Here is a 242,490-nt window from a genome sequence, read left to right on the forward strand (position 1 = left end):
TATCTACCTGTGTGTTTGATATAAGACTGCAGCTTAGCTTAGCCTAGCATGAAGACTAGGAAAACAGGGAAACATCTAGGCTAGCTCTGTCCCGCTCACTCCCGCTTTTACACGTGGATTTTGGCTCTGATTGAACCAGGAATTTTCAAAGTCGGACACTGTGACAAAAAAAAAAAAAAAAAAAGAGAAACAATTTAGACACCACCTGTCACCTAACTTCTATTTGGGGTAAAATCATGGTCTGAGCTTTGGAACTACAGTTCCCATGATGTTCCCATAATGCTTTAGGGGATGGAATCAAGAAGCGTAATTGCTGCTATGTACTCCGTGAGATAATAATGTGGGCTACAACTTGAGCCCCATTTCTTTTGCCTGTATTTGTTTACGTTTTGGCAAATTGGCACCATTGAAAGTATGCCAAATTAGCTATTAGCAGTTACTGTTTGCAGTATACCCATGGGTTTACAGTCAACTACCACTGGATTACTGTGATACGGAAGGGAACTTAAGAACGTGGTTAAGTTCTGGAGCATGGAGGGAGAGTTCACAGACAGACATCCCAGATAATGATATCATCAGAAAGAGTAAGTCACACTTACTTTAAATATATGTGTATCATGTGTGTTCAGATTTGACTGAGTTGTGACTCTGAGAAGAAGTCAGATTTTTGCAACCTTCATCCATGAGCTGCAGCCAGTGCTGCTGCAGCAACGGACTACTACCAGGTGTTTCCAGAACACCTGCATGCACCTGTACCTTTAACCATGTAGTATCTTTCTCGCCTTGTATCAGTTTAAACTTGCAATTCTTCAAGCCTCCAGCTACATCAGTATATTCTTCCTTATGCTACAGCAGCACTAAGCTCAGTTATTATTCTTGTGTATAGGTTTGTATTTGTGTGTGTGTGTGTGTGTGTGTGTGTGTGTGTGTGTGTGTGTGTGTGTGTGTGTGTGTGTGTGTGTGTGTGTGTGTGTATGTGTGCGCTGTGCGTGTGCGCCTCCTCCCTCTCTGTTCCAGGTTGTCTGGTGAAGAACATGTCAGACATCCAGCGTAATACATGGCTCTCCATATGACAGATAATTAGGCCTTAAATAGCACTATTGACACTAATAAGGGCAAATATCCCTCATTATCTTCCCCCCCGAGTGATAGCAGAGGATAGAGCGGGCCGGTGCAGGTGAGGCGACTCAGGCGTGGGGGCTGCTGGGAATAAAACCAGCAGATCTGGTCATGTCCTGGGCCAGTAGCTCATGTCTGAGAGTCGATGGTGTGGATGAGATAAGGCCCAGCAGTGATAAAGGGCCAGAGTATGGTAGGCTGAGGGGCCCCCAGAGTGATGAAGCAGACAGTATCATCAGCATCACTGCTTAAGGAAAAAACTTACGGTCTAGACCAATTACTCCACAACTATAAAATTGACAGGTGCTATATTTCTTGCTCTAACTAAAGCACGTGATCCAATCGACATTATCTTCTTAACGATAAACTATATTTTAGTCACGTGTCTAGATCTGCTTTGCTTTGGTCTCATTCATTTTTTGAAATTTTCAAAACAGAAATCGGTGTTTTCTATTAAATGGCAGTAAATCCAATTTAGGTAATATAGAGAATCTACCGCTATTATTTACTACATTCATAAACAATGTCCGGTCAGTCTGCTCTGAGTGGGGGGCTCGTCTGTGAGTCCATCCATCCATCTTCTTCCGCTTATCCGGTATCGGGTCGCGGGTGGAGCAGCTCCAGCAGGGGACCCCAAACTTCCCTTTTCAGAGCCACATTAACCAGCTGTGACTTGGGGATTCCGAAGGCATTCCCAGGCCAGGTTGGAGATATAATCCCTCCAACTAGTCCTGGGTCTTCCCCGAGGCCTCCTCCCAGCTGGACGTGCCTGGAACACCCCCCTAGGGAGGCGCCCAGGGGGCATCCTTACCAGATGCCCGAACCACCTCAACTGGCTCCTTTCAACACAAAGGAGCAGCGGCTCTACTCCGAGCTCCTCACGGATAACTGAGCTTCTCACCCTATCTCTAAGGGAGACGCCAGCCACTCTGCTGAGGAAACCCATTTTGGCCGCTTGTACCCTGGATCTTGTTCTTTCGGTCATGACCCAGCCTTCATGACCATAGGTGAAGGTAGGAACGAAAACGGTAGATCGAGAGCTTTGCCTTCTGGCTCAGCTCTCTTTTCGTCACAACGGTGCGATAAATTGAATGTAATACCGCACCCGCTGCGCCGATTCTCCGACCAATCTCCCTCTCCATTGTCTCCTCACTCGCGAACAAGACCCCAAGGTATTTGAACTCCTTCACTTGGGGTAAGGACTCATTCCCTACCTGGAGTAGGCACTCCATCGGTTTCCGGCTGAGAACCATGGCCTCAGATGTAGAGGTGCTGATCCTCATCCCAGCCGCTTCACACTCGGCGGCGAACCGATCCAGTGAGTGCTGAAGGTCACAGTCCTTTCCAGCACCTTGGAGTAGACTTTACCAGGGAGGCTGAGAAGTGTGATGCCCCTGTAATTGGCACACACCCTCTGTCCCAGACTTCCACACAATGTTGAAGAGGCGTGTCAACCAAGACAGCCCCTCCACACCCAGAGCCTTGAGCATTTCTGGATGGATCTCATCAATCCCCGGGGCTTTGCCACTGTGGAGTTGTTTGACTTCCACCTGGGAAATTGACAACAATCCCCCATCATCCTCCAGCTCTGCCTCTAACATAGAGGGTGTATTAGTCGGATTCAGGAGTTCCTCAAAGTGCTCCTTCCACCGCCCTATTACCTCCTCAGTTGAGGTCAACAGTGTCCCATCCTTACTGTACACAGCTTGGATGGTTCCCCGCTTCCCTCTCCTGAGGTGGCGAACGGTTTTCCAGAAGCACCTTGGTGCCGACCGAAAGTCCTTCTCCATGTCTTCTCCAAATTTCTCCCACACCCGCTGGTTTGCCTCTCTCACGGCAGAGCCTTCGGGCCCTTCAGTACCCTGCAACTGCCTCTTTGAACATTGTCCACTCAGGTTCAATGCCCCCAGCCTCCACAGGGATGCACGAAAAGCTCTGCCGGAGGTGTGAGTTGAAAGTCTGTCGGACAGGGGCCTCCTCCAGACGTTCCCAATTTACCCACACTACCTGTTTGGGCTTACCAGGTCTGTCCAGAGTCTTCCCCCACCCCCTGACCCAACTCACCACCAGATGGTGATCAGTTGACAGCTCCGCCCCTCTCTTCACCCGAGTGTCCAAAACATACGGCCTCAGATCAGATGAAACGATTATAAAATCAATCATTGACCTTTGGCCTAGGGTGCTCTGGTACCAGGTACACTTATGAGCATCCCTATGTTCAAACATGGTGTTCGTTATAGACAATCCATGACAAGCACAGAAGTCCAACAACAAACAACCACACTGGTTTAGATCAGGGAGGCCGTTCCTCCCAATCACGCCTCTCCATGTATCTCCATCATTGCCCACGTGCGCGTTGAAGTCCCCCAGCAGAACTATGGAGTCCCCCACTGGAGCCCCATGCAGGACTCCACTCAAGGTCTCCAAGAAGGCTGAATACTCCGAACTGTTGTTTGTTGCATATGCACAAACAGTCAGAGTTTTCCCCCCCACAACCCACAGGCGTAGGGAGGCGACCCTCTCGTCCAGGGGTGAACTCCAACGTAGCGGCGCTCAGCTGGGGGCTTGTGAGTATCCCCACACCCGCCCAGCGCCTCACACCCTGGGCAACTCCCAAGAAGAGAGTCCAACCCCTATCCAGGAGTATGATTCCAGAACCGAGACTGTGCGTAGAGGTAAGCCCCACCAGATCTAACCGGTAGCGCTCCACCTCCCGCACCAGTTCCGGCTTTGCCTTGGGACACCCTACCAGGAGCACAAAGCTCCAGACAACACAGCCCTCAGGTTCATAGGGACACACAAACCTCTCCACCACGATAAGGTGATGGTTCCCGGAGAGGTTACAATTATTTACATGTAAAAATTTCATGTTAATCAAATTCAGCATTACTTAAGTCATTAAATACTGTATAAACTTGCAGAGGCACTGGCTTGGTAAAGAGAGGAAATTATAACTCAAAAAACATATGAAAGCAGCAAAAATGTGCACTGTCTAATTTCTTTGATTGTCGGGAAACAGTTTCGCTCCTGTTTTTTTTTTTTTTGTGTGTTAATGCAGTGGTGGTGCTATCAAATTGAATAAAACACCCAAAATTCAATAGATGTAATCATAAATTTTACCGGCGGAGAATGTTGTATGGGTTTCATACCATACAACGTGCATCCATGTTATTTTTGGGCAATTTGGTTAAAATTAACCCATATTTCTGATATGAAAAACTTTGTAAACGGGTCAAATTTGACCCAAGGACAACACAAGGGTCAAACGTTTTGTGAAACATGAACAAACTCAAACAATGAATGCCGTAGAACTTTCTTTTATTATCCAGTTTGACCGTCACTCATAACAGAAAAAAACATATATAAACTACTTTTAAAGTAGATTTTCTTCAGGGATAAATTAGGTGTTATCGGATCGGTGCATGAACTCCAGTACTTTCCGATACCGGTACCAGCATTTTAGGCGGTATCGGGACATCTCTACCTGGAACCCCCTCAAGGATCCCACTTTGGGAACCGCGGTGTTAATGAACTGTATAAACCTTAAACATGGCCACACCGTGCCTCACTTACATCCACCACAGTGCCATCCATTCGCCTTCAGTTTTGGTGAATCCACTCTTGGGTGATGATGGCGTTTCTGCCCTTGCATGCTGGAAGGAAGAGGGCTTCACACCTCTACCCATGCACTCCTCCCTCTCTAAAACACCTCCGCCAGTGTCAGACCAAGCCCTTTCTCACTCTGCAGGGTGAGGATTACTCAAATCAAGACTGTCAAACTCTTGTGTATATCCTGGCGAGGACTGATCCAGTAGGCTCATAAATGCCCAGGCGTCTGCCATCTATTTGTTCACATGTGTGATCTCATATATCACACTTGTCACTCCTGGGCAGCTATAATCTCCCAGAAGCTTTTAGTAGAAATCCCGCTGACAGTGTTATTTGAAATGCCTTGCGATTATTTATTATAAAGTTTACACATTTGTGGGGAAAGTTGAAGATACACAGAAAACCCTTCAGGACAAAAATAACTCGTAAAATCTAACAGAGAAATAATCAGATATTTAGTCTTTCACTTTTTTTCGCCTTTGCTGGGACTGTTTGTCTAAAAAGCTGGTGTAATACTAGGGGAAATAATGAGATGGCTTGTGGGATGAGGCGCTCAGTATGAAAAGGATAAACACAAAACACCAGTGTACTTTCACACAGTTCACAGTCTGCAAACTGTAATCTTCCAAATCCTGTCCAAATCCCAGGGATGTATGTTTCACTTGTAAATATCAGTGTATGTACCCTCTGTCTCCCACTGCTGTGTGATTAGGTGCGATGAGAAAGAGCATCTCTAGATGTTTTGGCAGGCCAATAAAAAAACATAAAAAAAAAAAGTAATATTTGTGGACGTAACTCTTCTGACTTGAGACAGGTTTACAGTCTCGTGCTGGCAAGATGGATTCCTGAAATAAACTTTCCAGACCCAGGGAGTGAAACAACTCCCTTTCTTTTGTGAAGGAGACGAGGCTCAGCCCGATATTCATCAGTGGGGATAACCTTTGACCCCAGAATCATATGACGCTGAGTGCTGCAGATCCTGGTGCAGCCAGACAGTCTGTCTGAGACGCCATCTCTCTCTCTCTCTCTCTCTCTCTCTCTCTCTCTCTCTCTCCCAACACTTTTTTCTCTCCCTCTCTTTCTCCCTGTCTCCCACTCTTTCCTCTTTCCTCACCTTTCCTGCTATCTTAGGGACTGTATGAAACTTGTCCGGGTGTGGAGGTGATGCTGAAACTCCACAGAGTTGTTATTCATATTTTCTTTGGGCCCTGCCCTTGTCTTCCTCGCCCCCCCCAAAAAAACTGCAATACTCTCCCCCAACATACGTCAACAACAATGTGACAGCAATGAATTGATTCAACTCATTTCACAACAAAGAATTTAACAAATCTAAATGTCATGAACCATCCAACCTTTCCAACATCCATATGCATTGAATACATGCCTTTATAAACTATCTTTTTCTTATCTGTCTGTACACTTACAAAGTTCTCAATGCTTCGGTTTACATGTAGGGACCTCATTATGCCACCGTGGAAGTGTGGTGCTATTTTGAGCCTTTGTTAGTGGTATAGAAATAGTGATTTCTTTTTACTTTACCCGTGCTCTGACGACTAGCTTTATAAGCTAATTAGCGGTTTGCCCTAAAACTGGTCACATTCAATTAGCATGAAAACAAATCCCAGAGAACGGTTGATTCGGTACACGTTATTAACCCCTAGGTTCATTTTGCGCCAGATTTGTCCTTTAACATTGTGAAAAGAACTACTTAAACTTAGGCAACAAAACTACTTAGGGTTAGGAAATCATCGTGGACTGGGTTAAAATGAGTCACATAAAACTACTAAAATGAGGACGTAACTGCATCACGGAATACGGTTCGTAAAAGTCGTTTTACTTTGTCAGCTCATTTGAAGAGGTCACTGCCGCGTTATTATGGATCCCACGTAACAAGTCCCGCCCTATGAAGCAGCTCAATTGGTTGGGGTTAGGCACCGACCTCGAGTGGTTATGGTTAGGATAGCCGATTGGTTAGGGGATAGCACCTGAACAAGTCGGGTTACGTTACCTTGCGTAAGCACGGACGCCTGGCCAATAGTAGTGTGTGAATGCTATTGAAGGGAGGGTCTTGCCTAGAAGTTGCATGGATTCCATAATAACGAATGACACTTACTAAAAGAAGCGTTATGTCATAAACGTTTATGACTTGTTTATAATGTTTATGACACGTTCATGACAGTGTCATGTCACTCTTATGTAGATACCTTCAAGTAAAGTGTAACCCGTTTTTTTTTTTAGCTAAAGAAATCTTTAAAACAGCCCCCTTTTTTCTCCACTCCGAACCCCTTCAGATGCCAGCGTGCAGACAAGACGGTGGGATCTCCCAACTCCAAACAATCAACATTAGGTAGGCCATGACAGAGCTTTTCCACACCGTGCGACGGACTGAACCAGCTGCTGACAAGCCTACCTCTGCCGAGCCTTGCTCCAGTCTGCTGGGATGCTCTGATGGGGACACTGGTTTTCACATAAGGTACTCTCAGGACATACGTCAAGATGACTGCCTGATAAACAAATACCTAATGGGCTTCCTACGACATTTGATTTCATTTAACCGAGGTCCAGGAACTGATAAATTGTTTCCATCCTGCCGCGCCATACTGTAGCTAATTGTAGCTGCTTATCAGTGCGATCACGGCATTTAACCTTAACATGAAGCAATGGATGTCATGGTTGATGTAGTGGAGTTTTTATTTTTTGCTTTTTAAGAGCCGTGTGGTAATTACAACTATGGATAAATCGCAGGGTAGGATGCATTCATACTTTCACTAATCCAGACATGGAGCCACTTAACATGTAATTACCTTTTATAGAAGAAGTATGCCCCGTTTACATGGGATCATTCAGTAAAAGGTAAGTAAAAAGTAAAGGCGGATAATGTGGTGATTTTCACAAAGATAACTACTCTAATCAGTGTTGAAGCATGTTGCGCAGAGCCCACATGATGAACTTGAGCAATTATAAACTGTAAATGAACGTTCTCGTCTGCAGACTATTACCTCGTTTTTATTGCTCTGGTGTTGACAGGGGGAAAAAAAACATATGTGCCCATGATGTATGGTGGCAAAACATTACAGTTTTTACTTTGATGAAAAGGGGGCTTACAGGTGGGTTGCAAGTGGCTGCGACAAGTCTCCCCCCCCCTCCCCATGCTTACAGGAAGAGGAGGCCCCATGCATACATTTCTGTTAACTTCATAATTTGGCAACCGTAATGTTTGAGGCATTTCACTTAAGTGAGTCAGTGGAGCCCTGTGCCAGAGAGGTGTTGGGTTTGAGTGCTGTGGTGTTCAGAATGAGGCGGAGAGCGTGAGGTGACATGTTTTGCTGGTATAGAGGATATGGGAGATACTCCTGTAATGAGTGCTTTGTGAGATAATGGTATGCACGAGCCTGCCCCCCTGCTATGTTTCCCCACTCAGCTGCAGACGCAGAAACAGCAACAAGAACAATGCTGAAACATGTCATATGGACAAGCTCGAGACGCATGTGGCGCTTGAGGAGTGGTTGGCAATGGAATCTCTTTTTTTTTATTTTTTTTTTATTTTTTACATGGCACTTGACTGTGTGCAGCTATGTTGCATTCAATAGCACTCCAAGTTCTCCCTACAAGACGCCTGATCAAAAATAGACATTTAGCACACTATCTCCCATACATGTCAAAGGATAGGTTCACAACTTTGAACCAAAACTCATGTAATGCCCATATGTACATTGAAACAGTTTGTGCTTGCTACTAATAATAATAATAATAATAATTCCTCCTGTTCATACTGGCCATCCACAGTACACATTCTGTGCATAAATAAAGTTTATTTTGCATTCATTATCAACATTATTACAGCAAGCAACATCTGCTTCATATGGGTATGTGTCCTGTTTTACAATAGACTTGAAAAACTGTGCACCTATCCTTTAAACTACTCAATATAATACTGTGTGTGTGTGTGTGTGTGTGTGTGTGTGTGTGTGTGTGTGTGTGTGTGTGTGTGTGTGTGTGTGTGAGTGTAGAGAGCAGCGTCTAGACCGAGAAGCAGTATGGCTAACAGCTGTGTGCTCCTGTAGGGACAACTGGCTGTGTGACGGCATTTCCTTGGATATTCTCTCACATACTGCATCTTTATTTCCAGCGGTCAAGCTCCCAATGAAGCGCCCACCATGGATAAATGCTGCTTTTGTCGAGAGTTTTTTACCCCTTTGAGCAGCTGTCCACAGCCCCTCAGGCACTCCTCCTGCTCAGAAACCCAGGCAAGTGCATGTCGTCTGTCAGGGCAGAGCCAGAAATGAACATTCAAGTTGAGAGACAGTTTTTCATTATAGCGCACGGGCCAATTTTAGATATCATGATGAAAAAATATTTCTCTCAAGAACCCCCTGTATGCAACAAATTAAAACAAGACACACCTGTGTACTGTGCGTACTTGATGTGTGTACATAATGCATACCTCATTTGAAATCCGGCTTGGATACACCTCACACCTCAAACCATTTCACAATTCCTGGTAGTTGCATGACTCACCGATGCTCCGTGGATGTTCCCAAAAGTTGGTTTGTATTCACAGTAAGCCGTTAACTTTCCAAGATTATGTGGCCAACAACACAAACACCGAGATCCGCCATTGGAACTTTTTTTTTTTTTTTTTGCAAATTCTTGGCATAAAAAGGTAAAATTAAAAGGAAGGATTTTGGTTAAAGGCTACATAGGTTAACAAAACTTTGGATGCAGAAAAACATGGCTCTCAGTGGCTGATTAAACACAGAAGATCCCATGAAGCCGGGCAGAGCAATTGTGTCACTAATAAGGCCTTGACTTTTACCTGGACTGACAGCCGGAGAATGGGAGGAGAAAGGCTGGCTCCACACTGCTCAGTCAGCCAGAAAACCCCCAAACGGCAGGGCTAACGCAGGTCAAGTGATTTGGCGCCTCGGGTGTATTAAAGCTTTTTACAAGGGACTAAAGGATTTACGTTGCTTCACCCTTTCGGTCTGTGCTTTTATACGACCTGGCACTGGGCTGCTAAGTTTTCTCTCAATCAGTACGAAAGGGTAGTAAAGAAGGTTGCCTTTAACGGGTGTTTGGTGTCTGACGCCTGGTGCTAAGGCAAACGCATGAGATAAAATGAGATACTCACACAAACACACACACATGCACGCACGTAGATGCACACACATTCATAATCACAGTTTGTTTCACAGTTCCATCTTTGAATGTATTAGGCTATCTAAAAAATTTTTTTACCATTAATTACTTTCTATTGAAAATATTATTTTTATTGAGATATTTTACCCGGAATGTTGTTAGGAGACCCAAGGCCCTTTTTTAAGAGCTCCAAAAACATACTTAACATTGTTTTATCAGCTCAGGACTTCATGACTTTTCCTAGTTTTAAGAGAATGACCCCTCCTAAATCTCAAACAAGTCTATTTGGATTTCTGTTTTTGGAGTTTTATAACGGTTTGAGCATAAGAGGTGTACCAGGGAGTTTAACCTCTCTGTATATAGCCTACAGTATATTTGTGATATTTCACTCAATCATTTCAAACACAGTTTTGGATGGTTATGACTATTTGACACACTCTCTATCATTGGCTTTTAATGTCTCTTGTTGCCCCCTAGTGTCTCGCCAACCTGTGGCACCCACCTTATCAACATAATGAAGTATCTAGAGTATTGTGATGTATTGATTAGAAGTTGATTAGAAGTTTGTGCAATACTCATTTGAATTATACTTGCATGTCTAATCATATTTAAACATGTCTTTAGTTTAAATATATTTATAATGTATATGTCCCTTATTTCCTTCCTATTGGTATTCACCTGAGAATAGTCTATATCGACGACGTTTCATTTCCTGGATTGTTCAGAAATTCAGCTGGATTTCACTAATTTCGACCGGATGTCCGTTAGCTTCTTCTATGGTTAACTTCTCCTCAGATCTCTGCAGGGTAAATCCAGACAGCTAGCTAGACTATCTGTCCAATCTGAGTTTTCTGTTGCACGACTAAAACAACTTTTGAACGTACACGTTCCACCAAAACAAGTTCATTCCCGAGGTTATTTTGCCCACAGAAGAAAACGCCACATACAATATTAAATGCACATACAGTAATGTGAGCTTTTTAAATCAGCTGGATACATGGTTAAACCTCATTGTCTCTTACCAGTGTATCGCCGTGTGTACTTCGTCCACAGCAATCACTCAATGGTGTTTTTTCCCAGGCAGCCCTGCGACCATTGACTTCAAGGAACCTAACCATAACCATAACCATTGCCTAATCCTAGTGCCTTCCAGGCAGCGCTGCCTGGAAGGAGACGTTGGGGGGCTTAAAACACTGATAAACACAGCAATCCCACCAATCGGTCCCAGTTAGAGACGTCCCAGTTAGAGAGTAAATGCTGTAAACCTATTCCTTGTAAATCTTAACAATCATTCCCCGAAAGAACCAAGCAGGCCTGCCTTATTGCACGATCCAAATTTTCTTCAAAACTCGCCATTTTCAGCGTGTAGCTTGCTAGCTCAAAGTTTGTTGTTGTTTCCCCGAAGCGAACAGAGTTTGAGAACAACAAAACCAACCCGGTCTCACGCCAGGTCGTGTAATAGTCACGTTTTTTTGATTCATAAATTCGTGTACAGGTTACGTAAATCCCGTTTTTTTCGTGTATATGCAACGACTTTTGAACGGGGAAATGAGGCGCCACACGCCGGCCAAAACAACGGAACGGGCCGCCACTCGCGATCGGGGAAATGAGGCGCCACACGCCGTCTAAAACAATGGAACGGGCCGCCACTCGCGATCGGGGAAAAAACAATGGAACGGGCGCCACACGATCGGGGAAATGAGGCGCCACTAAAACAATGGAACGGGCCGCCACTCGCGACCACACAACAACGGGGAAATGAAACGGTTGGGGTTAGGAAAAAAAAAGAACGGGGAAAGGCACACCACAACAGGGAAATGAAACGCCACAATAACAAGACGGTTGGGGTTAGGAAAAAAAAAGAACGGGGAAAGGAACCGTCACACACGGGACACGCCAACAAAGGAACTGCCACACGCGGGGCGCGATCCCCGGTCTCCGGGGTGAAAGTCCTGTGTTTTCACACGCGGGGCGCGATCCCCGGTCTCCGGGGTGAAAGTCCTGTGTTTTCTGCCGCGGGGCGCGATCCCCGGTCTCCGGGGTGAAAGTCCTGTGTTTTCTGCCGCGGGGCGCGATCCCCGGTCTCCGGGGTGAAAGTCCTGTGTTTTCTGGCCCATCCACCACCCCGACCAACGCGGACTTTCGCCTTATCAACTACTCGCTACTCGCTTTCGTTCTGGGATCACGAAATATGCTTCCCATTAAAATGCATTGCTTTCAATTTCGTAATGGCCACACGAAAAAAACGGGATTTACGTAACCTGTCCACGACTTAATAGATTACAATAACGTGACTATTACACGACCTGGCGTGAGACCGGGCTGGACAAAACGCATCGCTTTGGCGATTGATCCAGACTACCAAACACCTCAACTAATGAATCAACAGTATTCTGTTCCATAGACCAAATGTTATATGAATGAGCATCGCAATACATATACAGTACATGCCAAAAGTTTGGACACACCTTCTCATTCAATGCGTTTCCTTTTTATTTTCATGACTATTTACATTGTAGATTCTGACTGAAGGCATCAAAACTATGAATGAACACATATGGAATTATGTACTTAAAGGTCCAATATGTAATATTTGCACTGTAATAAATCCAAAAATGACACCAATGCCTCATCAGATAATAAGGAAACATGTTAAACTGAAATACTATCTTTTCTGACAAAAATGCTACTGTCAGTATTTTTTCTTTTTGAAATTTACATTCCGTGACGGAATTTATGTTTATGTTTTGATCTGTGTGTTGTTATCAACGGCCCAGTTTGACAGGCAGGCCGGGTTGCCAGATATACCTGTAAAAACGTAAACCCAGCACGCTACAGCTGTAACGTTAGTACAGCCATGAAAGCAGCAAATAAACGAACAGGATCAACTGAGATAGATTCTACATGACATAAAAAAAGAAAACAGCATGTTTCTAACAGTTGGGTGACCAGAAACATAACAACCCCCTGGTAAATATTGGAGATGTATTTGAAAGATGGAGTCAGCTTAGATCCCAAAAGGACGCAGAGTTGGCTTATTTTCTCCTGAACAGGTAAGCATTAGCTCCACGCTAATTTATCACAGCTACTAGGGATGGGCATTTTTTGTCATTTCAACATTTGTGTACTCACACCAATTGAGACAGCCAGTAAAGTGATCCCGACTGGTCCTGGCTAACGCTGCCATGCTAACCCTGCTAACTGTTAACGTTACCGGGAGGACCAGGCATGCAGCCCATGACTGTTTACAATGTGTAGTTTAGCGGCTGGAGCCGACAACGGTGAGTTATTTTAAGCCACAAGAGGGGGGCTGTAAATCGGAAAGAGAGGACTGTGAGTTTGCAGTGTGTTTAGCGATTGTTGCCGTAATTCTAAGCCAATGAAGTGTGTTCCGTCGGCAAGGTAGTGGTATTTTTAGCGTTTCGTATTGTAATTCTAAGCCGAGGAAGTGTGCCTGACTGGCGTGTGGAGAGGACCGTGAGGTTGTTGTGTTTTTAGCGGTTCATACTGTCATTTTAAGCCGAAAAAGTGTGTCTGTCAGTTGGTTACAGAGCTCCGCGTGAGCACGGGCTTTTATGACTGTCAATATAGCCAGCATCTACCGTTAGCTACTCCGCTGTGCTGTGGAGTAATGTCTGGCTATGTGATACTAGCATCTAACGTTAGCTACTCCGCTGTGCTGTGGAGTAATGTCTGGCTATGTGATACTAGCATCTAACGTTAGCTACTCCGCTGTGCTGTGGAGTAATGTCTGGCTATGTGAGACTAGCATCTAACGTTAGCTACTCTGCTGTGCTGTGGAATAATGTCTGGCTATGTGAGAAAAGCATCTAGCAACATTGTTGTGAATGCTGCGGTCTCAGCCTGGCAACCCCCGTGAACTTCGAGTCTGGGCAGGAGGGGGCGGGGGAGACGACTCTCCAGTATTTTGAATTGGTAGTGTAGTAACTATTTTAACCGCTAGCTGCCAGTATTACATACAATATTACATATTGCACCTTTAACAAAAAAGTATGAAATAACTGAAAACATGTCTTATATTTTAGATTCTTCAAAGTAGCCACCCTTTGCTTTTTTATTAATAAGGGAAAAAATTCCACTAATTAACCCTGACAAAGCACACCTGCAAAGTGAAAACCATTCCAGGTGACTACCTCATGAAGCTCATTGAGAGAACACCAAGGGTTTGCAGAGTTATCAAAAAAAGCAAAGGGTGGCTACTTTGAAGAATCATGTAAAACATGTGAAATTTGGAGGGACTGGACTTCTATGTTGGGAACCACAAGACTAAACTACCCAACTGCATCTTAAGAAATTCAAACTAGCTGCTAATGAAATACAATAATAAGTGCCATTTTTCTGTAGAACCAGCACTTTGTCTTTTGATAGTTGAAGTTCATTTAGTTAATGATACTGTTGTGCTTTCACTGAAGTAGGATTTTAAATGCAAGGCTTGCAATAGAGTATTTGTACCTGGTGGTATTGGTATTTTTTTACTTAAGTAAAATATCTGATCACGTCTTCCATCACTGCTCCCTTTTTGACTTTTTCACCAAAAGAGAGATGCTGCCATCTTGTGGATAACTTTGCAAAGCAACCATGCGCAATAGTGTATTAGTAAAGCTTTCCCGCAGGAGGACATGTCTGTCTTCTTTTCCCCTGAATAAATTGAATCAATGAGTCCCACCCTTGAACAAACGTCTGCGCTACAGTTACTCCCTTTCATTGTGCGCCGGCCTCAAGCTAAAAGGTTATGAGGCTGCAATAGGCTGACGTTTAGTGCAACATAATAAATCCTGATTGATGCTTTGCCCTTTGATCACATCACACTACTCAGTGGTGCAATTAAGCCGGTAGTTAATAATGGATTAAAAATCTACACTTAGAGGCAGACAGCATGAGACGCATGCTTCAAATCGATCTAGCAAAATGGAGGGAGAAAAAAGGGTGAAACTGTAATTACTCAATCAATCAAGAACTATGATTGAAAAAGAAAGAGCTGGGGCATAAAACACACACACACACACACACACACACACACACACATTGGCCTGTCAATGCTCTCGCCTGCCAGCTCCAGACAGGCAATGTGTTCCAGATTAGATCAAACTCCAGGTTGGCCATTTCGATTTCTAAAAGCAGCTGTACACGGCACTTTGTTACCATGACGACACTCACAGTCTGGTCTGCTGTCTGTGGTCATAAAAATAGACAGGGGGTTGTTTGCTCAGTTCAGGATTTGCAGAGATGATATTGGGCAGCAGACAATCAAAGAGGAGCATGACTAGAGCCCGGCCATTAGCTGCTGGAGCATCCGCCACCACCGGCCCTTCGTCAGCAGGCCGCCAGCTTTAAACCTCTCTGGCTTTCCTGTTTCCTGGAGTGTAAACAGCCTTCACCGTTCATATCATCTGTTGTGACTCCTGTGAAACAAGGGTGGGGCCGGAGAGGCGGCCAGGGATGGCAACCTGAACCCCTCCACCCCCCCAACATACTTTCCTATCAGAAGGTGAACAGGCCTGCCAGGTAAAGAGCCAGGCGGCTCCTGGACCAGAGCCTTTGCATGACGTGACGTGTTTCAATTTCCTGTTGGAAAGTCAATCAAATGACTACAAAGAGACACAAAAGAAAAAGATGCAAAACGACCACAAGGGACAAAAAAAACAAAAGGAAAGAAACGCAAACATGATTTCAAAGAGACCCTGAACATCCACAAAGACACGCAAAACAACCGTGACCGCGAAAAGTCGAAAACGACCAAAAATAGAAGCAAAACGCGTTTGCCTCATTTGTAGTTGTCTGGTGTCTTTTATTCTTCAGCAAAACGACTACAAAGAGATATAAAATGAACACAAAGTGACATAATACTTCCAGCAACCGCAAAGAGACACAATAGGCTCACAAAGAGATGCTAAACGTCCCACAAAGACACACAAAGACACGCAAAACTACTGAAAACGAGGCACAAAACGACCACAAGAGACACGCAAACCTCTAAGAGATGCAAAACGGTTAAAAAAACAGATAGAAAGAGATGGAAAATGACCACAAAGAATTGTAAAACGACCAAAAAGAGACGCAAAACGCGTTTGCATCATTTGTAATTGTCTGGTGTCTTTTAGTCTTCAGCAAAACGACTACAAAGAGATATAAAATGAACACAAAGAGACATAATTCTTCCAGCAACCGCAAAGAGACATAATAGGCCCACAAAGAGATGCTAAACGTCCACAAAGACACACAAAGACACACAAAACAACCACAAAGAGATGCAAAACAACCACAAAGAGATGCAAAACTACTAAAAGAGACGCAAAATGACCACTAATAAGAGAGGCTAAACGTGGCTGCATAATTTGTGGTGGTTTTGTGTGTCTTTCAGTTTGGGTATATTGCTTCTATGGTGGAGGGCCTTTTACATGTCCGTGTCCAGGGGCCCATAATCCCTCCCACGTCTGTAGGCTATATGGAGAAAAGTTCCTATGCCCCTGGGGTGAAAGGTCAGGCGCTGTCCGAGTGTGATTGCCTGTGAAATCAAACGCTCATGCACTGCTGCCCCTGCACTCAGCATGATCTACAGCACACGCTGTCCGCTCGCACCAGTGCAAAGCAGTCTCCTTCCAAGCAGCAACAACGTGGTATCGACTAATTCTAGCTGTCAATGTGAGAGGGGAGCTATACGTTGGAACCAATAAGGCAGATCAACCGTGGGCATGCAGCCTGTGGTTGCAGTGAAGCCGTTAATGTCCGACACTTGTTTAATGGAGCAAATAACGCCACTGCAGAGGTTTTTTTCCTTAACTTTAAAAAAAAAGAAGTGCTGTTTGGTTCAAATTCAACAGTTTTCTTTTCCCATCTTGATGTTATCCTTTGGACTTTTTCCTCCAGAGAATTCTAACATCTAATTTGACTCTCTTTTTATTGCATCACTTCCTGTTACCTTGTGGTTTTGTTCCATTACGATGATGATCATTCTATTCATCTTTGTGTGTGTGTGTGTGTGTGTTTGTGTATGTGTGTGTGTGTGTGTGTGTTTTTGAGGGTTGATTAAACTCTATTGATCTTATCAGCAACAAAGGAAGTGCTCTGACTCGGCTATTTTATCTTTTAACTTCCTAACATACGTACAGTGTGAAGGGCTGGTAGCCATCTTGTGGATAACTTTGCAAAGCAACCATGCGCAATGGTGTGTTAGTGAAGCTTTCCGCAGGAGGACATATCTGTCTTCTTTTCCCCTGAATAAATTGAATCAATGAGTCCCACCCTTGAACAAACGTCTGCGCTACAGTTACTCCCTTTCATTGTGTGCCGGCCTCAAGCTAAAAGGTTATGAGGCTGCAATAGGCTGATGTTTAGTGCAACATAATAAATCCTGATTGATGCTTTGCCCTTTGATCACATCACACTACTCAGTGGTGCAATTAAGCCGGTAATTAATAATAGATAAAAAATCTAGCCGATATCATAAAAATGCATTTTATTTTTTACTTCTTCCTCCAGAGAATTCTAACATCTAATTTGACTCTTTTTATTGAATCACTTCCTATTACCTTGGTTTTGTTCTATTACGATGATGATCATTATATTTATGTGTGTGTGTGTGTGTGTGTGTGTTTTTTTGAGGATTGATTAAACTCTATTGACCTTATCAGCAACAAAGGAAGTGCTCTTCCTAACATACGTACAGTGTGAAGGGCTGGAAGCTCTGGAGGTTTCTAAAGAAACACAACAATGTATAAAAGGCTCCATTACCTTGAAGGAAGGCCAGAATGACTTCCGGTTCAACCGTGGAGCGAGGAGCTATCAAACAGAGAATGTGAGATTCATTCCCACTTCCCCAGACCTATTCATTGCTATTCTCTACCTGTCCACTAGATGCCCTCAGACTTTTCCCAGACTCCCCCCTCCCCCCCCGCCTCGCCCACCTGCTCACCTGTTTCCACTTTCCCCCGTCATGCCCTGCAGCATATATAGCAGCCCATTTCCGCCCATTCCCAGCCAGATAATCAAAGTTGCAAGGTTGCTCTTCTTTTGGAGTCCAGCCTCTGAACCTTGCTACCTGATCCCTGCAGCTTGTATCTGGCTGGATCTGCCTGTTTGCCAGAGATTTCCCTCTGCACTTTCACTGCTATCCTGTGGACTCATTATTACTCTGTTTGGACTTGCCAGTGAGCCTCATACCCTGTGGCTGCTTCCCAAGTTTTTCTGGCCCTGCTTCATGAAGGCCGTCTCAGAGCTCTTGTTTCTACCCCCGAGGAGCGAGGATGGAGGAGGGATCTCTTTGGAGCTATGCAGCCCGGTCTCATGGCAGTTTGTCATATGGTTACGTTATTGAATCTATTAAGTCGTGGACAGGACACGTAAATGTCGTTTTTTTTCGTGTGGCGATTAAGAATTTTAAAGCAATGTATTTCAATTTCAAGAAGCATATTTCGTGATCACAGAACGATGATGGTAGTGAGTAGTATTGATAAGGCGAAAGTCCGTGTCCCGCGAGTGGCGGCCCGTCCCATTGTTGTGGCCGGCGTGTGGCGCCTCATTTCCCCGTTGTTGCATCCCCCAGAGCAGGTTCGAAAATCGTGACCTGTACACGTTCAAAATTCGTGGCGTGTACACGAAATAAACGTCAATCGTGACCCATACACAAATTAATAAATCAAAATAACGTGACTATTTCACGACCTGGCGTGAGACCGGGTTGAGTTATGAGCGAGAATACATGAGAGCAGCCTTCCCAGAAGCCGTGCAGCTGAACGCCGTTGCTAACTCTTTTAAAACACTCGAATAATTTCCTCCGTCTCGCCTATGCTTTCTTCGGTGGGACGGACTAAGACTTGAGGAAGGGAGGCAAGGGAAGGAAACGTGGATGCAATTTAATGACCTAGGACGTATCCTTGATACCTTCAGTAAATCCCTGAACTGTTCCTGTCTTCTCGACTGTCCGTGTTTGAGTCCTCCTCCCTCTGTTGCCTGTACTTTCCGGCAGTGACAGGCACCAAAAACTAATTTTATTGCAGTACATGGCCTGTCACTACATTTTCCCCATTTTTTTTCCCCCATGAACAATATTACTGTACCCTGCAGTTATTATTTTAAGAAGTAACAGTTGGCAGAGGTGTTTAGTTGTGGTCTGTCTGCGATATAATCCCTGCTTACACGCCTGAGACAGTGTGTTCAACATGTGCAACAAACCAGTGGTGTAGTCTAATGTATTGTAGTGGGTATACTGTACTGTATATTGGCCAGAATCTGCATTTGGGGGAGGGGGTGGGGATCAGGGTGTCCTCCCCCAGGGAAGTTTTGAGCTTCAACGACTTCATTTCCTGTATTCGGATACACTTTTATGCACCAAAATACCTTTTATTTAGCCTATGTAAAGAAGAAAAACACAGACGACAATTCAAAATATATCAAAAATATAATGGAAAGTATGTTGTTGCGTGTCGTTGGGCATTTTTAAGTGGGTATATGGAAATCCTGGAGCTTTCTTAGTGGCTATACTGCGTATACCTGCGTATCCCGTAGACTACACCACTGCAACAAACACCAACATGCCCACATGCACAGAGTTGAGCGGAGCACATTCACTTTCCGAGGACAGAGAGGGGTAAGAGGCACAAGGCTCCTCCCTGAGAGTTTGTGAAAACATTCCAGCAAAGTGAGAGCGGTCAAAGAATTGGAAAGTCTCAGAGCGGCCTCTTACTTTCTCTCTATCCCTCTCACCTCTTTTGCATATGTAGTTACCCTGTATACAAAAGTGTTTATACAGTAGGTTGCGTGAAGCTCTGAGGACCGTTCTGGGAGGGGAAAACCTGAAGAAGCATCTAAAATCTGGACAAACAAAGAATCTGAGCGGCCCCCATTGATCTGCTCACAATGAAGCCGGTGTTTGTCCTCCTTGTTACCACCGCCTGGACTTTGACTGGAGCCCAGTATTACTATCAGGGGCTGATGGATTATCTGGAGAACAGGTTGTCAGCTATTGAGGTAAGAAGCAGCGCCCCTTTTAAAATGATTGATAATAATTGATCAATACACTGTAGTATTCTATGAGTTAAGTGACAGCACAGAATCAGAATCATGTTTTATTGCCAAGTAGGTTTCCACATACAGTACATGGAACTTGCCTTGGTGCCTTTGGTGCATAACAATAAAAATATAGTGAGACAAAAGAAAAGTGCTGCAAAAGTCAAGAATCATAATTATGAAGTACAAAACACTTAAAGAAAAACTAGTCAAAGAAATATGTCAAATATAGAATATATGCAGAAGTTCATAGCATGAATTATAAGAATGGGCTGTGCACGTTGCCCATTCTTATAATTCATGCTTTTTTGGGGGGGGTGGGGTGTTATTATCTGTGCACAGATAATAACCTCCCCCTCCCAAAAAAATTATTACCTTCTTTTATGTGAATTTAATATCTTAACCAATGCAATCCAATTAATGCAATCTCTGCCCAGCTCATCAACTGTGCAGGGGGCCTCTGAGGGAATATCATATCGCCAGTGCATGCATCATGCCATTTCTGTCCGACAACATTACAATTTCTTTAGCGTTTTAAGACCGTGACACCTCAGTAATGAGTACAAGCTTAACCTTTGCTGCTTATTGTGTAAGACGTCCCAACATCCTAATAGAAAGATGTGTTCTGCAATGGTATAAAGCTGTGTTGCAACCAAGTGCCTCAGGGAAGGAATCAAATTACTGAGAGTTCAGTATTGTGTTTTAAAGGGAGGTTGTATAAAGGGAAGACTTTGCTTTGCTTTGCTTTGCTTGTGATATGAAATGCAAGAGGATTACATCTCTGGTTGCCTCGGTGAGTAATTTCTCTCATTTCAATAATTATTTTAATGTATTCTTTAGGAGTATATTTAATTGATTCTGAATTTTTCCTTTCATCCTCCGTGTGGCTGCGTTGCAAAAATGACAATCTTAAAGCTGTTATCCGCATGAAATGAACAGTCTATTTACAGCTCTCTTCACCCCCCCGTGGTTTCCCTCCATGCAGTCTCAATTGCAATATGCTGGTTCAACTTCCGCGTTGATATGAACACAACAATTCATCAAGCAAGTTTTCATTGAACTTTCATTTCCATTTGACCGCAGGCCCCCAGCAAGCAGAGAGGGAAAATTAATCTGTGGCCGAGGAGACAGTGGAGAAGGTCGTCAGTTATTACATCTCGCTCTGAATAATTTAGATGTCACTCTGACGGTGTCCATCACCTCACTGAGAAACTGTATTGTGTTTGGTGATGAGGCTTTGATTAAAACCATAGACAGTATATCATGGACCAATAGACCCCGTTGCTCTGGACGGAGACCCGTGAAGGATATTAGAAGCACTTTTCCGGTGATCTCTTGCTTTACTGCGCAGCCTCCAAGTGACAAGAGACAACGTAGATGTGACGTGAGCAACGTGTCTGAAAGTTGTAAGTCTTCTGGTAGCTGTGCCAAGAGAAATCTCAATCATTTCCAATCTTACAGAGACGGAGAGCGTAGGTGTATGTAAGGAGATAACATAAGCACAGGCTAATTATTGCTAACTAACATGCTAGTTAACATTAGTAATTAAACCTAAACAGCTAATGTAAGTCGAAACTGCCTGCGAGCTTCTCCTGTACTATACGGTAATTCCTCTACTGTGCGACAGTAAGTCACTTGGTTATAACACAATTGTTAGCTTATTTTTACAAAAACGTCTGCTACGGAGCCATAACGTGAGGTACAAGGTAATGGAGCCTTTTATACATTGTCGTGTTTCTTTAGAAATAAACAATGGACAAATAGAGTCTTTAAACGCTTGAGATGTAAAGTTATTCGCAGTCAAGTGACGTAAAAAAAAAATGTAATGCTAACAAGAGGTGATCGCTTCGTAACAACAAAATGGCGCCATCGGAGGTTTGCGTTCTGAAGCGAAGCTTACCCCCTTGATTAAAACAGGAACATCTTACTTCCTGAGATTTGTATTGGTAGGCAACAAGATGAGTCTACAGCCACGCTAGCAGCTCTGGGAGGCTGACATATGTGTGTATATGTATATATACCGTCTTGGTTTAGCATATTAACAAGCTAACATTTGGTAATTAGTACTTGCAACTTGTAATTAGTTTTGCAAAGCCAGACCTAGCTCCACATCTCTGTGGAGTATGGTCTGGCTACACCACACATACATCCTGGAATATATGGAAAAAAAACTGCTAACAACTCATAGACATCTGAAAGCATGACAAGAGGTTCTAATTAGATGTAAGTGTTCACAATCTAAAAATGTTGGGAACTAATGGCTCGGTCTCGCATTGCCAGACCTATCCACCTCCACAGTGCTGCGGAGTATTTCTGGGCCCCTCCACACATACACTCCTGGATAGGAGAAAAAACACTCTGGGTTGGTTGCATTTCTTTAAAACAATCCCAATGGTCTTGGGCGGCACTCAGCTCCGGACACAGTGAACAGTGGCTCTGCTAAATAGTCTCGGAAAAGAATTTGTTTAGGTGGAACATTTGCACCCCGCAGAAGAAAACGCCACATACAATATTTAATGAAGTTAACTGTTCACACTATACAGTAATGGGAGCTATTAAATTAGCTGGATACATGGTTAAACCTCATTTGCTCTTACCAGTTTATCGCCGTATGTACTTTGTCCACAGCAATCTCACCAATCTGTCCCAAAACGTCCCAGTTAGAGAGTAAATGCCATGAACATAATCTAAGTAAATCTCCAGATTTTCTTCAAACCTTGCCATTCTTAGCATGTAGTTCGCTAGCTCAAAGTGTGTTGTTGTTTCGCCGAAGAGAACGAAGTTTGAGAATGGCATCACAGAGAGCGGAAGGTGAGGGACATCTGTCAGGCAATCATCCTGGAAATGTACTTTTAATGTACTCTTAATTAGCACTAAACACAAAGTACAGACGAGCGTGATGGGAATGTCCACTGAGTTTTTGTGTAACTGATGCTTTGGCCACCTGGGGCATCAGAAACAAGTTATGATAGCAAACAGCTTATTTCCACATCCAGCAGTAATTAGCTACTGTAGTCTCTAACTGTGGCTGTCTGCTGTTAGGTTATGAGCAGGTAGTGTACAGTAGGTTTTTACGATACATCTTCTGGGAACCGTGAATGTCCATACAAAAGGTTGTGCCAATCCTTCTTCATGTTGAGATATGTCCCCCGGAAAAGTAAAAGCTTTGACCTGCTGTTGACGTTAGAAAGGTCAGAGGACAGCAAGAATCATCCTTCGGGGATCATGAATGTCTGAACAAGATTTCATGACAATTCATTAGTTGTTGAGATATAGAGCCTAGGGATGTCAATGCTGGTCCACCACTTTGGTCCAGACTGAAATATCCCAACTACAAGATGGATTGTCATGATTACATTAGATTTATTTTTATTTTTTTACTGACATGCATGGTACCCAGAGGATGGATCCTACTGACTTTGTTGATTGTCCTAGCTGTTTCTGTAGTGCCACCATGTGGTTGAAATTTTTGGCTTTTAGTGAAATGTCTCCACAACTACTGGGTGTATTTTCAAAAAATTTGGTACCCATTCATGGTCCTCTCAGAATAACTTGGAATAACTTTGTTGATTCCCTGACTTTTCATTTTGAAATAATATGTTGTCCAATACTTATAACCAAATACCTGCAAAACTAATAGTGCAATTAGCAAATGTTAGCATGCTTAAACAAAACACAAAACCTGCCTAACATCAGCATGTTAGCATTATTATTGTGAGTATGTTAGCATGCTGATATTAGCATTTATTTCAAAGCACCACAACATCACAAAGCTCTAATATCTTAGTCTTCTTGCTGGTTTGGTTACTTGTGTAAAAAACAGTGGGAAAAAAATATCACCCTACAGTTTATTCTAACACTTGTGTTACTGTGCTCATGTCCGGTAGGACCGCATGCAATTGTGGCATGAACAATCCCATCGCTACCACACAGAGATGCTGGATTTCAAAAAGCTAACTGCCGAGGCCATGGATGGGCTAAGGAATGAGCACAGCGTGCTGTTCAAAGACCTGGAAGGAGCTGCAGTCCGAGTGGACCGGATGGAGCGAGAGATGGACTACGTGGAAGCTCAGACTTCCCCTCGGGCCTGTGCGAATAAGGCAGACAAGGTGGTGGAGCAGGGAGCCTGGGGGCTGGAGAGCAGAGGAGAGGAAGAGCAGGAAGAAGACTGGGAGGAGCTGCACTCCAGAGTCTCTGGTGAGCTGCAGGGAAGTACATACACACTTCAGCCAAATGTCCTGCAGGATGGCTGCATTTGATCTTTCTTTTTCATTTATGACAGAACTGTGGGATAGATAGATAGATCGAGTTCCCACACATTTTCTTGGACAGCATTTCAAAACTTTTTCATGACTTCTGCAGGACCCAAAATTCAATTTCCATGATTATTATATAGTATACTTTACTCCAATGTTAATTATTGTATGAAAATAAACGGCAGCCTTTTTCAGTCTCTAAATGTTCATGTGTACTTTAAGTACTTCAAAACTGATGGCACTGTCGTTACATTGTCCTTTTATACATATAAAAAAAACAATTGATTTACAAACACTTTTATCAGTCTGGCCCTGGCTTTTCAAGCATGAGGGGAAACATAACCAATTGTACTATCAGTGTATTCTTAGTGTATTTCAATATAAACTCATTTCTGAATGTACTTTAAGTCTGAAAAACAATATATGGAGCCTACATACCGCTACATAATATTTCATGGCTCTCTAATGACATATACAAATTGTAATCGGTCATTAGAGAGCCATGAAATATTACATGTACACTTGCCTGGTATCATTCAAACATGTCAGACTCAAATTATAATTGTAGCTATAGCTGTCACACATGGAGGGAGAGGCAGAATGCGGGGAGAAAATAAAGAAGTGTACGTGATGGTAAACAAAACGTCACGCATCAACGCATATTAGAGCTATGTTACATCAACAGCTACAGAAAATAATATGTGGAAGGTTATCAATGGAAGATTACTGTAACAATTCATGTCATTAAACAGCAAAAATTCCAAGACTTTTCCCAAACTTTCAAAGACTACTAATTCCATGACTTTTCCAGGCCTGGAAAATTAGATTTTGAAATTCCATTATTTTTTCCAGGTTTCCCATAACCTGTGGAACCCTGTACACAGTATATACATTGTAATTTCTATAGTTAATTTTAGCATTACACATGACACCCGGCTCTAAACCACCCCTTCTGCAGAAAAGCCATGCCTCTGGAAAATGGGAAACAAACACGGGGCTGTTACAAGTCATTTAACGGAGTGCTTTAAGTCAGTGGGCAGGCATGTTTTCCAGGAGAAATGTGACTTGATGAAATTAGTTTATTTCAGCAGAGCTACTCCCCTGCTTGCGCTGTTTGAGCACAGCATTTGTCTTTATAATCTTCAGATCCCAAGGCGAACAGTGCTGAGATATATCTGCTGCACTGAGTCATTGTATAATACAGGGACTTATAACCCTTTTTAAAGCGTGATGGGTAAAGCTGCGACACCACATTTTGAATTCCATGAAACACATCTGCCTTTACATCGGCAGATTTCACTAAATGTGCACATTAAGCAAAAGATCAATATTTTTAATTGGCTCCAAAAGCTAAATCTCCAATGATGGATCATTAAATTCCTTTGGTACCATTTATCCAGACTCTGCTTACAAAACCAAATGAAACAAATCAATTTCTTTATTATTTACACTGACTTAATAAGACAATCAATAACTCATGAATTCAAGAATGATGCGGTAATATCGTAAACGCTCCGCTCAGAATCATAATGCCGGTCACGCTCTACATAATCAAGGGAGCTTTTCTTTCATTCAGATGTTTAAATACAAAGTGGATGGTGGAAGGCTATACTGCAGAGCAGAGGCTCCTCTATATTAGTTTCTGTGTGTAAAATCTCCTGTGTAATCTGGGGCTGTGTCTCTGCAGAGAGGAGGGACAGGAAGCTGCCCTGAGGTCAGCGCCGTTACTCTCCGAGCTCATGTTCGCTCTGCACACAGTGCATCATTGTCAAGTGACCCAAAACGAACTTTACCGCATTGTAGCGAGCCATTTCAGATTTCTAAGCATGATGTTAATTTTGCTCCAGGACACAACAGGGGGGGGACATCCTCTTTGTTTGGGTATTCGTCTTGTTTTACAGAGCTCATCTTCATGCTGCCTGTGTGCTGCACTCCTACTTCCTCACATTATGAGTCTGTGTGTCCAATTTCCCCCTGACTGGTTTGAATTTGCCTAATTTGGAGAGCCAGATATTGACCGCTGCAGGCTGCTTGATGTTTTCTAAATGTCAGGTTGCAAATACACATTTCAACTGAGGAATGGCAGTTTACTGAAACATGCCAATGGAACTAATTGTGCCAGCTGGGAGACAGAAACCTAAATTAAATTCTTATAATTATGTTAACTGCACACCTGTGAAATATTTTGTATAATAATTGTGTAATTTTTCACAATACATAGATGGATGCGGGCTGTTAAGTGAAGCCATTGAGGAAGTGCCTCAAAGCTGCGTTCTCTCTAATTTCCAGCAGGGCGCGACTCCACTGGCTCCAAAAAGAAGTCAGATTCTATACAAGTCTATGAGAAAATGACCCTACTTCTCACTTGATTTATTACCTTAAGAAACATTTTCATAATGAGTTTACCTCTTTAGCGTTTAGCTTAGCGCAGAGCCATTGGAAATATTTGACATTACCTAAAAATTCAGCCCTTTTTTATAAATCTTTAAACGCTTGCTAATGGAGCTAATTGTGTGAGGTTTGAACAACTTCTGGCTGCACAGCATGAGTTTGTACCAACTGGCCTATCAGCTGGTCGGAGGGGTTTAGGACCTGTTCTCTTCATGGTTATTTGAGAGATTTCCGTTCTTGTCTTGTCTCTAAGTAGTCCATTCTAATTATTTCCTACCAGACAGAATGAGCTACCCTACTTTAACTACATTTCTAGAGTTAGCAGTCCATTCTGATATATTGTATCTGACAGAATGAGCTACCATAGTTTTAACTACATACAGTATCTCTCTCTGCAGACTGTGTGGAAATCATCTCTGGCATCAGATCAGTCAAGATCCTGAAGAGAGTGGGCAGTCCCAAGGGCATGTGGACCAGAGACCCCAGGTCGTCCAAGGTTTACGTCTTTAACGAGACATCCGGAGACAGCCTCTACCAGTTCAACTCTGTACGAGACTTTTCCCGCTCTCCTGGCGTCACCGGCAGCCGACAGATCAGGCTTCCGTCTGAGTGGAGCGGCACCGGCAGCGCTGTCTATAATGGCTATTTGTACTACATACAGCAGGCGGCCGATATGGACATTGAGGTGGTTAAATATGACCTGCTGAGTGGCTCGGTGACAGACATCGCCATGTTCCCCGTGGAGAGCCACGCTACAGTTTACAGCCTCAACCCAGAAACCGTTGCGGACCTCGCAGCAGACGACGAAGGCCTCTGGCTCCTGTACGCCAACAGCGACAGTGAGCCCAACATCAACCTTGCAAAAATGGACCCGGCCACGCTCGATATAGAACAAATCTGGGACACCCGGTGCCCACGGGAGAACGCCGAGGCGGCTTTCGTAGTCTGCGGGACAGTCTACGTCGTGTACAACACGCGCCTGGCCAGCCGATCCCGCGTCCAGTGCCTGTTTGACGTCAACGACATGGTGATCAGCCAGGAGGCTCCCCTGATCTACTTTCCCAGGAGGTACGGAGCCCACGCCAGTCTGAAATACAACCCCGAGGAAAAACAGCTCTACGGCTGGGATGACGGCTACCAAATCATCTACAGACTGACCATGAAGAGGAAACTGCTGGTGTGACGGCAGGGACGTTGTGTCATTTTGTCAAAAGGCAATGCTAAAGAACAGAAGCAGTACATTTACACACGCTATGCCAAAAGTCTTCCAGCAGCCTGCAGACTCTTCATTCACCTTAGATTGAATACAGATCTCCCATAACATTACACATTTTTAAGCAAATTAATCCGCCTTTGAACTTTTTATTTATTCATTAGATCCTTTTTTTTTCCCCTTTTTGTGTGCTATATAACAAAACAAACTTGAAAATGCCACTCGGTTTATTAGAGGCTGTCGAGTCTTTACTTGCTACGTGGGGTTTTTGTGTCCTCCCCTCATTTTATTTGACCATTTGATTCGAGATGGCGAAATGTAATTGCCTTTTTTGTGCCGTAGCGGCTTGTTAAGCCACCGGCTGTGTTCTCATTATATGCTGTTTTTTATTACCACAAAACTCACAGCCATTTTTTTTGCACGAGCCTTTTAATCAAAGAAAAGAAAATCTCATCACAGAACACGTCACACCCCATGGGAGGACAAAACAGACTTGTTGAAACAAAAGACATTCTGTGGCTGAAATAATGTCTGATATTTCAGTTTACTTTATTACACACTGGGTCACTCATATCCAGAGTCTTGAAAATGATCTAGGAACTCATAATAGACTTCTTTTTTTTTCTTTTCTTTTTTTTTTTTTTTTGTCCCAACTAACAACTGTTGTCAATCACCAGAACATTTTCTCAAACATTTCTATTATAACAAATACAAAATGTTCAATAGAAAATTGGAAATTCAGAGTTATCATAACAGTTGGAAGGGATACAAGATCATATCAAGAAACATTACAATATTAGGCAAAGCTAGAAGGTCTTGAAACAGTTGATTTGACAGGTTTCTTCTACTATGAAAACACCACATTGTCAGAGAAATATAGGACCGTTCTAAAGCACATGTTTCAGACAAAAAAAGGACATCATTATTCAACCACTTGTTTCAACACTAAAATAAGATATTAGAAGTCTATGAATAATGCCATTAGAGAGAGGAATTTCACCATCAAAACAACCGTGAATGAGAGCAAATTTTCAAACTGTCACATCCGTGGAGGGGGGGGCGGTGTTGACGCTGTGAAGGATTACATCAAGCATGAACAATAGTGCACTGACTCATTCTCGCTCTAACAAGTGCCAATTCGAGAACTGCCACGGCTCTGTAAACGCTGACCTGTCCGCCCATCAGCAGCCTCCCCCAACCGTCTCAACCTTACACACACACACACACACACACACACACACACACACACACACACACACACACACGCACACACACTGAGGTACTAACTCGCTCGCTCTGGGAGAACGTACACCCATGAAGGAAATGACTAAAACAGATCCGGCTGGTCTGCTGAATACATCTGTTCAAGTCTTCATGTCTGGCCGAACAATTTCACACACTCTGTCATGCATAAAATGTTTGTCGTACAGTAGTTTTGAGACGTAGTATCACTCGTCCTCTGTCGCTGAACGAGGCACCAGAAGTCTAGACCGGTCTAAGTCGCAGCCAGGAACCTTTGTAACCTATCCGATTTGAGTTGCTGTGGGCTGCTGTTGAGATACTACGGATGCTATTCGGTAAATGCTCCCCCATATCGAAAAAGACATGATGTGTACAAGCCGTACTAACTAGAATCTGTAAATGTTTCCTTGCAGTTTTCCTGCCTGATATCATGCTGACTCCGAATGCCAATTACAGCAAAAAGAAACTACTACTGCTACTGGAGGGTGAACTGGAGGAAGATCACGTAAATAGCAACCAAATTGTTATGTTTTATTTCTCCTCATAAAGATATATGGAACCTCCGTTATGTAATGTGTTTAATTTAAAGCAAGTGGTGCATTACTGTTTTTCTTTTGAGCATCAGTCATAAGACAGCAAACCAGGCTTTAACTGAAATTGTGTGCATCTTATATGAAAATCTAGAGCTAATAATATGCAGGGAATTGGTGCAAAGGAACCTGATACAACAGCGGCGCTGCAGCAGTCTTTTGCTTAATCACATCAGATATCTTCAAAAATAACCCATTTACCAAACATCACCAAACGCACATTCTCCCTGTACAACAGTATGATCAATGACAGGATAAACAACAAGAAAGTTGCATGTTTCTAAGTTCAAAAGACTAATATGTTCACCTTTTATTTTTTTTTATTTTTTTTAAGAGTTTAGATGTTTCTCAATCATCACCACCAACAAAGCTACATATATTCAAAATGTCAGTATTTTCTTTCAATCTTTACCTATAATTATATCTGTTCTGCTTTTTCTTTTTTTTTTTTTTTTGCTTATAAAAACTAAACGTATATACGGTAACCGGCAGACGGCTGTACATGAAACTATACACATCCACCAAAAACCTGTTCAGAAAAAAAAAAAAAGAACAAGAGGAGACAAAGAAGAGCTTTTGAACAGTGTTTGTCCGAAGGAAAACATGAGCATTTGGAAGAAAAGGGTGATTTCTCAAAAGCAAACATCAAACAGAGAAGGAGGTAAGGGTGTGTAAAGTGTGCTCGCAAGTACTCTGTTCAGAAACCTCCTGAGCTCCATTTACACAAAGACGGTGTCTGTCAACATTTGTGTATCTTTTCTTTAAAGGAACACACCGATTTATTGGGACTTTAGCTTATTCACCGTAACCCCCAGAGTTAGACAAGTCGATACATACCCTTCTCATCTCCGTGCGTGCTGTAACGCTGCCTGACTGCTCCAGCATTAGCTTAGCCTAGCACAGATCCTGCAGGTAACTGGTTCCAACTAGCCTACTGCTCCCAATTGTGACAAAATAATGCCAATATGTGCCGGGAACTATATTCTCAGACAGGCTTGCTGCGAGCATATCACTCCGCCAAAGTACTACATTCTTCCACCTAAGAATATAGTTCCTGGTTTGTTTAGGGCTAGAAGGTGGCTGTGTCTCATGTTACGTTGTTTTTTGTACACGCTGTGACTCTATAAATCACAACATGTAAATAGGAACATGTTGCCGTTATTTTGTCACTTATTCGGAGCAGTAGGATTACTGGAACCATTCACCTGCATGTTCTGTGCTGGACTGATGCCACTGGAGCCATCAGACAGTGTTACAGCATGCACGGAGATGAGAAGGGTATGTATGGACTTGTCTAACTCTGGGGGTTACGGTGAATAAGCTAAATTCCCAATAAGTCGGTGTGTTCCTTTAAGTTATTGTGTTCAACAAGCTATTTGTGCCTTTGTCTGATAATTTAACCTTCTACTTTTTGTAACAGAAATTTAAAAAAGAACAACACTGCAGCCAATTGGCTCCAGTGTGAATACCAATAATCTCCTTCATTACATGAAACATCTCGTCTTGGCTGCTCGGGAGAACACACTAAAGCTGCAAATTGCCATGCTGAGAATATTTTAGTTTTAGGCTGATCCACCCTCTCCTCAACAAGCTCCAGATCCAATAATTGCTTATGTTGTTGATGAAACTGGAAGTACAGTGAACTCAGCTGGAGCTTTGAAACTAATTTCAGTTTCTGCTATTCACAAACAATAACAGCGGATGGAGCAGTTTTACATCTAATAGTTCCAAAATGCTACAGTTTAATATGGTTTTATGGTAATACAGCACTAAAATCCAATGAGAGAGAGAGAGAGCTGGAGAGTTTGGAAATTGCTTCGGATCCAGTTTAAGCCTCCTTTTCTAACGCCGGACGTGTCCACTGTGGAACTTCTGCTGCTCTCCTGGAGAAATATCCAACATCAGAGGTTTTGAGAGAGTCTCTGCAGCACAAAGCTAAATCTTCAGCTTCTGGAAAGTCTCTGTGTTAGGACACCCATTCACCTCAGCTTGGACAGCTCAGTATTACATTTCTACAGCCTGTGGGTGTCCAGCCAATCTCTGCTGAGGACACCGAGGGCAGCTCTGGGTCACCACCAACACCCACATTTCAAACCCTAAAACCTGAACAGACTGCGCTTCACACAACTAACTGACTTGACTGTGGTCCTAGATCAGTTCTTGGGAGTGGTCTGGGACTAGACTTGAGGAAGGGAGGGACAGAGAAAGAGAGAGAGAGAGAGAGAGAGGGAGAGAGAGAGTGGGATTGTGTTTCTCCCCGATCAAACAGACAGGAAGTGGATCAGCAGGAGGGAGGAAACCCCCTTCTGGGCTGCGGGGTCACAGGTGTCTCTGCTCAGGGACTAGCAGGGGGCCTGGGCGAGGGGCAGGATCCTTGGCTGTCGAAGCTGGCTGTCCTCGCCTTCCACTGCAGGACACACAGACACAGGGAAAGGATTCATAACACTGCTGTAGCACTGTCACTCTCGGGTCACTTTCACACAGGGCAAATATCTGTGAAAAGGTGTCAGTGTCCCAGGACTATAAGAATACTGGGGGTTTTAGGTTGGGTGCCAGGAAAACAAGAATACATGATGATAAAAAGGGACTGAAAGCTCTCATTCAAAGAACGTAGACTTACTAATTATTTATCAGACCTGCTTTAATCTCATTAAAAACACAGACACAATGTTTTCAGCATCTCAGTCTTGGGTCTTTACAATATTGAAATAACAAAAACAGCAAATCAAATGATGGTCTATATCTAATTATGTGTTTCAAAAATACACATATATAATAAACAAAATACAATAAAATATAAGAACACTGTTGAGACATTCTGAGCCTTAACAAAAATAGGCTATTGAACAAGCTACAGCATGAAATAAGTTAATATATAATATGAATGTGTTTTTTTTGCCTTGCTGCTGTTTGGTTGGAACTTCATTGAATCCCCATAATCCTTCGGGGGAGCTAAACAGGAAGTACAAAGTTGCCATCCCATGGATTCAGTAAATTATTATGCGGTGGGCTATTTGAGCTACATTTTTTTTTTTTTTAGCATAGCCTGTGTTTAGCTACATTATGGACAGTTTGCGCATTGACATATATATAAGTTTGCGCCATTAAAAGTATGCCGAATTAGCTATTAGCAGTTGTCTGCAATTTACTCATGGACGACAACTATCACTAGATACTTTGATATTGAGGAAAACGGGATGAAGTTCTGGATTTATGAGCCGAATTTTATTGGATTTTTCTATGCGGTTAATGGACGTTAACAGGCCATGGACATCGGATAAAGATATCTTCAGAAACGGTAAGTCTCACTAACTTTAAAAAATATGTAGTCTATATCATGTCTGTGTGTTCAGAATTGACTTGGTTACTTTTTTTATTTTTTTATTATTTGATTTTGTTACAGACTGAGAAAGAGTCAGATTTTTGACGCAAGTAGGCTAACGTTATCCTAGCTAGCTAATTGCCTCCATAAGCTGTTTTCGGTTGTCGGCCATTGCTGCTGCTCCTGCCGCACTAACTGTTAACGGAGTCGGTAAGCGGCCACACTACAAAAACTAACTATCGTTACCACCATACACCTGTCCCTTTTAACCACATGCAGTATTTTTGTTGCCTTTTTTCTCTTCCCGTCCCCCCCCCCATCACTTTTGTTTTTCCGCAGTTTTGCACAAACGCCACGCGTCGAACTGCCGCCGTAGCTACGTCGTAGGCTGTGTGTAGCGATAGCAACGCTCTGTTTTTCATGGCAACGGTGTGTACTTCGCATTGGTCTTAATCATCCCGCTGCTCCGCGATCGCTGTCTGCACCCACCATCTCATATACCCAATGCATATACCGTTGGAAAGCTCTCTCCTCTACAACGCTGTCGGATCCAAATATGGCAATTTCCTTTTCATCAGCAACCAATCGTGAAAGTAAAAAGGGGATTTGATTCTAAAAGCGCAATCTCATTGGTTGATGCCAATTTCTGACAACGTGATTCGCTTAGAATGGTCACGTGACGTGCTCTGACATTTCTGCGGTAGTTCAGAATGTCAAAAGAAGTGCGTCGAAAATGGTCGAAAATCACCTCAGAGAAGACGAAAACAGTTGTTATTAGTAAGAAGACCCAGGGGATTACACACTGAGACAGCAGATGATGAAATGCCTTCACATAGTACGTTGATGTGTCAACTGTCGTTCAGAAAACAGGAGTTTTCAGACAGCGGAGGTAATCAGACTCTCTCTCTCTCTTTCTCTCTCTCTCTCTCTCTCAGCAGTTTACAGAAATGCATAGCCTACAATACATGATGCAGAGCTGCCAACTTTTCCCAAAACCTTGGAGTGAGATTTGGTGGTGCGAACCCAAATTTTGCTGCATACAAAGCAAATTTCTTTGGCTCATTCAGCATCATTACTGTCAGGGTTTAAATTGTGATTTGTTATGAGGGGGGGGTTCTCCCTAGGGGGATCCGGGGGTATGCCCCCCCGGAGATTATTTTTTTTAAATTAACCATTAAATGGCACTTTCTGGAGAATTTTGTGGAAAGAAATGGAAAAATCGAGTCTTGCATGATATGTGCAAAACTGCAAACTTTGCATTGTTATAGTATCAACAGGTATTAGGGCATTTAGCTTTTACATTAATGTTAATCAGTTATCACTTGATTACATTGTATTACCTTGTTATGATATAAAAACTGACCCACACATTGTGCCAAACATAATGTTCCACATGAAGAGACAGTGCAGCATATGACATATGATTCAATCAAGGTCTTTCCCCACCACAAGGTCCAGCAGAAAATAGACTGAAAAATACCAACAGCAAGACAAAAGACACAGCATGGCTCATTTTGTGCATGTGTCATATCACAGCCTTTCTCAAACTTTTTTTGTGCCAAGGCCCAGCAATGTTTGGCCCTCGTCCTCTGTGCCCATGCGTCCATTTTATGAAACATTTAATGAATTATTTACGGTTACATTTAGAGATGCACATAGGTTAGAGATGCACAATAGTTACCCAAAGTTTCCCAGTATTCCCCCCCACTGGATTTTTATTTTACCTATTTCTACCCTTTTTTACATCAATTTAGCCTATGCTGGAAACAATTGAAAATATAGAAAAATACGGCCCTCACGCATTTTTTATTACTTTCAACTATTCTCTATTCTAGTAGATGAACCTTTTCTAATTTAGCTTCCTCTCTCTGAGTCAACAATTTACTCTTCCCTCCTCTTTTGCGTCTTTTGTTGGGGAAGTAGGCTAAATCTCTTTAAATGTGCATGTGGCACTTATTCATGTAAATCATACATTAATTAATTTTAATTAATTTATAAACCCCTGGACTTCAATAGCTCAGATGTGTTACATCAGATTTCTGCTCATGTTTACAACTTTGTGCACATTCAAAATATAACTCCTCCCATCTGTGTTCTCCGAGATTTGGAGAGTTGTAATATAGGCCTAGTCTGCTGTGCTTGTTGTTGCTCCGCTGATATGGTAGTATCTCATTCATACCGTCTGACAGACACAGAGGACCATTTGGGTCTCTGGTCTCTGACAAAGTTTAGAGGTGGCTGTACGCTGCTCTTCATCAGAGGTAGAGCACGGATGCACCGCAACACTGCCCACATCAGAGCGAGTCCACTACAATTAACTGAAGTTACTACGCTTACCAGCCGCGCTGCTCACCTCCATTTTTACAGAGAGTGGACACAAAGCGACGGACGGGTCTATAATACTCAAAGCATACCTGAAGCCGGGGAAATGCGCCTGGGATGGCTCGTGAAGAAATGTTCTCACATTTGCGACATTTCAAAAAATTCCAGACAGAGAGCGCTCTTGAAACCCCTCCCCGTCTCTGAAAGCATAACTAGTCGATCACGAGCGGCTCAATAGATCTGTAGATAAACTCATCTTTCAGGCATTTGACCGACTGGGTTGCAAAAATGTTTTCCCACTATGGCCACGCCAAGACCCGCCCTTCAATAGCATTCACACACTACTATTGGCCAGGCGTCCCATCCCCTGACCAATCAGCTATCCTAACCCCAACCAATCGAGCTGCTTTGTAGGGCGGGTCTTGGCGTGGCCATAGTGGGATTTGTAATTTTGCGACCGGGTTGACACTTCAGCGTGAGAAATCGGGGGTGTAGCGTTTGAGCGTGTGAAACCAATCAAATGCGTGTGTCTCACGGCCAATGCGTGAGAGTTGGCAGCTCTGTGTTACATGTCATGTATTAAATATGTAGGTGTCACATATATACTATTCTGATATAATTACTATACAATACTAAACAAATCTGTAATTTTGGGATCCTAAGTGGTTGTGAGTCCCTCAGGCTGTGGCAGGCAGATCCATGTTTAGCTGTCAGTAGAGCTGCTGTCCCCTCTCCTAGGAGAACTACCAGCTTCTCTTCTGGTGTTAACTTTGGGAAGTTTTATTTTGTGGGCTATTTTTCCAAGGTGTTAGGGTCTTAGTGAAGATAGTTTTTCCCAATGGAGGAGGAAGTGCATCTCTGTCTGACCCAGTTGGTGGTCACTGAGCCTGTCTTTAGTATGGATGGTAACTGCACCTTTTTAACTTCACTAGCAACGTTAAATGAAAGCTAATATGTACGAGTAGTTTCCCATGTAAGAAGTATAACGTTCTGTAACATTATCTACATTATAGCATTCATAATAAACGGATCATAATATAATTACGTATGTGGTAATTTGCATAAATAGCACAACAGATCTAAACATTGGGTATAGCCAGGTGAAAATGTCTTGTTGACATATAACAGTAAAAGACTTAATGTAAAGGTCTGAATGGAACCCATTTAAGGTACCCATGAGCATTAATACATAGGAGGAAGTGCTTTAAACCAGCATTGATTATTGAGTGTATTAAACCAGTATTATTATTATTGCAGAGATGGGGTTTGGGGCTGAGTCAGTGGGACTGTTTCTGGGGGATGAGTCTGAGGGAAGAACAAGGAGAATGCACAAGACAAAAGGTAGGTAAAATAAAAAAGTGAACCCCCAACAGTCCCACGGACCCAGCCCCAAACCCCATCTCTGCAATAATAGGCTAATTAATAAATGCTGGTTTAAAGCACTTCTTCCTGCCTCTATGTAGTAATGCTCATGGGTAGCCTAAATGGGTTCCATTCAGACCTTTACATTAAGTCTTTTACTGTTATATGTCAACAAGACATTTTTATATCTTGTATGTTATACATTTTGTACCCCTCTGTCATTGTATCCATCATTGTTATTGATAATAAACAAATCACATCCATCCCCCTCACTTTTGAAAAGCTTGCTACGGCCCTGCCCCCCCCCTCCCACCCCCCCCCATCTCCAAAAAAAACAGTTTGATTCAACTTTTGTAAAAAATGACCACCTAAGACCCTAATAGTTCAGTTCACCCTAAATGATGACCACGGACATAATTGCTCCTTTTTTTAAAAATGTCTCCAGTCCCAAACCTACCTCCTTCTCAGACTTCTTGGACTCCAGCAGGGGGTGCCAGTGTGCAATGGGCTTGCGTGGATAAGCCAACATTTCGTTCCAGTGGTCCCTGCCAAGTCCCTCAGCATGGCATCCAACTCTCATCACACCAATGATCTCATTATGACCTACCCTGTGGACACACACACACACACACACACACACACACACACACAAAACACACGTGCTGTATTTAAATACATGTGACTTAACCTGACAAGACATCTCATACATCAAATAGATTTTTTTTTTTCTTCCTTCTTCTAATTGCAAGAAGGGCATTTGGTAATAAAAGGAGACACAAATCTGCCTCTGGATGTCCTGCCGATTGATACAGTGAATCTGCAGCTGATAGTCTTCTGTGACACTTGAATTGACTCATCTCAGGAAGGAGATATTTGCTCCATTAACAATGTCTGAAGTGTAAATGAAAGCCCCTATTATTAGCACAACCGGATTTCATCATAGCATTAAGAGCACACACAGTAATGAAAACACATGAGGCTAGCTTTCTAAATAGTGCCTGCTCCTTTTTATACCACACAGTACAAACAGTATGACCTTTAACGTGCATGTTCTCATTCTGTCAGCTGCCTGCACTGCATCCACTCATTCCCTTCCCTATTCTAGCTTCACATATTGTAAAGGTACTGTAGTGTAATTAAAAAAAAAAAAAAGAAGATTAATATTTAAATGAAACAGATACCCAAAACAATAACTTGCATCTATTCCTTCTCACTGAAAAAAAAAAAATCCCAAATCTATGAAAATGCTAATATTGTTCATTTTAAAAGTTTAACTACTAGATATAAGATGTCAGGGTTTTCCCTGCCGTCGTGAGGCTTAGGCGCAGCACCCATGCCGTTTCTGGCACCACCTTAGCTGAATGAATATAACTAAAAGAGTTTTCTCAGATCTGATGGCTGTAGTTGGTCCCCAGTGGACTTCTTTTAGCAGGTTTTGTCTTTTAAGCTTTTGGAGTGTTATTTATTTATTACCTGCTCTGGCTTTTCCTACATTTCAGAGAATAACAATGGCCCAAAATGATGTCAAATTGCAATGCTTTTTTAAGCATTTTTTTTTAAGCATTTTTAAATTAAAAAGCATATACAAATATTTTGAGGAAGGACTCTAAACCCCTCGCCCAATACGTGCACCTAAGTCTTCCACAAACCTAGGGAGAACACTGGATGTCTCCTACGTCACTGAAAAGCCCTTTCTCTGTGTGTGTGTGTGTGTGTGTGTGTGTGTGTGTGCGTGTGCGTGTACGTGTGCGCGCGCTGGATATTTCAAGTTTTACCCTTGCATGGTTTCCCCCAGTATATTGCAAGCCTGGTGGCCCACCAGGCCTAAGTTGTTTCGTTGCGATGTTGAGAAGCAAGACACGGGAACTTTCTTTCGGCAGCATTTATTCAGAGCCAAACGGAAACCTACACTGTACATTTACTTACCGCTTAACCAGTAAACTGCTGATGTATTCTCAGCTCTGATAGTCGACAGCTGTCTGCACTGAGCACATTCACACACTCTCGCTCATGTACACACTAAGTGCTTAGTGTGTACATGAGCGAGAGTGTGTGAATGTTGCTGTTCCTTAAAGGAGCTTCCCGGGTCTTCTAACACGATGATAGCCTGCCAGATCTTCCTGTATTTGGTCTGAAAGTCCGAACCATCCAAACAGTGCTTTCACACTATAAACAAACAGGACCATGGTTCAGTTCGATCCGGACCGAGACTTCCTCTTATGGTCAGACCAAATTTTGTCCGTTCGGTCCGGACCGTGGTCCGAGGGAAGTTTCACACCTGTAATTTTGTTTCAGATCAAACCGAAAAGTCTGAAAGTCCGGCCCAAACGAGGTAGACCTGTGTGAAAGCCCCCCATAGTCCATATTTTCGAATCTCCAGTTAGATTTTAGCACTGACTTAATGTAGAGCCCTCTGAAATCTGTCCTATAGCTTTTTTTAAATTCTCAATTCCGCGGTTCCGTCCATGATTCTGTTACCACAGAAACTATTGGGCTCTACGGTACATGAATGCTGCCATCAGTATGGGACCCCAGCCGGGCCCTCTTACAAAAAAAAAAAAAAAGACACTTGCTTCCGGGCTAAACAACTTTTCAGTCTTGTGTAGGCCTACTGTTAATTGCATATTGGACCATGATTGGCTCCAAACTAGTCTCGATGCCCCGAAGACATGCTTTTATCGACACCTCTTAAACGGTGAGCAAAGAGAACATTTCCATCGAGCAGGTGACTTGAAAGCAGACTTCTCTGCACAAAGATCATTCTGCACAGTGAAGGTAAAACATCCATGTTAAGCAACGACAAGCAAAACACATTTTTGAGTCGAGGGGGAACTTTTTATATTTTTCGCATTTTAGGCCTATTTATTGTCCTGATCTGTTGGTTTCTAATGGGATGTTTGGTTTGTACGTACAAGTCGTAGTCCATGACGGAGATGTGCAGGCTGACGTGGTCCATGCTGTCTGGCGGGATGTCAAAGATGATGGCCTCGTTGTAGCTGGGATTCAGGGTGTTCTTCTTTATGCTCGTCTTCTTCTTTTTCAGACGTCTCCCGTCACATATGAGCGACACTTTGACGTAGGGATCTAAGCGGTGAGAGAAGGAGAGAGGAAAGAACAAGGACAGGGGGATGGGACTTTGTCTGAAACTCAAAGTGCTGGTAATTAAAAACCTCCTCATGTTTGAAGTTATCCACCTCTCTTAGGAAACTGCCAGAGCAATAATTAGCATTAAGATCAGGCTTCTGGGATTCTTAAAGAACAGAGCTTTCACAAATGTTTGCCTCGACTGACGAAATGTCTTCAAAGATGTCCCGTGAAGACACAGCCGTGTGTGTGTGTGTGTGTGTGTGTGTGTGTGTGTGTGTGTGTGTGTGTGTGTGTGTGTGTGTGTGTGTGTGTGTGTGTGTGTGTGTGTGTGTGTGTGTGTGTGTGTGTGTGTGTGTGTGTGTGTGTGTGTTTTCTACTTAAGCATGAAAGCAACCCTGGAGGACCTGGCATCGGTAATGTGCATAGAAATAGATGAGTCAGCGGCTTGTGTAAACTCCATGCATGAGAGGCTATAGATGGCTTAAAAAGCATGACTGAGAACGCTTCCCAATGTATGCTGATTTAAATCTTCATTTGTCCGTAGCGAATCGCCTCGTGTGATCCATTACGCCACGTTTTAGTCAGAAGCGAGCTGCCCTAAAGCTATTAACCGCAAACAAGAGTGCTTGCTTTGCAGCCTGATTTGCTCAAAGGCAGAATGTGATAGCTACGGGTTTACGATGCACAGATCGAAATAATGGCAGACAGCTAAACCCCCTACAGTAAAAACTCAAGGGATTACAATCGAGTAATTTGCATTGAAATTGTGAAATGTCATAAAACACGGGAGGAGGAAAAAATATGCCACATTCCCTCCAAATTACACCTGAACCCTGGCATTTAACGCTCAATAAATGTCACGTTTTGCAAGTGATATCAGTATTGTAGGGAAAAGTGGAATGTTAAAGTGGAACGGCAGTCCGTTCCAATGAACCGACCACCTGCAACTATTTGCTGACAATGTCTTAATATTGCAAGTGTTGAATATTAATAACTGCTGAAATCAACAGAACGCAGCTGTGGAGGCGGCTCTCCGCTGTTTGTTCAATATATCTGACACGCTTACAATTGGATAGTCTAAGGGAGGATCACTCATGTCGAGCCACTGCAGCTGTAAGTGAATCACACAAACGGGCCCGGCCGCATACACACCTGAGTACCCAGTGATGTCCATGGCCTTGAGGTTCCTGCACTTGATGACAGTAAGTGTGAGCCTGCCCGCGGTGGGCAGGTAGCAGAGTGAGAACATGATCTCCCCCAGGTCAACGCTTTCCTGTGGAGAAAAACACACACACACAAGCAAAAAAATAAAAATAAATCTCTTTCAGTTTCACACCAGTCTGATCTCACGAAGTGGCGTATGTATGACACGCCAATTCGTTTGCCGTTATTGGCGTGTTATCAAGACACATACTCGATTAATTGCACAGCCCTAATTCAAAACCGTACTTAAGTAAACGTACAAAAGTACTAGAATCAAAATATACTTAAAGTACCAAAAATAAAAGTATGCAAAATGGCCCATTTCGGAATTATATATATATTATATTACTGGGTTGTAATTAGTATTGTATTAATGTATAAATCACTTAAATGTTGCAGCTAAAGGTAGGGGGTAATTTGAATTACTTAATAGACTGCTTGGTATCATAATGTATTAGTTGATTTATATTTTGTAATAGTAACTTCAATCTAAAGTATCTAAGGCCCCCCCCCCCTTGCTGAATCTTTGTAGCTACATATTTAGGTAATTGTGTGTCTGCTCTACCTATACAGTGTTGTTTTTATATGACGAATGAAGCACGATCTCAAGATGATTTTTTCATTTGCGATGTTAATGTGTAATAAAGGCAGTAATGTTAAAAACTGGAAATACTCAAGTACCTCAAGCCTCAAAAGAGAAAAGGTCCAGGTCACTCTTCTTACATTACAAAAAGCCTTTATTTAAATGGCTATTTCATGTCTAAAAATAGAACTGGGTGGCAACCCAAAACGCCGCTTTATTTAGTTTACAGTCTGCTTTTTGTAACAGCTAGAGCCGTGTACTTTAACGTGTACTACTGTGTTATATCTGTTATGAAATTGTAAAAACATGGTGATTTTGATATTATGGTGACCTCTCTCTTGTTGCCACAAGTAATTAAAGCAGATTCTCACGGTTGGGACCAGAAAAGTAGCTAATTGGAGCACAGACTACACAGGGGTGTATACAAGAGGTAATGTGATGCAAAATAATGCAACTTCTCGATTTGCATTTTTGGCTTGAAAAAGAACTGCATTAGGAGTTTGTTGTTTGGTAACTGCAGCTTTTGTTGTTTTAGATCAGGCACAGGAGGGCGGCAGGAGCATTGGGAGTTGTGTTGAAAGACAAATGGATTATATTTGTTGTAAAGCACAGTGCGGCTTAGAGAATAGGTTGTCTTTGTTGTCATATTGTAACACGGGATAATAAAAATGATAAGGTCCAAAGGAATATTTTGACATTTTGGGTAAAATACGCTTTCTTACAGAGATCAACATGGCATCATGACTTTGCGTAAATATACACGGCACTTTCATAAAGCAAAATGGCGTGTTATTGTACGCATTTTCAGCTATCCACGTGTATGCCTACGCTGTATACAGCTGATGTAAACATGTTATCGCGAGAACGCGACGTACTATCGCGAGAACTATGTCACACGCCTGTTTTAAAAAAAAAATAAAATAAAAATGGTTGAGTTTAGGGAAAGGCTTTAGTAACAAAACAGTGACAAAAACACGGAAAATAACGACAAAAACACGCTTAGGAAAACAATAAATGGTTGGGTTTAGGAAAGAAACATTGGGAAAATGGCTGAAAAATCGCCACACGCGGGCTGCGAACCCGGGTGAAAGTCCTGTGTTTTACCCATCTGCTACCCCAACCTACCTCCTCACTCAATCCCCCGTTTCTTTATACTACTCGCTACAGCGGAAATTGACTCGCAATATAGGTCAATGGCGGCCGATTTGCGTTGATATACACGCAAAAATGCGATTATGCGTCTTGATAACACGCAAAAACGGAATACAAATTGGCGTGTCATACACGCCAATTCATGAGATCAGTCTGCAGAGATTCAGAGTGCGTTGACTACAGTATGGAGACGATGGGGCTTAGTTTAGCTTAGCATAAAGACTGAAATGGCTAGCCTGGTTTTGAGAGAGTTCAATACACCAGCACATCTCAAAGCCTGGTCACACCTGCAAGTAGCAGAGTATTGGACACCATTAGATTTTGTGAAGGGTTTTATTAGGGTTATTGTTTTAATTGGGGAAAAGCTCTCGGAGCTTCCAAGCCTTGCCGTCGTTAACGAGACAACAAGTTCACAGTTCATTCAAGTGTTCGTGCCATTAATTTGTCTCTCGTAACTCTCTGCAAACAATTCCACCTTTTGTGAATCTCTTAATTAAAGTGGATGTTGCAACGTGGCGAATAGTCAAACTGTTTCTACATTTCTGTTTACGTACGGATTAAACGCATGAGATTCAGCGTGATTGAAGATCCATTTTAGAAAGCGTTTTGGAGGTGTTGAAATCACATTTAGTAGCCTGATGTACTTTTTGTAGTCAAAAGTAGTGTCAACATATTTTTTTTTATTGGAAAGATATCAGAAATGTTCCATTTCGTCTCAGCCAGCTGGAGGGTTTTGTCAGTGTGGGGATTTGACTGACAGCAGCTAGCAGGCTGCCAGGGAGCCAATGTTACACAACAGGGAACCTGAGCCTTTTTACCACAAGCAGTCCGGTTCAGTTCCGTTACACATAAGTTATTTTGGTGTTTCCATTGTCCAAAGTTGGAAATGGTATTAATAAAACCACATAATTCTATCCGGTTTTATTTTTTTTTTAATTTTATTAACCCTCTATTAGGAGACTGTCCTCCCCCTGGAAAACGCTCCCAGAAGGCATTTATACAAGCAGCAGTTACGACCCATATTTCCGTTGATTGTGGCGGGTCCTCTAGTGGCTGTAGTAATCATGACGCAGGGCTTCAAGTATTTTGGCACTGTGCCGGATCTCCGGCACAGTGTACGGCCGTGAGAAAAAAAACAAAGACTTGCGTGCAATTTAATATTTTCGAGTCAAATTGATTTCACATACCAATCATATGAGAGGAACGCAGCTCTACCTAACGCAGGGCTTAAAGTACTGGGCCTGGTGCCCGATTTCTGGCATATGACTATTTTAGAAAAATAAATTAATTAAAAAGTCCACATGGGATTTGTTTTTGATGCGCTGGGTTTAACCAATCATCGAACTTCCACCTACCAATGAAACAAGTTAGCCAATCAGATGCAAACTATTTAAAAAAAAAATGGAGGCAAAGTTGATCAAACTTGGGGCATGTAGATACAGCTTTAGTTGAGAAAGGAGTTAAAACAAAAGGCGCTGGGCATTAATGGAGGACAAGACGAAAAGGGTGGAGACGGGAAGCCGTTCAGCACTTGCTGCCTCAGATTAAGGGACCCGGGTGCTTGCTTCTGCAGCGCATGTTCAAGGAAGATACCGTAGGGCGGCAGCGGTAAGACAGTGCTTGTTAGCCATCAGATGCTAGTCACAAAGCTGCGGTCCGTGCACTCTGTCATACGACTACGTTACCGGCAACGACCGCTGCGACTTCGCCTTCACTGACCGACCGTGTTTGTGATACAAACAAGACGTGTGTGCACGTTCATAGCGGAACATGATTTGTCATTAACGATGGCCACTGTGTAAAAGCTATCTGAAGCCCAAACTGCCTTGACAAAGCTGTCTGTTTGTTTGGAATCAGCATGGCAGGTATTTAAACATAACGGCATTGTCCCAGAGTTTAAACGTCTAGCTAGCTATATGGTCAGTGTAACGCTTATCAGTTCAATTTTCTAAGCACAAACGGACATTTGGAAAAACAGAAAAATGGGTTCAAATATCAAATTTTTCATTTTTTTCCACCTTGACAAATTAAAAAATTGGATCTTTAACCTGTTTTTCCAATTTTCTGTTTTTATTCAGAGGATCAGAAATTTAGAAAATTAAAAAATTGTTTCTGGGCTCCAATTATTCATACTGCAATGGTATTCTCTTCCTCTACTTTGCGGAATATGCAGGTCATTAACTGCATATGGACCAAAAAAACTAAAAACTGATAGACTTTGGGGTCAGAGGTGCTTTCAACTGATGGTTTCGAGTCGGGGGGCGGGGCGTAACTAGGCAGAACGAGGGAGAGAATACCATTCTCTGAATAAAAATAGAAAATTGGAAAAACAGTTTGAAGATCCAATTTTTAAATTTGTCGAGACGGGAAAAAAAATTGGATATTGGAACCCATTTTTCTGTTTTTCCAAATGTCCGTTTGTGCTTAGAAAATTGAACCGATAAGCGTTACACTGACCCTATATGAAAAGCTAAACAATGCAACGTTTTTAATAAATGTACATGAAGCAACTAATATCAACACGGACAAAATCATGAATGTACTAATTTTTGTACTAAGCTTTTTTGATGATGGCCTGGCCAAAGTAACAATACATCTAGAAAGTTTTGTTTTCACAATGATTCATTGTAGGATTATAATATTGCAATATGTAAATCTTCATTGAACATGGAAGAAGTAAAAATTGATCCAAAACTTTTTACTTCTTAAAAATTATGACTTCTTATTATGGTGTAACTGTTTTGCCAGTCAAATTAACTGACTGAGTGCATAGTGCAAACATTACATCACTCTTTTTCTAAACTTAACTAAGTAGTTTTGCTGTCTTAACATAACCAAACTGCAACCGTGGTGTTTTTTTGTGTGTTGTTTTTTAATTTACGAATGGCAAGTTCAGCGTCACGTGCGTAACCGGAAGTGAAGTTTCTTAACTTGGTGTCTAAACATAATCAAACTGTGGCCGTTTCACAACGTTAAAGACGGGTTTAAAATTGCAACCTTTACTTTGGTTTGAAATGTGAGGTCGTATTTCCTGCCACCGCCAGGGGCCTTATTTCATGAAACACTGCTGTGGGTAGGAACACACAGACCATATCGTTGTATGCTTTGGAGGCTGTTGAGGTACCTAGCACACTGATCCGAAACTAAAAGGTGGAGCTAGAAACATGCACCCTGATGCACCCGTGGACAAAAAAATACAGCAAAGTTAAAAGTGCCACAGGTCTCACCACCAGCAATGTTAGAGTTAGAGCTGTTGAAGGCTACGTTCACGCCGCAAGTCTTAATGCTTAATTCGGATTTGTTGCTCAGATCAGATTTATTTGTTTGGCTGTTTTAAAATGTGGCCTATATCCGATTCCAGTGTGAACTGTTTGAGGAGGAGAAGAATGAAGATAAAGAGAGCCAAATTGGCTATTTTTTCAAAAACAGAGCGGTTACGGTATCATCCATCTAGTTTTGATTGAATTGAAGTACCTCACCATACACTAATCAGGTCTAATCTCACTCTCCCTCCATTGACTTGCTCCATCACTGTTCTCCATTTTTTAGGCCTAGTCAAGTTTTTAATGTTACTGTTTTTAATGTTAATGTGACGTAAAAGTCGCATCAAATCCGCCTTGGTTGTTCACACGGCGGCCGCATTGAAAAAAAAATCAGACCTGGGTCGGATTCAGGACCACATATGGAAGTGGTCTAAATCTGATTTTGAAAAAATGTGATCTGGGCAAGATTTGAAGAAGTCTGACCTGGTCACTTGAATTTGATTTGGGCCACGTTTGCCTGCAGTCTGAACGTAGCCAAAGTGAGAAAAGGAAGTTGAACAGCTGGGCTTCACTTCCAGTCCTTGAGGTTAGTATCTCCTTGAAACAATTTGCTTTCATTCTGAAATGATGGCAGACCTCCCGATCAACTCTTTTGCCAAACAAGCACATTTCATTATTAGGGGTCCAAGCCCGAGCAGCTGTGGAACCCTATTACTTTCCTAAGGATTATTGTTTTTCCGCCGATAAAACTCACTCTACAGCCTAAACCGCACACGGTGGGGGCATTTTCAGGACTGGTCCAGAACCCTGCAAGGACCTCGGACAAAAAGACTTCCACCACTAGGTTGCGCTATAGCAGAAATACATATACACATATAACTCCCAAACCGTACATCGCACATAAAAAAATACACATATCCACGCATTCCCTGAATTCAGCTGAATCTCCTGATATAGGCCACGCCCATTTCCACCTATACTTCTAACTCCTCCTAGACCATGCGACCGATCTGCACCAAACTTGGTAGGTAGCATCTCCAGACCGGCCTGACAAAAGGTTTTGGGTTCTCCTTTCGTGGGCTCTGCTTACGTGGGCTCCGAGTGTCATCAGGGGCGACATGCGCCAGGGGGGACTGGCACCGGGGACGCTTGGACCCCGTCATAACTGCTTGCAGTTCTAGTTCTCATTGCAGTTTTTATCACATTATCCAAAAAAAATCATCATTTGATCTGATGTTTCGAGATGATCATCATCACTCAAGACAGATAATTAAAACAAAACCAGAGGAAATCAAATTTACAGGTAAGTACTTCAGTGTAATGTAACCCAAATTACCCACATAATCGAGCGATTGAGTCTTAGAAAAAGTTTATTTAAGAGACTTCTATCAGCAAGATCCCTCTTGTAAAAATGTTTTATATACTCCAAATTACTTTTAACACAAGCACAACCTGCCTACTAAAATCTGATGGTCCCTAATGAGCTAATACAAGTCCTTTTATCTGCCTATATGTGAGTTCTAAGCCCCATCCTATATAACAGTATTAAGGTCACACAGACCGCTAATCACTGAATGAGCTTGGTGAGAACCTCACTGATTGGCAAATCCCAACACGTCTGACTAAGTACTGCAGTCTTAACGTCTCCACACACTGCTGTGATTTGGCTTTCTCTGCTGAGGAAGTGAGGAATTTTCTTTTGAAGGGTGTAAAGGTTCAGCCACAATGTGAGTGCGCAGCAGAAATGTCAAGTGTTGTAAAAGCATGAAGTGACACTTTTGTCCTTGTAGACACACTGTCTGTTTTCGGTGCCAGTCAGTATCATCTGTACTGCATTAATCATGATTTAGCCACGCTAGCGGCAAAGTTCAAGTCTGTCGATTGGTCGTCAGAGCAACACACCACTTTGGTCCAGACTGAAACATCTATAATTATATATAGTATAATGACATTTTGTACAGACATTGATCCATCCCTAGAAGATAAAGCATACAGACTTTGGTGACCCCCTCACATTTGCTATAGTGCCTCACTTATTTTTAATATTTACCAGATGCAGACTGATCTCAATAAGTGGCGTATGTATGACACGCCAATTTGTATGCCATTTTGGTGTGTTATCAAGACGCATAATTGCTTTTTAGCGTGTTTATCAACAACGTTTGGCCTCCATTGACCTACATTACCTTGCGATTGCGTGTCAATTTATGCCGTAGCGTGCCGTATGCCTTCTTCTTTTCCTAAACCCAACCATCTCGTTCTTCTTTTTTTTCTTTCTTTCCTAGACATACACTCGGATAGCTCAAAATGCGTACAGATAACACACCACTTGGCTTTGAAAAGTGGCGTGTATGTTTATGCGAAGTCATGATGTCACTTTGCCAGATGGATGGGCACCAAATTTTGTACAAAAACATTCTTGGTCCCAAGACAATGTATACTAATAATTTTGGTGATCCTCTGACTTCCTCTGGTGCCACCATGAGGTTGTAATATTTGGCTTTTAGTGAAATATCTCAACAGCTATTGGATAGATTGCCTTGACATTTGGTACATGGGACGATCACGTACCTCTCAGGATGAATGGTAATACGTTTTGGTGATCTCTTATATCTCCATCATTCAACAACTCCTCCAAACCATATGACGTTATGCTGTAGGTTGTTTATTCCCAAACCTGTAAAACAACCCATAGGAGCGTTTCATAAATGAGTGCCCCTAGAGGTGGCAGGAAATACGACCCACAGGAGCATTTTCTGTCCTCCTATCTAAACCACAGAACGTAATGGTCGCAGTTTGGTTAGGTTCAGGCACAAAAACTATTTGGCTATGTTTAGGCACCAAAACTACATAGTTAAGACGATCGAATTTGGGTTAAAATAATTGCAATGTGGTACATTACTTCACTTCCAGTTACGCATGTGACGCAGTAAGTAATCTACATTAGTTCCATTTGTTCCAAGAAGTAAAAGTTTTTTTTTTTTTTTTTTAAACAGGACTCAATCCCCGGTCTCCTGGGTGAAAATCCTGTGTTTGTTTGAAATTAATTAAATCCAATACTTTGGCTTGATGATGACTTGATTGCCGGCAAAAGTTCATTGCCATCAGCCTGAGTTATTCTTTGTGTTTGGTGCTAGTTAGCATATATGTTAACATGCTAACACACTCAACTACAGTGAGACGGTGATCTTTTGTAGTTTTTAGTGAAAAGTCTCGACAACTATTAGTGGATTAACACAAAATATTGTACAAACATTCACTTACCCCCTCTGGATGAATTGTTATAAAAAACCCATGCAACTTCTGGGCAAGACCCGCCCTTCAGTAGCTTTCACACACTACTATTGGCCAAGCATCCATGCACACGCAAGGTAACGTAACCCGATTTGTTCAGGTCCTATCCCCTGACCAATCGGCTAACCTAACCTTAACCACTCAAGTCCAATGCCTAACCCCAACCAATCGAGCTGCTTCATAGGGCGGGACTTGCCTAGAAGCTACGTGGGATCCATAATAACGCGGGTATAATGCAACTTTGCAACAGATGTCGGCGTGATGCTAACATGCTAAACTAAAGATTGTAAACATTAGTTTGTTAAACACAAGGGGGTAAGCTTCACTTTAGAACGCGAACCACCATTTTTTTTTTGACGTCACTTGACTGCGAATAACTTTACATCTCTATTTGTCCATTGTTTATTTCTAAAGAAACATGACAATGTATTAAAGGCTCCATTACCTTGTATCTCACGTTATTGCTCCGTACCAGACGTTTTTGTAAAAATAGGCTAACGATTGTGTCATAACCAAGTGACTTACTGTCGCACAGTAGAGGAATTACCGTATAGTACAGGAGAAGCTCGCAGGCAGTTTTGATTCCCGTGAGCTGTTTAGGTTTACTTACTAATGTTAACTAGCATTTTAGTTAGCAATAATTAGCCTGTGCCTATGTTATCTCCTTACATATACCTACGCTCTCCGTCTCGGTAAGATTGGGAATGATTGAGATTTCTCTTGTCACAGCTACCAGAAAACGTACAACTTTCAGACACGTTGCTCACGTCACATTTACGTTGTCTCTCTCAGTCGGAGGCTGCGCAGTAAAGCAAGAGATCACCGGAAAAGTGCTTCTAATATCCTTCACTGGTCTCCGTCCAGAGCAACGGGGTCTATTGGTCCATTATATACTGTCTATGGTTAAACACCATTTGGCTCTCATCTTGCTCACAGAGCTGCGAGCATGGCTGTCGTCAATGACTTAAATTACTCATTGACTGTATTTACATTTTAATTGCTTTATTTATTATATAGTACAAGTGCCTCATTACAGAGAATCATTATGCCTGGATTTTAATCCCTTCCACTTCTTCATCAATGCCACTGATAAGTATGTAAAAACCTTCCCCAAATAGTTTTCTCTGATCAAACACCCATGAGAAATAGTCAATAATGTAGCCTTGTGCTCTTTTCCCAGACTCTTTATCTTAGTAATGCTGCTAAGTTGGTGCTATTGATGTTTTATCCTGCCTTGATCTATGAACTGAGAAAAGCTGCTCACTCTTCCTCCCTCTGCTAAATACTGGGGTCTCTTCCACTCATTAAGAGGTTATCAATGATTTTAAAGTAGTGTCTTTATCTTACACAAGACACTACAACCCACTACACTTTGTTTTTTTGTTGCTACTGAACCCCACCATCTATACATTTTTTATGACGCCAATCTTGAACTTAATGTGAGCAAGGGATATTGTCATAAAATCATTTGGCGGTTCGATAAAGTTTGTGTGCCAAGAAGGCTGTCTGCTTTTCTGCCTCCTAAGCAATAACATTGAGGTTACTGAACAGCCCTTAAAGAAGTTCAACGACCGGAGGAGAGGAAACTCAGACATAAGGTTTCTGTGGAGGTGATAAAGTGATGAGGGCTCTAAGGTGCCAGAGACGAGGAACAATTTGTTTCTGAAAATGGCCCCTGGACATCGTCCACAAGTATCAAAGCCAACAGAAAAATAATTGCATGAGTGAGCTATGAGTCAGACATATCCTTTTGTGACTGCAGGCAGTCCCTTTTATGTATTTTAATAAGTGACCATTATGTTTTGTAGAATAAAATAAGGAATTATGTTTCTACTGTAATGTTTTGACAATTAATTTGCTGTTTGTCTAGTCACATTACATGGCTGTAGCCAGGATTTTAATTTCCTCAACGCACCCCTTACCCGCTTCAGAAAATGTTGGCCAGACACTTAAAAGGTTGATTAATCTATTCTTTATTGTAGAGCTGGGCAATATATCGATTTTATGTCGATATCGTGATATGAGACTAGATATCGTCTTAGATTTTGGATATCGTAATATCGTAAAATGGCATAAGTGTTGTCTTTTCCTGGTTTTAAAGGGTGCATTACAGTAAAGTGATGTCATCTTCTGAACTCACCTGACTGGAACTGTTCTATTATTTGCCTTTACCCACTTAGTCATTATATCCACATTACTGATGATTATTTATCAAAAATCTCATTTTGTAAATATTTTGTGAAAGCACCAATAGTCAACACTACAATATCTTTGCGGTATCGATATCGAGGTATTTGGTTAAAAATATTGTGATATTTGATTTTCTCCATATCGCTCAGCCCAACTTTATTGTATTGAATTCTACATTTTTAATTAAGTTAACCGTTTTTGCAATTTGAATTCCCTCCATGAAGATGCTGAAATGGTGCTCACTGACAGGAAGAAAATTCAGGGGGAGGAAAACCAAATCCTTTATTTAGTTATTATTATTAAAAATTGACATTTTGGGCCATATTATATCAGCACAAGCGCAACACCCAGCGTGTGAGCAAGTTAAATATAGATCGGAGAGTGTGGTGATTAATAATCTCAGCCAGTCACATCTATAGAGACGGAGCACATTAAAGTCCCGCCCCCACCGGAGGGGGAAAACAGCTTGCCACTCTTCATTGACTTTGTATTGCGTGAAGGTTCCTCCTTGTCAATTCCGTCTGCTAGCAAACAACAGAAAAATGCCTAAAAGCTGCTGTGTGGTGATATACACTACCAACAATGTAAAGAACCCATAAATCAAGTTTTTATAAGCTGCCTGCCTGAAAAAAACTGAGCTTTTATGAATGGCATAACGCTAGGTTAGTGTCAAGATCCCACAGTCTCCCCATTGTCCCAGCAGATTCCTCACTTCTGTATCCACTTTTGTCTTCATAAAAGCTCAGTTTTTCAGTTTGACAGCTTACAAAAACTAAAAAAAGTAATTTTTTTTTTTTTACATTGTTGGTAGTTCATATCCCCACACAGCAGCTTTCAGGCATTTTTCTGTTGTCTTCTAGCAGACGGAATTGGCGATGAGGCACCTTCACGCAATAAAAAGTAAATGGAGAGCCACAAACCTTTTTTACCCTCCGGTGGGCGTGGCTTTCAGGGTATGACGCGGTGCACTCTGTCTCTATGGTCTCATTGCTCTGAAACAGCTGGGCCAATCACAGGAAAGCATGACAACAACTGCTTAAAGTGCTAATCTTATGCTTTTTGGCCTTTTCCCTTTTTTATTGTTATGTATCTTTTTGTGTTATAGGTTTACAAAGTGAAAAAGCCCAAAGTCCACCCCAGAGGGACTTACCATCTTCCAGACTGTTCACAAATTACTCCAAACAGCTCTATTGTAGTCCAGCCTTTACTTCAGAGATAAACGTGGTCACTTTGTAACACACGTTATAATGCTCGCCTAGCTGCTAGCGTGGCAAACCCTCATACTCTGCTTCTGACTGGCTAGTAGTCCTTACCTAGCTAGTGCGCATGTGCGACTCCCAACAAAGATGGAACAGAAGTGCGATGCCTCACTCTGTAGCTAAAACAGAGAGCTCAACACACAGGATGAAAACAGGAGCTGCAGCAATGTGCAGTACAACAAATATATGGTGTTTTTTGAAAATTAAACCATATAAACCTATTCTGGTACAACCTCTAAATACAATAATGAACCTGAAAATGAGCATAATATGAGCACTTTAGCAAATGACGATAAACTCCCGTTTATTTATTTCCTCTGTTCTTTTGGCTAGCTGGAAGCTATGTTGAGCTACTCTTGGACTGAGGGCCTGCACCAGTCTGTCTTTTGCTGTTTGGACAAACCACAAATGACCAAACCTGAACAAGGAGTCTCTGAAGACCACTGTTTGGGCTAGCCGCTCCGGGCCTGAACTTAAGCTAGCCACTGATGCCAACTACAGGTAAGCCCTAAACAACCCACCCGCAGCTTTCAACATCTTTCCTTTAGTCATTACTACTTTTCTTTCACAAACATTTTATGTTTGAAAGTGACCGGAGCCGAGATGCTTATAAGGAGCCACACATAACATAACGGAGCGACATTGCGCCAGAAACTGAGCTGGTTCTGAGATGTCCATTCTCAGCATAACGTCTTAGACCACTTTCCACGAAAAGCTAGCGTTGCTGCCATATTTGAATAAACCTCTCACATGTACAGAGTGTGCGCCAAGCATCAAAATACCACACCGAGGGGCAAATTGAATTTCAATGTAAGAAAAATAGCAAACTATCAGACCGCTGCTTGCAATGGTTGTTGCGCTGCCACAAATTTATAAACAATTTTAGTCTAAAAGTACTGGAATCCTCCTTTAAAAAAACTACACGTTTGAATTGTGGAATGTAAGCCTCCACACAGGCAGGTGCTGTGCTTTTTTATTAATCTTGTAAGTTGTGTTAACGACCGTACAGATGAATTGACGGGCCACGACATGGGGCTCACGCAGAACGTAAGCATGGAACCTTTGGTTGGTTTTGTCCAGTGACATATCTGATAAAGTTTAGTCAAATAGGACAAGAGAAAGTCAGCATTCCTTTGTGCAATTCTACCCAATGTAATGTATACTTGAACTCACTAGTATCTGAGAGACATATTCAGTATAAGCGTCTCTATACGCCATATTTCATTTGATACTAAATCTAGAAGAAACAGAAAAATTCAATAGATTCTTACACTGGTGGCATATTGGATGTCCCTCCATATGTTCGTCTCCCTGGAGAGGTCTGATGTCTCAAACAAGTTGTCCAGCACCACCTCCCCGATCATATCATGCCTTGAAAACCGGTCAAAGTCAAAGACGCTCATATGGAGCTTCCTGATCGCCAGCTCGTCGTAAGGCACAGGAAACTGGAAGCTCTCATCAAACGTGGGGTTGAGCGTCTTCCGGTGGACGCGAGTCTGGAACTTCTTGCGGTCGGGCAGCAGGTAGACCTTCACGTAAGGATCAGATGTGCCGCATAAGTCCTTGGCTGGTAGGTCTGCTGCCTTGAGGATGTTGACCATGAGGGCCTCGTTTTCGTAGTCGTACTTGAGAGAGAAGTTAATCCTGCCGCAGTTTTTGCTGCTGCCGTTCTTGGACGAATCCTCTGATTCCAGGGTCTTCTGTTGGTAGAGCTCTGGCTGGATGCGGCCGATGCTAGTGGGCTTTTCGTCATTGTCCACTACATAGTCATTTCCCAGGTCTAGACTGGTTGATTGCATCTGCCTGGGTAGGTGTCTTTTGAATGAATTGTGCCTGTAGGGTCAGGAGAGAGAGAGAGAGAAAGAGAGAGAGAGAAAGTGACTGACAGGGAATGGCTTCTGGTTTGTGTTTTTGAAGAGCTGTAGTGAAGACGAGCAAGGAAACTCAAAACAGGGAGGTTTTGAATGCAAGGGCCTTGACACACCAAGCTGACCTCAAAAAAAAAGTAGTGCTGACAAAGGGTGACGGATTGTATGACCTCATGTCACCTGATGTCTTCTGTTAGGGTTGCAGTTGATCGAAGACAACAGTCAACGGCTTGTTGAGTTATTTCCTGTGTGAAAGGAAATAACTAGTGGCCTGTATTTTTTATATATATATATATATTTTTTTTTTTTTTTTTTTTTTTTTTTTTAATGCACTAGTATAGTGCCCGTTGAAAATGTGCCTTGTTTGGATGCAACTCCATTGTATAGCCTACTATTGACTTACAGTGTAGGCTAAGTCTACATCAGAGGAAGACATTTTCTACTCTATTTATCTGACAGAGAACGTTGCAGATTCAGAATGTATCACAGAATAGCACAATGAAAATGTGGAGTAATCAGAGAGAGAGAGAGAGAGAGAGAGAGAGAGAGAGAGAGAGAGAGAGAGAGAGAGAGAGAGAGAGAGAGAGAGAGAGAGAGAGAGAGAGAGACCAGCTGAGGTGTTAATTTCCATCCAGGTTTAGTGGCTTGACGGTTAACGGCAGGTGCGTAGCACAAAATTCTGGGCCCTGTAGAAGGGCATTCTCTATGGGCCCCTCCCCGCATCCACAGCTATTCATTCTAGCATATTTTTGGGCCCTCCACACATGAGGGCCCTGGGCACTCAGGCCCTTTTTTCCCCCCAGTCCAACGCCCCTGGTTAACGGTGAAGTATGGATTTGATTCGCGGGCGTGTCTTGGTGACGGTAATGTGTTGTAAGTTAGCTGTAGACTTAATTAACCCGACCCAGGGCAAGTCTGGTGAAAACTGCTGTGTCTGCCCGGTGAAATTTTCTCTCATTGCACAGCGCTGTGAAGGATTAATCTCCGAGATGTTCGGCCTCTGTTTAGAAGTGGTGAATGTAGGCTCCACTGTGGTGAAGCGTTCTGCATGTGGCGTCAGCGTGTGATGTGCAGGTTACCTTCCCCGAAAACATACCCCCAAACACGGACACACATACCATACAGATACGTCTCGCTTTAATAGATAGATAGATTATAACAATTATCATAGAAAGCTAGCCTACTATTCTCATACTACCGTCAGTCTTGTTATATGCTCGGAATACTGATTTAAGAATATGTCTGATTTGTAGGGCTGCTCCATCTTAGTCGATTAGTCAACTAATCGGTCGTTTTGGTCTGAGTCAACTTGGATTTCTTTAGTCGATTAGTCATGTTTTATGCTTTTTTTCATGCTGAATGACTTATTTCCAAGAAACGTACGAGCACAACTCTGGTAAACACAAGAATTAAAGTGGTGCTGTTGCACAGCTCTTTGTGGAGAAACTTAGATTTACAGATCTGTCGATTATTTGATTGATTGTTAGTTGACTAAGGATTTCTTCAATGGAGCACAGCCCTACTGATTTGCATCTGCCACTGTTTAGTTTTGCTTTTCCTTTGCTTCGCACTGGGATTGCATGGTCTTTTGTGTGAGGAATTGGAAAATACAATTAAAGGTGTAGGTGAAATATAAGGAAGTCAAGTCAAGATCATAGTGGCCTAAATGTAGGCGATAACAACAAAACCCGGTGACAGCCACATTGAGCACCACCTGGGGGAACCGATGGTTTGCCGTGTCAGGAGCCGGAATGGAAATGTTGGCTGCTTTAGACCAAGGACTAAAAGATGTGCTTTTTAAAGTCTAGCTGCATAATAAGCAGAACGGAGTCCTAATGGCCACTTATTAACATGGCGAAAACATGCTGTCCTGCTGGTATTACTAGAGCAAAACCTTTCTTCTTCTTCTTCCCTCTATTCCATTAATTCTCATGAAGAAGCCATCATATATAATTAGCCTTATGACTTACAAAGAGATGCCTCTGAGGCAACACAATCTACAGTACGGTTTTCATTATAATTAACTTTGTAGATACCAAATTGCTTACATAGAACATTTCCACCCTCATTAGTGATGTAGGCAATCAAATAAATATGGTGCGCACCATTTCATGTTTGATAAATGGAACTTTTATACTGCATGCCTTTGCGCTTAAATTCTACCCGTGTGTGTGTGTGTGTGTGTGTGTGTGTGTGCATGCATGCCTGTGTGTATCCCTAAGCATATTTACACATGAGTAACCACGTGAGACACACATGTGCGTGTACAGCAGATGACTAACCGAGTGGAGGAAGCCGGCTCAGTGGCTTGCCTCTGCATGCGTTGCGTGCGGCGCAGGAAGTGCTCCCTCATGGAGAGCTGCACATCGGTGGGGATGTCGGGAGATGTATGGCTTATCTTCACTGCCGTCTCCAGGAAACCCATAGAACCCATGGGGTCCTTCACCTTCTCTGTCGCCATGGTGACCGCTGGCTGCTGGGGGCTGGGCAGAAGGAGAGGCGGCTGGAGCAGGCAGAGTTCTGGGTCGCAGGCCGGGGTGGGGGATGGACCGGGGAAATGGGCCTTAGTTCGCCAAGGCACACGGCACAGCTTCCAGGAGACGAATGCAAGAAGGCCCAGCAGAGCCAGGCCGCAGACCACAAACACACCGAGCAGCAGGCCAAAAGAAGCGTCTGGTGGCGAGCGGCGGGGACCAGAAACAGAGGGTCACACAATATGGACAAACAGATGGTGATTACAAGGATGAGAAGGGGGAGAGAGAGAGAGAAAGAAAGAAGGTCTATTAGGACATGATACCTCTGGTGCTATATCAGTGTTTTTTATAGATGACTAAGGACAGCGAGCCAAGTTCACCGGGAGATGTGCGTCATAAATATTAAAGTAACCTCCATTAATCTTCAGTTCAGCCAAGGGATAAGGAAAGCATATTAATGTCAACAGAATTCAAATTGGGTATGGTTTGCACTCATGCACATATTACACTACACATACAAAGATAATTTCCTGTGAAATTAGAGGTAAAAGCAATTATAGTTGTGACAAATGATAAAAACAAAACAATATCATCTTTAAAAAAAATACTAATGGGAATAGAACCAAGGTGTCAGACGCCTTCCTCATGGATATTTTAGTTTTTTTTCCAACCATGAAATGGATAAAAGGAGCCTGGCACAGTCAAACTCATTTATTTTCCAGCATTTTAAATATGCTTCCTGGGGAACAAGCAGCGTACAAAAACTTGGAGATGACCACAAATGCTGACAAGCACTCTGCGGGGATTCACAAGGACCCATTTGAAAAAGAACAATCACAGAAAAACATGCAGGGCTGTAGCTCTTTCTTTTTTTTTGCCTTTTGTGCCTTTTCGTTCCTTTCTTGATTTGAAGTAATTACATGCCTCCACCTGATATTTGGAATATTTTCCCACGCTTTCCGGCTGGGATCGAATTCAATTGCTCTCAATTTTGCTGAGAGTTTTCTTTTCCACACGCCCTGATTGCTGTGATTTATCTACAATAATTTATCTACAACTCGTCTCGGTGGCCTTTCAGAGGGTCCCTGAATTCCCGTTTCCAGACAACACTTCAGAGATAGCAAGATGCTGCTTCAAGGCTCATTGAATTAGCTCTTTTCTAATATTTACCCAGCTCAACCTTTTCTCACTCCAGCAAACTATGAGCATATACAAGCGCTGAAACCTGCAAATGGGGTTAGCTTTGTAGAGAATACACGTGACTTATTGTTTAGATGGAATATATCAGATAACAACAATTCAGATGCTTTACTTAAGAAAAAGTCCACGGCTGAATAACAATCATTGGGTTATTATTTTAAAAGCAGGACACAAAATCTTACGCGAATAAAAAAGTATAAAAATATTGTACTTTTTACTTCACTACATTTAACTGACAGCATTAGTAACTAGTTATTTTGAAGATAAGATAAAAGAAAATTCAAAAAAGATGAATAAAACCATAATTAGCTTAAAAAATACAACACATTGTAATGTTTAAACCAGTAGTTCCCCACATGTCTTGCTTATGACATCATACAGAATAGCACGGTCTAGTCGAGGTCCCTGGTCATGTTTCAGATGTCTACGAGTTGTTTGCATTTCCCCTCTAAATCTCTCTGGTGGTTTCATTTAAATTACTGTTTGTGACCCAAAGAGGTAAACGTATCCAATATTTCACAAAAAGCTAAAATTAGAGAATATCCCAAAAAACTATTATAGAAATTTGTGCATCAGAACTTAGTTTTTTCCTCTTTTTCTGCCACATTGATTATCTCACGACCACTCAGATTTATCTTGTGACCCTTTGGAGGGGCCCGACCCCTAGGTTTGGAAACCACTGAACTACCTAACTGTATATAAAGCATGTAGTTTAAAACTAGCTCAACCAGCTAAAATGGTAAAATGCTACTTATGAATTGATGCATCAGTATCAACAATCAAATAATGTCATGTATAATAATTTATTGTTTACAGGAGACATTTTTCTTCCTTATACTTTTGATACTTTACAGTACATTTCGCTATTAGTACTTGTTGGCTGTAGGGCTATTTTTTACTGAAGTTCAATTTTATTTATAGTATCAAATCATAATGAGTTATCTCAAGACACTTTACAGACAGAGTAGGTCTAGATCACACTATAATTTACAAAGACCCAACAATTGCAACAATTCCCCCAAGAGCAAGCATTTAGTGCAACAGTGTTTAGGCAGAAACCTTGGACAGACCCAGGCTCTTGGAGGGAGGGCAGGGGGGGCAATCTGCCGGTGCCGGTTGGGGGTATGCTAAACAGTGGCAATTATAACCGTAACAAAGCTAATGAAACTATGACTAGCAATAATAGTTGTAGCATTTCAGGGCGTAGCAGGGCATAGCAGGGCGTAGTAGGGCGCGGAGCAGGACCACGATGGCAGCTGCAACCATGATTTAGGTGCCACCCTAATCTAAGGAAAACTGCAAGTTTAAGTAAAGGATATGATTTTGTCTCCCAACACGTAGTAAGTAGAAGTACTCATTATGCAGCAGAATGGCTCCTGGCTGTAGTAAAAATTACAATACTTCAAGTAACTTCAAATAATAGCCCGGGCTTCTATTTACCCAAATCGCCGAAATGCACCGGCTTGTATTTGAGACAGGCGTCTATAAGAGACAGGCCTTTAATTGACAATAGGAGGTTACCACATTATATTAATTTTTTCTAATTCGTATTATTCATATTTAATTAATATTTATAATAAATAAAAAAAAAGCTGTGGATCCACTCACACACGCTCACCTCCAGCTCTTCACTGACCTTCTTCCTCCCTCCACCTCGCAGTCTGGCCCTTTTGTCGTCTTCCTCCGACAGACGTTGCAGTTCTGCTTTATGTTTACGACATTCTCGCACTCTCTTAGGATCAATCGAGAAACGTCTTGCCGCTGCTTCTCCCGAATTTTGTTCGGCAAATTTGACAACTGTCAGCTTAAATGTCAAATCATACTTTTTTCTTTTTGTCTCCATGGTGGTATTGAGAGAATTAAGAAAAACTGGAGACTAAAAGAAAGTTCGTTAACCTGTTTGTTATGTTGCCATAGTGATGAGTCGTTTATGAACGGTTGCGTCTGTCACGTGAAATCAAATCAAAACATAGAACAAACGATCTGACGGGTTTTAAAAGATCAAATACAACCCGACACGAAAAAAAAAAAAACAGACCAGGCCTCTATGTGAGACCGGCCTTTATTTACCCAAATCTGTTGTCACACCAAGCGTTTAAAAGAGACAGGCGTCTATTTGGGACTCGGCTATTATTTGAAGTTTTACGGTGTTTGCCTCTAAAATGTAGTGAAGTATAAGTATAATTCCACCTCCGGTCTTTGATGTCAAATGGTCTTAAATAACTCACATTAACAGTCGTTTGACAAACTTTTACTGCTTTTATGTCCAAACTTTTCGTAGTTGAGCAAAACGGTATAAAAAGAAGAACATTTACCACCTCCCCAACAAATTACAAGCTTTCTCGTTAAAGATTAAAACTAAATGGAGTGTCCACTAAGAAGAATTTATAGCTTAGCCAAGCGGTGGACAGGATTTCAAGTCTGGAGGATTTCTGCCTGAGGAGGATTTCTCAGCTGTCCACAGCCCTGGCCTCTCCATGTCATCTGAAATTTCACACAGCTCCCCACAAAGCTTCATCTTGACTGGACTGTCGCTCGCAGAGTCTTCATCCGCCGTCACGGCCAATTGAGGCAGATCCTGCGATGTGGTACCAAAATACAAACGCCCGTGGTGACAATCTTTCAAAACAAAATGCCTTGACAGGTCGGAAATGTGTATTGCAGTGTGTAACTCTGGCTTGTTTTACTTTTTTTTCACTGCAACAGCACCCTTCGAGGTATTGACAAAAGCAATATATTTTTTCTATATTTTTTTTTTAAGCTTGACACTGTGCCCACCCAGACAAAATCAAGACAATTCTTTGTCTTACTATTATATGGTAGATAATCATGCTAAACATTTTGGAACCATAATGCTTTGCGGATGGAAGCAGGAAGTATAATGTTGCTATAAATGCAGTTAATTATGCTGTGGGCCACGTTGTTTTAGCATGTATAATTCTTTACATTTTGGCAAATTTACCCCATTAAAAGTAGGCCGAATTAGCTATTAGCAGTTCCTGTTTTCAATGTTTGTATGAATGTACAGATAATCACCGCTGGATTCATTTAAAACTGATTGAATCTTAAAAACATGATGATTCTCAGGCAAGTTCTGGGTTTGTAAGGAACATATATTTTTTTTTTATATTCCTAAACAGATTTATGGACGTTTATTCGCAATAAATATTGGGGATAATGAGGTCCCCCAAAAGTGTACGTACCATTGAATTTAAACACGTGTATAAATGCTTGTGTGTTCAGATTTAACTCCGTTATGACTCAGAGAAGGAGTGCGATTTCTGACATGAATTGCAATCAGGCGCTAAGGGTTTTTAAAGCACCTTAAGAGCCTCCATGAGCTGTGCGTCCCAGCCTCTGCTGCAGCGCCAGCTGCTGACCGTGTTGGTAAACGGGCCAAATGAGTGGGCCAAACCATAGTGACTAACTTCCTGTTGTTTTTACTGTAGAACATCTGCATGCACCTGTCTCTTTCACATCTGTATCATTGCATAAAGTGAACCACGCAGCAAACGCTGTCCGTGTGAAGTTTTTAAAAACTGTAACCGTACTTGAAACCACTTTATCGGCATCACTCGCTGTGACTTCAACAAAACAGCCGACGTAGTTTGCGCCGATCGCACCTCTGCGTGTGTGTGTGTGTGAGTGTGTGTGTTTGTGTCGGAGCACCGCTCTCTGTCAATTATCAGAGAGGACAGATAAGCTTGCGCTTACGCGCTCAGGTACCTACATTTCGACATTTAACGTGCAAAAAACGGGGGCAAATTTGCTGGTCGCACATGTGCGACTGGATGTAAAATTCAGTCGCACACTCTCAAATTTTGGTCGCAAAATGCGACCATTTGGTCGCAGTCTGGGGCCCTGTGAGTCACATCACAGCTGCAACAATCCTTTTGTAACCTTCGCAAAATGTATGGAAGATGCGATAATTGATAAAGGTATAAAAAGAATAGAAATTGTGATTTAAAAAAAAAAAATCAGAAATGTTTAGCTTATGATTGTTTTAATGATAATCACAGCAGATGGCATCAGTCTAGTTCGGTTCGATGAAGTTAATGAGAGAACCAAAGCACTGCGATGCCTAAGTCATTTCAGTTATAATGACTGCAAAAATAGAAGTGTTAATTTCCTTCTCTTACCTTCTAGTGTTGAGTAGGCGAGACCCACTGTATGCAGAGAACTAATGATGCAGAGATAGTGGGACGGAAAGAGAGAGACTCATGAAACGTAAGAGAGTGATTGAAAAGCCATTGTTCTTCCTCTCCAGACAGATGGGTAATGGGGCAGAGCTGTGTGAACATATTCACTCCCTCAGGACCCGACAGCTTGAGACTACTAGACTTACCTCTGGGTTTAGCACACAATTAATGATCACACCCACGCTACGAAGCGGTGGACTATCACTATCCTGCAGTCAATCAACCAAAGGGTATCCTTTTTTTTTTTTTTTTTTAAATGCTGAAAACCCCTTTCACAATCTATACTTCAGAGAAGGGCTGCATAAGATATCGTTTTTGTTAATCATCATCGTGATATCAACGATATACACATCACAAAAGGCCATTGCATATTGCGAAAGACATACTTTTTTGTGTAAATTGAAGGAAAATATCAGCAAACTTCACTTTTAAAATGTAAATGTCCTTTTTAGTAGCGCCTTTTAGATTCAATTCAGTGTTCAGTTTGTTGAGTTAAAGAACGTTGGAAATGATTACCTTTCATTTGTATTAAATTCAACAAGCAGATTGTTGTACTTGAGCAGACTACTGAAAGCAGCAAAAATGCAGAACTGAGTTCACTCTTATATTTGTTTATTTATCGCAAGTAATATTGTTTTCGCGATATTCAGCAACATTCTCGCATATCGCATGTTTTCCTCATGGTGCAGCCCTATTTCAGAGGCTACATCAATGTCACTATAACGCTCCTCCAGGAGGATTTGGGGCCAGGTGCAAAGGGCAAGGAAGTGAGGCACCGCTGTGTGAAAGACGGGTATTACATTTAAGAAAAAAAGAAATAATAAAACCGCTTAGGTATTAACCTCTGAGCACGGGGGCCTTGCGTGGATGCAGTGACAGCTCCGGCGCTCCAAAAACGTTGTGGCATGCTTACCCTTTCCCACAAGCTGAACCACATCCAACTCTGCAGCAATCAACCGGTGGCTCTACGCTCCCCCGCTGCCACTTTGCGTGTTCTGGTATACCATCTCTGTTTGATTCATGTCCTGAAGTTTCTTGTTCATGCCGCCTAGTCTCACCAAAACAGACCTCGTCTCGACATTATCAGGGTGTTTCTCAGAGCGCACGAAACACAATCAAGGTTTATTTATTTGAAGTCGAGTCGAAGAGCAAAGTGAAGCCCGAGGGGCTTTTATTTATGTATTTATTTTTGTCAGGCGCTAACCTGGTTTCCATAGTAACCAGGCCATTAGAGAGGATAGGCGCTCTCTCGGTTTGCGGTCATGAATTGACACATCTTAGAAAGGAAAAGTCCATTCCACCGCAAATGGTACACACACGTCATAGAGACAGCAAAATGCTGTCTGTACGTTCCTTTACACAAGCTGCAGTCTGCAGTGTGATGGACACTATATAGGCTTTGATACACTAAGGTGAAGCCAGTGGTTTTATTGTCCTATAAGGGACTGTACACAAATTGTGGAAAAGTGAAAAGTGGAAAACGTTATGTAATTTGTCTTTTATTTATTTTTTTTAAGATTTGTTGTAAAAATCAAGGGTCAAATGGTTAGTTTTGAGAAAAACTGAATACAGTATGGGTATAATTGATTACTCTTGGATAACAAGTACAACCACCTTCTACAGTGAGGAAAAATGAAAGTGAGGAAAAACCAAAGTTAAAGATCCACCAAATTTAAAATTCTAACACAAAGAAAGTGGAAGGCAACGGAAAATACATGCATCTGGCAGAATTTCCTGCGGCACCGGAGCAATCCCAGGAAGTGGAACGTCATGGATATAGACTACTGTGTCATGCACTGTTGGCTTGAGTTACTGAAAGACCAATATCTAAAGATGGAGGTGAGTGCTGGTGCTGCCTGTGCCTTGTAGCCCAGAATTACTCACGCTCTCTGCCATTCAAACATGACATTTATATGTCCGCGGGGAAAAGAAAAGAGCTCCAAAAAACATGCAAATGTCTTCGAGCAACAAGAAAGATAGTTTAGAAGTTAACTTTCTTTGATTTTAATTCCTTATGACATTTAAATCTTATGACAAATTAATAACTTTCTTCCAAAAAAAAAAAAGAGGACATACTTTTTTCTTGAAGCAAATTATGCAACAGTGGTAATGGTAAATTGTAAGGTCAAAGTAACTTCAACCCAAACATTTAAATTTCATACCCCAAAACACCCACTTACACCCACTAACATTTGTCTTTTGAAAGAGTGAGAGAGGCGAATGAAGAGCAAATGGAGGAGAGTTTAAGGGTAGAAGAAGACCTGGTTTTCCCTGCTTTTATAAGACTAAGGTGTAAGCACCCAAGCTGAATGAATGTAAAATCACTGAGCATCAAAACAAACTGAATGATACTCCGATTAAATGATTGTAGTTGGTCCCTGTTGGACTTCCTTAGCAAGTTTTGTCTTTTATGTTATTTATTTAGTATGTGCTCTAGCTTTTCCAACATCTTAGACACAGATATGGTAATAATAATCATTTTCTTTTTAAATATATTTTCTTGAGGGAGGAGGACCCCTAAACCACTCAGCCAAATATGCACAACTAAGTCCACAAACCCAGGGAAAACACTGGAAGAAGACATCAAGTAAATGTACAGCAGAGTTTGCAGTTTTGTGCACTGTATTGGAAAGCTGTAGCAGGTAAAGCTGACACATTCCGGCACGTTCGTGACATCAGAAGTTGGCAGGAAACAACAGGAAAAAAAACTGGACCGGCATAATGGCAATGGTAAAGATGTTTATATTCTTTCTTTTAGCGGGTTTACCCGTGTTTAAAAAACCCTGCATATACATGCAGATTTTGGTGGGAAAAAAGGATATAACCCTTACTCTGCACATATGCAGATATTTATGAAAAGAGATATTGTGGCCTCTCGTCCATACACAAACAGAATTTTATGTTTAAGGTGCAGAATTTTCAAAACGCTGATTAGTGTATCCTTGTGGAAAACGGAGCGTTTGGGAAACAAAGTCATCTCCTTATTTCGCACATGCCCATTGTTGCTTTGTGTAATGAGCACGCGTCCGACAACGACAACAATGTTGTGTGTTGTAAGCAGCGACTCCACCTCGTCGTCCGTCCACACATATTAGTCACATTTCAGTTTCACGCCTTGGGCCGTGTACCAGAAAGATAAATAATTAAAATATTTAGCTACTGGGCGCCTGGGTAGCTCACTTGGTAGAGTGTGTGCACCCACATATAGAGGTTTACTCCTCTTTGCAGCGACCCCAGGTTCAACTCCGACCTGCGGCCCTTTGCTGCATGTCATTCCAATGTCATTCAATCTAATTAAATTGTATACGTTTCCGGAACACACTTGTTTCTAAGCTGTGAATAGTGGCTTTCCTGTCTTCTATCCCTAAGGGGGGGAATAATGCGCTTTAATCTTGATGTGGGTACCTCAGCCGTTTTTGGATTTCTGTATCCCATGGTGTCTTTTTCGGAGCAATCAGAAAATCCCATAATCCCTCCCCCCAGATCCCCAAATCCTAAAGCCCCACCACGCGAAGAGGAGTTTAGACTGCAGCAGATCAGCCAGAGGTGTGAAGAGGAATTTGAGGCTGTGTGGAGAAAACCATTATACTTTCACACCACACCAAGGTGGAAAAAAACACATTATAATTACTATGGAAAAAGCCTCTAAATTAGGCTCCAAAAAAGCATGTTTTAGTAATTATGCTTACTTAAAATATTTAGAGTCGTTACCCATTATTGATCGCTTTAATTTAAAGTTTAGCTGTGTGTAGAAGTTTTATAGATTAATATAGTGAGTAAACACTGAAAGTAGCCGGAATGAAAAACAAGGTTACTAAGAGTTGTATATTTCATTACAGAGTAAACATCCATCCAGAGTAGCCAGCTGGCAATAAAGATAAAAGCGACAGAACCTTTTAAAGACACAATTGGTTTTTCTATTTTGTGAACTCAGCAGCCTTAAGCAGAAAAACGGAATGTTGGGTATTACGTCACATGCAACAGTGCAGACAAAAGATTTGGGGGATGCACCTTCTCTTGCCATTGTTTATCAGTCTGGTTGACAGCTGCAACCTGCGAGGCCAAGATATACTGTCAAGTGGAAATATGTTCAAATATCTTCGAGCTGTCTGTTAGAGCAGGGTGGTGTATTTTATTTTTTTTTCCCGTTTTGCCAAAATATGCAACAGAGATGTCTTGGTGAAAATGTTCAAACTCAGTGACAGCTGAAGGATGGAGGCACCCAGACGGACAGATTTTGCTGCTGAAATGCAAAATAATAACCATATTCAACTTGACTCATCCCCATAATAAAAAATAAATAAAATGGAAATAGACCTCAGCTAGAATCTATAATTTCCGAACACATAGTAAAAGCTCCAAAAGGTGATAAGGATTTAAAGCCAGATTAATAAAGTAGGGTGTTGTTTGATGTAGGTGGGGAATTGTCAGTGTTTGTGCTCCAAAAATAAAAGGCTTTAGCCAGCAGTCGTTTAGCTTAGCTTAGCACAATGACTGGAATCAGCCTACCAGCACCCTTTGAAGTAGGGCTGTGTATTGGCAAGAATCTGACGATACGTATCACGAAACATGAGTCACGATTCAATAAATTGCGATATATTTCGATACTGTGCGTAAGGCGATATATTGGGATTTTTTTAAAGTATAACTTTAGAAAAAACATATTTAAAAAAGACATGATGTGCATAAAAGAAGTTTACTTTAGGCAAACAATTCAGTACACAGAAAATCAAACTGCCAGTTTGGGATTGTGGTTCACAGGTTCTTAGTGAGCTAATGTTTATATGCTAAAGTAGGCCAAAGTTCAGCCATAGCTACGTTGTTAGCTTCTAGCAAAAAAGTCAGGCACTGCTAGGCACTAGTGGTGCATCTCAACATAGTCATCTAGTGATAAGGGTTTAACACAACATAAACCTGAACCACTGTCTTAAAAAAAGAAAAAAAAATTCTATATATTTTTTTTAATTAAAAAAAAAAGATATTGCCTTTTTTGAAAATCGATACAGTATTCTAAAAATAAAATATCGCTATACTCGCTATGTATCGATTTTATTCTTACACCCCTACTTTAAAGTAAATCCTACACACTGTTCCTTTTTTAAATAAATTTTTTTGTCACCCGATTGGCGCACACACTCCATGCCTTGTATTCCCACTGTCTCACTATACATAATGACTTGAGGTTGCTACTCGAGTTGACTTAAGAGGGTTCAATGTGCCGGTGCTCCCACTCAATAATCCACCCAAGAGAGACTCTCAGAAGGCTGTTGTCTCCTCCCCAAGTGTGAAGTTAATCAAAGTGCACTCTCTCTTTCCCTGCACGTCGCCAAATCCTCCTCCTCCTACACTGAGTACGTACATAGCATTCCACTATTATTGCGATATATGACAATATTCCGAATTTGATACTTGTCATTTAAACATCATATACTGATTGGATAGTTTGAATAAGGCCTTTTTTTTTTTTTTTTTTTTTTTTTTTTTTTTTTTTTTAAAGAATATAGCATTTTCCGATTAAGACGTGGGATATGCCGGTATTATTCAGATTTTAGGAGCTTTCTTTGGACATGTATACTAGGGCTGGGACGATATGCTTTTGTCCCAATCCGATTCTTTCACAATACATGGGTGCCGATTCAATTTGTATTGTGATTTTCTTTTCCTTCTTTAACGAAAACAAAAGTTGAATAATGCACTTCTAGAGACAAAATATCATAAGACATTTCTAAAAACTAATTGTTTTCTAAAAAAGAATGCACATGTCAGTCAGTCAGTCTGACATTTCTATTCATTTGTAAAGAAGTTCATTTTCTGCATGTTCTGCTTTCGCTCTGTTTTGCTGGAAACTGATATGATGTAGTCGCCATCAGCGGTACCGTATAGACAGAAAATATTTAGGTGACTCATTGGTAAAAATAAAGTGTTCATAAGTGCATTCGGAATATGCGTCTGTTCTGGCTCTCTGTGCGTTGATGGTTGTTGTAAACAAACCAAGCAGCCAGCAGTTTGAAGGATCTGCAGTAGAGATGCATAGTCAAAAGAAAAGAAGGAGAAACAGACATACTTTCAAACCACAAGACTTGTATATTAACAGGTTTTTGGATATGCGCAAACATCGCAACGGCGGCCTTTTTAAGAAGGTCTTTGAAGTAATCACAGAGGGAGGGAGGTGGTTTTTGCATGGTCGAGCAAGTATGCCACAGGTGGAAAACTTTCAGATAAATCCTAAACTGCTTATTCAGAATATTGCCTTTTTCAGAATAAGAGCAAAAACTGGAATATTATAATAATGTATAATGAAAATGTAATCATTGTTATCTAGAAGTTGGAATATTAAACTCACTACAAAATTCAATATATTTTGGCCTGAGCACATTTATCGTAGTGTCAAATGTGGTTTGATTGCTGTGTTCTGCGGCCAATCAGAAGCCACGGGGGAGCCTCTTGCGGCGCTGTGATTGTTGAGTTGGGTCCAGCATTAGCATCTGGTCATATCACATAATTAACCTGCGTGTTGACCAGGAGCCCCTATCTCTGTCGCACAGCTTTGAGCTGCCAGGTTGCCATGGGGGCTGTTTGCAGAGAGTACATGTTGGAATAGATTGCCGAGGCGTGTTCAAGAGAAAATAACCATTCACTGTTGCATTTCTGTTGCAGTTAACCTTACCTATGACAGATATACTGCAAAATAAAACCATTACTCATTGGCACTAAATGACACTGTGACTTTCTTGTTTTCTCTGAAAACTTCATTCTAGTGCTATCAAACGGTCCCCATTAAACCAAGTTTTAACTTGTATGTTTTAAAACGTAATCACCGATGACATTTAATAGCACCTTCAAAATCAATCATTTGCAGCATCTTTGATAGATGAGTAATGTGAATTATTGTAAAAAATAATGCATATACAGAATTTTTAAATATTTTAATGGTAAGTGTGCTTATATAGTCAAATTAACACTTGATCCTTTTGTATCATTGGATGCCAAACAAATGTTATTTCATTGACAGCATGTCAAAAGCAGCAAACTACACACTAAAACTAACTACAACTTAAAATTCAAGCTACAACTAAGTTCTTTAGGCTTTCTTCTTTTTGGGATCCAATTTTGATTATTTTTTAGCACCATTTATCATACAGGCATACAGAATACATTCCAAATACATGCCAGGTAATGTCAGGTGGTGCATAGAACAGTTCTTTAAGCTTTCTATACTCTGTTAAATATTATTTTGCATCAGTAATATATGTAAATAAAGGACTAAAACAGGTAACAATATTTAGAATTGTGATTAATTCAGAAAGATGTTAAGTTCAACTCTATTTGTAAGTACGGCTGCAATTTATTTGAAGTCTAAATTAGTATTTCAAGCTGTGCCGAGTCAGACTTTTTTGAGCAAAGAAACTCCATCAGGTCTCCGTTCGATTGCCCATGAGACGCTACACTTGTCTTGTTTACCCAAATAAAAAAGCTGCTATGTGACTGGTGGGAAATCATCTTCTCCATCCTCATGAAGTACAAAACTAAATGAAACTTGCATATTTAAAAACGGTCTCCTCAACAGCAGTAAGCAAACCTCTGCCCAGGATAAGCCTGGTCATCATTCTTATTGTCAACGAATCCCATGAAAAGACCAAAACCAGCAATGAGTTGGTTCTATTACCAAGTATGTCTGTGTAGTTAAAGCCTGATGTATCTTTTTTCCTCCATTGTTGACCAAAAACTATTATTAACACATCAATGAGCCACACTGTTAGACTGCGTGACGTCTTCCTGCATCACAATGAGCATGAGCACCATTGCTGCGAGGGAATCGGCTTACGCCGCTGTGCCACGATCTCGGCATCACTGTGATCTCCCCTGTTCGTCATTGTACTTCCCGACAACTTTGATCTTTAAATCTCCATCCCCTTCTCCAACTGCAAAACCAAATGGGATCGCGCCTTTGCTGTTTTAGCACCAACCCTCCGAAATCATCTTCTCAAACTATCAGATTTGCTGAATCTTTTGAGAAAAAGCATTGCATAGAAAGATAGGCTTTTAAAAACCTATCTTTCTATGCAATGCTTTTTCTCCATCTTCATCCCTGTCTCATGTTTTGTTTTAGTTTGATCAGTCTCATATTGTGCTATATATTGTTGTATAGTTATATATATTTTTTGTGTCTGTGTGTGAAACACTTTGTGACTGTGTGTTTTAAAAAGTGCTATATAGGTAAAGCTTTACTTACTGACCTGGCCACACACCCATTGAAAGTAAAAAATAATGTACGTAGTGTCAGTGACTTCATCTATTGGTTTGCGGACTGCCTGTTTTGAAGCCAGGAGTTTGCATTTTGGAGCCAGAAGAGAGACCCGTATTTGGACAAAAGGGTTGAGCTGGGGAGGATGACTCGTCAAAGCCAGTGTTGTGTACGGTTTCAGTCGTGCTGCGCTAAGCTAAACGCGAATCATCCTGCGGAATTTTGCATACGGGTTAACGCAGACGCCCGGGTACTGGTGCCGTTCATCTGCATGTACGGCAGTACACAGAGCTGGATGAAAATCGACAGACTTTCCCTTTTAAGTTAGCAGCTAACGCCGGTGTTGGCTAGCTAGCTTGGTTAGCAGAACGCTAAACAAGACATTTTTTTGGGCGACCAGAATGTTCTAATTAACTTTGATGTTGTGAAAACACAGTGAGAGGGTCAAAGTTTAAGACAACACGGACAACAACCGATTGTGCTATGGTTAGCATTGCTAAGCCTCTGCTACAATTGACAGGTTAGCGTGTAGCCACGCCCTAAAGTATCCCCTGCTTTATCGTCTGTTTTAAAATAAATTGGACCATAATTAACTAAATGAACATGTATACACATACATGCTGTATCGAAGAAGACTTAAACTAATTGTGAAAATGTTTACCGAAGTGATAAATTAAGGCAGAAATAGGGTCATTTCCCCATAGAGTTCTATGGAAACAGACTTCTCTTTGAAGCCAGTGGAATCGCCCCTGCTGGAAATTCGATAGAACGCAGGTTAAAGGCACTTCCTCATTGGCTTTACTTTTCAGGCCTGCAAGCTGCCGCTTGCCACAAAGTGAGCTAACGCTATAGGGTTTGCTTTATTTGATATGGTACTGTCAGTCTGGTACAGTGAGTCTGGGGCTTTGCTAGCTTATCCCAGTTGGTTATCCAGGCTTGCGTGCTAATGCCCATCCACCATCCTGTCTGAACATTGGCATTGGACGTAAATCACGAGATGCAGAATTGTCCGATACGGACTTACTGCCTGTAGGGATACTGGGCTGAGACAAACACACCCGTTTGTAAGTTGGGTTTGGACAGAGCGCTGACAGACAGAGGTCTCTCTCTACAGTTATGACCCCATGATCTTGAGACACCTCGTTATTGCTCTCGTTCTCCACAGCAGCCAAAGTCCATTAGGTAACATGCCATTCGCACAGCCCACAGACAAGTGCTACGTCTGCTTCCTGCCTGATCCATCATCCTCCACAGCCTCATCTCACACAGTCGCACCGTCATTCTGTAGCTAATGAATTTTTACCGTGCAGAGAGTTAAAAATATAATATCCAATATATGGTCGTATGATTTTGTTTTGTACGAGATGTGAGGGAAAAGAATATCATGAACCAGCCAGAGTTTGAACCTCTATAATACAAGAAACTCCTGAGACCAGCGGAGCAGGTGCATGATGCTATCAAATAATACAGGTTTGAAATGTACGACTTTCCAAGGGTGGAGAACCTTTTTCCTCAGTTCGGTTCAGCTCGTTTCCTGTTTTTAATGGATTCATTTTTGTCGATTTAGGGGTGGGTGGCACAATAGGGCCGGGGGGGTGGGGGGTGTGTGTGTGTGTGAGAGAGAGAATGTATGTGTGAAAAGTGCTTTAGAAATAAAGTCTGATTTTATTGATTTTATTAACTTGGCCCATGCTTCCTGCATGCCACTATATGCATGTTTTAATTTGCAGAGGTATCACAATAAAACTAACAGGCTTCAATCTGGCTCCTTGTAAAAATAGCGTAAGCTCATTTTCAGTCTCAGTAATTTTCACCACCAGGGATTTGAAATGGATGTGCTACATCCATTACAGACGGAAGTTACAGCCGCCCGGTATTGCTCGATTAAAGCCTTTGCTCCAGTCAAAATGCTTCATTGCCCTGAAATATGGCACTGTTAATCATGTCAAATAAATTATGACTAGCAGCAGCCACCATGTCCCATGCATAGAGAGGGTGGGAGTGATGTGGAGGGAGTGGGAAGACACTATAGCTTCTTAATGTCTCTGATTAGGTTTAGGGAAAAAATATGTGGGAGAAACATAATTGAAATGGTAATATGTTTGGCACTTCAGAGCCTATTTAAATGTTTGTTTACCAGAGGCTGTGAGGCCAATGGATATTTAATAGCGTTTGTTTAGAAGACAGAGTGAGGCAATAAATATTTGCATTACATAACACAAATATGAATTATTATTGCTGTTATTGGCAGTAGAAAATACATTTGAATCTACATGGCTGGTATTGATACCATTCACAAGTTTGAAGCTACTGCCCGAAGCTGGCTAACATAGCTTAGCATAAAGACTGTATTCAGGAGGGAAACGGCTAACCTGGCTCTGTCCAAAGGTAACAAAATCTGCCTTCCAGCGCCTCAATATGTTTTGTATCTGTGGATAAATCGAAGTGTAGAAACAATAAGGTGGTGTTTAAATCTGCAAATGTCATTTTTACATTTTGGATTTTGTACACAATAAACAAACAAATTATGACATGTTATTTAGTGAGCTTCAGAGCGGCTGGGAGGCGGATTATTTATTTATTTTATTTTGTTTTCGGAGAGAGCCAAGTTACATTTTCCCCCTGCTGCCAGCTGTAGCTTCATATTTACGTACAGACACAAGTGATTTCTCATCCAACTCTCAGCTAGAAAGCGAATACGCTTGTGTCAAACTATAATCTCTGTGCTATTTGTCGTCATATCTAATGTCACCCATGTGCTATTTGTCTTCATATCTAATTTCACCCATCCATCCCAAGTTACATTTTCGACGCACTCTGCAAGCAATAAAACTGATTTCTTTGTGGGGGCAGGACCTTGGTTTGGCCTGACCTTTTTGGCCTTTGGCCTTGGGGGGGCCCCGAATGATGGCAGCAAACAGCAAGTCAGCATGAGGACATGATGCATGCATCACTCTGTTGACTCCGTTGAATTAACCGAGGCCTGACATTTGGGACCCACGTGTTCAGAAGCCGGTCGCCTCATGACGCATTATAGCTCCGCTGATGACATGAAAAATGCCAGGCAGAAAGCGATTTATCATAAAGGGAGAGTTATAAAAGGAACTCCAGCACTGCTCAACAACCAGCAGGGCTTTAAGCAGCTGTATCCACTCATGTCTCGCGCTCTATACCTACGTTGACTCGAACCATCAGATCTGGATAAATGATTATCCATTGTGCAGATGCAGCTCCGAAGCTCTCTGCGTTGTCCATGGTAGTGGTGTTGCGTATATAGTTTCAAACTGAAACAAGAGATCTACTCTACATGTAAAGGGAAGCAATGAATTAATCATTGATTCATCTTGTTCGCCATATTTTCTGTGAGGCCTATATATATATATGTATGTATATATATGTATATATGTATGTATATATATGTATATATATATATATATATATATATATATATATATATATATATGTATGTATGTATGTATGTATGTATGTATGTGTGTGTGTGTGTATATATGTGTGTATATATGTATGTATATATATATGTATATATATATATGTATATGTGTATGTATGTATATATATGTATATATATGTGTGTGTGTGTATATATATATATGTATATATATATATGTATGTGTGTGTATATATATATATATATATATATATATATATATATATATATGTATATGTGTATGTGTATGGGTATATGTATATGTGTGTGTATATGTTTAGTCCGGCTCCCAAACAAACGCCCATTAAAGCACTTTTCTCTGCTGTTAGACATTCTGGGATGCACACCTCCAACGCTGAATGTCCTTATCGACTTTTTGTGTTGAAGAAACCTAAATTTATACTCTGCCGTATACCGGACAAAAAGTGAAAGAGTGCCTTTAGGGTGTTTTGGTATTAGATCTGCTGGTGGTGTTTTGGGGGAAGAGATCACCGTGTTCGACAAAAACCTCGGGTTGTGATGAGAGCTTTGGTGTGTAGGTGCAACGTGACTTACAGTAAGAAGCACTGCCTGAAGCTTAATGAAATGAAGGAAGCGTTCAAGGGCGCCTTCACACCAACAGTTCGGTAAACTCTGTGTGATTCGGGTGATGAAGGTTCCCACGTTGTTGCATTTCTCGTTTTGGTTTGGACAGCGTTGGCACTGCACTTTGTCAAACGCACCAAACGCTGTAAACAAATGTCCCGCTGTCGAAACGGCCGCTGGTCTGTTGGACAGAATATCTGAGTGCAACTCGCCATCTGGTCTCAGAAATGATGGAGCAGCACAGCATTTAGAACGTCTCGGGTTTTCTGGTTTTGCTTTAGTGTTTTTAATATTTGAATAGAAGGTGAGCCGTGTGAGAAGCTGACAGACAGAGAGATGAGAGAGAGAGAGAGAGAGAGAGAGATGATGATGATGTGTTGTTACACAGACGACCAGTGATGTATGGTCATATTAGGTTATGGACTTGAAGGTGATCCTTTTTATATAAGGTGTTACCCAGATTTTCCACCTGGCGCGTCTGTGTTGCGTGTTAGTTTTGTCCCGTCCTCCGCCGTGCGACCATACAACACTGTACTGGGAGTGTCTCAGAAGTACTTTACAGAACAAACACTTTATTAAGCTGGTATCTACCTTCCACTCTAAGCACTCCTGTAATTAAACTTAAAGTTATAAAAAAGATCTGTGATGTCTATTATGTTTTTCCACCTCCGAGATGAATCTCTCGTCATCCATGGTGTTGTTTCACTTCCTGCCCGGCTCTCCAAACCTCCCCACAGCTCACGTGAAAATAGACCTGGCGCGTATCTTAAGCGGAGCGGAGAGCCGCTTCACGCACGCTTCCGGGACGTGCCGGGCGGTGGAATATCAAGCTTTGACTTGAATGGCCGTGATTGCTCGCGGGGGCTTAGGTTAAAACTGCAGGCTGGTAAATGCATCATTTTTCACATTCATCACATTCTAGAGCATTTGGAGGTGAACGGAGAGACCCCCATTTTCAAGCGGACCAGAGTTCGGTTGTTTGTCCCACACCAGAGCCCCCCCCCACCAAAACGAACCACACTATCCAATGGAATGCGCCATGGTTAAGTTCAAACGGACCAAGCAGCTCAGGTGTGAAAGCAGCCTACAGTAAGCTCTCTGCCACTCATGACTTGGATTTCATGATATTTTCTATGCATTTTATTTTTTATTTGACTTGCAGGTTTAGATGGAAGTAATTAGTTAGTGTTAAGTAGTAATAGCTATAAGTAATGATGGAGCACCTTCATCAATAATTAGTTGAGAAGATATATGGAAATGTTGCTAATAGGGATGGGCTCTGAAAGCATTTCATAACAAACTGAATCCCTTGTCAAATCCTTTTTAGGTAGTTTGTTTGGAGGGAAACAAAGACATATTTAGAGCTGAAAGATAAGTCAGGAAAAACAGAAAAATAATCTGCAGCTCTTTTTAATAATCAATTCATTGTTTCTGTAATTCTTCAAGCAAAAATGCCAAATATTCTCTGTTGTAGTCACTGCTTTATTTTAGGCCTAAACGTTGTGTGAAACACCATCTTGTATGATGGTAAACTGAAAATCTTCAGGTTCCTGAGTGTGTTGAAAAAAACAAGCAATTTGATGGCACAATCATGAGCTACAGGCTTTTCTTTTTTTTTGCCTAGAAGGGTGTAGGGCTTCCACCATGTTTAGTCACTGCTCTGTGACATTGATTAACCCTGTCCTTGTTCATTTTTGTGTTTGCTGCAAAGTGTTTGCTGGGAAAATGGCGTCTGGTCCTCACGGGGGGGGAGCTGTAGGATGTGCTACAGCTGCAGAAGTAAGATAAACACAGTGGAAATATCATGAACTCCACTGCAGCAAAAAATGAATCCGATTTTTCCACACACAAAAAACAGTGCAACACCGGCGGTAGGCTGAGGAGGTTCATACTTTTAACATGAGCTATTTCCCTGCCTGTTGTTTTGGTGAAGTGTATTCACACTTTGGAGCTTGGTCTAGGTTAAGGCGGTCGGTCACGTTCATTCAGTCAACTGTGTCGCTGAGTTAGCACTAGGGATAGGGACCGATTATCGGCCCTGGCCAATTATCGCGCCTTTTTTTTTTTTTTTTTTTTTTTTTTCGTTTGCAGATTATCTGTATCGGCGTTTCATTTGCCTGAAAACCGATAAAGTGAATGAATTGAAAAGTGTGGCTCTTTGGCTCCGCTACAGCTCTGTGTCTGTCCCTCTGCTTCGGTTTAACTCACCACTGAGTCTGACTTAAAGGTGCAGTAGGTAAGACTTATAAAACTAACTTTCTGTCATATTTGCTGAAACTGACCCTATGTTCCAGTAGAACTACATGAAGCAGGTCATTTAAAAAACAAATCTGGCTCCTCTGGCACCACCTACAGCCTGTAATGCACCGCTCCCTGTTCAGATGCACCAATCAGGGCCGGGGGGTCTAACTGCGTGTCAATCACTGCTCATGCATTCATTCTCTCTTGTGGGGGGGAGGGGCTTAGGAGACCTTTTTGGGCTTTAGCAGAAAGGGGGGAGGGACTGAGAAGTTGTCAATGTTAAAAAAAAAATCCTGGATCTTCACAATCCTTCTTACAGCACTTTTAATGTCCCGCCCACAACACTATCTGACCATCTTTCACTGGCTATTATGTTAAATGTTTCTAATTTGACGTGATGAGGCAGACCGACACACACAAACAGATACACATGCACACAGCAGTGACCTGACTTCAAACGTTGCAGCTGAGTAAGTCTCTTCACCTCTGCCACACAGGCGGAGTTTGAAACCATCCAGTCCTATCAAATATTAACACGGTGCTTGATAAATGATAGAGAAGAGTATGATATTTTAAAATAATAGCTTGAATCATTTAAACAAAGTTTTGTGTTGGAGTTTGTAACATTCAAAACTTAAGTTTGACTTTTCATTTTTCACTGTAAATGCATATCTGTTCCAAAAATCGGTAATCGGTTACATTAACTACTAATACTCTGTATATGCCTTTAAAAACCCGTGTCGGTCGATCCCTTGTTAGCACGTCTTAAGCTTGTTTTACAGTGCAGAGCTTTCGCCGTAGCCTACGTAAGTGGCCTGATGTTTATACTTGTGCGCTGGTGTGTGCGTCGAGCCGTGTGTGTGTGTGTGTGTGTGTGTGTGTGTGTGTGTGTGTGTGGGGGGGTGTGTGGTAGAGCGAGAAGTGAGAGAGTGACGGCGATTAGCTCCGGAGCAAGAACCGACTCTAGAGTCCTAGTGAGAGAAACAAAGTGTCTCCCCTGTTCTTTCTGACCACGGTGGGAAATCTGGAGCAGGAGAAGTTACCCCTCTCATTGATTTCATGTTGTTTATGGAGAAGGAGAACCAGGAAATGAGTCGGGGGAATGCAACGCTACCAAGCCACGGCCGAGCGACGTGCATCAGGCTACAGAGAGGTGCACGTCAGGCTACAGCGCCGTCGATTCTACGCACAACTATAAAAAGGCCTTTAGAATATACCTGAGAGAGATTATGTGGATTAAAAAAAGTTGAATAAATCTGGTATTTTACCAAAATGGAACCGGCTATGTGAACCCTACTTGCGAAACAGCCATTTGCATTTGAGTAGCAGCTATGGCCTGCAGCATTTGGGTTCCTCCCAGGTGCTTCATTTAAACAGGTGCGTTTATTGCCAGCATGCTGCACACGGTCTTTTTCACCGGAGCGATATTGTTTCCTCTCAGGGACGAGCTGCGGTATCGACCCAGGCCGCAGGCCTGTCAAAAATTCAGCCCAATTTTATATCGTATTGAAAACAAATTGTGCCTCGAGGGAGCCGTCGGAGAGCTCAGCATTATCTCAACCCAGCCTTTCCCAGCTGTGTGCTTTGTAGTTTCATCACACCGCTGTGCACTTATTGTTCACATGCTAAGCTCTCCCGCGCAGGGACATTTTACAGTCCAGCCTTGGTGAGTGACATTTTAACAAGAAGTCATAAAACATGTCACAGGAGAGAGGGAAGAAAACAAATGCCACAGTCCCTGAATCCCTCTCACAAAGGAAAGCAAGAACGCCCCCTGCGGCTCTCCTGATCACACACAATCACGTCAATGGTGCGCGCGCGCGCGCACACACACACACACACACACACACACACACACACACACACACACACACACACACACACACACACACACACACACACACACACAAATGCACACATACTCACACTCCCACACATGCATGCATGCATGCATGCACTCAGTCACTTGCGCTTTGTAACACATCCAGAGCAGAGCCACCATACACATCCACAAACACACACACACACACACACACACACGCGTACACAGCCTGCCAGGAAGGGCCACCAGGGTCCAGTCATGGCGGGAGCCAGCAGAAAACTGATAAGGCTGGCTGGATTTGTATAATTCTTCCTTCTCCCAAGGCTGCTGCTGCTGCTGCCGGAGGGGGAGGGAAATGTATAACTGCACTGTAGGAACAGGTGAAGGGAGGCAGGGGATCCAAGTGAACCGCAGAGATAAACATAAACACAGACAGGAGTAACGCTCGTGTCGCACGCTGGCAACAATTGTCCCTGACAAATTCAAGGCAGGAATCTTTGCTTCTGAACACATCTGAAGTACTTTAAAATGCTAAGTGACAACGTGGCAGACTGTGATCCGAATAACACCGTCCCCTCGCACTCAGGCTGACGCGATGAGGCACAGGCTTATCCCGCTGTATCTCTAAACCCCCCCCACTCTATTAGCTCCGCGGCTCTGGCGCTTCATCGAAGTGTCAGGATGCACGTTGATCAAACCCAGCAAGAGCGTGGACAAGAAAACAACAAAAGTGACAAAAGCATGTGCAAACAGAGGCAGACAGACACACACAAACGGATACACATGCACACAGCAGTGACCTGACTTCAAACGTTGCAGCTGAGTAAGTCTCTTCACCTCTGCCACACAGGCGGAGTTTGAAACCAAAAAAAGCACTCGATCAGTCTGTAGTGGAGAGGACAAGTCAATATCTCTCCAATTCTTTCAGTAGAACGGTCAGAGGTGTGTTAAATAGAGACGGAAAGTGCAGCTGCAGACATCCAGTCCTATCAAATATTAACACGGTGCTTGATAAATGATAGAGAAGAGTATGATATGGACAGGGAGGCTGCCAAACAAAAAAAAAAAAAAAAAAAAAAAAAAAAGGAGAAGTAGTTTTATCTTCAGCATGTATTATTCAAAAGTAAATATTAGTCAAAGATTAGCATTCGAGAGGTTACAACAGTATTAACGACAGATTAACAAATAACAAACCACAGCTGCTCCGCATCGGTCTTCTGCGTCTGAGAGCCAAGCACCGTGCGTCTCACCCGCTCACCCCCCCCCCTCCCCCTCCGCCCTCCCGCCCCCCCACCAAATAAAAAAAAATAAAACCTAACAAAAAAACTGACAACCAGCGACCTGCTTCACAGCAGTGAAATCAAGCCTGGGAAATCAATCGTCAAAATCGAAAACAAAGAAGGAAAGAAAAAAAGACGCTCAAAAGCTTGAGATTTGGACCACTGATTAAATCTAGTGTGACAGCTCTGTACTCACCAGTGACAGTGTCTCTCACTTTTCCTCTCTTGATCCCGCTCACACACTCTCTCTCTCTCTCTCTCACTTCTCTCTCCCTCTGCTTCTCTTTTCTCTCTCTCTCTCTCTCTCTCTCTCTCTCTCTCTCTCTCTCTCGCTCTCTGTGTTTCTGCTTTTTCTCCCCCTCCTCTCACTCTCTCGCTCTCTCCTCCCGATCCTCTCCCTTGCTTGCTGCTGAACAGAATGAGCCTCCACTGCGCTCGGTTTCTATGGCAGTGTGAGCAAGTCAGCAGGATACTGTAGTGCAAATGTCTAGGGGCAGATCCCTCACTCAGCCACGCCAAGCTCTGGCTCAATAGCCTCTCACTTCAGTCTTGTTGTGCTAAGACGCCCTCGAGCCACTTGCAACTTCTGTTGGCAGAAAGCATCGTTGAGACTGAACGTGTAGTGATGGAGGAAAGCAGAACGGCAGCACAGCAAGGAAATGTGTATTTGCTCCCCTAAAAAATCCCAGGCAATGCAGAAAAAGAGAGAAAGAAAACACGCATAAGTTTTGGGGGCATGAATATACATGAGGGTGTCCTCATTAATATCAAAGCTTTTCTTTGAATAGATGTCCAGATAGGATATTCAAAGAGTTGTTTTATTCCTGCATAGAAAGACATTAGGCATATGCGTCATGAGGGATCAAAAGGGAGTCTTTTTTTTTTTTTTTTTCATTTTTTGTTTGATAAGCAACACGTGCAAGCCTTTGCTTTGTTCCGCGTCAGGAGAGCTCGCGGTAAGCTGCTGTGATGAACACATGTACCTCCACACACGGCTTAAACTGTTGATATAATAAGCGTGGGTGAAATTGCTCCTCAGTCTGCAGTCCTGACTGTGCTCATGCGACATATTGCAGCACAATCAGTGCAATCTTCAACAGACAGAGAGAGAGAGAGAGAGAGAGAGGGAGAGAAGGAAGGGTGGGGGAAGAAAGTGCCCCCCCCCCCCCAAGTTTTCCCTCTGTCTAGATTAGCATCAGCTCATCAACAGGCTGCGGTCCGCAGAGGGTGCTTCTCTGACCAGAGTCTCCCCGACTGCAGGAGCCCCCTGTAATCTACTGGACACGCAACACTGACAAGATACATAGAAAATAATTGCATTTGGAGCGCTGCACACGTGTATTTCATACGCACGCATGCGGTTGGCAAGCATTCAAAATCGAGATCCTAGAAAGTGTGTTCTGGATAACATGAGCAGTGCGGATCTATCTGCTGAGAGGGTTTCTTTGCCGTTACAGTAGATCATGCATTATGTATTACTCCGAAATACTCCTGCAGAAGGTTTTAAAACTAGTGTTGGCTTGTCCTTGATTCATATTTTATGTTACAAGTAATCTTTTTTATTTATTTTTTTTTTTTCTGAGAAGAACTTCAGCATCAGTCTTTTCAGCGGTACCAAAACCACATATGTTAACTTAATTTAATAGACAAAGCTTTCAGGCCTGAGAAGTGAAGCCAATGAGGAAGTGCCCTAAACCGGCATTCTCTCTAATTTCCCAGTTGCAAAAATAAGTCTGTTTCTATAGAAGTCTTTACTTTTCATATTATTATTATTATGGTATGGTATATATTTTAAAATGGACAAAAAAAGCAGGGGATGCGTAAGGGGCATCCTGGTTACCTGTCAATCATAGCGGAGGCTTAGCAATGCTAACCTTGGCACTGTGGACATTTAAAATAGACCATCTTGAACTTTGACCCTCTCACTGTGCGTTTTTGGGAGTTAATTGGGACATTTTGGTCACCTAGAAATGCCTTATTCTGTGTTTTGCTAACCAAGCTATTCTAGCTACCACTAGTGTTCGTAACTTAACGGAGTGATTAGCACAACACCTGAAAAGCACCGTTGTTACTCTCTGCTCCTCACCACGGGGCTTCTTAGGTGCCGCGAGCAAATCACTCCGCCCAAGTAGCAGTGCTTTGCCTTCTGAGAACATAGTTCCCAGTATGTATACGGTTAGAAGATGGCTGTGTCTCATGTGACCTTGTTATTCGTACACACTGTGACTATACAAATCACAACATGTAGTACAGTAGGAACATGTTGGCGTTATTTTTTCCCTTATTGGGAGCAGTAGGCTAGATGGAGCCGGTTACCTCCAGGAACTGTGCTAAGCGAGGCTAGCGCTGGGTGCGTCAGACAGAGTTACGACACGCACGGAGATGAGAAGGCTATGTATGGATATACAATACGTGTTCCTTTAATACTTATTTTACTCCAGAGCATGATTTTTCCCTAAACCTAAGCAAGTCGACCACAACGTTGTCGGCTGATAATGCGGATTTGCGTTTTTTTGGAGTTAACGTACAAATGGACAGATCAGAAAAAAACTTGTAACTAACTATGTATTTTGTTGTGTAATTTGAAGGACTTGTTGTAGGTTTCATGTACCATTGCTGATCCATGTGCTGTGGAACAAGAGAATAACCGGTGTTAGTGAAATAAAGTCTCTTTGGTGTCAGAGATCAACTAAAGTAAAACCCGCATCAGTAAACGGTTTGATACCAGCACTGGATCAAGTTAGGGATTTCATCACCAAACAGCACATCCTGTTAAGAAGCTTAATGTAATTTAGACTTACAGCGCTGATTCCAGCATTTAAAAGCTGAACAACCCCCCACCCCACCCTCAAAAAAATAAAAATAAATCTAATATCAGAGAAACAGATGCCCATAAGCCTGTGGTCAAATCACATCGCTCTTTTTCCTGTGATGTAGCTACTGCAAACTGCATACACAACAATATCCTTTAAACATTAACAATGCATGACAGATTGGGTTATAAGAAGCAAACAGCATGACAATCGGCTGACAGCGGCTGGACAGGCTCTTGATGGGGCATTGATGGGTGTAAGCGGAGGGATGGTGATGCCTCAGCTAAAGGTAGACTGCTGATGAGTGTTAGCCAAACAAATGCCAGTATGTAGCTAAGCACAATACAGTATTAGCCGGGTGGGGAAAAAAACTGCTGTCCCAAACACGATTTATAGTGTATTGAGGGATGTAAAGGGTGATGTTATTAACCGTCAGCATTGTCAACTTTAGACATGACATCTCAGACGAAGGATGTGGACACATGGTGCATTTTGAGTTTGGAGCACTCTAATTGAAGGCCAAATGTGTTAAGTCCAGTTGATTTACACAAAACTTACCATACGTTCCCACCTACTATATCCTTGCAAATAACATCTCATTTATTACAGCGGGATAACTAAAGGTCAACGTTTCAGTCTCAGATGTCTTAAAGGATTAATAATTGATTTTCATGGCCACTTTGGGAGTAGCAGAAAACCGTGTATGCTAGCAAGTACGTTGCCTATTTGCACGTCTAGCAAACACAGAGCACCATTAGCATTCATTTGGAATCAATTTTCTGGCCACTAGAAAGCTGTTAATCCAATATTCACTCTCTCTTTTTTTTTTTTTTTTTTTAACTCTGTGATTTTTTTGACCTGGGGGGAATTCTCTGTCTCTTTAGCTGCTTAATGCAGCACTATATGTGGAGCTGCTCTCGTATACAAGGGCTTTTATCGAAGCTTTTTCACTGAGAACAGCTGAATACTGCTGGGACTGGGAATGAGTTGATGAGAGCGGTGGCAGTTGATTTGAATTGCGGACATATGTGAAACCTGCAAACTTGTTTATATCTGTCATTTTCAGCCGTAACTGTGAAGTTTGAAGTAGAGGTCGACCGATAATGGATTTTACCGATAGCTAGGTTGGGCCGTATTTACAGATAACCGATTAATCGACCGATAGTATTTAGAATTGATACACCCACAGCAATGCTACACAAGCATGTATGTTGTCTAAAACAGTTCTCCTACATATTTGGAGTCATCCAGTGCAAAAATAAACATAATGAGCATTATAATTCATATAAAGGACAAACTATTTACATTTCGTCAAAAAAGGCCCAAATATATGCCAAATCTCAAAACAGTGAAGCCATTCTGTAGAACGGTTTAGAACGGTAACAGACGATCTCTGACCTGGAGGAATCTATCTTTCCAACTATATACTCTCTGTTCTCACTTGGATGCCCATATAAGGCGTAATGTGTGATGGACCTGCCTTCCCATTGGTTGAAAACATAAACAAAGGCATCATGGGAGATTCCCTTGTCGGTAGCACGGAGTTGGCGGCAGAAATGACTGAAAACGTGATGAATTATGGACATCAAGTGGATAAATCTTGGATGTAACAGTTTGGATTTAATGCTCAACAACCCCGAAAAAAGGCACAAGTTCCAGGCTGGATAAAAAATCACTTGTAAAGGCTAGAAAGACACCAAAGATACCCCCTGTGACGGCTAATTCGTTAGCTTTTAACTGCAACAATCAGTAAGTCTCTACGTTTAACTGTTATTAAATTATCTAAATATGAATCAGAGGTGCCGTTTGGGATCGTGGACGATCCATTTGGTTCTGACTTGTTTACTTTTGTCAGTGTTTTAACCGCTTGAGGTTAGTTAGCCTACTACTAATGTTTAGCATCATCTCAGCCTCGAAAGCAAACAAACATACTGTGCTGTTCTTTCTCTACTAATGCAGCATCTATTCAACAAAATAACTAATTAATAAAATAATTAATAACAGTGATAGTTTTTATTTTGCCTCTAGAGGAGCTATTGTAATGCATGATGCCAGCAGAGCCTTCTCAGCTCTCGCGTACTGTGTAATGAATGACAGCGCGCACTTCTCAGCCGCTCCAGCAACGGACGCAACCAGAAAAAACTATCGGTATGGATTTTTGCCGATAACGATAGTTATCGGCAAAACCGATGAATCGGTCGACCTCTCGTTTAAAGATAAATAGTTAAACACGGAGTTCCCATCTATCTGCTGTCTAAACTATTTAAAAATGGCGGGTTTGTTCAGGACACCCCCCTCTGTTGCTTTCCCGTTACCTTTTGGTATCGCCTTAGCTCGCTTGGAACCTCGACGGAGGTGATACTAATAAAAAGTACCTGTTGGCAGGTACCAGGTACTTTTTTTTCGTAATGGAAAACCAAAAAAGCCGAGTAGAGGCGAGGCGAGCAGGTACCACGTAATGGAAAAACATTAGTGAAAGTGTTGACATGTGAAAGCAACAAACGGGCATTCTCTGTGAAGGAGATGAGAGAATATCCAGTTGTTCCTCACTGCCGAATTGAAAATTGTCTTAAGGGACGCAGGAGTTTTCTTCCCGGAAGTTATTGTAAACAAACCTTGTGATTGGGTCTATAGTTCACCTAAAAATCATCTTATCATCAAGGTTGCGAGATAGACAATTGTATTTAGCAGACCGATATGTTGAGAAAATATATAAACAAAGTGAGTAAAATCCTGGTTGCTCTACAGGCTCTATTGCACCTTTTAAGAGCCAATTAGGGCTCTTGGTATAAATAGGAACCAATCTTTGGTTCCTTGGGTGCAACCCGGAAGCACATACAGTTTTTGACCACACGCACTCACGCACACGAACACCACTACACAGGCATACATATAAGCAGTGATTTGTCTGGAGACCCAACTAAGATCGAAATAAATGGAACTAAAGGTTATAACTGCAAATATGACTTTGACTTTCATTGATCAAAAAGGTAAAAAGTGCGTCAATTACTCTACCCGTGGAACAGCACCTCGGGGCCTTAAAGCTTGGGCTTAGCCTCTACAGCACCCTTATAGACAGTCACTAATGAGTGGGGTGTCTAGGTGGGACAAAAGGTGTAAGTTTGGGTTGCTTCCCACCATTGTGAGTACACAGCATCTGTTTTTCTATGGCTCTAAGACAGAGGTGTCAAACATACGGCCCGTGGGCCAGAACAGGCCCACCACAGGGTCCAATCAGGCCCACTGCGTGACTTTGCAAAGTGTGAAAATTGCAGAGAAGTAACTAATTCCAATTCCACTTTCATCACTTTAATCTCAGAGCATATCAGAGTTCTTTTATTCCGTAAATGTGCGACTTTAATCTTAAAATGTTTTTTCTCAGATTATGATCCCTCTCCCTGTGTCCGTAACATCATTTTTATTTTTTTCCCCTACAATGGCCTTAGAACGCTGTCGTAGCAGAAGCAACTTGCGTTTGCCAACATCAAACTGACAAGAACAGATAAAGTTTCTGATCTTTCTGGAGTGGTTTACGGGTCTGGCCCACTTGAGGTCAAATTAGGGGTATGTGGCCCATGAACTAAAATTTTTTTGACACCCCTGCTCTAAGAGGGGATATAACCCGTGGCAGGACATGTCAGTATCAACATAAGTCGCCAAGCGTCCTTATTATAAATGCAAAGGAATAGTGAGGGGTCTGCCCCAGCCTCATGAGAGAGGGGAGTAATCAGGGTGGTGCCATTGCTCCTGGGCCTGAAGCAAAGCACTCGATGGCCCTGAAGCCAATATGGTCATTTAGTTGAGGCTCGGATTCAGCAGCAGTTTGTTTTCGACTACACCCGGAGAAAGCATGTGAGGTGAACTAATGGAAGCATGAGAGGAGGTATGCACCTACTCCCTTTCTTTCTCCTCACATAAGGGAATGCAAGAGCAAGCTGCAGGCAGAGAATTGTCTTCTTAGTAGTTATTGATGATGTCGAAGATGGCATAAAGGGCTGTCTCAGGAGCAGCTGAAGCCCCCACCATAGTGAGCAGGAAAAAATGATTTTTTTTTGTTTGGGCTAGAAGAAAGGTCACCATGGTGCCATTTTGCTGGTTGCTACAGAACACAGTGTTGTTAAAAAAAAAAAAAAAAAAAAAAAAACTAAAAGGTAAAATAATAGAAAACCAGCAGCTACCACAAAGTCAGTTGAAAGTCAGCGATGCAACCAAGGTGGTTTGCACGCGCGAGGAAACCGGGCAACCGACGAAAAAACACTCTGAAAGGAGATGTAAGCTAGGGTAGGTGTGCAGGGGAGAGCACGCAGTCGCCTACCTGAGGGGCAAAAAGGAATCCAAGGTTCACTTCAAAACATGACAGAACCAGCAGACTGATTTTATCTCTGGATAGCTGGAACAAGGGGCTCCTTCTGGAGCATCTGGAGCTGACTAACATAAGTGGATTAAGGACTGATTAGGGGGCACTCAGGGTGGATGTCTACCCAAGGGGCCAAACAGAGAAAGATCTACACTACACAGCACAAGATACGCTTCACCATAACAGTCGTGAATGAAGCGAGGAGAAAAGATTTTGCTGCGGCGTGGCTGCCATTACAATCCTCTGTGAACAAGCCACAAAGCAGTGGTGGAAAGTAACATTTAATTACTGCACTAAAGTACAATTCTGAGATACTAGCACTTTACTTGAGTATTTACATTGTTTTTTAAATATTGTACTTTTTACTCCAATACATTTCTCTAACCACTTGAGTAACTTGTTACTTTACAGATTGAGATTTTACACAGAGCACATATACGTTTATAAAATGCAATTCATTCAACATTAGCAGCTCATTTTCAGCCTGTGACATTTATAAAAAAAGCAGTGTCTCGTAGGAGTTTGTCTAAATTGTAAGCAGTTTCACTAAAGACACCATCTCCTCGAAATGTCTGAGATGGTCTCATTTAACTAACCGCTCCAGGCCAAAATAGACAGAATTAATCAACATTTTACCCAAAAGAACCAACCGCTATAACAAGGATAAAAAATAAGTTTTTTCATCTCGTGGCCTCTCAGATTTATATCGTGACCCTATTGTGGGAGCTGACCCCTAGGTTTGGAACCACTGGGTAAACTACCTAACTGTATGTAAAGTAGTTAAATCTAGCTCCACCTTGACCAGCTACACCAGTAAATGCTGCTCACACACTGATGCATCTGTGTTAACAACTTGTACTTACATTCGTAAAGTGGGATTCGAAATGCTTGTAATTGGTACTAGCGCTAACGGTACAGATCCACCTTTGCGACACGACCAGAGACAGACTGGAGAAAACGACAGAAAGTGTCCAAAGTTTGGAATCAGTTCAAACATAATTAAAACTAAAAGTTTGTACAGTGTGTCTACTGCAAAATCAAACTAGCTTAGCACGATAATAGCACAACATCAGTGCTTCAGAATCTCAACAGAAAACATGGAGTCTATGGTAATCCTCCATTACACAAAGAGGACCCAACGATGAAACTACACCAAACACAACAACTACCAAAAACAAAGACAAGAAAATACGTAGTGTTGACCGCGATCTGATCTAAAGAGCTGGCGTGTTGACTATCCCTTCGGAAAAACAGCTGATTGTTGCGCATATCTCTCTCTCTCTCTCTACGGAGAAACAGCTGATCAACGATCTAATAGCATACAGGTGTAACAGTGCTGTGTGCCATTATAATCAAATATATAAATGAAAATAGGTTGAGTATAACTAATATTTACATATCGGCCTACTGTATATACAGATCAGTCAGGTTGAAACTTGTAGTTCTGAAAGTTAAGTTGCACAACTTAATGTAATGTTTGTGTATGTTTAATGTATGCCTTAGTTTGAGGTTGATATCATTTGAAAAAAAAAAATCTTTAAAAACAATGTAATATGGCACTTAAATGCACTTACTATGTTTAGTTTTTTGAGAGATGATATTGTAAGCAATGTAGGCAATACAAATGTTGCTTTTTTCCGAAAATGTTGCTTTTTTCCCTAGTTTTTGTTGTTTAAAAACGCAAAAAAAAATTAGCCGATTAATCGATCAATAAAGTGCTAGATTAATTGATTACAAAAAGAATCGATAGCTGCAGCCCTAATTCGTACTTTTACTCAAGTAAAGGATCTGAATGCTTCTTCCACCACTGCCCAGTGGGTTAAAGAAAATGAGTGAGTTCTCGCTAACTCCGTGCTAGGGATGCACCAATCCGACTTTTTCAGTCCCGATACCGATGCTGATGCCTGGGCTTTGTGTATCTGTCGATACCGATCCGATACCGTTGTTGAATTAATAATACACTGTATACCTTCCACCTTAAACCTTCCTTCCACCATGTGGAAGAGACTAAAGGCACCAGACCTTCCTAACTAAACATGACTTTCCTAACTAAGAAAAAACTAAGAAAATAACATAGATACAGATAGAGACACTCAACTCTTCCAGCATGCGAAACACGTGCGACAGAGGGGAAAAAAAACTAACAAAACTGGATCGGCCCGTGGATCTGTTAATTTTTCTGATCCCCAATCCAGCTATTTTGTCAATATCGGGACCGATTTCCGATCTTAATATCGGATCGGTGCACCCCTACTCCGTGCCCAAGTGACTGACTGAAACTGTGTGAAGCTATCTGCCAGAACATAACCGATTAAGATGAGGAAGATGAAGAGATACTCTGGTGATAGGGGGGTAGGGGGGGGCAGACTGTGCTGCTAACATTTCTTGACCTGTGCATGTGTGAGTCGATCTTATCCAGTATTAAACACTGCCTCAAGCCATCAGGAAGAATAAAAGGTAGTGCAGCGTTTCACTACCAATAATTCACCACTTTTCTTGTTTTTGTGGCTGACCTAAAGGAGAAACCTTCTGCTCAAAGGTGAGTGATGGGAAAGTAAAGTCTTCACTGCATTAGACAAAGTCAAAAGCCATCTAAGAATTAAAGATGACAAGACATTAGATTTTGATTTGACAGTATAAATGTCTTATATAGTTCATTGCTAATAATGGTTATCTCAGTTTTTCGAGACCCCCACCCTGAAAAAAAACTGGGATCTCTTTTTGGGGAGCGAAGCCCTGCTACCTCCCACACAGGGGCTTTGATCTTTATTTTATTTCTTGTTTTTTAGTTTTCAGGCATCACGTACATTTACATTTCTTGTGCAACCAATAGACAATGGTTTCCCCAGGAGCAGAAGCACATTTTGCTGCTCTAATGCTGGTTTGATTTCAGATTTTCACTCATTGCAATTGGTTACCTCTTGCACAAGGACACACCGTAGCCTAAATATACTCTTGCTTTTGTTACTCATTGGCTCCTTATCGCTCTCTTCATCATGGACATGTCAGAGTGCCATGTCACAGTGTGCCTTTTAAAAGGGAAGGAGAAAGAAAAGAGAAAGCGATCGGATTGATCCTACCTCACCTACTTTAAATGTCTTCGTAATCCAACAGAGATCTAGCTTTTTACCACAAAATAATAATAATAAAAAAAAACAGTCAGCACCTCATTGTGCTTGTAGAGCCTTGCCTGTGTTTTATGTGGAATTGAAACGAGCCCTTCATCCTTGTTCACAAACACAGAAACTCCTGGTACACAGAGCCCTCTTTAATTACTATTAGGTGCTGTGCAAATAAATCAAGATTTGCTTGATTTGGACATGAATATAGCACCACTTTTGGTAAAACTTGTGCAGTATTATTTTTTTCTTCCGCTCATGGAAATAGACACATTTTATAACCCAACCATACATTATTTGCAATATTACATTACATATCCATGATCGGAAAGGAACTGGATGAAGACAAAAATCTTATTTGACAAGCCCCTTACTCAGATAATACAACGACAAGACGGTCAGTTAACAGTCAATTTGAGAGAGAGAGAGAGAGAGAGAGAGAGAGAGAGAGAAAGACATTAAACTAAACAAAAAAACAAAAAATTGATCTAGCAACTTCAAACTGTCTCATTTTTTTTCCTTACACATTTTCTTGAACTGAAAGATATTGATATTACCCTTTACATCATTAGCCAAGGAATTCCACAGTTTGACACCGCATGCTGAAATACACATTTGCTTTAAAGTTGGTCGTGCATACTCATGTTTAAAATTAAATTTCCTTCTATGATCCTCATTTTCTATTAAAAAATATTTTTTTTTGTAAAATTTCTGGTAATCTCTGCTTTTTGCCTTAAAGATCACCATCAAAGTCTGTCTTTACGTTTTGATGAATCCTGATTTGATAATTAAATCCACTTTTTGTAGAATTCCTACAGCTCTTTTCTGTAGAATAAACAACCGCTCTATATTAGTAGCGTTAAGTGTTCTCCCACACGTTTACATTGTAACTAAAGCAAGGTATTTTGCATTGTAGGGTCGACTTTATAAGGTATTGGTTTATGACATATCTGGGTAAACAACCCTTCTTTTTGGATGCTTGACGTGAACCCTTGAATCGTGAATGCGGAGAAAGCAGTGACCTGAATACATACCGTACATACATAACTTGAGCAGGGTCAATCCTCACCGGGGATGCGCTTGGCACAATTCATCTTTAATAAGCCATTCATCAGGAGCCTCAACAACCCCTTGGAACTGCTCACGGCCAGTGGCCCAGCGAGAAAATCTAAGTATAGTTCAAAGGGAACCGAGCTCAGGGTGGAGGACTGCGGTCCCCGGCGACTGACGCCTCGAGAATAAAAAATCCAAATCTAAATCCACTCAGGTATTCACCAGAGGAGATTTAATACAGCCAGCTGAAATCCTGGCATGCATCAGCAAGGCTGACCTGGAAGCATGCGTTAAGTTGGAAAGGATGGGGAAGAAGGTTAAAGTAGAGGCTTTAGTAATGCTGGAGTCAAGGGGCCCATCAGGGAATAGAGGACCGCTTCTGCTGCTTTAATGAAGGAACAGAGATGGCCATATGCTCTATTCTCTTTCTCTCTGGTAGTAGGGTTGGGCATCGTTTGGGTTTTATCCCATACTGGTACTAAAGTGATACTTTTAAAACAATGCCGGTTCCTAAATGGTGCCTGAACCGATACTTAAAAGAAAAAAATAATAAAAAAAAAGGAAGAGCGCAAAATGACAGTCGGCAACATAAAAGAATTGCTTGTTTATTACTAAGGCCATATGGTCAACATTAAATGATTTATTAATAATCTAATAACAATAATTTATTAATTTGCTAAAATTGCTTTTAAACGACATAAACAACCACTAGATGGGAAAAGGGTATGTTACACTAACTTTGAATTTACCACAAGGCTTACCAGTTTCAAGTAAACACACGGTCTGTGTTGTTGTTTCTACAACTGCAGCTGCAGACTTGGAATGCTCTACAGTGAAATACAGTCACACTCTACACCGTTTAACGTTAGCTGTCAGCATTTTAACCGGGTAAACCGGTTATTTTAACCAGGTTTACTCCAGTTGCTAGCTAACGGTAGGCTAACGTTACCTGCTGCTAAGTGTAGTGTTAACTAGCGTCAGGTGCTGCCATGTTTCTGTGGTCTTTCACGTCCGTTTCAGAGCATCAGAGGGCAGCGCAGGCATTTCAGTGGCACTGAAATGAGGCACCGATCCGCGTTGCTCTTCGGTCGTTTTGGCACCGGTGCCATATTAGCACCGGGTTTCGGCACCCAACCCTATTTGGTAGCACATCAACTTTTATTTTTTGCTTTTCAAAATACTCTTTCACAAGAGTCTGCACAAGCTGCACGTGTCAGCCCAGCATTTCTACTCTAGGTCTTCTCATGATGGTCTCCTGTAATGATCGAGGAGCTATTAAAGAGGCGACCAAAAAGTGGTGAAGTACACAGATCTTTGACTAGAGTAAAATAGCAATACCACAGTGTAGAAATACTCTGTTACAAGAAAAAGTCTTGCAGTCAAAATTTTACTTAAGAAAATGTACAAAAAGTATTAACATCCAAATATGTAGTACTCATTATGCAGAATGGCTAATTTGAGAATAATGTGTATTATATTATTGGATTATATTTAGTGATTCATTAATACATCCCTTTAATGTTGCTGCTGGGAAAAGTGGGATCCATTTAAATTATTTTATATACTAGGATGCAGCTTGTGAATTTCCACTGGGAATCAATTAGTTAGAAATGGCAGCGGGTGTGTTGAGTGAGGGAAAAGACTGTGTAACCTTCCACAAATGAATACATGAAACAAACATTAATGTCATATTGACATCATGTTTTCGGGCATTCTTTTCCCACTATTTGGGGTTTGACTGGCACTCCTTAATTACCTCATCTCAATGCGCCCTCTTCTTCTGCAGTGGAATAATGGCACCGGACTGGAGAATTAGTGCCAACTACTCGAGGAGCCAACTCCTAATATTAACATAGTGGATGGAAACGCACGTACATTTGAGTTTTCTTTGGTAGATTTTCTAAAAATGTGTGCTAAATTTGGATTAAAACCTGGCTAGAAGTTGGTATTGTTGTCCAGTACTAATCCTGATAAAGGTTAAGCACAGAAGCGCATTACTGAGCCACAGAGAGAGATATCAGTTCATGATCATCCAGGCCGAGGCCGGATATTACAGGACTTCTCCTTCTAGTGGTTGGAGCAGTCCTGAGAGTGGTTCCATTTTCCCTCTCTCTCCAACACTGACACATTTTCTCTTGAGTCGTAGCCAAATGCCACAGAGCCCCTGTGGCTGTGAGAACACCTTCCTATCAAATGTGTTATCTTTGCGCTGCATAGGGATTTGTAGAGTCATTACCTTGTGGAACCTGTTGGTATGCAGAGCCCATTCCTTGAAAGGGGATTTAATCCTTGTTAGCCGTATAACAACAACTGTCGGTGGCTGCAAAGCACAGAAAGGTAATTATTTTAAGCTGCACTAATCAATTTTATATTGTAACAATGTCAATTTATTGTAAACACATCTACTAACTGCCGCTGATTAGGGCTGGGCAATATATCGATATTATATCAATATCGTGATATGAGACTAGATATCGTCTTAGATTTTGGATATCGTAATATGGTGATATGACATAATTGTTGTCTTTTCCTGGTTTTAAAGGCTGCATTACAGTAAAGTGATGTCGTTTTCTGAACTTATCAGACTGTTCTAGCTGTTCTATTATTTGCCTTTTCCCCACTTAGATGTTATGTCCACATTACTGATTATTTATCTAAAATCTAAGTGTGAAGATATTTTTGTCAAAGCACCAATTGTCAACCCTAGAATATCGCCGCAATATCGGTATCGAGGTATTTGGTCAAGAATATCGTGACATCAGATTTTTCTCCATATCGCCCAGCCCTACCGCTGATACGACCGAGCTGTGACGGAGGTCTTTAGCCTGCGTCACGATACTCTGTAGCGGCTTAAAACAACTAGCGACTGGAGCTCGTAGCCGGCCACTGTGGCCAGGGGATGGGCCCCTTTCATACCTGCTGGCAGGACTCCGCTCTCATCAGTAGATGAGACACACAGGCGTCTGTGAGAGTGAAACCAAAACAGTGTGGTGTATGTGTGCCATCTCTGCTGCAATGTGATGATTACATTCTAGTAAGACAGTGATAGGATATGGATCCACCAATGTAAAGGCAGGTTTACCGCCTGAGGCTACAAACCTCTGCTATCCCCCGGCTTTAGTGCAACATTTTGAAATACAGATCCAGCGTTTGTCGCCGTGTTGTGCAGATGAAAAATATGTATTTATGTATATGTATTTAATAACGACGCTCCATTCATCCTCTTCTTTATCATTCAAACCTGGCTCATGGGATGCATTAGCGGCTGTTACAGCCGGTGACAGGTGATTAGTTTCTACACTGATGGCAAAGACCGCTGCTTCGCTCTCATGTCACACGCGCGCGTTGCATTCCCAGCATACCTGACTCTGTTCTTAATTACACGCTTGGCTGGGGATTAGCTTGTCAAAGGGGGGTTATGATACTAGGAGGGGGTGAGTTACCATCTGGAAAAAAGTTATTTAGAGAGAGAGATTTCCATAAGTGACCCCCAGGTCATTACTGATTATTCCTGTCACACTCCCAACACGTTTCACCTGTTGTAATATTAATGCCACACAGGGAACCATTCACCGCAGACATTTACAACACTGATAAAACATAATCAAGCTGCTGATAACTTGTATATGCAGATCAGATTTTTTTTTTTTTTAAGTGGACACAAAACTCTACAATATGATGTGATCTGATGTGTTATTTTGTAATTAATTTTTGAAAGTTTCCTGGAAATAACGATGCATGTATTTGGTATAAATTATGGGGAAGGGGAAAGGTACTTTAGTTAAATGTGTTGAGTTTGAAAGCAGTTGGTATTTCTCCATTTAACAAGAATAAACATGCTATTATTCATAAAATTATTGGAAAATGTACTCTTGATATATATGTTTCATAGCAGTTTGCCTGTAGACAGTTTGTAATTATTTTTTCATCTTCAGCTGAAATTAATTACAAGTGTACCCATTGAACATCTTTTTTTCCCCCTATAATTAATACCACATTATATTATGCTTTTCAAGAATTTTTCTAGGATTGTTTTAATATTTTATGGACCTGTAGTAAAAAAAAAAAACGTAGTTGAGTGAGTGAAGACACTCAATGTCATTAAAAAATCGACCTAAATTTATTTAAGATTAGCGAACATTAGCCACCATGAGCTCCTGGTCATACCAGACCAAGACTGTATAGAGATTTGGAAAGGTCTGCCGGTTCTGGAAGTGTTCTTCCCTGTTCCTTAATGTTACTTAACATAAGTCTCACATTACCAGCTCTATCTCCGCAGCGCTGCAGAGTAAGGTCTGGCTACACCACAAAAACGTTCTGATATAGGAGGAAAAAAACTGCTCTGGGTTGTTTGCATTTCTTTAAACCAATCACGATCGTCTTGGGCGGCGCTAAGCTCTGGATGCAGCGACGGTGGCTCTGCAAAATGGTCTCAGGAAGGAACTTGTTTAGCAAAAGAAAATGCCACATACCATATTAAATGAAGTTCGTGGCGATGTTGATGCAATCACAGTAGTGCCCCAAGCCCTCCCATTCAAAAGGCCATTTGACCGAAAACAAAAATACGGTCAATCTTAAAAGTGGCGTTTCCGTCCTAATTATGCGTTTAAACGAAGGTTTGACTCTGGTACATTCACAAAAAGACCCTAGGTTGCATTTTGCCGAGAGTTACACTTTAATGAAAGCAAAACTGAGGTCCAGATATTTGAACCAGTTGGTGAACATAATGCCATTCATATGGACATCTGTTCCCCGGAACCACATATGAGGTCTTCTGTTAAAAATGTGGGTGTGATAATGGACAGTGATTTTAAATGTGACAAGCAGATACATTCTGTAATAAAATCAAGCTCTTACCTTTTTCTTTTAAAGATAATTTTTCGGGGCTTTTCCCTTTATTCGATAGTGACAGTGGATAGACAGGAGAGGTGGGAGTGAAAGAGAGGGGATGACACGCAGCAAAGGGCCGCAGGTCAGATTCAAACCCGGGCCGCTGCAAAGGACTCAGCCTACATTGGGCGCACGCTCTTTACTGGGTGAGCTAGAGGCTGCCACTTGAGGCTCTTATTTAAGGTCAAGCCCTTTTTATTTTTTTTTATTATCACTTTGCCAAATTTGAAAGGATAAATACATGCTTATATTTCAACCAGCCTTGACTACTGTAATGCCCTTTGTGTTGGTGTAAACCAGGCCTCTCTCTCACACTCGCAGTTGGTCCAGAACGCTGCAGCTCGTCTTCTAACAGGAACTCGTAGGCGAGATCACATCTCCCCCGTTCTGACCTTCCTTCATTGGCTCCCTGTACGTTTCACAATTGATTTCAAGATACTATTGTTTACGTACAAATAGGCCTGTCGCAATATGCAATGACTCAATTAATCGCATGATAAATAAGAATTAGCTCGATCATTTTTAAATAGAAATTATTGGCCTGGAAAGAAATTCCTTTTTATTTATTGTTTTTGGATGTGTTTGGTTTTTTTCCCCAGTGCTTCCCCCAGTTTTTTTATTAACAGAGACTCAGTCCATTTTATTGTTTTTGGTTGTTTTGTCCATTTATTGTGGATATTTAAAATGTCTTCCAGTTCCAGTGTTAAATATTCTTTAGAAATAAAAGTGTATTGATCTTTGAAAAGGTGTACCTGCATTATTATGCCATTATCATTGTATTAGATGAAAATGGTCTCAGAATGACAATATTATTTATCACAATTTCTGGGACAATTTATTGTCCAGCTAAATTGGTTATCGTGACAGGCCTACGTACAAAGCCAACATGGCATCATGACTTATACAAAATACACACGCCACTTTCCTGTACGCATATTGAGCTATCAACATGTATGTCTACGCTGTATACAGCGGATGTAAACATTAGGGGAGACCCCGAATAGTCGAAGATTCGATGCATTGATCTGCGGAGCCTGATTCGACCACCAATCTCACAGTCAAATCTTCGCGGGTGTTATTATGAAACGAGGATCATACCATTTTGGCAATATGGGGGTGCTCAATGTCTAATTTCACACAGAACTACTGGTTTTGTATGGTTATATTAAGTTATATACAGCCTTTAATTATGATAATGCTGTAAAAAAAAAAAAAAAAAGTAGAAAGAAAGAAGAGTTCAATAAAAAAATTTTACGTGTGTGTGTGTAAATCCAACCACCCCTGTGAAAGATTTAAGTTTCACTTTCCCTGATCCGCGACAGACGAGGAGCATCAGACGAGGAGATTAACGTTACTTAACAATGTCTGGAAAAAGAAAATCTAAAGTGTGGATGCACTTTCAAATGGTAAAAGATGATCCAAAAAAAGTTTAATGCAAGTTGTGCCAACAGCTCATGTCCTACCACTCGTCAACAACAAACATGGCTTTCCACTTAAAACGGGTAAGTTTATTACCAATAAAGAAGTTTCACTCTTTCATATATAATGGCGCTTTTAATTTACGAATAGCAATATCATATGTTGGGACTTAAAATATGTTAGTCTTTTTTCTAGATCCACCCACAGTATCAGACTGACGACAGCAGTTCATCTAGTAGTAGTAGTAGTAGTAGTAGTAGTACCGGAGCTGCACCAAAACTAACTCAAAGAAAGCTAGATTTGAGACCGCCATTGCCCGAGAAAAGGAAAAGAGAAATCAGGGACAAAATTGCAGAGTTTATTGCGCTCGACATGAGGCCAGTGAATGTTATGGACGGTGAAGGTTTTAAAGAATTAATGCGCACACTTGAGCCAGGATACACAGTTCCCAAAAGAGGGACGGTTATGCATGCGGCGGATGCGAAATATGCGTCCATACGCGCCTGCGGTTTACATGTTACCCTCCTGCTGACTAGTGTCGTGCCCCTCCCAACCCACACACACACACACACACACACACACACAGATGATTCAACTATCAGTCGACTATAGAAAGATTCGGCAATTCTGATTCAAAATGTGTAAATCCTTAGTCGGGGACACCCCTAGTAAACATACACACCACGTGGTAAACATCTGTGTGTTATTGCGAGAACGTGTCATGCTATCGCGAACACGCGTGTAAAAAAAAGAAAAGGTTGGGTTTAGGAAAAGAACATTGGGAAAGGCTTTAGTAACACAAAAAAACCGACAAAAACATGACTGTGACAAACGTCACTACTTAGGAAAACAAACGGTTGGGTTTAGGAAAGAAACATTGAGGAAGGCTAAAAAAAAAAAGAATTGTTGATAAACGCCACACGCGGGACGCGATCCCGGCTCTCCTGGATTAAATTCCTGTGTTTTACCCATTATTATGGGCGATTATGCGTCTTGATAACACGCCAAAATGGTATACGAATTGCCAATAAACCGTTTTTTCTCCCATCCCGGAATGCTGCGTGGACTAGCCAGACCCTCCTCCGCAGCGCTGTGGAGGAAGGTTCAGCAAAGCGTCTGATTAACGCTAGTTTGTTTCTACAATTTTTAACTTTCTATATATCTAGCAGAAATCTAATCTGTAAGAATTATTCATATGTTTCAGAAAAAGTTCCACTTCTACTATTTGTATTTCATTGTACATTGTTTTGTTGGCAAAACTTTCACTTCTGCCTCAGAATGAATGAATTTCAAGTTATTTTTTTTCACAGAACGGAATCTATATCTGGATATTTATTACTGCATCTAACAGATAAATGAAATATGCAAATTCAGGTCCCGTCTGTTGATGAATAATGGAACATAGCCCCCACAGTGTGTGCGTTTGAGGTGATTATAACTACTTGTTGTCTGGCTGTGTGTCAAAAGTGAAATCATATATTTTGCTGTACAATATATTGCATATAGGAAGGTTTTTTTTTTTTTTTTTTTTTTTACACGTTCTTTTTTCCAAGAACTCCTCTGATCTCCTGTGCCAGAGTCCACTTTTGTTCCACTGATGTAATATTAGTGATACGGATGCAACACAGATACAGTACATGGCTGTTTTCACAGTGAAACCACGGAGCAATTTCCCGCTGGTGGACGAGCTGTAAGGTCATTCCATCAATTCTTGTCAACTTAGGTAACATCATTTCAGACCGGGCAGCGGCTGCTTCGCAGAGGGCGCTAATATAATCAGAGGACGAAATGTCACAACAAACCTCAGATTGCAAACCTCTATTTCCCCAACGTGTTAAAAAAAAAACCCCACAAAAATCTAGCTGTGCCTTTTAATTTTAATGGAACATGATGACCACGTTGTTCAAAAGCCTCTTGTTCTACTAACTGCATATAAAACACACATTTACACATATTGACATGCTGGACACACTTCATGTGGTTGTTATTCAGTTTGTCCTTCCCCCATCTCCCCTCATTGTACTTCTTGTGGGTCCTCGGGGGGATTGCTAATGGCAGTAAAAGTGAAAACACAAAATATAGGGAGCAGCAGAGATTCCAGGAAATGGGAATGATATAGTCTGAACTGAAGGACCCTAAGGCGCCATATGTTCTACGTGCACTGTGACTAACACATTTTCTGCCGGCTCAGGAACACGGCATTTAGAGGCAGAAACTAAAGAATACGGTCTACTACATAAAAAAAGATATTCTACACTATAGGGCAGGTACGATATGCTTTTGTCCCGATTTTGATTCTTTCCCGAAACCTGGGTGCAGATTGGATTTGTATTGTGATTTTCATTGATTGCGATTCTACAAGTATTGCGATTCGATAGCATTGAGTATTGCCACAAAAGTTGAATAATCCACTTCTAGAGACAATATATCATGAGACGTTTCTAAGAAAACTGACAGTTTTCTAAGAAGAATGCACATGACATGTCAGTCAGTCAGTCTGACTTTTATTTCATTTGTAAAGAAGAACATAACATGCTCTGTTTTGCTGGAAACTGATACGATGTAGTTGCCCTTGGCGGTACCATATAACCAGAAACTAGTTAGGTGAATCATTGGTTAAAAAAAAATAAAAAAATAATTTCTGGTGGAAAGATATATTCGATATTAAAAATCGTCCAAAAAATCATGACGCATAAGTGAATAAAATTTCTTTCCCGCCCTTATTCTACACCTTTTATAATCAGGGTTTTACCTGCATAGAGAGAAAGTTTTGGCGCAAATTTGAAATTAATCCGCGGTTCACGTGCATGCCGAACCATAGGGCCGGTCCGTTACACTACTACGTTATTCAACATCACTGACCATTTTTTGATCAAGAGAATGTATTTCAAAATAGAAAACATTACACTTCATAAAGTTTTGTATTCATAACACTATTGCACAAATTAGCTACAACAGTAATAGCAGCCAGGGTACAAGCGGCTGAAATGGGTTTCCTCAGGAGGGTGGCTGGCGTCTCCCTTAGAGATAGGGTGAGAAGCTCAGTCATCCGTGAGGAGCTCGGAGAGAGCCGCTGCTCCTTCGGCGTTGAAAGGAGCCAGTTGAGGTGGTTCGGGCATCTGGTAAGGATGCCCCCTGGGCGCCTCCCTAGGGAGGTGTTCCAGGCACGTCCAGCTGGGAGGAGGCCTCGGGGAAGACCCAGGACTAGGTGGAGGGATTATATCTCCAACCTGGCCTGGGAACGCCTCGGGATCCCCCAGTCGGAGCTGGTTAATGTTGGTCGGGAAAGGGAAGTTTGGGGTCCCCTGCTGGAGCTGCTCCCCCGACCCGATACCGGATAAGCGGACGAAGATGTATGGAGTAATAGCAGTTCCCTTATGTAAGTCACTCTGACATTTTTCAACTCAGGAGCAAAATGTGCTCCTTGGGAAAAAGTTACAGAGTTTAGTTTTTCTTGACATAAATAAAGACGTTTTCACCATAGACTGTATAATATTTATGGACAGCGCGTGTGTGACGTCACCCATTGGTTTGTGGAGATCTGCTATCCCCTGTCGAGTTTGCCGTTACAGGCGCAGCCATCATGGTTGCGGATGTGACGATTTTAGACAAGAGGGAGGAGTGAGGGAGGAGCTGCTTACACTCTGTTACGTTACACCCTTTCACTGGCAGTCACATCATAGCCACGCCCTAAAACACCCCCATTTATCGTTGATTTTAAAATCGACGAGACCATAATTAAAAAATATTTACATTCTGTGTTGCAAAAGACTTAAAACTAGCAATTGAGACCATAAACTCATCATGAAAATGTTTACTGAGGTAATAAATCAAGTGAGAAGTGGCACTTCCGCATTATCAGAATATGGTTTTCACCATAAATTTGTGTATTAATGTATTAGAATGCAGGAAATGAAGTCTTTTAAACATAAAGTGGTGCTCGTCCCCTTTTGGCTGAAGGAGAAAAACATCTTCAATCACTGTCATACCGCATGGCGACAGAATTCTGTACCCTGTTGGCATCATAGTATGAAACTATTACACCCTTGGTTTGCCCTTTAAGCGTTGGTATTTGTATTTAATTTAGCCTTTCATGCGTGCAGCGTCTCTATTTAATTAGTGGATAAAGTTTCAATATAGCGGTCCTCCTCCTCATTATGTTGTCATAGCCCGTGGGTAGTTACAGTTATAGCAGAAAGAAAATATCTCGCATCCTTCACCCAGGGGCGACAGATGAGACACCTCACACCCTTCTGTTGACTGGACCTCTCGTGTGTTCCTCTCGCACACGTCTGTATGAGAATGGTGACACCTTTTCATGAAGTCACTCCACTTACAGGAGATGCACGCATGTTTAAATGGTTTAATCACACAATTATGTGAAATATATTCTTCCCTCGAGGAAATGTAATCTACCCGGGAGAAAAAGATTTGATAACGCTTTATAATACAGCCCGCCATTTAAAGTGTAATTTCATTGTATTAATAAACCCAATCACAATGTTTGATTACCATTAACTCCGGGTAGAAAACTTCTGCGTCCCGTACATACAGTTTAACGGCGCTGAGCAAACCGGGACGAGGAACAGCTGGATATACGGTACTCTCATCTCATTCATCTAAAAAACATGTTTGATGTTTTCATTTTAGTACCAGTAGGAACCGGGAAGTATTGGTACATGACTCATACAACTAAATTACACCATAATTATATATGTGTGTATATGTATGTATGTATGTATGTGTGTGTGTGTATATATAGGCTGCATGATATAAGGAAAATATCTAATTGTGATTATTTTGACATTGATATTACGATATGATGCACAATATTGAAGGGAAGGATCATTTTTGTATCCTTATTATCATTTTCTTTGAAAAATATTTTAAAAAAAGATTTTTTTTTTTTTCGAGGATCTGTACCAAACAAAGATGTTTTCTTTAGTCTGTAGGACAGGATTTGTAGGTCGTGATGTCTCTGCAGCACCACAATACTTTATTTTAGAATGGTTAGACACATATTTTGCCTTCAACAAATATTGCGCCCACCTGCAATATCGGATATATTGCACTAGTTCATATAGCGATTTTATAAAATTGCGATTAATTGTGCATATATATATATATATATATATATATTATATAATCTTCCCAAAAATTCCTGTGTGCCAAAATCAGGTTTGGTTTGTTACCACGACTGCATCTGGAAACAGGGTGTTTCTGTAAGTTCAACCCGTTCTCACTCCCAACTCGTCAAACACTGTCTCTTGGTCCGTGGCTCTCAGCGTCACATACCCATAGACTGTATCAAACGGCAGATACCGAAGCAAAAGGCACCCTTCGTAGTATGAAGAGCGCCAACGCAAGGAGGGAGGCTGGGGGTGATGGATGGGTCAAACATCACAGGGCTTTCAGCCAGGAGAGCGGGGTTCGTGTCCCGTTCTCGTCCCGCGTGTCACTTTAATGTAGATTTTGCAACTAGGGGTGCATGATATATCGACGCGATATCATGTTGCGCAATATTATATCGAAAGTGTTGCAATAAGTATGCAATATTTTGTTTTATTTTGTGGAGCGCTGCGTCCCGTCCGTTGGCTGTGTGGCTTAGTTGTGTTTGATTTAGAGCCTGCTTGAAACGCTACAATGATCCTGTTTCATTGGCCAGTTCCCGTGCCACTTGCACGTCAGCGCTCGGGTCCACTACGCAACAAACCCTATGGAGCGTACCACGTGTGTGCATATTTCGAGAGTGTGACAGTGTAAGTGAAGAAATAGATAGAGACAACAAAATGGAACGAATCATGGAATCGAAAGAAAAGTTGTGTCCTGTTCTCTTTTATTTATTTATTTTATACTGCACAACCAGTAAAACATGTCCTGTTTTGTAGACATGGTCGTTATTTATTTATTCATTCATGTTGTACCAGTCAGATGAAATAAACCTTGTGTTGTATTTGTAATGAATCTATTTTGATGCGTTTTCCCATAACGTTTGTAATTTTACATATGTTTAAAGCTCCATTGTGTAATTTTTTGAGTTTATGCTTAGCAAAAACCCCTTTGTTTTTTCACAAATATGTGCTCATTCATGTGTCATTACTTCCACCAACTAATCAAAGTATTCTCGTAAGCGTAGAATCTGCCATTCAGAATCATTCAGAATACATACTGTACGAGCAAATTGCTTGAATGACGGCCGCCATGTTGCGCCTCCATCTTTAAAATACATTAGCCAAAGAGGGACATACTTCCGCCTTTTGCGCTTTTACACTCAGTGGCAATGACGGTGACGAATGCCAAGGAGGGACGGGGAGAAGGTTACTTGCTACTGCCGGCAGATTTGAAAGCCTGTTGAAAATGGAGGATTGCGCCTATTCTCGAGGAGTCGCCAAGGAAGTTAAAAAGAGAATTAAAACGACAACGCGACAGGCAAAGCAACAAGAACAAAGTTAATATTGGATTGGCTTTTCCAAGATGGAAAGAGATCATAAGGAGCAAGGATTTTAAAAGGGACACCGAAGTTGCCTGCTTTCTTCTCGACGGGTAATTCTGCCAATTTGTGTAAATTCAAAATGTTATAGTTGCTTGGCTAACTAATATTATAGTTGTGCATAACGCTAGAACGACGTCAATGATACTTTTCCTTGTGTCAATGATGAAAAAGGATTGTCGACCTTACATAAACGTAATCATGTGTGTCGTGATTTCCCTGGCAGACAACTCACGTAATGGAGTTGTAACACAGACTAGCTACAGCTAAAACAGCTGCGTGTAAACGATGGAGATCCTAAGAGCTAATTTCGTTTTCGTTGACATTGTTCATACTGCTCAGAGAAATATATTAAAAACACAAACCTCCGTTGCTTCTCTCTTACGCTGTAAATGTTGCCTTACACTATTAATCTCGTACAATATACAGAATAACGATAGCACTGATACTTTACTAACATTGCTTGCATATGTTTGGGAACCTGATAGCTGATGTTAGCAATGAAATGGTACCAAAATAACATAAAACTATTATTACACTGGAAGGAACACTCACGGACGAAGTCGTTGGTAATTTCGGGTTCGGCCACCGTAGGAGTTACAACGCACTCGGAATGGGGGCTAGAAAGTAATATTCAGTTGGTTGTCATGTACAATTTCACCGCTAGATGGGAGAAATTCTTACACAATATAGCTTTAAAAATATCAAATTAATAATGATATTGCCATATTCATAATCAATATCGCAATGTCACATTATTATGCAACCCCACCCACGATCTTTTACTAACCCTAACTGTACCATTCTTGTCCTGTGTGTCACTTAAACGTAAATTTTTTAACCCGACCCACGACCTTTCCCTAACCCTAACTAAATGCTTTTACCCTCCACGTTGAAAAACAACGCAAAAGGGGGTCAAAAAGTGACGCCAAGGGTCCCAACCAAGCACGTTGAAAAATGATGCCAAAGTGATACCCAGAGCTGGGAGTGAGAATGTGTTGCTATGTTGGTATTAAAAAAACAGATTGGATTTGTCCGTTAAATGAAATGAAAATGCATTTTTATATTTTCCTTTCTATCATGATCTCAGAGAGAGGTTGTTGAGTAAAGCCAAACATATACTGTATGCTCACATTTGAAAAGGTTTTCTGAATGTGACACCTTTGAATAGTCAGAGTATCTGGACAATGCATGTTCATTGAGAAAGAAATGGCTTGTACGGATAGCTTTTATATTGTGTTTCTTTTCCATTGTGTTTCCATGTAAAACATGTTTTACTTTCATTTCTGTGGTTCATCCAATTTCATTGTATCCTGTACAATGACAAAACAGAATTCTGTTCTGTTCAGGAACTATGTGCAGTCTGTACTTTGCAGCAATATGTGGTGCTATTATGTGCTATGGAATCCAATGATGGGCCATTTCAGTTGTATTACAAGAAAACAAAGAATCCAATCAATCAATCAATCAGTCGTTCATTCGTTCATTCATATACTTTACTGACCAACATATACTTTTTAATGTACAGAAACACATTTCAGTATAATAGAACACCACAAACTACAGCGTTTGACACATGATCACCGTTTATAAAGTTATCGTGGTGAACATGTGTACGCAAACAGCTGACTTTACATATCTACAGTATCAGACACAGAGCAACTATTTTTGATGGTGAATTTTGATTGCGTGTTCTGGAAGTAGTAAAAATACAAAATGTAGAAGTGGTTAAAGGCCAAATTTAACTTTGAACAGTTAATAAACCTATAACTTGCTATAAATTCCCAAGTATCATTATAAATCTCATTCTCTGTCTGATTAATTTAAGCTCAGAATTAGAGCAGTCTTAATTGATTTCTTTGGCCACTTGGGGATAGTGGAGCAACCTGTGAACACACAACACTGACATATCATTGTTGTGTAAAGCTGTAATGGCGCACGTGTTAGCAAGCAATTACCTAATTACACCACTAGCAGTTTTGGAGTAACGGTAGCATTCATTTGAAGTCATGTTTCTGGCCACCTGATGAATCTGACTGCAGATTAACGAGAACAATAGTTAGTTGCAGCGCTAAACTGCATCACACTAAGTTCCTCTGGCTGAAACTAATCAGAAACATACTGAGTTTCAAAAAATGTTTCTCGACAACGTCTGTTTAATTTGCAGTTCCATTCAGTGTTAGTATTGACTTAGTCTATATCGACAGTGATTAATTTACGGGATCGTTCAGGTGCCACCGGAGGTTCGGCCGGATGTCCCTCATTTTCGGCCGGATGTCCGTCACCTTCCTCTTCCTTTGTGTTAGCGTTCTAAACGGTGGATTTCTGAGGACTATGGTTAACTGCTCCTCAGATCTCTGCAGGGTAAATCCAGACAGCAAGCTATTTGTCCAGTTTTCTGTTGCATGACTAAAACAACTTTTGAGCGTAAACATGTTCCACCAAGACAAGTTCCTTCCCGAGACTATTTTGCGGAGGCACCGTTGCTCTGTCCAGTGCTTACCACCGCCCAATACGATTGTGATTGGTTTAAAGAAATGGCAATAAACCAGAGCAGGTTTTTCTCCCATCCTGGAATGCTGTGTGGACTAGCCAGACCCTCCTGCGCAGCTCTGTGGAGGATGGTCTTTCAATGTGAGACTAGTTAACGTCTTAACAGATCTCAGTTCTGAATTAGTTCCCTGCTGAAACTCTTTAGTTTCCCACCATTTAGTGATATTACCCTCTAAGACTCAACATTAATTTGTATTCCGTTTTTGCGTGTTATCAAGACGCATAATCGCATTTTTGCGTGTATATCAACGCAAATCGGCCACCATTGACCTACACTGCAAGTCAATTTCCGTCGTAGCGAGTAGTATAAAGGAATGGGGGATTGAATAAGGATGTAGGTTGGGGTGGGTTGGGGTGGCGGATGGGATTTTTCAGCCGTTTATTTTTTTTAAATTTTTTGTTTTAATAAGCCTTACCCAATGTTTCTTTCCTAAACCCAACCATTTATTGTGTTGCTAAGCGTGTTTTTGTCACTGTTTTGTTACTAAAGCCTTTCCCTGTGTTCTTTTCCTAAACCCAACCATTTTTTTTTTATTTTTTTATTTTTTACAGGCGTGTGACGTTCTCGCAATAGTACGTCGCGTTCTCGCGATAACACGCAACGTGGTGGCGAGGCCACGTGGTGGGTATGTTTACATCAGCTGTATACAGCGTAGGCATACACGTGGATAGCTGAAAATGCGTACAATAACATTTTGCTTTATGAAAGTGGCGTGTATTTACGCAAAGTCATGATGCCATGTTGATCAACCAATCATATCAATATTCTCTCTCCCCACAATTCCTTCGCTGTTCCATCTAAAAAATGGTAGAGAAAGGTATTCCTGCCATTAACAAGTTCCCAGTGCTATTTAACCCTACCCGTTTTTTATTTAATTATTTTTTTTTAACTTCCAACAGTAACAAAAAAAGGCAGCTATGACAGGAGTACCAGGTATGTACTGTACATTTTTAAACGTACAGTTGCTAGCTGTGGTGCCGTGTTGTTTAGATTCTGATTTGAACCTTTAATGCCATATCAGTCCATGGTTGATTTGAAGTTAGTTTTAGCTAAGTTAGGCGACGCTATGGGAGCTTTCTGTGTATTGTATGCGTCAACGAGCGCTTGAGCAACACTTCAACGGCGAACTCGACAACGATGTAGCTGGCCACGCTTGGCCCTTTTTTGTAGCTTTGTCACTGGTGGTGTGAACATAGCATAAGAACTCCTTTCTTTTCTCTTTCTCAGCCAAATTGGACCATCCCAAAATACAGTACAAGTAAGCTGTGGTATGTATGGGACTGTGTTAACAGTTGGTACATTTAAAGACTTTTTAGCTTTTCCAAAGCCAAAAAGCATGACATCTAAGAATGGACTCAACCATGTGTTTGCATGCTCTAACATAAGCAGCAAACTTACTAGCTTACTACCTACAAACTATTAACCTTACCCAGCATCACTTCCAAAGCATTCTACACTTTGTACACTTACAGGTTATCTTCAAAAGCTCCGTTCATGACTAGTTGCTAACTTTGTCCGTCTGCTGCTCGGTGCTGTGCAGGTAGTGTACAGTTGGTTCTTTAGAGCTTTTTTTCTGTCCGTCGTGACAAAAACAGCAAAGTATTGAAACGGACAGATAATCAGTAAACTGAAACACTATAGAGCCGAGGGGGGGCTGCAGATTCAGTGTTAATTTTTTTTGTAGGCTTATCATTACAAGTGACTGTCACATTGTCACGTGACTGTCATTTGATAAATTGGTATTGTAAAAATATCGATTTATAGCCGCTCTGAAGATAGTTGGCCTTCATTTTAGTTATTACACACCAAATCATTAAACTAAGAAATATAATATGGCACATCATAGCACAGTAAGTGGAGTGACCCCTTTTTGCTGGTTTCTCTTTCTTTTAAAAAAAATTCTTTTAGAAGAGCTCAAACGATAACAGTCAGCCAGCGACTCTGTGTTTAAACCAACTCATGGAGCTAATATTAGCTTAATTAGCTAGCCACAGCTGACAAAACCTGCCAGAAACGTTGTCAAATAAGCCGGCTAATAAGCCAGTCGCTGGCTGGAAATGAGAAGCCTGCTTTTAACTACCTCTGTCTGAAATCAAGGACCCATTGTTTAGAAAATGCCCATGAATTCATAGTGTTACATCCAACCCGGTTTTCATTTTCAATTTGTACGTGAACAGAAAGCTCGACATGCGTAGCAGAAGTAACCAAGGAGGGTGGCGTGTAGCAAATGGTTTATTGTTGTAGTTGATTACCAAATTGTAGTATTATATGCTCCAGTGGGGCAGAAGGCAGGAACATTTTTTTTTTCTCATGCTCCTTTGTGTCTCTCACCGCCCTGAGAGGCGAGAGCGCTGCTCTTCTCGCTTGGTGCCTGATTCTTTAATCAATAAACCGATGTTACTGCTCAGCAGAGGCCTTGTCCAGAGCGCTGGCCTCGCAGAGAGAAGAGCACTGTCCTCTGAAACACTGACACAATGTACAACACAGCGTGGTGTGGTCTGTACTATCGACTCCACTATTATTATTATTTTATCATGGAGATGGATTCACATTCACAATAGTTCCGCTGCTGTTCAGTTGTGGGGTGGGGTGGGGGTGGGGGGGGGCAGATAACATCACTTGGAATTGGCACCTTCGGGGATGACCCAGTTGCCATTGAGCTTCAAAATGAAAATGTGGGGGGGAGGAAACACCAGGGGAGCCCTCAGAGAAAGAGAGATGAAGGCGTTCTTGTTAAGAATGCCGTTTACAGACTGCTCACAGAAGAGCTGATTTGTATTCAAGCCACTGTTTGACTTTTGTCTTTAGCGCATTAACTTTAATGAAAAATGTGTTCCCCCTATGCCGGCCAATATTACCTCACCCTGACCCTACTCCACCGCGTCCATTTGATTTGAACCCCCGGTGTCATGGAAACACTTAACTCACATTTGATAAACTTAAACCTTTGCACTTTTGTTAAAGGTGGAATGAAAGGATAAAGGCTCAGGCTGGATCTCGGATCTATCCCACTGTCCACCTTGCGTGAGTGAATGCCAGTGTTTTGGCAGTGGGTTTAGGGGTCCTCCCGCAAGAAAACGTTTTTCAATAAAACAAAATATGCATTTTCACCACATTCTGGACCATTAGTTTTACCACATCTGTGTCTAAAACATTGGAAAAGCTAGAGCAGATAATACATACAAATAACACTCGAAAAGCTTAAAGACAAAACTTGCCAAAGAAGTCCACTGGGGACCAACTACAACCTTTACATCTGAGAATCAGATGTCATTTAGTCATTTAGTTGTATATAATATGATATAGCTGTAATGTAGTTCTGATGCTCACAGTGATCTTTTTTACATTCATTCGGCTTAGGTGGTCCCTAAAAAGGCTTGGGTGCTGCGCCTAAGCCTTATAATGGTGGGGAAAACCCTGAATGCCATAAGATGCAAAACTGTTCTTTATTATTCTAATGATTACAACAATAATAGGACAAGGCTTTGAGGAGCGTGGCGTTTGGTCTTTTCATGACAGATATTTTTTTCCGAGTGTTGGCCTATCTTCCACAACAGGAACAGACAGTGTCTCCTCTGTTCTTTTGTGGTCTACAGTGAAATGTTGTATCAATAAAATGCAGAGACAGTGAGTATTAATTATTGAAAGGCACAGTGGTTCGGCTGGCGGTTCTAATCTCCACAGTGCAGTTAATTTGATGTTCTTGTTTTTCTGTTTTTGGATTCAACCTGCAATGCACCACCCGTCCCTGCAAATACCTTCAAACACTGAGCAAGCGGATACCAGTGGGAACTAAATGAATGATCTGCTGATGCTAATGTCCTCTGCCAGCCCAAGGTCTTGTTTAATAAACCTCATGATGAGATGCGAGAAATAACGTGATAAAAAAAATAAAATAAATAAGCCTGGTCAATTCAAAGCCCACACACCTGACGCTGCAGCTGATAATGAGAGAAAAGGAATTTGGTGTGTGTGTGTGTGTGTGTGTGTGTGTGTGTGTGTGGAGGAGGGGCTGGAAGGTGGGTTATAAGTGCATACAGCCATTCAGTAGCTACACAGGCTTAAAGGATGCCTCTTGTAACTTGCATCAACACTGGAATGAATATCAATATCTTGAGGCAGGCAGTCGATCAGTGGGAAATGTTCGCTCAGCAGAGTGTGAGACGGCGATCCAAGCTCTCATTTATCTCCCTGAGAAAAAAAAAAGTCTTGTGTTGCCTTTTCACACGCACAGCAGGTGGCTCCGGCACGGGCTTGATTGGAATACAATCAGCCAACTCGAAATTCAACAAATTGGTCAATAAAGACAATGGGTTATTATATTAGGACAGGCAAATTAAAGTCCCAGGCTTTCCAGTTAGCCGTTGTTATTTTTATCATAATCGATTCCAAACTAGCGAGGGGATACTCAGCCGACAGCGGGGAGTTCAGAAGGTAAATTTGTTCGAGTAAAATGACTCTGCCACTGTGAGCTTTTTGAGCTGCCGATATGTTCCCACAGCTGTGTGATTTGCAAACCTAATGTGCTCTTTTGCGCTGAGGAGAAAATGGGGCACATTAAAGCCATGAACCTTTTTATATTCTCAAATCCCCTTTAAAGCTGAGATGAAGTAGAGAGAAAAAGGAAAATTACAAACAGATTAAAGAATGCACATACTGTATATTCTGGAGCAACAGAGGTTAAAAAAAACACTTCAGTGACCAACTGAAATACACTCACCTAAAGGATTATTAGGAACATCATACTAATACCGTGTTTGACCCTATCCTATCAGTATATAGTCCGGGTCATGTGGGCACGGACAAACCGCATGAAAAACATTTTTCTTTTCAAGGGCCATTAATGAGCTGCTGAAAGGTTGAAAGACTAAGCTAATCTGGACTTGAACCATACTGTGTTTGTAAATGTACTGGTTTTCTTATTCTTGTTTTAATACTTTTAATTTATTTTTAAACTATACAGTGCTTCTCATAAGTATTCATACCCATGCTAAAGTTGACTAAAAAGAGGAATAAAAAAAATCATCTTTAGCATGGGTATGAATACTTATGAGCAGCACTGTATATTTATCTATTAATTGCTGCTGACAGTGTCACTTTTTATCCTTCTACCGTTATGCTGCTAAGTGAGTGATTGATGTCATCTTAATTTCGTTGTGTAGAGATATGCAATGACAAAAAAACTATCTCTCTATATGGGCCAACATTTCTAAAGAATGCTTCCAGCACCTTGTTGAATCAATGACAAAAAGAATGAAGGCAGTTCTGAAGGCGAAAGGGACCCCCCCCCCCCACACACACACACACACACACACACACACACACACACACACCATTCCACCCCCACCACCACCAGCAGCCTGCCCAGTGGTAACATGGCATGACGGATCCATGTTCTCATTCTGTTTACGCCAAATTCTGACTCTACCATCTGAATGTCTCAACAGAAATCGAGACTCATCAGACCAGGCAACATTTTTCCAGTCTTCAACTGTCCAATTTTGCTGTGCTCGTGCAAATTGTAGCCTCATTTTCCTATTTTTAGTGGAGATGAGCGGTACCCAGTGGGGTCCTCTGCTGGTGTAGCCCATACGTGGCTTCACAGATGCTTTGCTGCATACCTCGGTAGTAACGAGTGGTTATTGGAGTCAAAGTTGATCTTCTATCAGCTTGAATCACTCGGCCCATTCTCCTCTGACCTCTAGCATCAACAAGGCATTTTCGCCCCCCCAGGACTGCAGCATACTGGATGTTTTTCCTTTTTCAGAACATTCTTTGTAAACCCTAGAAATGGTTGTGCGTGAAAATCCCAGTAACTGAGCAGATTGGGAAATACTCAGACCGGCCCGTCTGGCACCAACAACCATGCCACGCTCAAAGTTGCTTAGATCACCTTTCTTTCCCATTCTGACATTCGGTTTGGAGGTCAGGAGATTGTCTAGACCTGGACCACCCCCTTAAATGCATTGAAGCAGCTGCCATGTGATTGGTTGATTAGATAATTGCATTAATGCGTAATTTAACAGGTGTTCCTAATAATCCTTTAGGTGAGTGTAGTACTAATAGAAACACCATGGGAATGTATAGTGGTGTTTGTCACAAACACACCTAAACTGTGAAAACTGTTAGTTAAGAATGTTCATAAGAGAATTAGCCTACGTGATTCATTATTTTCTTTAAAGTCAACATTGACTTTTGGTTTCACATGGGACTAGGGCTGCAATTATTTCATTGTTGATTAATTTGTCAATTATTTTCTCGATTAGCGATGAGTTGTTTGGTCTATAAAATTTCAGAAAATGGGGAGCGCAGCGGATTCTGACATGTGTCCCTTTGCTGCATGTCATTCCCCCTCTCTCTCTCTCCCACCCCTTTCCTGTTTTCAGCTGTCCTGTCTAATAAAGGCCAAAAAAATGCCCCCAAAATAATCTTTCAATAAACAAATGTCAACCAGTGTTTCCCAACGCCCAAGATGACGTCCTCACATGTCTTGTTTTGTCCACAGCTCAAAGATATTCCGTTTACTGTCACAAAAGAGTGAAGAAACTAGAAAATATTCACATTTAAGAAGCTGGAATCAGAGAATATTTTACTTTTAAAAGACTGCTCAAACTGATTTATCGATTAGAAAAAATAGTTGGCGATTAATTTAATAGTTGACACCTAATCAATGAATCTTTGTAGCTCAACACGGGACACAAACACTGGTCACACTGGACCTCCTGTGTTTGTTTGACCCATCCACCACCCTAACCTTAACACGGAATGTCACTCTAAATACTTGTCCCTACTATTGTCGCTCTTCGTACTACATCATCTTACAGCGCCACGTTCGACCGCATGCTTCTGCTCTGAATGTCTAATATTGACGTGAAATGGATGATCCAGCTTACCGCTGGATGATAACAGCCTAGTGAACCAACTAGAAGGTAGAGTAGGGCCATACAGCCTCGTATCTATGGTAGTGATAAACAACTGACAACGCCTATTCAATTGGCTAATAACATTCGAAGCAGGTGCACCTTTGTCGGTCCGTAGAAAATCAGTTAGTTGAAACCTGCGCTTGCTGTAACCACATATTGCTTTATCTGGAATCTATGAATTATAGAAAAAGATAAATATACATACAGGGAGACATTTCATATCCCCCACCTCCCCCCCAGCCTATACATCCTCCAACATTGTGAGAAGCAGCTTGTCTTCAGCATCCATGTAGCAGAAACAATTTCCATCAACGGCTGCGTAACATGCAATGGCATTTAATGTCCCCACAGCTCTGTGGTGGACGCCAGTGGCGCTGCGATGTAAGTTCAATTCCTCCGCTGAGGATGATGTGAGCTGACAGCGGATTTGGTCAGGATTGGTGTGGCATGCTCTCTGTGAACAGGAAATCCATCCATGAAAAAGCAGCCACAAATATTTCCTGTTTTCTCGTGCACCGCCTGACAAAGCCAAAAAAAGACCAATTTCTCAGTCAAGCAGAAAGCCGCAAATCAGTGGTTCATCATCATTGGTTGGAAGAAGAAATTGAAAAAAATGTGATGGATTATCAAAATATTATAGGTTACAATTATGGATATATTATATGCAACAGATCACATAATTGGTTTGTAATCATGTGCAAAAGACCAATTTCTCAGTCTAAAGGCCCTGACGCACCAACCCGACAGCCAACCGTCAGGAGGAAAGGCAGTCGGACTGATCAGTATCCCCGAGTTGGTCCAAAAAGTTCCTCGGAACACACCGAAGCGACGCTCACTTGAGAGTACTTTCTGCGCGTGCGCGAGACGTAATACGTCTTCATAACAGCAGGCGGCACTAATCTGTATTGCCGCCCCAAAAAATGAAAACCGGCAGCTGATTGGATGAACGTGTCACGTGGGTCTGGCTGCTCCCGGATTTTACAACCGAGCATAATGGCGGTTTGTTCAGAATACAATGTCCTATTTTACGAAGATAGTTCACCGAAACGTGTTTCTGAAACCATTTTAAGCGAGAAATAGGCCGTGCAGTTGCTGAATCTGTCTTCATTTCAGATCGACAAAGGTCAGTTTGAAAGCTGTTCGTCACGCTAACATAAGTGCACTGATTCGCTTGTCAAGGGCTAGCACTTCACCAATCAGATTGGTCATTGAGTCCGACTGCCCGCCCTCTGACCCAGCAAGTCAGGTCGGCCAAAATGAATGCCGACGGCCCCTACGACGGACGACGGCACAGAACGCACCGAACAGACTCGAGTCACCGACCTCGCCAGACTGTCCGACGGCCGATTATCGGGTTGGTGTGTCAGGGCCTTTACAGAAAGCCGCAAACCTGTGCCCCTTGACTTACAAAAAATGTATTGGTCGGAAGAAGTAATAAAAAAAATTATTAGATGGATTAGCAAAAGATCATAGATGATCATAGATGACAGTTATGGATATCTAATATGCAACAGATCACATACTTGGTATATAATCATATGTCGTGATATACTTACTGCATTGTTATTCTAAATTTCTGTTTTCCAGACAAAGATAAAGCACAGCTTCTCAAACTGTACACAAAAACATTTCATTCTTTTAGATCAGCAATGTAAACAATCTTAGAGCTCAGGGACATCTGCTTTTCTAAATCTATAAAACTACAATTCTTCACAAACCATATCTTGTATAGGCTCAAACGATCGTTTTTTTTTTTTAATCGTCATTGCGATATTATCTGGCACAATAAACGCATTGCGAAAGGCTGCGACATATCGTGAAAGACACACATTTCTATGTGTTAGTTGAAAGAGGACATCAGTAGAAATCTGCACTTTAAAATGTAACTGTCATTCTTTTTTTCATTTCAATGTTCAGTTCGTTCAGAACACTGAAAGCAGCAGAAGTGTAGAACCGAGTATACTTTAATATTTGTTTTTTAAGTAAAATTGTTATCGTGATATTCAACAACGTTATCGCATATTTTCCTCCTGTCGTGCAGCCCTAATCTCGTATCGTGCTATCTGCAGCGTAACACTAAATTCAGCAGTTCCCTCTGGCGTCAAGACAATTCGGACCATATTTGCCAGATTTACCGGCACATTCTCACAACTAGGATTCACGCACAAAGCCTGTAGTAGAGTTGCTCCATTAACAATGCATTTGAAGGGAGGGATTATTCCTTTAAAGAGAGCGAAGCCCCTTACAATCGCCGAAGCAACAGATGCACAAGGCTGCAACAGATGTGTAAATCACCCCTCATGAATATTCCAAACATTCAGGATGTTGAAATTTTGCAGAGCAGATTAAAACGCACAACATTGCGGCTTCATGTTGTTAACCCAGGCACATCGGCATACATTTCTGAAAAGCTTTTGTTTGTTTCTCATCTCTTTGCTTTGTTAGCCTGAGTGGTCAGGACAGCATCAGCTGGCATTAGTCAGCCTTAGGCTGATCTATTAACGGTATAGGAGCTCTGCTCTCTGGAGCAAACTGTGGAGTCAATGTGAGTTAGTTTTGTACACCTATTGCTCCCTTTTGCCCTGGGGTCGCTTAACCTCATTAAGGATGTTTTAATGGCTCAGTCGAAGCTCTGTCTGAGGAGCCATCTGTGACTGCACACGTGGTAAACAAAAGGAAATGGAGGTAAAACCATATGTTCAATGGCAAAACAATTGCAGCGTTGGCATTCATGCACAAGTAAAGCCTCAGAAAATTCTTTAAAATTGGCTTTCTCCTGAGGAAAAGATACGCATGGACACTCACGAAGCACATCAGCAAAGCTGCTGCCTTTCAGCCAGTAATAGATCAGGAGTTAATTGTAGTCCTTACTCAGTTGTTTGCGGTCCGAGCTGTGGCTGGACAACAGGAAGAGGTAATCCTGACAGGTGTCCGGGTCCAGCAGGGAGCTGTTGTGCAGGCAAAGGTCAACAATTAGGGTCACAGCTTTCTGACAGACCATGTCATACTCCTCTCGGTCAGAACTCATGCTCCCAGCTGCATCCTCGGCTGTGTGTGCGCTCATCCAAGGGGGATTAACACACACACATACATACACGCAGCAGCAGCAGCAGCAGCAGCCTAGCATGCAGAAGATGAATGCAACTTGTCCCCGTCCTCGGCTGCTTCTTCTCCTCTCCTCCTCTCTCAAGTGTTTTTACACACACAAGCGTGTGTGTGTGTGTTTCAGTTTTTGTGTGTATGCTGGGCCACGATCGCTGAAGTGCATGAACATGTTAGATGTGTACTAACGTGTGTGTGTGTGTGTGTGTGCGCGCAATAATGTGTGAGGTCTTAATGAATCACATTTGTCCCCAGGTGATAGGACAGAAGTATTGCATCACATATACTTAAAAAGCAAAGTAACACGACAACTAACCAGAGCCTAACAAGCCCCCGCCCCACACACACACACACACACACACACACACCAAAACACCCACACCTTTAATCTGACTGTTCATGTAATGTCACCACCTTCTGAGTGTGCACAAACTTAAAAAAAACAAAAAACATCACGACCACTGGGCTTGTTTTTCTCTCAGTTTGACTGACTTGGCTGGTCCCTGCAGGTCAAAATGTCTCCTGTGATCAATTCCTCTCTGAGCTGAACCACCTGTGACCTGCCAGGTCTCTCCGCTCTCACGGACAGTCCCCAATCACTCTGATTGCGATCCCTGAGTGTTTACGACCTGTAATGATGAGGGTTTAACTATGCACGTGCGTATGTGTGTGTGTGTGTGTGTGTGTGTGTGTGTGTGTGTGTGTGTGTGTGTGTGTGTGTGTGTGTGTGTGTGTGTGTGTGTGAAAGAGAGAAACAAGGACAGGGAGAGAGCCAGAGTCACAAGGTTGCATACAATGTAAACACATGGGCACAAAAATAGTCCTAAACGTATAGTGGTGAAAAAGTACTCATATCTATTACTTAAGTAAAAGTAGCAATTCCGCAACATAAAAATACTCAAGTAAAAGTCCTATATTCAAGATATTACTTAAGTAACAGTTAAGGTAAAAGGAAAATGTGTTGGGCAGAATGGTTTTAGAGAAGTACATAGTGTCCATATATATACACATATAGGGCTGGGTTAAAATAATCAATTCCTCAATTAAATGAATCTTTGTTTAAGTGATCTGATATCGATGAAATAAAATCCTGAAATTGATCTTTTAAAGGTCCCATGACATGGTGCTCTTTGGATGCTTTTATATAGACCTTAGTGGTCCCCTAATGCTGTATCTGAAGTCTCTTTTATATAGGCCTTAGTGGTCCCCTAATACTGTATCTGAAGTCTCTTTTATATAGGCCTTAGTGGTCCCCTAATACTGTATCTGAAGTCTCTTTTATATAGACCTTAGTAGTCCCCTAATACTGTATCTGAAGTCTCTTTTATATAGACCTTAGTGGTCCCCTAATACTGTATCTGAAGTCTCTTTTATATAGACCTTAGTGGTCCCCTAATACTGTATCTGAAGTCTCTTTTATATAGACCTTAGTGGTCCCCTAATACTGTATCTGAAGTCTCTTTTATATAGACCTTAGTGGTCCCCTAATACTGTATCTGAAGTCTCTTTTATATAGACCTTAGTGGTCCCCTAATACTGTATCTGAAGTCTCTTTTATATAGGCCTTAGTGGTCCCCTAATACTGTATCTGAAGTCTCTTTTATATAGACCTTAGTGGTCCCCTAATACTGTATCTGAAGTCTCTTTTATATAGACCTTAGTGGTCCCCTAATACTGTATCTGAAGTCTCTTTTATATAGACCTTAGTGGTCCCCTAATACTGTATCTGAAGTCTCTTTTATATAGACCTTAGTGGTCCCCTAATACTGTATCTGAAGTCTCTTTTATATAGACCTTAGTGGTCCCCTAATACTGTATCTGAAGTCTCTTTTATATAGGCCTTAGTGGTCCCCTAATACTGTATCTGAAGTCTCTTTTATATAGACCTTAGTGGTCCCCTAATACTGTGTCTGAAGTCTCTTTTATATAGACCTTAGTGGTCCCCTAATACTGTATCTGAAGTCTCTTTTATATAGACCTTAGTGGTCCCCTAATACTGTATCTGAAGTCTCTTTTATATAGACCTTAGTGGTCCCCTAATACTGTATCTGAAGTCTGTTTTATATAGACCTTAGTGGTCCCCTAATACTGTATCTGAAGTCTCTTTTATATAGACCTTAGTGGTCCCCTAATACTGTGTCTGAAGTCTCTTTTATATAGACCTTAGTGGTCCCCTAATACTGTATCTGAAGTCTCTTTTATATAGACCTTAGTGGTCCCCTAATACTGTATCTGAAGTCTCTTTTATATAGACCTTAGTGGTCCCCTAATACTGTATCTGAAGTCTGTTTTATATAGACCTTAGTGGTCCCCTAATACTGTATCTGAAGTCTCTTTTATATAGACCTTAGTGGTCCCCTAATACTGTATCTGAAGTCTCTTTTATATAGACCTTAGTGGTCCCCTAATACTGTGTCTGAAGTCTCTTTCCCGAAATCCATCCTTGGTGCAGAATTACAGCCACTAGAGCCAGTCCCACAAGGAGCTTTCCTTAGGATGTGCCATTTTCTGTGTCTGTAGCTATTGAGGAGGAGAGAGGGTGGGGGCAAGGTGGAGGGTGGGGGTGTGGCCTTGACCAACTTCCACTTTGCTTGTTTGAAAGCCATGATGTCTCTCTCTTTCTCATGGGCCACATGGGTGGGCAAACCAGAGAAAGGGGAGGTAACCTTGCTCCTTATGACCTCATAAGGAGAAGATTCCAGATCGGCCCATCTGAGCTTTCATTTTCTCAAAGGCAGAGCAGGATACCCAGGGCTCGGTTTACACCTATCACCATTTCTAGCCACTAGGGGACCATAGGCAGGCTGGGGGAACGCATATTAATGTTAAAAAAACTCATAAAGTGAAATGTTCATACCATGGCACCTTTAATATATGCCGTAAAATTTTAAGGTAAACATTAACCGGATGCATTACAAAAACATTTGAGGGTTGCTTCTTGCTTGTCAATTGGTCATAATGTTTGTTTGTAAAAATCTTAACACCGCTGCCAGGCTAATCGGTCTCCCCACACCCAACCTCGCAGAGCTAAACAGTAAGGCCATCGCACGCTTCGTAGCCTCAACAGGACATGACATCACTCAGTCAATCAGCACCTTACCCTACTGCCCTCCGGGCGCTGGTAGAGCACCAAGCTGCAGAGGGGCTCACTTTGGGAAAAGGCTAATCCCCGCAGCCACAGCCACCTTAAACAACAGTGGGCACTGTTGTTACTGTGTGCTCTTGTCTGGTGTGCTCAGTGCTGTGGAAAGGAATTTTCCCCTTGGGGACAATAAGGTCTAAAGTCTTCTTCCTTCAGTTAACTAAGTGTAAACTGGGATGTGAAAATTGCATTAATGTATCTGTTGGGACACTGCAGCTAATGCTGTTTTTCCTCAAACCGCTGAGGATTCCATCTAAATTAATTTCTCATATCTGATAATTAGAATAAATGAACATTCATTTGTGTTTATTTTCAAATCAAGGCTGAAATGATGGGCACAAAACCCCAGGCGAGGAAAAAAAACCTAATTGACTTGACTTTTCTGCAAAATTATATTGAACTATATGTGACCTTACTTTGCCTCATCCCTTAATTATGTTCTTAACCATTAATTAAAGTAATTTAATAAACCCTGTGACGTATAAGGCACCAGAAACATGATTTCATGCCTGACTAATTACAGAGTGATATTGAGTTTAACCAGATCTCGGTTGACTCCCTTCCCTAATTAAGTTAAAGCAGGGCGTAAATACTACGCTGTCTACATTGGTGGGCTATTGTTCCGAGATAGCTTAGATAATTGAGAGCTTATCGTAGCCCCCGCCCTGTGTTTCCCCTCAAAGGTTGGGTCGGGGGGGGGGGTCTACTGCGCTTCCTGTTACTGGAGATTGGATCTAGTCTTCTTGGGCAATCCTGATTAACAGGCGACAACAAATTGTTTCCGGTGGCGGGTTTTCAAAGGAGTCAATTGCTTTTGTGCATCTGCTGCTGCTGATACTGCCCCCTCTCCCTTAATTTGCTCTGAGGCCTTATTAATGCAAACAGGTTTACTTCCTACCTGTATTCACATTCACAAGCCAGTGCTTAGAGGTCCAAACAGAATCACTCAATGATTTCCTTCCAGTGCTGCACACACTACCAATGTAACCGCTTTAATGGTGGAAGAAAATTATTCTATATAACATTATTCTGAGGGTGTTGTCCGAGGATGTCCAGTATCTCAAACGAATAATGCTACAGCTTCCTTGTTAACGTATGTATTCCATCACGTGGAGACACCTGGGAAATAACCTGCCATGAAAAAGGATAATGCACCATTACCAAGAAAAGCCTCCAATGTCGCCCTTCTTTTCCACATTAATAAAAATCCTATCTGCACGCCACAGTTGGAGGTAAACTTCATATCACAATACATATGGGTATAAGGCGCATAATATATTATGTAGCAGATAGATCAAACACAAAGTGGAAGTGAGCAGAATAATATCAACAAAAGCTCAGTGGTGGAATTAAGTACATTTACTCAAGTACTGTACTTAAATGCAAATTCAAGGTACATACTTTATTTTCCATTTTTCGTTTCATGTTTATTTGATAGGGACAGACTCTACCACATAGATATTTGAACAACAAAGCTCCAATGTACAGCATCACAGCATTAATAGCTATTGGTCATTTCCAGTGCCCGTCTCTAGAAGGGCTTTTAAACAGAATAAAAAACACAAATGAAACCGCCATAATTAAAAACAGACATATAAGCACATAAACAAGGTCATACACCTTTACCACCCAACACCCCCGCCCCATGTCACCCCACCCCTATAAGTGACTACAGGTCTCATTCAGTTAAATAAAAATAAAAAAGCTTATGATTTTGTATTGCCTTTAGCTCAACGGGCAGCTCCTACCATACATTAACTCCCTTAAACCTTGTGCTTTCAGAGTTTTTCCTTTTTTTTTAGTATGGGTTTCTTTCAACTAAAAATAACAATGATGCATTCCCATTCATTTCTCCCATTGACGTCTGGAAAAATCTATTAAATTAACTTGATTTTCTGGCCTTCCTTCCCTTCCCCTAAGTGGCATTGTCACTTGTCAGGCCGCCATAGCAAATAAGAACATGTTCTTAATGACTTGCCTGAATAAATAAAGGTGAAATAAAGATAAATCAATAAAATAAAAACTACTTCAGGTCTATTTTAACGTACTCCGTGCCATGGTCAGCTTTTCTAAGCCTCTATCATGATTGACGATCGACGTCTAGCCACGCACCTTGAGCATGCCCTGCTTTAGTCTGTTTTAAAATAAATTGGGACCATAATTTACAAAATAAACATCCGTCTGATTTGAAGAAGACTTGAAACTAGCAATTGAGGTCATAAACTCATTATGAAAATGTTTACTGAGGTAATAAATCAAGTGAGAAGCAGTGTCGTGGAGTATTTTCACAGCGTGGTATTAGGATCAGAATGAAAAATGAAATGAAAATATCACCGTAGCATCAAATCAAAGAAGAAATATTATCAACACTTTATTTGTAGAAATGACCGCCAACATTGATGAACATTGCTCAGATATAACGCCGCAGTACGTTTCACCCTCCATTATTCATGAGGCGCAAATAAGAAAGAACACAAAATAGTATCTTTCATATGGATGTTTCCATCTCTAAATAATTTAAATATCTGCAGCTAAAGTGATTAAAGCAAAACAAATAGAGGCCTCTATGGGCTGTTGGTGAATTAATGTGACAATCAAGGGTGACTTCTGAATGAGCTTGTCTTACGTAGTATTAATAATCCAGTAGATTTAAAATGTTTCAGCTGCCATTAGGGATTCTGCCTATAAGCTATAAATAAATGAGGAGAGCTGTGATGGTCATATTGATCACCTTGAATCAGGTGCGGGCATATTTTTTAAGAGCAAATGAGGGGGTTGTGGCACACGAGGATCCTCAGTTTGATGTGCAAATCGGCTTCATCTGAGGCAAATCTTTCTGTGGTGACAGCCCGGTGGCTGCAGATGTTGAACTTGATTCATCGTGGCAAATGCATGACAAAGGCTTGGCTCACTCAAAGCTATGCTAATCAACCTCAGCACTTCAGCAATCTTCTCCTGAGGGCCACGGTGGCAGGATTTCCACAGTATATAGTCAGATGTGTAGGTGTATCGTGTGTGTGTGTGTGTGTGTGTGTGTGCTTGTGCGTGTGCTTGTGCGTGCGTGCGTGTGCGTGTGTTTCATTGTCAGGATGTGTTAATCAAAAGATTCCCTACTCAGCTGTGGGGCAACGAGAGAAATATTTCTATTTTGACTCTGAGTTAAGCTCATTAGTAACAGTCTTAAATTGTGTAAGCATGGTGCTCTGAAGCTACAATACAACAGATGAAGCGATGATCTGTGAACAAATAGATCTGCCAATGAATATTACACAAGAGCCTGTAGGATTTACAATGAAATACACGCATGCTTTTTCCGTCAGGCCCTCAAAGGAGGCTTAAAATACTTATGGAGCCATATCACAATGTATTTAAATAAGGCTGAGCACGCAGAGCAGTGATGAACGAGACTGGCATTACCCGTAGTATGGATGGGGATCAGCATAATTATTCTGTGTCCAGGTGAAATGTGCGCATAGCGGTATCACATCAGAACCTGTGTTCATGTCCTGAATGTCATTGAGATGAGGTGTTAAATTGAGTTCCTGTCAGCACGGCGCTGAATAGTGATAGAGTCCAAAAGAGTCGATTCTCGGCGCTCACTGCAATGCTTGTCAATCCCAAAGGCATGTAAATGCTCTCAGCTTTTTCCTACTCATTAGTCTCATAATACCTTTACATGTCAACACAGTGCAAACCCGAAATGTAAGGGCTGCACCCACTTTTTTTGGACAATGTATAAATATGTGAGAGAAGCTCGGTTTGGTGTGGTGTTTCTGCAGGGTTCACCAATTTAAATTTAAGACCTTTTTTAAAGACCTTTTTTTAACACCACATAAAATTCTACTTAACACCTGATGTACAATCATACCGGCAAAAGTATGACAGTATAATAAAAACGAACTTTTGAGGTGAGACGTTTTTCAGTATTTCCCAGCAGCATATAACAGGGATTCCTAATTAAGCTGGACCTGGATAAGCAGCAGAAAAAAAGATCTAGTGAATTAACCAATTTTGAAATGTTGAATTAATTTAAGTTTTTGCTGCTACTGGCTGGGGGGGGGGGCTACACACCCACTGCCCAAAGGTTCACGCCCAGAAACGACCCGAACACGGCAAAATATATTAAAAAAAAATAATACAGGCAGAGGGCAGGGTCTCTGTAGATACCGACATCGCCACACACTAATATTGCTTCATGATGATTGAGAGGGATTAGTCTTGTATGAGTCTATACATAGTTTTCTTTAGTAAAATGCTGTAAAAGCAAAACAAACATACCTCACCTAATCTTACATGTAGTGTCCAAAACAGCCAAACTCAACCTCCCAGCTCAATATAAACTGTACTGTACTTGTCTTTACTTGTTTGTTTTAACACCGTCCAATTGTCCTATGTCTTCTTGTAATGTTTTCATTGCACCAATTATTAAAAATAAAAGAAAGCAAAACCTACACAAGAGAGCTCGTATACAGTAACTGGAGCAGCATTTTCTCCAGTGTGTACAGTAGATTATTGTAGCAGAGTGCTTCCCTTCAGATCTGATGCCAAACGAAGGCGGAGAGGATGAATGTCTTTGATCTATTGTCTGGATTTTAGAGAGCGAGAGAGACGTAGAAGAACGGATCTGCTTTTAAAGTTGTGTGAGGTGTGCAAGGAGCATTTTAATGTTATATTGTATTTCCTTTTTTTAATATTTGTAATACATTATGTATAGCTGTTTGAATTGTCTTTTCAGATAAGATTTACTACACAAAATCACCCTTCCAGATCCTATAAACTGCTTTTGTGCGTCCACATAAACTAGATTTTTCATTCTAATTATGTACATTGATTGAAGGTCCCATGTCAAGCACATTTTCTGGTTCATACTTGTATTTTAGGTTTCTGCTCGAACATGTTTACATGCTTTAATGTTCAAAAAACACTTTATTTTTCTCATACTATCTAAATTATATTCACCCTCTGTCTAAACGCTCTGTTTTAGCGCCTGTCTCTTTAAAGCTCCCTCCCGAAAAAGCTCAGTCTGATCCGATTAGTCTGCGTTTCCGGGTCTTCATCATCTGCGCTCTTGGAGACGCTGCACTGTCATTGCAGCCGGGGAATTACTTTAACAACACTGAAGCGGCACTTTCTACCTATTTATAGTATAGTTGTGACATCACAACCGTACGGAAGTCCTGTCGGCTCGTTTAAAGGCCCAGTTTCTGAATATGGGCTGTGTGCATTTTTCTCTGGATTGAGTGTTTTGATACTTTCACAGTATTTATATAGCACCTTAACCTGCTTTATAATAAAAAAAGACATGGAAATCTCACTTATTACAATATGAGACCTTTAAGATTTCCACCTAAAAATTTGTCCTTTTCAGTGTCTTAATGTTTTACACTGACTAGAAGACATTTGAACTGTAGCTAAAGAATTTAAACGCTCCTTAATGTTTTTTTTTTAAAAGAAGAACCTTTCTTACAGAATAAAAATGTAGGCAATAAAACCCAAAATAGACCTACAGTGCTATTGTTTACCTGTGAAACACTTGGAATATGCTCTGCAGTTATTTGGAGAGCAGTTTTAATGGAAATGTAATACTTTTTAGCCACGCTAGCAGCATGGCTCTGGGGATGTTGGTCTACTATTTTTTGTCCATATTGAAATATCTCTGCAACGTTTGGATGGATTGACTTGAAATTTGGTACAGACGTTCACGATCCCCGACAGAATGAAGCCGCCTGGCGTTACACAATCAGGTTGACATTATAAGGTTTGAGAGAAATATTTTAACAACTATTGGATAGATTGCCATTAAAGTTGTTACACATATCCATGGTGCCCAGAGGATGAATTCTAATTACTTTGATGATCCTCTGAGTCTTCCTCAAGCGCCATGACGTCATGAGGTTGGCTTTGTGGTTTTAAGTAAATTGTCTGAACAACTCCCAAGGCCTTTACACACTCTTTTGAGCAATTATTCAGCACGTCAATATATTGAACTGTTTTTTGCCAAAGATTTAGCATTTTCCCCCTGTGTGTAAAGGCCTTTTAGAGGTTGTTTTTTTTTCCGATGAATATTGGTATTAATTTCCCTGAAGATGAATTGTAATAACTTTGGTGATCAGATACAAATTTTAATTACCTGCAAGACTAAAGATGTTCCTATCAGCCTCAGCTGTACTTTTTGTTCAGTGTCAATTAGTAAATGTTAGCATGCAAACAAGCTAAACTAAGAATGTAAACCTAGTAACACTTTAGACCTGCTAAACATCGACATGTTAACATTGACAGACTCTTGTTTTAGCAGTTGTCATATGATCCTGTTACTGTATTTCAACAGTTTGCAGTGGGCTTAGATATTATTAGCTTGACTCACAATCGGTGTGACATTTTAATAGATATTTAGCTATATATTTTTGGCTGTGTATTATATGTCACTCATACTTGTTTAAGGTTTACCCTTCAAGCCAGAGGTTTGGGAGACGTGCTGTTCTGCCAACCACGGTGTGTTTGCAAAGCCACAGTCAGCCAAAAACTACTCTGTATGGGAGAAATGACTATATCCTCATTGTGAGTCATTCGGCGAACTGTTTACCATTGGGTGGTGACTTGGATCACATGCGGGGTGGGGGGTGGCTGCCAGACAGATACTGTGGAAAAATGTAGCCGGTGAGTGCCTGGTGGAGGACTCTGTTTGGATGATTTCAACTCTTAAATGGATGCATTAATGGCTGAGTGAATAAGGAGATGGATTTATTGAAGCATGGGCTGGCAAGGTTGGTCTGTTGGCCGGACGTTTGGTTGACCACTTTGATCCACACTGAAATATATAAACTATAGAATGGATTGCCATGATATTTGCTACAGATATTCATGGTGCCCAGATAATGAATCCTAATTACTTTGAGGATCTTCTGAGTTTTCCTCTAGCACCACCATAAGGTTGATATTTGTTGTTTTAAGTGAAATGTCTGGACACTAATTGGATGGCTTGCCATCAAATTTGGTACAGACATTCATGTACCCCACAAGATGAATTGTAATACCTTAAAGCTCCAAGGATCTATTACAGCCAGGCTACTTATTTATGGTCCGATAGGTCTGTTAGTAATTGGAGACATTGATAGCCTTGTGTTGAGCAGGTGCCAAACACGGAGTCCGGAAATGATGGAGCAAATGGGTTTCTTTTAATTATACAGGCGGAAATGGGATCTAGTCACTACGGCAACTGAACCCAGGTTCCATGAATTAAAGTCAAGGGGTTGTGTGAAAGGAAAACTCCAATATTGGATCAGCAAATGTGCAAGGACCGTGATGTTTGACTGGTAGGCAGCTCACAAAAGAATATGAAAGCAAATGGCGCACAGTAAAATGTAAATATTTTTAGTGAAATTATGTCTCCTACCAAATGTCTGATTCGTCCAACTGTAATTTTGACCATTTCACTTGTGTGTGAGTGAATCAAATAGCTAGTGTATCCTTTCAAGCATACTATAGTGTTATATTACAATTTAGAGATTTAGCAGCCCTCTGAACAATAAAAAAAAGATAAAACACCTGTGCTAAACGTGGGCAGAGTAAATCAATTTGTCTGTGTTCAGACACCAGAGGTCTTACTGTCCCTTCTTATCTGATATATTCTCCCTAACCTCAGCTTCCCCAAGCATGAAATGATTCGGGCAGAATGATAGGATGTTTGGCTGTGGAGCGGTAGCGTGAGATTTGTTTCTGTGCAGATAAACACAGCCTTGACTATTGTCTCGGCCAACACTTTTTTTTTAATCTCAATTTCAAAGTGTGCGAGGCAGAAGATAATCACACAAGGAGCAAAACTGGTTCAGCAGTTTGCCTAATTGCCTTGGAGACATTAGTCGTTAGTCTTAAAGATATGGCAAAATATTTTTGTTTTGACACTGCTCTGCCATGACAAACAGTTATACCTTTTTCGATGCGTTTAAAACAGTCTCATGATCACAACAGGGAAGAAACAAAGATAGAAACACTAACGAAAAGTCAAGGCTAAAAGAAACGACAACTATGTCACAATTTCTCAGATACGGAACCCAAATGCCGACCAGGACAAGGTAGGTGGTGAAAAAGGGGAGTATTAATTAGGGCTGGGAATCGTTTGGATTTTTTACGATTCCGATGCCGAACCGCTACTTTTAAAACAATTCCGATTCCTAAACCGATTCTTGAAAAACTGAAAAGTGAATGGTTAATATGCTTTTATGTCCGTTTTGGTGAGCCCAGAGGGGAAAATATGGCATTTTAAAAGTAGCCTACATTTACGGTAGCTAGCTAACACTAGACTACAGAGAAAGCGTGATATTTTTACGTCCGTTTCGGAGCGACAGAGGGAAAATATTTCAGTCGACACATTAATTGGAACCGAAACGAGGAACCAAAATTTTCCTTCTAATCCGGTCCGATTCCTACTGGTTCCATAGTGAAACCGGGTTTCTGTACCCAACCCTAGTATTTATTGAAGAACACAGGTAATGCCAAACGTGGAGACAGGTCCGTCCGGCTGATGGGGACGAGTGGGTTGGAAGGGGAGCTGGGAAACGGGAATCTTGGTGGCTATGGATATGGTTGGAGGTTCAGGTCCCCAGGCAGAGGTGGAGAGAATTTTCCCAGGTGAAACTGCAGACAAAGGAACAGGAATCAGTTTAGCAACAGACAAAAGCAACAGAGCAGCAAAGCGAACTATCAAAAGGATTAAGCTGACACGCAAGCACAACATACTGGTTAGGCTAATGATCCGGCAGGGAATGGATGTCAGGTCACAGCTTGTGTGGTGTAGAGATGATGATCAGGACCAGGTGTGCAGGTTGCTGATGAGCCACAGGTGAGTGCAGTAACTGATGATCCTGGGTTTCCCCGTCTCGCCTTCGTCGCCCGGCAACAGGAACAGGGTGCGTTCAAGAAAGTCAGGCAGGAAAACTCGAAGAGAAGGGTTCATTGGGGCGGCTGTGGCTCAGTGGTAGAGCGGTTGCCTGCCAATCGGCAGGTTGGTGGTTCAATCCTTGGCCCTGCAGTCCCATGTCGAAGTGTCCTTGGGCAAGACACTGAACCCCGAGTTGCCCCCGATGCTGTGTGACTGATTATCTGATGAGCAGGTGGCACAGTGTATGAATGTGTGTGAATGGTGAATGGTTCCTGTACAATGTTAAAGCGCTTTGAGTAGTCGTTGAGACTAGAAAAGCGCTATATAAGAACAGTCCATTTACATTCATGACAAACTATTTTGGCAACATCGTGCTATGTGGCTAGGTCTTGTTTACTCCACATTTAGGCTAAAACTTCATAAGTTGTATCTTTTTAATTGCCAAAAACACCTCATTTAAAACCTTTGATTAACACATTAGTAAAATGAGGGCTAACCAATGTAGCGTTAACATAGCTTACCGCTATGGCTAGTGTTGCTTGGTGACCCACCCAATGTAATGGTTATGTAACATTATACAGATCTTGACGTTTTCTATTGACTGTTAGTTAGAAGGATAACAAATTGGCTAGCTCACAGCCTTAACTGACATTTGACACGTTTGACTCTAACATAGAGCATAATTGACACGTATCATTTGTTGAAATGCTCATGCTAAAGTAGAGCTGCAAAGATAAATCGATTAATCGATTAGTTGTCAACTATTAATCTATCGGTTTGAGTCATTTTTCATGAAAATAAAAGTAAAAAAATTATCTGATTCCAGTTGACTGAATATCTTTGAGTTGTGGACAAAACAAGACATTTGTCATCTTCATTTGTCATTTTGGGCTTTGGGAAACACTACAGTTTACAGTATACCATTTTCTGACATTTTTCCAGACCAAACAACTAATCGATTAATCAAGAAAATAACCAACAATTTAAATAATTGTTTGATGCAGCCCTATGCTAAAAACAAAACCTTACCTTTATTTTTACAAGTAAGTCATTAAGAACAGGTTCTTATTTACAATGGCGGCCTGACAAGTTGCATAGCCACTTAGTGAAAGGGAAGGAGGGCTAGATAATACATAAATTGGAAATACATACAGTTTAGAAATTACATTAAATACAATTTGAAATACTAAACATTAAACACTTATAACAAGATAAGTGTGCAGGTACATGGGTGAGTAAGAGAGGGGGAGAAACCATTCAAATATTTAGCTGGAAAAAAATATTATGTAGAGAAGCAACTGCATATGTCCGTGAACAAGGATGATATGATGGTTCTGAAGGATGAAATGGAAATCAGTTTGTCCAGTTTGAGAATCTTTTGCAGAGCGTTCCAGTCGCGAGCGGCAGCAGATTGAAAAGATGCGAGACCAGAGGCAGAGTTGGTTTTGGGAACGCTTAATTGAAGATGAAGTGAGGACCGGGTGCTGTATGTGACAGACTTTGGCTGCAGCAGGTGACCCAAATAAGGAGGTGATCGGCCAAGAAGGGTCTCGTAAATAAACATAGACAGTTAAAGTGCAAAAGAAGTCTCTAAATAAAAGAGACTGCTACCACCTGGGGTGGATCAAAATAGGGAGCTGAAATTATGACGTACATTAACGCCGAGGCTAACAGAAACTCGAGTGAAGATAATGACCTCTTCTGAAGAGTCCATCGTGTTTTTTTTTTATCCTGCGTGTCCTCCTTGGCCACTAGCAACTGCGTGGAGGAGGGGTTTCATCGTCTGCAGTCGTCGCTCTTTTCTTTTTGTTTGGCCACTCGCAAGAGTTGAAGAGTGAGTCTGTTGCGTCAGCTCCGCCTACCTTGTCTGGTGGACAGATAGAATTTAAATGTGTTCAAGCAGCCATCCAGCAGGCCACCCCCATGGCAGGCTGCACTCTTTATTTCCCTAATAATCAGTTAAGGTTGTCTCCTGCCCACCAACACTCGGTAATCTCCATCCATAATAACACAGCTGCCTCAGAGATGTGGCAGGAGGCAGAAACCCCCAAATCTAAGCGCCTTTTGGCGAGTAGGAGGCAAAGCCGTTCTGCGAAAACAGGCTGCGAGCAACATAAGGCTCTCCGGCCCTCCTACGGTTTAATGTCTTATTATTTTCCACAGACGTGAACCGTTTTGTCAGCAGGGATGCTGCCGTGTTGCTGTCACTTCCTGTGTACACACAGCGAGGGGAGGTGGCAGGCTGAGAAATGAGGGGAAACTGGAGAAAGTCGCTTTTTAAGCCGTTCATTTAGTTTGACGTGTTATATCTGTGGATTATTTGGGAGGGTGCTGGTGAGGGATTTAGTGGGAATTAGATGCAATATGCAACCCATAAAGCAAAGTGTAGAATTATCCAATTATTTATTTCAGTTGCTGTCACAGTAATGGAGTGTCACCACACATCTGTGGTTCTGTTCCCGTTCTAACACTTAGAACGGGACTTATTGAATTTCTGTTTTCACACTTTTTTGGATTGGGGCAGTTTGTTCATTTGAACCTGGATCATGCGTCCTGGAGACCGGATTAACTGCACGCAATGTGAGCACAGTTTAAACGAACGGTTCATTTCTTAATATTCTTCTTTTTTTTTTTTGCACGTTTTGCAGAAAGAGCATGACACCTTTGCAGACGGCTGACTGATTAAAGCGAGCTTTGAGTGCACAAAATAATTACTGTATGTAAAGCAAGATGACTAATGCCTACTCCAACACTCTTGAAGTTGGTCACAGTGATAATGAAAATCCATTTTTCTCACACAACAGTTAGTTAACACCCTCTGCTATTTTGTTTGACTGTGTCACTCTGTGCCTTGTAGTGTCCCTGGGCCGTCCAGCACTCACGCATAGATTGTAAGCCATTACAGTTGGTACAGATATTCATGGTGCATGATTAATTGGTCATGTTGGGAGGCAAACTAAACTAGCAGATAGATATGTGAGCAGTCCTCGGCAGTGGGGAGGAAGTAACTGTTTACTCCTTGGGTGAAAGAGGAGAACTGGTATCATGATAAATGAAACCACCGAAACATTTTGCTGATGTCTTAGAAAAACGCTGTCTAGGAATCTCCACACAATATATTTTCTAGGAGGATAAATGGCGTCTAATCTTCCATTTAGGCACTTTGATGGCCTCTGTAATGGCAGTATAAACCATCACGGTCACATTCAATAGGAAAGACTGAGAAGGGACGTTGGGCGGTTTTACTGCCAATGCAAAGAGAAGAGAGGAGAGGATTTAGCAAATTCCAACTATATTTCTCTTAGTGTGCACTCAGCAAATGCAGATGTGCCAACAGAGGTAGTGTCCCACTCATCAGCAGTCTATGATTGGATTAGACTGCAGATTATTATGTAGGCTGGCTGTGTGAGCGCCGGGCAAGCAGATAACCAATGCCTTCAGAAATTATTAATCACAGTAAACCAACTCTAAAGTGTTTTTTTCCCCCCTAGTGAATACATCAGCAGCGGAAAGAAAAACATGTTTTAAATATAGGATAAAACTATAATATGCAACTGCAAGCACAGCACAGCCAAGACTGATGACTGGGGTTGCAGGAAAAGTGATGAGTTCCTCGGCTGTACGGTGCACTTTATGGGAACCAAACAAAACAAAGAGAAACACATTTCAATCTCACCACTGACATGCTGATTATGGCGTTAAGTGTTACGATTATGCTTTGCAATTTAGTTTTCTTCTGCCTTTCCCCGGGCAGAATTGCTCAGCAATCAGAACGATGTCGTGCGATAACGATCAAGACTCTCAGATGAGTGACCACAAATGCGCCGTCGTAATTTTCCAATTTCGTTGTAATCTCAGCAGGGACATGTAAACAGCGGCTGGATGAAAAGAAGAGAGCGCTTTAAGAGCACAACCTGGATGTGTAATTTGGCGTTAACCGTGTTTTACGTGTGAGTCATGATAATAATAGTGGACACCAAGCGTTTGGTGTTGGGATTTGTGCTGTGATTAAGAAGCACGTGCAGTAATGCCTGATTGAAAGATGCTCTTTATGACAGCGTATGAACAGTTGGTGTTGCAGCTCTTGCAACATGGAACAACAAATGAACTGTGGCTCATGTAGATGACTTTTGAGCACACGGGGAGCCCATTACACTGATCTCCTTCACTACGTGATAAACCTCATGGCAGCGGCAAGACATTAAATCCCTAACACAAACTCTGTGGTGGCGGAGAAATGTGTGGAACACACGGTGAATCGAGTTAGACATGTCGGAGGATGCAACGGGGAGCCACGAAGCAACATTTAAATAGAAAATCGACGTTTGGATTTTTTCTTATAGCAGGGGTGTCAAACTCAATTTCACTAAGGGCCACACTGGAAAGTGAGAATCCCATCAAAGGCCAGACATGTATAGTTTATAGACATGCTTTTATTTAATTGGAAAGAAAATAGTTTTGACTGCATTATTGAATGTCTCATATAGCCTTCTCACTTATAGTTTGGTCCACATAAAACCCTAGCCTGGTCCTACCAGACTCTGGTATATTTCATGTGTACAGAGAGTCTAGCCACTCTGCATTGACAAGTGTTAACTTCCTTGAAGGCGGGTACTCTGTTGAAGTTTAAAACTATTGGACCGCCAAAAATGTTGCTGGAGAAAACCCAAGTCTATACCGCAAACCCAGACGTAGTACTGAAGGGAAATGAAAATTGAGCGCAAGTACGTAGGAGGGCGGAGCCAGGCTACATAAAGCCCTACAAAAGTCAGGAAAAAAGTTCCTCAGCCATCGTAGAATTCATCAAATCAAGCAAAAACTATGATTACATTTTTAAAAGTAGTACAGGTTGCTGAATATGAAAAGTTTTCCAATCTGCCATATTCTGCTTTGCATATTGTGTAGTTGCAGTTTGAAAAACAGTTCGTTTTTTGGGTTTGGCGCAAAACTACCCGCAAATCTATCGTGAGCGAGCCTAAATTGATATGCAGGCTGGATCAAAATTAGTGAGGGGGCCAGATTTGGAACGTGGGCCTTGAGTTTGACACGTGCCTAATAGGAACGCAATTGAGTTGCTATTCCAAGACACACCTCTTACTTCATGTTAATCTACCTAATAATTAATAAATAAATGGATAGTGGAGTCACAGTATGACCACCTCCTCAACTACCACTGCCTGCTGAATACAAATTTTACATTACATGTCATTTAGCTGATGCTTTTATCCAAAGCGACTTGCAATTGCTATATATCAGAGGTTGCACGCCTCTGGAGCAATTAGGGGTGAAGTGTCAAGTGGTTGATGTATCGCAGTGGGAATTGAACCCAGATCTCCCACACCAAAGGCATGTGTCATATCCACTGCACCATCACCACCCACCCCCCCAATAACAGTATTCATTATCTTAGCTGAAATAAATCTGCCCTCAGGTGCATTTTGCAAGCGCTGTAGACAATCATAAATAACGCTGCAAATAAAGATAATACATTTCTTTGAATGCATGAATAATAAAAAGAGTGCATATTCAAAAAAAAATAGTTTTGTAACCTTTATGTATCCAGGGAAGGCTTTGCTGATCAGGCCTCAGCAGCATCCTCTCAGTGTGATATAGTTAAGCACAATAAAGATGAGTGCTTTTCCTGACAACACCTGGATCCACAAATAATACACTTACTTATTCAACAAGCCCAGGGTGCGCTATTATCGAGCCCTTCAAAGCTGTCACCACATGGAGAGGCGCCACTGCGCCACAATAAATTTGGAATTTAATTAACCAAAGCACATCTTGACCTTTTGCTATCGTAACGCCACATAAGAAGGTCGCTGTTGTCATGTGTTGTATAACTGTGTCCTATATGCAAGCCCAGCTGTTTGCGCAGGTAAGCTTTGTTTATTCAAACTTCTGCAAGTTTTTGCTCCCTTCATCAGCAACCCTGTGTTCATAGTCTGCCTCTTCTCACTTTCTCTGTGTTACACCGCTTCACTTCTCTATTGATCAGACTTCTTTACCGGGGGTTTCTTTCACTTTCCGTCTCCAGGGAGAGATGTATTGACGTTCAAAGTTGCGGTTTGACATATAAATAATTTACACAGCGTCTGTGCTGTGCCCTTAAAATATGGAACAGAGCATCACAACAAGTGCTCATAAAGCATCAATGTTATAGATGTAACTACGGCCCAGTCGATATCCTGCTGCACCTTGGGAGGCTTTTATAAGCCGGATATGTGCTCTGCTTCGTCTGCCCATAGCAGGAAATAATACGGAAATGATTGATTGATGTCTTGATGAATTATTCTCTTTAAAATTAACTTCATAGATGGCTTGGAGGGGACTACAGTTATTGTTCCATTTGAATTATTTACATCAATCCATGTGTAAATTCATAAATGTTCCAAATTCTAGAAAACAAAAAAGTATTCCAGTCATATTAATTAAAAAAAAATCAAAGCAAATGACAAATGTGCATGTTTTGGGCTGATGAGATTCATCAAACACGTTCATTAATTGAGATATTTAAACAATCTGACACTGTTTTTCAGAGAAATACTGTTGATGCCAATATTTGGCATGGGAGTGCATAGCATCACTTATACTGTATGGCTCCACACATACTTGCACAACAGTTCATCAATATTAATTAAATAAAGAAGTAAAAAGCACTTAAAAATTACAAAAAGCAGAGACACGTTCTGTATTAAACTACGGACAACAGAGCATTAGCCAGTTGCGCCAGATCAAACGCATTTCTAACACGAGTCTTTTTTGTTTTAGGCTAATTTGTACATCACTAAATCAAAAATTTATTATTTTCTCGAATACAGATCATGCTGAGCTGAGAACTGAGCCTCCTAGCAAGCAAGATAACTAATCATGACAACAAAATGATGTATTTTTCCACGAGTCCACTTTGTTAGCAATTATAAAGTTACTTAGCTTGTTTGGTAGCTTGTTGGATAGTTAGTTAGCTAGCTTGCTAATTCCACCCACTGTGCTTTCATGCTACACACTGGTTCCAGAAAATGAGCCGAACACTCTCATCTGGCAAGGGCGCTGTGCTTTTCTACGCTGTGAAGAGTGTGTGAATGAAACATTAAGTTGTTAAACTTTACTAATTTAGTGGCCGGCTGGTTGGCTAGTTAGTTAGCTAGTTAGTTGTTAGTTAGCTTGCTTGCTAGGAGGCTCAGTTCTCAGTTCAGCATCATATGTATTAGAGAAAAGAGTCACTTCATCTGATGTTTAAAGTGAATAAAACAGCCTTGCCAGCCTACTAACCCTAACCCTTACTGAAATGTATGCCCATGATCTTGAAATCAAGTTATTGTGTAGATATTAGTTGTTACTAGACACTTACACCTACTAACTGCCAGGGGTTGTGTAGCTAACGAAACTAACGTTAACTGATGACGCTAACATTAGCTTGCTAACATTAGCACCCTGACTGAGGAGGGAAATGTGAAAGAACAAAGGTAGATGGACGTTTTAAATACGCTCACATTAAAGAGCAATGTGCAGGTTGAATTCATAACTGAATTAATACTTAATGTTGTCTGAAGAGGTCTTTTAAAAACACATAAGTAGAAATTGCTATGTTACACAAACCCTAAAGCAGAAATTTCGATGAAAGGGTGCCCATTTTTAAGCTAGGCTCTGAAATAGCCTTTCCCGCTAGCAACGCGTCATATGACGTAGGCAGAGGTAAACAATAGGTTTCTTCTCACTCTAAAGTGGTGAGAGAGAGAGAGCTATAGAGAAAGTTTATGTAAGTCATAATGGTAAATTATTGTGTTTGTGCTGGTTGCGCAAAGTCCAGCCTGTCAGGAAATCGTGTACATAATTTTCCTTGTAGGAAAAGCAAGGTTTTTCGTTTTTGGGTGCGTTTTGTGCAGGTGAAGTGAGCAGACTTCACTGCCGCGTCTGTCACCACACACTCGGTCGTTTGTGGCGCTCATTTCACTCCGGAGAGTTATAGACCTGGAGATTTGTTGGAGTCTCGGATGGGATTTTGGAGTAAGGACCATGTTAGGCTGATTACCGATGCTGTTCCCTCGGTGCCCTCGATGGAATCAAGTCCACCACCATCAAGGCTTTCACCTGAATCTGGCGTGGGCAAGATTGGAGGACCAAGTGCTAGCACTTGCAGAAATTCCATGCACCGAAAAAGAGCTCCTAGCAGAGTAAGTCTTACTTTTAATTCTTGTAACTCTTAATTTGGCTGATTTTGTAATGTTTTAGTCTAATAATTTCAGAATAAATAAGTGATTTGAGTGTGTATGTATTTGGCAATCCACCATCTAACTAGTAACATACATGTTAGCTTGGCTATTGTATTAGCAAACATTTGGTAGCTGATTTGATGACAGGAGTAGCTAAAATTGCGTCTGAAATCATTCCCTCATCTGGATTAATAATGTGCTGACTGCAAATTCCTAGGATCAGGGCTTCAGTATACAGAGAGAGAGAGCTTTAGAACAGGTTTTCGTAATTGTCTGCCTTGAAATCAATGCAGTTTGCATTAAGCTAGCTATGAGCTGTTGGCAGGCAGCTAGCTAGCACAAACATCCCGTTTCCCCCGCATTTTATTAAGCTAGCTATGAGCTGTTGGCAGGCAGCTAGCTATCACAAAACTCCAGTTTCCCCTGCATTTCAATTCAGACCGTTCTCCCGCACAATTTTGTATCCCAGTAGGCTACTCTCTGGTAATTTACAAAGTCCAAATTGATAGATTAATCAATATGCTGAAATCTCCTAGATTTTGCCACTAGAGGTTTTGACACGTCAGAGCTGCTTTGGTTTTATTTTTTTTATTATTACTGATCCAGTTGGTAACTAAGCTTGTATCCCATTTTTGTGAGTGATTTTGAACCTCCGTGTTTTTCAGATTTTGGTAGAGCGTGCAGCCAGTAATGAAGGGATAGATGCACCTGACAGAGTGCTTCTCTCTACAGGATCCTGGGCCATTATTGCTTCGTTGTGGGTCACAGTGCAACATCAGATGTCTGCAAAGCTCATCAGGTAGTGTAACTTGCATCTATCATTCGCTGTATATGACACATAAACATTTACAAATTACTTCTAATGGTAGGAAGAAGACATTTCATACTGGACTGTATTAGGTTGTGTTAGGTTGTATGTGTTGTGACCACTGACTATGTGATGTTGTGCAACTCTTTTTATTATTTTTTTTTTTCGCCTAGCAGTTTTCCTTGGACTTGGGTGGTCCCTAAATCATGACTGCAGCTGTCGCCGTGATTCTGCTACGCCGTGCAGTTCCCTGCTACGTCCTGTAACGCCCTGCTACACCATGAACTACTGCAACTACTATTTATAGTCGTAGTTCAATTAGCTTTATTGTGACTATTATTGCCACTGTTCATCACACCCCCAACCAGCACCGTCAGACACCGCCTACCAAGAGCCTGGGTCTGTCCCAGGTTTCTTCCTGAGAGGGAGGTTTTCCTCGCTACTGTCACACTGAATGCTTGCTCTTGGGGGAATTACTAGAATTGTTGGGTCCCTGTAAATTATAGTGTAACATCTCCAAATTAGAGTGTAAATTATACCTACTCTATTTGTAAAGTGTCTTGAGAGAACTCTTGTTATGATGTATTAAAGTTGATAAAGATGAGACTTTATTGATCTGGTGGTGAAATTCACAAGCTAGCCTGCCAAGTCAACTAAAGTAATGCAAAAGTAGTGTAAAGCATTACAATTCAGAGACTGTAATATAACTAATTACTCTAAAATGACAATAACTAGTAATCTATAATGAACTACATTTTGGAAGTAACTTGCCCAACACTCCTAGTTACTATCAATGAAAATATGAATACATTTTATACAACAAGACACTTTGTGATTGTGTTCATTTTGTGAAAACAAAATATATTTATTGATTTCCTCCCTTCCTCTGGAAACTGCCTCCCGATTGCGGCCACAACACAAGCTGGTATCGCCTTCCTGATCTCCCTGCCCAGAAACCCATATGTCTATCGGACCACCTGCCTGTAGGCTGTGTATCGGAATTGCCTAGAGAATGATAGGTGTGCAATGTTGATATTGAGTGATAGACTTATTTGGTGTAACATTTTCAGTTATTCTATTCCATAAAGGTATGTATGCACATCAGAGTTTAAAAATCTGCTAATCCCTCAGCATCAATAATGCACATTAGATTAGATTATACTTTATTGTCATTGTGCAGAGTACAAGTACAAAGACAACAAAATGCAGTTTGTGTCCAACCAGAAGTGAAACAAAATCAAATATGTATAAGTAAGTAAGTAAGTAATGAACAACATGTACAGATATGTGCAATGTAGTAGGAGTAACATATTAGTAAGGCAGGGTATGCAGGGTATTAACAGAATATATTATAAGAAAAACGGAATAAGTATGGATATTCAGTATGAACCATATAGACAGATATGTGCAGTGTGGTAAAAGTACCATTGTAGTGCAGAAACGGTAACATAAGAATAAGTGTACCGTATGTGCAAGAGGAATAGTATAAAGAGCAGTAGAATATGGCTATATATAAGTAGTTACAGTATGTACATTATTTTGATACAGTTTGTTATTTGTGTAGAAAACTGACGACTATAGTGTATAATATAATAGTGTTATAAATGACTCTCATCTAAACATACTGTGGTCTGTTGGCTTGGAGAGGACCATACTCCTGCCTGAAGTTGAGGTATGCTACCTGCAGCGAGAACGGGTTGAGGCAGCAGGCATCAAAGCCGGGATGGAGCGTCAGGCAGGTAATGTCCGTGGCCGGGACTAAACCCTCAACTAGTGCCCAGTAGGCATCCACCTCTCGACAACACAGGCTGTCCACCGCCGACGCCATAGCCTCACAATGTCCGCACAAGCACCTAGCCAACAAAACGATTCTGTGCTAGTGCTAACCTGCTTCTCTTAATACATCCATGGCTTGGATGGACTCCACAGCTGTCTGAGCGTTAAAATCTTAGGTTGTAGAATATCACAAGACAAAACGTTGCTGGCTTAAATTAAGACAATCTACATGTATGTTTAATCTAAAACAAGGCCGAAAGTATGTTTGCTAAAGCAGATTTATTGTATAACATCAATGTACTAGCCTAGACGAACCAGAGTTAGCCACCATACTACACAGTAACTCACCAAGTCACTTGCCCTATACGCCAATGGTTTGCAACTCTACTTCTCTTTTCTGCCCATTGTTCCTCCCCCTGATCTCCCCCTTAATCTCCCCCTGACCTCTATCTCGCCTAGGAGGCTCATAGTTATAGGCCTGTGGGCCATCATAGGCATGCTCGCCAACTTTGGAGAGCTCGGTTTCTTCATCCACGTCCATTGTAATTTGAGCATGAACTTGACCAGACTCCCTCGCGTTACGTCACTTCTGGTCAGTGATAGATAGATGCGGAAGTTATTTTATTACAATTTTATCTCAAAATATTGTTTATGGCGGTTATATATTCCTCCAGTTTTGAAAATGTAGTTGTTTATCGTTAATATACACTATGCTGTATAGGTGTGTCCAACCTGCACATTGCTCTTTAAGTGTTTTCTAGCACTCTGAGGTTTTAATAGTGCAACACAGTTTGAAATTGCTGGTAGTTATTTAAACTTTAGGAGGGACTTTACACACAAACCAATTCTTGATTTATGAGTAGCTGGTGCAACCCACTCCTGAAGCACAGCATGGGAACTTTAAATTAAAAGCCTGTAGAGCCTGATGTAAACAGACAGCCTTGCCAGTAATCAAATATAACTTTTCTGAATTTATCATTTCACAGAGGCAAAGTTTTGTTTACAGCCAGCACAATTAGTCAGGGATACCCAGAAGCATTATAGTGCCCACATCTTCTTTGTTCCATTGTTATTCCACAATTAATGAGGGAGATATTATATTTGTCCTGAGAGCTATTGGGGTCAACATGTAAGTTTAGCTGTAACATAAAAACGATGGAATGTCTCCATCTAGTGACTAAATGGGTGTAAGCATTTATTTTTCTGTCTAACATGCCTTGCGTTCATATCTCTTGTGTTCTTGGAGAAACAAGGATCTCTCAGACAAACGGTACAATCTTGGGCTGATGATGGTAAAACAAATTCCAAGGTTTTTACAATATTTACCAATACGCAAAAGATATTAACATGAGGAGAATGTGGCTCTGTTCTGACTCTTTGATGATAATATTCGACCGTATCACTGCTCTGGTGAACTAAGGATTGAAGCTTCTATAACCAATATTTTTATAATAACAAAAGCTTAAATGGCTTTGTGCTATATGAAAAGTTGCTCATAGTGGCGAACCCGCAGATATTTATCACTTGACTCTACAGTTCACTTGAGCTGCACAGAGCTTTATAACTCTCTTTATAACACCACTCTCGCCAGGCAGCTGTTTTTAGCAAAAACAATTGTAACAATCCAGTGTACACTACCTGCTCAGCACTTAACGACAACCAGTCAAATTTAGCAGCTGGCTTGTACACATACAGTGCGTTTACATGCAGTTTAAAGAAACGATTATATTCAGGTTAAGGCAATACCCCGATTTCTCAAACGCCATGTAAACACCTTACCCCGGTTAAAATTGGAGTCCGTATACCCCAGCTAACAGGCCTAGAGAACTCCTTCAGTAACCGGAGTAATCCTCCATGTATACACCAGGGACGGAATGGGGCTAAAAAAACAGCCCTGGACTTTCTCCAAAATAGGCCCATCTTCCGGCCATTCGCCCCTGACAGACACTAGCCAGGAAGTCCTGATACTATGCCACAATACTGTAGCCTATCAGAAAAAGCGAATTCACAGCAAGTAACATCTCAAAACCAATGATGATAATTGGGGTTGTGTTTATTAGCCATTTGCAGTTGGTACCATCTTTACAACTAAACAGTGTTGAGGCTTTTGCTGAGGGTGGTAAGCATAAAATTGTTCCAGGCTGTGACTATCTGACTTGGGCCGTGTGAAATATTGTGATGTAGAGCATCCTGGGACATCCTGGCACTTCCCCTGCACTCTCCCTGTCATCTTTGGTGCTGCAACTATCTTCAACCTGAATAAACAAATTATTTAAAAAATTGGTTATTAGCTATTATTGATATATGTGTTGCTTTGTGTTAAAGAATTAGCATTGAATAACCTATTTAATATTTTGTCAATGTCATATTACACTTTTGATTCATATTAAGGCTGTGGAATGATGAAAATGACTAGGTCCTATCAATTTTGTCTGTGAACATGAACGCAAAGCTTTAGAGGTGCTGGTAGCTAAAGGCTCAAACATGTCCCTGCTCCCTGTGAGAAGGATAACCAAGTGTCCTAATCAAAATTGAATTAGTAAGCCTGTGTCAAATGACATAAAATGTCAGTATTAATTGTGAGAAGAGCCTCTGAGTAGCTCATTTTACAGCCTTTAGTGCATACGTGTCACTGCAACCCCGGTGGAAGATGTCCGTGGGCAGTATCCGCATCTACACTGCCTGAGGGACACAGGGAGGCCAGGGAAAGTTCAGCAGCAGGTCACTCTTTAATTGCACTGCAAAGGGCATTTCACTCTTTATTTTACATTTTGCATTCATCTATTTCTTGCCTCCACATTAGCCCCCTCTGAGGGGTGAGCAACAAAGGTAGAGAGATGTACATGAGTCCTCCGTGGACTGAATGTTAAGCAGTGTGATCGCCTTGGGGGATATTCAGTGTTCTGCCGGTTCACATTGGCTAGAAACACATGATGGATTATTTTATTAATGCATAAGAGAATCATCTGAATTTCATATGCATGTTTTGTGGCAGTTTTTTTGCTGCGACATAACTTTTTTTTGTTAACACACAAATTTCTATCTTAAAATGCTTATTATAGCACAATATACCTCATTACAAGATGCATTTGCACAACGAATACGTTGTGAATACTCCATCAAGCATTTATTTATTTTCCAAATGTGGGCAGTGGGAGAAAGGGAAATGTTGATGAGGCTTTTAATTAAAAAGATGAGAGAGGATGGCAAACACTCGGAGGCTTGATGGAGGACTGGTGGGATTTCATCATTTCAAGCTCAGACTTTTGAATTATGAGTGTGTCGAACTGATGGCACAGCACTTTTTGCAAACACGGCATTGTTCAAAAGATGACTTGAGTTACCTTTTTAAAGCCCAAATGCCAAGAGATGTTTAAGAGAGTCCTGGAAAATATAAGTGGGGAAGTTTGGTGATGATGATTACCTAATAACTAACCTGTCATTAAGGAAACAGTACAGCTTTATAGCTTAACCCAAACTTTGGGGGTGTCCAGGGGTATGCTACCCTGGAGAAGTTTTTTTTCTCTCCCATTTACGGAAGCTAAATGCACTATTTTTCAAGATATTTGTTAATAGAATACCTACAGATATGTACATCATTTGGGAATAACATGATAGTTGCCAAGGAATAAAAAACATTCTGTGGAGCCTACATCCTATTGTATATCTAGTTGTTCTCCAACTGTCTTCATCATTCTGAAACCAGAACACAACAAATATTAAGGATTTTAACTTCTGCCGCCTAAAAAGAGACCCAAAATTGTCTCATGTTACTATTTTTAAGTTAGGCTATACATAACCTAGGTAGGGTAGGGATTTAACGTAAACAGCATTTCTAATCTTGAAACCTAGTTTTGTTACACTATGCTGGAGTAGTGTTCACAGAATGAATGCTGATATTTCTGTTACGATTAGGGAAATGGTGGACCCAAAAATGCAGAGACAACAGGGCAGTGGTGAGCTTGAGGATTTAATAAAATAAAAAGGGATACAACAAAAGAGGAAAACAGAAGGCAGCAAGTAAAACTAGACATGACATGGGAGGAACAGAGGCTACAAAATAAAACAGGAAACTGAAGCATAAAAAATACACAAGGATGAAAACAAGTTAAAACGCAACAGAGAACACACGAGACCGTAAACAACAAAGAAACGGGGAAAAAATTAACACAATAAAACAGGAAAAACTATAACAGAAAATCGCAACCATGACAATTTCCCCAGTGATAGAACTTCTGCTCTATTGATTTTCCGGTCCAGTCAGAGAGGGGAAATGACACAAAGTTGAAATTATTTTAAAAACCTTAACCCTTGTGTTGTCTTCCATTCGACCATGCATCGTCCTCCGGGGTCAAAACTGAAAATCACTTTTGGCGCTTTTTTCAGTGTTTTTGGCACTTCTTTGACGTTTAACGCTTCTTTTCACTACCATGTAACACCAACTCATTACTAGATTTACACTTAAAGTATTTTTTGGAATTCATGGTCAATAAACCTCATTTATAGAAAAGTATACCTAATTCTTGAGTTAAAAAGCTGAAATTATGAATTTTTTAGACCAATATTAAAGGAAGGATAATCACAGAATGGCATATGTCAACGTTCAGTCGAGATACTGTTTCAAAAAATTTCAATTTTTTTTCAAATGCTAAAATATTGAACAAAACACACAAATTTAAATGCAACTATAGATTTTTGTTGTACTTGCGAAGCGCATTGTATGGAATGCTCCATGTTATTTTTGGGTAATCAAAATTAGGTATATTAAAAAGAAAGGTACTTTTTTTTTTTTAAGATTATTTTTGGGCATTTCCGCCTTGATAGGACAGCTAGGTGAGAAAGGGGAGAGAGAGGGGAATATGGAGTTAGAATCATGCCAAAACCTCACACACACACAAAACGTGTTTTACTCACGCCCAACGATTCACAAACAAACTCAGTGTGGTTTGCAAATACAAAACATCATTCACAAATTAATGCATTTTGTTCTGCAAATAAGAAACCTACCTATCAAACAAATACAGTATGTTTTACACATACAAAGAAACCTATTTCTTCAATGACAAAAAATATCCTGCAAATACAAAAAAAAATCCTTCAAGTACAAAAAAAAATCCTTCAAGTACAAAACAAATTCTACAAGTACGAAAAAAACAAATCCTTCAAGTACAACAAAAAATCCTACAAGTACAAAACAAATTCTACAAGTACAAAAAACACGTCACGTGACTTTTGGCACTTATTTTCCGCCTTGCTGATCCACACACAAACGCCCTCAGATCCACACACAAATGCAGGTACATTTTCTAACAAATGTCCTGTAATTTGCACTCTACAACAGCAGGTGGCGCTGTTAAGTCAATTTAAGCCTGCCAGGACCATAGATATATACCCGCGGATTTTTTTAAACGTTATTACGGTGCATAACTTACTGGAACAAAGCTGAGCAACGTGTTGTTGCTGATGACAAAACCACTGATTATATATATGTATATTGAAGCAATGCTGGCGTTAAAGACCCGCTGATCATTGTCTGATTCTCTGAAATGAATGCCGGCATTGCATTGTGGGAAATCGGCTTTGCATGCGCCAAACTCTAATCATATCTGTTCTGTCTTACAGCATACTGTAATATTTCACCAGTAATAAGATCCAAATAATATTATTAAAATAAAGAAATGCATACTATGATAATATCTACATATATGTTGCTAGATGTAGTATTATAGTTTAAAAAATATCAAAACAACAAAGCAGCTTCCCTGGCCGAAATAGACCGAAATAATAACATTAAAAGAAATACATTTAAACCATGATAAGATCTGGTGAATAAATGTTGATTAAAACAGCGGTTATTGGGCTAAAAATACCAATAATAACAAAGCTGTATACAGCTTCTCTGTACAGAAAGAAACGTGCTGTGATCAGGGAATCTGTGCGTAGACCACGGATGATGATGTCATTGACCTAGATGCATCGCATCCGTGGGCCCGTCACAGAATTTTCGGCGAATCTGTGAAACTGCCACAGTTTTTGAGTTAAGGGGCCGTGTTCATTTCATGGAACTCTGTGAGACCGGCAGCCTGTAGGCTACTACGAAGCAAGATCAACATGCTGGATTTCTTTCAGTTAGCCTACCCGGTTCACCTAACCTTGCATAACCTGTGTCATGACGCTGGTTATCAACTAGTGACACAGTGATGGTAACGGTGGATCAGTTGTTACCGGGTAGGCCTACAATCACGTGGTAACTTATGCTGAACACCTAACCTGGTCAGGAGCAGGTTAAGTTGGAGATCAGAGATCAACTGGTGTAAAAGCACCGCCTACTGACCAGTCAATAGGCTACTCGATTGATAACGCCGTCACTGTTCTTAGAAGATCAGGCGGAGCCCGGTGCAGAGAGAGAGAGAGAGAGAGAGAGAGAGAGAGAGAGAGATGCGCTCATAAAAGTTAAAACATTTAGAGACCGACAACCCCGTTAATATTCCCTGATGGGTATTTTTATGAAATGTATAGGCTAGATTTTAATGGGAGGGATTTTAATGTTGAGCCGTGTGTCGCCAATGCGCACATCGGTTTGAATTATGTTTTTATATATTTTATTTGCTCTCTGATCGCTTCCACTGCCAGGGTTGCAACTGATCATATAATAGGCTAAAGCAACGACAATTTATGGACAGCACAGGTGTAATTATGGTCAGATATTGTGCCTGACTGATGGGGAAGTAATATTGTTAAGCCATGTGATTTTAGGCCTACGGATCTAGGCTACAACGTCTGCTATTTTTTTTGCCAGCTTTTTTTCCTGTTTTAGGAAGCAGCGACTGTATTGCGGTTGTTAGGTTAGGTGAAGCCGGGTAACTGAAAGAAATCCAGCATGTTGATCTTGCTTCGTAGTAGCCTACAGGCTGCCGGTCTCACAGAGTTCCATGAAATGAACACGGCCCCTTAACTCAAAAACTGTGGCAGTTTCACAGATTCGCCGAAAATTCTGTGACGGGCCCACGGATGCGATGCATCTAGGTCAATGACATCATCATCCGTGGTCTACGCACAGATTCTATGATCACAGCACGTTTCTTTCTGTACAGAGAAGCTGTATACAGCTTTGTTATTATTGGTATTTTTAGCCCAATAACCGCTGTTTTAATCAACATTTATTCATCAGGTCTTATTATGGTTTAATTGTATTTCTTTTAATGTTATTATTTCGGTCTATTTTGGCGGTTTTGATATTTTTTAAACTATAATACTACATCTAGCAACATATATGTAGATATTATCATAGTATGCATTTCTCTATTTTAATAATATTATTTGGATCTTATTACTGGTGAAATATTACAGTATGCTGTAAGACAGAACAGATATGATCAGAGTTGGGCGCATGCAAAGCCGATTTCCCACAATGCAATGCCGGCATTCATTTTAGAGAATCAGACAATGATCAGCGGGTCTTTAAAGGTACAATATGTAACATTTCTGCTTTAAAATGTCTAAAAATGACCATACCTATGTTATATATTTTTATGAGTTGTGTTCTTACACTATCCCAAATGTTTCCACCAAATGTCAAACCCAGAGAAATCTGTTATTTTATTTTCAGACACGGCACGTTTCCTTTAGTCGCCCGTCAGTGGCGTCATATAACCTTTCACCCTCCAGTTGCTCTAACTTCCGTCAGAACACTGGCACCAAGATGATACGTTCAGGAGTAATTGTAAATCATACAATGTCGCAGAAAAAAAAAGCTTGTAACCGTAATACTGCTTTTTTTTGCCATTCAGCATCATTTTGTGATTAATTACATCCCACTTTTTATCACAGTAAAACAACAGAGATCTTATCTATTTTGAAAGTTCAATATCGATACCAGCTTGACGTTACTACAATGTGCTAATGTTGATGCTAAAGCTTTGTGGGTAACATTATAAGGTTACAACATCGTTCAACACACTAATAGTTATTTTTAGTATGACTGTTTCGACCACAGCTAACAGGACTGAGATAACCCACGAATAACTTCACTAGTAATGTTAACGTTAGCTGTAGATAGACGATTAATCTAATGCTAATTTAGCCAAAGTAGCACACCCCGGTCTGTCTGCCTCACTCCCCCGGCGCAGAGAGACTCAGTCGGGATGACGGCTGACAACAGCCCCGGTACATATAGCTAGCTAGTTACCGTTAGCCCCCAGTCAGCTATCAGCCAGCAACTTTCATTACAGCAACCCCCCGGCCAGAACTTATCTCCAGTGCCTGGTGCTTACGACGCTAACGGCAGTTTAATTAAACGTCGGGAAACAGACTATATCAGACCCAGCACCGAGTCACAACAGTGGCAACATCCATAGCGGTAGGTATCTCCGTAGCGCTACCGGTGTATCACCACTACCCTGTTCACCGAGTTCACCACTATCGTCGGTGTGGTGGTCTACGATAACAGGAGGTCCTCCAGTAGGTGCTCGGGCTTCCATGGCGGTTTCAGTTGTGCGTCTTTCTCCTCCTTTAGCAACAAACAAGCGCTGAAATAGAGCATGCGGCGTGCGGAGCGTGCGTAATGCAATCTAGGAGCAGTGATTCGCCAAACCTCCCTTATTGCTGTCGCACACATTTCTTCTAGTTTTATTTTTTAGTAAGGAGTAACGAAGATGCTTAGTGGAAATATAACGGAATAAAAGTATACATTTTATCTAGGAAATGCAGTGGAGTAATAGTGAAAGTTGACATAAATTTAAATAGCGAAGTAAAGTACAGATATGCGAAATTTCTACTTAAGTACAGTAATGAAGTATTTGTACTCCGTTACATTACAACACTGGTATCTGTGTGTATTAGTGTGTATTTGTGTGTGTATCTGTGTGTATTAGTGTGTATTTTAGTGTCTGTCCCGTGCCTCCTCGGTGGGTGGGACCAAGACGCGAGGACGGGAGACAAGTGGAGGAGTCGAGGAGGCCAGTGAAGCGACTTGAGATGCAGCTCTGGTTGAAGGACCTGTCTCCTCTGAATGGTGTCCAACAGCTTGGAGTTGTGTGTTCTCTGGTTTGGTGGGCGTGTCTCTCGTATACTGTCTCCCAGGTGATAGCCAATCAGCAGAGACGTGACTGTAGCCAGAGGCCTGTACTACGAAGCAAGATTTGACGTTAACGAGGTAACTTCAGGTTCAACCCAGGGTTTTCTGTACCACAACGGTGGATCACTTGTTACCGGGTTAGATCACCGTGGTAACTTATGCTAGTGTTGACGAACTGACCGAAGAACCGGTTAATTAACCCGACTCGTGTCACTGAACCGGGAGAATCGAATGCCGTATGTCAATGAACCAACTCACTCCTGATTTTTTACCTCATTCGTGCAGCATTTGTCTTCTAGAATAATTATTGGGGTTTTTGTCCGACAAAATAAGCAGTTTTTTTAAGACGTCGTTAGTTGAGAGTTCACAGTATTTATACAACAGTTAGACATGAATACAGCGCAGTAAAACTACATGATGCAACGAGTATAAGAGACAGTTTGTGTACTTGATGATGCTGATTCTTAATCTTAAAGATGAAATATTTTCTCTTTTAAAACACTGGATTCAGATAACAAAATGAAATCCTTCCACATGATTGGCTTGTTTAGTATATTAAAGAGTTAAAGCATCTCAAAACCAGCGTTTCAGTTTTCTGGCTGATTAGAGTCTGCTCAAGTTTAAGGTCAAAAGTGTCGAAGAAAAAAGAAACATCTTAAAAAAATACTTGTCAAAAGCAAAAAAAGTGGCAAACACAAAGAATGAAAAAGCATCAAAAGAGCATAAAAAGGTGTCAATAAAGCATGGAAAGTGTCAAAAATAGCATCTAAAAGAGAACAGAGCAAGTGCCAAAATTAAGCGTTAAAACCAAAAATTCAATTCAATTTTATCTATAGTATCAAATCATAACAAGAGTTATCTCAAGACACTACAGACAGAGTAGGTCTAGACCACACTCTATAATTTACAAAGACTAAACAATTCCAGTAATTCCCCCAAGAGCAAGCATTAGCAGTGGCTAATGCGACAGTGGCGAAGACGAAGGAAAAACTCCCTTTTAAGAAGAAACCTCTTAGTTACGCTATTATAATTCTAGACTACTACGACTTCATTCCTTCCTTTCTATGACACACTGAGCTGCTCTCTCATCTCTCTCATCTCTCTTTCCATTGGTAGCCATCTGTGTGAATCCTTGTCCCAGAAATGCTTGGTAGGCGGTGTCTGACGGGGCCGGTTGGGGGGGTGATGAACAGTGGCAATAATAGTCACATTAAAGATAATGGAACAGGGACTATAATGATAGTTGTAGTAGTTCATGGCACAGCAGGGCATCGCAGAGTGTAACAGGGTGTAGCAGGGAGTGCAGCAGGACCACGGCAACAGCTGCAACCAAGATCTTGGTGCCATCCTAATCCAAGGAAATATTCCGGGCAAAAAAGAAACATAAGGACTCCGGGGAGTAAACTCCCCAGAGCTTGGTTAGTAACAAGCATTTCTGGGACAAGGATTCACACAGATGGCTACCAATGGAAAGAGAGATGAGAGAGCAGCTCAGTGTGTCATAGAAAGGAAGGAATGAAGTCGTAGTAGTCTAGAATTATAATAGCGTAACTAAGAGAGGCAGGTTAAAGAGAGGTGCCTGGTCGGGCTAGAACTCTCCCCAACCGGATCGGGCTGTACTGGCCTACCTCCCTCTACTTTGATTCTATTATTGATTATATGGTAGATGAATCTGACGACTATGAAGAGAAGCAGGTGGGCCAGGCTAGGTGGACGCTGCCACTCCTCACTAAAAGAAGGTTCATTTTAAAAATGAAACATTGAATCTTGATATTAAACGGGACATTAACCCCAGTCTCTTCAGTGTTTGTTTGACCCATCCAACCCCCCCAACTTGCCTCTTTATGCAGAATATAATGTTGTTATACTTTGTTGTTTGCTGCCGTGGTACTCCTTGCGGCCGTGTAAAGTTCTCCAAAAAACACAATGCATAACTTTTCTTGGGGTTCGACGAACAAACTTTCCTTTTCTTATTTTTTATACTGTCAAATTGTAATGTAATACCCCAACCCCCATAGAATGCCTAAGCTGCAATAATTGACTTTATACTGGAATGATGAGGTGTTTGGGTTTGTTTCCTTAAGGTAGCTACCATGAAGGTTTACCTATTTTGGGTTAGTATATACACCACACTACTGTTACCCATGCAGCCTCTTGTACTATATTAAAATAACTGACCCCAGACAACTCTTTAACACACAAAAAAACTGTATTATATATTACTGGAGGACAACTTAAAAGTACAAATAATAATTAGCTTATATATTACTGGAGGACAACTTCAAAGTACAAATAATATTCAGCAATTCAATTAAATAAACAAACTATATATATATATATATATATATATATATATAGTTTTGTTTATTTGTTTGTTTATATATATATATATATATATATATATATATAAGCAATGCAGCATGAAAGCACGGTGAACCTGCCGGTGTTAGTTAGCTAACGTTAGCTTGCTAACTCCGCCTTAACGTTACCTCCTCGCCACATCGTTGACAGAAAAGGAGAGACCCGGTGCTAATACGGCACCTGTGCCTTAACGACCGTTATCTACCGGACCGAATTGCAACGCGGTGCCACTGAAATGCCTGCGCTTCTCTCGGATGCTCCGAAAACGGACGTTAGAGGCAACCTAAACATCGCCGCATGTTACGCTAGTTAACACTACACTCAACAGCAAGTAACGTTAGCCTATTGTTAGCTAGCAGCTGGAGTAAACAGTTAAAATGCTGACAGCTAAACGGTGTAAAAGTGTGTCTGTATTTCACTGGAGAGGAACATATGACAGTGTGCCGCTGCTGTTGTCGGAAAAACACAGATGTTGCGTTCACTTGAAATTCGCCCCGCCAGCGTCGTGCTGCATTCAAAGTTGTAAAATACCCTTTTCCTATCCAGTGGTTGTTTTTGTCGTTTAACACGAACTTACTGGTGAAATAAGTTATTGTTATAAGTTATTGTTGTTACATTTTTAATAAATCATTTAATTTTGCCTTAGCAATAAACAAGCCGTTCTATAATGTTTTTTTTGCTCCTTTTTGAAAAGAAAAAAAAAATATATATATATGCAAATTAAATATCAGGTAATAATCAACTGTAAAGTAGCTACACCTTTTTAAAAGGATCCTTTCGGTAAATCAGCCTCTGCCGGGTAGAAATTTGTGAAATTGTATAAAAAAAGTTAACACCAACATTTAGTGGCAAAATCCGTTGTTATGTCTACAAAATTATTTTAGATATAGTAGAAGTTCAAGTCACCACTACCTCTGGTCAAAATATTGACTTAGTATCTCAGAATATAAACTAAGAATCTCAAAGTAATGAGAAAATGTCAAATATTTACTTAGTATCTCAATATATTAATTTATCTCAAAATATTGACTTAGTATCTCAATATTGACTTAATATCTCACTATATTGTTCAGTATCTCAATATATTGATTTATCTCAAAATATTTACTTAGTATCTAAGTATATTGACTTAGTATCTCAATATATTGACTTAATATCTCACTATATTGGTTCAGTATCTCAATATATTGATTTAACTCAAAATATTGACTTAGTATCTCAATATATTGACTAAGTAACTTAGAATATTGACTAGGAATCTGAAAGTAATGACAAACTTTAAAATACTGACTTAGAATCTCAATATATTAACTTCTGCACACTGGCGTGCAACATATTACTTTGTATTATGGAGTCTGGAGATCCTTTTTTCTTGTTGAAGGGGAAATCAACCTGGGGCACGTTTGTTTCTACTGTTTCAACAGAATTGTATTAATGTTGATAGTGTTTGGATGCTTTCAACGGTTTGTTCAAATTCTGCATTAGCAAAACACAATTTTTTTTATAAAATGATAAATCTGTACCCGGACAAGTGACTTTTATGCATGGACAAGTGAAACGTAAATGTACTTGTCCAATGGACAAGTGCCTCAAAAAGTTAATGTCAAGCCCTGTGTATATATATATATATATATATATATATATATATATATATATATATATATATGAGATCCGGTTTCTGAATGTGTCCTATATATATATATATATATATATATATATATATATATATATAGGACACATTCAGAAACCGGATCTCACTCAAAACAGCATGGATGGATTCTTTTCAAAGTTTGTATGTGTGTGGAAGCACCAGAGACACAACATAACACCCCAAATCCCAGAAAAAGCGTTATTTTCATAATATGGGCACTTTAATTCATCTGCTTATGATGCCGGGAGCGTTTCTACCGTTGTCTTTGTGTGATAATGGCACACAGAGAGACAAGAAATCAGAGAGAAAGAGGAGACGATGAAAAGATGTAGAGCAGCTGATGGTTGTGAGCAAACAGGAAGTCAGAGACGTGATGAAAAATATGATGAAAATGGGATACAAATGCAAAATAAAGAGACTGTCCTCTCCCAAAAAAGGTCCACATAAGTTTTTGTTCAAGCAGCAGCTACAACTTATATTTAGGTTTAAGTGGCAGCAACATCTGTCCAAGTTTCTACCCATGTGATTGGCAGATCAGCAGACTGTGATAGGCACACAAAAGGCTCTTTTTCATTCTCATTTCTCATTTTCCGTCTCATCTGATCAATCCAACACACATAGAAAACAAAAGAAAAATCTATTTTTGCACATTATGTCTTTTTGACCCTTCAATAACATGCTAAGACATGCTAACATGTGCTAACATGGTAATATGTTAACACGTTAGTAGTAGTAGTAGTGGATGGATGCATTAAACACTGTGTAGATTCTCCACTAAAACTGTGTTCTGAACTCTCCTTGGCTGTGTCTCAAACCACATACTTCCGTCAGTATACTGCTAATGGTCACTTCCTGCCGTAGTCCCACTTTCGATGGTTAGTATTGTCCCAAACGGAACACTTTTTAACATTTTAAAACACTTACGGAAATGACGAGCGGTCGGCTCGGCTCGCTGCCTTTCAAAATCTCTTAAACTGACCTTTGTTGATCTGAGATGAAGACAGATTCAGCAACTGCACGGCCTATTTCTCTCTTCAAATGTTTTCAGAAACACGTTTCAGTGAACTATTTTCGTCCAATATGAGATCATATTCTGAATGAGCCGCCATTATGGTCTGTTGTGAAATCCGGGAGAAGCCAGACCCATGTGACGCGTTCGTCCAATCAGCTGCCAGTCGACATCCCTGTTCCCTCCCCTTACCGCTTCGTAGTCAAGATGGCTCCCGTTTAGTACCACACTGAACTTTCTGACTGTTTTTAGGGGGTCATCTTGTTACTTTCAGTGCTCTGACTTTTTGCGTTATCTACAATATATACTTAACTAAGTGTTTGAAGTGTGCAAGTAGGCCGTTTCAGACACAGCCCTTGACACTTCCTTTGAGTAGTAGCTAATGCTAACATGCTAATGTTATGCACAGGTGGTGATGCAACAGTGGCTACAACACATACCTTTGGTGTGGGAGATCTGGGTTCAATTCCCACTGCAACACAGCAACCAATGTGTCCATGAGCAAGGCACTTAACCCCTAGTTGCTCCAGAGGCGTGTGACCTTTGATATATATAGCAATTGTAAGTCTCTTTGGATAAAAGCGTCAGCTAAATGACATGTAATGTAATACATGCTATCAGCTAAGACATGCTTAGACTTGCTTACATACATGCTAACATAGACTAATATGCTAATATATGCTAACAAAAACTGACATGCTAAAAAACATGCTAACAAATATTATGTTAAAATAAATGTTTATTGAAGAATATTCAGCAGAATCTCCAGCAGATGACCCAGTGAAGACACTCAGAGCAGATGTTTCATCAAGCAAGATTTTATTAATGATTCACAGAAAACAGCATCAGCTAACGTGATTTTATGAGCAGAAGAACAGAATGTTGATTGTTACCATAAAGCCATATATCTACTAATTATTAAGCATGAAAAACAAATGAATAAATCACAGCCTTGAATTGTCTGAACAACACATTTGAAATCTTTAAAAACATTAAACTTAGTAAATCAAAATTAATGTATTTCTGTCCAACCTGATTAGACTTGAGTTAGTGATATAGAGCTGCTGTTCTCAACATTAACCAGCAGGGGGGGTCCTCACTGCATCTAAAACCAGAGCTGCTGTCCCAACACCTTTATCATTAGTACAGTAAAGTATACTATTGGTGATTAAACATAACTACATTATACCACAGAGTGTAGTTACACACAAGATGATTATGTTTACATTTTATTATGTATTTTTTCATTAATATCACACTTAATAGAACTGGCAGAACAAAGCTCTTGCAGTAAATAGAGGGAAAAAGTATAAGAGAGTTTATTAAATTTGAAATGATCAATGGCCAATCAATAATCCTTCAATCATCAAACCTATATACCTTTTATAAACTACAACAAAAGCAAAAACAGAGAAGCATGTGGTGAGACACGTCGCTGTGTCTCTGTGTAAGTGTGTCTGTGTGTGTGTGTGTGTGTGTGTGTGTGTGTGTGTGTGTGTGTACGAGGAGGAGGGGGTGTTACGAAACCGGGCCGTTAGCTTTTCTGTGAGTGACTGTGGAAGTTAGCAGGGCTAGCTGCTAAAGCTAACGTGTGTGCAGCTTTGTGGCAGCGCCATAAGCTACTTAGCTATGTAGCTATTTGACAAGTGTGTATGCATATGTGTGTGTGTGTGTGTGGTTAGTGAAAGAAGAAAGAACTTGAAGAGAAAGAAAAGACACCTTAAGTCTTGATTTTCAATAATGACCATTCCTCTGGTTCCCCACGTCTGGACTAACGTGAAGTTAGGGCAGATTCTGAGAATTTTGTCTGAACAAAGGGACGTTCATTATACACTCTCTGGTGAGCTTAAAGGACAATTCCGGCGCAAAATGACCCTAGGGGTTAATAACAGATGTGTACCCACTCTGTCATTCTCTGGGACATGTTTTCATGCTAATCAATGTGTTTGTAGCTTGAACAAAGACCGCTGGTTAGCTTACAACGCTAGTATTCGGGGCACAGGGAAAGTAAAAACTAATCACTATTTATACCACTAAAAAGGCTCTAAATATCACCAAACTTCCAGGGTAGCATAGTGAGGGTTTGTAAATGTTAACCGAAGCATTGAAAACTTTGTAAGTGTACAGACAGTTTACTGAAAAAAGAGCTGTGGGAGCTCCGTGAAAGGGCTACGAGAGAGAGAGAGAGAGAGATAGAGAGAGACAGAGAGAGAGAGAGAGAGAGAGAGAGCTACCGGTAGTCAATGCAGCAACACAGCCTCATACTTTGGGGAAACTGGTGGTGTACCTGTGGACATTGTGAAGCTATGGCCACCCAACAGGAGTGTGTGTGTGTGCGTGTGCGTGTGCGTGTGTGTGTGTGAGTTTCTGTGTTGCACGGAGTGGGACCTGTTGCGTCGCGACACCCAAGAGACACAGTGTTTTGTACAGTCTGAAGATTCCCCCTCTCTGATGAACAGGGACACTTGTTTCCATGTCCCAAAAATAAATTGGAGACGGTGATCCAGACTGGAGGGACCAGATGGACAGTTATCCACTGAGTAAGTCTGTGTGTCCCAGGCCAGGAGGAAATTAACTAACAATGTCAAGATCAACAAGCCACTGACAGTGACAGATATGTTCATATTTGATTCATTCAATAAATTCTAATGTTTTGTCTTAAATCCACCAGCTATTTTCATATTATACCAACTTCTGCAGCATCCTGAACTTTTTTGATAAGATTCCTAGAAAATCTCAGCCAGAGTAATTAATTGATAGTAATAATTATTATTCGCCTCCTTTTTATTTAGTTTTAAAGAACTATACAAAAAAAATTTAAACTTTTTGCAACTTTCACTGTCTATGTGAATCCCTATGCAGAATTATCAGTAGTAGGCTACCATGAATAGGACAAGATAGGATCATAGAGACACAGGAAGTCCTGTTTGTCACCTTTATGAGGAAAAGAAACTGGCTGGTAAAAAGTCACTGTGGCTGGTGGTCAAAAAAGTTAACTTCAGGCCACATGTATTCTCTTGTTTAAGATCAGTTTATTTCTTACTTTCCTTGGTCCCAAGACCTGATTAAAGCCCAATATTTGTGGTGAATCAGTAAAATAACTGCTGACTGTGTTATGTAGAGGTGAATCATCACTGGATACTCGTTGTTTGGTCACTTCGTAGGAATGGCTGTTTGGAAACAGAAAAGAAAACTGATTGGCCAAGTCCATTTTATTTTATATGATGCCAAATCACAACAGAGGTTTTTACAGCTTCCTCCAAGTCAAATTTAAGACTTTTTAAGACCGTTATGAATTAAATTTAAGACCTATATCGCGACATCAAAAACAAGTCAGATGTCAGAGTGAGGAAACATTGTCCGAAACAATTCCCCAATTTACCTCATTGGCATTATAGGACTGGTGTCTAGATTAACTGCAATATAAGTTAATATACATTTTAGATGTTTTAAGACCCCGCAGAAACCCTGGTGTAAGTGTTTAAGTATTGATAGTATTAGTCTAATTAATTGGCAAATGTAATGCAATTAAATTTTGCCTTCGCAAGGATAAGTGTTATATTTACCTTTCTGTCATCTGAACTGCTCCCTGCTTCCTGCAACAACAAAAAACAATAACCATACAGGTCAGCAATGACTACATTGAGAAATACATTGAGACTGAACAAGTTAGATTAGATAAGTTTTTACTAAAACAATCCAGTAAAAAAACTGCCAGGGATACATGTGTATATATACCTCTTCGTAGTCTGAGTTGCTTCCTTTGTTCTGCAAAGACATTTTACAAAATAATTGATTTTACATACAATAGGATATGGCCTTTGTGTACAATGTTTCATACAAATGGTCAAGGATAACGCAAGACAGCTAGTATGCTTATTTCTATTGAGGTCCTTGATCAGTTCGTCTTCACCCAGAAAATGGGCGTATAGGTTAATTGTTCAAGTAGTCTTGCATGTCCAGACCTTCCTCCACAGCGCTGTGGAGGAAGGAACTTGTTTTGGTGGAACGTGTACGTTCAAAAGTAGTTTTAGTCGTGTAACAGAAAACTCAGGAAAAACCCACGGAAGAATTCTGTGAAATAAACACAGCACCTTAAGTTAAGGAAAAGGTCGTGGGTGGGTTTACGTTTCCAGGACACGCGTAACAAGAACGGGACGGTTGGGTTTAGGAAACATGACACGCGGCACACGATCCCCGGATTTTAGGCCTTTCCTACTACTCTCTACTGTAGTCGCTGCTAATGCTAGGTCATCTTCTCATTGACTTTACATTGGCTTGTTTTCCGTGGTGGTGTAATGGCAAAATTACATTTAAGCACAATTCCTTATATTTTTATGTTTTATTTCTACTTTACTGCTCTCACAAATGCTGAAAGAGTTTATCTCATTCCCACATGCAGATTTTGATTCTAACTTTGTGAGACATGCAGTCTGGAACATTATGTGAGCACTGTTAGCCTGAACCGATAAAGGTACAAGGTCACCCTAAAACTATCTCTAGTTTTCTCATGCCAGTTTAGCTGTAACTGGGGGGGTGACAGTCGTACAGGGAGGAGGAGGTGAGATGGCTCCGAGATGTCTCTTGTATTCATCGGATTGTCTTCATGTGTATCAGATTGCCTGTCAAAATTGTAGCGTCATAATAATCCAAGTGCGTGTGTGCTGTCACTCTGAAGATGCATATAAGCCTGGTGTTTCTGTTCACTCATTTGAGAAACTGACTCCACACTGGGCTGCGGCCTTTTGTGAAATCATGTTGATCCTATTTGCAAATATATCTTTTTTAATAAAATACAAAAACCTGTAACTGTCTTATTTGTTTCAATTTACTAAACTCTTCCCCCTGCTGCAAAGGAAAGTTCCACGACAGTGGCCACACGTAATTTTTACACATTCCGTGCAACCACCACATAATGCGCTGTTAACAGTTTGTGATCATTTCACAGAATTCTGGAAGACCAGACTGTTAATAGAAGGATCTACAGGGATAGTTTTCAACAGATGACGAACTTGACAGCTAATACAAAACAAAACACTAAAATTGGATAAGTGTATGTATTTACCTCTTCTTCACTGCTTCCTCCTTTGTCCTGCAAAGAAATTTCCCATTGAGAATTTTGAAAACACCATAACAGCCAGCGTTGAAGAAGTTTAAACTTGAAAATATAATCAAATTGCTTTACAAATTAGAAAAGATCATAAGTAAGTAGTGGCATTACTGCTTTTAATATTTCCATTAATTATGAAGGCAGTTTTTAACTAAATTAAAAAAACAAAAATCAGTAGCATGATTTAAACTGTAGACTGTATTATACTCTTGCATACACTCAATAGCCAGTTTATTAAGAACACCCAGCTAAAACTACAGCATGGTGACAGAATTAAAAGGGTGATAGAATGCAAAACCGAGTTTACCTTAATCTCACAATTTGAAACTGCTGCTGAAAAAGGGCGAATCTCAACCAAGGTAAAAGTTGACATCAACTCCTCAACTCCTACATTATTTGGCTCTACCTTCTGTCTTTGTAACAGCCCAAAATGTACATATGCCACAGATTGATCTGAGGTAGGTCGCCCAGATCTCAAATATTTTATACATTGTTTGTCTGCTATTTCATTACTAAATTCACTTCTGAGACTTTTTTATGTAGAGCTCAATTATGGACCGTTTTACTAAAATTGATTGCTAATTGCAAATTTTGTATGACTGTGTCGGACATCAGGAGCTCCACAATCTGCCGTGACAGGCGACGACTGCCGGCTGGGTTTGCTGCCTTCCCTGTCGGCCTCTCCCCCCCTTCACAGACCCACTATATGAGCTGGAGCTGTGTCAGGATCTCACACACGAGCTGCGCAGTGTACTTTAGAAAGAAGACAGTTGAACAAGTATATTGGACAATGGAGCGGGATTGTGGATCTAACGCAGCGGTGCAGAGAACATGCCTAGAGGGATTCACTCTTCGCTAAATTTCCCTGCGCTGACTAGCTACAGGGTGAGTTGTGATTCTTTGGTGGAGGTTTTTTTATGTCAAGTGTGACGTTACAACAAACACTAGTTGTAATGAAAAGTGTCAAAACTTAGCATTTTGTCTGGGCTGTTTTAGCGGCGCTGCAGCCACGGCTCGCGCCCGTGCATGTCTGTACTTTTGGAAGTCTGTCGGTAACAGACAGTCTGTGTGTGTGTGTGTGTGTGCGCGCAGCTCTGTGTCTGTCTGTGTGTGTGTGTGTGTGTGTGTGTGTGAGCAGCGCTGTGTGTGTGTGTGTGTGTGTGTGTGTGTGTGTCTTGTCAGAACTCCTGAAGTCAGACATGTCTTACCAAATTTCCAATTAGCGATACATTTTCGTAAAACGGCCCATATCTGAGCTTTACAGTTGATTTGATTTCTCGCATAACATTGCAGTATCTGAAATATGAGACCTGCTGTCTCATCTCCAATGTATGTGTATGTGCTTCAATCAGCACACAGCTCATCTAAATATTCATGAGCATACCATATTTGGAAGTTACATACCCAGAAGGAGACCTTAAAGAACAGTGTGAAATACCCTATATAACCATTCTATCACTCCTTTAAGCTTCTGTAGGACCTTGACTGTGAAAACTCACTGAGCAGAAGTCTCTAGTGGCCAATAGATCTATCTTTTCACACTTTGGCCTCTTCTGAGATTATAGAAAATATTTATTGAGGTATTGATGGACAGGTGAGCAGTTATTGTGGAGAGTGAACTAATTAGCTGACTTGTTAGATCAGAAACAGACCTGTGTTCCTTTTCTTCTTGCTCGAGAAAGTTGTTGTTGTTGTTGTGGGTCTTGTTGTTGTTGTTGTTCTGGGTGTTGTTGTTGTTGTTGTTGTTGTTGTGGGTCTTGTTGTTGAGGATGTCTGGGTATAGTGGAGTCCCTTATCAATTTTTCAGCAACATCAAAACATTCTGTCCATGTTTCCTGATCTTGTATTTTTAACTTGACTTCTTCAGTCAACCTTTCTCTTGCTGCGTTCCTCAAAATCTCTTTCACTACTTTGTTCTCTTCCAAAATCAGTTTGTCATACAAAATTCTTCTGTTACTACACCTGGGACAACATTTCATCCAATTAAAAAATGACAATACGGCTGCCACAACAATGATACAGAGCAGCAAAGAGAAGCCAATCATCTGAAAAAGGAGCATTAAATATGATTTTATTATCTCAGCATTAGTGTTTTTGCAGTAGTTTCATGATGATACACAGGATGATCAGTTAGAATGAGACCACAGTAAAACATTATTATAATTAAAGATGTAACACAGACTAACACAATGTGTATAAACTAAGAAAGCACTCACCTTGGAATGGTCTTTCAGTTCGGCGATGATTCTGCGTTCCTCAGCTGTAAGGTTGGTTTTGTCTTTGCAGGCTAACTGTGCCTGTTGTTTAGAATGATCATTCTGACAACAGACATACCAGTCTCCATCGATGAACACAGAGGAAACCCACAGCAGACCAACGAAAGCTGCCTTGATCACGTGACTGACTAAAACCCCAAATAAGCTGCTACAGCAACATTTGTTACACATGGAACACTGACAGCAACAAGAACACGTATATTTACAGATTCTCTGAAAAGTCTTGTCCATCGAGAGTATCAAGAAAAATATGATAAAAAATGGCAGAGCCATGTATACAATGCACCCAGTGTTTTGTGGTTTGCAAGTGCAATCCATGTCTTTCTTAAGCAAAACATTGTAAGTAAAGATTCCAATGATTGTGGCGTAGGTGCTGAGTTTTGTAGAGGAAAAATTATTCAGGTACTCCATCTTCGGCAGACAGTTTCCCTCTGATGGAGCTGAAGCTTGTTTCATGAACATGCATCGCCAATGAACATGACTTTCCTGTTTGCCAAGAAAGTGACTCCATGAGTGGAACGATCTTTACAGGTTGAGGGGAGGGGCAGAGAGTGAAATACAGAAATAGACATCTGTTCTGCACGTCATTAGCGGACCACGCTTGAGTGACTGCAAGCTTTCGGTTTCTGTTGGAATTTATTTCCTTCTCTGTCTTTTATTCTTGTTACAACTGTTTGCCAAATATCACAAATACAATGTAACACTGAAATAACTGGTTTTATAGATCTGGGGTTCTGTGGTAAAATGAACGAGGAATGCTTACCTCACGTAAATAAAACTTGATAGGAAGGTCGAATTGTGCGTCCCTGTGTGTAACAAGCATAGTGTCTTGCTGTGTACGAGCCTAGGAGCATTTTACTAATGCGCTGTTAAAATAACAATGAAATGCTGCGTTATTGACTTTAGACCAGGTTTTTGTTGGTCAATGGCGCATCACTTGCTATTTAAATGACGTGGGCACTGGACGGGAAACTGACAAATGCGTCGGTCTTAAACTAGCAGACACTTTGGTCGGGCTTTGCACCGTGCCGGGTGTAAGATAGGGTCCAAAGAGTTTACTGTCTTGGGACAACAAACCTTCTCACAGACCAAATGTACAGTTAGAGAGTCATCCTGATCTGGAACATCTAATCTACATAATCTAAACTCAAACTGGGAAGCTGCTGTTTTAGTCGTCTCATTAAAAGAGACATATAATTATGTTATCTCTGGATTTAAATGTTCACAAGTTAATAGCTTAAACATATCACCATTAAGGGTAACTGTGTATTCTTTCCAACCTGGACTCTCTGTCTCCATGTTTGTGTGTCTGAGGGTCTGATGTGAAGGAGGATGACAGACTCAGATTATTCCAGATCCCCTTCATACATTTCACTCTCTCTTTTCTCTCTCCCACACACACTCACCCACCCACATGTACAGCACATGTATTATGGGATACAGGCAGTTGACTGTCACCCTCCCATCCCTCCCAGACAACACACACCCTCCTGCACACATATGATAGCAGCAGGATTCAGCATACGAAGAAAGTTCACAAATTAAATAATGTCCAGGAGTAATGTGGTTGGTCATGACAGGGGATGGGGGACGGGTTGGGGTGGGAAATGGCCAACTGTGACATGTGTTGTGTGATATTTAAACAAACAATCCATCAACGGGGAAATAAAAGCCTCTTACTACCGGTCTTCTGAGACCGATCCAGTTCAGGTCTTTGAGCATGACAAGCTAGCGACACCGGCAAGAACTAGCAGGCTCTCGCGTCACTTTGTGGAGCTTCTGAACTCTGAAAACATCAGAGCAAGTTGTCAATTTGCCATTGATTTTCTAACTGCAAATATTCAAAATCTACACATTTGATTTCTTACCTGAAAATTTGAGAAGGGAATTTATTGATGAATTCATTTAGCCAAGACGTTTCACAGAGACACACACAGCATGAAAAGTGGGATTTTCGTCCCCATAAACGTCCGTAAACACCTGGAAATCCCCCTAGTTTTTTGGCAGTTATCGACAATTTACAGGCTGTGAAGCTCCCGTGGAGGTGTTAATGGATTAGAATATTAGAATATGAATAGCAGCGACACCGCACCTGGCCAGAGAGTGTCTGACCTGGCTGGAATTTCCTCACTCAGGATTGGATGAAACCACTACTTTTAAACAAGAAAAGTCACTTCTGATTGGTTGGCAGGTCTGTCATGGGTTAGGCTATTGGTCACCCTGGGCCATTATTATTATAATAATAATATTATTTATTATATATATATTTTATTTATTTATTTTTTATTTATTTATTTATTTATTTATTTATTTATATATATATATATATATATATATATATATATATATATATATATACAGTACAGGCCAAAAGTTTGGACACACCGTCTCATTCAATGTGTTTCTTTATTTTCATGACTATTTACATTGTAGATTCTCACTGAAGGCATCAAAACTATGAATGAACACATATGGAATTATGTACTTAACAAAAAAGTGTGAAAACATGTCTTATATTTTAGATTCCTCAAAGTAGCCACCCTTTGCTTATTTTGATAACTCTGCAAACCCTTGGTGTTCTCTTAATGAGCTTCATGAGGTAGTCACCTGAAATGGTTTTACCTTCACAGGTGTGCTTTGTCAGGGTTCATTAGTGGAATTTCCCCCCTTATTAATAAAAAAGCAAAGGGTGACTACTTTGAAGAATCTAAAAAAAATTAAAAAAATAAGACATGTTTTATTTCAACATTTATTTTGTTATTTCACACTTTTTTGTATAGTGTGAAATAGTCATAAAAAGGAAACTCATTTGAATGAGAAGGTGTGTTCAAACTTTTGGCCGGTATATATATATATATATATATATATATATATATATATATATAATATTTATTTCATATATGCTATGTTGTATATGCATGTCATTGTTATCCTAAGGAAAATGATTTGCCAGGAACATGCTGTTTATTCAAAGATAAGATTAACACAAAACACAAACTCAATCAGAAAAAAACAAATGTGTACAAAGCATAGGCACACACAACAAATATCCCACAGCCTATCCGTCAACCCCTTACCCGCCTCTGAGCTGTAGGTAACCGGCAGCATTCTGTCTGAATTCGGTCCATTTTGCAGACGTCTGTGGTGTGTTGTCCTGTATTTTGGATCATCAGGTCTATAGTAGGGGTGCATCGATCCGATATTAGGATCGGTCACGGCCCCAATATTGAAAAAATAGTTGTAGTTGTATTTATTTGTTTTCCTCCGCAGCACCGGGACCTCTGTTACTGCATACCCTTCTCTCTCATGGTAGGAACTTTATAACACAACAATTAATAACCCACAACTAACTTTCTTTAAAAGGATAAAACACCATAGCATATAACAATTTGGGACTTAAACAGTTTCTAACACTAATAATTTTACATTTACAAACGTACACCGCCCAATGGCAAGCTGGGTAACATTATAGCTGCTAGCCAGGTAGCATAACAGTCTGTTAAGCTGGGAGAGGCTCCGGTCGGTACTGCACATTCAAGAACCGAGAAGAAAGTTAGCTAGAGGATGAAGAAAGACCGGAGATACACCAGAGCAACGTGTGCTCAAGAGAGGAGCCGTCTGTTGTTCCCAAGTTTTTTGTTTCTAAAAACTCAGACATAATTTAGCCACTGTTGTTGCCCATCGATCTAACGTTACCGTAACGTTACTCAGCCGTGCTAACGTTACTGTGCTAACGTTAAAGACATGTCACTTCAAGCATGCAGCGGATTTCCCATATTTCTGAAGTTTTTGCTCTAACTCTCGGACTCATCTCCCTCCACTATTTTTCAAATCGAAGCAGTGAAGGCGAGGATAGGGGGAGTGATAGAGAAGACAAAGAGGAGCAGATTAACAGCAGGAACAGTGCGAACAGCTCACACACTGGTGTGGAGGTGAATTACAGTGAGTTTTAATCGAATACTGGGAAAGCTTAATAACAATAGGACAATTGAAGTCTAGATTATGAGGCCATTTCAGCAGAGCCAACAACTTCATATGTCATGGACATGTGAATATGGTGCTGAATTTGTCAGTATTTTATGAAGAGAAATGGTTGGGACCATGTCATGCTATGACACAGCTGATATGTTTTATGTGAAGCACAGTGTTTTGGTGTCAGCAGAAAGACTTCTCTTAGAAAACTGTCCAGTGGAGCCTCTGTCTCCATTCCACCAGACAATGTTGGATGAGCAAGACCAAAGAAAGGCCACTGTAGTCATGTCACTATGCTCAGTGGTTGAGCTCGAGGAGACTGGGAATGAATCATGGAATGCACATTTTGTGGCAAAGCCTGATTAACATAACATACATAACATTGGCTATTGCTAATGACATACACAGTAATTAATCTAGCATACTTTCATTGAATAAATAAATTCAAGCTAAAATGTAAGAGTCTACAATAAAAAGATCTATTATAAGAGATTTTCTTAAAATGAAGTTAATACCTTTTAGAAAAATGTCACCTGGGGTAAAACTCCCCCTGCTGCTACCCTGATTTGCATTTTTTATAGCTCACAGCATTTTCATTTACATGTTAAAGCCTCCCCTAGAATTAGAGGGAGGGGGGGTCATGGGGTGACAACTGCCAAGCAAGGCCCACCTCAATTTCCGACAATTCACGGCAGTTTTCGGAGTTGCCTGTAAATATCCGTGTGCAGTCGTAAATCTGAAGTTCCACGACAATCTACAGTGCCGCATACTGATGAAAATCCCACTTTTCATGCAGTGACAGGGACACATGAACACAAGTCCATACAAGAATACAGATTGAGAAAGGAATGTAATGTTCCTGTAAACACAATTCTTCATATCTAAGGCAAGAGGCAGGTTTTTGCATAACCAGTTAAAAACGTCTCATAGTTGTGTTAAATAGTAGTCCAGTTCCGTCTTTAGGTACAGTATAGGAGTACGTATGAAAACTAGTGACTGCTCTATCTGCATCGCCCTGAACAAACTGCAGAGACTTTCTGCTGCACCCCGTTCACATCACAGCAGCAGTTAAACTACAATTAATCCACAGTTTACATGCATGCCGAACCGTAGGGGTGGTCTGTTACACTAATGTATATTCAACATCATTGACAATTTATTAATCAATAAAATATATTTCAAATTAGAAAACATTAAACTTCATAACATTTATGCGTTATCATATGATTGTATTATTGTACAAATTAGCTACAACAGTAATAACAGATAAACTGTTATTACTGTACATAAAGTAAGTCACTGCTAAATGTTTGTACTTAAGAGCAAAATATGCTCCTTGGGAGAACAAGTTACCATGAAGCCCTGTTCATATTATTTAATCAAACTGGAGGTCAATTTAGTAATATCCAGGCCCAGTTCCCAGATATGAAAAGCTCCCTTACTGCCTTATATTCCATTATATTTTTAATCATTACCTATAGAATAGAAGACTTTTGGCCATTTTCTTAATTTTAAATAAAAATGAATTGTGGTGGAAGTTTTCCTTGAAGCAGCAGCGTTAGTGATATTCATGATAAAATCAAAACGAATAACGACCGTTTGAGAATTAAACCAAAGTTTGGTCTTTGAGTATTTATTTACATTTGCAAATGGAGAAAACTGTTTCAAAGGTACACGCAGCACAACTGAAAATGTCTTTCTAACCTAAAATCTAAACATCCAAACATCATATAGTGAAGACCTCCTTTAAGCCAGAGGTTCCCAACCTTTTTTCCTTGGCGCCCCCCCTACTCATGTCTGAGAAAAGCTGAGCCCCCCCAAAAACCGAAGTTGAGGTAACTCTCGAGATAGAGCCTTACTTTCTTTTTTGAAACAGAGCAGTTATCAGCACTGTTACGTTTCTCCGCCATGTTTCATTCATAAAATAGTGATGCCGAGGTGGCAGGAAAGACGAGGATACAACAAAATATATAGTTTTCATACAGACTTTTGTATACATAATATATTTTAGTGTATTATCATAATTTGTTTAACGTGCAAATATTTATTTTTTACCTCAACCTTAAACCAGATAAAGACTCGCGCCCCCCCTGTGATCTTTGCCGCCCCCCCTGGGGGTGCCCGGACCCCAGGTTGGGAACCACTGCTTTAAGCCACCCCTCTACATTTATCTTCTAGCATGGCCATAGTTGAAGAGAGGACATCATTAACAGTCACACCATTGTCTCACCTTCCCCTCTGCTCTCTGTTCCTAACATTAGCCTAAACAACACTTTTATCTCAGGAGACAGAAACCTACGTAGTTCTCACTGTTGTAAACAGTCATCGGCCTTCTCCACTTCTATCTAAGCAAAAAGTCAACAATGTGAGAAGGTTCAGGCTAGTAGAACTAAATAACTCTACTGGGCTATAGTTCACGGTTGCCAACTATTTCACTTGGAGCCTTTTGAATCTACACATGAAGAAGCTAAATCTTGTGGCGTTATAAAACAATCATTAAACCAATGGTAAATATCATTAAACAAATGGTTAAAATAAAATTTGCCACCACAGTTCCAATCCAATCCACCTTTATTTATAAAGCACTTTAAAAACAACACTGTTGACCAAAGTGCTGAACACAGTCTATGAATAAACAATAACATACAACAGAGGAACAACACAATATTAATAAAACAATAAAAATAAATACAGCAATACAAAACTCAAAGTCAACGCTCAAACTGAGTTAAAAGCCAAAGAAAATAAATGAGTTTTAAGACGAGATTTAAAAACACCAAGAGACTCAGTCAGTCTGATGTGTAAAGGCAGCTCATTCCAGAGTCTCGGCGCTGCCACGGCAAACGCACGGTCACCTCTGGATTTACGTTTGGTCTTGGGGACGACCAGTAGTGCCTGGTCAGCCGACCGGAGCAAACGAGAGGGGGTGTAGGGCACGAGCAGATTAGACAGGTACTGGGGGGCCAGGCCATGCAGACATTTAAAACAAATAACAGAATTTTAAAATCAGTGCGAAAGTGCACAGGGAGCCAGTGGAGTGATTGGAGGATGGGTGTAATATGGTCAAATTTTCTAGTTCCTGTTAAAAGACGAGCAGCTGCATTTTGGACTAGCTGTAATCGTGCCATATTAGATTTGCTAATACCAGTGTAAAGTGCATTGCAATAATCTAACGAGTGGTGATAAAAGCATGGATTAAAATTTCAAAATCCTGACGAGATAGAACCGGTTTTACTTTGGCTAGTTGCCTCAGCTGGAAGAAGTCGGTCTTCACCACTGCACCAATCTGCGGCCCAAGGACAGACCCTTGAGGAACTCCGCATGACAGAGGAGCCGTTGAGGACACAGCATCACCAACCTGAACTGAAAAGCTTCTGCCTTCCAAATACGACCTAATCCAGGCTAAGGCCAACCCCTTAATGCCCACACAGTTCACCCTTTTGATTACAAAATAATCACAAAAATAAATTTTACTTTTAAAGATTCAACCCTATGGATATTCATTTCTATTTCTTACCTGTTAAATGGAGAGGTATAAAAAAACTCTTTTAAATAGTAGCGAGCATCCACGTCAAAGAATAAAACAAAATGAGTCAATCTCCCACAGTATCAGAGACGGTGTCCAAACATTATTATCATATTCAGAAAGACGGAATACGTCAGAATGCTCAATCATATTTACCATAAGAATGAAGAACTCTTTTTCTTGATTAGGGTAATAACATAGCAAACAAAACAAATCTGAAGACCAAACATAATCTGCTAAAAACCCTGGACATAAATGTCACTGGTTAATGTCACATCAGACTACTGCCTTATAATTTGTGTAAAGAATGTTATGTATTTAAACATTAAAATAACCTAGTGTGAACATTTACTAATTTCATATCTACCCATACGGCGAAGTCAAATTTTCCATAAAGCTGATAATTAAATTATGCAATGCCATCAAATGCTTCCCCCCCTTTGGTTATTTTAATATAAATCAATTGAAACACGCTCAGTGCAATTATCAAAGCTCTCACAGAGTGAAAGTTGAGAAGAATCAGAATAAGACTGACCCCTCCTTGTTTCTAACCTCATTAAGTGCTGTCACAGCACAAATAAAATTCTGTTATTCTATGTGTGTAGTTTCAGTGGAAATAGCTTATTTCTGTGAGCGAAGAAATAGTGAACAAAAATCATTATGACCTACATCACGCATACATTTGCTAACTAAACCCAAGTCATTCCTTAGTAGAAAATGTATCTATTAGATAATCTTTCAAAAGTCTTAGTCAAACGTGGTGTTTATGTGTCGTCAATTTGGAAAGTGAAATTACCTCAATGTAATAAAAGATCCACAAGGAACTTTTCCTAAGTTCTAAAGCACGCAACAAAATGGCCTAGGTCTTTATACTTAACTTTGTTCAATATTAACAATATTGCTGTTTAGGAATAATTTACTTTCTTTATCAATAATCTATCAGTTGAGTTTGTGTGGTCATGAGGAACCACATAAGGTACAAAACCCCAATTAGCCCCAATTTAGTAGCGTTTGTATGCCAAACATCCCTTTGCCTATTATCGGAACATAAGAGTGGACGTGAGTTAATCATTACAGTAATATTAGCTCTGTACTCGTACTTATTGTATTCCAACCACCATGTTCTTCTTGACATGGAAAGCAGTGAATACATCACTCGCCTTTTCCTCCAGTCACCCTAGTGTGTTGGTGTATGTAAATGTTGGGAGGAATGGTTACACCTGATTTATCATACTTATCTCTCATCAAAAATAAAATGCAAAAACCATAAATGCAATAGAAAATCATAATAATCACACTACAAATGTGGAAACCCCCCCATGTTCTTCTTGAAGGGTACCTGTTCCAGTCCTTTTTGTCCATCTGCTCCATGTGTGCGCCAGAGCACTCTGCTCTGAAAGTGTGTGTGTTGATCTCAGAGGAATGTCAACAGTTCCTCAAAAGAATGTGCAGTGAGTGTGTGTGTGTTCAGAGAGCGAGAGGTGGTGTGTCCTCTACAATTGTGAAGTATATTCTGCTGTCACTGTCAGAGAATGTATGTGTGTGGTTGTCAGAGAAGAGATCAGTATCACTGCTGTCTTCTGAAATGATTTTAAACAGCAGGCTACAATACCAATATGTAGCTTCTGGTTTTTCCTCCTTGGAAAAACTTCTCGTTTTCCTCCTCTCTCAACGTGTTGCAAACAGTGAGAAAAACTCCAGTTTTCCCTGATTGATTTCAGAGATAGCACAGAAACGCTGTCTGTCAGGCTGATCTCTGAATCGATTTCCCTCGTAGGTGACTCAGCAGAAGATCTGCTCATCACTTGTTGCAGGTTGTAGAAAAACCTGTCCTCCTCTTCTCCTCCGGAACCTTTTGTAGTGATGCGTGTATCCAGGTGACTCTCCCTGGAACCTTTCAATGCCCTGTGTCACTGGAACGATCGCGATGGTCTCTTTCACCGTCTATTTGCCAATCCTTCCTCCTGAAGTTGTTATCACCACAGAATCCCCAGGCTTGACACCTGGATTCTTACGGCCAAAAGAGCAGAAGAAAATTCTCACGCAATAACCTACCCTAACCTATCATTTCCCTTATACTGCCGTGGAAGAAATAGGTGTTTTTTATTATGGGCCTCTCCCTACCTATGTATAAATAAAGAAAAAAAGTCTTTAGAGCAAAATTCTTTGGAGCAAATCGGAACCAATAAAACAAAAACAATTACTATTGCATCCCCTTACACTACTGTGTCAATCAGGGGGTAGATGATCCTTTTGTTTACAGTTGAACAATCAATTTTGTCAATTTTGTTCTCAGCTAAGCAGATTTTTTCTTTAAAAGCTACAGTTGTTAACTATTCTATCACTTTGGTTATTCAAGGTCTTTTAAACTGGAGCTACAGTGATGTCACAACAAGTGTTTCAAACGTCTTTAGAAAAATCAACCTAATTTTTTTATTTTTTATTTAACACTTTTTATTTCCCTTGCTACTTTTCCCTTATTCTTTATTAAACCCCTTATTTATCATTGCTATACTATATCCCTCCTTTTTGAGACATGACAAAGCTCATGACTCAAAAGCAATATAAATAATCTGTTTAATATTCTAATCCTTAACATTGTTCTAGGTTTAACAGCAAATCCTGTTTATCTGTAACAAAAGTTACATAAATAATTTCTTTAGGGGACTTTTCACCTCAGTAAATTTTTCAACGTCAACATCAACTAATTTAGTTAAAACAATTTTTGATATAGCAACTCAAAAACTCATTAGAGTACGACATGAAACGTACTGCTTTTAGGATTAAATCTCATTTAAACCTTCATTTATTCAATATCACCATTAAACTAAGACAAATTACCCAAAATACATTGTTTTTCATTTTTTTATCTATAGTTTACAAACCAAAGTAACACTAATTACTATCTGCTAGTTCCAAGAATCATTACAAATTAAAGTTTTTAGCCTTCTAAAGCCCACCTAATCACGTGTACTTTGAACATCTATTTATCCAAATCGTTACCTGTTACGGGAAACAAATCACATATTTTTTCTTTAAACCAAAATTTCACTTGTACTACTGTACTACTCATGTTTGGTTTTAGCTTGTGCCTTATCTGTGTGGTGTGTGTGTGTGTGTCTCCTCCTCTGGCTGTCCTCTGTCAAAGAAAGAAGGATCTCTCCAGGGTACATATAAACACACTGTTATTCTTTCTGTAATTTATGGCATCATTAATTAATAACTCAATGTATTCCTGAAAGGTGTGTCAAGGTGTACAGCTTACCATCACCCAGAACTATAAAACGATATTTACTGTCTTCTACTGGAACACTGAGGAAAGAAAAACGTTAGACAAAACAACAGAGAATCAAAACATTTAACATTCCCTGCAGAATGTTATGTTTAGCTGTGGGAGACATTAGGTGCTCGAGCATAGACCCACTGCATTTACTGCTTGAAGGTCCTGGATGAAACTAAACTTTAACATTCATAATAAAAATGATTCTTCTTATTTATGTTACTTGAGAGAATAAGTGTACGTGTTGGAGAATCTAAACATGGAACTATAAACCCCATCCGTCAATAAAGAGTTAAAAACACGGTCGGATTTCTGTCGATTACTTCCTGTTTTAGCGTGTACTGATGTTTCTGGGGCCTGTAGTCCGAACGCAGCTTGATGACTACAGGTTGACAATTTGTCAATCAGTCCACGTCACATTTGTTTGTTTTGCCCAGGGATAACGCTGTGCCTGAGACAAAAGGTGGTGAAACATCAGTAAATAAAAATGTCGTTTTTACAGTGTGAATATGCATCTATTGTAGTCACAGGTTCTCTGAATATCTGAACACTGTGAATACAAGGCATACGCTGTTGTATGGGTTTTCTATAGTCTCCTTTTGATGGAGACAAACACATTATCAGTAATGTCAGTCCAGTCAGTCAATTTTACAAATAGTCACAAGCTGTCCTAGGTCTGTGTCCTCTTCTGTTGGAGACAAAGAAACATGAATGTGAGCTTTTCAGTTAGAATTTCTGAAAAACTAATAGTTTATCAGTCAAGGTGACAGCCACTGGACATGCGTATATGCCAGTAGACAAAAGAAAACTCATGCTCGTCCTTTTGAGTTGTTAAAAAAAAAACTTTTCAACGTAGTCTTCATCAGGCAGGGCTGATTACAGACGCCGCCTCAGTGAGGTCATTTTAGCCACACTGGAATTAACGTGGTTACGTCAGTTGAACATTAGGAGAAATTCTCAATCCGTCTGGTGTTGAGGTTAAACCAATGTTAAAAGTGTACATTAAATCACTACCTAAACCAAATAAGTGGAACCTTCATACACAAAGAATTGTTTTTCCCATGTACAGGAGAGAGGAACAGAGAATTGTTCTCTTACTGTTTGATCTGTAACCCCAATTGACCAAATAGAATGACCAAATAATCTTCAGTGTCAAATCTATAGCTCTAATAATCAAATTATGTGAGTGGAACCCCTTTAACTTTACACTCAGTAGTAGGCATTTTCTTCTAGGTTTCAGAAGATAACATACTATAATGGTTTAACTGATTAGATTATTTTTTCAGAACTTTCTAACCTATCAATTGTCCCTAAATGGCAAAAACAAAAAACAGTGTATTCTTCCAAGCTAACGTTGGCAGGCTCCTCGACATCCTCCTCTTCGTCATTCCCAGCTCTTTTTAAAAAGCTATTTATTCGCGGGACATTTTTATAGCAGCCGCTTTCTCTCCGTTTTCCACACTTTCACTCGCTGATGCAACCCAATCTAACCGGGGATCAGTTACAAATTAATTCCACTCTTTCAATCTCAACTCGTTCTTAGAAAGCTGATATTGGATCAGTGCGATGTAAACAACCTGCTCTATGCCCACCCACCTTTATCTTTAGCCAATCTACACAGTGCATGCGGCCTTCTCCCAATCATTACATTAAACAACTTGTATTTTATTCTGATTGGATAATTATCACCATAATGATTAATGCCCATTGGGTAATATGGGCTTGATCACAGTTTGCCAACAAGGGGTGCTGCCGCCAACAGGGGGTGCTGCAGCTACCCCAGCACCCCTACTTCCCACGCCTATGAATCTGTATATATTTATGTTTAACATGGTATTTAATGTTATCAATGGGAAACATCCATGTGTCCAGACAAGGCTAGCAGCAGCAGCGCCGCGTCAGACACCTTTCTGGTGTGTAAAGACAGACAAAATCCATGCAGCTGACACGCAGCAGAAAAGCCACGCTCACGCCACGCTCACGCCACGCTCACGCCACGCTCACGCCACGCCTGCAGTGTGTAACCGGCCTTACAGGAGAACAGATATTGTGTGGTATGAAATATAATAATCATTGTGTAGTTCTCCTCATCGACTGTCTTCTATCCTACATTCAAGACTTTATGGAAAGAGAAAAAACTGAAGTTGATCGTCACTTCAACTTTGCACCTGGGGATGGACAGTCCATTGAGCTGAGGTGGACGTGGACACATTAATGTTAAAGCTGTAGTGTTTATCATTGCACATTAGCCTAGCAGCTAGCAGAGTTTCCTTCTGCTTAGAGCTTAATCCCAACAAAACGGCACAGTTGAATTTCAGCCTGCATGCACGTTTTTGTAGCCTAAAATGAGCAGTTTATATTGGTTATATTAGAGAGAGCAACAAGTTAGTGGACTGCTGAGTCGTCCTCTCTTTGTCTGCTCAGCTGCTAAAACCGCTGTGCTGCGAAGCATCTGCCCTCCTCAGCAGACTTTTTTTTTTCTTTTTACTTTATTGACAATAGAGCTTTCTTTCACTGCAGTGGTTCCGGGCACGATTTTCTTTTCTTCCTTTCATTTTAAAATTTTTTTTTTTACTGCGTAACGGATGGGATTTGTAATGTAGCGAAATAGAATACTACTCAATTCAGTAATGTGAGTAAATGTATATCTTTACTTTCCACTTCTGCTTTTAACCCCCTCCCCCTCTCTCCATCCCTAGTCACTTTAATCCCCCGCACTAACTTACATCCTGGACTTTCCCGTTTTTGTTTACTATAATAATCCTGGTTGGAATTGGGCCACACTGCATGTTTAGTTAGTAACAGGCAAGTGTGTTGATAGGCAGGGTCCAGGTACACACACACAGAGCCAAACCACGGAGAGGAAAACACAAGCGAAAGATGGCACAGGCATATGTTGGCTGTGTCAAAAATCAAAACATAGATACCACTCTCATGTCTGTACAGGCAAATCTGAAACTCCAGCCAGTAGATGGTTATTTCAACCAAGCATAACGACTGCTAACAGCCAGTGCTAATTTCTTGTCTGCTACGAGCACATCCACCATCACGTACGCATAAAAAAACACATTTTTGAGCGGAGGCAGACTTTCAGTTTCAATAATTAGGCATGCTATGACATGTTCATGACAGGTTGTGTTTTCTAGGTTAAAGCTGTCCTGAAATGAATAAGGAACCGAATAATTTCTCATGTTTTGTTTGTGTAAAGTGATCTGTGCATTCTGTGGTGGCAAATTTTATTTTAACCATTTGTTTAATGATATTAACCATTGGTTTGATTGTTTTATAACGCCACAAGATTTAGCTTCTTCATGTGTAGATTCAAAAGGCTCCAAGTGAAATAGTTGGCAATTGTGAACTATAGCCCAGTAGAGTTATTTAGTTCTACTAGCCTGAACCTTCTCACATTGTTGTCTTTTTGCTTAGATAGAAGTGGAGAAGGCCGATGACAACAGTGAGAACTACGTAGGTTTCTGTCTCCTGAGATAAAAGTGTTGTTTAGGCTAATGTTAGGAACAGAGAGCAGAGGGGAAGGTGAGACAATGGTGTGACTGTTAATGATGTCCTCTCTTCAACTATGGCCATGCTAGAAGATAAATGTAGAGGGGTGGCTTAAAGGAGGTCTTCACTATATGATGTTTGGATGTTTAGATTTTAGGTTAGAAAGACATTTTCAGTTGTGCTGCGTGTACCTTTGAAACAGTTTTCTCCATTTGCAAATGTAAATAAGACCAAACTTTGGTTTAATTCTCAAACAGTCATTATTCGTTTTGATTTTATCATGAATATCACTAACGCTGCTGCTTCAAGGAAAACTTCCACCACAATTTGGCGTTGTCTAGCAGGGCGGTTGAGTTAACAGAGAAAAGAGCTCCGTTGGGTCGCTGATGACTGGCTATCCAGGGATTAAAAATCACCTGCCTCATACCTCTAAACCTTAAAAAGGTTTTTCAGAGAGAAGAGGGTTAGGACCGCGGAGCGCTCTTGACTGTTTTCCACTCCGTTAAAAACAAACAGGAAGAGATTTCAAGCAGCACGGTAAGATCAAATTGATTAATTACAATTGGATTGTGAATTCAAGATTTGTTCAAAACATTCTAAACAAGCAACCGTTGCTAAACAAATTAAGTAATGAATAATTGGCAAAATCATTCTCTTAACTAAAGAGAATACATGAAACTAATTCTGACTTTTGGGAAGTGAGTAACTGGGTATTTTTTTTTGGATCATTAGATAGGACAAAGATATAACTGAGGTTATGAATGACATCTTTTGGCAGACACGGACAACGTCGGGCATATTTATGATTGATTTCTCATATGGTGATAAGACAATTGATTGACGGACAAGACCAGTAAGAGAACTGGCAGAACAGTAGGCAAGGCCTAAAGAATTAATCTACGAAACTGATAGCACGTTTCTTGATTAAAGAGGCGGACTGCAGAGTAAAACAAAACAAAAAATAGTTAACTATTTAAGAGATTTTTGACTGCAGGGTCGCACCGGGTTTTTCATACAAGCTTCCCGAACAAAAAACAAATAGTCTATACTCTTTAGAAGAGCCTCTTGATTATTTAGAGACAGACTGCAACAAGGCAAAACATACTAAATAGGTCGAGTTATTTGACTATTAAGTTGATTTTGTCCGCAGGGCTGTACACAGGTTTTCACGTAAGTTTCCCGAACAAATAACCTCGCGGTGTGGTGACGATCACATCGACCAAGACATAGTATACTATAAAGTCCAAGAATCAATTATGGGAAACGAAATTTCCTGTTCCAGTGATGCAACTGGACCCATAGTGGGTGAAATGACTTATAAATATGGACCGGAATGTTTGCGATGTCTGTCATAACTGGTCATAAAGCTTTGGCTTTCCGAGAAACGGATCTTTGTGTACAAAGACACTGAGAATGTTAAAGCAAGATTTTAGAAGAAGTAGAAAGAAAATTAATGGGAAAATCAATAATTGAGACACAGGATTTAAAGCTACTGAGTAGCCTACAGGAAAAACAAAGAATGTTTTAAGAAAACAGTGATCTAGGGAAAGAATGCAAACACACATGCACCAATAACCTCATCAGTTCTAACCAAAGCCTATTTCTGAGCTCTCTCTAAAAATCAGTAAGACAAGCTGGAGAAACGGAGGGACGAAGAGGACACGGACTCAACAATCGGACAGGACCAACAGCATCAGTCACACCTGCATCGGGTGGAATTTCTCGTAATGATGCATCTAACAAATGTGGTTTTGTTAGATGCATCATTACAAGAAATTCTCAAACCATCAGGTGTTGAGGTTAAGCCAATGTTAAAAGTGCACATTAAATCACTACCTGAGCAAAATAAGTGGAAATAAATCAGACACCAAAAAAAAGTTTCCCATGTATATGAGAAAGGAACAGAAAATTGTTCTTTTACTGTTTAACCTGTATTTCCAATTGACCAAATAGAATGACCACTGCACTTCAGTGTCAAATCTTTAGCTCTAATAATCAAGTTATGTGAGTGGAACCCCTTTAACTTTACCCTCAGTAGTAGGCATTTTCTTCTAGGTTTCAGAAGATAACATACTATAATGGTTTAACTGATTAGATTATTTTTTCAGAACTTTCTAACCTATCAATTGTCCCTAAATGGCAAAAACAAAAAACAGTGTATCAGTGCCAAGCATTTCTTCATTGCATGAAGCGAGTGTGTGTGTGTTTTTTAGCACTACCTTCCTTATCAGCTTTTGGACTCAGTCAAACAGAGGGACTAGTGTTGTTCTTTGTCTGAGGTGTTTTTTGCTTTTTCTTCGGGCAATTACATACCCAATGTCCAAAGTCCTTGCAGTACAAACACTGGTCTCGGTTGTAGGGCTCATTATTTTGCCCACGGTACCCGCCACGGCCTCTTCTGGCTCGACCACGTCCTTCGTGGGAGCGGCCTTTTTCGGGTCCGCGCTCCATATGTTGCCCACCAGCCTGTTGTAACATACAGACAAACGCTTCAAACATGGTTTTCTCACGTACTCGTTGGTCTTTCCACCCGATGCAGAGAGTTGAGTCCGTGTCCTCTTCGTCCCTCCATTTCTCCAACTTGTCTTTCTGAACTGATGAGGAGGTTATTGGTGTATGTGTGTTTGCATTCTTTCCCTGAATCATACCTTTAGTTTTTCCTGTACTCAGTAGCTTTAAATCCTCTTAATTTTGTTTTTTTCATTAGTTTTTTCTCTTGTTCTCCTAATTCCTGTTTGAATATTTTCAATTTGCCCGAATTTAAAGGAAAACCCAAATATTTTTGACCAATACGGACAATCTAAACTTTTGAGCCGTATTTTCGCACCATGTCATCCACCACGGTTCCCGTAGGGACGTGTGAGCCGGATCTACCCGATCCGTTACCCATTTTACTGGGAAGAAGTACTTTTATCCTACTTACAATCGTCACTGTAAGGCCCGGTTTCTATCTTATTTCGGAAAAACCCAAGCACAAAAAAACCTAACAATTTCTGAAAAACTGTTTATTAGATTTACTTCAAAACCTAATTAGATTTGTCCCCCGAAAATCTACAAAGCAAAGTCGCACCCGTGTGTGGATCAGTTTTATGGTGCAAAAATACTGCTAGAATGATCACAATTAGGCCTATGTATTTACACAAACATAAAAGACTAGGCCTACCCAAAATTATGTGAATACCCCATTCATTAAACACCCTATTTATTATTGCTACTATATCCCTTCTATTTGAGGCATGACAAGCTCATGACTCAAAAAAACGCAGCACATATAAATCTGTTCAGTGGTTTAGCCATTAACACTGTCCTGTGTTACACAGCAAAACCATAATAAAAGCAACACAAAATTCAATAAATCATTTCTTTTAAAAGAAAACCATTCACCAAAGTGTTTTCAACGTCAACATCAATTAATTTAGTTTTAACCTATTTTTCAGATATAGCAAATCAAAATACAAACAAAGTCTTTAGTGCAGTTTTACTGAAAAAAAAAACTCACTAGAGTAAAACTTTAATTCATAATGATTTTTAGAACTACCAGACAACGGTTAGTATAACTTTGGGTTGCAAACTAAAGATAAAAAGAAAATAAACAACATATTTTTGTTTAATTCATCTTAGTTTATTGGTTATATTGAAACCAATACAGGTTGATATGAGATTTCAGCCTAAAAACAGTTAATTTAATATTGTACTCTAGTAAGTTTTCTTTTTCAGTAAAACTGCACTAAAGACTTTGTTTGTATTTTGATTTGCTATATCAGAAATAGGTTAAAACTAAATTAATTGATGTTGACGTTGAAAACACTTTGGTGAATGGTTTTCTTTTAAAAGAAATGATTTATTGAATTTTGTGTTGCTTTTATTATGGTTTTGCTGTGTAACACAGGACAGTGTTAATGGCTAAACCACTGAACAGATTTATATGTGCTGCGTTTTTTTGAGTCATGAGCTTGTCATGCCTCAAATAGAAGGGATATAGTAGCAATAATAAATTGGGTGTTTAATGAATGGGGTGTTCACATAATCTTTTTAATTTAAAAACTATTCTAAAGAAAATTTAGTTTTGTTTTGATTGACTTTCACTATTTACTGAAACACAACCCTTAAAGTAATCTAAAAGAGAACAATTACAAAAGCAGTGTTTCCATTTTAGCACAATTTGTATGGATTTTATAGAGTTAAACCAGCATTAGGGAAAGAAATGCGGTTTTATAATTATTGATATTCATTTAAATAAGTAGACACTTTTCCAAGTGATAATACTGACAAAAGAACAAATAATGCTTTTTGGAGTTCTGTTTTGTGCCACACGGCGCCTCATTTGTGTCAGTCGGGTCCATCTCACTCCCCCTCCAGCTGCAGGACCAGTAAAAACTGTCTGGAGGTACGGACCAGCAGACGGACTGAGAGAGGGAGGGGGGGCACCGTTCTGCTCTGACACATCTGACGCATTGTGAAGTTAAGTAGCACACAGACTCACATTCTGAAAATACACACATTATTAGGAGAAGATAATTAGAAGTACTTATTTTTACTTTTAAGATAAGTATTCAGTTGATGTGTCAGGAAATGTTTAAAGTACGTTTCATTGTTCGAATCTGAATTGGATTGATGAAAATTTGATAGAAATAACTTTGGCTTTAGGTAAAGTCTGACATAAACATCCGTAAACTATTTTTGTGTGAGTGCTGAGATGGGGTTTGAAACCATGATGATTAAATGTATCAACAACTTTGAGATATGATTAAGACTAAATATCTAAATGAAAATGTTTAATGTTGATGTGACTGCTTAATGATGTACATTATGAGTAATATACTGAGACAATGGTATACACATATTCATTTAATATTTACTCTTATATTTATATGTTTACACGAAAAGTAAAATATAATATAAGTTAAAGATAACTCTTATAAACAGTAAAAGATAATACTTTTATACCATAAAGATAATAATATATAATATACTAGTATACTTTATAAATAGAAGGGATAACAATTCAGTCAGGAAAAGCTTAGAGGAAACAAGAGCTTTAGAGTCAAGCAACCTCTGACAATAGAAGGCATGGACATGGAAGACGCTATTTGCAAAAAATATATGTAATCATTAAAGTAATTTGTGTATTGTGATTAGGTTGTAATCAAAGGGTGGAATGTAATGGCAAAATTACATTTAAGCACAATTCCTTATATTTTTATATTTAATTCGTACTTTACTTCTCTCACAAATGCTGAAAGAGTTTATCTAATTTTCCACATGTAGATTTTGATTCTAACTTTGTGAGACATCCAGTCTGGAACATTTTGTGAGCTCTGTTTGCCTGAACCGATAAAGGTACAAGGTCGCTCTAAAACTATCTCATGTTTTCCCATGCCAGTTAAGATGTAACTGGGGGGTGAAAGTCATACAGGGAGGAGGAGGTGAGATGACTCCAAGATGTCTCTTGTATTTCTCTGATTGTCTTCACGTGTATCAGATTGCCTGTCAAAATTGTAGCGTCATACTAAGCCAGGTGCGTGTGTGTTGTCACTCTGAAGATGCATATAAGCCTGGTGTTTCTGTTCACTCATTTGAGAAACTGACTCCACACTGGGCTGAGGCCTTTTGTGAAATCATGTTGATCCTATATTTGCAAATATATCTTTCTTAATAAAATACAAAAACCCAACTTGGTTTTAGTCTCAGTCTGTCTTATTTGTTTCAATTTACTAAACTCTGAAAACTCTTCCCCCTGCTGCAAAGGAAACTTCCACGACACGTCTCTCGCTTGTGTTTTCCTGTCCGTGGTTTGGCTGTGTGTGTGTACCTGGACCCTGCCTATCAACACACCTGCCTGCTATTTACTCAACATGCAGTGTGGCCCAATTCCAACCAGGATTATTATAGTAAACTAAAACGAGAAAGTCCAGGATGTAAGTTAGTGCGGGGGATTAAAGTTACAGGGATGGAAAGAGGGGGAGGGGGTTAAAAGCAGAAGTGGAAAGTAAAGATATACATTTACTCACATTACTGTATTGAGTAGTTTTGTTGTGTATTTTGTATCTTTCCGTAAAGTCTTGAATGTAGGATAGAAGACAGTCGATGAGGAGAACTACACAATGATTATTATATTTCATACCACACAATATCTGTTCTCCTGTAAAGCCGGTTACACACTGCAGGCGTGGCGTGAGCGTGGCGTTTCTGCTGCGTGTCAGCTGTGTGGATTTTGTCTGTCTTTACACACCAGAAAGGTGTCTGACGCGGCGCTGCTGCTGCTAGCCTTGTCTGGACACATGGATGTTTCCCATTGATAACATTAAATACCATGTTAAACTTAAATATATACTGATTTGATTACAGCAAAGACAACGTCGGCAGTATTGACAGCAAAATAGGCTACAGAATATTTCTGTATTGACCGGTGCAATATTAGAAAATCGATTAAAAAACCAATTACATTCATATGTCTTGATTTATATCCAAACCTAGAGGCTTTCAAACATCAACATGTCATTTGTTAATATGTATTCGTGTCTAAATGACATATAAACATATTTTTCTATTCTATTTTGCCTGGAAATGCTTCCAACACACTCGCGTGAAAAATAGGCGTCGGTTCTATTTCTAGCAGGCACGCGTCTCATGCCGGCAGTGTGTAAGCTCTAACCTGTTAACATAGGAGCCGAAATATAAACGGACATGCCACGCGGCTGACACGCTCACGCCACGCGTCCAGTGTGTAACCGGCCTTACTTCTGGGCCCTCGTGCTCTGGTTACTGGCAGACGCCGCTCCTTGTGACCATGCATTGGTGTGGCACTCAGACACTGAAGATTATAACCAATGAAAAGGGAACTCCCTGCTGAGTTCAATGATACCTCACACAACACTCTACGTCATACAGTTCATTAGCTGTGAATGTACACTCAAGTTACAACAACTTCTTTGTTCATCGATAAACACTCAAAATGGCCGCCACGCCACGCCCACACAGTTTGATGACAGGTTTGGCTTTTAATAACTTTTAATCTTTAAGGTTAAGACATTAAACGTTAAAACCGAATTTGAAGTCCATCGGATGAAATCTCTAGGAGGAGTTCGTTAAAGTATAGCACCTTGACTTTTAGGCCTACTTCCTGTTACCACAAGGGGGCGCTATGACTTTAAGTAAATATCGGCCTTTATTTGTCCTCAGGGTTGGACTCTTATGAATCCTGAAAAGTTTCGAGCCAGTTGGACAACGTACACTCGAGTTACACCCACTTCCTGTTTCGATGATGAAACACACTTTTCGTCACACGGCCACGCCCTATGACGAAAAGTTATTTTTTTAACAACTTTTCATCTTTAACATCTTAAGATGGCACAGACCAAGTTTGAAGTTGATCGGATGAAATCTCTAGGAGGAGTTCGTTAAAGTATGACGTGGAAATGGCCATTTCAAACTTTCAATTCAAAATGGTGGACTTCCTGTTGGGTTTATGGTATCGCTCCAATTAGCTTTTTTGTACATCTTGACATGATACATATGTGTACCAAGTTTGTTAGTCTACATTAAACGTACTGCAGGGGCACTTTTGTTAGGGGGCGCTAGTGAGCCACTTTTGTGAGTCTATTCCTGAAACCCTTAAAATATCAAATTTTCACCAAAAACAGTCAGGGCTGAAACCGTGGAAAAATGATCTGGTGTCGTCGATGGTGCAGGTACGTGGTGGTTTGTACAAAGCCACACTGGCTGTTACCAGTCGTTATGCTAAGTCTTCTGGCTGTGGTTTCTGATTGGCCAGTACAGACTAGAGTGGTATATGTTTGGCTCTTTATCACAGCCAACGTACGTCCATGTGTCTCCAGTTGTGTTTCCCTGTCCGGGGGTTGACCATTGTTGTTATCTGCCTCTAAAACGTTTGAAAAGCTGGGAACCAGCAACAATCATTAGACCTGAAAAAGTCTTTTAGTAACATTTATTCGACTTATGCTTGGGTGCTGCGCCTAAACCTTATAATGGCCTGTGTTCTATATGTATATGCTACATACTTCTGAGACATTATATCTGGCAAAAACTAGCAAACCCACTGAAAACTAACTCAAACTAAACTTTAATTTAGTTTTAAATTTAAAATTAAAAACTAAATTGTTTTTATAAACTATGATATATATTATAGTTTTAATAACTATGGTTCCAATCCTCTCCACCATCTCATTCCAGGACAGGTGTGGAGCTACTGTGTGCTCATTTTCATACAGCCTGGGCACAATGCCAAGGGTTCACCAGACAGGTGCCTACCAACATCATGATCTTCTTTTCACCTCTTCAACTGGCTTTAGCCGTTTAGATCTAGATAACACTCAACTGTCCTGCTGTTATCTAATACATGAGTGACTGAACACAGACATGAGGCTCGTTGGAGATGAGCTGCTCCTCGCCTGTAAAGTAGACGAGAGCAGGCGGCGGTGACAAAAATCAGCTGTGAAGTCGGACCTTCAGGCTGAACAGGAAGTCAAAGAAACACTCACATACTGTTAGGTCCAATTCCAATTTACAGTTTTTCTCGACTGCTTAAACACATTTCTTGAAACTATGCCTTGTATTCTCAAAACAGTAAACACAAATCCATCTCCGTCTCACCCAATTCACCAAACTATTTTCAGGTCAAAATGAAGCATTATATCAAAACCATTAACTCTTACTGAAAAACCAAACTTTGACCTCAGACAGGACACACAAGCCGTCACAACATACACACTAAAACTTCATTTTACACACTGGTGTAATAAATTCAAAATAACATTTCCAAAACTGTTAAGTTATGTTGCCACAAACCTTTTCAGGTGAACACAAGACACAACCAATGGTTACATTGGCACATTTTATTCATTACTGTATTACAGTACTACACAGTAAAAAAAATTATTCTGCATCAGCATCCCGTCTTTGCTCTGGGTCAGGCCAGAGAATCTCGTCCACATCACAGGCTATATTGGCCCTAGCCAGGCAGCGGGGGTAAAATCCTCTTGCATGCCTGATCCACCCCTGGCACGCATCTATGGATATGTCTAGGCAGGCTTCTTCCATGGCCTGAAGGAGGTGAACACGCATATAAGGTTCTCGGTCATACACTTTCCACCGCCATGCCGAAAAAAACTCCTCTATTGGGTTAAGAAACGGAGAGTATGCAGGCAGAAAGAGGATGGAAAATATTGGGTTACTGGTAAACCAGTCACGAACCAGAGCAGCGCGATGGAAGCTGACGTTATCCCAAACAACAACATAGTGAGGGTGCTCTGGTTGTGCTGGTTCCCTGTGGTCCAGCTGGAACATATGCTCTCTTAGACCATCAAGGAATGCAAGAAGGAGCATAGTATTATAGGGTCCTAGACTGGCATGGCGGTGGAGTACCCCTCGTTGGCTGATGGCTGCGCACATCGTGACATTCCCTCCACGCTGACCAGGGACATTTACAATAGCCCAATGGCCGATTATATTCCTCCCCCTTCTCCTTCTTTTGGTGAGGTTGAAACCAGCCTCATCCACAAAGATAATTTCAGGTGGAACAGGCCAGCCTTCAATCTCAAAGATTCTCTGCAAAACACATCAAAACACAATAGAGTATATCACTACCCTGAAGCACAGTTCAAGAGGGCACAAATGGCAGCATAGACTGCTATACTGTGATGGTGCACAATACTTCATACAATATCAAAAGTCATACCTGAACATATTCCACTCGTTTGTCTTTTACCCTGTCAGAGTTTTCTTTCCACTCCAACTCCTCCACCTGCAAATGAGTTGTGTTTTTGTAAGCTCCACCAAGGCTCCTCAAGTTTTCGGCCTACTCCAGTGGCAGCTAGCACCCCATAGCCTGCCTGCTTCTCGGCTGGCTAGCATTGCGGCTACAGGTTCTCTGTTTTTGACCCCGCCTGCCCCTTTGCCCGCTTCGCCCAGTCCTGTCTCTCTACCTGGAGGAGAGCCAGAGACTCATATGACTTTGTTTCAGTATTTTGCCATGTCAGTTAAAAAGAGGCCAAAGCAGCCAGCCTTCCAGCTGGAAGGAAAAAGCCTAGTACAGCAACTAGCAGCTCCCCTGACCTCCTCTCCTGTCTGTCAGCTCATCAGCCACCCGTTCAGCAGATATCCCCGACTACAAGCAGTCTTTTGAGGGTACTCGCCTGGCTATATTTCCTGGGAACCGTGGAGGCCGCAAGAGAGGACGTGGGCGATATGGGTCCCGATGCCATTTCCCGCTTCAACCTCTTTTCAGCCCAGAGCCCGTGCTGTCCAGCGGCCACAAGCCCGTGCTGTCCAGTGAGCCAGAGCCTGAGCAGACCTGTGTACCTGAGCTGACCACTGTTCCAGACCCTCCGCTGACGTGCAGCCTCCCAGAGTCTGCGTCAACCGCTCTCACAGAGTCTACGTTGACCACTCTCCCAGAGTCCTCGTAGACCAGCGCCCCTGAGACTTCGTCGGTCTCCGGCACTCCTGTGACCGCCCTTGAGACCGCCACAGTGACTATGCCCTTGTCCTGTCCCCAGAGACTTTGCCTTTGTCAGTCAGACCGACACCTGCCCCCCGGGTTTCGTCAGCAGTCCGTCCGAACTCTGGAATAACAATGCAGTCAGACTTGGATGATGCAGTCAGACATGGAGACCGATGTAAGTATTTTTTTATTATTTTGTGGCGTTTACATTTCTCGGCGAGCTGATAGTAATAAAACATCTTCAGATATGTATAAGCTAAGTTTGTAATGAGTCTAATGTTAACTGGCTCATGGTTGGAATTAAGATTAACGGTGTAGCTAATCAGTAGAAGCTAGTCTCCTAGCTAGCTTGTGTGAACATAGAGATAACTTTAAAGATACATTAACGTTAACTGTTGGGCTACATCAAGTTTTGAAAAGGAAATAGTAAGGTACAGAACCATATTTCAATATTGAACGTTATTTGGCAATAAATTGCTCTCCGAAGGTTATTTATTTCACACTGCAAGAATGATATTGCATGTTAAGGAATGCTAACGTTAGTTAGCCATAGTCACCCTAGATATTAGCCGACTGGGCAAAGTAAGCTAACGTTAATTCATAAGTTACATGAATGTAAACATTATTATCTTAAGTTAACGTTAGTGTTAATGAGGCCAGCCAAAAGAACAATGGGCCATGCATTTAGTATCAGTTTATTTATAGCCAGTGTTGGACGTGTTGATGTGCCATAAAGGTAGCTAAACGTTAGCAGACATTTCAACCGTTGTTGCCACTGTTGTACATTAACATTAATGTTATATGAGCATGCATTCACAAGAGAGGGAACAAGTGATGGCTGCTTCTGGACTAGAGGGTGACACATTTTCGGGACCCCCGCGGGTCACAGTATTCCCGCGGGAGTCAATTTAACTGTTGGTAACGTGGTGAACTGGCTAGTTATCCTCCAGACAGCAACGGACAATGTCTTTTTCTCTCTCGCCGAGTGGCGCGCGAGCCCAGCAAGTTTCTGAACTTTGTACAACCAAAGCTTCGTTTTCACGCATAAAATATTGAAAATGGCAACCGTGTGACATAAGTGTATTGATAATTATTCACACACAGCACACTATACATAAGAGTAAATAGCATTTCCCACCTTTTCCCTTTTTTCCCCAGGACCTTGCTCTTGAATCTGAACCTGTCAAAGTTCTGGCTACTCTGTTTAAAAATGAAAAAGAGTGCTCAAGAAACATTTACACTGTTAACAGTGCTAAACATCTCATAAATACAGCCATGTCAGAGCAACCAGGTTTTGCATTTGACAGAGTTCAAAAACACAATAGTGATTTCAAAGAATTTGTTGATGTTGACAGAAACGTAGAAATCAAGAACTTTGACAGATTTAAAATCTTCATATCAAGCGCAGAAGCACTACCCCAAACAAATGCTGGAGAGGCCTGTCAAATACAGGTATTTTGTTTTTGAACTTTTTAAAATAAAGGATAAATAAAAAAAAAATTTTAAAAATTGTTTTTGAACTGTAAATGCATTGTTCATGTGTGTATAGGGCTCTGTTAGGACTGGGCAGTGTGATTTGAAATTCATGTCACTGTGTATTGTTCCATATACCAAGTAACCTTAAATTAATGCAACTCCAATGTAATAAGTAACATACCATGTTGGCCCTCTGGCAACATGTTGGTCTTTCGAGGTATTATTAGTTGCTTTACAGTCAGTTAAATTAAAGAGGCACAAAACATAAATATCTGGGCTCTATACTGAACATAATAGTATTTTTATGGTAAAAGTCACCTCCATTTCCCTCTACTTTCATAAATATAGCATGTTCCAGTGTCAGATGAACTGGGAGGCCTGCAGTCTTTACTTCAGAGCAAAACACCAGAGATACTTGAGGAACACAAGAGAACAGGAACACTTAAAATTGAGTCAAGGAGACATCTTGTCAAAGTATGCATAAGTCAGTTGGTGGAGAAGCATGGATTGTAAGTATATAAACTCAGCACTGTGTAAACTAGCCTATATAAACTTGACACTGAAGCTAAAATGGCAACATTTCTGGCCTGATTGGAATTAAGTATCTGTGGATTTTTCTCTTCTCTGTCCCCCCACAGTCACCCACCAAGCACTGAAAAGCTCGCCCTTGCAAAGGGTATCATCACAACTTTCCCATCCTTGAGGGTTCATATTGACAGCAATGGAGATAGATTTGTAACTAAAAGACCAAAACAACAGCCAAATTTGTGTTTTAAACTCTGAAAGTAAATGTTTTGCAGGTGTCTTTTGTCATCCCTTGGCAGTTGTCAAGTAGCATATAATGTGTCTTGATAAAAAAATTTACTTTGTTATATTTACAGTTATGTCATTAGACTGTTTATGTAGGTGCTCAATTTTGTTCTCATGTCTTCAGGAGCATTTTTATGATCCATCGTCTCATTCTGGCTTCTTGGAGATGAGTAAATACAAGAATTATACTGGTGCTTTTGTGTGACTCTTTGTGGTCAGTAGAATTGAATGAGTGTTAGTCGACTAAGAATTTCTTCAATCGAGCACAGCCCTAGAGAATACATACACCAGGCGCAGATCATGGATATCAAAGGCAATTCCTACATTGACTGCAATCTCAAAGACACATGGTATGTGTGTATGTGGTGGTGTGTGTGTATGTGTATAATGATATGGCATGCAATGTCTCAAAGGTTAAATTCAGAATGTAGGAACCCTTGCTTTATTTCCTACTTACCAATAATATTAATTAGTCCTTTCTCAGTGTAATCCATGTTGGTAATACATTGATTATGGATAAGTACCTCATACATAGATAGCCTGGTTAAAACCAGACTCATTTACTTTGTAAATATAGTCTGGGGACTCAGGATTGGGAAACATTTCCAACGTTAACATGATGACGGGGGTATACTTTGGGTTAACTTTGAAATTATTGGTCCAGCCTAACCAATCACATTGATCGTTACTTCCTACTTTACCTACATTTTACAAACTGACAATATACAGCATCAACGGTCAGTATGTAGACCTACCTTTGCTGTACATAAATGTACGCATTCTTCCGACTGCAATTTCTGATGCATTGCTACAACTGTACTACCAGAGCCTCTCTGGGTTCTGATGGAAACTTAGTGAATGAGGGTGTTCCAGAATAGTTTCTCCCTGAAAGGAGATCTAGGTGGGTGTGGCCAGGCTCCCTCATACAACCCCAGTTCAACCCGGTTCAATTCAGTTTTTGAACCCCAGTTAAAAAATCATGATCTAATCCTTTTAATCCTACTTGGAAATATTTGTTGTACCTTTAATCTATTTTCATTTAATTTTCAGATGAAAAGTGCTATACTATGCTGGTTCTTCTGACACATCTGCCACCAATGCCTGGTAGTCGCTGCAGTGTGAAGTCAGCAATAATATTCCTTATTGTTTTTTTACCAGTATGTTTCGTAATGATGTCTGTAAGTGCCAATGAGGGACTAGGTATGGGTGCCCTGCAATTTATGACAACACATGCAGATAGACAAAACACACGCAACTTAAGAAAACATCTTCATCAATTTGACAACATATGCACAACATTTAGAAATTACACTGCAAATTCATGTGTTGTCATAAATTGCAGGTTGTTTGCATCCGTCGGCCACCGTAACTAGGTAATTATTAAATAATTTAGTTAAAAAAAACATTGTAATGATTTTATTATAATTCATAAATAGTATTTGTAAATGTATAACACTGTTTTTTGACTTATGCCTATGACTATTGAATTTGATATTTTCTACGTAAACATTTAAAGATTTATCTTGTTTTACAAGTTGTAACTTACAGAAGAATAATTACCCCAAAATGTTACCTAACACAGTATAGCATGCATATTTAGACTTCTTTATGCTGCTTTATCAGCTCTTCAATTGCATCCTTTTCATCTTCTCTAAGCCTGGAACCAGTATTGCATCCCTCTGCGAGAACTCCGAGATGGCATCAAGGACCCAGCCATAGCTGATCTGCATCGGCAGTCTGAAGAGCCCAACACGACAATACATCATACATCATCACTGCAAGGAACGACCAGGTGACCATTCCTGTAAATGATAGCCTGACGTGTGCAGTTGACAAGCTATTCAAGCATTACTGGGTGTGCAACTTGACATATCCACCACAGCTGAGCTCTGTCTTCACCTTCTTTGAATACATCTATGACGTAACCATCACAACCAAGAGAGCCAAGGTACTTGAAGTCATTTCAAAGCTTCAGGCTGAGCATTAAATAGTATAGTTGTAAATAGTAAATAGTTGATGATCATTTCTATGCCTATGTTGTACATCAAACTAAAGAGTATGAAATTATCAGTCTGGCCGATACTGCAGATTTCAGGCCTTTGGACATAATGCAGGGTTTTGATACAGATGAGTTATACTTAAACCCAAGGTACAAGATTGTTTAGCTAATCCTTCTCAAGAATGTAAATTGTCAGACTGCAAACTGTTATTGTCATCTTTGAAGTTGTGATTAATAACATAATCAGCTAATATATTCAAACTGGGTGATGTAATCTGATAGCCTACTGTTAAAGAGTTTTACTCTAAATGATTTCAAGTCAATTTCAAGACTTATAATCATTGACAACAGTCAATTATTATTATTATTATATTATTATATTATCATCTCCCCCGCCCCCTCCTGCCCAGACTCAAAGTTTACGGAGGTTGCCAGGCTGAGACCGCAGCTTTCACAACATTGTTGCTAGACGCTTTTCTCACATAGCCACACATTACTCCACAGCACAGCCAAGTAGCTAACGTTAGATGCTAGTCTCACATAGCCAGACATTACTCCAGAGCACAGCAGAGTAGCTAACGTTAGATGCTAGTCTCACATAGCCAGACATTACTCCACAGCACAGCGGAGTAGCTAACGTTAGATGCTAGTCTCACATAGCCAGACATTACTCCACAGCACAGCGGAGTAGCTAACGTTAGATGCTAGTCTCACATAGCCAGACATTACTCCACAGCACAGCCGAGTAGCTAACATTAGATGCTAGTCTCACATAGCCAGACATTACTCCACAGCACAGCGGAGTAGCTAACGGTAGATGCTAGTCTCACATAGCCACACATTACTCCACAGCACAGCCAAGTAGCTAACGTTAGATGCTAGTCTCACATAGCCAGACATTACTCCAGAGCACAGCAGAGTAGCTAACGTTAGATGCTAGTCTCACATAGCCAGACATTACTCCACAGCACAGCGGAGTAGCTAACGTTAGATGCTAGTCTCACATAGCCAGACATTACTCCACAGCACAGCGGAGTAGCTAACGTTAGATGCTAGTCTCACATAGCCAGACATTACTCCACAGCACAGCCGAGTAGCTAACATTAGATGCTAGTCTCACATAGCCAGACATTACTCCACAGCACAGCGGAGTAGCTAACGGTAGATGCTAGTCTCACATAGCCAGACATTACTCCACAGCACAGCGGAGTAGCTAACGTTAGATGCTAGTCTCACATAGCCAGACATTACTCCACAGCACAGCGGAGTAGCTAACGTTAGATGCTAGTCTCACATAGCCAGACATTACTCCACAGCACAGCGGAGTAGCTAACGTTAGATGCTAGTCTCACATAGCCAGACATTACTCCACAGCACAGCAGAGTAGCTAACGTTAGATGCTAGTCTCACATAGCCAGACATTACTCCACAGCACAGCGGAGTAGCTAACGTTAGATGCTAGTCTCACATAGCCAGACATTACTCCACAGCACTACACGTTGTAAACAGCCATGGGCTGCTTGCCTGGTCCTCCCGGTAACGTTAGCAGGGTTAGCATGGCGGCGTTAGCCAGGACCAGTCGGGATCCCTTTACTGGCTATGTCTCAATTGTTTTTGCGAGTAACCAACTCGGGTACTCTAGCTATATAATTCAATGTGAGTACACAAATGTTGAAATGACAAAAAATGCCCATCCCTAGTAGCTGTGATAAATTAGCTTGAAGCTAATGCTTACCTGTTCAGGAGAAAATAAGCCAACTCTGCGTCCTTTTGGGCTCTAAGCTGTCTCCATCTTTCAAATACATCTCCAATATTTACCAGGGGGTTGTTACGTCTCTGGTCACGCAACTTACGTCATGTAGAATCTATCTCCGTTGATCCTGTTTGTTTGTTTGCTGCTTTCATGGCTGTACTACCGTTACAGCTGTAGCGTGCTGGGTTTACGTTTTTACAGGTATATATGGCAACCCGGCCTGCCTGTCAAACTGGGCCTTTGATAACAACACACAGATCAAAACATAAACATAAATTCCGTCACGGAATGTAAATTTCAAAAAGAAAAAATACTGATATTAGCATTGTTGTCAGAAAAGATTGTATTTCAGTTTAACATGTTTCCTTAATATCTGATGAGGCATTGGTGTCATTTTTGGATTTATTACACTACAAATATTATATATTGGACCTTTAATGTGTAAAAAGTATTGATATCACACATTTGTGTGTAAAATTACCTACACAAATTCTGTGTTAAAATGTGTTGTCCCTGAACACACTCACCACAAATTCTACACATGATGTGTCATTTTTAACACATCTCTTTTTGCAGTGCATGTGTGTTCAAGGTTACGAAAAGCATGGAAGAGGAAGCTACAGTTAAACCACAAAGAGAAAGAACTAGTATGTGTGGGCGTGAGATAGCTGCAGGGAAAGGTCAGGAATCGGGGTCACAATATTGGAGAGGCTTGTATGTGCCGAATTTTGCCCCCCTTCGCGTTTAGCTGTCTTTACAGTTAGCTAAATTAACCAGACAAAAGGTGGGTTAAGCACCAAAACGAGCAGCTGGGAGAAGTTCTGCAGCTGCACAACAGGCATCGAACGTCCTGGCTCACTATCGTGGAGATTTCCCCGACAATCCCCCACCCACACCCGTCTCTCAGCCTCGTTTAGTAGCTAGCTAGTGTTACAACAAACCCTGTCCGCCCCGGTGTTGAAACCATCCAAAAGGTGACATTGATATGTGAAATATTTTGTGTTTTAGCTGCTGGCTACTGTTAGCTTGCTGGCTCACTAGCTAACTGGTCAGCTACAAATAAAAATCTAATCAATAAAAACGTAATTATGTTGGGGAAACTGCAGCTATTTTATTACAATAACATGAATAAACGTTACTAAACGTAACGTGAATAAACTTGAACGGGTAAACTCATCCGTGAACTGAAGCATTCTAACAATTCTAACCGGCAGCGAAGGTGTTTAACACTAAAAACTCCCATAATTCCACGCAACTTCCCAACGTTATCAAAAGTCCAGTTTTACCGTCCATTGTTTTGGTTGAGACACCCCTAGCAGCAGAAAGTTACATATTGTACGTTTAACGCCAGCATCGCTTCAATATACATATATATAATCAGTGGTTTTGTCACCAGCAACAACACGTTGCCCAGCTTTGTTCCAGTAAGTTATGCACCGTAATAACGTTTAAAAAAATCCGCGGGTATATATCTATGGTCCTGGCAGGCTTAAATTGACTTAACAGCGCCACCTGCTGTTGTGGAGTGCAAATTACAGGACACTTGTTAGAAAATGTACCTGCATTTGTGTGTGGATCTGAGGGCATTTGTGTGTGTATCAGCAAGGCGGAAAATAAGTGCCAAAAGTCACGTGACAGTTTTTCGTACTTGTAGAATTTGTTTTGTACTTGTAGGATTTTTTTTTATACTTGGAGGATTTGTTTTTTTTCGTACTTGTAGAATTTGTTTTGTACTTGAAGGAAGCTAAGCAGAGATGGAGTGACCCTGCCCGGAGGAAGCCCGGGGCCCCCGTCTGGAGCCAGGCCCAGACGGCGGGCTCGTCGGCGAGCGCCTGGTGGCCGGGTTTGCCACGGAGCCCGGCCGGGCACAGCCCGAACAAGCTACGTGGCAACTCCCTCTCCATCCCATGGGCCCACCACCTGTGGGAGGAACCGTTGGGGTCGGGTGCGATGCCACATGGGTGGCAGTGAAGGTCAGGGGCCTCGACGGACCAGACCCGGGCGGCAGACGCTGGCTCTGGGGACGTGGAACGTCACCTCTCTGTGGGGGAAGGAGCCGGAACTGGTGCGGGAGGTGGAGCGCTACCGGTTAGATCTGGTGGGGCTTACCTCTACGCACAGTCTTGGTTCTGGAACCATACTCCTGGATAGGGGTTGGACTCTTTTCTTCTCCGGAGTTGCCCAGGGTGTGAGGCGCCGGGCGGGTGTGGGGATACTCACAAGCCCCCGGCTGAGCGCCGCTGTGTTGGAGTTTACCCCGTGGACGAGAGGGTCGCCTCCCTCGCCTGCGGGTTGTGGGGGAAAACTCTGACTGTTGTTTGTGCATATGCACCAAACAGGAGTTCGGAGTATTCGGCCTTCTTGAGACCTTGACTGGAGTCCTGCATGGGGCTCCAGTGGGGACTCCATTGTTCTGCTGGGGGACTTCAACGCACACGTGGGCAATGATGGAGACACCTGGAGAGGCGTGATTGGGAGGAACGGCCTCCCTGATCTAAACCAGAGTGGGTGTTTGTTGTTGGACTTCTGTGCTAGTCATGGATTGTCTATAACGAACACCATGTTCGAACATAGGGATGCTCATAAGTGTACCTGGTACCAGAGCACCCTAGGCCGAAGGTCAATGATCGATTTCATAATCGTTTCATCTGATCTGAGGCCGTATGTTTTGGACACTGGGTGAAGAGAGGGGCAGAGCTGTCAACTGATCACCATCTGGTGGTGAGTTGGGTCAGAAGGTGGGGAAGACTCTGGACAGACCTGGTAAGCCCAAACGTGTAGTGCGGGTAAATTGGGAACGTCTGGAGGAGGCCCCTGTCCAACAGACTTTCAACTCACACCTCCGGGCGGAGCTTTTCGTGCATCCCTGTGGAGGCTGGGGGCATTGAACCCGAGTGGACAATGTTCAAAGTTTCCATTGCTGAAGCTGCGGCGAGGAGCTGTGGTCTTAGGGTCTTAGGTGCCTCAAGGGGCGGTAACCCACGAACACCGTGGTGGACACCGGTGGTCAGGGAAGCCGTCCGACTGAAGAAGGAGTCTTTCCGGGATATGTTATCCCGGAGGACTCGAGGCAGTTGCAGGGTACCGGCGGGCCCGAAGGGCTGCAGCCTCTGCCGTGAAAGAGGCAAAGCAGCGGGTGTGGGAGAAGTTTGGAGAAGACATGGAGAAGGACTTTTCGGTCGGCACCAAAGTGCTTCTGGAAAACTGTTCGCCACCTCAGGAGGGGGGAAGGGGAACCATCCAAGCTGTGTACAGTAAGGATGGGACACTGTTGAACTCAACTGAGGAGGTAATAGGGCGGTGGAAGGAGCACTTTGAGGAACTCCTGAATCCGACTAATACTATGTTAGAGGCAGAGCTGGAGGATAATGGGGGATTGTTGTCGATTTCCCAGGCGGAAGTCACTGATGTAGTCAAACAACTACACAGTGGCAAAGCCCCGGGGATTGATGAGATCCGTCCAGAAATGCTCAAGGCTCTGGGTGTGGAGGGGCTGTCCTGGTTGACACGCCTTTTCAACAATGCGTGGAAGTCTGGGACGGTGCCAAAGGAGTGGCAGACTGGGGTGGTGGTTCCCCTTTTTAAAAAGGGGGACCAGAGGGTGTGTGCCAATTATAGGGGTATCACACTTCTCAGCCTCCCTGGTAAAGTCTACTCCAAGGTGCTGGAAAGGAGGGTTCGGCCGATAGTCGAACCTCGGGTTGAGGAGGAACAATGCGGATTCCGTCCTGGTCGTGGAACAACGGACCAGCTCTTCACTCTCGCAAGGATCCTGGAGGGAGCCTGGGAGTATGCCCAACCGGTCTACGTGTGTTTTGTGGATTTGGAGAAGGCGTATGACCGGGTCCCCCGGGAGATACTGTGGGAGGTGCTGCGGGAGTATGGGGTGAGGGGGTCTCTTCTCAGGGCCATCCAATCTCTGTACAACCAAAGCGAGAGCTGTGTCCGGGTTCTCGGTAGTAAGTCGGACTCGTTTCAGGTGAGGGTTGGCCTCCGCCAGGGCTGCGCTTTGTCACCAATCCTGTTTGTAGTATTTATGGACAGGATATCGAGGCGTAGTCGGGTGGGGGAGGGGTTGCAGTTTGGTGGGCTGGGGATCTCATCGCTGCTCTTTGCAGATGATGTGGTCCTGATGGCATCATCGGCCTGCGACCTTCAGCACTCACTGGATCGCAACCGAGTGTGAAGCGGTTGGGATGAGGATCAGCACCTCTAAATCTGAGGCCATGGTTCTCAGCAGGAAACCGATGGAATGCCTTCTCCAGGTAGGGAATGAGTCCTTACCCCAAGTGAAGGAGTTCAAGTACCTTGGGGTTGTGTTCGCGAGTGAGGGACAATGGAGCGGGAGATTGGTCGGAGAATCGGGCGCAGCGGGTGCGGTATTGCATTCAATCTATCGCACCGTTGTGACGAAAAGAGAGCTTAGCCAGAAGGCAAAGCTCTCGATCTACCGGTCAGTTTTCGTTCCTACCCTCACCTATGGTCATGAAGGCTGGGTCATGACCGAAAGAACGAGATCCAGGGTACAAGCGGCTGAAATGGGTTTCCTCAGGAGGGTGGCTGGCGTCTCCCTTAGAGATAGGGTGAGAAGCTCAGTCATCCGTGAGGAGCTCGGAGTAGAGCCGCTGCTCCTTTGCGTCAAAAGGAGCCAGTTGAGGTGGTTCGGGCATCTGGTAAGGATGCCCCCTGGGCGCCTCCCTAGGGAGGTGTTCCAGGCACGTCCAGCTGGGAGGAGGCCTCGGGAAGACCCAGGACTAGGTGGAGGGATTATATCTCCAACCTGGCCTGGGAACGCCGATCCCCAGTCGGAGCTGGTTAATGTTGCTCGGGAAAGGGAAGTTTGGGGTCCCCTGCTGGAGCTGCGCCACCCGACACCGGATAAGCGGACGAAGATGGATGGATGGATGGATGGATGGATTTTTTTTTGTACTTGAGGGATTTTTTTTTGTACTTGAAAGATTTTAGTTAGTACTTGCAGGATATTTTTTGTCATTGAAGAAATAGGTTTCTTTGTATGTGTAAAATATACTGTATTTGTTTGATAGGTAGGTTTCTTATTTGCAGAACAAAATGCATTAGTTTGTGAATGATGTTTTGTATTTGCAAACCACACTGAGTTTGTTTGTGAATCGTTGGGCATGAGTAAAACACGTTGTGCGTGTGTGTGAGGTTTTGGCATGAATCTAACTCCATAGCGGAAAGACATGCAGGAAATCGTCACGGGTGAGACTCGAAACCCTAGACCTCTGCGTCGAGGCATAAGCCTCTCAGTATATGTGCGCCTGCTCCACCCAGTGATCCAACCCGGCCACAGAAACCCATATTTCTGATATAGACATTTAGACAACACCGAAGACAACACAAGGGTTAAAACAATTCAGGGCTTTTGAGAAAACATTTGGGGACTGGACCCCCAGAAACCCAAAGAAGTTAATCGTTGCTAGTCCTAGCAGCTGTTTCCCAAACTTAGAGCTACAATTTCCTCATCTGATCACAACATCTAGTAGAACGGGTTGTTGATGCACTGATCCCTCCTTACTTTTTTTTTTAAGCCTGAAAACATAAAACTAACATGTTACTAACAAACTGACATTTTGAGAATTTTTTATTCTGAACAAAGATTTGACAGAGCAATTGAAATAATAGAAGATTTGAATTAAATTGTCCCCTGTTTACCCAGTGCCTTTTAACTAGAGGTCGACCGATTAATCGGTAGGCCGATTTTTTGGGCATTTTTTACATAATCGGCATCGGCCAATATCAAGCCGATTAATAGGCAAGCGCATCTGCGGGCAGCCTGGTGTTGTTGTTGTGGAACACGTGTTCGACGCACGCTGCCCCTACAGTCAATTACCAGCAGAGTGAGCAGACCTCACCCAGTGCCTAAGGAAGGAGCTGTTCCTCGGAGAAAACGGTAAGGATTAAATTCTTAAAGTCCTATATATTTAATGAAAAACGTATGACATGTTACTGCCAACTTCGAGAAAAAAACATGAATAGGCGACATGACGTTCGGGTACTTTAGATATTAATAGCTGTCATGACATGCTGTCATGTCACAATAATTAAGCTAGAATTTTGCAATCACAGACAGTGGATCTGAGACTTTTATTTGTTCTGTTTGTGTGTCTATATTTGAGAGGGTTGTCAACTCAATGCAGAGAAATAAGTTGTAGTTAAAAGAGACCACCGCACCATAGGCTAGTGAAGGACTGGCTTTGCTTTGCTAGCGTCGTTGCTAGGGTTGGTACAGAGTAGAGACCATAGGTAGACCCGCTGCTAATATGGCACCTGTGCCTAACGACCCGTATGTACCGGACCGAATAGCAACGCGGATTTCTGTGAGTCATTTCGCCACTGATATGCCTGCGTTGCTCTCTGATGCTCGAAAACGAATGTTAGAATAACAGAAACATCGCAGCATGTGACGCTAGTTAACATTACACTCGTCAGCAGCTAATGTTAGCCTACCGTTAGCTAGCAGATGGATTAAACGCGATTAAAATGCTGACAGCTAAACGGTGTAAAGTGTGTTTTATTTCACTGTATATGATCCAACAGCAGTATGTTAAGCAGTGTGCAGCTGCCGTTGTCTACTTGTCTGAAGAACAACACAGACGGTGCGTCGCGGTGCATTCAAAGTTGTTGTAAAATACCCTTTTGCCATGGTGGTTGTTTTTGTCGTTCCAACAGCAATTTCCTAGTGAAATCCATTATTGTTATAGTTATTACATTATTATTAAATCATTTAATTTTGACCATATGGCCGAAAGTTGTTTTCCCCCCTTTTGCGATAATTAGGTTTTGTCCATTTGGCGTTGTCTGTCAACAAACAAAACAAAACAAAAATACATGTTTCAGGACAGTTTTTGGGAAGATGATAGAAACGTTTTTAGCCTTGTATCACTTACAATGCACTGAATTATTAGCAGATTTATAAAACAAATGTTCGATTTTATATCTATACCTATCTATAAAATGACTTGAAGAAGATACTATCCAAAAATACTAACTTAACCTTGTATTTTCCCCCTTTTTTAGTCATTAAGTCTGATGGCTGAAAAGAAAACCAGCCCCTTATGGCAGCACTTCACCCAGCCAACACCAAAACAAAGAAATGCTGCTGGTTGCTACTGTGTGTCAGCACTACTATTGTTAAAATGGTTAATTTATTTTATTGTTCTCGGATGTTTGATAAATGCTGCTAAGTGCACTTTACTTTATCTTTTCATTGAAAAGTTTATTTGACAAAGTTAAGTTTTTTATTTTCTTTCTTTCTTCTTACCCGTTTTGTTTATTTATACAATATATGTTTTTACATTATACATGTTTAATGTAAGTATACAAGTGCAGACTGGTGTTCAAGTGTTCATAAATGTTTCTACTTTTAACATTCCTCTTCCTTACCCCTCATCCATTCACCATCGTCTCCTGTGGCCCTTCCTTTCCTGTCACTAATAACAACGGTTGCTCTGAGCCATTACAATGACTGAAACCGAAGCAGCTAAATAGCCTTTAGCCATCATTAGTTTTACATTTTGTAATTTAAGCTGTGTTTTTTCCTACCTTGACATGTCAGAACCAGGTCAGAACATCTGCCGCCTCCTTTTGACCGGGGTTTGACCCTTTTTGTTTCATTCTCCAAAGCTGCCACTAGAGGTCTCCATAAAATTACAAAATGGTTCTATTTTTCCAGAAAGATTCTCTAAAACAAGTCACATTAAAAACAAACATCCCCATGATGTTTCTTACTGGTTACTTGGCTGTTGATTAATGACCACTGTCCCTGTCAAATAAATAAAATAAATACTAAATTCTGCCACATAAGGTCCCAGATGCGGGGAACCTTGACATGAAAACATTAGGTATTTTCTCCATATTCACAGCTCTAACTAGCCTCTCAGTAAACCTTGGATTTATTCAGTCGTGGTCTTGCCTCCTGATGCTTTACGGAAAAAGAGAAACTTCTCACGCAGTCAAATGTTGAACTTTTAAATTATTATTATGGATTTTTTTTTCACTTAAGAAATAACAAATTGAACAAGTTGAAGCTTCTCTTGAACTTGAAACCAGTGAAGCACCAGTACACACAATGGATGTTGTGTTTTTTTCATGGTGGCAATGGCAACTTTAGGAACTTGGAGTGTGAGTTCAGACATTGCTAACTGCTAATAACAAAACCTATGTAATGTTATGTTATTAAATAAGAGTCACTGGTGCAATTAAGCATGTATTATGGGGACCCTTGAAATAAAAAAATGCTTGAAAACATTTTCAGGACCATAAATACTTTCTTGCATTACTGTTTTAGATGAGATTTCAAATGCTGCCTTCAAGTACTCCTTCTTAGCTTTTGCCTGCGTATGGTGTCTGAAACCAAATAATAAACTATTTGTAACATATTTCCCTAACTTTTTACAAAGTTCTTTTTTTTAATATTTTTAGGCTATGTTTTGACAATTAGTATTACTAGTGTTTTTTTTATTGTTTTTGTTTCATTTTCATTATCATTTATATTATTTGTCGCAGTATGAGTAGAAGCAGTTGTTGTGGTTTGTAGGTGTGCTTTTATTTAACATTGAACAGCAATGTGAATGTGACAGAATGAGTAGAACATGTGGGCCTAATGGCTAAATGTAGACTCTATGCCAAACAAACAAATACTTAAACCAATAGTAAATTACGATCATACACCAGGAATTATTAATCACATACAATTCCTAACAGTTTACTAACCTACTACTGTGGTTGTCTAGTGTGGGATTGTCTGCGTGTGAAGTTTGATAGTTCCGACAGTCCTTGAAGGCAACATTCATTACAGTTGAGGGTATCATGGCGCAGAAGAGGCAGAAGAGATCCGCAGCATCAAACTTTAATTTCTGCTCGATAATACGGCGTTAACTCGTTACACTCTTTTTAAATTATTAACATCCGGCAAAGACAAATACTGGTAAGTTGACTAAAACTGTGTTTGCATGTTTTTAAGGTTATTTTCTTCCAAGCGGAGGACAGATTGACAGCAGCAGTAACGTTACGTTACGTCCGATAGGAACATCACGAGCGTTACTAACTTTGTATAAACATGACTTTTATGTCGTCTTTTTAGGCGGTGAATTGAGGGCATGTTAGTGCTTCAAAACCATGTTAGGTATGTGGACTATACGCTGTCATAAACACGAACTAAGTGGCCCTCTAGCATTTACTGTACACGGGTGTTTTGAAAATTGAGTCGATACGTAAATGCGGCGGAAAGTTGAGTACAGTTAGCTAGCTAGACAGAAGGAACTATTTTTCGTGCACCGTGTTGGTAGTATTAGTAGCTTGTGTCTTTGGGCCTAGCACTGTATCTGAGCTAACGTTATATCTAGCATTAGTTGCTACATTTGAATATTATCACGGGCCAAACATGGCTTTGGAAAGACATTTTTTTCTCTGACTGAGGCCTCACTGTGCTCAATAATGTGGACTTGTATGGCTGCATGGCCTGAGCGATGCAAATGTTTATTATACATTATAATAACCAGTGGTGGAATGTAACTAACGTTAAGTACATTTACTCAAGTACTGTACTGATGTAGCTAGCTACACTTTGAGGTACTTGTTCGTTGGTATTTCCATTTTATTTCTACTTCTACTCCACGTCATTTATTTATTTATTAGCTTTAGATACTTTGCAGATTTAGATTATTTATACAAAATATAAATCAATGTGTTATGCGTTATGATGTGAACACATAACGCATCACTTATTTTAATGCAGTAATATAATAGCGATATATGATTCTGAAATCTATTTATATTATTATTGTCAATGTACCGTATTATGGCATCAGCCTCATAGGCTCTCCCTCCCTCCTCTCCATGTTTTTACAACTTAAATATTTATATCAGCAGCCTATATGTATTCTTTTCATAGAAGCGGTCTTAAAAACTTAGGCAATACTAATAATATGAATATACCTTAAAGGTCCTGTGACATGGTGCTCTTTGGATGCTTTTATATAGGCCTTAGTGGTCCCCTAATGGCAGTTACACACCAACCAGATGGCCAGCCGTCGGCAGAAAAACCAGTCGGACTGATCAATCTCCCCGAGTTGGTCCAAAAAGTGCCACAGAACACACCAAAGAGACGAGACGTAATACTTCCCCATAACAGCAGGCAGAGCTAATCTGTATTGTTGCCCAAAAAATGAAAACCGGCAGCTGATTGGACGAACTCGTTTTTTCCAGAAATTTAAAGCCAGACTGTCATGGTGGCTTGTTCAGAATACGGTCTCATATTGTACTAAAATAGTTCACTGAAATGTGTTTCTGAAAACATTTTAAGCAAGAAATAGGCCATGCAGTTGCTGAATCGGTCTTCATTTCAGATCAACAAAGGTCAGTTTAAAAGATTTTCCTCAGATTTTGAGAGACTTTAGTCACGCTCATTCCGCTCTCTTTGAAAAAACATTTCTTTAAATGAGTTCTGACATGAATATAATTGTAATTGACAATCAAATCAAGTCTACAGTTTTCATCATTATACGGTAACTGAGTAAGGGATAATGTAGGCTGTCAGGACGATGTTAATAATGTTACCGCTGATGAGCATAACTCTCAGGTGGAAGGTTGGCAATGCAAGACTACTATCTTACTGGACATTTTGACACCGATTGGTGGCCGTTGGCTATTGACGTAGAACACACGGCGATACACTGGTAAGAGCAAAGTACATTCAACCATGTATCCTGCTAATTTAAATAGCTCACGTTACTGTATAGTTTGAACAGTTAACGTCATTTAATATTGTATGTGGTGTTTTCTTTTGCGGGGTGCGAACGTTCCACCAAAACAAGTTCCTTCCCGAGACTATTTTGCAGAGCTGCGTCCGGAGCTTAGCGGCACCAAAGACGATTGTGATTGGTTTAAAGAAAAGCCAACAACCCAGTGTTTTTTTTTTTTTTTTTTCTCCTATCACAGAATGTATAGTGTGGTGTAGCCAGACCTTACTCCACAGCGTTATGGAGTAAGGTCCATAAGGCAATGCGAGAATAACTTGGAACTAGGCTTATCATTGAAACATGAAATACTCTTCTTGATTTATTGTTATAACAGGTCTGAAACTAACTTTTTGCAACGTTTGCAGACTGCATATTCAGAACAAACTTTACACTTCGTTGCAAGAATAACCAGTGGTGCAGTGACTTCTCAGATTTAATTGTGGATGGGTGTGGTCTGTTTGACTTTTGATTACACCCAAGTGTGACGTAGTGTTGCACAGGAGTGTAATGTGAACTGATGTATTGCATCAGGTGGGGGCATTGCATGGAGCAAACACTAGGTGGCGACACAGTCAGATTTCAAGCGTTCCGCTTGAAATCTTGGACTGGGAACTTGTGAATTTTGACTTCCACGTCAAATGGAACACAGCACTAGCCTCGTGCTGGCTGCCCTCAGTGGGGTATGAGATGAGTGTGGTGTGGTTGCCTTTTTATGGCCAGGCTCAGCTGTGGAGAACCGGGGAGTTTATGTCACTCCACTCTGGCTGCCTCGGACCCAGCAGCCCGGAGCGACAGCAGTCAGGGCAGCTGTCTTGGCGTGGTTGTTAGCCTAGTACCAGGTGCTGTGCTCCACCACACGAATCTGAGCACTGTTGCAGAAAAAAAGTCTCCACGGTTTTATGCTTCTTTTCATATACTCTGTCATGTAGTCATTTGACAGTTGATATTCAAAGAAGCTTGACACTTGCAAACTAAGATATTAAATATGAATAGCCAAGGTAATTATGTACACAGTAAAGCTATTCTGCTGAGATGGCAAAAATGCAGAACAATGTTGAAGCCTGTATGTAAATTGTCTTGTGGTGGTAATTCCAAGCTTGCACCAGCTAGGGGCAGCTACACTGCCTGCGAGACACGCACGTCTCAAGCCGCGCTGAAAACTTGTGCATGCTAGAAATATAACCGACGCCTATTTTTCACACAAGCGTGTTGGAAGCGTTTCCAGGCAAAATAGAATATGAAAAGATGTTTATATGTCATTTTGACACAAATACATTTAATAAATGACATTTTGATGTTTGAAAGTATCTAGGTTTTGACATAAATGCAGATATAAATGTAATTTAAAAAAAAATAATAAATAATTATCGATTTTCAAAAATTGCACCTGTCAATACAGAACAAAATATTCTGTAGCCTATTTTGACGTCAATACTGCCGACGTTGTCTTTGCTGTAATCAAATCAGAATAAGAACACGCTATTATTTCATTTTATCAATGGGAAGCATACAGTACATGTGTACAGACGAGGCTAGCAGCAGCAGTGCCGCGTCAGACACGTTTCTGGTGCGCAAAGACATTGAAAACGCCATGCAGCTGACATGCAACAGAAACGCCACGTCAGAAAAGAAGCTGCACGCGTCTACGACGATGCACGGACCATCGTGGCTGCGCGACCGGTATAAGTCATACAAGACATTACATACACATTAACACCGTGAAACGCCTGCCGATGTGCATTCAACCCGCGCTGGACTCGTTCATAATGAATCAGCCGTCACTCTGTGAGTAGAGAATCGTGTCTGCAGTGTAGTTCAGACACTTCACTGATAAACCATAGATCGGCTTTATGGTCAAAGATAGGTTTTCTATAATTAACTTTTGCTTTTAAAAGTAACGAGTAACGTAAAAAGTAATTTTCCATTGGGGGTAACTAAGTAAAGTAACGGATTACTTTTTTAAGAAGTAACGAGCAGACACGACCTTTTGAAAGTAACTTCCCCAACACTGGTGCCGATCATCCGGATAATTTTAGACGCGGCAGTTGAACTTTTTGGGCTTTATGCGCCACTGAGCATCTCCTAATAGGAATGAACAGGGGCTCCACCTCAAACGCTGTATTCAGGTTATATTATACATCCATGGAATAGACCTTCTCATCAACTATTTCAAGGAATAGAAAATAACACCCACCACCTTCCTCTAGAGTTTTGTCCTGCTGGATGCCACTAAAGTCCTCTGACTAACCGCATTGTACTCTGCAGTGTTTCTGTCCTGAATATAACTACAGGTCATGAGTTCAGCTCCTGGAGCAGACAGGCTTATACTGTTATAGTAAGTGATAAAAAGGGCATAGGGTCCATTTCTCTTTCGATGCTGGCTCTGTACTCGTCAGTCACAGCAGTGAGATTGTTTCCACACCTCTACTGTTTCCCTCCCTCTCAGTTAACTAGCATACATTTCTGTCGGCTAGTCTTGGATCTGGTTGGGAAACACACCGGTTGTAAGTTGCTCAATACTTCCGACTGTTGCGGTATTAAGCTAAATCATGGCTTTGCTCTTTGTGGTAATGCGTATAGTAAAAGATAAAATGTCTAAAACATGTGGCTGATGTAATAGTTGACTCCAATGTTTTCATTCTTTGTAACAGAGGGCAGTGGGAGTAAGAAATCACATACACAACTGAGTGACAGGAACGCTCACGTCTATGTAAGGAAACGTCATTATCCCCTCTTGACATAAAGGCAATCACTTACACAGAAGTTACACTGTGCGTTTTTGCAGTTACGTGCATGTATGGGTTGTGAGGTCGTCTTGTCTGCCTTTCAGGAGATCAGTTTGATCCCTCAGAGCTACAGTATGTGCACTGCTGCATTGTTGAACCCTCGTGTGGAATGTGTATTCCTTTGGCCAGAGGACAAGGGGCTTTATTACAACCTTTAAACAAATCGCTGTAAGAAGATACCTGTGTATGTTCAGAAGATAATCTTCAGACATTGAGAAGATTCCTAGAAAGGCCTTCAACGTAGGTACCTACTAAGTCAATAGCAACTCGTCTTTTACAGTATGTTCTGGTGATTTAACTGGAGTGAATAACTGAAATGTAATCTCCAATACAGTACACTATCAAAATCTGATATACTTTCGATTAAACAGCCATGAATGATTCAAGCAGTCTTTTCAAAACCTTCTCAAGGGTCAAGGTAATAGATTATCATATGGTGTTTCACTAAATTTGAACAGAAATGAGAAAAAACAAAATCCACATTTTGTCACATTTATGGCCTCAAGACAAAAAATCTGAAATAAGCAACGAAGTTTCCATATTTAGCACAGGGGTTACAATATTTTGTATCGATTAATGTTCCGATTATTTGCTTGATTAATTGTTTGGTCAAGAAAATGTCAGAAAATGGGAAAAAAAATAATATCACAGTTTCAGTCCAAAACTCAAATATATTCAGATTACGGCTTCAGTTGTCTTTATTATTGCTGATTGTTTTCTCAATTAATTGATTATTCGTTTGTCTATAAAATGTTAGAAAATAATATCAAATGCCCATTTCAATACCCCCCCTCCAATCCATAGTGACGTCAATTTTTTTTCAGTCCAAAACCTAAAGATATTCACTTTGCAATGGTAGTCAATCATCAAAATAGATGCAGGTTTATTTTCTGCCTTAATCCAGTGATTACTTCTGCTGTCGCCAGGGGGTACACTTGAAAAGATTGTGGAGCAGCTCAACTAATTTGGGGGCAAAATAGATTTTTTTTTTTTTCCCACTCTAAGTAGTAGTACAATTTCTGACCAAACCAACCTAAATATTGACAGTTAAATTGGATGAAAAGATTTGCAATATCCATTCTTCTATAATGAATAGTGTTATCCATTTGAAACATACATTGGTAATCGATGAAGGGTCACGTATGTTAAACTGACAGGGCTGTAGGGGTATCTCAGACCAAAAAGGTTGGGAACCACTGCCTTAATCGTCTAATCATTGCTGCTCTAGTTCAGTTTACTATAGTAATGTATAGGGCTGGGCGATATATCGATATTGTATCGATATCGTGATATGAGACTAGATATCGTCTTAGATTTTGGATATCGTAATATCGTGATATGACATAAGTGTCTTTTCCTGGTTTTAAAGGCTGCATGTGATGTACTTTTCTGAACTTACCAGACTGTTCTAGCTGTTCTATTATTAATGATTATTTATCTAAAATCTAAGTGTGAAGATATTTTGCGAGAGCACCAAATGTCAACTCTAGAATATATCACCGTAATATCGATATCGAGGTATTTGGTCAAGAATATCATGATATCTGATTTTCTCTATATCGCCCAGCCTTATATTAGAAAATATGGTTCGTAGAAATAAGCGCTGAATATGTGTACAAGAAAAATTTTACAATTTAAAACGTTAAAACTAAAACAAACCTTATGGAGCTTTGATTTCAAAAAAGTTACTCCTGTTGTTATACAGTATTTATGTTCACATTTTATTGTTATTTGAACAGCTGAGCATTGAACCAGGTGAAGAAACCTGTTTATTATTTATTCATTTGATTTTACAACTGTTCACTGAAATAGCCGGTTTCTATGAAACTACATGTGACATGTCATATTTGGCTTTGACTTTGACTGAACATTTGCTCTCACTTTGCGGAAAAAATATCGGGATATATATCGTATATCGATATTCAGCCAAAATATATCGGGATATGACTTTTGGTCCATATCGCCCAGCCCTAGTAATGTAAGACAAGGGAAAGCAGAAAATTGTCAAATTTCCGTAGCTAGAACTGTCATATATTTACAGTTAGTGAATTTCTAACATTTGTAATTGAACACAAATTGCAGCTGCATCTCGTAGCCAACTGTAATGTATGTAAATATACAATTTTACCATTCACGCCAGTTCTGAATGCTTCATGTTGATTGAGAGTATGGTTTGTGCCGCTGTGCTACTTTGGTAACCTGACTGCAGAACATTCTGACAGGAAGCTCTGTGGTTTGTTCTGCCGCTGTGCTGATGGTGATGAGGAGGCCCAGGCTCAGCTGGCTCCTCTCTCAAAGACCACTTACTTACGCTGACTGACCACAGAGACATACCAGTGGGGGGAGAGCATGTTAGGTGTTCTCCCTAAGCCCCCACCCCCCACCCACCCTTGCCTGGAAATGGACACTGCTGGTGTATTTATAACCCCCTAAGCACAAGCGAGCTCTGTATCTTAAACACAGTAAGAAGCTGGAGCTCAAATGTACCGAGTCACGCTGAGATTCGCTAGATTCTTCTAGACTGTTGTACGAAACGTGCCTGGAGGTGCTCATCAGGTAGGAAAAAGAACAGTTTTTAGGTTAAATAAAATAGGCTATATTTTTTTCTAAAAGATATACCCTATTTTGATGGGCTGTCACAATTCTTACATGTTTTGTTGTATAGTTTCTCAAGTAACCACTACTTATCAGTGAAATTAGCTGATGGAAATTAATTTGTTCTTTGCTTTTAGACATTTCATCTGGCATCAGAGGTTATAGAAATGTAAATTTATACATCTCTTTTGCTTTTGTTCTTTGCTTTTTTAACTGTAACACTTATATAAATGTTGTTAAATGCTGTTTTTAAATGTTTAAATATTGCCATCCTTCTCCATTACAGACCACTGTGTATAGATTTGGTTTTATAGGTTTAACAACAGGCTACTAGAGCTGCCACAATTAGTCTGTTACTTGAATCGTCAAGCATCAGAAAATGAACCGTTAGCTACTTTGATAATCTTCAATAATTTATGTAATTCTTCAATCAAAAATGCCCCAAATCCCCAATGTTTCAGCTCTTCAATTGTGAGGATTTGCTGCATTTGGATCACTTAAGTGATTGTAAACTTAATATCTTAAGATTTTGGACTGTTGCTCGGTCAAAATAAAAATTTGAAGACATGGGCTTTAGGAAGCTGTGATGGGTATTTTTCTCTATTTTGTGACATTTTATAGTTGCTGCCCTACATGGCGTGTAACATATAATGATACGTACCATGTGTTGGGTTGGAATTCGATGTATGTTTCTGATCTGTTTTAGACGAAAACATAATTCTGACCACAACCACCGGAAACTGAGACACCCAGAGGAGAGATGGAAAAGCCAGTCTTGCAGACCCAGCCGTCCACCCTGCCTTTCTTCGACACGGCCCATGCCTTCAACCTGCTGCGGGGGATCCATGAACTCCGCGCCGAGCGCAAGTTTTTCGATGTGACTTTGTGCGCCGAGGGCCGCGACTTCCACTGTCACCGCACAGTGTTGGCCGCTGCCAGCACATACTTCCGGGCCATGTTCGCAGGAACTTTGAGGGAGAGCCTTATGGACCGAGTAGTTCTACACGAGGTGTCAGCCGAGCTTTTGGGCCTGCTGGTGGACTTCTGCTACACCGGACGGGTCACCGTCACCCAGGAGAATGTGGACGTGCTGCTGAAGACGGCCGATCTGTTTCAGTTCCCCTCTGTCAAAGAGGCCTGCTGTGCTTTCCTGGAGCAGCGGCTGGACGTTTCCAACTGCTTAGAAATCCAGGACTTTGCCGAGGCCTACGCTTGCCGCGAGCTGGCGATCAGCGCTCGCCGCTTTGTCCTCAAAAACATAATGGAGCTGGCCAAAGCGAAGGACTTTGAGCGGTTGCCGTGGAAGCGCCTCTTTGAGTTTCTGTCAGATGACGAGCTTTGCGTGGACAAAGAGGAGGTAGTTTATCAGATCGCCGTGCGCTGGGTGAAGGCTGACCTCAAGCGAAGGCTGCACTACTGGCCCGAGCTCCTACAGCAGGTGCGACTCCCCTTCGTCCGGAGGTTCTTTCTGTTGGCCCACGTGGAGAGCGACCCGCTCGTTTACCTGTCGCCCACCTGCCTCCGCATGGTGAACGAGGCCCGGAGCTTCCAGTCCTGCGAGTACGACCGCCACGACAGGCCATGCCACCGAATGCGGCCGCGGCCGTCCACGGGACTGGCCGAGATCCTGGTGGTGGTAGGAGGCTGCGACCAGGACTGCGATGAGCTGGTCACAGTGGACTGTTACAACCCCCAGACCGGACAGTGGCGCTACCTGGCCGAGTTCCCTGACCACCTCGGAGGGGGCTACAGCATAGCTGCCCTCGGAAACGACATGTATGTCACAGGTAAGTTATTCAGAGGGAGAGAGAGTTATTCAAAAACCTTTCTACACGGTTTAAATATTGAGGTCTTGCATGGAAACTCAACTTTCAACATCATTAGTGGAAATTTGCATTGAGGAAATCAATAGGAGTATAGAAAATGTATGTATGAAATAGGGCTGTGGGTCCGTGTACGTTTTGATAGTTTGTTTTTTCGTTTGAACCACAAAACAAAATAACGAGAAACCAGCTGTTTTTTGTGTGTCGTTTCAAACCAAAAACAAAGAAACGGTAAAAAAAAAGAGCCGTTCTCCGTTTTTGGTTTCTGAATCCAAAAACGAAAAACGACTAAACCAAATTCAAATAACGGTCCGATTTTGGTTTTTTTGAAATTCCTTTTTTTTTATTTCTCCGTTTGAATATCTACATTAAAAGAAAGACAGGCTGGCCACGTGACCCGGAAGTAATAGTAAATAAAATCCAAGCTTTTAGAACGGTCATAATATGCAGCATAACGTTCTACCAGAGTAACGTTAGAAGAAAAAAAATCAATCAATAAATATGCTTATATAAATCTGGACCAAAAGAAATATGTTAGCAACAGTAGTTTATTACAGTGATTTAATATCGTGCCTATCCACGTACACATCACCACGTTTAATGAGCGCATGCATTGTTTGGTTCAATACAGTTGGTAATAGTTAACCTAGAACTTATTGTGTGTGCAGTGTTGTTACTGTTAGCACTATATTATATAGGGGAGAGCTGGGACAATTTAAATACTTTTTAATTAAACGTAATTTACAAAGCGATCATATCGCACTGAAAGCTAATATTTCGTCACTAGCAACCTACACCTGTCCTCTGTCAAATACAGTTGCATTTTCAGCTTTGAAGAAAACCGTTCAGGAATTATTACAGCAAAAGTGTGGCGTGCGTAATGTTTCATTCGTCCCTCCTGGTCAGGACGATTGGAACAGCATGGGGGGGGACGAATGAAACATACAATTTAAGCCATATAAACTTCCCACAACTACAATATTTTAGTACATATCATGAATGGTACTCCCAAAAGGTGTTATTTAGATAGATTGTTGCTGGGCTATACGTCTTTGTGAATATCTCTTAAAAACTAATTGCCGTCACCTTGTATGAAGCGCGTTTTTGAAATATCATGCACTTTGGATAATTTTGCCATTTTTATAGCTAGAACAGTACGTTTTCCCTTTTATATCATGTTTCTATTGTGGAAAATGTCGTTTCACTAGGTTTTTACGTGGGTTAGGTCACTGCACATCCAAATAAGTGCCCTTGACAGTCCATCAGTCTAACGGTACTAGGATAACGGGAAAACTCACCGACGTATAGCCCAGCAACAATCTATCTAAAATAACACCTTTTGGGAGTACCATTCATGATATGTAGTAAAATATTGAAGTTGTGGGAAGTTTATATGGCTTAAATTGTATGTTTCATTCGTCCCCCCCGATGCTGTTCCAATCGTCCCGACCAGGGACGAATGAAACATTACGCACGCCACACTTTTGCTGTAATAATTCCTGAACGGTTTTGTTCAAAGCTGAAAATGCAACTGTATTTGACAGAGGACAGGTGTAGGGTGCTAGTGACAAAATATTTAGCTTTCAGTGCGATATGATTGCTTTGTAAATTACGTTTAATTAAAAAGCTACCGGGTGCGGGGCTCTCCGTGTCCCGCTGCAGCTCCAACTGCAGGTTGAGGTCGGCAGCGAAGCTTTCTGGCGATAATAGTAACGTTGCTCCGCTGGCCGATCCCCACTGATGACAGTCCGCCTGCGGCTGCAGGACCTGGAGCTCACCGCCAGTGTTTCAGTTTGACTGTTAAAAAGTGTTCAGATAATTAACAGGTATTTATTTAGAAGCAGGCTGGTTGGTTAGTTGGCTAACGCTGCTATTCCACTTAACTTCCATGCTAGCTCTTAAGCCGGACAGGGTTGTCCCTCATCTGGCGATAGAAACCCTGCTTTCCCCGTTCCTTTGGCTCAGAGCTCCACAGCCACAGTCCAGTTACAAATTAGTTTTGCACCAAATGTATCGCAAGAAGTGTTGCAAAAGTCGAGGCGCAGATTTGCCACTTTGTGATGCGAGAGAGCACAAATGTAAAGTTGCAGTGATAGGTTGTAATCACTGAGTTGTGGTTGTGATGGAAAATGAACCTGAGTAAAAAGAAATAAAGTACACAAGTAAATGTTGCATTACAAGTTTGCAGCTGTCATTGTGTTCATGCAAATATCAATACACATTTGTGAATATTTTTTCTGCGACTTCAAATTCAGATCCCGTGTGTGAATATTTTTTACAAGTGCAAATTTTAACAAATTTTGCACACACAATAAGTTCTAGGTTAACTATTACCAACTGTATTAAACCAAACAATGCATGCGCTTATTAAACGTGACTGGTGATGCGTGGATAGGCACGATATTAAATCACTGTAATAAACTACTGTTGCTAACATATTTCTTTCGGTCCAGGTTTATATAAGCCTATTTATTGACTGATTTTTTTTCTTCTAACGTTAGGCCCTACTCTGGTATAACGTTAGTGCTGCATATTATGACCGTTCTAAAAGCTTGGATTTTATTTTTAGGCTTTATTTACTATTACTTCCGGGTCACGTGGTCAGCCTGTCTTTCTTTTAATGTAGATATTCAAACGGAGAAATAAAAAAAAAGGAATTTCAAAAAAACAAAATCGGACTGTTATTTGAATTTGGTTTAGTCGTTTTTCGTTTTTGGATTCAGAAACCAAAAACGGAGAACGGCTCTTTTTTTACCGTTTCTTTGTTTTTGGTTTGAAACGACACAGGAAAAACAGCTGGTTTCTCGTTATTTTGTTTTGTGGTTCAAACGAAAAAACAAACTATCAAAACGTACATGGACCGCTGTGCAATTATTCAAATTTTGATCGAGATTTCGAATTTGGCTCCTCACGATCACAAAAACAATATAAACGAGAAAAACATTTTGCAAATAAACTCTTATTTTGTTTGTTGTGAATGAAAAAACTGTTAAAATGCTAAGTTTTAAGGGAAATTTCACAGTTTAATGTGTTTCCCCGGTTGATTTGTTAAACTGTTTCACTGATAATAAAATAATAATAATTGTGAGCCCTAGTATAAATGTAGCCCAGAGTATAATGTACTCCATCTTGAAGTTAGACTGTCAGACTGAATGCAGTGTGCAGCGGTTACAGTTGCTGTGTATATGAGATTCACTGTAATGTGAACGCTCCAAGCAGTAGATTTTCATTCCCGCTCCTTCATCTTATGAAATGGCCGTCAGGCGGTGCTTATAAATAAACTGCAGGCTCTTTGGCTAGTGGGTCTCTCTGTGGACAAGGCAAAGGGAGGCAGGACACGGTGTGCTGCCAGGACAGCAGTGGTATTATCATCTTCATCATGTTTCCCTTGAGGAATAATCCCAGACCTTGACTCAGAGCTTGTCTCCTGCAAGGCCTCAAATTTAGCACGGTTAGCTTACTCCTTCGATGACGGAAATAACAGCAGCATATGACTAGATAATGTTGGCAGGCAGATTTAGATTTTATTTTACATAAGTATACAGTACGTGTGTCAAATTTAGATACAAATGTATTAAGAAGGTACTTAAGGCTTTTTTAAGGGCAACAAAGTAGCAAGTAACAAAGTGTGTGTGTGTGTGTGTGTGTGTGTGTGTGTGTGTGTGTGTGTGTGTGTGTGTGTGTGTGTGTGTGTGTGTGTGTGTATATAAATAATTATTTGCAGTTATTGTGCACAATGATGCTAGGCAGCAACTAGGGATGCACCGAAAATGGCAAAAATGTATAAGTGAAAAGATTGAATACATTTTACCAAACAATGAAGTTTTATGATGAACAATTTTATGACACTATCAAATAGCAACCAGCGTAGAGTGAAAGGCGCGCACACTTTAAGAATGCAGCAAACGTGTGGCGGTGTGGAAGCACAGTAAAAAAAAAAAAAAAACCGCATTCAGTAATCGGCCATGTTTATCATCATATTCAGTTTCGGCTTCGGCCAAGAAAATTCATTTCTGTGCTTCCCTAGCAGCAACAAATGTAAATCATTGATGCATATTAACTGTAGAGACACTGTCTGTGTCCTCCAGGTGGCTCCGATGGCTCTCGCCTCTACGACGGCGTGTGGCGCTACAAGTCGAGCGTTAACGAGTGGACGGAGGCGGCGCCCATGCTGAAGGCCCGCGAGTACCACAGCTCTAGTGTGCTGAAAGGTCAGCTCTATGTGGTGGCGTCAGACAGCACGGAGCGCTACGATCACGCTCTGGACTGCTGGGAGGCCTTACCGCCCATGCTGCACGCCATGGACAACTGCTCGGTCACCACGTGCAGCGGACGCCTGTATGCCATAGGCTCCCTGACCGGGGAGGACACCATGGCCATCCAGAGCTACGATGCAGACTCCAACCGCTGGGCCATGGTCAGCTGTGGACAGCTGCCACCGTGGTCCTTCACACCCAAAACTGTGACCCTCAAAAGCCTCATCTACTTCATCAGGTGAGGAGAAAACATGACTTGAGTATATCCATTTGATGCTACTTTATACTTCTACTCAACTACATTTGAGTACTTCTTCCACATCTGGTAAACACTTTATGAAAAAAGGCATCTTAAAGGGTAACTACGTTTTTTTTTCAACCTGGACCCTATTTTCCTATGTTTTTGTGTCAAAGAGACTGATGGGAACAACAATCTTTAACACTGGTCCAGTATTAAGAGAGATCGCTGCAGCAAAACGGGCTACAATGTAAGTTATTTAATTAAGAAATTGTCCAGCTTGTATTTACCTTCACAAAAGTGCTTTTTGCCACCGACGGGCTCCGATTAATATTGTAAGCGACTGAGAACATTGTGGAAAGGATTTCTAAGGAGCACGACCTTTCTGTTAAAGAGTAAGTAAGTAAGTATGTATGTTTTTAAACATAAAAACATCCGCAAAATTGCATTCGCTAAACCCACCAGACTCCATGTAAATAAACAGTAATTTTAGCATCGTAAATAACACTTCATTCAATGTGGACAGAAACAGGTTTTAAAGGTATATCTCTGTAGGGATCCTTCCCATAATGTCAGACATTTAGAATACTAATCTGGGCCTGTCAGTGGCAAAAACAGCACTTTTGTGAAGGTAAATACAAGCTGGACAATTGCCCTATTAACTTACATTGTAGCTTGTTTAGCTGCTCACTAGCGATCTCACTTAATACAGGACCAGTGTCAAAGATTGTTGTTGCCATCAGTCACTCAGACACAAAAACATAGGAAAATAGGGTCAAAGGTTGAAAAAATCAGTAGTTACCCTTTAACTTTTTCATCTAGTAAACTAATAGACTCACGTTAGTCTTCTTTTCTGCCCGGTTTCGCACTGTAAGAAATGATGAAACAAGATTGCACTTTATAGAGAACGTGGTGCTTTTGTAAAATACAAAATCATTGTGCAAAATATCTTAATCATGTTATAGAAGTTACAATGCAGAGGTATATTTAGTTAGGAGTTAAATATACAGTTAAATTATTATTATTTTAAATGATCTGTCACACTCACTGTTTGTAATCCAGCGTTGTTGCAGTAGTCAGCAAAGTTTGCATGACTACACTTGAGGTGATGATTGTTTTGGCTGCAGCTTGACTCTTGTGCGTCTCTATTTATAGGGATGACTCGGCCGAGGTGGATGTTTATAATCCTCAAAAGAACGAGTGGGACAAAATCAGTCCGATGACCCAGGTTCGTATTTCACGTCTGACACTAGTCTGCCAGCATGCTTTATTATTAGTAACTGTTGTGATCTGGAATTCTTCTGACCTGCGAACAGAAGCGTCAACAACACCGCGGTGTGTACAAAGATGAGAAATAACAACAGCTGCTGCTGTGTGTCACTAGTTGCTGAATACAGTAAAGGTGACGCATGAATGAAAGTAGCCTTTTTAATGGCTTCAGTTTGATAACTTCAAGCTGTATTGGCAGGGAATGTAATGGATTACTGCTTTTTAATAATATGACATCAACCAATCAGTCCCCAAACTGTCAAAAGGCAGTAAAAGGTTGTCAGATGAGTCCAAAGTATAGCTACATAAATCGATAAATAATCCTATTTGTTGAATAATTAAAAAAAGGAGTGTAAAGGGGCAGCCTCTAGCTCACCCAGTAAGAGCGTGTGCCCCATGTAGGCTGAGTCCTTTGCAGCGGTGCGGGTTCGAATCCGACCTGCGGCCCTTTGCTGCGTGTCATCCCCCATCTCTCTCCCCCTTTCCTGTCTATCTACTGTCACTATCTAATAAAAGGAAAAGCATAAAAGGAATTATAAAGCTGGGTGTCCAGTTAGCTCAGTTGGTAGATCAGGCGCCCATATGTAGAGGTTTACTCCTCGACGCAGCCGGCCCGGGTTTGACTCCGACCTGCGGACCCTTTCATGCGTGTCATTCTCCCCCTCTCTCTCACCTTTTATGTCTTCATCTGTCCTGTAAAAATAAAGGCCGAAAATAATCTTTAAAATGTTATTGATCTCATTTCTTTTATCCAGGTCCACGTTGGAGGCAGTGTGGCGGCCCTGGGCGGTAAATTATATGTGTCTGGTGGTTACGACAACACGTTTGAGCTGTCGGATGTGGTGGAGGCGTACGACCCGACCATCCGCTCCTGGACTCTTGCCGGACGTTTGCCTCAGCCCACATTCTGGCACGGCAGCGTCAGCATATTCCGCCAGTTCATGCCGCAGGTGTCCAGCGCATTCGAACCCGCCGACATACCCGAGTCAAACGCCATCCACCTGCACCGGCACCAGCGCCCGCACGCGCTCCACAACCTCAACAACAATCCCATCCAAAACCAGAACCAGGATGTGAACCCAGCGCACTGAGTTTGGGCCCAGAAACCCATGTTGACATTTTCAGTGTGTTCTCCCTCATTGTCAGCAGTCTGTTGGCTGGCCTGGTGTTTCTTAGCCCCGTTTGGTCTTGCTGCGTGGGAGACCGTCCCGGATGGATAGAAAAGTTTAGCGAAGCCGCTGCCTTCAAATCAAAGCCGGGGGAATTTAACCAAACCATACCGTTAGTGTTCATTCACACTAGATCAGTCGGTCCGGCGATTCGCCGCAGGAATGTGCGGTGGTGGGAGTATCACTTAAAAGGCCCATTGGTGTGACATCCTGTTGTGTTCTTTAACCCCCCAATGTAGCACGAGTAGACTTTAAATTTCACAATGTTGGTTTTCCACCAGATTACTTATAGATCGTGACATTGCCGACCGTACCTGAAGGCAGCTTATTTCACGGAAAAAGAAAAGAGATTGAGGAACTGGGCTTTGTGCTGGAGCTTGTTTTGTCAGCTGTTACACACACTCCTGGGCACTAAAGTGCTTGTGTTTTGTTTTTAACCTTCATAGGCTTTTCCCTGGGTTTTTAAAGCACTATGGTGCAAATGACGGCATACGCTCATTTACATATTGGTGATGTCATCGTGCAATTATTTGCATAAAGCTTAGTGGTTCTCGGTTGCAGCGAGTGATGCATCATTTAAAAAAAAAAAGCTAAACTGGAGGTGCTTTTTTTTTTAACAATAACAGTGCCCATTTTGAGACAGTTTCTACTTGAAGGCATTCATGGTGTTGCACTTGTATGTTGACATGAAAAGCGACAGAAATAGTTGATGTGTGAAGAATAAAAAAAATAGGGCGAGAGGTAGGACAGACCCTGGCTCTTTTCTCACCTCCACAAATCTGAACAGCCACGGCCTGAAGCCAGGGTGAATGTCAGATCGTCGGTTACAGAAATTCTGGGAAGCATACTGGCAGCCTCATCCTTAAGGTCTTTTCTCCTGTAATACCAAAATATACTCTTAACAACACTTACATGAAGCACAAATGTCGCCTTTGTGTTGTTTGTCAAGGTATATATATATTTTTTAAGTGCAGCGTCTTATTTGCACCATTCTGCGTTAAAGGTCCTTTGACATGCTGCTTTTTGGATGGCAGTCCCACAATGATCTTTCCTTAGGACGTCTGTAGCTTTAAAAGGGGTGATGGAATGGTTATATACCGTATTTCACGCTGTTCCCTAAGGTCTCCTAATAGGGTATGTAACGTTGGTTGGGCTGAAAATGTCTCTTTTGCTGTTTTTTTGGCCCTAATGCTACCCTGGTGACTGGACTGAAACAAGAGCTTTTCTGCCTTATATGGTTTGCTCGTGAATATTTAGATTAGCTGCACGCTGATTGGCTGAGCTTAGCGCGCGCGCACACACACACACACACACACACACACACACACACACACACACACACACACACACACACTTTGACCTCTGTGCCCATGTCCCAGAGGCAGTTTCAAATTGTGAGATTTGCCGAGGAAAGAGGTGTCAATGGGATTTTGAGGTTCTATGTATGTCCTATTTACCCACCAAACTGTCGTTATTCAACTATGACAACATAAAATTGGTTTTGCATTCTATCACCCCTTTAAATGCTAATGAGGAGGAGAGAGGCGGGGCAAGGTGGAGGGTGGGGGTGTGGCCTTGACCAACTTGCCATGGGCAAAGCAGAGAAAGCGGAGGTAACCTTTCCCCTTATGACGACATAAAGGGAAGATTTCAGATCAGCCCATCTGAGCTTTCATTTTCTCAAAGGCAGGGCAGGATACCCAGGGCTCGGTTTACACCTATCACCATTTCTAGCCCCTGGGGGACCGTAGGTAGGCTGGGGGAACGCATATTAATGTTAAAAAACCTCATAAAGTGACATTTTCATGCCATGGGACCTTTAAGCAGTGATGGGCTTATTACTGCCACTTGAAAGCAGAAAAAAACGGTTGGTGATTTCCTCCTCTTGGCCACCAGGGGCAGCAACCAGCCCATTCTACACTTAAAAACAACTTAGAATGGTGGCACAAAGGTGACCTTTATGCTTTATGCTTGTTTCTTAACTGTAGGTTTTTAGTGTTAAGAGAGAAAACACTTCAAGGATGAAGACTTACTGCTTAACTTCCCGACCTTTGATGAAGAGCAGCACACAGCCCTATCCAGTCCCCAACAGGGTCATAGGTGTTTCTGTGCATACACAGTAGACTGTAATAAAAAGATGGACGACACGCCCCCACTTCCTCCCACCGTACAAAAGTGAAGCCAAAATATCCCGGATACATGTGTCGCCATCTTGCAATTTTGGCGGTGGAGCCGCACTTTTGAAGTCCTGCCTATACACCCGCACCACCAATCGTGAGTCAATCCCAGCTGTCAATCATGACGTTACACCCTGTTTCTATAGCATCAAATCACTAATGAAAACCAAACTGAGCACAAATATGCACACCTGAACTACCTAAAACGACCAAAACCATCTTTGGGGGAAAAATTTATTTGAGGCATACTTTGATTTTTTTTGTTTTTGTTAGGTCCTTGTCCCATCTGCTAACATGGGCGGGGACGGGGTTTATGACTTATACTGCATCCAGCCACAAGGGGGGCGATCCAGATGTTTCTGCTTCACTTACACAGTCTATGCATCAACCCCTGGTATGGACATCTCTGTGTTAGCAGTGAATTACTTTGGATAGTTTTTTTTCTACAAACACAATACATTCAATTAGTTGGAGTACTACTGCACGTGGGAATAAAGTTGTACGATGTCTTCTGAGGCTCCAGAGGGAGCTGCGCAAAATTTGAGTCTGCGTCGGTTTGGGGCTGAAGACTACAATTTAAAAAATGAAGAAGAAAAAAAAAACAACTTGGGGGTGTGTGGAGTTAGAAAGAAGTCAGGTCACCTGACCTCTGCAGCCTGCTCCTCATCTCTGCTCAAGGCTAGCTGCGCGAGGCTACATTAGCCGCTACGAGCCTAACACGCCCAAATCTTCCGACAGCACTGTTTCCGGCTGAGTTGCATTGTGGGTAATGTAGGCGTCTAGTTTTAGCTAGGAGGAAGAATGTGTGGAATAAAAAAAAAGAAAAAGAGAAAATATCTCTGGTTCTGCTGCATGGAGTTTGATCCTTTGTTTTGAGTCTGTCAGTGTTACAGGAGTGCAATGCTAAATAGGCGGAGTGGACTCTTTTTACAATGTGTAGCCCAGAGCGAGAGCCAAATATGTGTTCAGTAACAGCAATAATCTGTTAACATTCCAAAAACGATGACAATCACATTTGCTATCTAGCACTAAACTGACATATGGCTTCACAGGGAAGGGTTGAAATATCTTGTACTCAAAGGTGTGCAGAGGAATCTTCTGTCATCGTAGTATGATTTCAGGATGGTTGCATGCGACGTTGCCTTGTACCGGGTTGATACTCTATTGCTGGTGATATTTAGGCATCTCCTTGTGTCACTCCTGACCCTTACACTGGGCTACACAGCCTTTTATAACCACCAGTCGAATGTGCATGAAGAATTTCTTTTTTAGGATTGTATTTACGGATGTTTTCTATGTTTATTTATGGATCTATTTGTGCTGTGGTTGCTTACGATGTCCCTGCCTATCATGTTGCGACAAGAAAAGTAACAGTCGGTCAATGTTGGTGATGGGTCGCCTGTAACTGGAAGTGCAAAAAAAAAGAACCTCAATTTGAGCTTTAATGTTGTTATGGTGGTGTCAATGCATCATCGTTTTCTTAAGTTTTCATACAAGTTTGTGACGTTGAATCAGTTTTGTAGGTACAGTATATTCTTAAGCTCACGTACCGTGTTTGTATAATGTTTACGGTGCGGTTACTATAAACTAAACTGCAGGCATGCAAGTTCATTCTGCAGAGTCACATTTGAAAAGCTGTTAGCATGTTGCTAATATAGTTCTAATAAACAATGGACAGTAGTTGCAGCTGAGTGTGAAAATATTTTTATAAAAACAGTATGTGTATCTTTGAGCCCTAATGAACTGTTGAATACATTTCCTTCCACGTAAAATATTTGTAAAGCCTTTTTTTGTTTAATATATATTTTCATTCTTCATTTTCATTGCGTACTAGCAGTCTTCTTCTTCGCTGCCTTTGCGGGAGCATTGCTGCGCTTCTTTGTGCGTTATCGATCACCCTCGTCCTAAAAAAAAAAAAAAAACATTCACAAGGGGCCTTTACTTAGAATAAAATTCTCCTAAATTTCCCTAGGAATCAATAAAGTATTTATCAAAGGTATCTGCTCGATACAACATACAGTAGAATTGTGATATTTTCCGTGACACTACTGTATCAATACAGGCCCCCCCCCAAGTATCAATCTTTTATTATATAAATTGCACATGAGAATTTCATTTTTTGGTTCTAGAATAATCAATTGCTTTTTCAGTCCACTGGATAGATGGTGCAGTTGAGTCAAACGAACAAACAGAAATTTATATTATTTTAGATAAAACAGATGTTGACAAAGTTTTCCTTTTGAGGACATCATTTTAAGTAGAAAAAAGGTAATAAATTGCAATATATCGCAGCATAATGTTTAATGGTTATATTTTCTTTGTTTCATCCATACAAAAACACCTCTCCGTAATCCATAATATTTTTCCATAATGTTTCCCCCGGTTACAGTCTTTGTGCTAGGCTAAGATAACCGGCGTCAGGCTGTAGCCTTATTTTCATCAGGCAGACATGAGAGTGGTAGCAATATTCTCATCGAACTCTTTGCCAGAAAGAACATTAAGAGTATTTCCCAAAATGTCTGACTATTCCTTTAACACCTTCAGAAACAAAAACGAAGCACCACGGAGGATAATTTATTACTGATGTTCCAGAGTTTAGCTGCAGTAGGCACATCGATAAAAGGAGGCTTAATAGAAAAAAATGATAATAAATAAATGCAGCCTTCACAAGCATGCAGTTCATTTACTGTTAGCTACTAACACTATGAGAATGACCTGCTGCTCTTCTCTTACATGTCTAGAAACTTAACAGCTGACTATGTTACAGTTTCATCTTTGGATCTGTAAGGCCAAAGGTCCTCCCATCACATTTAAAGGGTATCTACCGTTTTGTTTTGTTTCCCCCCCAGCCTGGACTCTATTTTCCTATGTTTTTGTGTGTAAGTGACTGACAGGAACAACAATCTTTAAAATTGGTCCAGTATTAAGCGTGAACGCTGCAGCTATAGACCGGGCTGCAATGTAACCCTAAAGGGCAAAGGTTCGGCATCAGTTTGGTCCACTAAAGGTGCTGTTTTTACCACTGACCGGCTCAGATTAATATTCTAAGTGTCTGACAACATTATGGGAAGGATCCCTTCAGAGATAGACCTTTAAAACCTCGTTGAGACCTTTCTGTTTAACCCGAAACAGCTCTGAAGTTGCTAGCCCAAACCCACCAGACTCCATTTAATAAACAATAATTTAAGCGTGTATAGAAGCAACATATAGTTACATGTAAATCAGTAAACTGTGTTTATTTCAACCAAAACTAGAGTTGTGATGGTTGGAAAAGTGGAAAGACGACCCAAAATGGCTTTTTATAGTTTTATTTAGTTTCTGTCCACTTTGAATGAAGTGTATTTTCCGATTCTAAAATTACTGTTTATTTACATGGAGTCTGGTGGGTTTAGCGAACACAATTTCACGGATGTTTTTAGGTTTTAAAATACTCTTTAACAGAAAGGTCGACCTCCTTAGAAATCCTTTCCATAATGGTTTCAGACACTTAGAATATTAATCTGAGCCTGTCGGTGGCAAAAACAGCACTTTTGTGAAGGGGAATACAAGCTGGACAATTGCCCTATTAACTTACATTGTATCTTGTTTCGCGATCTTGCTTAATACTGGACCAATGTCAAAGATTGTTGTTGCCATCAGGCACTCAGACACAAAAACGTAGGACGATAGGGTCCAGGTTTAAAGAAACGGTAGTTACCCTTTAAGTCCTTCTCATTAAGGAAGCGGTCTTCACAGTAACTTTAACTCTGCGCAGGGTTGCACACAGTCGCTGGTCTTTCGGTCCTCAGGTCTTACTCTGGGATAGATTCCCAACCATTCCCTCCATAACCATGGTGGACTCGTACGCCTCAGAGAAACTCTCCTCGGCCGCCTCCACATATCCCGGGTTCTGGTTGGACACCACCACCTCTATCACCGCGTCGCTCGACTTGGTCACCCCGCTCACCGTGCAGCTGGAACCGAGGCCCGTCCCCGAGTCGGCTTCTGGGTCAGTGTCAGAGTCCTGGACATCGGCACTCTCCGGGACGTAGTATGTGTCCTCGGCCACCAGCGGCTCTTCCACTTCCTTCATCCCTCCGTTCTCACCGGGACTTATGTCCACGACCTGCACTATCACGTTCCTCAGTTTCCTCATCCGGGGGTTGTAGTTCTCCGTGCGTTTGTGGATTTGAATGTGCCGTCGCAGGTGTGCCTGGAAGATGGAGCGTGTGGAGATGCGAGGGACAAAATGAGAAAATGAATCCTCTACTATTTTGCCAATTCAAATAATTGTACTTTTTCAGCAAATATGATGATTTGGTGCTTTTCTTTGTCTTTGTGAATGGAATTTCCATTTGTCCAACAGTCCAAAACCCCAAAATATTAAGTTTCCATAATGGAAACTTAACATTTTGGGGTTTTAGACTGTCGGATGAACCAAAAAAAAGCCTTAAAAAAGTTTAGGTTTGGTTAGAAAGTAAAAGAGACAATAAGTCACATAACAAAGTAAATAAGATTTACAAATGAAATGTTCCAATTGTCTTTAACAGTAATACAAATGCAGGGATACCCATGTATGCCTAAATTAAACTTTCAAATTTATAGAGCTAAATCAATCAATCCAAAAAGAATCCGGCAGATGAACCTACAGTGTAACTAAAGGCAGCCTTCCCAGTGGGCCTACCTGTCGAGTGAACTTGTAGCCGCAATCTATACACTCAAACTTCCTCATGCCCTTATGGCGACGCAGGTGAACGCGAAGTTGCTCCCTCGCTGACGGAGGAAAAAAACAAGAAGAAGAAGAATGGCATTAGCGAGTCCTGAACTCCATGCTCATCGGGCCACATAGTATACTCAGCGCGGTACATCTTACCTTTGAAGGTTTTCCCACATATGTGGCAAGAGTGGGGGCGGCCCTCCTCGTGCTTGCTGGCCTTGTGGCGGACGAGGGCGCCTTTCTCCGTGAAGCGCTGCTCGCAAACGTCGCAGCCAAATGGACGCTCGCCGGTGTGCGTCCGGTGGTGTTTATCTAGACTGGCTGGTATTAAAAAAATAAAAAGAGAGCGATTCATATAATATCTTAATATAAAAGTAATCGCATAATATCTATTGGAGCGAGAAATTGTGTTGGAGAATTGATCCGACTGCTGCTCAGAGTGTTTGGGTTATATACAATCATGCTCTAAAAAATTTTTAAAAGTACAAGTGACATAATGCCGTGGGGGACGTAAACGGGAAGTATAATGGATTCAGTGAGGTACACCGCGGGCCCCAATTTAAGCCTGCTTAATTGGCACCATTAAAAATAAGCTGACTTAACTATTACCTATTCATGTTTGCAATGCACCCATGGATGTACGGACAACTATCACTGGATTACTTAAATACTGAAGAAAAATGTGAGGATTCTCCGTTAAAGGTGCAGTAGGTAAGACTTATAAAACTAACTTTCTGTCATATTTGCTGAAACTGACCCTATGTTTCAGTAGAACTACATGAAGTAGGTCATTTAAAAAAAAAAAAATCCAGCTCCTCTGGCACCACCTACAGCCTGTAGTGTGATTTGCAACGTTTTATTTTGCGATGGACATCGAAGATAATGGTATCCTCGGGAAATGTACAGTAAGTCCCACTGAATCTAAAAATATGCGTATTGTGTCCGTGTGTTCTGATTGGACTGAGCTACGAGAGAGAGAGTGACATTTTTGTACTCAAATTGCAGCATTAGGGGTCACGGTAGCGCCTCCGTGACCTGTGTCTGATCTAATCTATTCAACAGAGTTGTGTTGGCAGCGATGAAGGCGGCAGCGATGAAGGCGGCAGCGATGAAGGCGGCAGCAGACCGGCGACGACGGCCTTTACCTTGCGTCCTGAAGGTTTTGCCGCAGAGATGACACTGGTACGGCCTCTCACCGCTGTGTATACGCAGATGCATGTTTAGGTTGTTCTTCTGGGAGAATGCATGGCCACATAAGTTACATACAAAAGGGCGCTCATTTCTGTAAAGCAGAAAAAAAAAAAATCTGCAAAAAAATCTGCACAAATTCTACCACAGTTTTTAAGGAGTTGTTTGGTCCCTCTATAGAGCTCAACAGTGTGGTTCTGGAATTAAAAATCCCATAGATTTTTTTCCATAAGGATTTTGATTATCAGCCATAATGTCTAAACCAGTGTTTCTCAAATGGGGGTAAGTTTTTATTGCCTTTTTTTCATTAGCATTTAAATGTTTTTCAGTTACATGGCTGTTTGGTAAATCTATCGCTGGTCAGGGGGTACTTGGCTTAAAAACACAATTCAAATGGGGTACATTATTGAAAAAAACGTGGTCTAAACCATCTAAGGTAGACCACGAGCTACGAGATTGTAAACAGTTTTCTGGTCCTGTAGAAGCTAGAAGTCCGTATGAAATCAACCTTGTTTTAAGAAAAACATGTTTTTATTCACAATCTTATGGAGAAAAACTACACAACACACAATCCTAAGCGTTACAGCGACATCTCGGATTGGTGGATCTTGCGGTTACCATGGAAATGTTTACCACACCCGCAAGCGGCTAGAGCGAGCTTCTATCATTGAAGTCTGTGATCGTTTTTTTTTTTTTTTTTTTGCGCCGAATCAAATGTCTCATGGTCCCCGTTCATCCCCTAGCTGGCTGGCTTGGCTCCAGACTTTAAACTCTTTACATAAGCATTTAATGAAACATCAATGGAGATATTGAAAGGCGGGGGGGAGACTGGAACCTGAGTTGTTAAAAAAAGTGGGCGTTCACTGTTGAGCTCTGTTGTGATGGAACAATTTGTGTAACAGAGGAAAAAGACCATCTCTTAACCTCTACCTGTGAATGGCTTTGATATGCATCTGCAGGCCGTTTCGGCTAGACGCTCGATGGCCACACTCCTCGCACACAAACGGCTTCTCGCCTCGGTGTTTGGCTGCTTCGTGCACACGCAGCTCCGTCCGAGTTAAAAAGGTTTTGGGGCACTGGGGACACTAAGAAAAGTGAAACGCTGTTTGAAACAGAATCAAAACGCAGCATTTCATTGTAATTTTAACAGCAAATTAGGAAAATGCACCTAGGCTTATGTACAGCACGTGCACACTCTGCTTGTTACACACACATACAGGGACGCGCAGCGGCACACAAACATGCAAAATATTACAAATAAATATATTACGGTGCAAATCCATCATAATAGCAATGCGCCAAGGTCCAAAACTGCCTGGCTTTTAAAGGGAATGGGAGATGACATTTGATTGGTTTATTGCATGTTACGCCCAAAACACACCTATGAATTAATGAAGACACTGAGTACAAGCCTTCTGAACCATGCGCCCGGCGCACCGACCCTTTTTTCCACCGTCAAACTAGCATAAGTGGATTCGGACATGCCCTAAACGCACCTGCTTCACGCCGTGCGCTTAGACTGTTAAAATAGGGCCCTAAGTCTCATCGAAAGAAGATTCAGAAGAACTTACTGCATGTGGTTTGGGATAACCATGGACCTTCATCATGTGAATTGTCAAGTTTTTCTTGTGCATAAACTGTTCAGGACACGTTGAACACTGAAAAGAAAGAAATGAAAACGACACACCACGTCAATGAAGATCAATTCAAATCTGAATAGGATTAATTGTGTGCCATGTTTGTCCTGTGTTTGTTGGGCTGTACCTTGTGGGGCATGTTTCCTGTGTGGGAGATGACGTGCAAACGTAGCTCTTCCTTTCCTTTAAACGTCGAGGAGCACGTCACGCAGGTGTACGTCTGTAATTGTAACACAGCACAAACACCGATGTTACACTTTCGTGGGTCTGACATGATACAGAAGACCGATTTAGAGCTACTCACCTGTACTTTAGCACAGTCTCTGATCTCATGTAGCAAAAGATTCTCCTTCCTGAAGTACCTCTTCCCACATTTAAGGCAACCAAAGGGCCTCTCGCCTGTATGCCGCCTATGAATAATAGATAGATACATTGATAGAAAACACTTTATTGTAAATTTGTTTTGGGCATAATGTTTCAATCTGTTGCTTCACAACACAAACATGTCACAGAGAAAGCATTCTAAAATTGACTGAATGAAATCTACAAAAGATGAACAAAACATCTTGAGGAAGGACATGAAGGAAGGCAGTGGTGGAATGTAACTAAGTACATTTACTTACTTACATGTAGTACAAATTGGAGGTATTTGTATTTTACTTGAGTCTTTTCTTTTCACACCACTTTCTACTTCTACTCCACTACATTCATCTGACAGCTTTAGTTATTAGTTCCTTTACACATTAGGATTTTCGCATACAAAACAGTAGTTTATAAAAATATGTTTGATATTAATTTACACTACCCAACAATATAACGTTTCTAAAATGTGAGGATTTTTCTGCATCGAGTAGTTTTACTTTTAATACTTTAAGTACATTTTAATGATGATGATGACAACCAACTGAACATTTACTTTCAAGCCCCTCCTATTCCGAGCGCGTTTTAACTCCTATGGTGGCCGAACCCAAAATTAGCTCTTAGTATCTCCATCGTTTACACAATATTAACTTTGGTCTTGTTGCTATGCCTGTCGCGTTGTTGTTTTAATTCTCTTCGCTTCCCTGGTGAGTAATCTCCCGGCTGGCATTCGTCACGGTGTCAAGGAGTGTAAAAGCGCGAAAGGCGGAGGTATGTCCCTCTTTGGCTAATGTATTTTAAAGATGGAGGCCTAACATGCCGGCCGCCATTTGAGCGACTCGCTAGTATGTATTGTGAATGATTCTGAATGGCAGATTCTGCGCTTACTAGAATACTTTGATTAGTTGGTGGAAGTAATTACACATGAATATTTGTGAAAAAAAAAGGGTTTTTGCTAAGAATCAACTTAAAAAATTACACAATGGAGGTTTAAGTAACACTTTCAATGCAGGACTTTTACTTGTAGCAGAGTATTTTTACAGTGTGGTATTAGTACTTTTACTTAAGAAAAGGATCTGAATTCTTCTTCCACAGAAAATACGTGGATAAGTAATATAAGTATTAATGTGCGAGGTGCTGGTGTATTTGTGGCTCTTCTCTCTGTTGTTCTAAGATTTATTATTGGAGATCAGCGGCTTGAGAGAGGTTGGGATAAACGATAACTTAAACTTGAAGACACATATACCGGCTCTTCTTTCAACAGTAATTCTAAGTAAAAATACTGCAGCCGTATACCTGTTGTGGACTTTGAGGTAGTATTTGCTCTTGAAGGATTTGTCACAGCTGGGACACTTCACCGAGTCCTTCTTGGAGTCTTCTTCCACAGCCTCGCCATTCTCCTTTCCGTCGGTTGTACTCTGGGCTTTGCGCCTCCGTGCCGTCGATGTGGACGGGGACAAGGAACTGGGCTCTTCAACGGGCACGTACTCCTCATCGGTGTCTTCTTCAGTCATCCCCCCCAAATCCCCCACATCATCTTCCTCTTCTTCTTCCTCAATTGCCTGGCTAACACCGTTTTCATTAATGTCAACCTGCAAGTCTGTTATCTGCAATATAGCACAAGAAAAGTGTAATAATGAACACCACATACAATGTACATTCTTTATTTGCCACTTGTAAATACGTTGTACATTCTTTCCTGTGTATTTTTTTGAGTAGGTGTTCTTGTATTTTGTTCTATTTATTATTTATTGTATATTCTGTATGCGTGCCTTGTATTTGCTGCTGTTGCACAGAAATTTCACAGATTTTCCAAACATATTTTCCAGTTTGGGGTCAATAAAATCTGTCTGTCCGTCTGTAATTACTATCATAATTTGCACTTTGCAGTTGCATGTGGTAACAAATGTACAATCACTATAATACTCATGTATTTACCTCGTTTTCACCGGTCGGCTGATCTGGGTTTGGGTTCTCCACAACAACATCTTCATCACTTTCTCTCTCTGTGGGAATAAGTGGAGCCTTCTTGCCGGCTTTTTCAGGGACTGTTAAATCAGTGTTGGGGCTTTCATCAGTCACCAGTCGCCTGGGGCCCTTCACTACACGGCCAGAGCGTGTGGTGGTAGTGGCAGCCATGCTAAAATGGGTCAGAGCAGTGTCAAAGCTGGGCTCGTCTTTTGCGATTGTGACCAAGTTCTCCTCTTTGACTGAACAATGAGGGGTCGTAGCTGATGTGGACTTCCTGGGTCGGCCTCTTTTGCGCTTAAAAGTTTCCTTGAACTGCTGACAGAGTGTGAGTGCCTCTGGTACACACAGGCTGGTTGCTGCATGCTGCACCTTGTCCAGGTTTTCAGGGTCCAGCTTCAGCTCCCCGGTGTAGACGAAGTTCAGGAGCAGCTCCAGGCCGTCGCTGGGGCACTCCTCCAGGAAGAACTCCTTGGGCTCGTTGGGCTGCTGGAACAGTTCACTGAAACAGGCGAGGACGCCGCGATGGGCCAGGTAGACCACCCCGCCTCCCACATTCAACACTGCATCACAAAACCTCCCTACTGCCCTCTGCTGGTTCAGGGAGGACAGAACACGCTGGGCATGGTTGCTCTCTGCTGCAGGCATCATTCCGCTTTCACTGCAGTCTGCTGCTGCTGCAAGAGATACCCATACACCATTTATTTCACAACTCTTTGCACTCCCAGGCACCGAGGTACTATTTGTAACCTTGAATACACAGTTTATAGTAACGGTTTGACGGCATATATAGACCTGGGATTGTTTTTTTCATCATTTATTCTCTCAATTAATCAATTTGTCTATAAAATGTCTAAAAATAATGAAAAATTATAAATTTCCCAGAACCCAAATGTGGGATCTTCAAATTCCTTGTTTTAGCTTACCATCAGTTCAAAACCCCAAAATGTCAAAGAAAAGCAGAAAATGCTCAGACAAGCTTATATGTAAACAAAATGTATTTCTTTTTTTTTTTTATTGGAAAAAATACTGAAGTGGTTAACATTTATCAAAATAGTTGCAGATATAGGCCTATTTCAACTCTATAGAGATTGTATGCTGTACGTTGTTGTTATACATATTTAACATGAGAACATAACAGAAATACAGAATATCAGAAAAATTGACATTTGGAATTAGTGTTGAAAATTTAGGAAAGCTCGATATCACTTGCATTAGGTTAAGTCATCCACTTCTTCAAAATGTAGCTAACTGAATTGCATGTGTGTCAATGATAGCTACCACATTAAATGTATTATATTATTAAAAGTCTAAACACTTTCTAGTATATTTTTTCTGGAGTTATCATAATTCTACTGGTTGAAACTGTTTTTTTTCGTAAAATTATTGCAAACCCCTAGCTACCTACGCACTTCGACGTTTATTTCCTAGCACATATTTTAAGACGCTCCCTTAGCATGATACGCACCCGACAGCTGCTCGAGACTCACATCTGCAGCATCGATGAAACTGTTAATTTATCTGTTTAATTGGTGAGAAGCTGCACCTGCTCCGGGTGTACTGTAAATAGGTTGAAAATGTAGCAAAGCCGCTACATGCACCTTGTTTTCGTTTCTTGTAGGCCCCTAAAAACCGCAAAAGGAAGAGGATGTGACGCTATTTACGCGACCGAACTCCGTGAAAAATCTTTGTTGTCCGTTATTAAACATCAACATACCCACCAGTGACAATAGAATATCTACAAATACAATTATTAAATGTGGCTACAGTACTTTTTGTTAATTTTTATTTGTGTGTGTGAGCACGCTAAATAAAGAGCAGTAGTTTTGCTTAATAACTTAAACGTAAATAATTTAAACTCCGGGTTAAACCATAGTCAACCATCTAGATGCGGCGTCTGTTTGTGGCTCACACATGTACGCTAGCTCGTTAGCACTGCTGTGGTTACAGTTAGCCAGCTCGTTGGCTTCACTTTACCAGTTATTAACGCTATCCATTTAATAACACAATTAAGCGTCATCTCTACAGTTCCGCGTTGTTGTTTTCCACAAGCGGGGGTGAGTTTTCTCCATCTGAATGCAACAATATTAGCTATCAGTTAGCATAGCTGTCAGTTCTTTTAGGGCTATGATAACGTTAGGTGCATGGATGGATAAGTGACGTTATTTTAAAATGCATTGTTGTCTGACACCTGGTTTCTCTTCGTAGGGTGGAAACGTGTTCATTTATTTATTACTCAGCCTCACATCTTGAGAAACTAACGTAGCTACATTATGAGGAGCATATACAGTTGGCTCGTTTTACGTCTAAGCATGGTTAGCTTAGCTTTCAAGTGCTATCAAATTGGCTAATGTGTTTTTAAAATGTATTGCCAGTGGTGGGAAGTAACCAAGTACATTAACATAAGTACTGTACTTAGGAACAATTTGGGGGTACTTCTACTTATGTATTTCCATTTCAAACTACTTTCTACTTTCTAACCCACTACAATGTTTTATAATACTATGGTTAGGCTACTTAGCTAGTACATTCAAATTAATGATACTAAATATTCATCATACATCATCATTATTATTATTATTATTATTAATAAAATAAAAAAAATCGATTCACATTCGTATCGCGATTCAAGCTCTACTGATTCAAAATCGATTTTTTTAATTGTATGTCTAATGCAATCACATGGGAAAAGTAACTACATTTACATACTGTGAATCGTGTTTTTGAATCAAATTGACATTTCTTGAGCCTAAAAATCTATATTGAATCGTGACTTTTTCTGAATCGTGCACCCCTAATTATTATAGATTAACATTAAGTTAACCAGCAGTATATAAAGTAGTAAAATTAGCTTCACATTTACCAGATGTAACAATGACGTGATGAACACATTACGTTTGATTATTTTGTCAAGTTTTGATCATTTTGATTCATTATTGATCGCTGTAAGTAAATTCACTCAGCAGCAGTATTTAAAGTGATGTACACATTACTACATAAATAATTATAATCCAACAATATATAAATATGATTCGGTACTTTCGCTTAAAGGTCCCCTGACATAGTGCTCTTTGGATGCTTTTATATAGACCTTAGTGGTCCCCTAATACTGTATCTGAAGTCTCTTAACCAAAATTCAGCCTTGGTGCAGAATTACAGCCACTAGAGCCAGTCCCACAATGAGCTTTCCTTAGGTTGTGCAATTTCTGTGTCTGTAGCTATTGAGGAGGAAGATTCCAGATCAGCCCATCTGAGCTTTCATTTTCTCAAAGGCAGAGCAGGATACCCAGGGCTCGGTTTACACCTATCACCATTTCTAGCCACTGGGGGACCATTGGCAGGCTGGGGGAACACATTAATGTTAAAAAAAAAAACTCATAAAGTGAAATTTTCATGCCATGGGACCTTTTAAGTTTTGAATGCAGGACTATTTTTTTTTTTTTCTACACTGAAATTGCTACCTTTTACTTTTTTAAGAACTTCTTCCAAAACTGGTTATCACTGAATGAATTAGTGTATGGTAATTTATTGCCATTCGTTGTTCGCAGAGACACCTGGCCTTTCAGATACTAATTGTCTTGCCTCTGTCTTCGCAGGCTCCCCCGTTTTTTGTTTTTCGTCGGCTCCCACATGAATAACTGCTGTTCAGAATCATGAAGGTGAAACCCGCACAGGTTAAGGGCCACGCTAAATCTCAAAAATGGAAGGACGTGAGGGGCAAACGGTCCCGGCCTCCCATCAGTTCCTCAGAGCTTAACTCCAGTCCTGTCATTGCCAGGATGGCAAAGGAGCACCAGGCGTCTGTGAAGAAACAGCCCACCGTCAAGAGGTTGAAGAGCAAGGCAAAGCCTGTCTCCGACTCCAAGAAAAACACCCATCAGCCTGCATTTAAGAAGTCTCCCACTCAGGCTAATGGAAGTTCAGCGTTTACAATGGACAACGGGTCAAATGACTCGGTGGACTGGAAGGAGTATTCCCAGTCCATTAATGGGAATGGTTTGGAGACCTCAGGGGACAAGCAAGATGTAAGCCCAAGTAGACTGGAGGGAGAGGCTCTCCATTACTGCGCAGAGAGAGATGATCGACAAAACCATGCAGTACTTGTCATGGAGAAGGATCAGGTATGCTTCAGGATATTTTGGTCTTGGTTTCGTCTGAATTAGGCCTCCTGCACGCTCCCTGCGTGGCGTGAGTGTGTCAGCTGCGTGGCTTGTCCGTTTTTATTTTGCCTCCCATGTAAACAGGTTTGAGTTTGCACACTGCCTGCGTGACACGCACGTCTCAGGCGTGCCAAAAACGCCTGCCTGTTAGAAATAGGACCAACGCCTATTTTTCACGCAACACGCAAGCGTGATGGAAGCGCTTCCAGGCAAAATGGAATACGGAAATATGTTTATATGTCATTTTGACACAAATACATATTAATAAATGACATTTTGATGCTTGAAAGTCTCTAGGCTTTGACATAAATGTGGGGGCGGCTGTAGCTCAGTGGTAGAGCGGTTGCCTGCCAATCGGAAGGTTGGGGGTTCGATCCTTGGCCCTGTAGTCCCATGTCGAAGTGTCCCTGGGCAAGACACTGAACCCCCAGTTGCCCCCGATGCTGCGCATCGGAGTGTAAATATGTGTGAATGAGTATCTGATGAGCAGGTGGCACCTTGTACGGCAGCCTCGGCCACAGTGTATGAATGTGTGTGAATGGTGAATGGTTCCTGTACCATGTAAAAAAAAATTATAATAAATAATTATCGATTTTTTCCAATATTGCACCTGAAATATTCTGTAGCCTATTTTGGACAAGGCTAGCAGCAGCAGCAGCACGGCGTCCGACACGTTTCTGGTGTGCAAAGACATAGAAAACGCCACGCAGCCGACACGCAACAGAAACGCCACGCTCACGCCACGCAGCCAGTGTGCAGGAGACCTAATGCATGGCGTCAGGATAAAAAAAAATATAAATCATCATTGTAGTCTTTCTGGAACCTTTTAAGTTACGAGTTGATTACTGTAATTTTTTTTATCCATTTATTTGACTGAGAATGACACTGACTCTCCTGCAGACCCTGTGTTTCCGTGGGAAGTGCTTCTTGACCTGTCTGTATGGTAGGGTGGAAGTGATGGGGTTCACTATTGAAGAGGGCCAGCAGTCCTATCCACTCTTCTCCCCAGCCTCACATTGTCCACTGACCATTAGAGCCCAGGAAAGCTCTGATCACTCCAGAGATGACAGATCGGAGGCTGCGCCCATCCTCCGCAAGTACCTGTCAGCAGGTATAAACGCAGTAGCATGCCATGCTGCCATGTTATAAGAGAGGAATGTTCTCATTTTGCATATCTTAGGCTAGGAGTTTTTATTTGGTGACACAATACTGAGCTGCATATTAGAAAAACATATTGTACCGTGGCCTGCACTTTTCTTTGTCCTTTAACCCCTTTTGAATGTGCGTTTTTTTTTATTTATTTTTTTGCAGCATCGCGGAAAAAGCTGCTAAAATGGATTACGTCAAACTCCTCCATCATCCTGCTGGAGCCCATGGAGACGCCTCTGACGCGGTTTCTGTCGAGCTTCACAGATCGCAGTGAATTGTTCAGCCCCCCGGTGGTGAGTTGATTGAGTTACCGTCAGTATTCACCTAATCGCAAGAAATGAAAGCACGCTGAATTTGGACTAGAGGTGGAATCGGGAGAACAGGAGCAGAATTCATGTATAGGTTAATGTGTAGGCAATTGTTTATTTTTAGGTTATTTTTGTGCATTTTTTGGTTCTTATTTGATAAGACAGGAAAGGGGAGAGAGAGGAGGAATGACATGCAGCAAAGGGCAGTGGGTCAGACTCGAACCCTGGGCCGCTGCGGTAAGGATTGAGCCTTGGTACGGGCGCGTCATGTTTGGGTCATTTTTGAAATGTTATAACCGGAGCTCCCCCCTCCCCGCTTGTTTGCAGAGTGAACTGATGTCAGCTGTTCTTGACACTCCCCTCAATGGTTTGGGTGTGATTCCCCTGGCCAGAGGCGTCGACGGCCTGAAGATGTCAAGCACCTACAGAGATGCTCTTAACGTGGTCGTCAGCGCCTGTAGAGGTAAGCTCCTTTTTGACACACACACCTCGTTAGGTAAATGTTATGGCACTTTTACATTTTTCAGAAAGCATGTGAGCAATTAGAATTACTAATGTAACATTTTGCCAATTTATGTGTGCGTTTCGCCAGACATTACAAAACAGGCAGCAGAATTCATAATCTCAAATTGATGGGGCAACGTCATGGCTTAGAGGTTAAAGGAGAAATCCGGACGATTTTATATATTTTTTTTTTTTACCTGAATCTTGATCGCTGGATGTATGCAAAAAAAAAAAAAAAAAAAAAGACCAAAATCGGTGCTAGCAAACTGGAGTTGCTGCAGCTAATGGCCAGAGCTCCCAGTTGTGGGGGGCATGTTCTAAAGAGTGCCTTTGTGCCCTTTAACAGACACAGAATGCAATTAAAATGTCTGGGCAACATGAACAGGGCCCTTACGTGACAACAACATGCGTTTTCAAATCAGACATGTGAAGAAACCGTTTTAAATTCAAAGTTTGTACTGTCACCTACCTCTTTTTCCATCGGTCGCTTCACCAAAAGAAGCCCAGAAGAGTCGATCACGGAGGTCATGCCTTTGTGACGAAAACATGAACGTTTCTTTCTCTCTCAAAAATGGGTAATTGAGCACTGTAGTGGTTATGACCATATCAGTGACTATGTAACTACATGGAAACGGTCCAAATGATTCCTGTGGCTTGCACACTAATAGCGTTACTGAAGGCTAGCTCTAGTCTCACACTGAAGTCCCGTGGGAATGCAGGTCTTGCAGGCAATGGAAAACCGTAGTATGAAGATCGGAGCCCAGTGTGTGAAGAGTGAAGATCGGAGGTGTTCACAAGGGAAGAAGCTTGGAATAAGAAGAATGTGTGTTGATCTACTGTGGAAAAGAAATGGTTTGCGTTTGTGCTGTTCCCGAATTGTGGCAACAGAGTGAGAAAATCCAAGTACCTAAACTTTCATCACAGGACTTCAGCGCGAGACTAGAGCTAGCCTTCGGTAACGCTATTACTGTGCAGTACAGCAATGACGCCGGTTTGAGTCCAGCCGGGGACTTTTGTTTGCATCTCTCTCCCTCGTTCCCCGTCTACTATTGCTATCTAATAAAGTCATGCTTCCCCCCCGTCCCCCTAAAAAAAAAAAAAAAAAAAGGTGAGATTGAGACTTTAAAATCCATCATCGATGCAGCCTGTGAGAGAACAAAAACTCTCCTTCCGTCACATCATTAAACTTTTGGACCACGCCCTGCTGCTGTTTCTGTCATGTCCGAGTGAAGCCATACCAAACATTTACATAACAGACACCTATATGTCTGATGAAAAATTATCAGAACATTATCAGATGGCAGCAATGGTATGTGTTCCATGTCTGATAATGGCTGTACAAACAAACTTCCCATGTGATCCTGCCCTGGCAAATTACTGGACCCATGTCTGTCATTGACAGGGGACATGGATGGCTGTGCAGTTATCCTCGTGTGTGGTACCAAGAATGTGGGCAAGTCGACGTTTATCCGCAGCCTCATCAATACCTTACTAAATCAGTAAGTTCTTATCCGTATGTATATATTAAATGTAAACTGATATTTTGTAATATATTTATATTTTATCTACTAGATTTGAAATTGTAGTGCATCCCTTTTAACATGTGTGCATGTGTGTGTGTGCGTGCGTGCAGCACTACTAGTGTAGATTATTTGGAAGGGGATCTCGGTCAAACAGAGTTCACTCCCGCTGGTTGCCTTTCTTTGTCGACTGTCAGAGAACCACTTCTGGGTAAGTTTTTTTTGTTTTGTTACTCTGAAGTCTTTAAAATGCTGTATTTAAACACATGGTTCACGATATCCTTTTAGTGGCATTGATAAGTGTTAAAGGAATGGTTCAACATTTCAGGGTAAAAGGCTTTTTTCGCTTTCTCTCCAAGAAACCAGGGGAAATAGATCTTGCTCTCTGTCCGAAATCTGCCTCCCAGCACCTATAAAAGTCACTAGTTGGCAGGCCCATTGTGCAGAGTTTTTTCAGCGGTGATACAAAATGAAAATTAGCGGACTATTTTTTTTTTTTTGCTTGTGGTGGACATGTGTTAACATTCTATGTTTTTAATTTAATTTTTTTTATTTTAATCTGGGGAAGATCTGGGGGAAATTCTAATGCTAATTGCAGGGCCACACGGAATTCTGCCTCCACAGATTCCACGTTGCCCTGACGTGAATTTACCTTTTACGATTACAGGTTTATGTGCCGAAATGTTACTTGGCTGTAGCTCCATATTTACTGTACAGACAAAAAAGCAAATAAGCATTGTTACCCAAAATGTCCAACTGTTCCTTTTTCTTATTAATCTGTTTTTTTTTCTCCCATTTGTTATTCCTTTACTATTTGTAAAAAAAAAAAACATGGGCTTAGTAGATTTATGTTGAGTTATTTTTCAGGTCCTCCTTTCACACATCAGTGCACACCAGAGCACATGATCTACTACGGTCATTCGTCGTGCGAGGCGGACTTAGAACGCTACCTGGAGTCCCTTAAATCCTTGTGGCGTAGACGCTCCCCGAGCCGCGAGACTCCCGTCATTATCAACACCATGGGCTGGGTCAAAGGTCAGCGCCGGCTACCCTCGATGACCGAATGCGGAGTACTTTAAAACGTGCTCGCCGCAAACCGCGTCTGAACCCGTGCGCTTTGTTTTGGTGCTCTGTCCGCAGGGTTTGGATTCCAGGTGCTGGTGGACATGATCCGCTTCTTCCCGGTCTCGCACGTGGTCCAGCTCGGTCACAGCGGCATCACCCAGTGTCCCGCCCTCACGCCGGAGTTTCTGAGGACGGCACACGGCTGCCAGACGCACCCGCCTGCCCAGACCGCTCTGGACGAGCTCACGGAGAACCACAGTCCTCCCCGGAGTTACACTCACCTTATTGTACAATCGGAGTTTCAAGGAGTGGGACGCCAAGGAACAGCGTAAGTACACAACGTATCATCATCATCATCATCCTGTGTTGGCAGTAACGTGTATAAAAGCTTCCCCTGTTTCATAGTTTATTTTTTATTTTTTTGTGGATGCATTTTTATGTGACAGGAAACACCAGCGCACTAATGAGCACCGAGAGCTGTCATTGCTGGCTTACCTGAGTCAGCTGCAGTCTCCGGATCCCGGGCCAATCAGATCGCTGAACAGCCTCACCCCCTACCAGGTACGTCCGAGTCACGATACAGCTGTATTCTGGGTAGGAGTCACACTTGGGAAATTGTTACCAGATTTAAAAAAAAAAATAAATAAACTTGTGCAGTAGAATTTGGAATTCATTGTAGCCGATTTAATTTTACAGTATTTCTCTGGCGTTTTCTGGCTGAGGGTTAAATTATGTCTTTCAAGTCTGTACTTTAAATATGAAGCTAGAGCCCGCAGGCGATTAGCTAAGATAAATACCAGAAGTAAGGAACATCAGCTAGCCTGAGCAAGGCTCTGTCCACAGTTATAATAAATAAATCACCTACCAGCACATTTTCCTTGTCACTACTGCCAGCCAAGAAATGGTTCCAGCCTGTAACTCCCTGTAAAACCACAAATTACCTTTTTTTTTACATTTCAGTCTGTGTACAAATTCATCAACTAAGACGTACTGTGTTAATAAGTATCCAACCATGCTCCCTCTGGCCCATAGGTGCCCCACACAGCAGTATCTTTAGGTGTGATCCATTGCGAGGTAGTGCCCAACCACATGTTTTATGCTGCCAATGCCAGTCTGGTGGGACTATGCTGCCTGGGAGAGAAAGTGACAAGCAGGGGGGGCCCAGTCCTGCTGTCGCAGGCTCCCATCTGCCCATGTGTGGGCTTCGGTACGTATTCTGCCTGAGCTTTTGTGTGAATGCTCAAATATATATGTAGTTTGATCCTTTTAACTGTTGTTGTTTTTTTGTTGACTTTGGCATCACTTCCTCATTGTTTGGGGTCCCACAAACATCACTGCTAATAAAATGTAATATAAAGCATGTTTTGCTTCTGAACATATGTCGGCATGTATGGAAATAGTAAGGTGTTACCCTTTCCTTTGCCAAACTGAGCATTTTTTATGAATAACATGAAACGTTACCATAAAGTGTTGTGAATTTACCAAATGAGCAAATATTTTACATTTTGTGTGTTTATATAGGCTATGCATGAACAAATACATATTTATTTTGAATTCACAAAGAAACTCTTGAGTATTTCATCCTAAATAGTGGGGTTACTTATGTTTGTGTTCAGTTAGACCTCTGATGAACAAACTCCAAAACTAGTCTGTAGCAGACATCAGTTTAAAATCATGTCTTTAAAAGTGCCCTGCCACACACAACTGTTTTTTACTTGCACACATTGCAATTTTTTGGCTGTTAGCCAATCAGAGTCAAGCAGCTCGTTGAATATTATTGAGAACTGGCACAAATCGAGTCTTCCTGCAGGCTTTCTATACCACGCTAGAATGGCTTGAAACAAGCTAACCAAGGCATTTTTTCCACAAAAATGTTAGTCCATGTTAGAACTTCAGACATTACAACAAAGTAATGAAATACGTTTGGCAGGGCACCTTTTAAGCAATTCTCATTAAATGAGCAAAGTCGTGACATATCAAGGCGATAAAACAATCTCAAGTTTAAAGAGGGCCCCGGGGGTCTCCAGGGACCCCCAAACAGAACATTAGGGCTAAAGTGATGGCTCTTAGTTGGTGAATTGAAATGTCAAATTTCAGTGCGTGGACATGCTAATGTGTTCCAGGTGTGCTTCGAGGCATCGACATGGCGCGTGGCCTGTACTTTTTGCTGACCCCTGTAGATCCCACCATCCTCCGTAAGGTCAACTGTCTCCTCTTGGGAGCGATATCGCTGCCTTCCTGCATCCTCACATCACAGGTCAGAAGACTGCTCTGTTCTCTCATAACGCAATACACTTCAAACACATAATTTTTCTCACTTAGCCATATAAAACTTATTTTAACCAATGTCTTATGGTGTCCAATTTCAGCCGGGCTTTGAAGGAGAGATGCCCTATGTCACTACGGACTACAGTTTTGATCTCACTGGTGCAGGAAAGCTGCGAGTCTTCAAGGGACTGATGAGACCCAGTCAAATGGGGATGCAATGACATTTTCTGTGTCGGTTTATTGCCCCTTACCCTTCTCGACTGGTGTCTCGTGCCGAACCAGTCAGCAATGGCCTTTTGAATGTACAGAACTGAAGTTGAGCCGTATCGCATATTCTGCAGGACGAGATGGCTGCCTTCCTATTGCTGGACTTCTACATACATTTGATAGCGCTGTGAAGGAGTTTCTGTGTTTTCTGTCACATGGACAATAATAGGCGTTTTCGGACCGGAAGAAATACCCCCCCCGCCCCCCCTTTTCTTTTGTTTTGTTTGTTCGAAACACTGTTTTGAGGGACTTTTACCTCAGAGTAGGTACTCTCCCAGCACAAGAGGAACTTTGAGTGAGGTGAGTGTACAGTGATTGGTTGGCCCTGACGCAAGTGTACGTCAATGATCGGTTGAACATGTGAGCCGATGCAGCACTGGGAAGCGCCATTTTGAACCGCTAGCTAACTAGCCAGCCACTAAATTAGTCAAATGCAACAACTTAATGCTTCACCCACATCCACTCTTGTCACAGTGTAGAAAGCACATTGCTATTGCGAGATGAGTGTCAACTTTTTCGGCTCATTTTCTGTAACCAGCTTAGAATTAAAAACATGACCCAATTAGCAAGCTAGCGTTAGCTAACTAGACAAACTAGGGAATTCCACCACACTTTAATGCTACACCGGTTACAGTAAAAAGAGCCGAACAGCAGGCTGGTGGCCAGCCTAACGGTCCCTCCTCCTCACTCCCCGCTGCTAGGAGACTAACTTCGCTGGGAGGAGAGCGGACGCTAGCTAGCTACCTAGCTAACTAGCCTGCTCCAGGGATGGAGCTGCAGGGGAGTGAGGCAGAGGAGGACCGGCTGGCTTACGTCACTTCAGTGTTTCTATTGGTGGTGCAAATGCAAAAGCCCTTAAAGGTGTATAGTTCTCGGGGGAGTTCCCCTGTAGATATTTCCTCTCAGAGAGACCCCAGAACTGTTTGGTTTCGAAAACGTCTATTATCACACTTTGTACTCAATTAAAGCTCTTGTTTAACATCTCTTCTTTGTATAGATGCATTCCAAAGCTGCAAAAGAATTCAAAAACCTGCCAGATATTAAATGAGAAACAACTTTGGTTCAGACTTGTGGTTTTCTTGCTTTAAAGTGCGAAACCCATCTTGATATTAACTTCAGTCATATAGTCATAGATCCATATAGAGTGTAGAAGGCAGAGTTAAGGAGGCATCTTTCACACAACATTTTCTGTGAATCTGAAGCCCTTTTTTTGTCATTGTTGTGCTTTAATACCAGTCAAAGGTTTTACAGAAATGTCTATTTTTACTGTTGACTAATTCTGCATTAACTGCTGTACATTTGGTATTGTGTTAAAGGGACACAGCAATGTTCCGGCATTTGTAGGTCATTAAAAACTTTTTGTAAATGCAACGCGTTTACTATTTTTTATGTAGGCCTTAGTGGGATATAAAAGATGCCATTTTGTTCCAAGGTGCTACCTTTTGGACCTCAAGGGGGCAGCAAATGTATGTTGCGATTTTGCTCTGAACAGCAAATGTTAATTGTTGTCTTTGAAAAGGTCTCCCGGGCAGTAATAAAAATTAACACACTAGCTTCTAATAATGAAAAACTTCATAATGTTTTAAAAGCAATTCAAGACAAAAGAAATTACAAACCTCATCTGAACAACTTGTAACTATGTACTGTAGACCTTTTTAAATTATCTGACTGAGAACTGAAGGAGTGATCGGTCATAAACATCCACTCACACAGTGAAGAATTGCTAATTTGTCAAGTGAGCTGTTTTAACATCCCCTCTCTGCCCCCTCGCTTTTCTTTGTTCGCTGTTCCCCGCCTCTTTATTGAGGGTGGGAGCACACAAACACAACACAGTCACATTTTGGCAGCGTCATTGTTTTGGCTTTGTCAGATCAGATGTTTTCCCATAGACGTCCTGCAAACCAAAGAGAAATCCCACTGTAGAGGTGCCACTACACAGTCTACACGAACCTGAACAAAATGAACTGTGAAATGCATTGAATACACATTTAAATTACTTAACAATCAAGCAAAACCTACAGACATTTTTAGTGAAAGATGTAGTTTCTTTACCCTTTGGATTTATTTGATCCTCCTGGCGTTCTGTAGTTAGTAGTATGTCAAACTTACCTGTGGTTACCGGGCATCAAAGTTGGAAAGAGAAAGCGTGTATAGAAATCAAATAGTCAGCCCCAGTGCTGTTCAAAAACAGGATTAGTCGATTATTTGACAAAGTGATTTTTGAAGCAAAGATACCAAGAGTTTCCCAGCTTCTCAATTGTGCAGATTTTTAGTTTTTCCTAAAACAGAATACATGTGCTATTTCTATTCCTTAACATTATGCTCCTGACCGAATCAGTGGTATGTTTAAAGCTTTGAAAAGTATTAAGGGCATCTTGGTTGTGTAGCTCTATTTTAATTTTAGACCTTCTGTCATATCACTTATGTCATGTCCCCCCCCACACACACACACACCCAAACAAACAAGTCAAAGACAATTGTGCTGAGTAATGTAACAATGCAGAGGCAGTGTGCCATTATAACCGCTCAAATCCCCCT

General features: G+C 41.2%; 5 protein-coding genes across 13 annotated transcripts; 3 read left to right on the plus strand and 2 right to left on the minus strand.

Moving 5' to 3' along the window:
- The first annotated feature begins 19,342 nt into the window (after positions 1 to 19,342).
- olfml3a (olfactomedin-like 3a) lies at positions 19,343 to 29,588 on the plus strand. Of its 2 annotated transcripts, XR_003692999.1 has the most exons (4): positions 19,343 to 19,854; positions 23,781 to 24,090; positions 26,939 to 29,330; positions 29,409 to 29,588. XR_003692999.1 is itself a non-coding variant. In XM_028583293.1 (3 exons), the coding sequence occupies exons 1-3, from the start codon at positions 19,744 to 19,746 to the stop codon at positions 27,721 to 27,723; spliced, it is 1,206 nt and encodes a 401-aa protein (XP_028439094.1). In that variant the 5' UTR covers positions 19,343 to 19,743; the 3' UTR covers positions 27,724 to 29,588. The 2 variants fall into 2 exon arrangements, 1 of the variants encoding a protein (XP_028439094.1); XM_028583293.1 differs by having other exon boundaries at positions 26,939 to 29,588.
- Positions 29,589 to 31,307: 1,719 nt separating this feature from the next.
- On the minus strand, positions 31,308 to 60,007 carry syt6a (synaptotagmin VIa). Its single transcript, XM_028582022.1, has 7 exons — positions 59,773 to 60,007; positions 56,773 to 57,163; positions 53,894 to 54,455; positions 40,831 to 40,951; positions 39,504 to 39,675; positions 37,049 to 37,199; positions 31,308 to 31,992 (listed from the first exon to the last, which is right to left on the minus strand). The coding sequence occupies exons 1-7, from the start codon at positions 60,005 to 60,007 to the stop codon at positions 31,921 to 31,923; spliced, it is 1,704 nt and encodes a 567-aa protein (XP_028437823.1). The 3' UTR covers positions 31,308 to 31,920.
- On the plus strand, positions 32,635 to 217,370 carry klhl21 (kelch-like family member 21). Of its 5 annotated transcripts, XM_028582026.1 has the most exons (7): positions 32,635 to 32,883; positions 39,635 to 39,749; positions 52,956 to 53,123; positions 208,637 to 209,717; positions 213,842 to 214,247; positions 215,403 to 215,475; positions 216,272 to 217,370. In XM_028582026.1, the coding sequence occupies exons 4-7, from the start codon at positions 208,691 to 208,693 to the stop codon at positions 216,605 to 216,607; spliced, it is 1,842 nt and encodes a 613-aa protein (XP_028437827.1). In that variant the 5' UTR covers positions 32,635 to 32,883; positions 39,635 to 39,749; positions 52,956 to 53,123; positions 208,637 to 208,690; the 3' UTR covers positions 216,608 to 217,370. The 5 variants fall into 5 exon arrangements, with proteins under 5 accessions (XP_028437827.1, XP_028437828.1, XP_028437829.1 ...); XM_028582027.1 differs by lacking the exon at positions 39,635 to 39,749; XM_028582028.1 differs by lacking the exons at positions 32,635 to 32,883; positions 39,635 to 39,749 and adding an exon at positions 44,085 to 44,224.
- Positions 217,371 to 220,550: 3,180 nt separating this feature from the next.
- On the minus strand, positions 220,551 to 230,384 carry zbtb48 (zinc finger and BTB domain containing 48). Of its 2 annotated transcripts, XM_028584136.1 has the most exons (12): positions 230,180 to 230,384; positions 228,682 to 229,388; positions 228,040 to 228,350; positions 226,688 to 226,793; positions 226,511 to 226,603; positions 226,318 to 226,404; positions 225,677 to 225,831; positions 224,704 to 224,840; positions 223,715 to 223,879; positions 223,526 to 223,614; positions 222,809 to 223,054; positions 220,551 to 220,766 (listed from the first exon to the last, which is right to left on the minus strand). In XM_028584136.1, the coding sequence occupies exons 2-12, from the start codon at positions 229,360 to 229,362 to the stop codon at positions 220,749 to 220,751; spliced, it is 2,088 nt and encodes a 695-aa protein (XP_028439937.1). In that variant the 5' UTR covers positions 229,363 to 229,388; positions 230,180 to 230,384; the 3' UTR covers positions 220,551 to 220,748. The 2 variants fall into 2 exon arrangements, with proteins under 2 accessions (XP_028439937.1, XP_028439936.1); XM_028584135.1 differs by lacking the exon at positions 220,551 to 220,766 and having other exon boundaries at positions 222,428 to 223,054; positions 230,180 to 230,383.
- On the plus strand, positions 230,140 to 241,540 carry nol9 (nucleolar protein 9). 3 transcript variants are annotated; one of them, XM_028584141.1, is made up of 13 exons: positions 230,140 to 230,223; positions 232,308 to 232,832; positions 233,772 to 233,982; positions 234,183 to 234,313; positions 234,656 to 234,791; positions 236,235 to 236,331; positions 236,466 to 236,563; positions 237,220 to 237,387; positions 237,493 to 237,745; positions 237,864 to 237,978; positions 238,450 to 238,624; positions 239,541 to 239,674; positions 239,787 to 241,540. In XM_028584141.1, exons 2-13 carry the CDS (start codon positions 232,365 to 232,367, stop codon positions 239,904 to 239,906), a joined length of 2,106 nt encoding a protein of 701 aa, XP_028439942.1. In that variant the 5' UTR covers positions 230,140 to 230,223; positions 232,308 to 232,364; the 3' UTR covers positions 239,907 to 241,540. The 3 variants fall into 3 exon arrangements, with proteins under 3 accessions (XP_028439942.1, XP_028439941.1, XP_028439940.1); XM_028584140.1 differs by having other exon boundaries at positions 230,160 to 230,243; XM_028584139.1 differs by lacking the exon at positions 230,140 to 230,223 and adding an exon at positions 230,287 to 230,768.
- Positions 241,541 to 242,490: the final 950 nt, after the last annotated feature.

This window comes from Perca flavescens, chromosome 7 (assembly GCF_004354835.1).
Source record: "Perca flavescens isolate YP-PL-M2 chromosome 7, PFLA_1.0, whole genome shotgun sequence".
NCBI lineage: Eukaryota > Metazoa > Chordata > Actinopteri > Perciformes > Percidae > Perca > Perca flavescens.

What these genes read in the sequence shown, in the direction of transcription:
- olfml3a (XM_028583293.1), top strand. Translation starts at nt 19,744, where the DNA reads ATGAAGCCGGTGTTTGTCCTCCTTGTTACCACCGCCTGGACTTTGACT. An exon ending in ACAGGTTGTCAGCTATTGAG is followed by an intron (nt 19,855 to 23,780) that starts GTAAGAAGCAGC and finishes CATGTCCGGTAG; the next exon opens with GACCGCATGCAATTGTGGCA. An exon ending in GCTGCACTCCAGAGTCTCTG is followed by an intron (nt 24,091 to 26,938) that starts GTGAGCTGCAGG and finishes CTCTCTCTGCAG; the next exon opens with ACTGTGTGGAAATCATCTCT.
- syt6a (XM_028582022.1), bottom strand. Translation starts at nt 60,007, where the DNA reads ATGGAGACAAAAAGAAAAAAGTATGATTTGACATTTAAGCTGACAGTT. An exon ending in ACATCCAATATGCCACCAGT is followed by an intron (nt 40,952 to 53,893) that starts GTAAGAATCTAT and finishes TTTTCTCCACAG; the next exon opens with GAAAGCGTTGACCTGGGGGA. An exon ending in CCAAGAAGTCTGAGAAGGAG is followed by an intron (nt 31,993 to 37,048) that starts GTAGGTTTGGGA and finishes TGTGTCCTGCAG; the next exon opens with TGGAAGGCGAGGACAGCCAG.
- klhl21 (XM_028582026.1), top strand. Translation starts at nt 208,691, where the DNA reads ATGGAAAAGCCAGTCTTGCAGACCCAGCCGTCCACCCTGCCTTTCTTC. An exon ending in AAACGACATGTATGTCACAG is followed by an intron (nt 209,718 to 213,841) that starts GTAAGTTATTCA and finishes TGTGTCCTCCAG; the next exon opens with GTGGCTCCGATGGCTCTCGC. An exon ending in AAATCAGTCCGATGACCCAG is followed by an intron (nt 215,476 to 216,271) that starts GTTCGTATTTCA and finishes TCTTTTATCCAG; the next exon opens with GTCCACGTTGGAGGCAGTGT.
- zbtb48 (XM_028584135.1), bottom strand. Translation starts at nt 229,362, where the DNA reads ATGATGCCTGCAGCAGAGAGCAACCATGCCCAGCGTGTTCTGTCCTCC. An exon ending in AGCCGACCGGTGAAAACGAG is followed by an intron (nt 228,351 to 228,681) that starts GTAAATACATGA and finishes GCTATATTGCAG; the next exon opens with ATAACAGACTTGCAGGTTGA. An exon ending in GCTACAAGTTCACTCGACAG is followed by an intron (nt 223,055 to 223,525) that starts GTAGGCCCACTG and finishes TCCATCTTCCAG; the next exon opens with GCACACCTGCGACGGCACAT.
- nol9 (XM_028584141.1), top strand. Translation starts at nt 232,365, where the DNA reads ATGAAGGTGAAACCCGCACAGGTTAAGGGCCACGCTAAATCTCAAAAA. An exon ending in CCGCAAGTACCTGTCAGCAG is followed by an intron (nt 233,983 to 234,182) that starts GTATAAACGCAG and finishes ATTTTTTTGCAG; the next exon opens with CATCGCGGAAAAAGCTGCTA. An exon ending in ACAGCCTCACCCCCTACCAG is followed by an intron (nt 237,979 to 238,449) that starts GTACGTCCGAGT and finishes TCTGGCCCATAG; the next exon opens with GTGCCCCACACAGCAGTATC.